General features: G+C 41.1%; 6 protein-coding genes, 1 long non-coding RNA gene and 1 other non-coding gene across 25 annotated transcripts; 2 read left to right on the top strand and 6 right to left on the bottom strand.

The window, feature by feature from the left end:
- Positions 1–2,971: 2,971 nt before the first annotated feature.
- LOC120746265 (calcitonin gene-related peptide type 1 receptor-like) lies at positions 2,972–26,275 on the bottom strand. Of its 2 annotated transcripts, none has more exons than XM_040051661.1 (13): positions 25,964–26,275; positions 20,255–20,330; positions 18,999–19,137; positions 18,635–18,745; positions 18,128–18,240; positions 17,940–18,031; positions 16,257–16,380; positions 16,011–16,164; positions 15,867–15,927; positions 15,718–15,778; positions 8,377–8,589; positions 8,250–8,291; positions 2,972–6,612 (listed from the first exon to the last, which is right to left on the bottom strand). In XM_040051661.1, exons 2-13 carry the CDS (start codon positions 20,321–20,323, stop codon positions 6,406–6,408), a joined length of 1,386 nt encoding a protein of 461 aa, XP_039907595.1. In that variant the 5' UTR covers positions 20,324–20,330; positions 25,964–26,275; the 3' UTR covers positions 2,972–6,405. The 2 variants fall into 2 exon arrangements, with proteins under 2 accessions (XP_039907595.1, XP_039907594.1); XM_040051660.1 differs by having other exon boundaries at positions 17,940–18,034; positions 25,964–26,272.
- Positions 26,276–33,271: 6,996 nt separating this feature from the next.
- On the top strand, positions 33,272–109,925 carry inpp4ab (inositol polyphosphate-4-phosphatase type I Ab). 15 transcript variants are annotated; one of them, XM_040051645.1, is made up of 26 exons: positions 33,272–33,401; positions 69,624–69,865; positions 70,640–70,684; positions 71,071–71,189; positions 71,852–71,968; positions 72,051–72,130; positions 75,297–75,408; positions 75,908–75,998; positions 78,641–78,788; positions 81,034–81,164; positions 81,246–81,350; positions 81,446–81,554; positions 81,798–81,815; positions 83,558–83,741; positions 83,818–84,033; positions 85,780–85,921; positions 86,872–87,057; positions 87,583–87,615; positions 88,243–88,415; positions 90,565–90,688; positions 90,765–90,832; positions 91,583–91,782; positions 91,858–91,955; positions 92,065–92,177; positions 92,351–92,505; positions 98,361–100,091. In XM_040051645.1, exons 2-26 carry the CDS (start codon positions 69,757–69,759, stop codon positions 98,539–98,541), a joined length of 3,057 nt encoding a protein of 1,018 aa, XP_039907579.1. In that variant the 5' UTR covers positions 33,272–33,401; positions 69,624–69,756; the 3' UTR covers positions 98,542–100,091. The 15 variants fall into 15 exon arrangements, with proteins under 15 accessions (XP_039907579.1, XP_039907578.1, XP_039907582.1 ...); XM_040051644.1 differs by having other exon boundaries at positions 33,273–33,401; positions 83,555–83,741; XM_040051650.1 differs by lacking the exon at positions 98,361–100,091 and adding an exon at positions 109,423–109,925 and having other exon boundaries at positions 33,275–33,401; positions 83,555–83,741.
- Positions 109,926–119,760: 9,835 nt separating this feature from the next.
- Positions 119,761–134,795, bottom strand: LOC120746050 (protein FAM171B). The gene is made up of 9 exons (XM_040051257.1): positions 134,710–134,795; positions 134,163–134,596; positions 133,276–133,509; positions 132,183–132,275; positions 130,880–131,038; positions 126,999–127,169; positions 126,792–126,908; positions 126,579–126,702; positions 119,761–124,283 (listed from the first exon to the last, which is right to left on the bottom strand). The coding sequence occupies exons 1-9, from the start codon at positions 134,793–134,795 to the stop codon at positions 122,963–122,965; spliced, it is 2,739 nt and encodes a 912-aa protein (XP_039907191.1). The 3' UTR covers positions 119,761–122,962.
- A 3,996-nt stretch (positions 134,796–138,791) lies between these two features.
- LOC120746247 (SLAIN motif-containing protein 1-like) lies at positions 138,792–157,086 on the bottom strand. Of its 2 annotated transcripts, XM_040051620.1 has the most exons (10): positions 156,492–157,086; positions 154,844–154,986; positions 146,132–146,275; positions 145,845–145,964; positions 142,993–143,142; positions 142,148–142,537; positions 141,457–141,468; positions 140,821–140,970; positions 140,380–140,701; positions 138,792–139,967 (listed from the first exon to the last, which is right to left on the bottom strand). In XM_040051620.1, exons 1-10 carry the CDS (start codon positions 156,881–156,883, stop codon positions 139,892–139,894), a joined length of 1,899 nt encoding a protein of 632 aa, XP_039907554.1. In that variant the 5' UTR covers positions 156,884–157,086; the 3' UTR covers positions 138,792–139,891. The 2 variants fall into 2 exon arrangements, with proteins under 2 accessions (XP_039907554.1, XP_039907555.1); XM_040051621.1 differs by lacking the exon at positions 141,457–141,468 and having other exon boundaries at positions 156,492–157,085.
- A 1,043-nt stretch (positions 157,087–158,129) lies between these two features.
- Positions 158,130–179,083, bottom strand: mrps9 (mitochondrial ribosomal protein S9). 2 transcript variants are annotated; one of them, XM_040051584.1, is made up of 11 exons: positions 178,952–179,083; positions 178,445–178,630; positions 171,335–171,397; positions 170,007–170,037; positions 169,840–169,919; positions 163,162–163,247; positions 162,996–163,071; positions 162,742–162,910; positions 161,117–161,225; positions 160,215–160,384; positions 158,130–158,516 (listed from the first exon to the last, which is right to left on the bottom strand). In XM_040051584.1, exons 1-11 carry the CDS (start codon positions 179,036–179,038, stop codon positions 158,425–158,427), a joined length of 1,149 nt encoding a protein of 382 aa, XP_039907518.1. In that variant the 5' UTR covers positions 179,039–179,083; the 3' UTR covers positions 158,130–158,424. The 2 variants fall into 2 exon arrangements, with proteins under 2 accessions (XP_039907518.1, XP_039907519.1); XM_040051585.1 differs by having other exon boundaries at positions 160,321–160,384.
- Positions 179,084–190,250: 11,167 nt separating this feature from the next.
- Positions 190,251–190,323, bottom strand: trnar-ucu. Its single transcript has one exon. It is a non-coding gene; the product is annotated as a tRNA-Arg (tRNA).
- Positions 190,324–200,838: 10,515 nt separating this feature from the next.
- LOC120746259 (POU domain, class 3, transcription factor 3-B) lies at positions 200,839–213,794 on the bottom strand. Its single transcript, XM_040051639.1, has 3 exons — positions 211,777–213,794; positions 211,298–211,381; positions 200,839–201,720 (listed from the first exon to the last, which is right to left on the bottom strand). Exons 1-3 carry the CDS (start codon positions 213,001–213,003, stop codon positions 201,499–201,501), a joined length of 1,533 nt encoding a protein of 510 aa, XP_039907573.1. The 5' UTR covers positions 213,004–213,794; the 3' UTR covers positions 200,839–201,498.
- Positions 213,795–216,210: 2,416 nt separating this feature from the next.
- Positions 216,211–231,455, top strand: LOC120746250. The gene is made up of 2 exons (XR_005698815.1): positions 216,211–216,546; positions 230,805–231,455. It is a non-coding gene; the product is annotated as an uncharacterized LOC120746250 (long non-coding RNA).
- Positions 231,456–242,451: the final 10,996 nt, after the last annotated feature.

Genomic DNA, 242,451 nt, shown 5'->3' with positions numbered 1-242,451 from the left:
TTTTGTCAAAACTGATGAATAATGAACACAGAAAAGTACCACCAGATTTTGATCCACCATCTGGAAAGCATCTGATTGACAACAGCTTCATTTTCAGCATGACGATGACCCCAAACTCACTGCCAATGCAGTAAAATCATACTTGCATATAAAAACATACAGTGGAGCACTATCAGTCATGGATTGGCCTCCCCAGAGCCCGGACCTCAACATTATTGAAGCAGTGTAGGATCATGTTGACAGAGAACAGAACAAAAGGCAGAAACATCCAAAGAAGAGCTTTGAATGTCCTTCAAGAAACCTGGAGAACTATTCCTGAAGACTACTTAAAGAAATTATCTATGTTTGCTAAGCCAGCTAGCTAGTATAATGTTATTTAAATAAAGACACATCTGGCTCCAAAAAACTCAGTGTTTTATCATCTAGTGGTTGCTTTTCCTTTTTTTTTTTTTTTTTTTTACCAAAGTGCTAAGAAAAGCTAGTGGATAAAGATGCAGTGTGATTAAAATGATTCTGAATTATTCATTATTAATAATTATTCGAATTATCATATGTTTACTCTCAGTAAGATTTAAAGACATGTTTCTTCTCACATTATAGAGCAAAGCCAGCATTGCATGGTTTACTGATAACTGAAGGTCCTAGTCGTACAGCAACTTAATTGGTAATTGCTTTGCCCAGTGATGCAGTGATGCAGAGATACAGTTATGATTAAACATTTACATCCACTCATCATGGGCATGAACATCATGGTAATTTTAGACTTTTAATGATTTGAACTGCTGACCCAGAGCATGATGCTACCACCACCAGCTGGTACATTTTTCTTAGGTCTGAAAGCCTCGCCTTTACTCCTCCAAACATACCTCTTGTCATTGTGACTCAATTTGTCAATCTTTGTCTCGTCTGACCATAGAACATTTTGGCTTGTCTATGTGGGCATCTGCAAATTTCAGTCGAGCTTGAAGGTGTCGACTTTGGAGCAGGGGTTACTTTCTTGGTCGGCACCCTCTCAGTCCATGATGATGTGAAATTTTCTTCATGTTTTCACTGAAGACAGTTCAGAATTGTCTAAACTGATGATCTTTGAATCTGCAGTTGTTTAGAAATGGCTCCATGAGACCTTCCCAACTTGTCAAATCTACAATTCTCCTTTTTAGATCTTTACTGATTTCCTTGGACTTTCTGATTGTTCTGAGTATTTATCAATACAATAAATGTTGTTGAAAAATCCTTCATAGAGAAAATACCAGTTGTAGTCACTAATGAGACGTTACCAGGCCTTAACCTTGTCAAGTAAAAAATAATCGTAGAATCTTCATTACCACCAAAGATTTAATTGAATGTCTATAATTGAGCTTGTATGTAAACTTCAGGCATCCAGTCTTGTTTTTTTAAAGTCATTAAATGTGAATGCTGTACAGTCATTCTACTCTGAAAAAGGAACAGTTCAAAGAAATCATTAAAAACCCCAAATTAACATCACATTCATGCCCAAGATGAGTGGTTGTAAACTTGTCTACATCCCACACAGTCCAAGGCCTAATCTAAATCTCCACCTTAAGGCCTCAACTGTCACACACGTAATTGATGTCAGCTGTGTGTGAAGCAATAGTGCTTAACTGTGCTTGATGGTTTGAAATGCTGTGACCAGGAATGAGACCGCACTTTGTGTCAAATGCCTTGGCGTTACTTTGACGGTCTCAAAGCATGTTTCACACTATCATGGATTTGTGACATTTACTTTGCTCAAGACCACCTAAGGACTACCTTCCTCATTTGAACATCAGCTAACAGTAACAGATGTTCTGCATTTTTATACCAGTCTATCCTTAACCACAGGAAATTACTGCAGATCAGTGCATCAGCTACACTGAATTAAATCTACTTGTGACGATGCCAATATGAGACAGATTTATGTGACGATTTCTGCCACATCTGCAGGATTGCCGCCAATCATGAGCGCACATGTGTCTCTGTTAAGTCACGTCCTGTGGAAATGGCCTTGACAAATTCACAGAACTGCTACTGACTGCTGGAAACCCGGGGACAAAAACATGCATTAAAGTTTCAGTGAAGGCATGAGGAAGTTAAAGCAGTAAACAAGTGTTAGTCATGAGGCTGAGGAAGTGCTCGCTACCAGCACACAAGAGCCGACGGATCAGGAGTTCAATGGCAATGTATTCTTAGAAACAGGAAGCCTGCAATGCATCCAGTGGCCTGATTCCCATTGAAGTAAATAGAGATGGGTGCAGCTTATCCAGTGGTGCTGTGATGGGTAAACAGGAAAAACAGATCTTTACTGATCTTGCGCTGATGTTTTTACATGTGCATTTCTTCAAGCTGAATTTGCACCTCTGACTTTATCTCAGTTTTAAAGGAAGTGCATGCTACCGAAAACCTCACAGGATATCACATCCTCTAATTTTGATCCAACTTATTAAACTTACTTAGCTCAAGTATTGCATAAATGTTTCTGCAGAAAATTACAAGGGAGTAGACGGTTCATGATTACCGTAATGATGCTCCAAGCACTGCTCAAAAACCCGCAGATAACAGGAGTCCTTTGTGGATTGAGGTCATGACTATGAAAGGCATGTGAGATCATAAAAAAAACCCAAAAAACACTGGTCGCGTACAGATGCTTTTCATCAATGTGCATTGTCCTTGCAAATGAATCTGTTTAGGAGGAAAAGTAGCCGGTTAAGTGCTTTTACAGCTTCTCTCCTTTGAAATTAATAAAGTATGCGCTGTAAGTACAGATATAGTCTTTTTCCTTTGGGACTTCCTAATGGTACCTGCTCACATACATTCTGGATGAGAAGCAGACAGTAACACACCCTGCTTTGTGTGGAAACAATATTCATTGCAGTGGGAAACACTTTCTGAAGTCAAGGAAATCCCACCCTTAAATAAATATGTGGGAAAGATGGTTAAAATGGTTAAAGATGGATAAAGATGGTCTTGCATCTCAGTTTAAATCAGCTTATTTTTATTTACAGCATTGTTTCTCCAGTTTAAATGAGTGCTGTTAGGATTTATCCAGAAAAATGTTACAAAACAAATAAATCACAAAAAACTGAATGAAAAAAAGCCACAAAATACAAACTGTACAACAGCCCAAATTACTTAAGCTCTTCTCTCTGACACAAAACAAAAATTTTGGTCTTGTATTCATGTTTTACATCTGCTTTAAAGTTTCAAAATATGTAACACTTACGTGAAACGATAAGACCAGCTTTCCAGTCAGGTTGTCAATACACTACATTTACATTCTAAAAACAGTGGATCTGAGGGCGTAAGGCCACAGTCACACAGTTCTGAGAGACCAGTCTGCAACCATTTGGGAACCATGAGAAAAAAATGTGTATTCCCCTACAGGGTGGTAAGTGGTTGGTGACAACTGGCAGGAGAAACAACCGGCAGTGCTGCATGAAAAACCCTCTATAGTCCCTGGCGGATAGTTGCAATCACTTGTAGTGCATGTAAGATGCCAACTAGTCTGCAAACACTCAACAACTACTCTCCAAAACTGTGAAAAGTGCAGTGCTAAATGGAACCATTTGTCTTCTAAGTTGAAGCTGGTAATTCATAACTTTTACTTTGAAGGGGAATGTTCTCTATTTCCTGTTTGTGTTGCACTTTTTCAGATTTTTACTAGCGCTTGACTAGTAGTTGATGAGTGTTCAGGTCACCGTCTTGCATTCAAACTTTGCATGACTGTGGCATTATACCAGCAGCCAAAATTGTGATAAGGTGTTTTTGGTGCAGCACTTAGCAACGACAAGCAACCTCCAGCAACTATTCTCCAATACACATTTTTCCCTAGCAACTGGAGTTTACAAGGGGGTCAGGAACTGGTCTCTTGGTCTGTGACTGAGACCTAATATAAAAACATTACTCTGACTAATGTGACATCAAAGGCCTGTAAAATACATCATATATAGACTGCTTACATTGCAAAAAGAATCTCTCTGCGTTCTGGATATTTTGTAACCACAAAGCAATCCTGTCAAATTATGACCAGTATAGTGTGCTATGTTTGTAAGGAAACTTTCATGGTAATCACCTGGTCTAGTAGCGTAGTTTTTGTAACAACATGTTTTCTCACTCACGCAGAGATGAGAAGTAGCCATGGTTATGTAGCCATAACCACCAGGGCCAGAGGAATTTTAGCCGGTTAGCTTCATCAGGGAATCGAACACCTAGCATGGCTCTGTCAAAAATTAGCCATTAGGTTACCAGCTAACTTTAGCTAGCTATATTTCAGCTTGATATTTATTATTTACAAAGGAAACACAATCATGTATGTCAGTCTTCTCATTCTCACCAAAAAAGTACTTTGCAAATCCCAAACTACTAATTCAAGAAATCAAAGCTGAGAATCCAAGAATAAAATGTTATAATATAAGCCAGTGTCAAAGATTTCTTTAACAGCAAGGTGCAGTTTGTTCTTTTGAGACACAAAGCACTGCGTACTAGAGGATTCATTGTCACACAATATTTTAAAAAATTACTTAGAATTGCTTTAGCAAGATTTAATTAATAAGTTGTAGAAGACACTGGTAGGAAAATTTGTTCCCTTTGGAAATTAAATTGCCCTAAACTTTCCCACAAAAAGTACCCACTCCAATGCAAATACTTCTAGAAAACTGCTGAGGGTCCTTATTTGTTAAATTCAGAACAAATGCCATTAAAAAAAAATCTAGCATAAAATTAAAGAACAGCAAAGTTCTGTGTGTCCTCTCAAGCAACTCAAACAAAAACTCACCATGTAGACTGTAACAGCCAAGAGCTGTTTTCCCAAAGATTTCTCTGTGTTCACATTGCTCTAGAATTATCTGCTACATGGACACAACCGCCTGTTGCAAGTGAAAAAAATTGATTCCCCCACTGGTTAGAGAGTGATTACTGGAGGTTGCTGCCTGCTGCCAGGTGAAATCGATCACAAAGAGAGACCAAAACCCTCCTTATGATTGTTTTTGTCACGAGCAAATTGCCTGTGGTTGCAAGGAGGTTGCAAACTGGTCTCTAGGCTGGGGCCATCTGACTCTACATTGCCATGCATCACATGTTTGGCAGTTAAGTAAAGCCTCAATAGAGCTGGAAATACTTTTTTCAACCAATTGCAACTCTTTTGCAAAAGAATTCAGGTTTAAAGCATTTTAAAATTATATTTTCCTTATATCAGACCTGCGAGCTATGCTGTCGACTTCTACATGACAGCCTCACGCTTGTGATCCTAGACAAACCTATTGGCTTTCATTGTTGTTTCCCCCATGTTGTCCCATAAAGTTTCACGCCACCTTGCACCTGCACCGAAAACCTGCAGTGGAAAGGTGCTTCCTGTTTTTAAAGGCCAGAACCAGCAGCTCTACAGGACAGTTTTGTCTTTTAATCTCAGACATATACAGTTTCCCCCCATTTACTTGATTTAAATGACAGTAACAGTGAGAATGACAATAATTATCAGTGCATTGTGTGAAATAAGTGATCCAGAAGTTAGGAGTTTATGTGACAATATTGCTATATACAACGAATGGTTTATAACTGAAACTAATGAAAACAACATTATGTTAAGTCCCTTACAACATGTCATTCATACACAATCAAATTTAAGTACAAACATATCAATCACGTCTCCAGCATTTTGGAATACAACAACAGTGAGCCAAACCAGTATACTTATCTATTAAGTATTAACTTAATAGAGACTGGAGCTGTCGCCAAGCCAGGCAAAATTATTTTGTGGACCTCACTCAGAAAACAAGAACTACATAAATAGAAAATTTACCTCAAAGTTGAGTTCAGTCCTCGTCCCATGCCGCATATCTTTATTTGACAAACAGCTAAAGCATAATTGACATTTTGCAAAGCGAGCAGGTTATTTTTGAATGTGTCTTTTTATCCGTTTCTATTTTAGTTTACGTTATTTTACATATACTTTACAGATGCCATTGATAACCACTACAAATAATATAAATAAAACTTCTTGCTCTTCATGCCCGCTATTCAGCTTAACAGCAAACAGCTGCGACACTGAGCTCCTCCATGAAACTTGAAGTGTCAGAAGGAGTGATGATAGAGGAAGCAGTATTTCACTTAGTTTACCGTCTATTTTAAAGTCCATCAAGCTCTTGAAAATGCCCAGAAAAGATATCCGCACAATACAAAAAAGAAATATTCTCTAGGTTATCTGCACAGTGCAGTACACTTTATTGTTGTTTGATGGCATTATCCTCATAGGATCTTAAGTCTTTGTTCTCACAGTCCTTCTAATGAAGTGAAATATGGGAGGGTGTCTTTTGGTTTAGTTTTTTGCTTTGAAAGTGGAAAAAATACCTGTGTTAGTTCTCAAAAACCTTGGGAGGAGAGCAAAACAGTAAGTCATGAACCTGAAGGGCTTCACACAAAAGGGCTGTCCGATCGGAATATGTCTGAGTAGCTCTTGCCGTTCATGTGCTCAGTGTGACTCTCGATGCTGTAGCATCGGTGGACTTCGGTCAGCGACGATGCCACGTAGGAGGCCGAGCGGAAGATATCAGCGTTGGCGAAAGTACCGGCAAACTGCATCCGCTGTTGATTCCAGTATCTCCGGAGAATGCTCTGAACCTGCAAGAGGAGGAACAAAGACGATGAGAGAAAAATCCGTGCTGGTGGTTGGACTTATCTCCAAGGGCGGTCCTAGCCTGTTTGGTGCCCTGGGCGAACACTCGCTTTGTGCTCTATTTGGAAGCAAATAGAGCACAATTCATGCAGTCGGGGTCAGAAGTTCACTTTCACTCATCATGGGCATGACTGTCATGACAATGATGTGCTTTTAATGATTTCATTGAACTGTTCTTTTTCCAGGGTAGAGTGATTGCACAGCATACATATTTCATAACTTAAAAAAAAAAACAAGAACAGGATAAACAAATTTGAATTTATTTTTGGAATTTCAAGAACTAGAAACTACTGAAACATCAGCATCACTGTCCACAGTAACGCCTGTTTTACATGGGCTGAGCTGACCAAGAAAGACGTCGCTGTTCCAAAATCGACACCTTTAAGCTAGACTGAAATTTGCAGCTGCTCACATTGACAAGCAAAAAAGCTTCATGGTTGGATTAAAAGATTGAGCTGTTTGGCCACAGTAACAAGAGGTATGTTTGGAGGAGTAATTGTGAGGCTTTCAAAGCTAAAAACACTGTACCAGCTGTCAAGCATAGTGGTGGTAGCATCATGCTCTGGGGCTGTTTTGTTGCCAGTGTTGCAAAAAAGTTTTGCACAAAATGGTTGGAATAATGAACGAGGAGGAGTACTACCTCCAAATTAATCAACTTCACCTCAAATCAAAAGCTAGGCAGTTAAAACTTAGACACAGTTGGGTGGGTCCAACAGGACAATGATCGCAAACACACATTAAAACTGGTTTTGGAATAATTAAAGCAGGCTAACATCAAGTTTCTGGAATGAGTCAGAATGTACATTTTGACACTGTGTGGTCAGAGAAAACTGTACACTCAAACCTTTTTTCCAGAGTCATTAAATGTATATACTGTACAGTCACAAAGTCTTTAAAGAAATCCTCAACCACAACGTTCATGTGTTTGAGCATAGCTGCACATTTTAACTCCAATCAATTTTTGTGATTTTGACTCTGTATATGACAACAGTGGTTCTTAAATAAAACAATCAAGAGGTGATTAAAGTGCAGACTTTCAACTTTAATTCAAGGGGTTTTACAAACATTTCTACATTAACTGTTGAGGAATTACAACAATTTTTATACACAGTCGCCAATTTTCATTTACGTTGAACAAACTAAGGTAATTTTATATGTAAAGGAATTGTTTAAAGACTTGGATGTAATCAAATCTATAACTCATGGACCTCACTAAGTGCCACATTTCATCCCTCAATATGTTTTGCTTGGCTTTAGGTCAGCTAACTTATCATCTGAATAATATCCAGTTTCTTTAAGACTATAGCTCTGCAAACTTAAAGATTACTCCTGCTACTCCTATCAGCAGTCACATCATCAATAAACCAGTCTCACTAATGATGGTGTCCTTCAGAGCAGAATTTTCTTTGACCTCTTAGTGGGAATTCCAGGGAAAAGCTACTAGCAAATGGAAATCTGCCCCATAACCTTCATCTTCTTAACTTGTCATGAAGTAAGTTTGAAGTTACAGAAAAACAGCACTTAATTATTTTTTATGGAAGAATCGGCAACTGTTCATTTATTAATTTGCTCAATTACTCACCTCCCCGTTGAAGAAGCAGAATATTGTCGAAACCAAGAGACCCTGAATAAAAAAAAGAAAGTTTATTACGTAAAATATGTGCTAATATTAACATTATAATGCCTCTTTCTCCAATGCATGGACTGACCTGGTAGTGCATCAGGATGTTCATGATGTAGTGATAGATCTCAGCGTGGCCATCAGGTTTATATGGGAGCAGGACAAACTGGATACCGAGAAGAGGGATGAGAATGAGGGTGGCTCTCACAGCCCTCATGTAGAGGCTGGATTCGGCCTGGTGTGTCACTCGCAGCTTGGTGATGAGAACCCGAACGATGTTCAGCAGGAAGAAAAGGTTCACCTGGAGTCAAAGTAGGCACACACAACTTTTTATTGAAATATCAGACGCAGATTAAAAGGACAGGATAGTTCTTATCAAGTCAACACCGAAAGAAAACCTGTGCCAGACCTTCAGAAAGCCTGCTCATAAAGCAAAATACATAGCATACAAGATATAAGGAAAATAGGTGGTTCTAGAGTTTTATAAATTAATGTATATAGTGAAGTACACCATCTTAATTCCTTATGACAGCTTCTACAATTTTACCTCTTTAACAGGTAGATGTGTTGTTTTTTTGTAAATTTCTTTTGACCCCTGCCTTCTTTAACATACCTTTGCCTCCAAGTCCATACTTTCTTCTTAATCCAGCTTGAATTATTTTGTGCATTGTATATCATCAGTGCAATGTTTACATCAAGTAAACTGAAAATTGTCAAGGTTTGTTGGTCATAACTAGAGATGGCGCGATACCACTTTTTTATGTCCGATACTGATACCGATATCATAAATTTGGATATCTGCCGATACCGATATGAATCCGATATAGTGCTTTTTAATCAACAAAACTGTTTTTTAAATATCTTGCTGCATTTTGTATAAGTTCATACTCAAGTTTAAAACAACAACTACACTAAAGCTATTCTGTTATACCTGTATGCAAAAAAAAATATTTCATAGTTCAGCAATACTGATCAATCTGATAAACTTAAACCTACACCATCCTCCCTATTCTGGTATTTTAAAGAGTACTTAGCATAAATATTAAGCAACCTAACTAATAGGGTTCCAACTCCCAGCAACAACAAAAATAAATAAATAAAAAATAGGGAACCACCCCTCACGCTCCACCTCATGATGCTTAATTGACGTAATCAACCTTAATTTGATGCAGTGTGAAAAAAAATGCACAGAAATCAATTCTTTTTCAAGAAATATTAAATAGATTCAACATCTTTCTTCAACAAAATTGCAGACTGCACAGATGGTACCTTCCCAAAGGAAAAAGTACTATAGCTTACTAGGGTATATTAGACTTAACAGTTACTATATGCAGTAATGGACTTCTATACATTTTACATCAGATTAAAACTTTGGGTGTAAGATTCAGATAAATATTAAATAATTAAAAGCGAGACATTTTAAATGAGAATAAGAAAGAAAAGTATGTCTTTGTGCCCCCTTTTCCCTGTTCATGCCCTATCGGCCCCCCTGGCTAAACTTTGCTAGATCCGCCCCTGCACAGTTACAGCCGTCAGCTGCGTAGAAAAAGATCCTCGAGTAGAAAGTAATATTAAATAAATTCTAACAACAGCTGATCAAGCTTAAACGTGCTGCTGTTGTTTAGCCGCTGGTTTCCTCTTTCTGGTGCAAAGTGGGCCAAAAGCAAACAAGAGAGACGGAGTCGCGACAGAAAAGCCGATCAGCTGATCGTTAAGCAGTTTCATGATTGAAGTAGCAGCCGGAGAGCGAGAGGCAGTCGCTCGTTAAGCTTAAGCAGGAATGCTTTACATTCAGAGATGGACTTACACACTTGCTTTACTTCTCTCGGGATAACTTTGTCTGAGATGAAATGCCGGGTTGCTAGCAAAGCTCCAAATGCTATCCAGACCACCACAGGTCCCGCATGCCACAGCCGCACTATCACGTGATGCATACTGCTCCGACGTGCTAACGTTCTGAGGTGAGTTACGGCGTGTTGCAAGTTTTGTGAGGTGCTTTCGTGATATTTAATGGATCGGATTACATTTTTTATTTTTCTCCGATATCCGATCCAGTAATTTAGGTCAGTATCGGACCGATACCGATACGTAATATCGGATCGGTCCATCTCTAGTCATAACTTACTTTAGCATATAAGGTGGTATTGTTTGCTTTCAATGCAGTTGGTATGGAAGTACTGGGAATCAATGAACTGGTTCTTGTGAAGTGCTTTTCTACTCCACATAAGTACTCAAAGATTGGAAATGCGTCATTCACCCATTTACCTCTTTTCATATGCTCCGTTCTATATAACATTAACACTCGCAAGCAACTTGGAGCTAGCATCTTGTCCAAGAATATTTGGATAGCCAGAGATCAAATCCCCAACCTTTCATTTAGTAAGTGAGCTACTGTACCCTCTAAGCTACAGACACCCAGGTTATTTCTGCCTGAGACAGATTCAACAAAGTGTTGGAAACAAATTCAAATTCAAATTCAAATTCAAATTTTATTTGTCACGTACACAGTCATACACAGTACGATATGTAGTGAAATGCTTGGACAACTGCTCGTGACCTAAAGAAAACAAAAAAAAGGAAAGGCTATGAATAAGATAGGAAATAAATATGAAAAATTAAAAAGGGTAAATTTAACTAGGAAGGAATAAAATATAAATTAAGGTTAAAAATGAAATAACTGTACAACACAAATTAGAATGAAGGGTAAATTTAACTGGGAAGAATAAGATAAAATATATAAATTAAAGTTGAAAATAAAATAACTGTACAACAAAATACACAATATAGAACTATATAAGAATGTATGAAGAAATCTAAATATAAATAATATATACACAATAACAGCAGCTGTACAAGTATTAACCGGAAATGAAGAATATAGTGACCGGTGTTGTGCAAAAACAAAGTCCAGAAAGTCCAGTGTGTGTGTAAGAACTGTATGTGTGGGTCAGTACTGTGTGGTGGTGTGATTGAGAGACCGTATCGCCTGCGGGAAGAAGCTCCTCCTCAGTCTCTCTGTGTTGGTCTTCAGGGAGCGGAATCGCTTTCCTGACCTCAACAGAGAGAACAGTCCGTTGTTGGGATGGCTGAGGTCCTTCACGATCTTCCTGGCCTTGGTCCAGCACCGCCTGCTGTAGATTGAGTGCAGGTCAGGGAGCTCGGAGCGGATGGTGCGCTCAGCTGACCGCACAACCCTCTGTAGAGCTCGTCTGTCCTGCATGGTGCTGTTCCCGAACCAGGTTAAGATGTTTCCCGCCAGGATGCTCTCTATGGTGCATGAGTAAAAGTTCCTGAGCACCTTGGAGGGCAGTTGGAAGTCTCTCAAGCGTCTGAGGTGGTAGAGACGCTGTCGGGCCTTTTTCACCACGGTGTTGATGTGACAGGACCATGACAGGTCCTGCGTGATGTGAACTCCGAGGTATTTGAAGCTGTCCACTCTCTCCACTGGGCACTCGTTGATGACGGGGGTCTGGTAGTTCCTCTCCTGCTTTGTGCTGAAGTCCACTATCAGCTCCTTTGTCTTACTGACGTTTAGAAGGAGGTTGTTCCTCTGGCACCAGTTCTCCAGATTCCTAATCTCCTTCAGGTAGGCCGTCTCGTTGTTATCAGAGATCAGGCCCACCACGACGGTGTCGTCAGCAAACTTGATGATGGTGGTGGAGCTGGTTGTGGCCACACAGTCATATGTGTACAAAGAGTACAGCAGGGGGCTCAGAACACACCCCTGGGGGGCTCCAGTGCTGAGAGTGGTGGAGACTGAGACATGTCCGCCCATCCTTACTGCCTGTGGTCTGCCAGTTAGGAAGTTGGAGATCCACTGACACATAGATGAGCTGAGTCCCAGATGCTCCAGCTTGGTGGTGAGGGTGGAGGGAATTATGGTGTTAAATGCAGAGCTGTAGTCTATGAAGAGCATTTTAACATAATTCCCCCTTCTAGTGTCCAAGTGAGTGAGTGATGTGTGGAGGAGATGAGAGATGGCATCGTCTGTGGAACGATTTGGACGGTAAGCGAACTGTAGTGGGTCCAGTGTGTCTGGTAGTGAAGAAATGATGAAGTCTCTGACCAGGCGTTCAAAGCACTTCATCACTACTGAGGTGAGGGCTACAGGGCGATAGTCATTGAGAGAAGCAGGGTGGGGTTTCTTCGGGACAGGAACAATGATGGACTCTTTGAAGCATGTGGGGATCACCGACTGAGATAGAGAGATGTTGAATATCTCAGTGAACACAGGAGCTAGCTGGTATGCGCAGTCTCTTAGGATACGACCTGGGATGCCGTCTGGTCCTGCTGCTTTCCTGGTGTTCACTCTCTTGAAGGCTCTCCTTACTTCATGCTCGGAGATGACTGAGCACGTTTCCGGTGCTGGCAGCATCTTCCTGTCTGCAGCCGTTAGCGCCGCTAACACTAGCATTGTTGGAGACCTTAGCTGCAGCCTCGAAGCGAGCATAGAAAGTGTTCAGCTCGTCTGCCAGAGTCACGGCCGCGTTCGTCATACCGGTTGTTGGTGCTTTATAGTCCGTTATTGTCCTTAGTCCCCGCCACAGGCTCCGAGAGTCACTCTGTTGGAGTTGTGACTCTAGTTTCCTCCCGTAGCGCTGCTTCGCCTCTTTCACCGCCCTCCGCACGTTATATGACGCGGCTTTGTACGGGTCCATGTCCCCCGTCATGAGTCCCGTGTTGTAGGCAGCGGTGCGGGATCTCAGAGCGTCGCGGATGGTTTTATCCACCCACGGCTTCTGGTTGGGAAACGTTGTGATAGTCTTTGTCTCCACGGTATCATCCGCTAGTTTCCCGATGAATCCCACAACCGCTTCCGTAAACACGTTGACGTCATCGTCGGAGCTGTTCCTGAACATGCCCCAGTCTGCGTCATCGAGTGCGTCCTGTAACGCGGCCACCGATTGGTCCGTCCAGCGCGCGACCTTCCTCTGAACCGGAACTTCCTGTTTCAGCCTTTGTTTGTATTTTGGCATGAGGAAAATGGCGGCGTGATCAGATTTGCCAAACGGGGGGCGGGATTGTGCCTTGTAGCCGTCCTTGACCGTAGTGTAGCAGTGGTCCAGTGTCCTTTCACCTCTGGTGGGGCAGGTGATGTGTTGATAAAAAAACACTCAGAGATTTTGGTTCATGTTGACATGACAGTATGACACAGTTGCTTCAGATTTATCAGCTGCACAGCCCAAAGATGCTCTGTTGGATCGAGGTCTGGTGGCTGTGCAGGCCACTAGAGTACAGTGAACTTATTGTCATGTTCAAGAAAATATACTGAGATGATCTGAGATTTTTTATTCTGCAGTAATCAAAAAATGTGTGCAATGTGGTCATAAAGGGATGGACATGGTCAGCAGCAATACTTTGGTGCTTAGGGGCCCAAATGTGCCAAGAAAATATCTTGAATATCATTACACCACCATCAGCAGCCTGACACATTGATGTAAGGTGATCCTATAAGGATGGATTGTAGACTCGGTTTCCTGTTCTTAACTGACAGGACAGACTGGTGTGGTCTTCTGCTGCTATTAAGATGCTCTCCTGCGTACCTTGGTTGTAACAAGTGGTTATTAGAGTTATTTTCCTCTTCCTGTCAGTTCAAAGCAGTCTGACCATTCTTCTCTGACCTTTGACATCAACAAAGTATTTTCACCCAGAGAACTGCCGCTAACTGGACATTTTCTCTTTTTCAGACCATCATGGTTCTTTGGAAAAATCTCAGCAGATCAGCAGCTGCTAAAATACTCAGACAAGCCCGACTAGCACCAATAAAAACGTGAAACATGAAAAGTCACTTAAATCACCTTTCTTCCCAATTTTGCTGCTGAGTTTGAACTTAATAATAATAATGCATTTTATTTGAGGGTGCCTTTCAGAAACCCAAGGTCACCTTACGAAGAACAAAATTAATAAAAGGAAAAATAATCATAAAATAAGTTAAAATTGCAAAACAGAGCTTGACAACAGATAAAATCAGCACTAAAGTGAATAAACCAGTTTAAACAGATGTGTTTTGAGCTGTGACTTAAATACGGAAAGGGAGTCAATATTTCTCATGGCTGGAGGAAGAGAGTTCCAGAGCCGAGGAGCAGAGCGACTGAAAGCTCTGTTCCCCATAGTAATAAGGCGTGAGGACGGAACAGTAAGATGAAGAGCAGATGATGATCTGAGAGGGCGGGAAACAGTGGTGATATGAAGCAGGTCACACAAATATGAAGGAGCAGATTTATGGATACACTTGTATGTAAGAAGTAAGATTTTAAAATTTATCCTGGCTTCTACGGGCAACCAGTGAAGCTGCTGAAGAATTGGGGTAATATGAGCTCTTAACGGAGTACGAGTTATGACCCGAGCTGCAGAATTTTAAGAAGTTGGAGTTTATGAAGGGACCTTTCAGGGAGACCAAATAGGAGGGAATTGCAGTAATCAATACGGGACGTAATAAGACTATGGACAAGGATGGCAGCAGCATGGGGAGTAAGGAAGGGACGGAGTCGGTTAATATTACATAAGTGAAACTATGCAGACTGGGTTATGTAATTAATGTGAGACTGGAATGAAAGAGTATTATCAAGTATGACACCCAAACTCTTAACCTGAGGGGAGGGAAGGGTGGGAGAACTTTCAATGTTAATGGAAAAACTGTGGGATTTGGTTAAGATAGAGGCTGTACCAACAAGTAAAACTTCAGTTTTATTACTGTTAAGTTTGAGAAAACTGGAGGAGAACCAGGATCTAATCTCGATAAGACAGTCTGAGAGGGAGGTAGGTGGGAGGGATGAATTGGGTTTAGAAGACATGTAGAGCTGGGTGTCATCGGCATAACAGTGAAAATTTATATTATATTTTCGTAATATATGACCAAGAGGGAAAATGTAAATAATGAATAAAAGAGGCCCTAATACTGATCCCTGGGGCACACCAGCAGAAACAGGATAGAGACTTGAAGAATGGGATTTAAATTGGATAAACTGAGTGCGGTCTGAGAGATAGGAGGTAAACCAGGTAAGTGGGGTATGACTAATACCAATGGAAGCTAACCGGTTCAGGAGAATATTGTGAGAAATGGTATCAAACGCCGTACTAAGATCAAGAAGGATGAGGATGGATAGGAGACCAGAATCAGCTGCCATCAGAAGGTCATTGGTAATCAATAACAGAGCAGTTTCTGTGCTATGATTGGGGTGGAAACCAGATTGAAATTGTTCATAGAGATTATGGTCATTGAGATATAAATGAAGCTGGGCGGCGACAACTTTTTCAAGAATTTTAGCAACTTCAGCAGGTTGTCTTGATCGTGCCTTCATGCTTAAATGAAGTGAGTTTTTAAAAGTCAGGAAAATGAACTCTGTCCACCTAACAGAACTTCTTGTTATCTTTCTTTGTTGTGTGTTGATATGCAAAAGTAAATCTGGATTCAGAGTTTAGTACTCACCACCAATGCAGCACAGATGGGTCCATGGATAATGTAAAGCAAGGAAGTGTTTATGTTGCACCTGTGAGGGAACAGATCAGATCATTATATCCAGATAGGATGGGAACACGTGATATCTGCTGAAAGGATGTGTGAATCCAAAGACTCACTTGTCACTGTAGTAAAAGTTACGCGCTATTGAGTATATCACTGCCGGCATGATTGGAAAGCCTGTGAAATCAATAATGTTGTGTGACATTTGTGTTTGATAGCCAGGAAGTATGCACGCATAAATATTCACGTCTTTAACTCACCCCAACCCAGCAGATAATACCAAAGGAGATGCTGTTCTTCTGCAAACACAGCCACAACTATCAGAGTGTGCAGGTAGATGCCCTCACAAAGCATCCAGAAGTAGTTACAGCTCATCAGGTACAAATGGATGAACTCCATCAGTGTGCAGCTTATCTGAAGGAAAACAAAACGTGTTTTTACACGACTTAAACAAATGGAGCCTGAGTTACTATCCAATATAAAAGGTGGAAAAGCAGGTCACTCACAGAGTCAGCATATTTGTGTCCTTGCTTCGCTAACATTGTGAGCACAATAACGGTCGCAATCGAGTTAAGTATGAAGGAGAGAAAGAGGTTTTTGTGGAGAGTTATCCTTTGGCAGCTCAGACTCCTGATGGTTATTAGAAAAGAAGACACATTAGATTTTTACTATTGAATCACAGATTTGTCCATAAAGTCACAACAAGCACCACTGAGACACCGACCCCATCTCCCCAGTCAAAACAGGTCCAGGCATCATGCCAAAAACTGCATCAGAAATGGACGGATGTTCATGCATAGATGTATATTGTTGCAATAAGGAATGCATTTTGTAATTAATTATTATTATTATTACTTGGGGATTTCTTTCTAACAATTTTGGGCACTTTCAAATGTCAGCTTGACAGCCTTTAAACCGCTGTCAACTGCTGTGAATGTGCAAGATCTAAATCTAGTTTCTCCTGCATTGAAAGTTAGTAATAACAAACTAATAATGTTATCTACTACTTGGGTTTCTAAATGGCCCTGATGAGATAGGAAAATTAAATGTATTAAAGCTACCAAGAAGAAAAACAATCTATGGCAATTTAAATTGTGGAGATTTAAGGGAATAAAAAACAGAATTTAGCAAATTATATGGGACATGAAACACTGGGATTGAAAGTTTGAAAACTTTTTAGTAATTAACATTTTCTTTAATTTAAGTCCCAAGACTTTTCAACACAGTTATGCAGTTAACATAAATTTACAATGAAACTTGGTCTCATTTGTTGTATGTGACTTGTCTCCATTGACTCCTTGCTTTCTGTTGTCAGCATTACAAGCCTCTGCTACTTATTACAAAACAATTTAGAGTGAAAATGCAGAGAAGATGGGTACACTGTCATCATAAAGGGATAGACGTTGTCAGCAACAATACTCAGGAAGGCTGTGGTGTTTAAAAGATGCTCAGTTGTTACTAAGTGGCCCAAAGTATGGAAAGAAAATACCCCCACACCATGACACCACCACAAGCCTGAACTGCTGATATTAGGAAGGATGGATGAAAGCACGAATATGCTTTCATGTGGTTTTCATCATTCTGACCACACCATGTTAATGTCTCATCAGACCAGGCAACATCTTTCTTTTTCTTCTTTTATTGTCCAATTTTGGTGAATTGTAGCCTCAACCTCGTGTTCTTAGTTGACAGGAGTGGCTTACAACTGCTGCTGTAAATCATCTGTCTCTAGACTGAGGTGTTACGACAAGTGGTTATTTGAGTTATTGTTGCTTTCTTAGCAGCTTTAAGCACTAAAGCCATTCTTCTCTCAAGACATCGTCACCCAGAGAACTGAAACAGACTCCCCCCCCGATCACTCTATGTAAACTCTAGAGATTGCTGTGTGGCAAAAAGCTGAGCATTTTCTGAAATACTCAGTCCCACCTGTCTGGCACCAACAACCATATCACATTCAAGTTACTTAAATGAGCGATCCTCAGTTTTCACTTCAGCAGGCACGTCTACACGCCTAAATGGATTGAGTTGCTGCCACGTGATTTGTTGCCAAGATATTTGCTTTGCATTTGAGTTCTGTACCTAATAAAGTGGGTGTACAAAATCTTAACTAATCACAGTAAGAGCAATACAAAAGATAAAATATAAAATAATATACTATAAAATATAAATAAGAACAGTGCCAGACTTACTTAAAGTGGAAAAAAATTCCCAGTGAAATCAGCAAAGACAGCAGCGAAAGTCCATGACCGATCATAACCAAGTAGAAGTGAGTCATTGTTGCCTGTTACAAAACACAATACATACAGGTTTGCATTAATTATTGACTATCGACTTCTATTGTGCTTTACTGATTTTATTGTACTTTGTTCACTTTTACCTCTCCGTGATGTGTGAAGTTGGCTTTGCAGTTTGTGTAGTTGGTCCACGTCCTGTTGCTCTCCGGATGCCGTGCCCACTCTCCAGTCTCTGTGCAAACTTTTTGAGCCATCACTGTGAGCAGATTTGAAAATAAATCGTCATTTTATTATGTTGATACTTTGGCACTGTTGAGTTTAAACAGAAGGTGGACAGCAGAGGGGGAGAGTGCCATCAAGCTAAAGGAGTCCAGGCTTGGTAACCCTGTGTGACTTCAGAAGCAGCTGACAGGTACTGACAGGCCAAGCAGGATGTAGCCCAGGCAGCAGCCGAAGCTTTAATTCAAACTGCACTAAACTGCATAAAAGTTCGAATCATTAATTGATTGACTGATCGATACCGTTCTTAGCTATGTTTATAGTGATTTTACAGCTCTCAGTTTAACAACCCTAATGACATAAAGGAAAAATAATGTGAACGGTCAAGGTTAATGATGTTATGTGAAATCACAGAGGGCACAGAGATTTACCGTGTGTATCAAAATCATCAAAGTAGTCTGGACAGTTCTGCTCTTTGACGCCAGCTTTAGTTTCATCCCAGCACAGCCAGCCGTCCCACGTCATGTTGCACATCGGCTCCGCTAACAGAGGCAGAAGACAGACCGGCAAAATCACGTTAAAGAAGAAAGGCATGAAAGTTCAGTTCTGCTTTTCCTTTCATTTTAATTATTTTTATAGTCATATTAACAGATTTTAGTACTGTAATACAAAACACACAATTCTTTAGGTACATATACAGATTATACCTGCAGCATTTACTGCATTTATGCAGAACTTTTACATGCCATTGAGTATTTTTATGGTGTGATACTGTGCATGTCTACCACTGCTCACCAGTCGTTTTTGTTTTGTGCTGCGACTCTGTTATCCTCTGGAAACATCTGTACTGGGCCATGGTGATTTTGGATCCATGGTTCACTGAATGATTCGCTGGTTCCTTGTGAACGTCTTTAGCTGTTGCCTCCACCAGCATCTGGAAACACAAAATTTGCAAATGTCAAAAATGTGTAATTCAACCATTCGAGCTGGTGTTCCTCAACTCGTCTCATCCTGTTTACCTTTCATACAGAGAACCCATTCCATAAAGCACCTTTCATGCTATACTCAAAGCAAAATAATTGACTTTTTATACATAATTTAGCCATCTACTCAACTGTTATCCCATACGTTTAGCTTGGAAGTTATACTCTTACAGTAAAAAGCTTTAGTTGCCAAACAGAGTTTCTCACATTGGACTCTATTGGGCTGTAAAACAAGCTCATATCATGACCCCTCCACCACTGTGCTGACAGCTGGTATGAGGTTTTTGGCTTTGTGCATTATGGCCAATCATCGCCACTGGTCTCATCTGTTCAAAGGGCACTGTTCCAGAAGTTTGGTGGTTTGTTCCGGTGCAGCTTTACAAGCCTAAGCCGAGCTGTTGTGTTAGTTTTAGAGAGAAGACACTTTCTTCTGGTAATCCTTCCAAACAAACCACACTTGGTCATTCTTTTTCTAATTTTAGTGTCTTGAACTTTTACATTTAACGTGCTAACTGTGGTTCCGTATGTGATAAATAAATACTGACACGATGTAAATTTGTCATGTTGTGAGGTTGTATTTACCTGCTGAGCACGAGAATATTTTTATTATGTCTTGAGAGGTGAAACCCTAGAACCAAAAGAGACTCTGCTTTCTGTTTACTGTGGCTGTGCTCTGACTTGATCTACTACAAGTTTTGTAACTTTAGGGAAGCAACAGTCAATCAAAAGAGCCAAACTTAGCCAATAAAAAAAAGAGTTTACTGTATTTTGACAGAGAGTTGTTTGTTAGAAACAACGAGTTTGCATGAAGTTTATTTTAAATAGCTGAGATTATTTTTCAAATGCAAATTCAGCACTCTGTGATACATCTGGGAACATTTATCTGACATTAAAAAAGGAAAATGCTCTAAAGATATATCATTTATTCCAGCAGAGCCAACTTGTCATTTTCTTTACTAAAAAAAACCTTAAAACATCAACGCATGGTGTGACAGTTAATGCTCAACTCATAAATATGTACCAGACTGTTGTCCCTGTTATCAATAGTAAAGGAAAACATTTAAGTACCTTGTTGAGGGAGCACAGGACCAGGAGTAGCACGACGTAGCTCAGATCCATGTGCGCTCTGATCTTCATACGTTTCCTAAAGAAAAGTCACAAGAGTTGCAGCTGAGGAAAGAAATTTCTCCAAAATATGCACACAACATATTACAGGTGCTGGTCGCATACAGATTAAAAGCATAGCCTTTGGACACTCGCCATTAGACTGGACGATATTTTTATACTTCGTTAGATGTTATTTTTATTAGTGTTGGAGGAACAGGTAAAAATGTCACCACTATCCCAAATAGTTTTCTCCCAAAGGCCCGATAATAACAACAACACTTCCTGAGCTGCAGCAGCTGCTGGGCTGATCCAGCACACAATGTGCTGACAGGAGCTGAAAACAAACTCAACGTTCATGTGCTCTGTACTGCCAGGACCATAAAATAACACATTTAGCATTAAAATTTGGTATCTTCGTATTATTATTTTTACTATTAAATTTGTCATTTTGCCTTCTAATTATCTTTCAAAGCCAATATCAGGTCCCCCATCCTTTGAAACTGAGAGGGAAATGCTTGTAGCTTCATGTTGTTAACTTGTAATGAGCAGGCCTCTCCTTTTTTGGATGTTGAGGTTACAGATTTGACCTGTTGCTTCCTCCGTTCTCCCTTCCTTCCTTCCTGCATGCTTATTAAGCACCGTGAGCAGGTTTAACCAAAGTTTAGCCAGAAGACATCACCACGTCAAATACCTGTACAGTTGGTGTGGCAGAAGCTCTTGAACCTAGTGTGGTTCGTACATTAAAAAAACATGTATCCTTCAGTCAACAAGAAGCTCAGTTTTTTCTGACACATGTAGTGCTGTGCAAACGTCCGGAGCCACCCTCATTTCTTTCTATTTTGCTTCCAAGGAGCCAGAAATACATTTTTGGAGGCACAGTGGCTGCTTTTTCACCCATTTTCAGAAGAATGCTTTTTTTGTTTGTTAAGCTACTTCACAATCATTCAAGCACAAAAAAGTCTCCTAACTCAAGGGATGAACCAGTGTTGTGGCTACATAACACATAACTCAGCAAAGAAACCATTTTAAATTGTATCTTTAGGCACTTTGTTGTTAGCAGCCTGTCACAAAAACACATCGTTTGTTCACATAGCTTTAGTTGAATCTATAAAAAATGCCAAAGATAACACAGTCTGACATAACATTGTATTTTTGCAAGAACAAGGTGATTCTCAAAAAGCTGTTACTTCAAAATTTCAGCATATCTCAGCATATTGTGCAGTGTGTCAGAGGACAAAAGAAGTGGCAGGTCTAAAGAAACAAAACTATCTACAGCAGATGAACAGGATCTGAAAGTCATGTCTTTTCACATACAGTAACAGGAAAAAACCCAAAGTCCTGCATTTCAGCCAGTGGTGTTGGAGATCTTGTCAAAATTAATGAATTATGAACACAGAAAAGTACCATCGTGCAAAACCATCTTGAAAGCATCTGATTGGCAGCAGCTTCATTTTTTAGCATGACAATCATCCCAAACACACTGCCAATGCAATAAAATCATACTTGTATAGAAAAACACACAGTGGAGCACTATCAGCCATGGATTGGCCTCCCCAAAACCCGGACCCCAACATTACCGGAGCAGTGTGGGATCATGTTGACAGAGAACAGAACAAAAGGCAGAAACATCCAAAGAAGAGCTTTGAATGCTTTGAATTGTGCAAACTCTGTTTTTGCCTTACACACTGTAATTACACGTTTGTTACAATAAATCCCTCCACTTATTTCCCATTTTCCTAGAAAAATATAAAGAAACGGGGATTGGCTCATGACTTCTGCACAGGACTGTAGCATAGAAGAAGCTAACATCAAAGCAGCTGCTACTTAGAGATATTTTAATTTAACTACAACAACAACTTTTCTTATGTTTGCAAGACTTTTTTTTTAATTCACTTTTTACCTCACTGCAAACTGTGGTTGAACATATGTATAAGAATATATTTAGTATCAAAAAAAATTAATAATGCAATAAAAACTGAAATATTAAATGCAACAGTAAATACATCAAGGGGAGAGAAAGGTTAATAAATAGAGAAGCAAATTAAAACATAAATATTAAATTTATGTCACATAAATTAATGCCTGTAGCCTACAGCTTAAGTAAAAGTAACTTACTATGGCAATTTCGATCCTCATGCAGGCCTTAAAGGGCCAGAAAACTGCACCCTAACAGAAAATATTTTAAATCCTCTTAAATGTCTCTTGCAGATGCTAATAGATGAAGATTCACGTTTGTAACTAAACTAAATAACAGGGTTAAACCTGCTTTGGCAGGAAAAAGTCCAATGTTGAGCTGGGTAGTCTAAAACCAAAGTCTGTGTCTTCAGTGACAAAGGCGTTGCACAATAACTTTAAAGCTGTTGATTACATTAAAGCATTTGCACCACTTCATAAACTGTCATTAATGAGTCTATACCTTTCATATCTACAGTTTAATGCAGCACCAGAAAGTCTCTCTCGACATCAAACTCTTTCTGAGTTTCTCCTCTCAGTATGTGAGTGTCATACAACCCATCTATAATCTTGCAGCACAAATGTAATTAATTTCCACCTCCTCTGGCTGCTAATTCAGGAAATCTTTGTCACTTTAACAGATTAATATCCTCTTGAACACACCCAAAAAAAAGGGAAAACACTACATGCAGAATGATTTCCTGCTGCTATGCAAAAAAGACATCCAATATCTATTCGTGCAGTCACTCCCTTGGTGTGTAATCCATTTGTGTGAGAACTCAGAGATTTAACCACTTCTACATGAGAAATGCCCTTCACTGAAAACACCGTCCTGTCCTGGAAATCTGTGTTTTTCCCACTCATGACGGCCACTATTGCAGCTTTTTGTTAGGTGTTACAGAAAGCATATACAGTCACCCGCCACTTTATTAGGTACACCTGTACATTTCATCGGCAGTAGCTCAACATATTTAGGTGTCCAGACCTGATCATGACAACCTGCTCAAGTTCAAATTGAGCAACAGAACTTGGAAGAAAACAATTTTGAATGCCTCGTGGCTGTTGGTGGTCTGTCAGAAACTGCTTATCTGCTGGGATTTTCCTACACAACCATCACTAGGGTTTACAGAGAGTGATCTGAAGAGGAGAAAATATGCAATGAGCGGCAGTTGTCTGAGTGAAAATGCCTTCAGAGGAGAATGACCATCCTGCATAACTTGTTGCCAGTGTTGGGACTAACGCGTTATTAAGTAACGTGTTACAGTAACTACGTTATTATTGTGGTAACGAGCACGGTAACTAGTTATTATGCCAAAATCAGGAACGCGTTACTCGTTACTGGGATTTAGATAGGGACGTTATTCGTTACTTCGTGTGGTGGCTATCGCGGAGCTTCCACAGATTCAATAACATTAGCAAGTGGTGGAGGCCAGCAGGTGGATGAGAGAAAGGGGAGGGAGGAGGAGGAGAGACCCGAGGCGGCTGCCGGTCCGAGTGTCAGGTGAACTGAACTTCAGGTAAGAAGTTATAACACAGCAAAATCTCCAGTGTTAAATTAACACTGGAGAGTGTCTATATGGGTCCACACCTCTGAGTGTTAAATACAACACTGTTGAGTGTTAAATTAACACTTTTGACAGTGTTATATGTTTAAAAGTAACCTAGTCAGTTTTGAAGATTAACAAAGACTAACACTGAGCAGTGCTGATTTTCTAACACTGGAAAATAACTCAAAATGTTAGAAATATTCCAGTGTTAGAAAATCAGCACTGCTCAGTGTTAGTCTTTGTTAATCTTCAAAACTGACTAGGTTACTTTTAAACATATAACACTGTCAAAAGTGTTAATTTAACACTCAACAGTGTTGTATTTAACACTCAGAGGTGTGGACCCATATAGACACTCTCCAGTGTTAATTTAACACTGGAGATTTTGCTGTGAACCTGCAGTCCATCTGGGTCAGATATAAACCAAGTTTAGTTGGAGTTTATTTTCGTTATGCTGACTTTTTCGTACTGCGTGCTAGCATGACGGAGTTTCTATACAGCTGGGTGGGTGCTATGATGTTACTGATGTTGAACTTTATTTTGTTCATAAGGTTAATTATTAGAGTTGCCAACCGTTCAGTAAAAAACTGAATCGTCTCGTATTCAGAGAAAATATTACGCGTTTCGTATTGAGGTGAAAAGGAACCCAGTTTGTCCCGGACTTCAGCTACAATGAAAAAGACACAAAGCTGGAGTTAATCTGTCTTTGCTGCACAGCTGCCTCTTCTTCTCTCTTTCTCTCCCCCTCCCTCTCCTGTTTCTACTTCAACCATGAAACTGATCAATGATCAGCTGATCGGCTTTTCTGTCTTGTTTGTTTATCGCCCACTTTGCGCCAGAAAGAAGAAACCAGTGGATGTTGCGCTAAACAACAGCAGCACGTTTAAGCTTGATCAGCTGTTGTTAGAATTTATTTAATATTAATTTCTAGTATCAGCTGATGTTTGCTGGAGCCACAGCTGTAAAGCTGCTGGTCATGATATCAGTTTGGTTATCTGGTGAGAGGGAAACATGAAGATGAAACCAGGAGATGTCCTTACTGAATCATCAGAGCTGAACAGGTGATGGAGAAACAGGTTTACCTTTTAGGTGACATGAAAGAGTTGAAGGGAAGTTATGAACTGTTTCTGAGAGACAAATAACACCAGGATCCTTTTTTATGTAGCTGACAGCTGGTAACTGTGCAGGGGCGGCTCTAGCAAAGTGTTGCCAGGGGGCCAGGTAGGACATTAACAGGGAAAGGGGGGCACAAAGAAGTTAAACTTAACTTAAAACCAAAGTTACTTTCCCTAGTAACTAGTTACTTTGAAAGTAACGAGTAACTTGAAGTAACTGAGTTACATTTGATTGAAGTAACTAGTAATGTAACTAAGTTACTAATTTAAAGTAACTTACCCAACACTGCTTGTTGCGACCAAGGTATGCAGAAAAGCATCTTACTAGCAGCAGAAGACCATGTTGGGTGTAACTCCTGTCAGCTAAGAACAGGAAATGTGGCTACAATTCAAATTTACCCCAAGTGGAAAATAGAAGATTGAAAAATGTTTTTTTCTCTGATAACCGCATTTATCCATGCTGCCTCGTATCAACAGTCAGGCTGCTGGTCTTATGGTGTGGGGGATAGTTCTTCGGCACACTTTGGCCCCCTCAGCACCAGTTGAGCATCATTTAAACACCACAGCCTGCCTGAGTTTTGTTGCTGACCATGTCCATCCATTTATGACCACAGTGTATCCATGCTTGACATGCTATGAAGTCAATATGGCCCCAAATCTCTGAGGAATGTTTCCAGCATCTTGTTGAATCTGTGCTAGTAAGAAGACAGGTCTGAAGAGAAAGAGTCCAGCCTGGTACTAGCACATGTACCTAATACCTAATAAAGTGGCTAATAAGTGATTTTACTGCATCACTTTGGTAAGTCGGTAAATATGTTGTGGACTCATGTCACACCATAAGCTCCCACCAACATTTTAAACAGTTCAAATTGGACTTGACGTTTGTTTTTGTTTTTTTTTTCAGCTTGTCTTTTAATTCTTCCACATCATTCACACATTTTAATTTCTTTCTGTGCTCGTGCCTGATATGACAACAACGTGACATTAAGCAATGAACATTTTGACCCGTTTTCAGCATCTTGACCAGAGTGCAAGTACAAGTTCCAAGAGCTTACCTTCACACAAAAGAAGAAACAAAACTCAGAGTTGCCAGAGTCAGGAGTAATCCTTCAGTCTGAGAGTTTGCCTTTGCTGATAAAGGAAAACAATGAAACAACCCTGATCCCCCTTTTTTGTTTCCAGGGGCAGATCTCCACTGCTTGTTTCACACCGGAGACACAGGCGACACTGAGCTGGGCTGTCCTGATAAAAACGGACTGACTGGAGCTGCTGATGACATCACACGGTTGTCTGCTGTGACGAGACATCCCAGGAGAGCAACGATGAGCATTACAACAAGGCTGGACATTAATCATATAGATGAAGGATGTGAGGATGTAAGTGCTGTGACTGAACAACGGATTTATTGCTACCTGTAGCTTTACTGCATAGAGAGTTTTATAGTCTTAAGAAATGACTGCAAATGTATAACACTCATCGGCGACCTTATGATGAGTGGAAGCAGGACGAAAAACAATAAAATGACGCAATATATAATAAATCACTGTGCATTTGGACCTTTTTTCATTTATTTATTTAACTGCAGAAACCGAACCAAAGAGCATGAAGGTTTTAATTCCTTAACAAAGGCGACCTCTGCTGGGCAAAAATAATAAATAGAGCCGGCACTCCATACATTCTTGATTTAAATCTATGGGAATTTATCTTCAAACATAACTGAAACCACATCGCACAGCTGTGTGATCGAAAGCAATGTGGGCTGTAGCTCATCTTGTGTATTAGACTGGTAATCTGTAAGAGCACGAGCTGTTCTGTGAGATTTTACAATTTACATTCACTGACCACTTTATCAGATGCTGGAAACATTCCTCAGAGATTTTGATCGATGTTGACATAACTGTACCACACACTGTGGATAAATATTATACAGGATAATCTGTATGTACATAGAGTTTTGGCCTTTTTAACAAACAGTTCACAGCTGTCAACAGAATTGAAAAAAGGAAACTTCAGATCCTTAAGTGTGAGAGGACAGCAAGGGTTCAGCTTTATTCCAGCTGTGAGAGATGAACTTCACATTTGAGAGACTGTGACGATTCGTTTCTCTTTGTGATTACAGGAGCTGCCCTCAGATTCAGACCTCAACACCACGTGACAAACAAAATCATCCTGTGTGTTCGCTCTTTATGCTAAGAAAGTTAAAGGCAAAAAGTTAAACTCGGTTGTTACCTCTGGGGAATCATCGTGTATTTAAGATGACTGGAACACCCCTGCACACTGTGCATCAGCGCGAAAGAGCGCGCTATATTGAGTTTTGAGGTTTGTGTAATTTGGCATGTTTTGAGGGTGTAGTTTTTTGTGTGGTTTTGTGTAGTTGGTGTGCAGGAGAGTCATTTGTTTTTGTTTTGTGTGTCAAAACAATGAGGGCACTACTGAATGTCACAGTTGCTAACCACCAAAGGCAGATTGCATTTTTAGGTAAATGGCTGTGTACACACTTTGTCTGGGTCATTAACAAGCATTTGAAGTCTTTTCATTAGTCTTTTTTCTCCTTAATATGTTTAAAACCTAGAAAATAAATTCAGTGGAACACCCCACCCAGTCAACACACACAAGTGGGGCCCAAATGTGGAGTAGCAGGGCTAATATTTGGGGCCCACTTGGGAAACCAGCTAATTTTGTCCTCTGTTTCCATGGTGGCCCAAAATGTGTTTGTCCAATTGGATTAATCAAATCAGGCCCAGCCAAAAGAACATGTGTGTGGCCCAGATGGGTAGAAGCATGTTTGATATTTCGGACCCACTTCGGTTACCCGCCTGGGACCCAGCTATTTTTGTCCTCAGTTTCCATGGTGGCCCCAAGTGTGTTTGTCCAGATGGGATTTTGGATAATACAGTAAGCTATAATTTAAATCACCTGTACAACAAAGACAGTTTATCTTTTTTATTTATACAGACTAATATGAAATTTTAACAGTATGCTTTTTTAATACTGTACTTTTTTTTGTTTATAACATATTGACTAAAATGTCCAAAGTATACACAAAAAAATAACAAATCAATGTGATACAGTTTAAAAGAAAAAGAAATGCAGCGAACCACAGCTTTTCACTCATTCACCAATCATTGGTCCTGGAAAAAAAATATTAGTGCCTTTTTTAACAAACAACATCAGATTTACGATACTACTTGAGTTGTTTTGGAGGTTGTGCTGATCAAGTTGTTTGACCCCCTACACTGAACTCACATGGCAACAGAAAAGCTATTTACAAAAGGATTAACCAAGTAGGCGCTCAAAAATCAAGTTAATGAGAAATATTTTACCTTATATCATCTGAATTGAAGACAACTGTTTAAAAGACAGTGTCTCAGTGATGGACAAAGCTTAGAACAGGCACGTGGTTAACCAGTTTGTTGCATGGTGCAGAAACAATCACCTCATAGTAAACACAAAACAGAATGGATGATTGTGGATTTCAGGGGGAACAGGAGTAAACAAAGCACGGTTTACATGCTGAGAGACGAGGGAGAAGACTGGAAATGTAACAACGACTACATCTACCAAGGAGAGAACAGATTCTACTTCTTGAGGTGTGTGCCGGGTGGGCGCCGAATATATAATAGGGCCATCAGATAAAGTTTGGGAACTACTACTTTAATGTCTGCACCAAGATGTGGAATATCTTCTACAAGTCTCTTGTGGAAATTCCAATCTGCTTTCCAGCCATTTGTTAGGGCAGCAGTATTAGAGTCTTAAGTCAATTTTAAGTCAGTTGTCAGTCAGTTGTAATTAATTTTACCTCCACAGTTTGTACAGTCTATCTAAACCTAGTCACTAAGGTATACCACTCTTGCACAAGTCACTGTGCCCTTGCCATGTGGGTTCCTCCTCTAGCTCTTGCACCAATAAACCTGCCTTTTCTGCCTCTTTTTTCTTCATCCGGCTGGTAAGAGCATTTTTTTCAAGCTGCCTGTAAAGCACAGATATTGACCACAAGAAAGTGAGACTATATTACTGAATCTAAAGACACAGCTGTCGTTGTCTTTTCCCTTTTAAACATGCTTATATTTATTCTGTGACACTGCATAAAATCTTACATAAATGCAAAATCAGAGTACAAAAAAACTTAAGTGACTGATTAAATTGTTTGGCAGAACGACTACAGCTGTAGTGAGCATCTGTTATTCAAACATCAAGAAAATATCTTACAACTAATGAGCTTACCATATAGCACTTCAAAAACTTTAAGCCCTCAAAATTCTCGCTTTCCATGGCGCCCAACGAAATTATATTGCCTGAAAAGAGCACTTACAGTAATGAAGGGCATCATTCTTCTTGTGGTTTCATCAACAGTGCTCCCTCCAATCTTTGCCACAACAGCAACCTTAGAACAGAGAAGGACATTAATTTTACTGAAAGCAGTACCTTCAGTCACACCTAAAAGAAAACAAGCAGAGCTACACAGTAATTAGACTTAATAATATTCATGCTATTTGACTAAGAGAGAGTTAAGTGTTTGCTGGGCATGTTCTCATTTAGACACACCCCTGTGTGTCAGTTATCTGTTTTGCAGAGAGAGCGATGCTGCTACCAAAGCAAAGTTATGAATAAATTTGCGGATACCTTCCCCGGATTGTTGAGACTGAAATCAAGTGTGTAAGTAACTTTAAAAACTGATCTAACATTGTAGAGCAGCAATTTGGACTGGTCTCCATTTCAAGAGCTTTGCCACAGATTGACCATCAGCCCCAAACATCATCTCTGACTCCCGGTCCCATGGATTATTCCTCACCCTCTGAGCCACATGCTGTACCATGGCACAAAATGCCATGAGAAAAGACCAAACTCTAAGGAGAGAAGAGAACTTTTTCGTGTTATTATTGATGATGTCCTCTGTAAAGAAAATATATTATATAAGACATGCAGCCTGTACTGTGGAAGCCGGATTGCTCACGGGTGTTTTATCATTTGTCATTGTGTTACAGTTTGACCGTGCTATTTTGCTTTGTTTTTTAATGTCAATTTTATGTCTAAGATGTTACGCGACAACGTGTTATTTTGTGTTAAAGTTCTTCTCATGTCCTGCTGCATAAATGCGTTTTAACTGAACATAGCGAGGAGATACCAGTCTATCCGATCTTTAAGTCTGACGTAATTTGCTGTGTCTGGGCCCAAACTCTGCTGCAGGTCCATAAGTCAAACGATCACTGCGGCATCACTGAGAGTTAAAAAAAACTGTCTATTCTAATTCTTTCATCTGTAATAAAATTAAGGGTGTGGCTGTTCTACCAGGTGTAACAATTAAGATTAACATCCAGGCATCTATGAAAACAGAATTATGAAATTTTACGGAGTTAGAAGTTAGCAGGTGAGTTAGTTCACTAGTTTCCATCTGAATATAATGTACCATGTTCTGACTGACAGATTTCTGAAACAAATTAAAACATACAGCTCTGCTTCTGACATAAATGAAGACAGGAAAGTAAACAGCAGTGACGTATGTAGGGTTACTGAAGTTGGGCTAGCTGGTTTATAATAATGAGCTATGTGATCGCTAGCAACATAGCTATGTTAGCATAATATAACAGTGAATCTGGAGGACAAAGGCTAACTTCTTCGGCTTGATAAAAGTTAGAGTTCCCGATGGTTAGGGACAAATACAGTCGCATGGCAGGATGCTGTAAATGGACCAAACTTCAGTTATGAGAACAACTGAGATAATCCATCCACAGTATGAGGTTAGTCATTAATATACTGCTGCATGGGCTGGACTGTAGTTACATCGTAAGGGTTTAAAAGCTGAGCTTTAAAATGAATAGCGGTAATAAAAACCGAGAGAGGCCGACAGTGATTACTCACTGTTTTTAGGGGCTTGTTGAGATTAAATAGAACAAGATACAAACCATTAAAATATGTTAAAAACACAACAGCCAATTAAATGCAAAGTAGTTGGGGCCTGGAAGCAGGGTTCATCACATCATCACTTAAAGACCGGATAGACTAATGCTTTTCTGGATGATGGCTGTTTCTCTTCACAGTTCTGTTCAAAACACAGTTACCTTTGGTCTATTTAATAAATGTTCATCCTGTTTGGCCTAAATGTTAAAGCGTTGTTTCAGTTTTTTCGCTTTCTGTGATTGAGTTTGGTATCCCTGCTTTATGGAGCTCAAACCAAGGCAAATTTTAGGTGATTACACTGTCCCTTAAATTTATTTTTCATTTCTTTATTTATTTTGTGACACAGAACACCTCAGTGTTAAGTAAAATTATGAGTAGCAGATGATTTGACCTTTGACCTCTGGGAGTGGGTCCTTTCAGGGGCCAAATATCCATGCTAGCTACTGCTAAGACTAATATCATCATCCCTGAGGCAACAAACCAAGTTCTGTTGGTGGGAGGGACGAATGTATTGATTCACATATGAACAAGGAGCCCCAAGCTCCCAAAAAGTACATTGAAATATTTTTTTGTCTGAAAATTTAAAATCATTGCCATAGAGGGTTAAAATAATTTAAGGATAAAATGAATTCAAATGATTTTCTGTGAATACAAAAATGACCTAAATAAGACAGAAGTACACATTCAATGTTTTTAGGTTTTTGTCTACAACAGGCATGAGTTTTTTCAATATTTGTTATGCACAAGGTTCAGCTGCCCCCATGAAGTGTCTTATTTCTATTGAGCTCCCATTTTGGATTTAGGAGACAGACACTCTTTCTACTTTTAAGATTAAGCTTAAAACTGAACTTTTTGATAGAGCATATACTAAGGGCTGAATCAGATATGTGTTTATACACCGCTCTGCATTTAATTAATAGTTATTGTTAATCTCTTCCACAGCGTGTCTTTTGTCCGGTCTTCCTCCCCTCACCCCCAACAGGTCGCAGCATATGGCCGCCCCACCCTGAGTCCACTTCTGCCGGAGGTTTCTTCCTGTTAAAAGTGAGATTTTCCTTCCCACTGTTGCCAAGTGCTTGCTCATAGGGGGTAGTCTGATTGTTGAGGTTTTTTCTTTTTTATTGTAGGCTTTCTACCCTTCAATCTAAAGCGCCTTGAGGAAAATGTTGTGATTCGCCTCTGTATAAATGAAATTGAATTGAAATGAGTGGGTTCAGCAGTTTTTTAATAAATAAATAAATAAATAAATGTGACTGATACTGTAAGAAATACCCTGCATGTAACTCATGGTAAGAAGAGCAATATCGCCCCCTCCTGGTTCAACTAAACTCCCATGTTTTTGTCAGAGAGACAGAGTAGTTTATTACTGTTATATAAAATGTTTCCTTCTGTGTATTTAATAAATAATTATATAGAAGTCAGTAACACCTAGTCATATTTATGAGCAGCATTCCACCAACTCATTACAAACGAGATCCCGTTATCTTTTCTAAGTGGTCTTGAGCAGTAGTTCCCCAGGAGAAGTTTTTTTTTTTCCTTTGCAATAATCCCTTCAATAAAAATACATATGCGCTAACCTCATGCTTGCCGTTAACAATAGCCTAAAGACACAAAATCAAGTTAAGTTTTTTCCTGAAGTTCATAGGTTGACATTTTTTTTTTGTATTTTTTTTTTTAAATAATTATATTGATTCTATTGATTGTTTGCCAAGCACTGAGGTCTCTGCATAGACTGTGCTACTGGGATTACTAATTTAAAAATGAGGCAAAAGCACCAAAGTTGTGCTCAAAAATGGCACAGTGAGTTACAACCTGTTGCTGTAGTAACTCTAACACAGTTATTTATTTATGTTTTTTTAAATACATACATGCTCAGTTTTTTTTTTTTATAACTAATTATATAATTTTTTTCTTGCAAAAATGTCACCTTAACACCCAAATATGTACATACGGAATTAAAAACTTACTTATGATTACCCGTTTGGCTGGTAACAGGGACCTGGTCTGATGGAAACTTATTGAATATTGCTGCTGGAGTCTCAGCCATTGACTGTATATAAGTTATATAGAGATACAGTCTTTATTCATTTATTTTTTATTTTTTTGAAGGCTGCAGTCAAAGCAAATTATTGTAAAAACAAGACAAGTCAACTGTGGAAAAGTAATAAATCAGAAATCCTGTTAACAAATAATATTACAAATTGAAGAGCACTGATGAAGATAAGAGGAAGCATTTCAAGTTAGCCATTCTCTCAGTGAATACAAATCAAAATAAAATACGAGGAGATTAAAAAATACAAACATTAAAAGAAATAGCTTTATTATTTCAACGTTTAACAGTTTCTTATTATTAAGGAAGATAATTTCTTAATTTTTGTCAGTCTGTATAAAAAAATAGTAACGTATATTGCGTAAAGGTCTGCGTGATGACGCTACCGGCGTGCTGTGCGGAGGGGGCGTGGCCAACGGCTTTGGCTACTGCAGCCAGAAAGAAGCAGTGAAGGAAATAGTGCGGCACTTTGAGGACGCTCTCCTGCTAACAGTTTGAGTTTCTGCTCGTTAATCGGATATTTAATCCCGCACGCAGCCGAGCCGGTAAGTAGAGTTTATTTACGGTAAACCTTAATTTAGGTGACGCCGTATTAAGATGTTTTTTGTCGGCCGTTTAGAGCTAATTTCTGCGGATTTTGTCAGTGTTTATAGTGCTGACTGTAAGTTGGGAAACGGAAGCGTTGGTTTGGTTTCAGTGAAGGAGACAGAGTTCACAGATAAAACTTGTAACTGACGTCTAACGTCAGACGCAGAGGACATTAACTAAGACAGCACGGGGGGTATAAATGCGCTGAAGTGTTCAATGTTGTACTGACAGGACATATTAAGATGTGTAGGTGGTTTCTTGAGTGTGGCAGGCGGGTCAGAGCGCAGAAACGCTGCTGCTGCCTCTATTACGTAACTTATTGAGGAAAACGATGCGTTTTCCTACAACCCCGTGCCTCTGTGTGTGTGACAGGAGTGTAAACATACACAGTGTCCTGCTATGACACCGCTGGGCGTGCTTACAGCAGTGATGCTGCGGCTCATGCACGCATCAACATGGCCATTTGTTCTCGCGTTACTGCGTGTGGATGCTGGCACATGTGGTCCGCGCACTTTACTGCAGTTTTTTTCTGCTGGTTTTGAGTTTCAAGGTCAGCTGGACATCGATTTGTGAAGAGCTGATGATGCTCTAGAGGAGGAGGAAGAGGTGGTGGTGGTCGTGGAGGGTGACCTGCCAGGAAATAAGGCCTTCAATGCGAGTGTGTTTGACTGAATTTAAATGAGCTTCTATGCTGGTGCCAGATGATGAGCAAATAAGTCTTCCAGCTGGCTTTTGCATCTTTGATTTCAGGCATGTAAACAGACCCCTAAAAGTTTAGTGTGATATATATATATATATATATATATATATATATATATATGAATATGAATGAGTTTAGGGTGGCTCCAGCAGATCCCGGGAATAACATCGGAGATCTCTGTCCAGAAGAGCGCAGTCCTGGGAACAGCTAAGATACTGCGCAGGACCCTCAAGCTCCCAGGCCTCTGGTAGAGGACCCGAGCTTGAAGGATAAACGCTTTGGTGAAAGTATGACATCCTTCAGGTCTGTCTTAATTCCTTAAAGATATTGGTCAACGTTACATGATAACATTGCAGAGTTGCAGCACATTTATCGGCTCCACATCTATCAGAAGATGGTGCACTGTCCAGGGACCATGTCAAGGAATGGACATGGTCAGTAAATATACTCAGGTAGGCTGTGGTGTTTAAACGATGCTCAGTTGGTACTAAGGGTCCTAAAGTGTGTCAAGAAAATATCCCCTATACCATGACACCATCAGCAGTCTGAACTGTTGATATGAAGCCGGACAGATCCATGCTTTCATGTTGTTTACATCAAATTCTGACTCATCTTTCTAATCTTCTATTGTCCAGTTTGAGCGAGCCAGTGTGAACCATGGCCTCAGTTTCCTGTTGTTATCTGACTGGAGTGGCATACAGTGTGGTCTTCTACTGTTGAGATGCTCTTGTGCATACTTTGATTGGTATAAGTGCATATTTGAGTTACTGTTGCCTTCCTTTCAGGTCAAAGCAGTCTGGCCATTCCCTTGTTGGCCATTCTCTGTAAACCCTGATGATTGTGTGGGGAAAATCCCAGCACATCAGCAGTTTCTGATTTACCCAGACAAGCTGCCATGCCACATTCAGTGTCACTTAAATCACCTTTCTTCCACATCCTGATGTGCAGTTGCCATGTGATTGGCTGGTTAAAATTTGTGTGTTAACGAGCAGTTGAACAGCTGTATCCGTCTGGTGAAGTGTTCGCTGTTTATATGTAATATTTTAGAAGTCAGGGAGGCTTTGAAACAGTGATTTTTTTTTTTTAACGATTTCTTACAGTTTTTTGTTTACATCTTTGCCTATGCAGCAGTTAAACCGAGTAATGGAGACAGTAACTAACAGAAAAAGAGGGAATTCTGATTATGACTCAGAATTGGCCACATTTGAGGGTTAACTTCCTATAAATAAATCCAGTTTATGAGAAAGAAGAGCGGCAAATACACTTGCTTGCTGTTGATCGTTAATTACCTTCGAGTGAAGAGGCTTCGCATGTCAAGTTAAATAAATTTAGTCCCTGAATTTAGAAAGATGGCGTATTGATTCTGTCTGTATTGACAGATTGATGTGATTTGAAGCCATCTGGTCACTGCCCTCCTCTGTCTCTGTTATATTTGTGTGTGCGTGGTGACTCATCAAACTCTCCCACTCAGTGCCGAGCTGGGGGTCAGGCGGCAGCACGTTGATTCATCTTCATCCGCGTCTCCCTCTGCGCTCTCGTCATGTATACAGCGAGCACGTGTGTGGCGGCGGTCGTGGCAGATGTTCTCTGTTGTCTCATTACCCGTCTGTTTTAATACATGCAGGAGGAGAAGTATGTAGCTTACATAATAATGAGGAGGAGGAGGCCGGTTGGTAATGAGCTGTGTCATCCTCTTCATCAAAATACATCGCTCCATAAACCCTCGATGTTATCAGGTCATGTTAAACAGAAAGATGGAAAGACAGTGGAGATAAGCTAGTAGATCCACTGCCATTAGCATTTTGCTGGGATTCAGGACATAAGCAAAACTGAATAAAACCAAAGAGAAACGTTTCCTCACATCTGCTAGTTCTGGTTTCATTTATTGAGATCAGCGACTAATGAGAAGTTACCGATCCTACACCAATAACTAGACTGTGGGTATCTGCTGATACCAAGCACTGGTCTGATACAAGTGTAAAACTAATTTAAAGTTAAATTAATAATATCTACTTTGAGCAAAGTCTTGAGCCACCTCTCACTTCTTTATATTTTGCTTCCATGGAGCCAGACCTTTCTTTCATTTTTTAAGTGCTCTTGAACAATAGTTCTCCAGGCTTTCTGAAGGTTTTCAAAAGTTTTTTTTCCTTTTTTTTTGTTAACCCATGTAACACTGACATATGAATCACTTGAGCACAAAAGGCTCCTTACTCAAGGGATGAACCAGTGTTGTGTCTGCACACAACAGACAGCTCAGCAAAGAATCAATTTTAAAATGTATCTTTAGGCACTTTTTTACTATCATCCTGCCACAGAAACACAACATTTGTTTCCATTTCTTTAGTTGAATCTATGAAAATTGCCAAAGATAAGTCCATGGAAAATTCCAAAAAACAAAATAGTATTTATTTTCACAAACATGTTGATTCCCAAAGAGATGTTACTTGAAATTTTTTGCATATCTCAGCATGGTGTGCAGTTTGTCCTTATAAAAATCAGAGGAAATTGGACAATCGGAGGTCAAAGAAGTGGCAAGCCTAAAAAGAGAACTGTCTACAAGAGATGAACTGTATTTGAAAGTCACGTCTTTAACAGTGAGGGGAAAAAATCCAGCAATCCTGCTTTCAGCCAGTGGTGTTGGAGGTCTGTGTCTAAATTAATGAATTATGAACACAGTAAAGTACCATCATCTGGAAAGCACCTGATTGGCAGTGGCTTCATGTTCCAGCATGACAATGACAAACAAAATAAAGAAATGAGAGGTGACTCGAGACTTTTATACAGTACTGTGTAACGAGATGTTATCTCACAGAGGCACCAACAAATATTCTAAAGGTAATTTAAGGTTACATTTCAGTTTCCCGCAAAGATGTCTTCATGTCTGTTGCAGTTCCAACCGATCAACAGAAACTGAAAGACATGTAAAGCTTTCTTGCAGTAGAGTATACAAACCAAATGTTATTCACATTTAAATACCATGCATGCATGCATGCATACCATGCTTATGTGGCAATTGTACTGACCTTTAATCTCTGATATACAGTTGAACAGGTCTACCTGAAAGTCTGGTGAGTGTAACTTTAACCTGATAAGTATCTTATTTTTACCTTATCTTACTTCTGTTCAGGAAAAGAAAAGGAAATAATTTTAATTCCAGATTTGCAAGAGTTATTTAGTTTCTTCTACAAATATCTTTTGTGAACAGTTCTTTTTAAACCACAAAGAAAAGTTCTGGTAAGAAATTAACCATATTGTAGTAGACTTAGAGTTTAGATAAAGTCCTTACACGGTAGTGTCTTGCCCAAGGATACTTTAGCATGCAGACTGGCACCAATCATCAGTTTAGCAGATGACCTGCTCTACCGCCTAGCTACAGCTACCCGAGCAAACTTAATAAAATAAATAGTTAGTAAAATACAAGGAGACCAGTTCAGATTGGTTAAGAGGAATTTGAGAAGTTCTGCTTCAAGCTAGTGTAAAATTGTAATGACGAGTTGGCTATAAAATAGTTTAGATGCTTTGATTTGACCATGTCTGCACTGGTTTTTCAGATGGAAACTGAAAACGGGTGTCACTTGAAACCGGTTCCAAATTTTTCCAAAGAATGAGACTTTTATGTGCTTTTATCAGCTTTATTAATCCATGCAGGTTCTGGCTCATTATATTTTCTGTAACTTATTTCAGTTGAGGTGAAGCCAACAGCAACATGCTGAAACATGAATGAAAACGATCGTCATGCAAATATTTTTTCACCTCCTCCATTTTAAATGTGGGAGAAGGATTTCAGATAATAAAGCAGTTGTATCAACACTGAAAATGTGCGTGGGTATACTTGTTTCCTCATGTAAAACCAGGTCAAGAATCAATAAAGGGACTTGATAAAGAAACACATCAGTAAGCCAATTCGATAATGACTTTGCTATCAATAAAGCCTCTGTCAAATAGAGTAGGAAAAAAGTATTCCTGCCACTACAGCTATTATAATATGCAGTTTTGAATGTCCGAATTTGTTGCTTAGTCCTCTGTGATCTAAGTCTTCACCATTGCTTACCCCAGTGGTGTCCAAACCCAGGCATCAAGGGCCGGTGTCCTGCAGGTTCTAGATGTGTCCTTGATCTATCACAGCTGATTTAAATGGCTAAATTATTTCCTCAACATGTCTTGAAGTTCTGCAGAGGCCTGGTAATGAAGTAATCATTTGATTCAGGTGTGTAGACCCCTATTATCCTTCTATCAGAACACAAAATATTGATTTATTTGATTGTTCTCTTGAGTCTCTTTCAGGGAACAAAGAAAAATAATCCTTTGAACTTGCGCACCAAAAACATTTTCTCCAAATTAAGTAGGTAAAGTAAGTTTGGAGTTTCTTTTCAGATCCTTTCTAGCTTCTGTCCCTTTAAAAGCCATCTGTTTTCTCATTGGCTGCCCCCTCATAAACAGATGGCTTGAATCGCAGGTGGGTGGAGCCAAGATGTCAGCTCTCAGTGACATCAAACAGAGCCTAATGTAAGAAAAGAAAGCATTTGACACTGAGCGCAGAGCAGTCTGAAGCCTGGGGAATGACTGACCTTTACACATGGTGATCTCATTATGCTTTTAATATGAGAATCCACCATTGTAACCACACAGGCACCATTTGACACCATTTCGGAGAGGTGCAGTTTGGGTATGATGGGACACCGCTTGAGGAGATGTTGTTGCTTTTTCTGGCAGAGAAGGTATTAACTGGCTCAGATATTTGGGAAGCAGCGAGCTGGAGACAAATGTTTGCAGACATGCAGGGAAAATAGGAGGATGCAAACCTTGAGGAATGATATACTGATTTCTCCCTGCAAGATGAATAAGAAATTTCTTTTGAATTTCTTTTAAATTTTGATTTGCCCTACTGCTAGTCAGTGCGGTCTAGTCTTTGTGAACTATGTTTGCAGATGACATTGTTATCCATAGTGGGTGTGTAAAGGAGGAGGAGGAGAGTCCAGAGTCGCAATGAGGGTGCTACACCAGAAGCCTCCTTCTGATCGCTTTAGTTGCTAGCAACCAGTTGGCGTGATGAGTCCTTCCTTTCACTGAATGTGTAAGAAACTAAAGCCCTGAGTGTTGATTTTAGAAAGTTCTCTTTTCTTGCTCATCACCCACTTTTATTAAAACTGCTGATATTGGGATTGTGGAGAGTTATAAGTAAGTAGGTAAAATGTATTTATATAGCGCTTTTCACAGTTAAAAATCACAAAGTGCTTTACAACACAAGAAATGGAAATATAAAACAATGTAAAACAATAAAAACAACATAAGAGGAAATTAATCAAATGCTTTTCTAAATAAAAATGTCTTCAGCTGTTTTTTAAAAGAATCAATGGAGTCCGTGCAGCATAGAGACAGTGCAGGAGAATACCACAACCGTGGTGCCACTGCCTGAAAGGCCCGATCACCACGAGTTCTAAAACGAGTGCACGGTACCACCAGCAGTCTCTGATCTAATGACTTTAAAGCTCGAGAAGATGAATTTGGTTTCAGCAGGTCAGATAAATATTGGGGAGCTTGACCATGTAGAGGCCTAAAGGTTAGAACTTAAATTTTAAAATGAAACCTAAAACTTACAGGCAACCAGTGAAGGGAGGCTAAAACTGGAGTAATATGAGATCTTCTCTTGGTGCCTGTTAAGAGACGTGCTGCAGCATTCTGCACAGTCTGAAGACGATTTAAGGCTGATTTGTTGACCATTACAGTAGTCTAAATGGGAGGAAATAAAAGCATGAATAATCGTCTCAAGGTCAGGCTTTGACACCATTAGTCTGAGTTTTGAAATATTCCTTAAATGATAAAAACAGTTTCGGACAAGCTGCTTAGAATGCTGCTCGAGCGACATCGAGCTGTCAAATAGGACACAGAGGTTTCTGAGGCTCGATTTTACATAAGGGTCTAAGAAGCTGATATGCTGCCTAATTTCTGAGGCCATGTTGTCTGGAGCAATAATTAGAGTTTCTGTTTTATCAGAGTTTAGTTGGAGGAAATTGTCATTTAACCATTGGTTGATTTCTGTCTGTTGCTCTTATTGTAATTATAACTTTAATATTATTGTTTTGTTTACTCTTATTGTTGCCTGCTGCTAAACTAATTTCCCCTTGTGGGTCAATAAAGAATTTTAAATTCAATTGAAATTGATTGCTGCTAGGGCTGCCACAAATGATTATTTTGATAGTCGACTAGTCACCAATTATTTTTGCGATTAGTCGACTAATCAGATTCTGCATCCATTGGGAGTAAAAGGTACAGCTTATTGCACCAGCATGCATCTGCTCTTATATAACTATCATTAGCTTACAGCTTTAAGTATTTACGGTATGTGCTAACTAAAAATAAAGACAAGATGATAGTTTATTAAATTTTAATGAAATTTGCAGATTGTTTCGGTGAAGTTTAATAAACTCCTTGCTATCTAAAATATAATGGGACATCGGAGTATATTCTTGAGCATCTCACACTCCTGATGATCAGTTGTCTGCTTGACGTTTATTCAGCTGTGTAAAAACTATAACTTTCATCTCAGCCAAACTGATTTACTCAGGAACAAATAAAATACTGAAACGGGCTCTAGTGAGCCTTGAACCCCGGCTATCGAGCTAGTGGGTAACAGACGTCTCCGAAAACGTCGGAACGCTTTTGAAAATATGTGGTGTCTTGATAAACTGAGCAGATATTTGAGGTTTACACAGCTACATTCTCGCCTGAAAATATGTTAAACGTTTATTTTGTGACCCAGAAAGAATAATAAGAGTAATATTAAAACTAACTAGCTGCCGCCATTGTTGGAAACTGAGCTGGGCCGCGCTATGAATTCTGGAATAGGCTGGGCCACGAAGTATACACCCGACGCATCCTTCAAATCTAGAAAAATGAAGGACGCATTTGTCAGCCCCATTTTTCGGAGTCTTCGAATTTGCACAGTCTTTGTCGTGTCGCTGTAACGTAATCTGCCTACAAATACGGGCACAGGAGGATGCGGTTCCTGAATTTGGACACAGCTACGATACCGGACACTGCTTCTTCTTCGGGGTTTAACGGCAGCTGGCATCCTTGTGCATGCAGTGCTGCCATCTCCTGTTTCAGTCCGTTATTACACTCTTAAATCCTACTACTTATTTCTGCGTCTTTCAGGATCTTACAAAGCTTCAAACGACACGTCGACTGTTAAATTAGTCGTTGACGATTTTAATAGTCGACATAATCGTGACTAGACGACTAATTGTGGCAGCCCTAATTGCTGCTGTCACTCTTAGTTTGTATGAAAGATGCAGACTTGTCTGCAAACACTCAACTACTTGCAGAGGAGAACTCAAACTGGTGTAAACTGGAGATGGGGCCTCAGTGCTGCATTTAACACATTAAAAGGGCCCTGATGTTGGAAGGTGAATGTTCTTCATTTCTGGTTTGTGTTGCACTTGTTGCAGTTGACAAATGTTTGCAGACAAGTTGGCGTCTACCATGCAAACTATGGCTAACTGCAGCAGTCTGCTAGCAACCAATTTCAAGGATGTTTTTGTGCAGCACCCACTTTACCTCACATCCAATTTCAACCATTGACTGCCAGGAACCTCAGGGAGCCCCTTGCCAAACGGTAATACACATTTTTCCTTAGCAACTAGTAGTTGCCTGGTGGTTGCTGACTGGGCCGTACTCTTTTGTGACCGGGGCCTAACAACGCTTCTTAGATGAGGATGATGAATTTGTGAAGTGTTCTGTTGCTGTCTGCTTGTGTCTTGTTTGTAAATGATTTGAAAGAAAATCAAATGTGCAGTGATATGTAGAGGGAAAGGAAGAATTAATCTCCTACATCGGATAACTTGGTGTAAAAAGCCTTATGCTAGCGAGGAAGGAGGTAGGATAATATAAGCAATGCTGTGTTTTTGGTATATACAGTTGTCCATATGTGTCTGCAGGGAAGTGAAATCTTAGTCTTAAAGGGTGACGATGACCTTTATTTAAAAGGCATTGAGGTGAGTAACCAGTCAGGATGTTGGCATATCTTACTTTATTGGCTTCTTTACTACCCCCTTCCTCCAACGCCCAGCCTATTGATATTATTTTTGCCTACAGCAGCCTTAGTGCTCTATCTTGCCGCCTTCATCATGGTGACATTTTTTTGTGTCATTGTGATGATTCATTATTAGTGACTTACTTCTCCTTCGCACCAGATAAGGTCACGTAGAACTGTTTATTAGCGGTTTTTCTTTCCACCATTATGAGCAAAATAAATTTTTCCTGCACATGCAAGCACTGAAGCATTTCACTTTTCACACGACCCACAAGTTGCTTTAAATCAAGGGACAAGACGGTGAAATAAAGCCAGCAGTCTGAGTATCAGTTTTCACAATTAGAGCCGTGGAAAGTTTTATTTTCTAGTAATTGTAAGTCAGCTTCACCACATAGAGATTTTATGTTAGATAACTGTTGCTTTCATGGCTGAAGTGTGACTGGTAGTTTTACTGTGTCATTACAAACATACTTAGTAAGTAGATAAAGGGCCGTGATTGAGAAAAGGATGAAGAATAGTTAGCAAAAAACAAAAGGTGGTTTCAAAACTCCCTGATGTTTGTGCCCACATGATGAATTTAATGGCAGTTCAGTCTCTGAATTCATGTTAAAATCTTATTTTAAGCCACAATTAGAGCACAAGCCAACTTAAAAAGACTGAGTTTTGACTGCTTTTAAGGACAAAGAAAAAACATGGATTTGCTGCTTTTTAGTAATGACAAATGCCACCATCCTGGTGTTGTAGTGCTGTCAAATGTGCCAAATATCACATTTGATTTTGTGTATTGTATTTTTTAGATGGGTTTTTAAAAGACAGAATTGATCTTGAGTCTCACTTTGTGAACAAAGCACAGCAGAATGGCCCTTAATAGATATGTTGACCTGTCCCTTTCCCCAAAGAGCCAGTCTACAGCAGAATTTGGGAATGGTGTATCGAATGCCAACTTAATATAAAATAGTTCACAGTATGTAAAATCTCACCACTAGATCTCAGTTGATTGGAGATTGCAGTCGACTGAGTTGTTTTCTTTCCCCTCCGAGTTTAAGTTCATAATCTATGGTGGTCAGTGTAGGACTAACAACTCTGGCTGCCTCAGCTGTCCATGTGAGTTCACATCTATGTACTTTGGAGGAGGCTGTAAAACTTTGTGGAAGGAGTCTAATACAAGTTGATGAGTTGGTGAAGCTCACTAATGTCTGATGACAGCAATATGGAGATGGATTTTTGAGGATGTCTTAAACTTTACTGTTGGTAAGCGTGGATGTTTTTGCTGCTGTTAGCCTCTGTTACCTGCTGTTAGCCTGCATTAGTGAAACTTTGCTTTGAAGTGGATTTAACATTGTTGGACTCGGACACTTGGTGAATAAACTCTCATACTATGAGAAAATGTAATCAAACTGTTTATCAGAGGAAAATGTTAGGACACTGGAGCCTAACATTAGTTACATTAGTTGATATCATGTTCGCCGATAATCAGCTGTTGTTGTTTAGCCAGCTTTTTCTCAGCTGTCTGGAGATGTGAGGGTCGCATTTCTAATCTGCTGACAGTAATTAACTGCGTCAATATTGTGAGTAAATGAGCATGTTTAAGCACATTATCATGTGTTAGAGCCCTGACTTCAGTTGAGGAGATGAGGCTTGAAGTAAAGTGGATTGAAAGAGGTGGCGATGTGGGAGGAGAGAGAGCAGTGGTAGAGGAGGGGATAGATATAATGAGAAAGAGACGACGATGATGATGATGATGATAATATACAAGTACAAATTTAAATGGTCATATATAGTTGGAAGGAGCTACTTGTTTCTTTGCAGAGAACCTTAAAAAGAGACTGTATGGGTCACGTGCGGGACGTGCTTAAAAAGTCAAATTTGTTTTGATGTCTTTGTCGCCATTTATAAAAGTCATGGCTGCCTGCTCACGCCTTTCAGCAGGCATTACCACAGTGGCTGCAGATTGGCAGGTGTTAGATACACACCCAGTGTTTGTAGTAGGGCTGGGTATCATCACTGATTTCTAGAATCGATTCAATTCCGATTCACAAGGTCCCGAATTGATTCGATCCACGATTCGATTTAATTCGATTCGATTCGATTTAAATCTGGGAAATTTTGACAGTCAGAAATATTATAATTCAGATCAGTACATTTACATATTTTTGTATCAATAAAAAGGAAGTTGACACACGCAAGACTTTATCACAGGTGTAAGCGTCACAGCAGAGGCCTTTGTGTCAAAGTAGCTGAAGATAAAACACAGAAAAACATGAAGGTGATTTTCCTGGCCTGGGATTTTATAAAAATATTCTGCAGTACATCAAAAACGAAAGAAAACCATTAATCAACACATGAACATTACCTCTGGAGTTACAGCGGTTTTATTAGAGACACGGCTAAGCGTTTTGCATTTTGAATAATTTTAAAAAGTTTAAATTTGTTCAGTATTGAACAGCAGAAATGAGGTTTTCTTTTCGGAAGAATGTAAAAGGGAAAAAAACAGCGGCTGACAGCGCTGTAAACAACGGTAGACTTGTGCGTAACAAGCAAGCGAATAATGAAGAAAGGGAAACTGTTCTTGAAGTACACAGAGAGAGAGAGAGAGAGAGAGAGCTGTGCATCGCGGTGGAAGCAAAACAGTAAAAGTCAGAGTGAATTCATGACGATGTTTATGTGAAGCGTTTGGATCTTCTTTTGCTGCTGGTTCGGTCAATATTGTTTGGAGAGAGATCAAACTAACAGCTTTAGAATCAGCGCATAAAGGGCGTGAACACAAAGCGCGGACCCGCCGACAGATCAGAATCAGCGAGCTGTCGGCTTTCAGCCCCGACCGTGAGAAAGGCGACATCTAACTGATTCTGATCCGCGGGTCACGCTGTGTGTTTAAGTCTATGTGCAGAATCCGTGTTCCTGCTCTCATTTACTGTCTTAACTGTTTGGTGGTTCTTGAAATTTTGTGATCTTTCACCAGAGATTCTGGCATTTCGGGCAAAATAAATTTATATTAAAAAAATCGATTCAGGATTTTAATGAATCGATTTTACGTTATCCAAGCCAGAATCGATTTTAATCGATGAATCGATTATAAAAACCCACCCCTAGTTTGTAGTATTTTGCAGCATTGCTGTATTAAACAATAGTTAGGTCATTTCCTTTTGAAGCGGCGGAGCTTGCAGATGTTTTAAGAGCCCTGTGTTGTGTTTGTTGGCTTAAGGCTTCTGTTCTTCATCAGCAAGTCTTCAGTGATTACTTCCTTTATGGTGCAGGAACCAGTGCTTACAGTTTCCATCAAAGAGAGACTCGCAAGTTGACACTGCCAGCTCGCTTCTGCTTTCATTCTCTTCTAGTCTTCCAAAGCTGAAGACACTTCTTTTCTGCATCTTTTTGTGTTGCAGCATAATCCTGAGCAGAAAAGACCTCCACGGCTTCACTGGTTCACGTTTGAAAGCCCTACAGTCTTCAGTAACCCTTTGTGTGTTTATTTAATGTCCGGAACTGTACTCGTCTTACGTTTATGCTGGAAAAGCCATCATCAGGTATTGTTTGAATCGTGGCTGTTAAGGAAATATCCCTGACAAGTCAGTATCCAATGTGTCTAAACAGAGGTTTTCACCTGTCAACATGTGACTGCCAACTTTCTCTTCACTGGTGAACTGAGTGGTTTGTGTGCTGTTTTACTTCTGTGGTTGTTTCATTTCATTAAAGAGCTGTGTGATGGTTGGTTTAAACAAGTCAGGCTTCACTATATTTAATCCTATGTCTACAAACCCAACCTTTATGTTCTAAAAAGGTCTAAAAGACCTTCAGGAGATATTTGTTAGTCAGAATCTGAAGTTAGTATATCAGCTCTTAAGTGTCATCAGGGGGCCAGACTTGGAGCTGCTGCTGCTGTGGGCCAGATTGTTTAAAGACACTTCCTGAAACAGCAGAAGGAAGTGGGTGCTGGCTCAAGCCAGAAACAGTTTCACACTACAAAACACAGTGAGGCTTTGACTCTCCTTTCATACTCAACATCCCTCTCTGTCAGCTCATATATTCCAGGACGTTTTCAGCAAATATCAGAAACGTGATTAACAGATGTACACGTCAGCTTGTTGTTGTTGTCTGGGTTTCTTTGGCTCGTAGGGCTGAGGAGAAGTCGTGGAATTTGCAGCTTTTTCGAGCCGGAGTTGAGCTCGATTGAAGTGAGAAATGGATGGTGAGGGTGATGAGGCTGAGAGGGAGGGGGAGAAAGTGGGTGTACTCTGTTGAGGTCGCGGGCAATGCTCATTTTCATGTGAAAGGGCTACAGCTGCTCTGTCGCTCTGAAGAAATTATTCATGCTTTATTCTAATGCCGATCCCAGAGGACACACACACACACACACACACACACGGGGGGGTAACTGTTATCGGCTCATGGGTGCAAATGTTGACGACTGATCTTCTGCTACTGCTGCGTCATTTTTATTTTCCAGCTTTGCTTCAGTGGTTGAAAATGAACAGCAAGAGCAACTGCTAACCCAACCCTGACTGTGGGTTCATTTAAGAGTTCCGGATGTGAGAGGGACACATCGCAGATCAGCTCTAAAACCCTGACCTTCTGCTGCCGTTTTTCAGATTGTAATATGTGCCTGGAACATCGTCCTCACTGACCCCAGATCAGATTACTTCCTCTTTCCTGTTTTCCCATCAGCAGACTGTGAGTAGGCAACAAATATCAGAGAGACCACAAACCTAAACCACTAGAACCAACGAGCATGGCACCTGTGGCCTGCACTATAAAGCAGGATATATACCCAGGATATGTTCCTACTTTCTGGTTTCACTTTAGGGCTTTATACAGTGAGCAAAATACAAAACACAAAAATCTGCTGTAAAAAAATGCACATAAATTGACAAGAAGAGGAAGAAACTGAGATGCTGGGTTCATCCGATTCTCACAAGCAGGGAAGAGTTTGTTTTGATCCTGGACCCGCTTTCCTACATATTTAATTAACCGAATTTCCCAGAGGAACCCACCCGAGGGATTAATAAAGTTTTATCTTATCTTATCTTAATTTCACGTTCTAGCTCTGTGTTTCACGTAAAATAGTTTCATTTTACTGTCTGAAAAATATTTTTAGCGCACTAAATATTCGCATGTAAAAGACTTTACTGTAATAGCAAATTATACAAAAACATTATATCCAGACATTCAGCACGAGCCAAATGTAAGCTCAAACGTATCCTAGGTGGTCTTTTTTCCTGGGATTTTAAGACCTAAGTTTAGCTCCACCTTATCTTGGCTTGAGCTTTTTAACAGTCCGGTTAAACCCCGCTGTTCCACCATTTAATCCACAGTTTCCTCTTTCTGTGCTGCTATCAAGTGCTGGGTGGAGTCTTTTGTTTACTTTTCAACAGCTGCTAATATTTCCTGTACGCGTGCCTTCATCGCCTCAATGGCCTTTTTTTGTTGTTGTTGTTGCCTCCAGCTGTGAAACAAGTTTGTTACGGTCATCAACAGATTCCTTTCAGTTGTTCTTTAAAAGCTTTGTTGAAACAGCTTTCTTTTTAGTTACTAGATAGCAAACATGGGAATAACCAGATGCTAGGAGAGTATCACAATACTCAATACAATATTATCATGTTGTCATATATTGTCAAAGTTAAACGTTGTCAATACTGTTTCATGTGTCCACACTAACACTGTCATTCAAACCTGCCATAAATGTTACCATAAGATGGACTCAGTCTGCAATTAAATGTGATCAAGCCGTTGGTTATAAGCCGTCTGTTTCTGATAATACAGCAATTAGCTATGATTAATCATCGAAGCTAAGCGTGTCCAGGGTTTTTCAGTTGAGCTGATTTAATGTAAGCATGAGTTGAGCCCTCCTTTTTTTCCTAGCATGCCCAGAACATTTTAATTTATTTAATAAAATATTGGTATTTGGTGTCCCTGTATCGATACGCTGATGCCCAGCAGCATTATTGTATCCATGACAAATACCTAAAAATGTATACTGGTGTTATGGTGGTGAGCATAGGACATGACCTTAAAGTGATCTGCCATCATAATCCACAAAACCCACAGCACAGGCCTCGGGTAGTGTGGATTTTAATTCCTTCATTTATTCACATTCATAATAATTTCCCACATATGGTTTTATATACAAAGTCATGTCTCAGGGCTGCACCAACATGGCCAGAATCAGGACTGCTTCTGTCAGTATTTTATTCTTGAATATTTAACGTGAACAAGCTTTTAGACTTCTTTAAAATTAAATAGGATGCAAATGGAAAAATTAGGGGTGGTGTTCCCTTTTGTTATGTTTGCTTGAGCTGAACTAAACTGCTTTTAAGAAAAGGTGAAAATGCACCTCTGTAAAAGAAAAGGTGCGCTTGATTTACAACACAAGACAATAACTATAATCACTGAAAGTGAAATGAAATGAAAATCCAATGAATCAATCAGACATATTGTGCCCTCATGTGTCTTATTTTGTCTGAGTAGCTGTGAAACCCCAAAAGATTGTAGCTGGCAGTGATGTACAATTACATTACTTACGTTTCCTCCATATCTTAGAGCTGTTTGAGGCCAGTAGATACACAACAAACACTGTGGGCTCAGAAGTAAGCTACTTGTGCAGTGAGGTTAGATGTGCACATTTGATCTGCCCTCAGGAAAACGGGTTTGGAGGAGGGATTCAACTAGCTCCCATGCTTGTCGTTTCTTGCAACATATGGAGACTTTTTGTATTTGATGTCAAGAAAAATAAAGAAAAATAAAGCTCAGAAATAGTGATTGACAGCCGGGCTGTGTCTGTTTATTTTGTCCATATTTAGCGCTAAAAGAGTTGTGAAAGTATGACAGCACGCCACCCGCACAAACTGGTGGAAATATGACTCTTAATCAACCCACTGAGCCTTTTCCTGTTAATTATAACATCTGAGTGGTGCATAAAGACAAAAACAGTCCTTTATTTCTTTGTCTCGCACTCTGGTTTTTCACAAAATGAAGTCTTGCCTTCTTTGAGAGAAGTGTTTGTAACCTTCTAACTGAATGATTGCTAAAGACAGTAAGGACATTTGTGAGTATGAGTGGAGTTTATTACATGTGTGATGTGGCACAGATAGCGTGGTGTGGTCTCTTGATTACTGTCACTTGCTGTTTCACATTGTTGTGCTTTTGTGAACCAGCTGGGCGACAGTCGACAGAGTTTTGGCAGCCAGCGTCATGTTGTCGGTGCTTCCTCTAAAAGTATGAAGGCCGTAAAGGCCACGGCACGCCTGGGCAGCATCGTATCACGTTACACATCAGCCCGAGCTCAGCAGAGGAACTGATTTATTCATATTTGAGAAGGTTTTTGCATGTATATCACAGACAGAATAAGCTTCTCTGTGCTTAAAAACTCAGAGTGATGGATCATTGCTCTGAGGGTCAGAGATGTAAGCTAACTCCTTCCCCTGGATCTATTAATCCTTCAATGCTAACCTTCAGATTATTATTTTTTTTTTGTTTTCTTTTTGGGGTTTTTTTTGGATTTTTTTTTTTTTTTTTTAAACAGTGAATCACTTTTACGGATTTATATCTGTGCACCTTTTCACATTCACATATTTGTGTCAAGGGCTGTTGGAGTTTATGGGTGTTTTAAAAACGTTATCTCCATTCATCTCAGGTCTGTCCTCCTCTTCTCTGCTCCTTCAGGAGCTGCTTTACTGCAGCTGCAAGCTGAAAGTCTGAGTAAAATAAAGTGACAGCAGGTTTTGTCACGCACCAAGAGATTCACTTCCCTCAGTGAGCCGTACAGTCAGACTGAGTCACTCACACAGGTGCAGATAGGCTTTTGTTGCTCTGCTGATGGGTTAATTCTGAGTTTACTGACTGTTTTTGTTGCTCTTGCTGCTACTCGTCTTGTCTTCTCTGCTTGCTGAGCATATGTGCTAAGGTCTGGTGCTCAGAAGTAATTGGACAGTAGTCAGAAAAGCAGTTTCATAGCCAGGCAAGGCCTGTTTCCTTTGTTACTTCAAAAACCCAGGAGTTGATTCCAAGTGATGAGCTTCTGTTTGGTAGCTGTTGAGTGGATTTTCAGTATGAGGTCCAAAGAGATGTCAGTACAACTCAGGGACGCCATCATTAGGCTGAAAAACCAAAATAAACCTATCAGAGAGACAGCATAAACTTTAAGAGTGGTCAAATCAATCTGCTCCCCGAAAGGGCCTGAATGACCACAGAAGACAACTAAAGTGGATTATTTTTGATACTGTTAAACAGTTTATTATATTTGTTGGCACTCTGATGTTCCATTTTATCCTCATATGTTGTATACAGAAGAATTACTTTTTATAATAGATATTGCAATGTTAACAACATGATAACCATATAGTTAATTATCAGCATTTATTAAATAATAATGCTCCATAAATAAAAGAAAACAATGTTGTTTTTGTGCATAACAAAAAGCTCACAATTGTGCAGTTAAAATGTAAACTAACAGACGCTGAGCATAATAACAAAGAGACAGATTTCACAGCTGCTCTGTTCCCAAGTTCTACTGTGTGACTGACAGCCTGGAGTTTGAAATCTGCTTTGTAACCGTGTCTCTGAACAGGTGCCATTTATGGTCCTTATACACACACAATACGGTAATATTACGTTGAAGCACAGTACGTATCACTCCGCGAGTCTCCTCGGTAGCCGTAATGCTCCGACAATCCATCAAGCGGTGCAGCTCCGTAGCTTACCAAAGTCGAACTAAAACATTTTTTTGACAGATTGCTGAGCGCCGTGTTCCACATAAAATCGGTTCGCGGTCAGTAAGCACAACCAGAATTCATACATAAGGCGCGCTGTCTATTTTTGAGAAAATGAAAGGATTTCAGGCCATGCATGTCGTTAGCGCGGTTAGCTCGGTTAGCCCGCTATCACGTTGACGCCATCCAGCCCCACGCACTGGGCGATCCGCGGTAACTCGTTAACAGAGATTTGCCGTGTCCATCTTGTCGTTGCCTGCAGGTGAAGCGATGGAGGAGGGGGAGCTGTGTTCAGTGAAGGAGAGGCGAGGCCGAGTAACGTTGCGTAAAGACAAAAGTGGACGAAAGAGAGGCAAACTTGTGGCTCCACAAGTATAATTATAACGTAACTTATACTATATCGATATAAACGATATTGTCACATCTTATATCTCGTATGAAAATATATCGATATTTTTTTTAAAAACTTGATTTAAAAAAAACCCTACTTCACATTACCTTAAACACTCAGAGTCACACTTTTTTTTTTTCCTAGGCTTGGATATTTTTCATGTCATTAAGAGTAAGATTCCTAATATGGAGCTACATATATAGAAATACAGAAGCCTCACCCATCTGCTGTTTAAGAAGAATGCTATCGTAAAGAGTTAGAAAAAAAAAAAATTATTTTTAGCTGTGAATCATGCAAAGCTGCTCTAGTAAACTTTAGGGATAATAATAAGGAGCTGGAAGTATGTGCACTTTAATATTGATGCCATATGTTAGGAGTGAATTAGCTGAAAACTGTAAGATGATGAACTTGGGGGCAACACCCAACAAATCCAAATCCACGTGCTGAAACTGGAACAATATTAGCCATATTCATGGTGGGATTGTTTTTTTTTTATTTATTTATTTTTTACAACAACTGAAAGTAGTTTAACATGTCATCTACAACCATGTCCATCTGACCCTTTCCTAAAATGTTTTAATCTATCTAAACACAGTGTTCCCTAGAGTCTCTGTGCATTAAGTGTATCCGTCTAGTTTATTTATATGTCTGTGCAACTTTAATCTTTTGTGTGATTTCGGAAATGCATTGCTCTGGATTGAGCCATACACTTGTGTAACTTAGCACATGAATTCAAATATAGCATTAAAAAGCTTATAAAAGCTTATTTTGGTACAAAGTCACCAAACCTTAGATTTGACTTGTATTTTTTTACGTGTAGTTTTCAATTTCGCAAACACATTAAAATAAAAGTTATAGATATCGCCACAGTTATTCCTGTCACTGCCTCAAAATAAGCGTGGCAACATGTTCTTTTAGAGGAACTGATATGGGGTAAATTTTAAACTGAATTATGCAAAGCTGCTCTAGTAGAGTCCAAGAATAAAGATACAGAGCTCCATTTAAACGGCCACACTGGGTAATGGTTTATATGATCATTTATATCTGGGGTGTCAAGAAACTAAAGCATGAAGAAAGAGACGTGATGGTCAACTTAATAAAATGTCGTCATCCTCTTCATGTCATGCCTCATCTCCTGCACTGCATAAACATGCTCATTTATTTATTACTGATATAGTCGTAATTATTTAAGCTAATAAGCTGATATTGTTCTAGTTAATGTTGGACTCAAGTGTGCTAAAAAAAAAAAAATCGCACTTTACCTCTGATGAAGAGTTTCCAACAATGCTAAAGCCACCTCAAAGAAATGTTTGCTAATGCCAGTGAACGGCAACTGATGACAGTTAACTGTAGCTAATGAAGGCTAACAGCAGTCCTGCCTGCAGCTCAGCATATGCTCAAAGACTTCCCTCAGCATGACTGTCATTGGTCAGAAGTGAGACACGCACCTGAATCCTGTCATAGAGTTTTACAGCCTTCTCAGAGTAAAGATAGGTGGATGTTTCTTACCCAGCCCCTACAGCTGAGATAAACAGTAGATTGATAACCTTCCACAGATAGGGAACAACTTTGGGGCGGAGCCGGATCCAATCCAATATCAAAGGTAGATGAAATACAAAACTGTACATTCGGCGATTTTGAGAAAACGATTTCCTCTTATCTCCGAGGAAGTCCATCCACTCTGCACACAACGATGATGAGTATTAAACCTGTCAGAGCTCAAGCTCTGTGTTGGACAGCTAATGATGTGGCAGAATAAAGCTTTTTTTCCCCTTCTGCATCGAGGAAGAACCAAATTTAGAAAAAAGTGTTTGACAGATGTTCTCAGACAGACACAAACACACTTCTCCCATGAAAGCGTGTGTCGTAAGGCTTTGTCGTCACTGTGTGAAAGGCCTCATGGCACAGAGCACGCTGTGAAAAGGAGGTTTCACCATGTATGGTCAAACTTGAGTCTCATGCTCATGCTTTCCAAATCTGTCTTTTTCTGCCTGAGGATGAAGCCAAAGACAGAAGCTCCAAACACACATAAATATGCACTCAGACAGTGTCCAAGGCTAATGTGAGCAGGGTTAGAAACCTAAATGTGTTTCAGACTCGCGACTGAGAGAGCTGAAGGGTGGAGAGACATTTTTTTTTGTGGACTCTTGTCATGCTAGAGGTTCATTGTGAGCTCTCAGTGGCTCGTTGTTCTGCCAAATGACAGCAAATAAGAGTTCTCAATCTACTGATTAAAATCTCTAATCCTATTCATGCTGGATACCCACCAAATTCTCCAGGAATAAATGGAAATAAAGCAGCTATTATCCCGTATGTTAAATATTGTGATTAATGATGGATTAAGGATTTATTCCTTAAAGAGGGCTGTAAATAATCATTATAATCCTGTGATTGAAGGAATAAACACATCTACAGTTTACTACATTCACACATCTTCTTCTTTTCCAAACAAAAGTGCAAATTCACTACTTTTAAATATTTAAATAATACAAGATTTTGCTTGGCAAAATGACCTGAATGATTTCTTAAATACAAGTAGGAATTGTAAGATTTTCTTTAATTAACCAGTAAATTATGACACAATTAAGAGTTTTCTATGACTTAGTTTTGATGGCATTAAAGAGTAAAATGACTAGCTTTATACAGGATACCTTGACTGCAATCTTATATATAAACAACCCAACTTAATTTTGACCTCAGGCTATTTCTTTTCCAGTGTGATAGGTCTCTTCATAAAAAATTAATCCTGAGGAGGTTATGTCTGACTTAAAATGAGTTGTGTTTGCAGGAAATGATATTATAATTGTAAAATAAGAAGAAAATAGTAAAATTAACATTATTTATTTATTTTTTTTGCTAATCAGTGTTTTCCCCTAGAATTAAATTCTGATTATGGCAGTAGTATAGGGTAGGGGTAGGTAAATGCCATTTCTGCACTCACCAGCAGGCCTAAATTTTCTTAATAAGTTAATATCTAATAATAGATGCGCTGTTCATCAGCCTCTCTGGTTAAGCTGTGTCCACAATGGAAGCAATTGGAAGCACATAAAATTTAAAATTTTTGTGGTTGTAGATCAGCGGTCCCCAACATTTTTTTGCGCCACGGACCGGTTTATGCCCGACAATATTTTCACAGACCGGCCTTTAAGGTGTCGCGGATAAATACAACAAAATAAAACTAGTACCGGTACCGAAAAAAAGAATCTATTCATAACACACGTGAAAAGACCAAGGAAAACCGAGTTAACGATAAAAACGATGACAAAATAACGCTGAAAACTGATAAAAACCCTGAAAACTATACATTTCACACCTGAGCCTCAACTCTCGCGGCCCGGTACCAAACGACTCACGGACCAGTACCGGTCCGAGGCCCGGGGGTTGGAGACCGCTGTTGTAGTGTATTGGTTTGTTTTTTGTTTTTGTTTTTTGTCTTGTTCTTTATGGATGATTCCTTGAGAGTCTGACTGTGAACACGGTTTCCCAGTAAGGACAAGAAAATGACAGAAGTCATTGTTTTCCACCTGAGGTGATCAAATGCTTTCAGATCTACAAAAATTATAGGCTAGAACTTAAGTGAGGCTTTTATTGCTTGCAGTATTTCACGGTAAAACTTGAGATGTACCCAAGTCCTCCCTGTAATTGCTGCTGTTGATGGATCTTTAGGCCTGTTTGTACCACTAATTAACCTGAATGCACTTTTTGAATCCTGGATAGAGGTTTTAGGTCAGGAGCTCTGGCCTGGATTAACCGTGGTGTTTATACGGTGTATGTGTGTCTCTGGTTCATGTGACTCAGAAACCTACATTGACACATAGAAGCATGCCAAATTTGGAGCTGCGTTATATGGCGGGTTTACCCCCTTTGTAAAAGTTTGCCATTTGGTGTTTTTGTTTGTAGCGAATTTCCAGACCTGCTGCATTTATTCAAGAAGTTAAATCTGTCACTGTCATCTGCTGCAGGTCATACAGAGAGGGTTTGTTTTTGGCAGGATGTAGTGTGAACTCAAACTGAAGAAGGAAAATGCCAGGAAGCAGTATTTGTTTGCAGATCTGTGAAATGGTGAAAATATACTTGACCATTTCTGGGTAGTGAAAGGATTGAGATCGCTAACTGCTGCCCATTAAATGCCTGGACTTTTGTTTTGGAGTGTGTGTATGAGCCCAGTTTTGATAAGGAAAATTGGACATCTTGAGCCCTCTCAAACCCTGGTGTTTTTTGGCCCTGGTAGTGGAAAAAGTGACTTCAGTTGGCTGAGAGACTGGAATTTTTTTCTTCTTCTAGAAACAAAGACCAGAGATGCACAGAGTCTGATAGATTCTTTCTATTAAACCTTTTCTTTAGGGGGGTGGTGACACCTTAAATGTTTTGATTCTTGCACCAGGTTTGATCCTCTTTGCCTTAAAAACTGTCTTAATTGTACGTGGCACAGATTCAACGAGGTGGTGGAAGCATTCCTTAGAGATGGTGATCCGTATTGACATGATAACATCCCAAAGGTGCTCTGTAGGATTGAGATCTGGAGACTGTGGAGGTTCATTTGAGTACAGTGAACTCATTGTCATGTTCGAGAAACCAGTTTGAGATGATCTGAGCTTTGTGACATGGCGTGTTATCCTGCTGGAAGCAGCCATCATAAGCAGGTACACTGTGGTCATAAAGAGATGGACATGGTCAGCAACAACACTCAGGTTGGCTGTGGAGTTGCTCAATTTGTATTTCGGGGCTTAAAGTGTGCCAAAAAATATCCCCCACACCATTACACCACCAGCAGCCTTAACTGTTGATACAAGGCACAATGGATCCATGCTTTCATGCTGTTTAAAGCAAATTTCGCAGCAGAAATTGAAACTCGACGGACCAGCCAACAGTTTTCTGAACTTCTGTTGTCTAATTTTGGTATCTTGTGTGAATTGTAGCTTCAGTTTCCTGCTGTTAGCTGAGAGTAGCACTTAGTGTGGTCTTCTGCTGCTGTTGAGATGCTCTTCTGCATACCTTCGTTGTAATGAGTGGTTATTTGAGTTAATGTATCGGCTTGAAGTAGGCTGGCCATTCTCCTCTGACCTCTGACATCAACAAGACATTTTCTCCCAGAGGGGATATTTTCTGTTTTTTGGACCAGAGATAGATGTTGTGTGGAGGGGAAAGCAGTTTATGTAATACTTAGAACAATAACTATGCTGCGTTCAAAGTCACTTAAATAGATCATTTAATCTACATTCTGATGTTCAGTTTGAACTTCAGCAGGTCATCTTAAATATTTGCATTAACAAGCAGTTGACATGTTGTACCCAATAAAGTGGCTAGTGAGTGTATAATTTTTATTTATTTGGGATAAAAGTCTCAGGCAGTGGAGATGAATAATAAATACAGCTGTGAAGGTAGTCATGGTAGTGAAAGTACCATTAAAATCATCTTAAACTCTTCTGTAAGCACTCATGACAGTTTCAGCTCCTTCTGTAGATCACTCCTAGAAAAGTGGTCTCCTATTTAAAAGTGCTCATCCCCAATTCTCTTCTGACTCTTAAGAAAAACATTTGATACTCATGGCGATCTACACGGATTAAAGGAAACTTGCCAAAGGTGGAAACTAATTACAGGAGAAAGCTGAATGTATTAGTGAGGAAAAATCACTAAAACTGCAGCAGCAGATTGGATTGTTACCTTAACTTAATTTGAAACCTTCTGAAATGATTAAATAAAGTTGTACAGAATTTTCTGGCACACCTGCTACTTTGAGTTTATCTAAAGACTAATCAGAAGGGTCTGAACGAAGCTGCTCTTGATTATAATATGTATTTTCATGACTGTGGCTGTTTACAGATTGCTCTTCAGTGGCCTTTCCTTCTTTCATTAGAGAGATCTCTTCTATCTAATTAGTGCTGAATGACCTCATGTAATTCAGAAAGAGACTCGTCTATTGCTCGGAATGCTGATAGTTTGATTAGTCGTTTAATAAGACTGATTATCTGAACTCATCCACACACCGCTGTTATTTTATCCACTGCTGGGACAGTAGATCTGAAAGCTAAATCGGAGGTATTGCCGTTGCCTTTAAGTACTACTCATGAGGTCAAGGGTTCTTCCTGAAATCTCATTCCAATTTTAAAAAATCAAAAATCAGTCAAATAGGAAATAAATTCCCTACATGACCCCCTGAGAATTAACTCATTTGCTTGCTAGCTGTATGTGCTTTCTGTAGCTTGCCAAAGGCCTACTTACAATTTTACCTACAGTTTGACACCAGGCTCAACTAGTTTTCTAATATAAGATGGACATTTTCATGTAACTACAGCTTTTACTTATGAAGCTTAGAAAGCTTAAAATGCTGGAAACAATTCATTTAAAAACAACAAATATCACCTATTTTCAAAGGTAAAAGTTTGCATGAGTTCATTAAATATACTAAAGCTGTTGTACAGATACAGTTGGCTGATAGTGAGCCGGTCAGATGGTAGGCACGCACCTGGAGCGGAGACTTGCTGCAGTCATTAAAATGAACTGGAGCCACGATGGCTGTATAGCTGTCGACTCTTAGCTGTGTGTGTGTCTGTGCGTGTGCGTGTGTGTGTGGATGTATAAATCTTTAGGGAGATGGAGCTGCAGCCATCCTGACTGCTGGAGTCTGAGTTCACAAGCAGCATTTTAAGGTTATAGAGTGCACAGTTATTGCATGTTTACTGTTCACTGTGATGCACTTTGTTTTGTATAGTATCTGCACATACTGTGAGTGCAGCTTTTAACAGATGCATTAGATGATTTTATTAGTAAAAATTGTTAAATTGTGCCTTGCTGCTACTTTTTATGCAGAAATTATCAGCGTGATTCCCATTTATCAAACTTAGAAAAACAAATTGTCACAGTTTCTAGAAAATGCCCTCCAAATTTGTTGGATTGATATTAAAACAGAGTTGTTCCACTAATTTCTAGCTCCTTAGTTTTACTCTTGGACTCTACTAGAGGAGCTTTGCATGGTTTATAGTTTAAAATAATCCCTCCCTAACTCTACCAGACCTCTGTGAACCCCCCTTACTTCAGACTGTTCTAGCTCCTCCCTCCTTTAAGGCAGCTTTATTCTGATAGGTTGCCCCTCGCATGGGCACTCTTTCTGACATCATACAGAGCCAAGAGTAGAAAAAATGCCTGAAACTGAGCATTTAGAGTTTTTGGAAGCCTCTTTTGGCTCAGAGTGATTACTTTTACGTTATCTTGACCTCACAGATCAAAAGCACGGTCACTTTGACCGTGCTTAACAACACTGAAAGGAAATAAGGTGACAGAAAATAGCTAAAAGCACAATACCTCCACCGTAAATGAGTTTGTCTTCACAGGTCTTAAATTTTGTACCTCATTGAAACAGAGCTGTATTAAATCTGTCTGAACCTGACATGCATGCTGTGCATTCATTTACTGACTCCTCTCCAATTATACATGTATTCATTACCAGGCAGAAGTTACATGATAGGGAGGGGATATTTAAGGCCAAATGGTTTTATTAATGTGACTTGCTGTTCTCCTTTGTGTAGTTCTGCAAATGTAAGTGTTAAATGCTGTGTAATAACATGAGGAGGAGTTTTGTGGGTTTGCAGGACAAATTGTCCAGCTGGGGGAGGTTTGCTTATTTTGTATGTGTCAAAATAGCATCCACCTGAATGCCAGGACCGAAGTTTTCCAGGAGAAAAAGATGATCAGTGTTGTTCATTTAGCCTGTCAGTGGTTTTAATGTTTTAATGATCAGTTTTGCAGCTACAGTGTCCTATTGGTTAATATTTCATTGAGTAGTCAGCCACCTCATGGTGTAGTTAGGAAAATTTGGACCCGCAGCATCCTGCTCACAGTCCAGTGCAAAACTACATTTGAATGCAAATGCAAATAGGGTAGATTTTCCTTCAGGTAGTGCTCTACTTGTTTGCAGTGACAGATGTAGGGCACCTCTATCTGAGAGGCCCGAAATGGAACACTGTTAGTGGTGGACCATATACATCAGGAAGTAGGCCAGCGACTATTAACCCAGACCCACAATTAAGCTCACATTCTGGACCTCTTTGGTTAAAATGCCGGTTTTATGGTTCCAGTTTTCAACATCTGAAATTGAAGGAACAGATTTTGTGCACTCCTATATGTTATTTTTTTTTAATATTTTCCAAAGATAAATACATTAACACTTTTCTTAATGAGCCACTTTAAGTTATTTTTAGCTCAATGCAAGAACATACCATCTCTTGATTACTCTGTAATAACTGGGCTCAGCTGTAATACTCGAGTCTTTTATTCCTTTCAGTGACAGTCAGACCGCATTACTTATTTTAAGAGACACTTCCAGCGAAATCTGCCTGCTGCACTGTCAGATTTACATGTTTTAAGTCAGCCAGGTTCATAACTAAAAGTTTTTGGGTTTTTTTGTTTGTTTGTTTTTTGCTAGTTTTACGAACTCTTGGCTTGTAGTTAGCAAGTGCTTATATCCATGCCGGATGACTGGGGCAATCTGCTAGCAACTAAACTAATGAAAATGGGTTTTTTGGTGTAGTTCCCTTCAGCAACCACTCACCAACTGGTCACAGAACAACCGTTTTTATCTCTCCACCTAAGTTTGCCAAGGGGTCTCTAACTGGTCTCCAGCTTATATGACTGAGGTCTAAGCTTCCTATCGTTAGCTTAGTGCTCCATGCTCTCGTCCAAATATGCTAATTTCTGGCTTCAAACAACTAACCTGTAAAACTGCTAATTCTCTAACCACTTAGACCAAAACTAATGGGTGATGTCCCAGTGGCTAAGTCCATCTTTTATATACAGTGTGTGTTTAAATGTGAGTGGGCTTTTGTGTAGCACATAGTGTCAGGAAAACAGTTTGGCTGTTTTGTAGAAACAGGTGTGATTATCCACACATTATTTTGATTTTTTTTTTTTTCTGTAGGAAATGGAGCACAACTCAACCCAAATACTGCAGAGATCTCCTTGTGTGTATTGTTAATTTAGACCGCGGTGCTCCTCCATCTGAGCTGGGTACAGTCCCTCGTGTGGACAGCTTTGCTGTAAATAGGCTAATTGCTCTTTACAAAAATGGTACAAAGAGAAGAAAAGCAGGAGAAAGAGTGGGACATTTGCTGGTACACAGACTGAAACCTTTAGGGGGACAATCCCAAAAGAGGAGTGGAGCAAACAAAAAAGTACAGGGGTGAAGAACGATGGACAGACAAGATGTTGGTGAGACGCTCAAGATGACATGTATAAGGATAACAAAAATAAGCAGGAGAACAGAGGGAAAAAAATAGATGGGGATATGGGGAACGTTCATCAGGCATTAAAACATCACATAAAATGCTCTGGTGAAGCAGCGAGAGCTCACACACAGACACAAACTGTGCTATTATGTATTTTCCACTGTTTATGCAGATGTGCTGGGGCTCAGGAGGCTGACAGAGCATGTTCAAACTCTCTCTCTCACACACACACACACACACACACACACACACACACACACACACACACACACACACACACACAGATACGCTCTTCACTCTTTCACACTATCAACATATCCATATATGCAGTGTTGGGAAGGTTACTTTTAAAATGTATTCCATTACAGATTACAGAATACATGCCCTAAAATGTATTCTGTAAGGTATTCCGTTACGTTACTCAATGAGAGTAACGTATTCTGAATACTTTGGATTACTTAACATATTATCATGCATTTTACAACTACATGAATGTACTATTACTGTGTGATTTATTACTATTACTGAAGGCCCGCTGCTCCGAACCGTAGTAAAGGGACCTCTGACTAATACGGGTTTTGTGTCAGGCTCGTAGCCGAAAACTAGCTTTACTTTGTTGTCTGGGTCAACTCTGCTTGCGAGAGACAGCGAGAGGCGTTGAAAGGCTGCTCCAACGGAACTTATTGTTTCGGAGGAAAACACGAACAAAGCGTACAGTCGAGTTTTAATAGCTTACTTACAACTGGGCTCGTCAGGCACTCTTCTTGGCTGCAGTGGTTATTATTATATTTACATGCTTCCAGCTCCCGTTTTTGCTCGATGACAACTCGTACTTTTCCTTTTTCTCCCTCCTCGCGCTCACAGACACATAACGTGTATGGCAGTCCATTCTCCCTGCAGCATGGACTACACTGCCCATGATGCTACATTCTTTAGAGCTATACCTGTAGCATTCTGCCTATTAGCTTAGCACAACAACAACAACAAAAAGGCGCTCTCTCACCCAGGAAACACGCAAAGCGTCACCCTGTAACCATGGCAACCGCAACGCTGCTGCCTGGAGCAACAGAACATCACAGCTGTCAAACAAAACCCAAACAGTCCTGACCCGCCACAATATGAAACAGGAAAGTACCGCCGTGTAATCCATTTATTTCAACAAAATACCACCTTTTTAAACGGTACCTGTAACGGAATACAGTTACTCATATTTTGTAATGGCGGTACATGTATTCCGTTACTCCCCAACACTGCATATATGAGACAACATAGCCTGGGACGTGTTTGGACTGTGACACCATGTGGAGTGTTGGAGGTGCAAGAAGTGTAGATTTAAGCTTTTCATTTGAGGGGCAGAGCAAAAAATAATTTTTCTTTTCCAGTTTAACAGTCAGAAATTAAATGTTAATGGATGTTACTAAAGAACTGGGTTTCCAGTTGTTAGTTTGTGTCTTCAGCACGTGAAGTTCATGCTAGGTTGAGGTATTTGCAGAATTTTCAACTTCTTTACCTTCAAAACCTTTTGAGTGGCCTTTTCAGTTTGTTCTTCAGTCCCCTAAAGCAGACAAACACCATTAACACCGTTAAAAATGGTCCACATTCTTTCACCTCTGAAAAATTTGTAAGTAGCACGTTGAAATCTACAGATGATCTGACTGAGGTTTTTTTTAAAAACAAACAAAAGCAGCACTGCAACAACTTTAGACATAAACAAAAGTGGAAACCTTAAAAACTATGGATATTGATGTTGGTCTAGTCCACCATGCACCGCTTGAGGTTAGTCCTTAATGTTGCTGTGTGATTTGAATGATTTGCTTCCAAACAGTCCTGGTCCTGAGCTGACGGCCAGTCTTCCTGGAAGCAGTCGGATGTTTTGGTCTCTGGGACACGGCGGGACACGGCGGGCTGTCTTTCATAAACCCTTCATAAAGACAGTTTTTATGAAAGACATAAATAGTGCTAATAAAAGGTTGATATGTTATTTAACCAGCGGATGTGCTGTATTCACCTAGGCTGCTCCTGCGTTGTGTCAGCAGTAAACACCCCTGATTCAGTGGCACTGGACAGGAGTGATGTTCATGGCTTACATACATACTTGTATCATACAAGTACCCTCGAGTCTACACTAGGGCTGGGCGATATGACCCAAAATTCATATCTCAATATTTTTTAGCTGGATGGCGATAGAAGATGTATATCTCGATATTTTTTTAAAGCCATAACGTAAGAACAAAAAGAGAGTTCTTAGTCAAAGCTGTGTCCCAGATGTCACACAGGCACTTTTATTAACATACAGCGTAGATGTACATGAAGAAAACTACTCAAAAATAAATTATCAGCATTTATTAAATAATAATGCTCCATAAATAAAAGAAAACTATGTTGTTTTTGTGCATAACAAAGAGCTCACAATTGTGCAGTCAAAATGTAAACTAAAAGATGCTGAGCATAATAACAAAGACAGATTTCACAGCTGCTCTGTTCCCAAGTTCGTGACTGACAGCCTGGAGTTTGAAATCCTCTTCATAACCATGTCTCTTAACAGGTACCATTTATGGTCCTTATACACACACAATACGGTAATATTACCTTGAAGCACAGTACGCATTACTACGCGAGGCTCCTCGGTAGCCGTAATGCTCCGACAATCCATCAAGCGCTGCAGCTCCGTAGCTTACCAAAGTCGTACTAAAACATTTATTGACAGATTGCTGAGCGCCGTGTACCACATAAAATCGGTTCGCGGTCATCAAGCACAACCAGAATTCATACATAAGGCGTGCTGTCAACTTTTGCGAAAATAACAGGATTTCAGGCCGTGCATGTTGTTAGCGTGGTTAGCTCGTTAGCGTGGTTAGCTCGTTAGCGTTGTTATCTCGTTAACACGTTGACGCCCCACCACTGGGCGATGCGCAGTAACTCGTTAACGGAGATTTGCCGTGTCCATTTTGTCGCTGCCTGCAGGTGAAGCGATGGGGAAGGAGGTAGTGGTGGGCGGATCGATCCAAATATCGATAGTATCGATCCCAAGTTGGTATCGGATCGATACTAGCCTGGTTAGATCGATTCTTTACTTTGAGTTGTGCTTGTTTGCCATGCTGTGCTTTCGGCAAAAACGAAACAGCCAGGTCGCTGGACTCGCCGCTCCTGTGACAGCGGAGAACAGGCAAACTTTGCTCCCCCCCCCACCTCTTTCGGTGTTGCGCTGACACCTCACATGACTTAGACACTATTAAGTTGTTTACATATTAATTATATTTTTACCAATTGTTTTTGTTGTTGAGAATTTTAATTGTAATTTGTGTATTATAGTTTATCAACAGTATTTGTTTTAATTTGTTTACAGGTTTGCGAGCACTTAAGATTAACAAAAAAAAAAAAAAAGATCGCCACCACGGCAGACCCGATGGCATTTTCATGCTTCGCAGCATCATTTATTCTTACAATAATCACACGGTTGCTGTAACAGTACAGTCAACGGCTGCAGCTCTCCCGCTGGCAGCCGTACACATCAACACCACCAAACCTGCAGCGTCATCGCAGAACACGCCCTGCCACATGCATCGCCCGCTTCACCCCACCCCGCGAGCAGGCGAAGGAATCGGCCCGGACCATCGGCGCCCCATGCCCCGGCCCAGCGACGGGGAAGTGTCCACTCTGGCGGTCGCCCGCGCCTCTGGCGGAAGCCCGGGAGCTGGCCTGATGGCCATCCATATGGCAAGCAGAGGCGGCAGAGCAGGAGTCGAAGTGAGCCGGGGCTCAGAGGCAGCTGGGCAGACGGCCGAAGCGGACAGCATGCCTCCCTCAGGCAGGACCCCCGCACACCTCGCGCACCTCGACCTCCATCTCCAGCTTGGCAGGTCCCGCTGGTGAGCCAGCCTCTGGCTCACCCCGAGCCGCGCGCTGTCCACCCTTACAGTGATCACCCGGTTGCTGTAACAGTAGCCTACATTCAACGGCTGCAGCCCTCCTGCTGCCAGCTGTTCACATCAACACCAAAAACAACAACAGCACAAGCAGCGCACAGGTTTTAAGCCGGTCACATCTTATATCTCGTATAAAAATATATCGATATTTTTAAAAGAACTCAATATATCGCCCAGTCCTAGTCTACACCAAGGTTACTGTCGTTAAATTCAACTAAAACAGTGTAGTTGAATAAAATAAAAACTACTACTAGACCTTTGAAAAAACTTTGGGAACTTGGGTAAAATAAAATAAATATACATAGTTTTGGTATTTGTATATTTTGGTTAAATTTGTTATCACAAACTGTCTGATGAGATGTCTACAAGATGAGAGCCAAGTGCTTTCAAATGTTCTTGTTATATTGTTATACGTGTCCTGATTTTCCTTAAGCTTTCCTGACATTATTCCAAAAATGCTGTAATAATTTTTTTTTTTAAAAAGCTCGGAAAGCTACCTGAAACTCAACTGAATTTAAAAACCGAAAGTGAAAAAGGAAAAAAGAAAAAACCCTGAAAGGGCCATATTCATTTCATAAATGTAACATAAATATGTTTTCACGTAAAACAAAAATAACGCTGTTCTACGCAACTTCGTTAGCTCTGATTGGAACTCATCTCCAGAATATTTTCATCTTGTTATGCATTTGTTGGTTAAAGTGTAAATTTCATCACAGCTTTAGTTATTGACTTGTTTTTGTCAGGAAAAACCTGCAACTTCTAGTTAGAATCAACATGAGTGGTCCACTGGAGGTCGTGTTGTTGTTCTCTGGTCCTCCTCCAGCTGATATACTGGTCCCTGCTGCTGGGTTAATGTCCAGCTCTCCTGGTTTAATGGCCTGTCTTCTGATATCTCCTCCACACCGCTGAGCATATGCTGAGATGTTCCATCCTGCAGGAGCTGGACTGTCTGTGCCGCCTTGAACGGGCTGCAGGTACAGTCTCATGCTACCAGCAGGTACAAGGACACAAACTAACACAAGGCTAAACTGGAGGAAAATCAGGGATAAAGAGAAGCACCACCTCCTGAACCATTACCTTATTGGGCTGTCTTGTTGTTGCCACTCCAGTGCACCTGTTTTCACTTGGATTTGCACCAAAGCAGCTTAAATGGACTCACAGTGGTTTCTGCTTGCTAGCTGGACAGACTTAGATCCCTACAGTTTAACTGACTTTGTGTCACACTGATGATCAAGTGTTTCTGAGTGTGTAATAAGCTTTTATTTTATTTTTGTGGGCCACATACAGACCACTTTAAATATTTGTGGGCCGTGTAAATAAGTTTAACAACTCATGTGGTCCCTGATATATCTTAATATGAGACAAGATGCTGAGCCCAACAAAACAAAACAGAAAAAGCTGATTTCTATATTAGACTGTGAAAAAACAAACTTTTCTGTCATTTCATTGTTTATGGGTTAATTACTTTGGTAATAAAATCTATGTGCAGGAGGTCTACAATTAGGAAAAGCTGCAAAATTAATAAAAACACAGTTAAAAATCCAAAATCTATGCTCTTCTTCACATTTTTTCAAAGCTGTCCAGTGGACTGGATTGGAGTCCTTACGGCCTACTTCAGTCTTCACTTCAGTCCTCACGTCAGGCCCTGGGCCTTATGTTTGACACATCAGCTTTAAAAGGGGGCACAGCTCAACCTTGTAGCACATGTGCACTTCTGTGGTGGTTGGGTTAAATGAATAGCAGATACATTTTGGGTGTGTGTGTCTCAGTGAATGAAGCAGTAATGAAGGCCCACGGTGGGAAAAGAGGATGCTCGCTCATTTAAATTCTGCTACTCGCGCAGACACTGAACCTGCAGCTGATTCATATTTGTAAAAACAAGATTTTCTGTTTGTGTCCTCATGAAAATTAATGTGATGCTTTTGACCTTCTTTACCCTGAGCACGCTGCAAGGGGCCATCTCCGCTCTGGCTGGCTGTTTTGTATTTGCATGGAGAGATTTGCATATGATTAAATTATTGAATGTATTGCTGTGTTATGTTGTGACTCTGATGTGAAAGTGAGAGCCACAGAAAGTTGCTGCATGTTTCTCAGATGCTGAGATGATGCCGTATTGATCGATCCCTGTTAGTGAAATCAGATTCTTCCAGCAACAAAAAGGGTGGACGGTTGAAGCAGAACATGAGCACACAAGCAGAATATTAAATAAGCTGGAGGAAGACGAGCTGAGCCTTAGAAGAACTTATGCTGCAGGCTGCGTCGGCGGCCATTGTGAATAAAGGCTCGAGTTCTCAACCCCAAAAGTCACATCCGATATTTTCAGTTTGTCCTATAAGTTTTACTTTCTGTGACTCGTTCCTCATTTCTGTTCTTCAAACACTTTCATTATTGTATTTGTTGGAATTTATGTCGAAACTACACCGCATGCAGTTTTTAGATTTTGTTTCTCTTGAAAGACGTCGTCCTGATGATGTCCAGCTAGTGTCCATAAACCACGAATTCTCTGACTCCTCTGTTTGTGCAAACAAACTTGTTATCACAATAGATTACAGGGAGTGCAGAATTATTAGGCAAGTTGTATTTTTGAGGAATAATTTTATTATTGAACAACAACCATGTTCTCAATGAACCCAAAAAACTCATTAATATCAAAGCTGAATGTTTTTGGAAGTAGTTTTTAGTTTGTTTTCAGTTTTAGCTATTTTAGGGGGATATCTGTGTGTGCAGGTGACTATTACTGTGCATAATTATTAGGCAACTTTAGCAAAAAACAAATATATACCCATTTCAATTATTTATTTTTACCAGTGAAACCAATATAACATCTCCACATTCACAAATATACATTTCTGACATTCAAAAACAAAACAAAAACAAATCAGCGACCAATATAGCCACCTTTCTTTGCAAGGACACTCAAAATCCTGCCATCCATGGATTCTGTCAGTGTTTTGATCTGTTCACCATCAACATTGCGTGCAGCAGCAACCACAGCCTCCCAGACACTGTTCAGAGAGGTGTACTGTTTTCCCTCCTTGTAAATCTCACATTTGATGATGGACCACAGGTTCTCAATGGGGTTCAGATCAGGTGAACAAGGTGGCCATGTCATTAGTTTTTCTTCTTTTATACCCTTTCTTGCCAGCCACGCTGTGGAGTACTTGGACGCGTGTGATGGAGCATTGTCCTGCATGAAAATCATGTTTTTCTTGAAGGATGCAGACTTCTTCCTGTACCACTGCTTGAAGAAGGTGTCTTCCAGAAACTGGCAGTAGGACTGGGAGTTGAGCTTGACTCCATCCTCAACCCGAAAAGGCCCCACAAGCTCATCTTTGATGATACCAGCCCAAACCAGTACTCCACCTCCACCTTGCTGGCGTCTGAGTGGGACTGGAGCTCTCTGCCCTTTACCAATCCAGCCACGGGCCCATCCATCTGGCCCATCAAGACTCACTCTCATTTCATCAGTCCATGAAACCTTAGAAAAATCAGTCTTGAGATATTTCTTGGCCCAGTCTTGACGTTTCAGCTTGTGTGTCTTGTTCAGTGGTGGTCGTCTTTCAGCCTTTCTTACCTTGGCCATGTCTCTGAGTTAGTGCACACCTTGTGCTTTTGGGCACTCCAGTGATGTTGCAGCTCTGAAATATGGCCAAACTGGTGGCAAGTGGCATCTTGGCAGCTGCACGCTTGACTTTTCTCAGTTCATGGGCAGTTATTTTGCGCCTTGGTTTTTCAACACGCTTCTTGCGACCCTGTTGACTATTTTGAATGAAACGCTTGATTGTTCGATGATCACGCTTCAGAAGCTTTGCAATTTTGAGACTGCTGCATCCCTCTGCAAGATATCTCACTATTTTTGACTTTTCTGAGCCTGTCAAGTCCTTCTTTTGACCCATTTTGCCAAAGGAAAGGACGTTGCCTAATAATTATGCACACCTGATATAGGGTGTTGATGTCATTAGACCACACCCCTTCTCATTACAGAGATGCACATCACCTAATATGCTTAATTGGTAGTAGGCTTTCGAGCCTATACAGCTTGGAGTAAGATAACATGCATGAAGAGGATGATGTGGACAAAATACTCATTTGCCTAATAATTCTGCACTCCCTGTAAATGGACTATATAAGTCTAACCAGACTAAACAAGTCAAGCGTATTAAACAGAGAATAAAGCATAAACAGTCTAAAACAGCAGTGCAGTTTATTTATGTATTTATAGAGGACCAAAACTGCCAAAATTAAAATAAATAAATAAATAAATGCCACAACAGATGTTGCTGTTAAATGCTTGAAAAGAATATAGATAAATATAGCAGTTAGTTGATGTTTTCTCTAATTTGCTTCTTAGAATTAACTTTATGTTAAAGGATCAACATGATTGTGATCGACTGTGATCTGAGGGGTATACCACGATTCAAAAAGGTCAACAACAGCAAGCTTTCTTTGCTCTACCCTAGTACAAGATGACCAGTATCACAACGGTGGTTGTCAGCTTCCTCTGTTAAGCCGAGCTCTCTAGGCCTGGTGTATGTTTACATAAAAAGGGGTATTTCACTCTTCTTTTACACAAAGAATCCCTGTGAGCGCCCCCTACCCTGATCGGACACGTTAGCATGTAATGATAAAAGGTGAAAAAATGTATAAAGAACATAAAAAATATAAATACAAAAAATAAAAAAGTGAAATGCAAATTTGATTGTAAATAGGACAACATTAATACCCCAGAAAATCATTAATCATTAGATTTGGTGCACAGATCGGTAACATAAACATTTTAACTTTAATTAATTACTGGCTGCACGTCAGATCTGTGAAACTTTAAACTGGATACTTTGAAACATTGAAGCTGACTGTCTCACAGCCTGGTAAACAAGATGTGGAGATAACTTTAGTCAGGAGATCAAAGTGAAATTAACTTGATTGATTGCTCTGGACCAAGTTATGTGTTCAGCATAAGTTACTATGGCGATCAAAGCTGAAGACTTCAAGCTCAACATACCTACAAATCTGCTAATCTGACTTCATGGCACAGCCCTCAGAGGATGGGGACATAGGTGTATGTTGTTCTGGGTTTTGGAACTCCAACTGATCATTGATGCCTTAAGGACAAAAGTCATTTTTAAAAGATATAAAATTGCTGTAAATTCTGGTTGGTAAACATCCCTCATCTCTCCTCTTCTCTCCGTTCTTGTCCTTTGTAGAGAGGTGAAGCGTTTCCTTGGCGCCGCCGTGGATCTGTGCAGGTGGAGGGTCACATCACATGGGAGTGTGCGACTGCACGCGTGACGGTGTGTGTTTAGGCCTCCTGCCGTCACTTGCTCCTCCCAGACAGGCATGGCGGGGGGCAGGGAGCGCAGCGGCTCGAGGACGCAGAGGCCGTGGTCGGTGTACCGAGCCAACACGCTGGAGCTGTCCAACGAGATGATCAGCTTGGCGCTCGCAGGTAAGAATATCGTGGAAACTGAGCTAGAGTCAGAAACTTTTTAGTGTTTTGTGCATTTTAGCAAAATAGTGTCAAATATAGTTTGGTCACATTTAAGGAGGTTAGGTTTAGAAAAAGGTCAATAAGTCCAACTCACACTGATAAAGCATCCCTGAGATATTCACGCATTATCAAAATGGTCAGATTTTGTATTTCAAAATAAAAGCCTTTGAAATGTCCTGTATGAGTTTTTTACCTTTAATTTACAAACAGATTACAGGGAAACGTCCTGTTTTCACAGACGTATTTCCCTTTACATTGATAGTATAACACGTCAGACTGTCACTCATTTAATATCAAGGCAGTCTCATTTGATCTGATCAAAATAAAACCCTTTCCTACAAAGGTAAACATGGCTCATATAGCCATGAAAGGGATTACAGGAAAACATCCTTTTTACAGACATGCTATTAATCTAAGGGGAAGTATAATACCTCAGGCTGTCATTCCACGTCAGGTCATTCTGTGTATTTCAAAATAAAAGCCTTTTGAAAGTCTGAGCTGTGTTTACCTTTAATTTAAAAAGACATTACAAAGGTGCTAGTTTCATTTTCATCTAAACATAATCAAAATTGACGTAAAGTAGCTTCAATGTTGCAGCTGGAGATGATTTTAATAAATGAACTGCTGGTCGACTTTGTTTTTTAGTACTGCAGCATAATTTATCATGTACAAAAGCTTCAAATGCTGTTTCTCTGACGTTTCCGTTCTGATGACGTTTGTGTTACTTTGCAGGAAATAGTCAGGACCCAGATGAACCTGTGCTGGAATTCAGTGTGGGTGAGTAATATGAGCATTTATGATGGCTGTCCGTGACATTTATAACCCGTATTTAAATTTAGTGGTCGTTAGTGCCTCAGTTCATGATCTACTCACAGCAAGTGACAGTGACTACCATAAGAGCAGACTCTGCTCTTATGGTAGCAAAATATATTCAGAAAATCTCCATAAAACAGCAGCTCAGCAGCAGAAATATATCAGACAGTGAGAATATATGAGTATATGGTCAGCTGGTTGTGAGTTAATGAGTATGTGTAATCAATCCAAACATTTTGAAACAAACTCTCCAACCTCGCAGCTGCAAGACTGCCTGTGCAACCACAAGCGCCTTCAGAGAGTCTTCCTGCTTGCCTCTTGGCTTGATTTGCTTGTGTTTTCTCACCCAGCATGCACAGACCTGGTGACTCCTTCTCTGGACCGAAAACCCAACACCTTTGTAGCAGTGAGCTGCACGACACCGCCGCAGGCCTTCTGGACCAAACACGCCCAGACTGAAGTCATAGAGGTCAGACTCGTCACACAGATACAGAAACAGACTTAAAGTTACAGTTGGACTAATGTTTAAGCAGCTCTATCTTCCATAACGTTGATTTCAGCTTGTAGGTGTGACTTAACTACGGCATAGTGACCTGTTTGCCACCACCCACACCTTCCTTATCTACGTCATTCAGTCTGGATGTGAAGGACGAGGGAGAAATGAATAATAAAACTGCAAAAACACACTTTTAGAAAAGTTTTGTTGCCAAACACGAATGTGACCTCTGAAATTGCTCTTTCAGAGGTCACATTCGTGTTTGGCAACAAAAGAGGTCACATCACTTTGTATTGAATGCATTTATTTACACGCCCCCTCAAGTGCAGAGTGAGTCATCAAAAATAAGAATTTTGTTGGGTAAACACTCATAAATATGTAGTTTTATGCATATTTGGCAAAGTTAAAATGATACAGTGTGAAACCAGTGTATTTTTAGGCGTATCTGTATGTGTTACAATGACTTTCTTCTTCCAAAATGCCTGTTTTGCACATGGTTTGAACTTTTAACTTAAATGTCAACACAAATTGAAGCTGCTATTGTGTTACTTTTCCTTGAAAATGTGATATGATAATAACAATAAAACAAAACATGAACTGCTGAACTATTTTGTGTAACCTGTGTCTCTCCACAGGGCACCAGTAACCCCAGCTTCCTCAGCAGCATTGCCTTCTTCCAGGACTCCAACATCAACCAGCTGACGCAGGTCAAACTGGCTGCGTATGATGTGAAGGATCGCTCGCAGGGCACGGTACGACCAGCAGCACTGATAATTTTATTTTAATAATTTGAGCAAAGAAGCAGCTCAGCGTGTGAACTGTCTGTCTGTCCAGATGTACATGTTGGGCTCTGCACTTTTCCCTGTGAAGGAGATACTGCAAGAGAAGAGCCACAAATTACAGCTCGAACTGCGGTAACACACACTTAAACACACAAACACTTCTGCTTTTTTACTGCTGTATTCAAGATTCTTTAAATTCACCCCAGTTCTTTAAGCAAAACTCACTCCATCTTATTGCTGTTTTATTGCCGTCTTGATGCACCACTTTCACTTTGAAGATATAAACTGACTGCGAGTGAAAGATTTCTTGAAGCCATTTCTAAACAACTGCATATTCCAATATCATAATTACACCCCCACTAATATTTGGTTCAAGGTCTCTTAGCATGTTGCACCTCAACCAGACACTTCACAGCCATCAGTGAGCTTCTGGTTTAATCCTGGCTTATATTTGACTGCTATTCTTGGCAGAATTGGGAGAGTTAAAGTGTTTGGTTTCTTGGCACAATCTTGGCTTTTAAGCTCAGTCCACAAATCTTTTCAACAGGGTTTAGGTCGGGGTTTTGGGAAGGCCATTCCAGAAGTTCAATGTGAACCTGCTTTATCCATTCAAAACTAGTTTTAATGTGTGTTTGGGATCATTATCCTATTGGAACACCCAATTATGTCAAAGTTTCAATGGTCTAGCTGTTGATTTGAGGTCAAGTTAAAGATTTTGGAGGTAGTCCTCCTCCTTCATTATTCCATCCACCTTTTGCATCACCAGTACCACTGACAGCAAAACAGCCCCAGAGCATGATGCTAGCACCACCCTGCTTGAGAGCTGGTACAGGTTTGAAAACATACCTCTTGTCATTGTGGACAAATAGCTCAATCTTTGTTTGGTTTGACCATAAAACCTTTTTTCTAGAAGGCATCTAGCTTGTTGATGTGGGCAGCTGCAAATTTTAGTCAAGTTTGAAGGTGTAGATCTTCAAGAAGGGGCTTTTCTCTTGGTCAGCACCCTTTCAGTCCATGATGATGTAAAACAGGTGTCACTGTGGACAGAGATTTTGGTCTTCCAGCAGTTTCCAGTTCATGACAGGCTCGAGTCTTGATGGTTCCTGATTTGTTCCTGGGCATCCCTACCAATTTCCTCTTATTTGAGGGTAACAGTTTGGATCTTCTTCTAGACCTCAGCAAATCTGAATAACTTGTACTTAAGTACAGTTTTTTGAACCGATGACCTTGGAATCTGCAGTTGTTTAGAAAAGACTCCAAAAGACCTTCCCAACTTGTTTAAATATACAGTTCTCCTTCTTGGATCTTCACTGAGTTCCTTAGACTTTCCCTTAGTTTTGAGTATTGGTCAGTCCAATGAGTTCTATCAAACAATCCTTTTTATGCTGCAAAGAAAAGCTACCAGTTGGACACAATCATGATCGCTAACAAGAAGTTAACAAACATGTGCACCCAGTGTTTTAAAGTTGTTAAAGATGCATGCTGCACAATGATTCCACCCTGGAAAAGAACAGTTAAAAGAAATCATTAAAAAGACAAGATTATCAATCAATCAAGCAATTTATTTATAAGCAGATTTAAAAACAACACAGGCTGACCAAAGTGCTGTACATAATAAAAAAGTAAAAAGTAGATCAAACACACACAAAGAACAAAACAAAACTCAGTCACAATTAAAAGCTAGAGTGTAAAAATGTGTTTTGATTGATTGATCGATAATATTTTATTCATCCCGATGGAAATTGGGTTAAGGCTGCCAGCCTTGCCAGCGCCATACGCCATTTTCAAACAGGTTTTAAAAATGTCTAGTGTTGGAGAGATCCTAATTTCAACAGGCAGACTAATTCAAGGTTTGGGCGCAGCAATCGCAAAGGCCCGGTCTTCTCTGTTTTTTAGACTGCTTCTAGGGACAAACTAGAAGCAACTAGCAGCTGACCTAAGAGTTCTATTTGGAGTATTTTTAGTTAACAGATCAGAGAGGTATGCCAGAGCTAATCCATTTAGAGATTTAAAAACAAGCAATAAAATCTTAAAATCAATTCTACAACATACTGGAAGCCAGTGTAAATGAACCAAGGCTGGGGAAAAATGGTCATGTTTACGAGTGCCTGTCAAGAGTCAGGCTGCAGCATTCTGAACTAGCTGAAGATGAGACAGCAGAGCCTGGCTGATACCAAAATAAAGACTATTACAGTAGTCAAGCCTGGATGAAATAAATGCATCTCTCACTTTCTCAAAGTCAGCAAATGACAAAATGTTCTTTTGTTGGCTTTTACAACAGAATTTATTTGTTTCTCAAATGAAAAGCTGCTATCAAAGAACACTCCCAGATTCTTTGCAAAGGGATTTCTGGATTTTTCCAGAGGACCAAGGTCAACCTTAAGAGAAAAGCGAGGGTCAGAAGGTCCAAATAGAACAATCTCAATTTTTTGGTCATTTATATTCAAAATATTTAATGCAAACCATGATTTAATGTCATCAAGGCAGTCTAGCCAAAGAAAGATTACCATGACATTCATGCCCATGATGATTGTGTGTAAACTGCTGACCACAACGGTAAGCAAGAAATAAAAGATGCTTGAATTTTAACTGTACAGAAGAAACATTTCATTTTTATGAAATGTTTCTTCTTACTTTGAAAAGTAAGAAGTGTTGTCATTTATGTATTTACAACATATAAAAGCCTGCTTGTCATTTACGTCAATTTTTTTTCCATCTTGACACAAAGCCTAATGTGGTTAGTCAAATGAAATGATGTGTGACGTCCTTCCTTTACTTTAAGTGTGTTTCCTGCTAAATTTGCAAGACAAAACTTGAAATGGAAAAAGGATATAGTGACAGATTTGTGGTTCTAGTTTTTAGTGTGCCACTGAAGATCTGCTGAGGATGTTGGATAGCAGAAGGACATGTAACTCAATATAATCGAAATGGCAGTGGTGGGTGGCACTCTGGAAATGAATCATCCGGCTGAGAAGAAGGATATTTAAAAAAAAAACACACAGAACAAACGTGGGCTGAGGAGGGAGACTTGAGGAACACCGCATTTAAAATGAATAGGAAACAGGAAGCAAGTATTAGCTAAGGCTGCTAAAGATGTTCTTTCAGAGAAGAAAGAGCCACTGACTGTAGAAGATCTTTATACAGCCATTGGTAAGAACATAGAAGATTAAAAGCGGATCTCTTAATTTTAACCTAGTTTGCAGAAGGTTTTTTGGCACTTAAAAAAGCTATTTAGGAATTAAATGATACTAAAAGAATGATTAGCAGCTTTAATGCTGTTTTATGTTCAAATGGGCAGATCAGCAGAGAACCAGCGGGTAGGGAACATCACTGTGGCGGCGTGGCAGATGGAGGAAAGAACAGATCAGAGGATGTCGATGGGACGTCTGCCAGAAAGCATCAACGGCCGGGTAAGAGGCTGGCAGCCACGGGCAGATTTATTTATCTTCCTTGTGATCAGAGCAGATATTTTCCATGATTGGCCAACACTGGCGTCAGTTATTATATCTGCAAGCTCAACAAATGTTCTGAGGTTACATCAATTAATATAATTTTGCATTTGCATCAAAAGTTTTGATGTTTGCTTGTAAAGAATTTGATTAGACTTGTATACTTAAATATCTCAGACAGATTTCTGAGTGTTTCCGCTTCATTGTCTCGCAAATGTTGGTAAAATGCTGCATGTTTGCTCCTGAGCCTTGCTGTTTTCTGTGACTGCATGTAAAGCATATATATTAAATGATCATGGTACAATAAAGACATCGCCATGTGGCAGTAAAGTCATTTATCTCGGGTTTGTGTAGAAGCTCTGGGAGTGTGGTGTAGGTGATAGTGGAGAGATAAAGGAAGGTGGATGCTGCCTGCCAGAGCTGACGTAGTATAATGTTGGTGCTTGTGCTTGTCCTGCAGACGGTGCTGCCTGTCGACGAGAGCCTGACGGAGTCGATGGGAGTCCGAATCAAGTACGCCTCGTTGTGCAAAGATACCCTGCTGCGCTCAGGTGGGACAGCTTTGCTCTGTGACTCGGTGTGTGCAAAGTAGCGTGGTGTTAGTAAGGTTTTGGTGAAGTTTTGTTTTTCTTTCTTCTTAAATCAGTTAAAATAACTTGGCTACATTGTCCTGTACTTTGCTGATATATTTCTAATCAGTTTAATTAAACATTTGGATCGAAATTGTTTAATCTGGTAACTGAGTAAGCATTTAAAGACATGAATGTTAAACAGATTTTCCTGCATTAAATGCCTTCATTAGAACCCTTTCACATAAGCTTAGAGATCAGTCCGTGGATCCCTGGCAACCTCTGGTGGGAAGGAAAAATGTTTAATTCCTGGCTGGTTGTTGAGTGGTTGCTAGAAGCTGCCATCAGTCACATGGTGGTGCACAATAAAACCTCCGTTAACAAGATGTAAGCTTGTTTAGAAACACTCGTTGTTTACTGTTTGAGTGAAAGTGAAACTCGGATAAACTGTCACACAAACCAGAAATGGCAAAAATTTGCCTTCAGTGTTGTGCCAACACACCACAACTTGTAGGTATTTTCTAATTGTTTTTTATTTTTATTTCATTTTAACTTTTGATTTTCAGTTCAGTTTAGTTTCAGTTAAGTTTCCAGAGTGGGTTTTCTTATTTCAGCTTAGTTTCTGTTGTTTGAAAATGTTTAGATTTAATGTAGTTTCTATTAGTTTCACTGGTAGTTTTAGTCTATTTAATTAAGGTTGAACAGGTTGATCAGGTCAAAGACAAAAAGACTCAATAGAAGTTTTTACCCACCGGCTGTCAAACATACCCTACCTCCACCCTGTTTGAAGGATAACTGCACTGCCAACACTCATTACACTTTATTTATAAACTGTATTTTTATTTATACTATAATGCAACCAACATTCCTACCTTTGTAAACTGTATTTCTTATAACCGTATTTATTATAGTAGCAACAGCCCCCCCACACACACTGAGTGTGTACCTCACAATGCACCTGCTCCTCAGATTGCATGTATGTGTATGTATATATGTAGGCGTGTATGTGGAAATATGTGTGTGTGTATGTGTATGTACGCATACATATATGTGTATATATATACATACATATATGTATGTATCCGTATGTATGCAGGTGTATTTATAACTTGTACATGTCTTTCTTGTGTAAATGTAAATTTGTCTGTGTTATTGTGTAAATACTTACACTATTGTGCTTTTCACACTCATGGAGAGATGCCAAACTGCCTTTCGTTGTTCTTGTAACAGTGACAATAAAGAGCAATTCTATTCTATTAATATTGTATGCAGGGCATATGTTAGAGGCAAGACCTAGGAATATCAGCATAGTTATTACAATTAAAAAACAATTAAACAACTGACAAAGATAAAAACTAAGGATATGCGCTCTATAATTAAGTTTCTTAAAATTCCTTCAATTTTATATTTTATTATATATATAATAATAATAATATATTTTATATATTAAATTTTTTTTTTTTTTTTTTTAGTTTACAGAAATGTTTTTTCATTTCTAGTTATAATTATAATCTTGAATCTGATTTTTTAGTTTGGGTTGTACTTTTCACAGTTTCACTTTCCCTATGAGAGTAGTTAACAAATTTTAGAAGACAAGTCAGCATCTTCCAAGCAAAGTTTTGGTCCCAAAACTGCCCAGCAGCCTCTAGAAACCACCTGGTACCTGGGTGGGGAATACAAATTTTCCCCTATTGACCAGAGGTTGTAAAATGGTTGGATACTGGTCTGTAGCCCTGTGTCACTGAGACCTTAGGGTATTAGGTTTATGTGCATGGAAAACCAAAGGAGAAAGTGTGAAGCAAACTGACTAACTCGTTGAAATTAATATTTAATAGTTTTAGTTTAATTTAATTTTAAAGATGCCAGGCAAAATGTATTCTGCACACACTGAATATTTTCTGAGTTAAAGTCCCTTGAGGACATAGTAGTGGCAGTTTTTAACTCGCCTTACATTTTCCTGATACCAAATCAAATGTACACTAAGACTGTGATACTTCAAGTTTCATTGAGCGATCTTGTAAGCGTATAAATCATGGGATATAACCTAGTTTCAATAGCCCCATTTCAGTGTGTAGGATGTAGAGGAACAGAAACGAGCATTGGTACACTGAATGTTTGATCTGCTTTCTGATAATTCACAGGAAAAAAACTTCAAAAAGGCAAAACTTTGAAGACCCATATCACCATGTGGCATACATGACTGCTCAAAACAAGTTACAACATATGAACGTGAACATTTTTACCTACATCTTTATACCAAGCTAATCTCCGAGCAGTAATTCCGTCTCTGGAAAGAAGTGACTCATTTGGACACTTTTACAGAGCTTCATCAACCCTTATAGTCATATATTCTGAGAGGAGTATGTCTTCTGAATTTCAACCCTGCACCTGTTGGTTTTTTATTTTTTCTCTGTCCTCGTCCTTCATTTCTCTAACTCACATTTTCCATCAACATGCAGTTGAGTTGTATTGATTGTCCCCGGTGAGTGGGAGGTGTCTGTTTACCTCGGGGATTGAGTGGCAGTCCAAAAATAACGGAAAGCAATAACGTTGTTTACTGAGAAAAACTTTGGTCAGATCTGTCTTCATCTAATCCAAGCTAACTGAATTTTGTGTTGCTTCAGTGTTTGGCGGCACGATGTCGAGGATGTACCGCTTCCCCACCACTGATGGGAACCACCTACGAGTGCTGGAGCAGATGGCCGAAAGCGTCTTGTCTCTAAACATTCCCAGACAGTTTGTCAAACTGCTGCTGGAGGAGGATGCAGCCAGGTACAGCCACACATGCATTTCTAAAGTTTACCAATAAAGAACATGTTACTTGTTCTTACTTATTCTTCATTTCTTATACTGAATAAACTGAACCTCTGTCGGTAAAACTTTTTTCGCTCCTTGCTTTGTGCTTTTAAAGAATGCATAGTTTCTCAAAATGGATTCAAAACAGGTTAACACTGTGTAAAATACAACATCAGATGTTTCAACTGCAATATTTATGCAGGTGGAGAATTTTAGCAGCAGCCTGCTTAAATTCTATGAGACGTGGACATCATCACAACTGCTATTTCCTTCAACCATCACCAGAAATCAGATTTTCCCACCATTGCACTGTGAAGTCATTTTGATCACAAAATATAACAATGAAGTTGTTAAATATATTTTCCCTCAACTTTGGACACTACCTACCTCATCAACACTCGACATCTTTAAAGCCTGAGCTTTGACTCATTTCTTTTGTTTTCTTACCTGTTCGTCTTCAGTTTTTCTGTATTTTCCTGCTCTGTTTTCTTCCTCTTAGCTGTACGCCACTTTGGTCAGCTCTTGTTTTTAAAATGTGCTTACAAAGAAACTGAATTGACATGACTAATAAAAAAAAAAAAAAAGGGCAAAACTAAGTTCCTGTAATAACCAACAGGAGACCAATGATGTGTAAACTGACTTCGATATGGCTTACTGGTCAGTAGTTGGACAGTGTTTGCAGACAAGTGGGTGTCTTGTCTGCAAACACTGCTGCTGAGTACAGAAATCGGGTTGTCATCAGTGCAGTCACAAAGAGGTTTTTGTCGCACACAGCTAGCAACCACTTGCCAACTGGTTGGGGAATACAGTTTTTCATAGGCTTGTAACTGGTTTCTAGGCCTTTGTGATGGAGGCCAAATGAATATAACAAAACAAAAATTAGCAGAGACCTAAAATGCATGCTTTTGCACCATTATGGTTTATCCAGTGTTCCACTTCATAGATGGTCCCAACTCGGCGGTCTCGTGATTCATCTTCATAACCGTAGACAAGCTTGTGAGCTCAATAATTGTTTCAAACCTTTGAGGGGTTAAATATTTAATACATAAAGAACAAGAATCTTAATTTTAAATTTTTTATAGCTTAAACGTCATAATACCCAGTTTGACATCTTCAGATGTTTTGTTTTCTCTACAGCAGCCTTAAAACCCAAAGAAATTTACTTTATTGCTTCATTAAACTTTGTGTCCTTAGTTTCTATGGACAAAATTTCTAGTCATAGCCAGATAGTTGGAGGATCTCAATTTTGGTGGCCTCAGAATATCATCTCTGCTTTTTCTAGATGATTCTGTTCTGTTGGCTTCATTGGGTAGAGGTCTTCAGCTTGCACCGGGATGGTTTGCATCTAAGTTGCAGAAATGATAATGAGCACCTTCAAGTCAGAGGCCATGGTCTTCAGCAAAGAAAGGGCAGAGTGCTCACTCCAGGTCAAGGATGACTTGTTGCCTCAAGGGGAGGAGTTTAGTTACCTTAAGGTCTTGGTTGACTGACGGATTGGGGCTCTGCTTTGGTGAAGAGAGAGCTAAGCATAAAAGCAAAGCGTTTGGTTTATCGGTCAATCCACCTCCCCACCCTCAACTATGATCGCAAGCTTTGGATAGTGACAGAAAGAATGAGATTGCAGATAGAAGTGACAAAATAACCCTTCTCTGAAGGGTGGACAGCCTCTGCCTTTGTAATAGGATGAAGAGTTCAGTCATTGGGGAGACATTTGGATTAGAGCCACTGCTCCTTCACGTCAAAAGGAGGCAGCTGAGGTGATTCTGGCATGTGATTTGGATGCCTTATGGATACCTCCTGGATGAGGTGTTTCCGGCATGTCCTGTGGGGAGGAGGCCCCAGGGCAGAGCAGGGCTTGGTGGAGAGATTGCATCTCTCGGTTGGCTTGGAAATAATTCAGTTTTCCCCCAGATGAGCTGGAAGAGGCGGCCAGGAAAAGGGAGGTCTGAGTTTCTCTGCTTAGACTGACCAAACCCATGACCTTGAACCTGGATGTATAGGAGAGGGAGGATAAATGAAAGGATGTTACATTAAACCAAAACAAGCAGCAAATTATCCCGTCCGAGAAGCTGAAATCAGAGAAATTCCTTAAATTATGGAAATTATTTCTGATTATGGATAATTGCCACAGCTCTTATTGCAAGTCATTTGAAATGCATATTGAAGCGAGCGCAGTACTTGATGATTCATTTTTTCCTCTTTCTAACTATTCCGTCTGCAGGGTTTGTGAGTTGGAGGAGTTGGGAGAGTTGTCCCCCTGCTGGGAGAACCTGCGGCGGCAGATCGTCTCTCAGTACCAGAACATAATACTCGCTTACCAAGAGACACTGTCTGACCTCAGTGAATACAGAGGTCAGTGTACGTGCAGGCCCGAGTACACCTAAAAGAAAAAGTTAAAAAGATAACGACTAAGCTTCTTCGTCTCTTTGTCAGGCCCATCATTCAAAGCCAGTAACCTGAAAGCAGACAAGAAGCTGGAGTTCATGCCCACTAACCTTCACGTTCAGAGGATGAGGGTGCAGGATGAGCTGGGTTTTGGTTAGACACGAATACAAATTATTAAAAAACAAATCTTGCTGTGATTGCACGCACTTCTTGTTGTGCCTTTAAAACGTCCTTGTTTGTCTTTCCAGAACAGACATATGATGTGGTAACAGTCGGCGCCCCGGCCGCTCACTGCCAGGGTTTTAAGAACGGCGGTCTGAGGAAGATCATCCAGAAGTTCGAGGAAGCAAAGAAACAGTAAGTTGAGCACAAAGTGGGGCGTCACATAGGAAAATGAAAGAGGTGGGGGGAAGCAAGTTGCGATGACCTCTGCTCCTGTTTTGGGTTTTTATATTTTGCTTTATTCATCTTGTGATTTGTATTTAAACAGTTGTTGTTGTTTTTTTTTTGTCATCTTTGTTTCTTCAATTTCTGCATTAATCCTGCAGTTCCCTTTTTATGGCTTCCTCTTAATTTTGTTTTTGTTACTTTTCCGATCAGCGTATATGAGGAGGAATGGTGAGTCGTTGCACTGCTTTGCTTGTTTTCATTTGACATTTCTAAAAAATACAAAATAAAAAATCACACTTTCATAGATCCTTAAGATTTGTACAACAATGTATTTTCAGTTTTAAGCTGGAAGAATGGGGTTTTGCATAGCTTATTATGTTAATGCAAAGAAATAACGGCACGTGGCGCATCAGTCTTAACAGTGTTGTGTTAACTAATATAGAACTAAAATGTGTGTCGTCTTAAAGCGAGCACAAGGTTTGTCACAAAGTTGTTTGAATACCGCTCACTTTATAAATTCAGTCATCATTTTAAAGTCCATTAAAACATGTTTCTGTGCTTAAAAAGTCAAACCCTGACAATATTAAAGAGACATTTTTAAAATTCTTCTACATGAGATGGTCTGAATTTGTGAAGCGGGTGGTATCGTTCCCCGTCCCTGGCGTTTATTGAAGTCTGCTCCATGTTGTCTCTCCGGTCCATTAAGAGCAGGCATGTGCATGCAGACACTGTATGTTTGTACATCTGTGAAACACTAAAGTTAAGAGTAGTGGGTAATGTCTCTCACTACGTTTTTGAAACAGACCCTCTGAAGCTTGATTTAGACTTCTGCAGGAAGTTTACGTTCTAACTTAAGACGTAACCGAAACCCCTCTTAAACCTAAACAGTTTCCTGTTATAGTATTCTGTTTCCAGTTACAGCGTATATTTCCTGCTGAAGCATATTTCAGACATAAGACAGAAACATTGCAAAAATATACACCTACAGGCCACTTTATTAGGTGCACCTTGTCAGTACCGGGTTGGACCTTCAGAGCTGCCTTAATTCTTTATCGCACAGTTCAGCAAGGTGCTGGAAACATTCTTCAAAGTTTTCAGTCCATATTGGCTTGATGGCATCACACAGTTGCTGCAGATTTGTCAGCTGCACATCCATGATGTGAATCTCCTGTTCTACCAAATCCCAATGGTGCTCTGTTGCACTGAGATCTGGTGACTGTGGAGCCCATTTCAGTACAGTGAACTCATCCTCATGTTCAAGAAACCAGTTTGAGATGATGTCATCCAACCTGAGGCAGGATGGATCCATGCTGTCATATTGTTTATGACAAATTCTCACCCTACCAACCAAATGTCACAGCACAAATTCAGGCTCATCAGATCAGGTGACATTTTTCCAGTTCTCTGTTGTCCAGATTTGGTGAGCCCGTGTGAATTGTAGCCTCAGTTTTCTTGTTCTTAGCTGACAGGAGTGGGACCTGGTGTGCTCTTCTGCTGTATTCAGAGCTGCTCTTCTGCATACCTTGGTTGTAATGAGTGGTGGCTTATTATTGCCTTCTTATCAGCTGGCTGGCTGGCTATTCTCCTCTGAAGGCATTTTTACTCAGTGAACTGCCACTCACAAGTTATAGCCTTAGTTTCCTGTTCTTAGCTGACAAAAGTTGGATCTTTATGGTCTTCTGTGGTTGTGGTTGTCTGACAAAGTCCTAGTAGATCAGCAGTTTGTGAAATACTCAGACCAAACAACCATTTAAAGTCAATTAAGTCACCTTTCTTCTCCATTCTGATGCTCAGTTTGAACTACAGCAGGTTGTTTTGACCATAAATGCACTAAATTGCTGCCATGACCAGTTGAACAGATGTACCTAATAAAGTAATAAAGCACCTAATAAAGTGGCTGGTGAGTGTAGAGTATCCTCAGTCCCAGCTCGGATACAGACGTGTCTGTGTGTCTTTGTTCCCTACAGTAGTGCCCTCTCCAGCTCTCAGTCCATCATCTACATACCCCAGGACATTGTCCGAGCCAAAGAGATCATCGCCCACATCAACACGCTGAAGACTCAGGTCAGTTACTACGCAGAGAGGCTGTCTCGAGCTGCCAAAGACCGATCGGCCAGCGGACTGGAGTGGACGCTCGCCAGTCTGGCTGATAAGGTACAAAAAGTTTTTGGAAGTGATGTGACGTTACGTGGGGACGCTTCTTATTTCATTCATACCTTCTTCCTTTCAGACCCGTCAGCTGGTGACAGTGTGCGACTGCAAGCTGCTAGCTTCAGCTATTCAGGCCCTGAACGCAGCGCGGCCCGAGTACATCGCCTCCAAAGCGTCTCCTTCAGCTGAGTCCGAACAAGTAGTGCTCCGCAACGACCAGGACACACTGACAGCAAAGTACAGCGGTCGCAACAGCCGGTCTTCACTGCATGTGGACTGGCACGAAGAGGAGTGGGTGAGTTCATCAGCAGTTTTTGGCTGTTTTTTGATTCCAGATTTATTTATTTATTTATTTATTTTCGCATGAGAACAAATGAGCTTCTTGGCACGCGTTGTGCATACAGCTTAAGATCTTAACTACACTCTGTACCAAGCTGGATGACAACCAGTCTTCAGAAGAGGACACACAGTTTGTAATTTAACAGATTTCCAACTGAAAGTAGAAAAAACAGGTGAAACTCAAAAAGAAGAAGCTCTGGGTTCATTTTTCAATCTTTTTTTATTTTTAGCCATCTGTTAGCTTATATAAGTAAAACGCAGTATCTGAAAAAACACGTGAGTGGTGGTTAAAGCTTCAGGATGCTTATAAGTGAACTTTTGAGCTCATGTTATTGAAAATATATGCACAACTACGCATCAGAATATTTAAATGATTATCCTTTAACAGTGCCAGTTTCCATCTTATTATTTAAGTTCTTGTCACTTTGTTATTTATATTTTGCACTTATCACATTTTTTGACTATAGTAGCAGAAAAAAACAAAGTTTTTGTTTTTATATATCACTACTGTAGATAAATATCATATAACAAGAACAAGAACTTCAAATGACAAAGGAAAGACATTATGCAGTCTTCACACAGTCTTCATAGAAATGGTGGCTTCTCTGACACTGCTTAGTGGTAAATGATGCGCAAAATATCTTTATTTAAATTTAATGAACTTGAAGTGACATTACTGTCATAAGTGCATTTTGCCTCTGTGTACTGAGACGAGGGTCATGTAATGAAATCCATGAATCTTCGCTGATTGAATTCCTCCTCTCCTTCCTCTGACTTGAGTATAATTCCCTGCTGTAATTTATTGCTTCAATAAAAACAGTACTGTGTCCTGAACTTCCCCTCATTTAGTTATATTTTGTTTCCAAGAGGACAGACTTTCTTTTGTTTGTAAAGTACTCTTGAGCAATACTTTTCCAGGCTTTCTTAAGGTGTTTCAAAGTGTTTCTTTGGACGCTGGCTGCGTCCAGTCCTTGTACCTGAACATTTCCACAGAAATGTGCTTTGGAAATCTGTTTTTTCTTATTTCCGTTGTGTTTTGTGTGCCTTTGCAGCGTTTTTCTTATTGCTGGTGTTTTCTTAAGTTGCAGTCCGTTTGGCCTCTCAGGGCCACCGTAGAAATATCACCTGGAAATCATCTGATTGACAACAGCTTCATTTTTCAGCATGACAATGATCCCAAATACACAAGGAATGCAGTAAAAGAATACCAGTGGAGTAATATCAGTCATGGATTGGCCTCCCCAGAGCCCAGACCCCAACATTATTGAAGCAGTGTGGAATCATGTGGACAGAGAACAGAACAAAAGGCAGAAACATCCAAAGAAGAGCTTTGAATGTCCTTCAAGAAGCCTGGAGAACTATTCCTGAAGACGACTTAAAGACATGACAAGAAAGCTGCCTAAGAGAGTTCAGACTGTGCTGAAGAATAAAGGTGGTCACACCAAATATTGACTTTCAGGCTCAGAGTTGTAACGCTGTTTCTAATTGAAACTACATACAAGCAAACATTTATAGCATATATACAAAGAAATTAGGAGTGGTGTGAGACGTGCACGTTTTTTACTCCTTTTTTGCACATAAATATTTTCAAAGTGTCACCTTTCCTTTTTTAGCACATTACTTAAAGACGCCCTTTTGATTGGTTTGTTACTCTCTAAAATTGAAGCTGAAACAGCTGAATGTTGTAAACATGTCCTCTCAGGAGAAGGTGTGGTCAAATGTGGATAAGTCTCTGGAGTGCATCATCCAGCGCGTCGACAAGCTGCTTCAGAAAGAGAGGAGACCCAGCGTCGGCAGTCAGGACAGTACCCAGAGTGACCAGCAGGGTGGCAGCAGTAAGAAAGGTAAGAGACTCTTACAGTCTTTTAGCTGTAGTTTACTTGTGTGCCCTCTCATCAGCACTCTTTAATTTATGCTTGCAGTGTTATACTGTTTCCGGGGGGAGAGATGCATGTGTTGCTAACATGTTAATCTGGCTCAGAGGTGGTAAACTGTTGGAGGAAAACAGTGTCAATATGATTCAAGAGCTGGTAAATGTCTTTACTGACATGCTTTTGGTACCATTAATAGGAATCTGCAAACTGGAGGACTAAAAAAAGCACAGCAAAGTCAAAAGATTGCATTTTAGTGAGTTAGGGAGCCATAAGAGTGGGAGTTGGTATAAAAAGTCTAGAATAATATGGGATTACTTTGAAACCAGCTTGGATCTCTTAGTTATGAGGTTCTTTATGTTGTGAAACCAGACGGCACAGGTGAGGGATCAGAAACTGCACAGGACCACAATTTACAGCAAAAGCATCATTATATTTTAAAAAAGACTCTAAAGAAGAGGCCAGAAGCTCATCAGCCCAGTGTTTGCCTCGTTTATAGGAGCCATGAGATCTGCAGTTATGAGTGAGCAGATGTCCCAGTTGTGGGACTACGTTGTTTTTTTTATATCCCTCGGCTCTCCCTGTCCCACAGAGTAAGACAGTATTCCTGGAGTCTGGCTTTAAACCCAGTGCAGGTTAAACCTCTCGCAAGTCACCGATAAGATGTCAGCAGCTCTGCAGAGTTCAGAGAAAAATGCCACAAAGAGACAGTAAATACTGAGAAATAGAGTTTTGCTGTTGTTTGTTTCCAACATAGACAGATATGGTGTGAAGTTATCACCACTTGGAATTAGAAGTCAGTTTCACCCACCCGTTCTCTTTATTTATTTAAATAAGAAAATTGAAATATTCTCGTTGTTTTATACTAAAGTTCTAAACTTGTTTGCTGACCCCTTGATTTTTTTTTATGTGGGTGTGAAAAGGCGATGGTGGGAAGTGTTTAGCTTTCTGGATCAACCCAGAAAGTACGTCAGAGGAATCTCCATCCTTACCACCATCATCATCATCATTATTAGAACCACCTCCACCATCATCATCTCCACCACCATCCTCTTCCTCTCAGCTTGCCCTCTCCTCTGCACGGCCTCCCAGCCCCGAACAGGAAACCTGTAGGTTTTGTTTTTTTCCTGTTTTTTCTCTTCTTCTTCTTCTTCTTCTTCTTCTTCTTCTTCTTCTTGAGTCATCCCTCCACATCTATTTTCAGCTCAGGTCACTGCTTACTTTTAAGAAGTTGGAGGATTCATGAGCAGATTTTTCCTTCACCTCATCAGCCAACTTTATTCTTTGAGAAAATGCTCTTAAATGACTCGTCTTTAAAAAGCGTTCAGTGTTTTATGTGTGGTCTGCGTGTCTTTATGTGCACAGTGTTGCAGCAGTACTGTAGCAATGTAGCTGTTGTATCTGAGATTTTCTACATGTTGTAGCAGACCAGGGTCCAACATCTGTCCAAATTCCCCCCAAAACACACTAGATTTTCATAAAATAAGACAGAAAAGAGTTCCTCTTCGTGAGCCATTAGAGAATAAGGATGTTTGGACTCTGGTCTGCAGTGTTTCTTCTGTGTTGTCTCTGCTGCCCTCTATGGCGTACAGTGCTGCTAATCATGCATGTCGCACCTCCAACCCCTCTTCCAGATGGAAGCCCCAGTGCTGAGGAGGCGTATCCAGGTAAGAGCTGCCTCCCCACATGTGCTCCTCTCACTCTACTCACTTTTCCAGACGGATTTTGATAAGAAGTCCAGGCAGAGATATTCCAATGTCTGGACTGAGTAAACTCCAACAAACCCTGAAATAGTTAAAAAAAACTCATTATTTATTTATTTTTTTTAAAAAGCTACAGTGATTGACTCATTTTTAATACCTAAATCTGCCCTCAGTCCAAAAAAACCCCACAAATCAGTGTCACTGTTTTAGAATCTGCTGTGACTGCTCTAAAATTGCACCTTTTTCTTTACATAAAGACTGGGGTCTGTAACACTCAGCTCGTTTCCTATTTTTTAAGAACAAGCCTGACAGCAGGCTTTTGACTCAAACAGCTCTGTCAGATCTCTGCAAGTGTTTTTAGGTTCTTTCCAGCAGGATTTGTGGCTAGTCCTGTGGCTTCACCCTAAAAGATTTCAGTGTGTGTGTGCTTCTCCTTTCCCCATTGTCCCTCTTGTCTTTTTTTTCTGTTTCTGTCAAATTTAACAAGAAGTGGACTCTGAAAAACACAATCTTTGCTACTTGGTGTGGAAATTATTGGTTTGAAGGCATATTTGTGTTTGGTCTCTCATGGTTTATTTGCACTTGTTGCAGGCGAGTGGAGCGAGGCACTGTACCCTCTCCTCACCACGCTCACGGACTGCGTTGCCATGATGAGCGACAAAGCCAAGAAGTCTATGGTCTTCCTGCTCATGCAGGACACCGCCCCGACGATAGCCATGGACGTGTCACTGCAGTACCGCCGCGACATTGTCTTCTGCCAAACGGTCAGCACACAAACATCATCCAAGTGACTCAGACACACTCACCTACACATATTTCTGTTAATGTATGTCTGAGCTGATGCATTTATCCTGGAGTGACTCAGAGTGAAGGAAAAGGCCAAGAAAAGTGTAAATATCGTAAAAGCAAGGAGTTCAGAGCTCTATGACTTTGTGGCTTTACGGTATTCATATGACTATTAAATGTCTGAGTAAAGAGTAAAGGCAAAGGGAGCACAGCAAGTAAGGATTTCACACTCCCACTCACCTGAGACTGCAGTTATAAAGAGGATATGATGCCAGATGTAGTCAAAGTGGATCCCTCCTTCGGTATTTTTAGAGGCTCTTTGTGATTGTAGTTTTTGGCAAACCCTCTTGTCTGACTCACATCAGTTATATTTACCCAGCGGTGGATCCCTGCAGCTCTTAAATGAGCAGCTACAGGACTCAGACACTTCAAGTTAAACTCTAATCCAAGCATTAAGTAAAGAAGTAAGAATAGCATTTCATAATAGTCAGCTATAATCAGAGCTGAAATACTTACAAGTAATCAGTCAAGCATTTTCAAAGCATAAAGCTAAATATTCTAAAATTTATTTTTGCGCCATTCAAGTGGTTTGACTTTCATTGCTCCAAAGCAATGTTTAAAGACAGTGAGATCCTGTTTTCTGACATTGTTAATGCTTTGATTATAGTTCTCAGAAATGACCCACATGTGTTGAGAGTGGCCTTCCATCACTGGCACATCCATCGTTTTTCCTATGCTACAGTCACACTCTGGGAAAACAGTGGTTGGAGGCCACTGCATGATCGCAACCCCCACCATGCACATTGAACTTGTGATCTTGTTTCCTCTGAAATTGTTGCTTCAAAGACGGGGACCAGGTCTGATAATACGGCGATTAACTGTGATAAAGCTGAGAAAATTTGAAATCTCTTGCCGTCTACATACACAGACATTCACATCAACTACTTACATTTGTAGATTTGACAGAGAAATTCAGAAATTCTGTGCAGACTGATTGCAATATGTTGACAATCTGTCTGTGTTTATAAATTAGACAACAGTTATTTGCAGATCTTTATCATTCTGCCTCAGAGTGATTGCAGTCGGTCTGAGTTGGACTGCAACTATTTGGAGACAGGTTGCCTCCCAGTAGGCAGTCGGATTTATTATTTTCCTTTCCTAGCTGTAGAGATGGCTGTCGTTTTGTTTTTACTATAGTGTGCTGGGCCATTAATGGCTCGTCCAGTTCTCAGAGGGGCTGGAGCGTATCCCAGCTATCATTGGCGCCATCACAGGCACCTAAGGCCAATGTAGAATCACTGGTCAGTCTAACATACTGGGGGTTATATTTACTCATCAAATGAAAATATCTTCCTGAGTTTGGGACTCTGCAGGCAGAATTTCAGACTCTGTTTCAACCATGCATTAAAGAGCATATTTAAGAGCACACAACTGCAAACTCAATAGTGATCCTCAGCCATTCAGGGTTTGTTGGGTGTATAACATTTCTGATCGTCTTCAGTCAGATCAGTTTGAAGTGAGCTTCTGGCAGTGTGAACTGAAAATCAGTTACATAAAACTTGTCAGTGCAGTCCTCAAAAGCGTGCGCCGCAGCACGCTGAGCTGCACAAGGATGCACAGAAACCAACCGCATGAGTCCACTTACATAATGTGATAAGCAGCCAATCGGTGGTGTCTTGATCTGAAACCATATGTTGATTTGCATTCGAGAATATGATGCAATATGATGCTTCCTCATTGCTTTTTTGGTCAGGTTTATGGTTGAAAAACACTGTACTCATATTTGTCGACCTCACAGACGTCAGATTTCAGATGGGGCATCAAATGCAGCTCAGTTTCATATTAAACATGAAAGGAACACTATTATAGCTCAGTCACACTAGAGCAACAGTTGCAAGGAGGAAAGGAGGAAAACTTCCCACTTTTGATTGTAAGCCACAGGTTGACTGGTGGGAGGCTGGCGTGGACCGGGGTTGCAAAGCAGCTTGCAGTTGCAGCAGTAGCTGTGGCTGATGATGGTGTCAGACCGCTGCTTTAAAAGTTTATAAAATTGAGCTTGGAAAACAACAAACTAACTCTTTCTTGTCTGACCTGCTGTTCGAGTTCATGTGTGTGTGTGTGTTACAGCTCACCGCTCTCATCTGCGGCTTCATTATCAAGCTGAGGAACTGTCTCCGTGACAACGGATTCCTGCGACAGCTCTACACCATCGGCCTACTTGCTCAGTTTGAGTCCCTGCTCAGCACCTACGGTACAAACACACTCAAAGCTTTTTCTAATCGCACACAGCTGGCTGAGCCTCTGATTTCCAGTGTTTATGTCTGCAGGAGAGGAGCTCGCCATGCTGGAGGACATGAGCATCGGCATAATGGATCTACGCAACGTCACCTTTAAGGTAGAAAGGAAAAGCAGCATGCTAACTGTCTTTCCAGGCTGTAGAGCCACTCTGCGAGAATAATATTAGGAGGCCAGAGGTTTGGGTGGAGCTGGCATGAAACGTGGAAACGGTCACATAGATTAGACCCACTCTGAAGACACGATTTGGAGTAAATGTACTGCAGAACTCAACTGAATGAGGATGTGTTTACTGACCTTTTTATTGTAGTTTTCCTGGCTTTGCATTAAAAAAGACATGAAAAGTTTTGTGTTAAACGTAAACAAGCAGAGTGCAGCTATAAAGTGCAAACATGGACTCTGTCCATTAAAACTGCACAAAAACAGTTTTTTATTTTGAAAGCTTTGGATTTTTTTGTCCCTTCCTGTTGGACAAAAAACGATACAATCTTTCCAGGGAGCTCAGAGTCTAACTCAGCTCTCTGTGAATGGTACTCATGGTCACTGGTCAGTCAAGAAGGATGAGGAAACGAGGAGGTGAATGTATGGTTATGGAGTCTGAAGAATTCGGTGTTACGACGTATCTTTAATACAGAAGTACAAATCCCTCTCTGATTAAGCTTGCGATCAAAGTTGAGTCAGTCTAATACTGAAGCTGAGGTTTGGTCTCTGCAGAGTTGAGGACATGCTCAAAAACTCGCAGCCTCGCTTAATTTTAATTGAGTATTTATTTTGCTTTTCACGGGCACTTGGTTCACAATTTCCATCTAGGTATTAAAGCTACATATACATGTACCTTTGCTCCTTTAAGGTCACCCAAGCAACCGGCACCTCCACCCCCGAGATGCTGCCGATCATCACAGGTAACCGGGATGGCTTCAATGTCCGCATCCCGCTGCCGGGGCCCATGTTCGAAGCCCTGCCCCGAGAGATCCAGAGCGGCATGCTGCTGCGGGTGCAGCCGGTGCACTTCAACGTGGGAATCAACGAGCAGCAGACGTTGGCCGAGAAGTGAGTGAGCACGTCCGGGATTTACCACCACAGGTGTTTGAGATTGGAAAAAATATTGTTTTGTGTGTTTTTCAGGTTTGGAGACACGTCCCTGCAGGAGAACATAAACTCTGAGAGTCTCTCCAGACTGAACTCGTACTACGAGCAGTTCAAAGAAGTCCTGCCGGAGGACTGTGAGTACACAGTTTTCACGTTTTTCCTTCTTTCTAACTTGCACCACAAACCATTAGTGTCGCAACTCCTGCTTTAACCCTTCTTTTTTCTGTTCTTATCTACTTTCAGGCCTCCCGAGGTCTCGCTCTCAGACGTGCCTTCCTGAACTGCTCAGGTTTCTCCGGCAGAATGTCAACGCCAGGAAAAACAAGAACGTAGACATCCTGTGGCAGGCTGCGGAGGTGACATTTGCGCTCTTTTACTCAGAATGTCTGACTGCTTTGTTAGCAACTTTTAATTCTCCAGTAGGATTTTACTGCATTATAAATTTTACAGCTGCTTTTCTCTGAAGATGTCAAAAACGAAATCATCAACAGTGACTCACCTCCCCTCCCTGCTTGCCTCACCATCTCAGATCTGCCGGCGGCTGAACGGCGTTCGCTTCACCAGCTGCAAGAGCGCCAAAGACCGCACCGCCATGTCCATCACGCTGGAGCAGTGCCTGATCCTGCAGCACGAGCACGGCATGGCGCCGCAGGTCTTCACGCAGGCCCTCGACTGCATGCGCAGGTAGGATGCCCTCACAGTGGCCGAATGGAAAAATGCACAGCTGCAAATCGCACCTGGGCAAAAAAAAAGACAACTTTTACTAAATAAATAACTTCTGTGCAGGGATGAAAAGATCAGGAGTTCATCAGTGTGCTACTTGGTAATCTGACTTTAACTGTTCTCCATGTAGTTTTAACCAATGGGAATACAGTAGGTGTTTAAATGGTGTGTTAGTGGTTACTTCTGTCCCACTTCAAATATGTGGATCTGTCTGCTGTGGGAAATAAGGGAGCAGTGTCTTACTTTTTCTTTTTTAAACTAGAAGATAATATATTTTATGGAGGCTTATTTTCACACTGAAAAACTCTTTTTTTAAAAATATATTTTTGATAGTATTTTGTAATACAAGTCAAAATTTCTTGTCGAGAACTTGGTCATTTGAGAGGTATTCCAGGCATGTCCTATCAGGAGGAGGGCCCGAGGCACTTACAGGATTTGCTGGAGGGATTATGTCTCTCAGATGGCTTGGGAGCGACTCAGTTTCCCCTCCTGGATGAGGTGGATGACGTGGTCAGGGTGAGGAAAGTCCAGACGTCTCTGCTCAGACTGCTGCCTCCGTGACCTCTGTCTTGAGTCTGTCATGCAGTAAGAAATGGCTGCGTGGAGCTCAGGCTTGTGAGGAAAAAAATATTTTTAAATTTCACGAAAATTGCTTTTTCAGGGGCGATAACATGCTTCCATAATATTTGGTTGAGTCCTGTCAGAACATCAGCACAAACACTGTCAGCGGCTCCATTTCAGACTAGTGGAGGTGAAGTCTGCACGTCAAAGCAGCCACTTTCAGCCGCATGCAGTTGTTGGTTAAAGAGACTGAAACCAGTCTGTAAACATGTTTATCCATCCATCCATCTTCTTCTGCTTTATCCGAGGCCGGGTCGCGGGGGCAGCAGCCTAAGCAGAGAAGCCCAGACCTCCCTCTCCCCAGCCACCTCCTCCAGCTTATCCGAGGGAACATCAAGGCGTTCCAAGGCCAGCCGAGAGATATAATCTCTCCAGCGTGTCCTGGGTCTGCCCCGGGGCCTCCTCCCAGTGGGACATGTCCGGAACACATCACACGGGAGGCGCCCAGGAGGCATCCTTGTCAGATGCCCGAACCACCTCAGCTGGCTCCTTTCGATGTGGAGGAGCAGCGGCTCTATTCTGAGCCCCTCCCGGATGGCTGAGCTTCTCACCCTGTCTCTAAGGGAGAGTCCAGCCACCCTTCGGAGGAAGCTCATTTCCGCCGCTTGTATCCGCGATCTCGTTCTTTCGGTCACTACCCACAGCTCGTGGCCATAGGTGAGGGTAGGGACGTAGATCGACCGGTAAATTGAGAGTTTCGCTTTTACACTCAGCTCCCTCTTCACCATGACAGACCGGTGCAGCGACCGCATCACTGCAGCCGCTGCACCAATCCGTCTGTCGATCTCCGGCTCCCTTCTCCCATCACTCGCGAACAAGACCCCGAGATACTTGAACTCTTCCACTTGGAGCAGGAACTCATCCCCGAAAACCACATTGTTCCTCCTGTATCCGAGGTTCGACTAGCGGACAAACTCTCCTTTCCAGCACCCTGGCATAGACTTTCCCAGGGAGGCTGAGGAGTGTGATCCCCCTGTAGTTGAAACACAACCTCCGGTTCCCCTTCTTAAAGATGGGGACCACCACCCCGGTCTGCCAGTCCAGGGGTACTGCCCCTGATCTCCACGCAACATTGTAGAGGCGTGTCAACCAGTACAGCCCTACAACGTCCAGAGCCTTCAGGAGCTCGGGGCGGACCTCATCAACACCAGGGGCTCTGCCACCAAGGAGTTGTTTAACTGCCTCAGTGCCCGGAAATTGGCGGGTCATCCCCGTCATCCCCAGACTCTGCTTCCTCCTCGGAAGACGTGTCAGTGGGATTAAGGGAGGTCCTCGAAGTATTTCTTCCACCGTCCGACAGTTTTCTCAGTTGAATTCAGCAGCACTCCGCCAGCACTATACACAGTGCAGGTAGAGCACCGCTTTCCCCTCCTAAGACGCCTGACAGTTTGCCAGAATCTCTTCAAGGCAGTCCGAAAGTCTTTTTCCATGGCCTCTCCGAACTCCTCCCACACCCGAGTTTTTGCTTCAGCAGCATTCCGCTTGACCTGTCGGTACCTATCAACTGCCTCCGGAGTCCCACAGGCTAACCAAGCCCGATAGGACTCCTCCTTCAGCCTGGTGGCTCCCTTCACCTCTGGTGTCCACCATTTGGTTCGGGGATTACCACCACGACAGGCACCAACCACCTTGCGGCCACAGCTCAATGCAGCAGCTTCGGCAATGGAGATGCTGAACATGGTCCATTCGGACTCAATGTCCCCAGTCTCCCTCGGAATGCTGTTGAAGCTCTGCCGGAGGTGTGCGTTGAAGATCTTGCGGACTTGGGCCTCTGCTAGGCGTTCCCAGCACACCCTCACTACGCGTTTAGGTGCACCGGGTCTGCCCAGCATCCTCCCCCCGCCACCTGATCCAACTCACCACCAGGTGGTGATCAGTTGACAGCTCAGCTCCTCTCTTTACCCGAGTGTCCAGAACATATGGTCGCAGGTCTGGTGATACGATTACAAAATCGATCATCGACCTGCAGCCTAGAGCGTCCTGGTGAGGAAAGTCCAGACGTCTCTGCTCAGACTGCTGCCTCCGTGACCTCTGTCTTGAGTCTGTCATGCAGTAAGAAATGGCTGCGTGGAGCTCAGGCTTGTGAGGAAAAAAATATTTTTAAATTTCATGAAAATTGCTTTTTCAGGGACGATAACATGCTTCCATAATATTTGGTTGAGTCCTGTCAGAACATCAGCACAAACACTGTCAGCGGCTCCATTTCAGACTAGTGGAGGTGAAGTCTGCACGTCAAAGCAGCCAGTTTCAGCCGCATGCAGTTGTTGGTTAAAGAGACTGAAACCAGTCTGTAAACATGTTTATTTTTGCTGTAATGATGGACATTTTAGCATGGCAGTCTATGGTGACTGTTGAAGTCAGCCTCAGGCAGACGTTTGAGGTACTTGGTCAGTTTAATTTTTCAGTCCTTGTTGTCACACGTGTGTAAGAGAAAAGAGATATATCATTTCCTTCTGCGTCCACACATCAGTGCATGTCAAAGTTTTCTTTTGTGCCAAGGTGCCTCAGTGATGCTTGTTAGTACCCCCGTCTACATGTATATTACAAACAGGAACCACAGACAAGCACATTTCTCACTTTCTCAAAATTCAGAAGGACAAATGTCCACTTTAAAATGTGGAGACATGGCTTGGCTGATGTTACGCAGTTCTAGAGAAATACATCCACAGCTTCTCAGATTCAGTGTTTTACTTTATTGAATCTCTAAAATCAGTTTTGCCCATGTGTGGTTTGAAAACTCATCACCTGCTTCCTCTGCATAACGAGGCGAGCTAGAGGCTGTCTCGAAGGTGATGCTCGAATGAGTTAAGACTCAGTTGGTTACCTCACTTCACCGGCAGATTCCTCTCAAAGTTTATCAGTAACTTTTGATGCTTTTTAAACCTAAGAAGGACGCTTACATGGAGAAGAGAGCTACCCAACTGCTACTCAGTCCTCTTAATGGTTATGTCGAGTGTTTGTTGGTCTGTGTTCTTGTCTTGTCTGTCTAAACATCAGTTTGAACATCAGTCTACTTGTCTCAACTGTCTTTCCTTTATTTGTGTAACCAAAACACCTGCCATAGAGTTCCTTCACCCATCCTCATTTTATCGCTTCCAAAAACAATCTCTGCCTGTGTAAAAGAACTGGACTTCGTTTGCCTCTGTGTGTTTTTAAAAAATAAATAAATAAATAAAAATGATCAGGGTTGAAGTCAGGAACACCAGATAAAGGTAGAGCTGGGGTGGAGGTGGGTCGCAAAGCGCCTTGCAGAAGCAAAAGTAGGCTACAAGAGCCTTAAAAAGAAGATTAGCCTGTAGAAACATTGGGCTCGACTTTGTGGCAAATGCTACTGTAAACTAACGCTGATTCTATACTTTATAAAGTCAAAAACCTAGGCTTTTCTTTTCCTTCATTTGCTTAAGATTTTTTTTTTTTGGATGAATTCACCCCACATTGTTACTATGGAAACAATCATTCTCTGTTCATGACAGCAAATTAGGGTCACTGAAGGTAAAAAAAAAAAAAAAAACCTAAATAAATTAAAGGAAGTAGATAAATCAAAAAAGGGTCTGAGTGAGAGGAGTAAAAACTCAAACTTTTAGAGTTGAAAAACAGAGGCGCAGATACAGAGTTTTTCTCATACATTATTCATTTTTTTGTGGTAAATTTGCTACTTTTTCCTCTGAAATTTGCCATTTTATTCATTTTCCACATTTATCTTGTATATGTTTGTAACTTTTCTTGGAAATCTGTCACTTTTCTCTCAAATTTCCCACTTATCTTGGTAAATTTACAACATTTATCACTTAAATGTATCCGTTAATGTAATTTAAATTTCTTGTGAAATAGCATGTTGTTTGCAACCCTTTTTCTTGTAAATGTACATTTAACTCTTTAATTTGCCACTTTTTTCTGGTAAATTTACCAGTTCATGTGATTTTCTTGTGAAATAGCCACATTTCTTTGCCATTTATTTGGTGCATTTATCTTTAACCTTAAAGTTTTTCTTCTTAAAAATTCTAACCACTCTCACTCAGCCTCCTTTAAAAGAAATGTTTTCATTTACAAAAAAAAACCCAGGAAACACGAGGGATGCTGGGAATTTGTATTCCTGAACGGAGCATTATTGATATTTATGTGATTTCCTGCTGGAGGACAGTCAGTGTTTCTCCTTTAAAAGCCTCTGAAAGTGTTTATTACTTTCTCTGTCGACGGTTGTGTGACTTCCTGTTGTGAATATTTCTGTTAAAGATGGAAACACGCCTGTCTACAATAAAGTCCTGCAGATACTCGCATGATATGATGTCTCTTCACCTTTCTTCCTCTCCCCTTTTTCCTCTCCTCCTCCTCACCAGCCGACGCGCATGAAATCCGATCATTTTTAGAGTTTGTTTTATTATGTTGGAGCTCAGAAGCATGCTAAACAATGCTTGGAGATATCGGCCCCCTTCACTCCCTCTTTTATCCCCAGCTATCTGCACTAAGTGGTTTAAAGTGGATGAAATAAATGGATAAGACACCCTTATTGCATGTTACCTCTAATAGGACGCCATCTTTATCATTTATAGTCTGAAGTTCTTCCTTTAAGCTTTACTCCTTCAATAAAAGGGTGTTTTTTCCAGTCTTTTCCCTCCATCTGTCCCTCCTTCCTCCACCCATGTCTTAGAGTATATAAACATGGAGAGCCATTGCTGTGTTTTCTTACCTTCTTTCCCTTTCTTAATTTCTCTCTTTTCTCTCTCCTCCTCCTGTTTCCTCCTCCTCTTGTTTCCCGTTACATGATTGCTGTTTTGCTCCTGTGATTGGCTCATTTTTGCGGGGTTGTTGTGTTGTTGATTTCTACTCCGTCCGCCCATTTGTCGTCGCCTTGATATTATTGCTTTTATTTTGGTCTAAAATGCCTCCGGTCATTGTGGATGTGGCTTCTTCACTGTCACTCTGATTTTTTTTTTTTTTTTTGGGTCACGTGTTAATTTGCCGTCGCACTTGTGTGCACTCACACTCCATCTGTTTATTTTGGCCTCCTCCTTCACCTTTCCTCCTTCCTTCTTGCAATTTCCTCCTTATTTCTTCTCCTTCCTCCTCCGTCCCTCTTCTTATCTTTATTTCCCCCTCTTTTCCTCCCTCCTTCCCCCTGCCTTATTTGCTGCTTCACACAACCACCTCCTCCTCCTTCTCCTCTTCTTCCTCTTCCCGTCCCCGTGGCTCGGCAGCATTGGCACGAGGGAGGGGGTGATCCAGAAGAACCTGAGCGGCTTGCTGCCAGTGCGTGACTTCCGGCTGGACCCCAGCCTCATGTACTCCCTGCCCCTGCTGGCCCTCAGCCCCAACCTCCTGGTGGTGTGGATCTTCCTCAGCATGGCCTACTTCCTGGCCAAACTGCGCTGCAGCTGAGCGAGCGGCTCTACGCTGGAAGTGACCAAATGTCAAACGTACTGCGAGGGTGGGCGGGGACTCTCCACGCTGACTCCCCGGGGTGTTTCTGAAACTGTGCCACTGACCTGTGAGAGGGTGTAATCAGCTCACACACACTGTCCCACCCTCACTAAGGGCTGTACGCGACTTACGTCCCACTTATCAGCAGCCACGCTTTGGGCTTTTTCTTTCTTTTCTATTCTTTAAACATCTTTTTCTTTTTTCTATTAAAAACCTGTCATAGCTCAGGGGTGTCAAACTCATCTTATTCGTGGGCCACTAACCCAATCCTGTATGATCCTAACAGGACCAGAAGGCTAACCTCTTCCCACTCCCCTAAACCTCCAAATTGTCCTTAATGTAATGAATTGATCTGATTTATAAATCTGATAAACTCTCTGTGATATCTTGAACTCCTGATACCCTGCATCATCATACAGGGATATATGGTAACATATTTACTCTTCATTCTTCTTAATAAAGTGTTTATCTTTTAAAAAAAAACAATGATTACTTTATTCTGTTGGGCTGTCGAAGAAATAGTGGAGTTAAGATTAGGTCCAGCTAATCGTAAATCGCTAAGAAAAATTAAAAATGCATCCCTAACGAGAGCTCGGGTGTCCGGAGGTTAAGGACAGAGTACAACGAGAAGACGTCCTCAGTCTTGCAGGTCTAGAGACCCCTGCCTGTCAACCACCAATAGTTATGGAAAAATGTGCAGCACCCACTTTGGTGGGCCTTTTGAAATGTTCTGATGACATTTTTTTCGTCTCTATTACAAGTTTTACACCTTTCAGTTTCACTGCTGCTTAGTAAGCAGTTGCAGACAAGTTGTCTCACTTGCAAAATATGAGTGACTCCTGGCTATCCAGTAGCAGCTACAACAGTGACGTTTGTAGCGCAGCACCGTGTACTTCTTTGCAACCACTTGGCAACCTATTCAGTAATGCACATTTTTCCCTAGCAACCTGTGGTTGCCAGGGATTCACCAACTGGTTTCTAGTTCTGTGTGCCTGAGGTCTTACTGGCCTAGTTCTATCCCACTTGTTTGACACTCCTGATATATTAATTGTGTTGCCTACATTTGAGCGTGAGGCCACATGCCATGTTCACACTAAGCCTGCTGAATGTGAATTCTACATGATTCCATTCATGTGTTTTTTTAGGATCATATTCGTCCACGTGTACAAGCCGAAATTACCCAGATTATTTCCTTCTCTTCTCTTCCCTTTTTTTTTTTTTTTTTTTTTTTTGTCCAGGATTAAGATAGCAGACACTGCTGTTTTAAACTCACGATTCACTTGTCACTACAGTCCAAAACGCTGCCACGTGATTAATCCTTTTTTTGGGCTTTTATGTGAAATACTAAATTTTAACCATTACGACGTCCTAAATCTCCAATTCTGCTTTCTTTACTGAGGTTTAACCAAACATGCATTTTTCTAAGACTTTACAGAAACTAACGCTGCGATTTTCAGATTCAGTGTTTCTGAAAAAGCTCAGTTTTGTCCGCGTGGACGGTATTTGCCGAAAAGAGGACTTTCAAAAAAAATTTGGCTGGCTCCGTGCGAACATATAACACAAAGCCATTAAAAGACATTAAGATATTACCTTTAGTAACTCACAGGATTATCCAAATCCACTTCCAGTACTGCCTAACGAGAGTGTATTACTTCTTTCTTAGTGTATAGCGCACTCTGATGGACATATTTTGCTCCTTTGTGATGGTCAGTTAGTACTCTGCCTTACCCTTCACTGGTGGAAGGTAACAGTTTATTGTAAAGAGTGTATAATGTCTATAAGGATAAGCAGATGATATCTAAACTTTGCTTTCAGGAAAGACCCACAGTAGCAATCAGATGATTATTTTATTCATGATTTAAGCTCAGCGCAAACAGCTTATATCATCAAAACATTTTCTGGAACATTTGGTTTATCATTGTCTTCCATGTGCTTTTGCACTTGCCCTACACGCTAATGTGGAGGAACCTAAAGCTTTTATCTCGTGCCAAAATGAAGCAAGTACGCGCTTGCTTAGATATATATTTTTAAGGCAGCATTTGCTTGTTTTTGTTTCTTTTGGTCTTCCTGCTTCTTTATAGACGGTGGAAGCATTTTCCTGCTTCTGCCTGAGCTTTTGCACTTTCCAGCAGATCCGGGTCTGTCTCTGTCTTTGTTTAGATCCAGCCTATTGAAATGTTTATGTGAGGCAGTGGTAGTGTTAGGAATCACCTGATAGCCCTGTTTAATCAGAAAAAATGAACTGAACCCATTAACTGACCGTTTACTTGATGGACATTAAACACTTGTGCTGCTGATATGAAAACTATGCTTGCTCACATTCATTTAGCCTAAAACAAAAAGCCCCGTGACATGTGTGACCCGTTTCAAAAGAGGAGTTCACTGAGCAGGAATACTGCTCTGAACTGTGTCGACTAAATGCGTATTGGCACAAGTACAAGCAGACAAATAATTATTTCGAACTCCTAGCACACCCACAAAAATAAAAATAAAATCATAAAAGCTGAAATATTGTCGCTATTAGACGGAACAATCTAACAGTCTTATATGGAGTGTAGAGTGTGCCAAAATAAGTAACGTCAATGTGAAAGCTGTTATTTTTTACGTTCAAACCAGTGTTAAAAAATAGATGTGGAAAAAAATATTTAGTTAACTGGAATAAAATGAACAACTAGACTTTTGAAAAAGAAAACTACTTGAAATGATGCAACCACATAGCTGCCTTAAAATAAATAACAATACACTGGAAATGTCTTTGCAGTTAATTTGGTCTTAATTTAAGTCTAAATATGATAAATGTCTGCTGTAAAAGTTAGCAAAATAAAAATAATAATCATTTAGTAGTGATGTGCGGATCGATACTGAAATATCGATTCCTCCGATACCAGTCATTTATGTTCTAGAATCGATTCTCGTATTAAAATATCGATATTTTAGTAATTTAGGGTAAATTTGTAGCTCATCATTAACAGGAACACAGTGGAAAGAAACTATATCATTCGGATTGTCTACATTGGAAGGAACTACTTCCTCTTCTGCCTTTCATAGGTAGGTATGTAGGTATGTTCAGGCCTATACTTTAGTGGCACAATTTACTGTCTTTGAGTCCAGTGTTTTGTATTTGCAATGCACAGCTTTACTGTTTTACTTTTCTCCTGCTGCTCTTTAGTGTCAGCTGTTTCCCCCATGAGCTGGTGGAGACCAAAAATGGAACAAAAACTTTGATTTATCAGGTAGTCACAGTATTAGCTCCTCTTCTTTTTCTTCCTCCTAGCGTTATTCCCACTCTGCGGGGTCTGCTTTTCTGCAAAGCCGCCTTCATTTGGCACGGCCAAGGGCGTCGTTCAGGTCGGCGCTGATCTTCTTCACGTTGTCTTTAATTTGGTCCATCCATCACCTTTTTGGTCTGCCCCTTGGTCGCCGTCGCAGTGCTGTTCTTGCCACCGAGTTTTAATCACTTCTGACCACGTGCCCATAGCATCGCAGTTGCACTCCTTGCATCTTCTCTGTGATTGGTGCAATGCCCAGCCGCTTCCGGATGTCGATGTTCGTGACGTGGTCCTATTGTGTCAGGCCCAGGCACCATCGCAGCATCCGCATTTCCATTGTGTGAAGGGCCTGTTCGTGCTTTGCGGTGGCTGGCCAACACTCTGATCCATAAAGGGCCACAGGGGGCACTACGCTCTTGTAGATCTTTGACTTGAGGCGGTCGGGCATTCATCGGTCGCACAGGACACCAGTGACTTGACGCCACTTCATCCAGGCCTCATTAATCCTGGCTCGTACGTCTGGCAGGATGTCGCCGTCATCGCCATCACAGTATTAGCTCCTAATGCTAGTAATATTTATTAAAAGAATCACATATTTAACTAAAAGCAACCTTTTGAATTGTACCCCTTTGATCAGTTAAAATTCAAGTCAGACTACACAGCAATAATATGACCCATAATTAACCAGAATACTTTTAATTATCTTTTGTCTTTACTGCCAAAAAAAAAAAAGTCCTGTAGCCTGGATTTGCTCATTATCATTAAAGTGACCCTCTCAAGTTTAAAGTTTAGGCATGAGTGGCTGTTTTGTCATTCTTTTATCTCTTCATGGACTCAGGTTTTTCCAGTCTGGCTGAGTGTTATTTATGGGTTCAGTTCATTTATAAGACACAGTCACATCCTGGTGTTCACCTGCCCAGAGGCTGAGACTGGCCAGCGATGGCACTCTTCAAACACTTTAATTGGTCCCAGTGTGCCAAAATAGATGCAGTAAGTCAGCGATTCGACCCACATCTGCTCTGCAGCTTTCAGGACAATGCAGTCGAGATCAGCTCTGTCTCGCCGACTGACAGAACTGATCTCTGCGTACTTCAGGATGCAGCTTGTAACTGGAATGTATGATTGTAGGATATTCAGGGGAAATGTGTTTGCATTGCTGCAGCTTGTGAACCCTTTAGAGCATTTATCTGTACCAGCCGATATGTTTACATGAGCTTTATAGAGACAGTAGAGTGTTTGATGAGTAATGTGAGGTGTTAAGATGCAAAGAGTTTAGGCTATTAAAGATGGGATGTCTGCATTTATTTTGGCTTATGCATCCTAGAAACAAGGGACCAATACACAATGCAGTGTGTGTCCCTCTTGTTTCAGGCATTCTTGTGTCAAATAAAGATCCCAGTGTGATGATTTCTGTTAGCTGATTAACTGTTGTTTCTAGTCTTACCTTGCCAACAGTCCAGAACAAAAAGATAATTTGCTTACTAACATATTTTTAAAATAGCAAATTTACCATTAAAAACGCAAATATTTGGCATTCATGTTTAATAAATGGCTAAAATAATAAAAATATATGCCAACTAATTAAGCCACTGGATCATCAGTTAATCATCTTCTTGATTTTATCTAACTTTATGCACTTTTAATAGAGCTTCCTATAAGAATGTTGTTTTGATGTTTGATATGCCCACTGTTAATTATATCATTGTATTATTATGAAGAGCCTTATTTCCCAGTTACTAACTCCATGGCTTCCATGATATTTTGGTTATATTGAGAATGAAGTAAACGGGACCTACTTTGCTTTTTTTCTTATTTAGTTTTAAATATATATATAGCCCCTTTTCCATTAGTGCCTACTCGTGTCGTCTCGCTACTATTTACTGGGTTTTCCATTAGGTGGTAGTACCTGGTACCAGGTACTGGCTTTTTTTTTTTTTTTTTTTTTTTTTTTTTTTTTTTTTTTTTAAAGCACCTACTCGCTCAGGGTTCCAAGCGATCCAGGGCGATCTAAAAAATGTGACATCAACAGACTGCATGCCACCTATTGGCTCGTCAGTGACGTCACTCAATGAATCATTAGAGCGTCTCCCTCAGGAAAATCAAAACTGCCACTTTTAAAACCCGGCAACAAGGAAAATGGGTTCAAAAAGCAACTCTGTGGTCCCAGAGTCTGGAAAAAAGCCACAGACCAAGCAGGAGGTATATCGTTGCCTCGACGTCCACCTTTGTGGTTCTTATCCTGTGAAGAGTGCTATATAAATAAAGTAAAGTAGGTGGTACTCGATTGTAATGGGGGAAAAAACGATTTGAGGCAAGTCGTGCTGTTTTGAGCTGAGACGAACCGAATAGGTACTAATGGAAAAAGGGCTTTTGTGACAGGAAATTCATATTAAATGGAATTCTTATTAAAAAACTTTCACACAGGAGAAAAACTTCGGTGAAAGTAGTCTAGTAGGCACTAACAGTACAGCTCGCAAAGCATTCAGTGCTACCCCTCAGCAGGCTTCCCGATACTGGCCTATTCAAAGAAAGTGGACTTTCAGGTGAGGGTGCTCTTAGGTCTCAATCACGCAGGCTTAGAGAACAGTTGCCAATGCCTGGTAACCACAGTTCACTAGGGAAAAATTAGGGTTCCCTAACTAACTGCGAGTGCTTGTCGGCAGTCGCAAGTGGAAATTGATTGTTAACCCTGTTCATGCAGTCATACTGATGGCTAGTTACCCCCTAATTGGAAGGGGAAAGGGTGTATTCTCTAACCAGTTGGTGATTGATTGCTGGGGGTTGCTTGTTGTTGCTAGGTTGTAAAGTATATGGTGCCCTACCGAAAACCTCCTTGTCATTGCTTTGGTTCTGAGCAGATTGTAACTTTTCATGTTTCATTCAAACCAGAAACTCAGAAAATTTGCCTTCAAAGTAAAAGTTGTTGGTTTCAGTTTTAAAACTATAGTTGCACTAGGGATAAGGTTACAGACTGTAGCACAACCAAAATTATTACAACTGTAGGCATTGAACTTGCAGTGGCTAGTTGAAGACTGGGAAGCTACATCCAGATGAACAGAGTCAGCTGTCTGGACTTTTCTTACCTGGATAACTGAGCGTGGAACGAGGACAGACCAAAGCAATCGCAGAGAGGATTTTGTTGCAGCGCCCTCTCTGCAACTGAATTCATGCAATGATAGCCAGCAACCTCATCAAATATGTCAAGAAATAGATGATTTTCCTTTGAAACCTGTCAGGGGTTGCTGACCAGTCTCTAGGCCTGTGTAACTGTAGCCTTAAAGAGAAAGTTAGGGACAGAAGATAAACTGAGGGACCTCTGTGAAATATTAAGTATATCTGAACTGTGAGCCATCCATAGCTACTCTAATACAGTGCGCCAATAAAATCATAGAGCTGGAAACAAGCATAGTAGGTCCTCTTTAACAATGTATGTGGAAACTGTGTTAGAAACCAGAAGCACTTAGATTGTTTTACATATTGGAAATCTGTAATGTAAAAATCAATATCTTTGCTTGTAAAGCTAACCATCAGCATCGGTCGCCTCCCTAGAGTTCAGAGGCTCTGCCTCATTAAGATCGACCCAGTATGGAAATGGATCAGACTAAAATAGTTTCCTTTGGGGAGCTTACCCATGCTGATGACCTCTAAACAGTCGCATACTACAGTAAAATGATCCTTCCTGTATGCTTTCTTTTGGATCCTGAAAATATTGAACATCTTTCAGACTGCTTTGAGAAATGTTTTGTGTCACAGGAAATGCAGTATACGTGTAGTAATTTCAGTAAAATATCAGTCTTGTGCTTTATATTAAAAGAATAATATTAAATTTGGGGATTTACTTCCTGGAAGGTTAGTGAGACGATTGGTACCATTTTTAATAAAGCGGCTAGTTAGCTTAATTTAGCTAATCTTATAAAACTAAAAGTTGTTTTTATTCTTTAAATATTTAACAATCTTACATTGTTAATGTAATTACAGTTGGGATACTGTGTAAAATGTGAATATAGACAGAATACAATGATTTGTAAATCTCACATTGATATTTTATTCACAGTACAACAGAGAAAACATACAAAGTTTAAAATGAGAAATAAAAATATTAGCTTAAATTGAATTTGATGGTAGCAACATGACACAGGGCAGTGTTTACTGCTGTGCAGCATCCCCTCTGCTTTAGCAGTCTATAAATATCTGTGAACTGAGGAGACTAACTTTTAGACTTTTGGGAGAGTCCATTTACTTCTGAGAAACTCTGCCCATCTATAATGGTACATTTTCTCAGTTTAAACATATTTTTCCTATGTAAAGAAAATGGGAGTTTATGAGATTTGTAAGTCATCATATGTTTTTATTTACATTTTATGTTGTGTCCTAACTTTTTTGCTCATAAAGGAAAGGGCCTTTAGTCTTTAAAGCTGCTGGTTGGTGGATTTTGTTTCTTTTGAACTCAGCCAGGCTAGCATTTTATTCCTTTTTACCCATTTTGTCTATTAGCTGTAAGCTAGCTTAATGTTTTCCAGTAAGACTAAAAATAAAGCTGAGTAAAAGGCTTTGTGAAAAGCTACAAAAGGTATTTTGAAAATCCACCAGCACCCTTAAAGCTCTTTTTTTAAATCTTTAATTAATATAAAATATGTTTGTTTTTTTGTTTTTTTTATAAACAATATAGCTAACTAAAGCTAACTATCTGCTGGCGGAAGCTTAGCATGCTAATGTGAGTGTGGAGTCAACTTTTTTTTTTTTTTTTTTTTTTTTTTTTTTTTTAGCTCAAATCCAGCAACAATGCAACTACAAATTGTCTCAATTTAAGTGATTATACGCCGCTTTTGAGGTTTTTAGCATTAGTTTTAAGGTTATTGCTTTCTTATCATCTGTTGAACTACCTCTGTGAGCTTAGCATTTATTCAAAAATAAAATAATATCAAAACTTATCATCGCTGAGCAGTAGGAATGTAAGTATTATTGGGAAATGGTAAAAAGTTGTGGAAGTTTGATCAAGACTAAATGCCAGTGAGGGATAATGGTTTCAGATACTTTGAACATTGAGTCCCACTATACCTGCAGGTGTAACTACCCTAAAGTGCTTCCTACAAAAATAAATCTAATGTTATATTATCCACCTGAAGAGAAAACATCAGTTTGCCTTTTCCTTTGCTTTATTTATTTATTTATTTTTAGGAAATCAGATATATCAGAAAATATATTTGTACTGCTGTAGATAAACTATATTTAAATGCCTGTATTGCCAAAATGCTTTATTTATCATATTGTTGTCTGCTATATGTATACATATATATATATAGTCTGCGGTTATTCCAAAGTAGAGTGTGTATATATTGATTATTATAATGCTTGTGCCATAACTGTCACGCTGTCATTACTCTTGGTCACAGCTGAACATGACTGTTGTTGAGTTCCCTGTGATATGCATATTTATATGTATTTTGTTGTGTTGTGACTGTTAGCTGTGGATTTGATTGCTTCTCTGTTTGCAGGTGTTTTCAAACCTCGTTTTGAAGGACTTGCACTGGTTTTGTGGCTCTCTTGTTGTTTAAGTTAGCAAACAGCAGGAAATCATGGTACCAGATTTTCTGTTCTTGTTCACGTCCAAAGGCTTTTTATCTCGCTGAGTATCGCGAACCCCAGAAAACCTCCCCTTTTCCTGCTCAAATAAATGCTTCCTGCATCCACCTGCAGAATGTAAACCGTGTGATATTTTATAGTCTTTAAAGTTGTGCACTCTCATCTTATTCTAACCTGCTTTAACGGTGTCAGGTTCTACCTGGCTATCCTTGAACATGCTTCAGCTGTGCTCTGAATAAAGAGACAAATGTGATTATCCAGCTGTTAGCAGACAATTTAGAGGTTGTTTATCTATTTATTCATGTGTTTGTCAGTCCATGTGTCATAATGTGTATTTGTTGTCTATGAATGGATTTTTTTTTTTTTTTTAATTCGGCAGCAGTCATGCTGTTTATCAGTTTAAGAAACATGTTTTGGGCTGCTGCCTGGCTTGTGACCCCCCTGAGGATGAGTGTCTCTCCTCCTGGTCTCAAACCAGAGATCTTTAAGGCGTGGGGGAACTCCAGGCCTCAAGGGCCGGTGTCCTGCAGGTTTTAGATGTGTCCTTCATCCAACACAGCTGATTCAAATGGCTAAATGACCTCCTCAACATGTCTTGAAGTTCTCCAGAGGGCTGGTAACAAACTAATCATTTGATTCAGATGGGTTGACCTAGGGTGATATCTAAAACCTACAGGACACTGGCCCTTGAGGCCTGGAGTTCCCCCATGCCTGCTTTAAAATATGACTGCTTCACCTGAGCCTTTCTCGAGTAAATTTGAAAGAGTGTAAACTTACTGACCTCCGCTGGTCATAAGCAGGAATTGCTATTGTGAAATAATCCATAGGCTTTTTTTTATTTTTTTATATAATAAAAAAATACATTTTTTTTTTAACCCTTGAACCCTAATGTGCTTTTTTGTCACTAACATTGGGTCTATTTTACTTGATATACTGTTAAAACATACTTAACATCAACAGTACTCTCCTTTCTCTACGTAACCTCTATGCAACGTCTCAAAACAAAATAAAGGCGTCATGGCGGGACCCTCCAGGCTCCAATGCACCGCAATGAAAATCACGTAGCTAATATCACGTTGGTGAAAATTACCTGACGTTAGTGTTCTCGGGTTGAGACAGATGCTTTTTTTTTTTTTGTTTGTTTGTTTGTTTTTTTTGTTAAACATTTTTAAATTAAAGTTTCAGTCTTATTTTCTGTCATTTGTCATTACATTTAGTGATCTGACTGCCTGTCTGCATGGTAGATTAGATTGATATAAAGATTAGATATAAAACATGAAAAACATGTTTTCATCCATTGGCTCCAACCTGCATTCTTTCTACTCCTGTGCCTATAAAAATCAGTCATTCTACAGACATCTGTGACAAAATTGACCCTGCTTCTCATTCAATCTCCTGCTTCATAATCACAAAACTATCAGGAATGTGTTCACTGGTCTCTAGTTTTGAGTCTTACTGAATATAATGTGATTTAAAAAATTTTTATTTTATTTTGGTTCCATTTGAAGTGAAATCGACCACACAGTGAGCACTTCTCAGTCACGTTCAAACCTTATGTGGACAGCTCTGGTTTAAAAAAAAAAAAAAAAAAAAAAAAGGCTGAGGAGTCACAACTAAAGTTACCTTTAATTTTCATGGTAACCAGGAGAAATAATAGAATAGATTTTTATAATATTTTAACTTTGTTTAATATTTAAATCCATTTCCTTTTGAAAATAGTGTTAGTTTTACAAGTTCACAAAATTGAGTTTATCCCAGAATTTCAATCCATCAACAAGAGTTTCCCTTTGACTTCATATGAAGAGACGTGTGTCCTCTAACAGAACTATTAGTCCTTTGCACTCATGGTTGAATGATCATTTTCATCTTTTCTTCTCATCATGTGCACAAGTCATCATTTCTGCTTTTTTTTTTTTTTCCTTTTGCTCTCATTCTGCCTGTGAACGCCCTCTCTCCCCTCTGTCTCCTCCTCCTCCTGTCTCCTCAGCGAGGGCTGTAGGCGAGAAAACACTGTGAAGAACGTCGGATGCCGAAAGTACGCGTTTAACTCGCTGCAGCTCAAGGCCTTCCCCAGACACTACCGACCGCCCGACGGCACCTTTGGCAAAGTGGAGACCTGACTGGAGGAGATCAGAGGACTGCTATGTGATCAAACTGAGTACAGTGAAGATACTGTGATGAGAGACTGTATAATTTCACCATCATGTGGCCTGGTTCCTGCTGTAGAGGTTTTAGATTAGATTATCGTGGAGGTAGACTGAGTGACTGAATGTCACACTAACAAACAGTAGCTCCGTCCTGAAAAATAAAGACGAAAAACCACCTTAGTGGAATGACTGTTTTTAGGTACTGTACACATTGCTTAGAAATGTTTTTATTTTTTATTATAGAAAAGCACTGCCTCACTTCCACTTCCAGTACTGATGTAATCGATATGAAGGATGCATAATTTCTGTTCTACAATAAAGATGAAGAATATCAGAAAATCTGCAACTGTGTTTGACTTCTGTCCAAATGAATACAAATGCAAACAAATACAAACAGACTTAGTTTTAATAAACCTATATTTGCACTTGTTAATTTCCCAATGCACTGAAGATTTTTGGGGGGGGGACAAAGTAACACCCCCTTGATTAATAATGTGATTAACCACATTTTGGAAAGCTTTCAGTTCAGTTTCATGAGCCATACTGTTACGGCCCTAGCAGGGCCTCTCTCCTGAGGGTGCCTGTGTGGGCGTGTCCCACTACCTCCTGCCTGAGGTGCCACCTTTCCCTCCTGTACAGCTGACTCCCATCAGCAATTAAGGGTATTTAAGCCCAGAGCAGGGTGAGCTCTGGGCCAGAGTGCCATTTTGTGTGGGTACAGCTAGTGAGCTGAGTGTTTGTGGTGTTTCCAGCTAGTGAGCTGAGTGTTTGTGGTGTTTCCAGCTAGTGAGCTGAGTGTTTGTGGTGTTTCCAGCTAGTGAGCTGAGTGTTTGTGGTGTTTCCAGCTAGTGAGCTGAGTGTTTGTGGTGTTTCCAGCTAGTGAGCTGAGTGTTTGTGGTGTTTCCAGCTAGTGAGCTGAGTGTTTGTGGTGTTTCCAGCTAGTGAGCTGTGTGTTGTGGTTTCCAGCTAGTGAGCTGTGCTTTCCTTTTGACTTTTTGCTTTATTTGACCAACGCCTAAGTTTTGTTTGTTTCTTTTATGGTGATAACGGCTTGTCCGTCTCTTTTAGCTGAATAACTTCAATAAACCTGTTTTATTTAACTGTTTTGCCTCCCTGTCTCCTTTTTCTGACCCGGTCACTTTTGTTGCTTCCCCCTTAACGCCTAGACCCCCCCCCCCGGGGAACGTAGTAACGTAGAACGCAGGTCTGGCAGATTACTGCCAGACCTGCTGAATCAATAAATCTGTTAAACAGAACCTGTCTGACAAAGTGAAACAGGCTAAAAGATCTCAAACACCAACACATCAGGCCATGATGCAAAGAAACGGCTGAGAAACAAAGCCAGTGACATCTGTCAGTTTAGGAAAGGTTACAAAGCCATTTCTGACTCCAGTGAACCACAGTGAGAGACATACACACATAAAGAAAACTTGGGACAGTGCTGAAGCTTCCCAGGAGTGACCAGCCCACCAAAATTACTCCAAGGACGCATTGACGACTCATCCAGGAGGTCACAAAAGAACTCAGAACAACAGCTAAAGAACTGCAGGCCTCACTAGTCTCAGCTAAGGTCAGAGTTCATGTTTCAACAGTGAGACAGAGACTGGGCAAAAATGGCCTCCATGCAAGAGTTCAAGGAGAAAACCACTGCTGACCAAGAAGATCACAAAAGCTTGTCTCAGTCTCACATTTACTAAAAACATCTTGATGATCCCCAAGAAAATATTCTGTGGACTGACGAGACAAAACTGAACTTTCTGGAAGGTTTAAGTCCCGTTACATCTGACATAAAACTAACAGCATTTCATAAAAAGAACATCACAGCAACAGTCAAACATGGTGGTGGTAGTGTGATGGGGCTGCTTTGCTGCTTCAGGACGACTTGCTGTAACTGATGGAACCTTGAATTCTGCTCTGAAGGAGGATGTCTGACCACCAGTTTATGCTCTGAAGCTCAAGAGCACTTGGGTTATACACAATGTTGGGTAAGTTACTTTAAATTAGTAACTTAGTTACATTACTAGTTACTTAAAAGTAACTCAGTTACTTCAAGTTACTCGTTACTTTCAAAGTAACTAGTTACTAGGGAAAGTAACTTTGGTTTTACTCAGAATTCTCTTGTTAATGTGTTGCTTCCATAACTTTGCCAGTCTTCTAGCTTGCTTACTTGCCACAAGTGCACTGTGCCACCTACCAATAGAAAGGAAAAGATAATGTGCACATTTCCCCGAGAGAAATCCCACGCCTGGACCGTCATTGACCACTGCCATGATTCTAGCCTACGTCACAGCGTCATGTGCACTTTTTACATCCAACATGAAAACTGCAGTCGTGGTGCTTTCGATTGTACTCAGAACTCAGAAATTCTGCCTTCTGAATAGGAAGATGTAGGTAACACCAGACTGCAGATGAGCTGCATACAGGGCTGGACTGGGACAAAAAAATCGTCCCGGGCATTTTGACTAGAGACCGGCCCACCATTATAGGAAAAATCATAAAGCCTTTGAATGAAAACAAATGCTGTTGCGACAGTGATGTACACTGTTCTGATGGTATATATGCTTCAATCTATCGATCGTTTGTTGTAAGACTCAGATAATTATTTTTTTTTAAAGTGAGACATTTTAAATGAGAATAAGAAAGAAAAGTATTTCTCTGTGCCCCCCTTCTCCCTGTTAATGTCCTACCTGGCCCCCTGGCAAAACTTTGCTAGACGCCCCTGCACAGTTATCAGCTGTCAGCTACATAAAAAAAAGGATCCTGGTGTTATTTGTCTCTCAGAAACAGTTCATAACTTCCCTTCAACTCATTCATGTCACCTAAAAGGTAAACCTGTTTCTCCATCACCTGTTCAGCTCTGATGATTCAGTAAGGACATCTCCTGGTTTCATCTTCATGTTTCCCTCTCACCATATAACCAAACCGATATCATGACCAGCAGCTTTTACAGCTGTGGCTCCAGCAAACATCAGCTGATACTAGAAATTAATATTAAATAAATTCTAACAACAGCTGATCAAGCTTAAACGTGCTGCTGTTGTTTAACGCTACATCCACTGGTTTCCTCTTTCTGGCACAAAGTGGGCGATAAACAAACAAGAGAGCCGATCAGCTGATCATCGATCAGTTTCATGATTGAAGTAGAAACAGGAGAGGGAGGGGGAGAGAATGAGAGAAGAAGAGGCAGCTGTGCAGCAAAGACACAGAATAACTCCAGCTTTGTGTCTTTTTCATTGTAGCTGAAGTCCGGGACAAACTGCATTCCTCTTCACCTCAATACGAAACGCGAAATATTTTCTCTGAATACGAGACGATTCTGTTTTTTACAGGACGGCTGGCAACTCTAATAATGAACCTTATGAACAAAATAAAGTTCAACATCAGTAACATAGCACCCACCCAGCTGTATAGAAACTCCTTCATGCTAGTACCCAGTACGAAAAAGTCAGCATAACGAAAATAAACTCCACCTAAACTTGGTATCTGACCCAGATGGACTGCAGGTTATAATTTCTTACCTGAAGTTCAGTTCACCTGACACTTGGACCGGCGGCCGCTTCGGGTCTCTCCTCTTGCCTCCCTTTTCCTTCATCCACCTGCTGGCCTCCACCACTTGCTAACGTTATTGAATCTGTGGAAGCTCCGCGATGCACACGAAGTAACGAATAACGACCCTATCTAAATCCCAGTAACGATTAACTCGTTCCTGATTTTGGCATAATAACTAGTTACCGTGCTCGTTACCACAATAATAACGTAGTTACTGTAACACGTTACTTAATAACACGCTAGTCCCTATACTGGTTATACAGCAGGACAATGATCTGAAAAGTCCACCTCAGAATGATTCAAAACCACAAAATTATGGTTTTGGAGTGGCAGAGTCAAAGTCTGGGCTTAAATTTAGATTGATCCTTTAAAAAAAAAAAAAAAACAAAAAAAAACTTAGTTGCATATTTATTTCAAAAACTAAATACTTTTTAGTTTTTGCAAAACATCTTCCCATCACAAGGTAATGCTTAAATTCTTATCCAGCTCTGCTTTTAACATAATAAATCAGCAATATCTGTCACAGGTGGATCTAGAAGGGTGGCATGGTCTTGTGCCACCCTAGTTTTGCATATGACAGTGTTGTTTATTAAAACAAGATAGCATTGGGCCTAGCAACAGTTAACACTGAATGTAAATTCTAAAACGGAATATATTACATAGTGATACCCCCCTCCCCCATTAACAAATGGTTCGGCCCACAGCACGGACGCATTATTTCTTGTTCCAGAAGGAGTGGCTACATTTTTAGATAAATAGTTGTATATAACTTTATTGTTTAGAAAAGTTGTGCAGAAATTTTCAAAATTTACAACTTATATTTGCATTTCAAGTTGTGAAAATAATTGACTAAATATGTCTGTGGTTTTTACAGTAAAAAAAAATATAAGTACTACTAGGATTTTTGTTTTTTGTGTGATTTCAGATCAGTTGTGTTATGTTTCAATATGTCAATGAAAAAATAACTGTAAATTCACACGTGAGGCTGAGGTGAAAAGAATGATACAAGCAAGGAAAAAACCAAACATAAACAAAAGAACAATTTGAAGGTGAAATACAAATGTCAAATCAAAAGTAGTCAAAAATGGCGAATTACATTTTGGACCTCAGAGGGTTAACGCAACAAGTCATGAAAAATTAGGTTTAAATTTTTGTTCATGGCGGTGTAGGTTTGTTACATTTTGTGTAAATTTAAGCATGCATCAATTAGATTTTTTTCTAACAAAAACAGTTTGAAACTTTACTTAGACATGTGTTTGTAAATGAACTGCCCCATGTTGTGTAGCTTTCTGGATTTTATACTTATTGGGCTACATATTTATTTATTATACAGGCTATACAGTATATAAAAACCAAAAATTCACAAACTTTATGTAACTGAAATGTTTACTTGTGTTTGCTACAGAAAATAATTAAATTATAGGCTACATTTATATTAAACACGTATACATACTTCCTTTGAATCATTTTAACCATATGTAACACGTGCACATGTGTGTGTGTGTGTGTGTGTGTGTGTGTGTGTGTGTGTGTTTTAAAGGCTTTGATTTGGCCACCCCATTTGATTTCCACGCCACCCTCGTGCCACCCTAAGAAAATTTCTCTAGATCAGCCCCTGATTTTATGGCTGCTTGTGTTTTCCACTCAGGCTGCCGTTTATCTGCAATGACCCATCTGGCCACACGGGGGAGTCACTGCGCTGTAAAGCCAGGCGAACAGCTCAGTCCTGACTTCTTCATACTTTGCTTCCAAGCAGCCAGACTGTTAATAGTTTTTAAAATATGTTTCTGAAGTGCTCTTGCGCAACAGTTTTCCAGGCTTTCTGAAGGGCTTTCAAGATGTTTCTCTGGAACCCTGGTAAGCGGTCAGCGGTGGGACCTTCCAGCGGAGGACCCCAGCAGGAGTCTTGTTTCCATGACAACCGTGTCATTACCTAGCATGGATTGTGAAGCGGCTGCGGCTGCTACTTAGAGTTTTACCGACAAAAACGGGTATACAAAAGGTCGCGGGTTGTTTAATCCAGCAGTTTGGCTCCAGAGAGGCTGTTTGTGATAGTAGCACTAACCGAGTAACGAACGTAGAGACGGAAGTCACGTCAGCTGTGCTTTAACCTGGGATTCTTAAGTTCAATAGGAAATAAAAACAGGCTGTATACACGTGAATTTTACTTTATCTCAAACACACAAGTGGTGACAATCGAAGAGTTAAGGTGTATGTGGAAGGTGATGGTGAAAAAGAATAAAATGAATGGCTGGAGGACCAATCCTGAGGAAACAAACAAACAAGTTTTTAAATTAAAGTATCAAATTCATTTTAAAAACTATGAGCATGTTTGTCTTTCTCATAAATTCATATTTTCTCCTTGTAAGTAGATCAGTTTTTCCTCCAACTTACACTTCGTTTCTCACAAATTTCCAAATTACAATTTCTTGTCTTGTAAATTTGTAAAAAAAAAATTTGTAAATGTATTATTTTGTCCTCATAATTTACTTTTTTTAATGCATCATTTTTACTCATAAATTTGCATGTTATTCATAAGTTTGTCATTTTCCATTTTTGTAAATTTATCATTCTCATAAATTAACAAATTTTAACTTGCTAACCAACATTTTCTTTTTAACCAATTTAACGGGTTTTGTTTTGTTTTGTTTTTTTAATGTCATTTTTCCCCATAAAATTTTCTAAAAGAGTTAGACTTTTTTCCTATGAGTGTAAATTTTTTTAGCTCATAATTTTCTCGTTGTTTCCCCACAAATTTGCCATTTCTTCTTAAACTGTGCCATGAATGACAACATATACCAAATAAGTTGATCTATTCAAATGAAATTCAGCTTGTGGTTCTTCAAAGATTTATCTCTCTATAGTTCTGCAGTTATAAACATAAGACTTTTTTGAAATTGCCACATGGGGGTTAAAAGATGGCGTCTTTGTAGCACAGGGGGTGTTAACATCTTAGACATTCCTGTCATTTAGCTGTGTTAATCCTAACGTATTTCTAGAAGGTGTAGATGAGAGTGTCCCAAACGTCATACTTGTACTCATGCTGCCAAGCCTAACCCTGAATGCCAGCACAACCATCAGTCCTGACTTGTCACATAGAAATAAATCATTAATTGTAAAGAGCTTCTGTACTCATATGAGAATTTTGTAGAGAAACAGAGTCACTTTGTGTTTTATTACTTAGTCTATATGTGTTTTTAAACTGCACATCTATAACTGCAGGATCTGGGCTAAATATCAGCAGAGTCCCATCAAATCACAGTGCTCTTATGCTCATGCTGCACCAGGTCAGGATGTTCAGGAAGATGGCGTGGAGGAACACACCCAGTGAAGTGGTGATTCTCCACCAGGGCCGCGCCCCTAACACCAGCATGTTACTGCTGAGGTCCTACGGTCCTGACTGTATTTCTGCTCAGAGACGAGGGAGAGGGCAAAAACTTCAAGGCGATTCGACATGCGTGCTGGTAGCGCTCCAGAAATGACTCAAATCCTTCCTGCTAATGTGCTGCTCTTTGTCACGATGCTCGGGTGTTCCTGGGTGACCCACATACCCACTCCTGCCCTGTGTTCACCAAGAAGCTGGAGCATTACAAGCACATCTGCTGGTATCACTGACACAACGGAAGGAATAGCCATTGATGAGCGTTTTAATATATTTTTTAAATACATGTAGCTGTGTGAAGGCAAACACTGACTGTAACAGTTGAATGCATTGATTTGTCCATAGTACATAGTGTTTATTTTTCTCTTTACCCATTTTTAGGAGAACTATTTAACAATCCTCTCCAAAAACTCCTTTATCCCTCTAAAGAGTCAGCAGTTATGTTATGGCATCCTTTCTAAAAATTATAATCGGTAGCTTTACCAACAGGAACAGTGATGACAGGCTGCTAACAGGAAACTCCAGGGTGGGAAGGCTAAATGAGCATGACTACCTCTTAAATCAACCTTTTTAATCTTTATCATTTCAGGGTTTTACTGCGGAAAGTCAGACTACCCAGAGAACATGAATGTGAGTTACTTTCAGACTTTTGGTCGGTCAAAGATTGTAAAAACCTTTGAAACGTTTACTCACCCATGGGCATGAATCTCATGGTATTTGGGGGCTTTTAATGATTTCTTTGAACTGTTCTTTTTTTAGTGGTGGAAAAAGAACTAATGTATGTAATTCTATCTTTAAAAGCTTTAAAAAACAAGAACTGTGTGCACAACTTTAATTTTATACATATACACTCCCATTAATTTGTGGCTTAATGTCTCTTAGCATGTTGGACCTCAACCAGACACTTTTGGTAGCCACCAACAAGCTTCTGGAATAATCCTGGCTCATATCTAACGGCTCTTCTTGGCAGAATAGGAAGAATTCATTTAAATTGGGTGGTTTCTTGGCACAATCTAGGCTTTTAAGCTCAGTTCAAACATTTTCAACAGGGTTGAGGTCGGAGCTTTGGGAAGGCCATTCTAGAAGCTCAGTGTTAGCCTGCTTTATCTGTTCTGTAACCAGTTTTTAATGTTTTTGGGATCATTGTCATGTTGGAACACCCAACTGTGTCCAAGTTTCAACCATCTAGCTGCTAATTTTGAAGTGAAGAATTTGGAGTCCTCCCCCTTCATTATTCCAACCATTTTGTATAATGTATCATTACCACTGGCAGCAAAACGGCCTCCGATTCTACCACCACCATGCTTGACAGCTGGTACAGTGTTCTCAGGTTTGAAAGCCTCACCTTTACCAGTCATGATACTTTACAGTTTGGGTCTTCTTCCAGACCTTTAAAACATGGTGATAGATCTTAATAACAGCTGTACTTGCATACAGTGAGTTAAATGGATGATCTTGGAATCTGCAGTTGGCTCCAAAAAATATTCCCAACTTGGGTAAATCAACAATTCTCTTTCTTGGATCGTCACTTGGAGTTCCTTGGACTTTCCCATTGTTCTGAGTATTGGTCAATTCAATGAGTGCTGTCAAACAATCCCTTTAATGCTGCAAAGAGCAATGACGAGTTACATTAAAGATTTAAGCTGTACAATCATTCCACCGTAGAAAAAGAACAGTTGAAAGAAATCATTAAAAATTAGCATCACACGGCTTTTCAGGTGAAACTTTTCTGTGTAAAGTTTTACATATTAAAATCGAACATTAACCAAACTGTTATTTCATATTCTAAGTTTTCACCTTAGTCAACTTCACATGCGCACACACATTTCAGCTCCACGTGGACTGTGTGGACCCGATCCTTTGGTAGTCCAACTCCTGCCCCTTGGATGGATATGTTGTTTACAACCCCCTGACTTTTAGAACCAGTGACAGGAAGACCTCCGCAAAGTCAGACTTCACTTCGAGGTGCTATCAGGCACTTCAGTTTCTTTAAACATCAGGAGATGAATCCTTAATCAAAATCAAGTAACAAAAAAGAAAAAAAAACACTTGAATCTGCAAGTATGAGATTTATTTTTGCTTGCAAAGTTGTATTTTTTCTGTATTTTACAACACAGCATTAATTAAAAAGCCATAAATTCTCACTGGTATCAACTAAGTTTATTAATTTGGTGCACAAAAAAGGCAAGACTAACAGCACTACCATCATTACAGAGGTAAAAACACAAGAGGTGTCCATTGGGGAAGAATCAGACGATTCGATAGTGAGACACACAAGGGGAACACTATACATGGAAATCAATACAAATCACATTCAAAAACAGGAAGTGGCAGTGATCGGAGTTGTTGCACTCGTCAAGAAGTACCAGCACAACGTGTTGACATATGACTCCTCGAGTGGCCGCTGAGGCTGGGGTGTACCGTGTTTTTTAAAGCTGATGACAAGCAGGAGAAAAATATTTTCAGCTGTAAGCGTACTGAATGATCAAGTGCTCAGTTTGTTGCTACATTTAAAATTACAAAGCTCAGGCTTTTTGTACAATCCTGTGGGGGGAAAACACTCAAAATCTGTTTCATTCAATCGGTGCATATCTCCACTTCTGGATGGTAGAAAAAAACAGCACAAATGATTTAAATCACTGTCACATCGTACATAAAATCTTTACTATATACATACAAAAGAGCACACGTGAATGTACAGAATGAAATCCAAAGAGTCGTAAAATGATGGAAGACTAATTATGGTAAAAGCTTTGCTGCACTGTTCTCTTTAAAAAGTGAATTTACTTGAAAATATTGCTATTTGAGCCATTGTTTTTCACACTGTATCATGGTTCAACAGTTTTAAATGTTTTATTGTGGATATTTTTACCCACTTTTAGTGGGTTTTTACCCGACCTTCAGTGGGTACCCATATTTACCCACTGAAGATTTCTTGGAAACATGGATAAACCTGCCTTGTCCTGCCAAGTAGGAAAGGCATGAAAGAGTATTGTTGGCCTTTTTGTTCAATATTTCACTAAAATACTTCTTTGTATAAATATTAAGAGCGTAAGTACTCAGATTTATGCTACCAGTTGTCCTCTGAGTTCAATGCTAGCATGCTAATATGGTCACAATAGTTAAGTTTAACATGCTAAGCGAGTATATGTATATGTCTTGTAGGGCCGCAGACCAGTCATCACGCCCCTTATAAAATGTGTATTCCCTGACTGGTTGGTGAGTGGTTGCTGGCTGTCGTCATGTAAAATAGTTTGCAAAACAGGGTACTGCCTCAAAAACCTTGTTGCAATTGCTTTGGTCGCTAGCAGATTACTGCGGTCGTCCACAGTTTGCATGGAATTTGTCTGCAAACACTCACCAGTCAACCAATGAGTGGTAATGAAACATGAACAAGTGTAGCACCACCTAGAACATTTGCGTTCAAAGTAAAAGCTGCTGAACCAACATATTTCAAAAGGCAACACTTTTACTGTAAAGGCAGTCTGTGCTCTATTCTTCACAGTTTTACTATCGCTTCGTGAGTAGTTGACAAGACATGAAGTGTTTGCAAACCAGGTGGAGACTTCCGTGCAAACTCTGCGCCAAATCGGCCCTCTATCTTGTTACAGCCAGCTTCACCTAGCAACAGTAACCTCCAACAACCTTTTGCTAATCTGGGAAAACACATTTTTCCATAGTGAACGGCAGTTACAAGGGGGTCACTGGTCTTAGCAATGGATTCCACAGCGAATGCCCACAACAAGCAAAAGATCCCCCAGTTCAAGACCAGGAGGAAATACCTTGTGGGTTGCATCAGGATGAGTATCCTGCCCAATCAAATGTGCAGCACTGCCCACTGTGGAAACCCTTAGTGAATAATGGGAGAGCTTAATGTAGTTTTCTTTTGGTTGGAGAATTTTTTTTTCCTAGCAGCCTTCCAGTGCCAGGCAGTCGCCATCAGCTCTCTACGTCTTGTGTAAATGAGGCCTTAGTCATCTTATTTCAGCTAATATTTCTCATATTTGCTGGTTAGACACAAAGTACAACAGACATTATTATTAGTCTTGCAGGAACTGAACCGTTGAAAATTTGACCATGGACTGTTTAAAGGATGGACAAAGTCAAGCTAATGCAGGAGCGCCTTAAAGGTGCATTCTGATATCCAGCAGGGGGCGAGTCCTCTGACTGCAAAAAGACTTTGGGTCATATAAACCTTTACAGAAACCCGCCCACAGTTCCTAGTTGACAAGTTACAGACAAAGTTGCCAGTTTCAGAACATAGTCGTTCCAACCTCGTTTTAAAAATCTTAATACTGAGCAAGCAGTTTCTCAGTCAAATCCACACCTTACATATCACAGCTGGTTTCAAACATCACAGTGTTTGAAACCAGCTGTGATGTTTGAAACCAGCTGGGGAAAACACTCATCCACTGAAGCACTTAACAGGCCAATGGATGATGCTCTGGTGGCTAGGTCCATCTTTTATACAGTCTATGACTTTGACTTTAAGATGATGCAGCGTGGAAATTTAAGGGTCAGCAAAGTTCTTACAAATCATCCTGAGAGGAACATTAATATACATGGCTATCCATCCAACCAAATGTCAGCCTTATGGTGAACCGGAGAGGAAAATACGTTTGTGATTGAAATAACTGTGATACAGTATCAGGAAACAATGAGCCTCTAACAGTAAACCACCAACAGTTGTTGAAATGGTTTTCCAACGGACCAACTAGCTCACAGACCGCTACAATGGCATTGCCTTCTGTTGAGCTGCACTATATCAGTGTAGCAAAGAAGCGCTCTCTGGACCAAAAGAGGAGAACCATTATTATAAACTGAAGCATTCATTCAAATCCAGATTTTTTTCCCTCCCTCTAGAAAATATAAACCTATGTTGATGCCTACTGTGTGAGTATATATATATAAATAGATTTGGGCATGCAGGTACAGCTAAAAGCAGATCTCCAAGGCACCAATTGCACAATGCTGTCAAGAAATTAGTTTCAAAGGGTAATGCTGTACCCGAAAAGATGTTCAGGTATTAAGAAAAAAATAAACCAAATCATAATTTATTGGCAAGCAACAGATTCTTCCAGTTACAGAGGACTTGCTATGCTTGTTACCATCTCCATGTTGTTATTCTTGGACTCTACTGGAGTAGCTTTGCATTATTCAAGGATCAAAATAATAAATATTCCTTATACTGAGAGTAGCCTATCTTAGACTATTTGTCTTCTAAATGGCTTCCAAAAAAAAAAAAGAGGGTTTGAACAACAAGTGGGTGGGGCAAAGACAGCCCCACTCTCTGACATCATCCAGAGCCAACAGCAGAAAAAACTGTCTGAAAGCAAGTATTTAAAGTAGACTGAAGCCGGCACTTTTCCTTGCAGAGGTTACTTAGACATACACTGACCTCATCAATTAAAACCTAATAGGTAGCACAATAAGTCCACTTTGTCCACTGTGTGACAACAGCATATTTATAACAGTATCCCTCAAAGAAAAGTAGCAACTGTACCACTGATTGTTTCCAATAGTTAATCTAATTCTTTGGGCTCTTACGAATCCCGTTAAACAAGTCTTGACACGTTTTGTCATACAATTAAATGTGGAAAACTGTAAATGGAAATAAATAGGAAAACAATTCAGTCTCTAAGTAATCTATGATGAATTGCCGTTAACGGTAAAATGCAAATATATTCATACGCACGGTGAAAACATTCATTTTCATGCATTCAAAAACAGATGTAGGCTAAAAACCTTAAACTTCAGACATGAACTTCAAAATGGCAGCTTTGCTTTGCTTTACAATGTACATCAAAATTTCAATCCAAAGGTTCTGGAGTCAGTCAAAAGTTGGAAAGCTGAAGCTCGTTTTCCTTTTACTTACAGTTTAGTTAACAAATCCCAGAGCGTCATTTATGGTGGAATGAGGCAGTAGGATACAAAGCGAGATGTGAGTGCTGCGGACTGGGAAAGCTTCTTCGTCTTATTTAATATACAGCAGGCATTTATGGTGAGGATAAGTGCACTACACATTGACCTGTATCTGTGTCCATCCTGCAAACTCACCAGATTTTTTTTATACTAAATATCGAAACACACCACCTTTGCGTAACCCTATTTAACGATTACAGGCAGTAAGAAGGCACCCTCTATAATGCCAGAATCGGATACTGTGGGACATTGTGTTCACACGGACATCTGCTGTGAGGAATCTCGCTGGTGATCGTCAGATTTGGGAGAATGAGAGAACACGGTGCACAAACTCATCTTAACAGCAGCTACATAACGTGACACAGATGCTGATTCATTTCTTGAGCTAGCTTATGCATTCTTTGGCAAAGTTGTACAATCACAGAACTCAACAACAACAATGCCTGTGTGAACACAAACTCATATGAATTACTTAATTTGGATTTTAACTGAAGCACTGATGGGTGGGGAAATGAGCCTGAGAAGCTTTAGCTTCTCTTGGTCAGAGGTCTGCCCTCCCGGATGTGCTTGGCGCTCCTCTTTTCCGTCTTCCCCTTCTCCCTCACCTTCCTCAGGCGCCGGGGAGGTGGTGTACCTCTTGATTCACTGTCCTCCTGAGCGCTGGATGTATCCATCCCATCACGCTCTTCAGGAATATTCGGAATGGCCCCACTGCTCCCATCTAAAATGTTCCTCAGGGACGGGTCCTCTGGTGTGCAGGTAGCAGTGGTGCCGCTCTCACTGCTGCTCAGGTCCTGCTCTTCGCCGTACCGCCCGCCACGGCTGTGGTGCGGCAGGGAAGAAGCCCTGATAGAAGGTCGGTCACGCTCCGTCTCGCGGATGCTTTGCTGAGGCTCGTTCATGTCCACCCCTGAGTCCAGGCTGGTGTCGTTGCTGCTTGGCGGGCGGTGGTGGCTCTGGAGCTCAATGATGGAGTGGCGGACCTGCGCTGCTGGCTTCCCGTCTAAGGAGACAAACCAGGCTCTGGGGTGAGACGACGAGGACTTGCCACGCGTCAGCTCCAGCAAGGTGCGCTCTGAAATCCCCTGCAACTCACTGGGCACACCGTGCCCGGTGTTGAAGCCCTCCATGCCAGCTGCCTCATTAAGAGTCCCAGGCACAGAGACGGAGGATTCAAGGAGGTTACTGTAGCGTCCCCACACACTGTTAGGGCCTTGCCCCTGAGGGGGTGTCTCCAGAGGCTGGGGATCATCTTGGCTACTCTGCTGTGGGCTGCTCCCACCTTGTGAGTGGTGGTGAGGAACTTTGGGTAGTGTCTGGGTGTAGCTGTCTTTACTTGCAGGCTCTGAGTGAGCATCATACTCACTTCCGTTGCGGGGGAAGGTGGCGGACTTGCAGCCTGGTAGCTGCTGCTCCTGAGCACTGAAGAGCTCGGGAGCGGGAATAATGGCCACTGGCTGGTTGTAGATATGGACCAGCTTATCCTGAAAGAAGTTGTCGCAGTTGATGTTGGCCCGGTTCTGCTCCGACTTCTCCCTTAATCGAGACACCTCCTCACTGTTGATGTAGTGAGGTGGCGGCTGAGGACCCTTCATCCGATCTGGAGTGATGTTCTCATAAAGCGGTGCCGCGGCACGAGTCCCTGGATCCTCCACATAGATGTTATAGTTGGCTTTGTGCCTTGGAGTAGATGACGGTTCGCACTGGATGCTGCAGGTGGCGAGGCTGTTGTCACCAGATCGGAACAACAAGCCCTCTTCCATGTGGGTGGAGGTGGTTTGGTCTTTCTTTACAACCGTCAATTTGGAAAAACGTGCTCTCCTCCTCCTGGGCTCTCGATAAGAACCTCTGTACATGGGAGAAGCAAAAGTTAAGCGGGACAAGCTTTGGTCTACAGGCTTTTCAGACTCACTCAAAGAACCTTTAAAGTAGGAACTGTTTCACTATTTCATTACTAACAGCCTATCAAAGCTGAACACAGAGTAGCACATTTACTTGTTAAGCAGCTCTTGAGAGTTAGCATAACTCTGGCAGAAGATATTGCTAAAGTTGCAACAAGCATTGTAATCTGTCTTTTTAGGTTTTCAGTCATCAAGGTCATACTAGTCTTAAGAGCTTGGTAGAAGGTGAGGGGTCCAGTTTGTTTAGTCACTCTTAAGACTAGCATTGCAATCCTTTCTGCTAATTGTGCACCTGCACTCTTCTACTTTAATCATGTATAGTTTCCCAGTTTGACTGTGCCCTTGCAGCAACTTGATTCTTTTCTTTTTCAGCCATTCTGTTGCAGATTTGCTGCTGTGCTTCAGATCATTGTCCTGCTGCATGACCCAGTTTGGACCTTGTTCAGTCTTTTATAATTGTACTTTAACATGCTGATACAGTGCTATGGTGCAGAGTTAAGATAACTGATATGGTGGAGTTGCAACAAGCATGGTAATCATTTCTCCTAGTGCTGCAGCTGCACAGTCTTCTGATCTACTTTACTGATAAAAAGCATGCATAGTTTACCATTTTTACTAAAAATGCCTGAATAATCCAGCAATTTTTTGCAGCGATATATAGGGAAGGCTAAGCTAAGGCTACAGCTAGCAGCTTTAGCCTAGCCTTCTCTGTATGAAAGGTGTCAGAAGTAGGGCTGCCACAAACGATTATTTTGATAGTCGACTAGTCACCGATTATTTTTGCGATTAGTCGACTAATCAGATCATGCATCCATTGGACGTAAAACATACAGCTTATTGCACCAGCATGCATCTGCTCTTATATAACTATCATTAGCTTACAGCTTTAAGTGTTTAAGGTATGTGCTAACTAAAAATAAAGACAAGATGATAGTTTATTAAATTTTAATGAAATTTGCAGATTGTTTCGGTGGCGTTTAATAAACTCAGCCGTCTGCTCCTTGCTAACTAAAATATAACAGGACACCGGAGTATATTCTCTACCATCTCACACTTCTGATGATCAGTTGTCTGCTTGACGTTTATTCAGCTGTGTAAAAACTATAACTTTAATCTCAGCCAAACCGATTTACTCAGGAACAAATAAAACAATAAAAAAAGCCAAACAATATAATTTTTAAGTTATCTAAGTGACTTGTATATCATGTTTAACCTGGATAGCGAAAAACGGCAGTGGGTTTGAAAATGATTTGCCGGGAGTCCGGTGTTCTCACCGGCTCTAGTGAGCGTTGAACCCTGGCTAGCTATCGAGCTAGTGGGTAACAAACGTCTCCGAAAACGTCGGAGCGCTTTTGAAAATATGTGGTGTCTTGATAAACTGAGCAGATATTTAAGGTTTACACAGCTACATTCTCGCCTGAAAACATGTTAAACGTTTATTTTGTGACCCAGAAAGAATAATAAGAGTAATATTAAAACTAACTAGCTGCCGCCATTGTTGTAAACTGAGCAGGGCCGTGCTGGGCCGCGCAATGAATTCTGGGACACAGCTTCTTCGGGGTTTAACGGCAGCTGGCATCCTTGTACATGCAGTGCTGCCATCTTCTGTTTCAGTCCGTTATTACACTCTTAAATCCTACTACTTATTCCTGCGTCTGACAAAGCTTCAAACGACGCGTCGACTATTAAATTAGTCGTAGATGATTTTGATAGTCGACGTAATCGTGACTAGTCGACTAATCGTGGCAGCCCTAGTCAGAAGCTAACAAAGTTCTGTTTTAATTAGAAATTTTGAGCCCAAAAATTGTCTTTAGTTTATATAGCAAATTTATATCTGTTCCAAACAACTGTTAACTGTTTCCTTGATTACTAAAAACTGCCATATTGAGCCATATTGTTTGAGCCCTAATTTAAAGTGAAATTGTAACCAGTTAGGCCAAAGAGAAATTTACTGATACTGTTAAAGTCCTGTGAAAATCTAAGCACAACCCATAGCAGAAATAACTTGAAGTAATTATTTCTGTATGCTTTATCATTTTCTGAGATTGTTAGGAATTTTCTGTATGCAAAGTCGCAGGCAAATCTGAAGAATAAAACTGCTATGATGATTTCTTTAGAGATGCATTAGAAGGCAATCTTGAAGCTATGGATGCACTCTTAGATCACACCTTTTTAATCTGCCTCTTGTTGATCAGCATTGCATATATTGTCAATTGAAAACATTTCTAGAAGGGTTTCTTACCCACAGTGGCACAAGAGCAGGGACAGAAATCCGATCACTATGGCCAGAGTTCCACCCAGTATTCCTACCAACAGGTAGGTATGGTAAGATAGGAAATCCAAAGAGTTTGCATGTCCCAGATAATCTAAAAGGATAAATGTTTAAGAAGGTGTGAAACAGGTCTAAACAAAAATAGCATTCACATGTGTTAATGAAGGTCAATGAGGTATCTACCTCTTGATGAAGGCAGAGGGGCGGCGATCCAGTAGCCCAGATGGGAAGCGGTGTAGGTCCAAACCAGCTCATTTCCAACCGTTTTAACTATTCCCAGACCATGATTCTCCCAGCCACCTTCAAACAGCAAAGAAAATAGCATGAAAGGAAACTTCTTTAAGTCTTTTTCTTGTAATTCAGCTGCTCTGCTGCTATTTGCATTGCTACCTGTCTTCTGGTTGAAGGCCCAGGCTGGCACAGTATCAGAGGCCCTGAGGTGTGTGTGGTGGCCCAGCGGCAGACTGATCTGGATGGGTCCTCGAACCTGTAGCTCCTCGCCACCGGAGTACAGCAGGACGCTGATGGCTGCCACGGCTTTCAGATCAATACTTCTGAAAACTGCAAAACAGTCCATGCCAGGAATGTAAATGGTAAAGCATATTGTTTGGGTACCTCAATAAAAAAGTCATCCATCCATCTCCAAAGCCACACTTTCCAGTTGCTGAAACAATGCTGAAACAATCCCAGGCCAGACGAGATATATAATCTCTCTAGCAGGTTCTGGGTCTACCCCAGGATCTCCTTCTAGTTGGGTGTTCCTGGAAAACCTCCAAAGACAGGCACCCAAGAAGCATCCTAACCAGATACCCAAACCACCTAAAGTTCCTCACCCTATCCCTGAGGCTGAGCCAAACCACCCTACTGAGGAAGCTTACCTCAGCCCCTTGTATTCATGACTAATGTTCCCTCTAAGCTGCGCACATGTGCAATTGCGCACTGCTGGCACGGTCTCTGCGCACAGAAAATCTGCGTTGCACACAAAAAAAATCTAACCTTAATTGAAATTAAAATTAAAATTTCAACAATTCTGTTTTGCAGTGTTAGTCAGTACGTGAATGGCTGCTCCAGTATGGGATTAGAACGATGCCACCTTATCCCATAGTCCAGCCAATAATGCGATTCACATTCGTATATACAGGGAGTGCAGAATTATTAGGCAAATGAGTATTTTGTCCACATCATCCTCTTCATGCATGTTGTCTTACTCCAAGCTGTATAGGCTCGAAAGCCTACTACCAATTAAGCATATTAGGTGATGTGCATCTCTGTAATGAGAAGGGGTGTGGTCTAATGACATCAACACCCTATATCAGGTGTGCATAATTATTAGGCAACGTCCTTTCCTTTGGCAAAATGGGTCAAAAGAAGGACTTGACAGGCTCAGAAAAGTCAAAAATAGTGAGATATCTTGCAGAGGGATGCAGCAGTCTCAACATTGCAAAGCTTCTGAAGCGTGATCATCGAACAATCAAGCGTTTCATTCAAAATAGTCAACAGGGTCGCAAGAAGCGTGTGGAAAAACCAAGGCGCAAAATAACTGCCCATGAACTGAGAAAAGTCAAGCGTGCAGCTGCCAAGATGCCACTTGCCACCAGTTTGGCCATATTTCAGAGCTGCAACATCACTGGAGTGCCCAAAAGCACAAGGTGTGCAATACTCAGAGACATGGCCAAGGTAAGAAAGGCTGAAAGACGACCACCACTGAACAAGACACACAAGCTGAAACGTCAAGACTGGGCCAAGAAATATCTCAAGACTGATTTTTCTAAGGTTTTATGGACTGATGAAATGAGAGTGAGTCTTGATGGGCCAGATGGATGGGCCCGTGGCTGGATTGGTAAAGGGCAGAGAGCTCCAGTCCCACTCAGACGCCAGCAAGGTGGAGGTGGAGTACTGGTTTGGGCTGGTATCATCAAAGATGAGCTTGTGGGGCCTTTTCGGGTTGAGGATGGAGTCAAGCTCAACTCCCAGTCCTACTGCCAGTTTCTGGAAGACACCTTCGTCAAGCAGTGGTACAGGAAGAAGTCTGCATCCTTCAAGAAAAACATGATTTTCATGCAGGACAATGCTCCATCACACGCGTCCAAGTACTCCACAGCGTGGCTGGCAAGAAAGGGTATAAAAGAAGAAAAACTAATGACATGGCCACCTTGTTCACCTGATCTGAACCCCATTGAGAACCTGTGGTCCATCATCAAATGTGAGATTTACAAGGAGGGAAAACAGTACACCTCTCTGAACAGTGTCTGGGAGGCTGTGGTTGCTGCTGCACGCAATGTTGATGGTGAACAGATCAAAACACTGACAGAATCCATGGATGGCAGGCTTTTGAGTGTCCTTGCAAAGAAAGGTGGCTATATTGGTTGCTGATTTGTTTTTGTTTTGTTTTTGAATGTCAGAAATGTATATTTGTGAATGTGGAGATGTTATATTGGTTTCACTGGTAAAAATAAATAATTGAAATGGGTATATATTTGTTTTTTGTTAAGTTGCCTAATAATTATGCACAGTAATAGTCACCTGCACACACAGATATCCCCCTAAAATAGCTAAAACTAAAAACAAACTAAAAACTACTTCCACAAACATTCAGCTTTGATATTAATGAGTTTTTTGGGTTCATTGAGAACATGGTTGTTGTTCAATAATAAAATCATTCCTCAAAAATACAACTTGCCTAATAATTCTGCACTCCCTGTACGCAGCTAATCAACGTCGTTGACAGGCTATGACAGCGTCCTTATGTGCCGACACCGGTGTTTTAGCTAGCAAAGCGGCGTGGCTGATGTGGAGTGAAGCCACGTTAATGACAACGTGTACAAGCATTGGAGATGTGAGCAGGACAGACGGAACAATTGACGGGAAAAGTGTGGACTTTATAGCAGTTTTTAAATTGTGTTGATAGGCCACGTAAAACCAGAGTTATGATAAAAAAATATATGCAATGTTTGTTTTCTTCCTGAATACTATTGTTGTTTATATTTACTGTGGGAAGAAACCTTCTATAAGAAAAAACGCTCGAAAGCACTCTCCGCCTGTGAGCAAAAACAAAACCAAAAACACCCCCACCCTTTCCTATTGGTCGAAAAAAGTACCATGTCGACCAATCAAAAAATGATATGGCAAGTTGTTAAGAAACGGATGGAAGTTTTAGGAGTGACGGCGGTGTTTTGAGATGTGAGAGATTTGCGACATAGCGCAAATCTTGTGTAGTTAGTGTGTAGTGTAGTCAATAGTTTTGTTGTGTGTGTCAGAACAATGAGGCGACTACTGAATGTTACAGGTGTTACAGGAGATGTATCACTCCTGTAACACCTTGTCAGGCCTGCAGGTATCAGGCTGTTGTTCTCCTTGATGCGGACAGAAATTATTTTTGGAGGGGCACTAATAATTTGTATGGCATCAAATTTGATGCAGAACAGCTGATTGTGCTGTAAATAGTTTGAAATGTTTATTTTAAAAAAAACACCTTGGCTGCATTTTAAAAAAAATAGCTGCAAAAAACTTCGTTGTTTGCAAAACTCAGTTACTTTTTTGAGGAAGTAACTATATAATTAATTGCCCAACATTGGTCATTATATATTGTATTTTGCAGACAGAGTTACAGGACTCTCTCCCAGACCACAGACTCATACTCATAATACAACTCAGAGCTTTATAAAAAAAAAAAAAGAAAAAAGAAGAAAGTTGTGTTTTCAAAATTTGAGTTCAAGTTAGTTTTACTTCCAATAGTGTTAACATACTACACAGGTCAATGACTACATTTTTGTTTTACATTTTCGATGTAAGTGGGCTAAAGCAGTTAATTAAAAGTAGTCTAACATAAATGTAAATGCTGTAATTTGATTATCTTAATAAACCATGTAACTTGGATGGATTCAATGCTGGCATGACCACAGTCGTCTGCTGTTGCTCACAGTGGTCCGAGTGTCCGCTCAGGGAGTGTGTGTGTTCGCACAGACACATGGAAAATTAGAGGGAACATTGTTCACGACCTTACTTTTTCATTCTTTACCTAGATTTCATGACCAGAGGTAAAGGTTGGGATGTAGATGGAGCAGTAGATCAAAACCTGAACCACCCTAACCCACTACTGACAAGGAGTGTGAGCTGGGTGTGTGGACCCTTCAGCACCACAGACTGGTTTCTGGGACGTGGAACATCATTTTTCAAAGGCATGATTGATCTCTTTCATTCTGTACCTCTTTAACTGGACCAAATGTCATTGTGATGTTTAAAAAATCTGATCAGGAAATGTTTTTCTTTACCTGATTTGTTGCTGATGAAGCCCGGAGTGCAGTTGGTGCAGTCCTTCGCCAGGTGGGGATGTGGTACAGTCAGGTACGCCATCACCGAAGAGATGTTGGTCTTATCCGGGATCGTGAGAATGTTCTTTGGGAACTTCACCATCGGCTGGGATGAGCTGTCTGTGAAAACAAAATGGCAGGTTATCAGTAGGAATTTGGGCACATGTGCTTTTTAAGTCGATTCAGCCTTCTGCACATTTGTTACACATCTGCAAGCCGCTTTGCAAACCACTTCCACAACAGCTCCTCCTTTTAAAGGTGTAATTGAATCTTCTCTTTACTCAAATAATCTTTACAAGTGACTTTAATTGAACTAAAGTCACTTGTAAAGTAGCCACATACAGCTCAGTTTGGTCTGCTGTTTCAATCTATCGATTTAACTGTGAAGCAAACTAGCTAAAATGAACCCTCACTGGGTAGTTGATCTTACAGTCAGTATGTTCACTTTACTAATGAAAGTCTTTTCAATGTAAAGAAGAGGGGCCCTGCCATCCACCCACTGGGCTGCTGTACACAGTGACAGAACACAAGTACATTAAAAACTGACTAAACTAAGAGCAGCCTGTGTGCAGAAAAGCAGTTTGTTTAGTTTTCTGCAGTCTGAAATCTGGAATTTGTCTTTGCTGAAGGTTGACAGCAGTGATACCTGCAGGAGTTAGCCTTAAGCAGCTTCACTACATTCATTTTAGAGAGGGAGGCATGTGTCACAGAGTTTAAATACCTGGAGTCAACCATCCCAAAGTAACAGATGGTGAACAAGAGAGTACAGGCAGGGTGGAGCGGGTGGAGACGAGTGACAGAGAGCAGCAAGAATGGAAAGTTAAGAATATGGTTAATGGTTTGGACACAGTGGTGCTGACAAAAAGACAGGACACTGGGAGTAACCAAGGGAGACAAAAGTAGAAATGAGTACATCAGAGGGACGGTTTACTCTGGATATATTTTTACTGCTGTGCAGTAAGGCTGATGCACCAAACCAGGAACAGCAGCGCAGTGTTTGCAAACTATCCAGAGGGCTGAATCGTACCTCTGGGCAGACCGATTCCAGCCTCTGAAGCCACATGTTTAGACACCTCTGGTTTCGTCTCAGTGTCTCTGCCAAGTGTGTCCACTTTACACTGTCAAACACACTCAAAAGCCTACTTAAAGCAGTGTAAATTGAATACTAAAAGCCTAAACACAGAGTGTGTGTGTGTGTGTGTGTGTGTGTGTGTGTGTGTGTGTGTGTGTGTGTGTGTGTGTGTGTGTGTGTGAAGGAACTCACCAGGTACCTTCCCGGTGATGAGCACGGAGTCTTCATACAGCCAGATGTTCCCCTGACTGTGAGGGAGCAGCAGCAACGTGACAGAGGAGAAAACTGCCAGAGAACAAAGAGAAAGATCAGGAGCCAATCACAAGTACAGAAGAACAACAACGATCTGTCAGGTTTTCATGACCTATAACATCTGCTGGTGTGTTTGTTTGTTGGTTTGGTAGCTTGTAGAGCTACAAATCCAACAGCAGAGGGCGTCCAAACATTGGAGCACAGCAGAGTTCAGCTGTCTGGCTCAGCACCACAAAAGGGAGGCGTCTCTGCTAATGCAGAGCGGATCTCAACTGTTCCCCCCACCCTTCCTGCATTTTCTCCTCCATAACACCTGCTCCCCACTTCCCTTTGAATCACCACCTGCTCCCTTGCCCCTTCTCCACACTAAGGCCAGCAGAATAAAAACATCCCCACCACCCCCCTGCTCTGGCAGGACAAAGACACTTTGCTGAGACAAGCATGGGTCTCATGCCGGCCTGAGGCAGACACCTCGACTCCAAGAGCGATCGATGAGGCGAGCACAGGACGCCACGCTCAGTTACACTCGACTGGGAACATAAATCGCCTCATCGTGGACAAACCTCAGAGACAAGTTGTGTGTTGTCGCTGACACTTCATTAATCTATAATGACAATGAATAATGCAGGCGAGTGTGTTTGTGTGTGTCTGAGCATGTGGGAACTGTGCTAGCAATACTGTAAGCTCCACAGTCTTGTTTTTGGTTTTTTTACGTCACCTTTTAAAAAATTATTTACTGGTTTGGTCATTTTTAGGTTGGCAGTGAGCCCACTTTCTGAATTCTGTCTCTAAAGCACTTTAGACCAATAACAATACTCACCAATACCAGTACCGATATACCAGTATTGGTACTTGCCAATACCAATATTGGTATTGGTAATATCTGCCCTGTATTTACTTGGTAATTGAAAATTAAAATTATTTAATAAAATTTAGTGGGCTACAGACTGAACTTGGAGGATAGAAATAAAGTATTGATCCAGTACTGATATCAGTAATTGTTTCGATCTGCCCACCTCTGCTGGTTACTCACTTGGTCTCTTATTGGTGCTCCAGGGGAGCAGGCTGGGCACGTAGCCTCCCATGCTGCCCAGCAGGGTCAGACCGAGGCCCGGGCTGTACGGCACCCAGAGCAGAACCTCCCCCATCTCCCCGGTCTGGGCAGAACTCCTCAAGGTGTGGTTGACGTAGACGTCCACCGAAGCCCCCGACAGGGGCTGGCGGGTCACCAGATCTCTCACCAGGACCTTCAGGGCAAACTGAGGCTCTGCAAAGAAGATGCCAGAGGAAAAAGAGGAGATCTGGGTTGCACGTGTCCCTCCTGCGTGCTCCGTAACCTTTCTCTCGCCATGAAAAAGTGATGAGGCGAGCACTTCTGCGGGGAGGGTGGAAAAATACATCCAGGAACCGAACGACAGCACAGAAGAGATGCAGTCTGACTTTTAAATACGAGCTTCCAGATAAACAATGCGCTGTTTGCTGTTATTGACGGACACACACACACAGCCTCAGCTGTCCTTTGTGTGTTCACTAGGGACAGGATGTAAACACAGACTTTACTTACTGTATCAGCAGAGCAGCACAGGATTACCACACTCCCCTCCCTCCCCGTCTCCCATTAAGACATCACCTGCTCAGGCCAAAAAGATAAAAGCCTAATCCTCCACACCTCCATATTCCTCCTATTAATCCTATTACACTGGACTGTCTGATTCCAGTCCAGCAGTGTATCAGTGCGCTCCTGATCTCCTAATTTATTGCAGAAAGCCCCCTTTATTAACGCACCTGCACCATCAGTCATGCCCCACTGTTTCCTCTGCAGCTGATTTCCATTTTCAGTAACAATGACATCCCCCTCCTCCATCCTCCACCCCCCTCCATCCTCCAGCAAACACCCCCTTCCTCTTTGTTTATGTTTACCTGCTGATAGAGCCGAGAGGGTGGCGGCTCGGCCCGAGGCGGCGGTGTCGGTGCCGGACGGGTCTCCGGCCCCGGCCGTGAGGCCGCCGCCCTCCTCCAGTGCCGCTGCTGCCCTCGCCGCCCCATCCAGGCAGGAGATCAGCAGCAGCGACGGCAAGAAGAGGAGCAGCGGCGGTGGGTGGCGTTCAGCGGCGGGCATGGCGAGAGGGGGAGCAGGCTCAAAGACATAACGGACCGCGAGGAATCGAGCTCTGGAGCGGGGAGCGCGATCACCGAGGCCTCGTCCCTCCCTCCCTCCGTCTGTGTGTCTGTCAGGGTTCCTGTGATGCTGGTGCCGAAAGGAGGAGGAGGAACCCCGCGGAGAGGAGATGCGCTGGTGCTGAGGCTGGGCGTGTGGGGCCGAAGATCGTCTATATAAACCGAGATGTCCCACTCTGTTAGAGGAATGCGTGCGGTAATCGAGATTAAGCAAAATGAGGGCGTGTATCAGTAAACATACCCAGAGCAGAAGCACTGCCGCTGTTTTCTAACGTTTCATGGATGTTACTGTTTGACAAGAGTCTCTGCTGTCCGCGGGAAAAGTGTCAGAGTGAGCGCTCCTCTCTCTGCGTCATCTCTGATGAGACCCAACATGCTGTTACATCATCGGGGTCTGCGCGGCCCTCTGTCGGTAAACTGGGGACTCAACATTAAATAAATCACGTTTTCAAACATACATGTAAATACAGTAAATAAGGCAAACTCTCTTAGGCAGCTTTTGTGTCATTTCTTTAAGTAGTCTTCAGGAATAGTTCTCCAGGCTTCTTGAAGGACATTCAAAGCTCTTCTTTGGGTGTTTCTACCTTTAGATGATTTTCATAATTTTCATACCTCAGCCTTTTCTCTCCGTTTCCCTTCCTTAAGAATGGCTTGTTGACAGCCACTGAGACCATTTCTGATGAGGAACAATAGATGATCAGCTGAAGGTCCAGATGAATCTATCAGGTCCTGTGTCAGATTCTTTACTCTTTCTATAAGGACATGACTTGTGTTCTTTTTTGTATCTTTCATAGATTCAAAGAAATTGGAACAAATGATGTGTTTTTGTTACAGGCTGATTAAAAAAGTGCCTAAAGATGTGTAGAAACAACACTGGCTCATCCCGTGACTTAGGAGCCTTTTTATGCTGGAGTGATAAGTGGCATAACAAAAACGACTGAAAATGAGTGAAAAAGCAGCAAATGCACAAATAAACACAGTAAAAGATCTTCAGAAAGCTGGAGAACTACTGCTCAAGAGCACTTTGAAAACTGACCAGAAAGTTGAACTCCTTGAAAGCAAAATATAAAGAAATGAGGGGCGGCTGATGAAATCAAAAGTTGAATGTTTTGAAAATTCAAATATAAGTGAAAATCTGAACCTGTGAACACCTGGGTGATGAATTTCCATGACTTTCTTGAAATATCATCAACAGTTCAATAATTTCTGTATTTCTCTTGTTATATTTGGGTCGTTTTTTTGCTTTTTTGCTTTTTAAATAAATTAAAGGCTGTTGCCTGTTTTTAATTCAAGTGTTGGTGTGTCTGTTTTAGGATGCTGTGGACGTTAAATGGATAGACTGAACCCACACTCTTTCAACAGAGACACAGATACACAATCTTTACTACCTCATACAACAAAGATGTGTTTAAGTGTCAAAGAAATCAAATATAAACTGAAAGGACCTGTTTTGGAAGCCCCAAACCCACCATCAAGAAAAATCTCTCTGCACTTTCAGTCTCTTGAAGTGAAACCAGATCTTTTGAGCTTCAACCCAATGTCTATCCTGGGGCATGTTTCTGGATATAAAAGTTTCTCTTTGTGCACTTTTCTCTTTTCTTTTTTAATCGAACTTCAAAATTCAGTGATCCACCAAAGGGTTGGACCTACAACTGAGCCCCTTTCCAGCAGATGCTTAAGCATTTTATCTACCAAAGGGCTGTACCACCATGTTCTTGACTCCAAATCAGAAACTTACCACCAAGACACTTCTCACTGTGGTCTTGTTGATCTTCACTTTTACTGACCTTTAAAACTCTAACCATTCTCAGAAGAACCAATTCTACAACCTCCATGGTTCAAAGCAGACTTTTACAAGCCAAGTGAATCTGACCACACACCCAGACTTCCCCTTAAAGAGCTTAGCAACAGTTAACATTTACTTTAGTTGTTTCATAATGAACCACTGAGCGTTGTAAGAGCTTGAGCCGAGCCGGTTGAGGAGTTGAGACTGGCTCAACCAGAGCTGTTTCACAAGGAGTTTAAAAATCATTTTCCTAAAGTTCTTCATCTGAACGATGGCATTTGGTCTTTGAAAGTCAACCTACCAACCAACTGTTCACCAGTCCAGGCTTTATTTTCTTAGAATGTTTCAGATAAGAGTTTCTTGGGTCATTCAAGTTAAAATTCCAGACTAACAAAAAGAACCTGATTAAAGATCCCATTATTGTCTATTTTCAGTTTAGGTCTTGAGCATTTGGTTCTTTGCCGTGTTCCTTAGTGTTGGTAAGTCCTTCAACTGGATGTAAGATCATAAAAATTATTATAGGAGTGAACCCACTGTCAGTATCACCCTGCACTGTAGTGGTCTTGATTCATTACTCCATGGCATCAGCCTCAGAAATCTGATGAGAAGCTCTCTCTGAAAGCTTGTCAGACTTTACCTCAGAATGATGGGTTTCAAAAATGTAGGAGACACCTCAAAAATTCTAAACTTGTTAGATCCTTCCATCCAAAGTGAGACTTTTAAATAAACCCAGAGGTTAAGAGTTATTTGGCTGTCATACCTTAAATTTTTTTTCTTTCAAAGTTTTAGACTCTCTGAATCTTTGAGAAAACCCGAACCTTCTAAAAACCTGGGACATTGGGCGCTTTTTTAATGCTCTCCTTTGGGGTTTATGGTCAGCGCTGAAGTGTTTCAGGATCTTTATGGACTGGGTTTAGTGTATTTCTTTGAAAAAAAATGTCAGTGAACACAGGTGATCCTTTTAAATCATATCAAAATACAGAGAATTATTTAAGTAATTGTTCTGGTGACTTCTGTTGATCACACTGCTGCCCTGTTACAAGATAACTGCCCTCTAGTGGTTACTATCAGGAACTACAACTCTGCATGTACATGATCATTTAAAAAACTTCAGGCTTTATATGCAAATACTGACATCAGCAGTGAAACTGAGTGGAGCCTATCGCTGCTGACCCAAAGTCTGACTAATTAATGATAATTCTACAAGCTGTGACGGACGTACTCTCTCTGGTTATTTTATTAGGTACACCTACTACTGTGTGTGTTTAAGTGATGCTCAGCTCAGTCCAAAGAAAATGTCCCCTAGATCATTACACCACCAGCAGCTTGAAGCAGTCTGGCCATTATCTGACATCAACAGGGATCTGCTGCTCACTGGACATTTTCTCTTTTTCAGACTAGTCTCTTCAAACTCTAGAGACAGCAGATCCAGCAGATCTTCACGCAGACAAACAACCATGTCACATTCAAAGTCACTAAAACTAAAATGAGAAAACAGTCAGGTGTCACAATAAGATGCCCCACAAATTATTTGTGTCAGTAAAAGATTTTACTGACACAAAATCCGCCACAAGACAGAGGAGAACACCACAGGGATAAACCCTGCAGGCCTGACAGCAGGTGTATCACTGCTCCTGTTTTCCACCTGGACAGTGTTTACATTGCAATCTGCCTTTGTGACAGTCATTAGCACCCTCACTAACACACAAAACAACGACTACATAACACACTAAATGTCACAAATTTCTCATCTCTCGCTCTCTCTACCTTTCTCTCCAATTCGCTCGCTCTGTCTCGCTGCTGTCACTCTCAAAACTTTCCCCTCTTCCTAAACAACCAAATCCCACATGTTGCCTTTTTTTTTTTTTTTTCTCTTCAAAGTTGGTTGACAGGGTACATTTTTCCACCAACAGGAAAGAGTTGGCTTTTTTTTGTCTTTACAGTTTTCGGACTGTCCTTAGAAAATGCTTCCTTCTTCTTTTTTTCGTTTCTTCTTTCTAGTATATAGAAAAAGGCATCGCTTATATATATATATTTTCATATGTCTGGATTTAGTGGCCTTTAATGAAAATTTCGAAACTGGTGTATACTTTGAAGTCCAAACTTTCAACACAAGCTGAAATAGACTCAGCGTGGCTGCAGCTTGTTTTTATGTCAGCTTAAATCAGTCATGTGATTTGGAGGTGCGCACACAGAGGGTTAATAACACTCACCTTCATTCCATTTCCAGACTGTAACAACCAAGCACCTGTGTGAAATCTTAAATGCCCATTGTGCTCTGGCACAATCATAGGCATCGGTTGCTACTGAAAACAAGAAATAACACCATGAGCTGAACCTGTTAATGGTGGTGGTGTGAAGCAGTGGGCAGCCACCAATGCAGCGCCCGGGGAGCAGTGTGTAGGGACGGTACCTTACTCAGGGGTACCTCAATGTAGCCGTTCAGTGGAGTCAAACCCCTGCCGGGGCCATTAAAATATTATACCACTAGGTGGCAGCGTTGACCATTTCCACAATTTAAGTGATGCTGAAGAAGTCTGTTCCACTTTGCATGAGTGAAACACTGTAACAAACATAAAAACAGCTTTAATTTAGAATATTTTATTAAAATGCTCACTCATTCAGTCTATCACAGTAACAAAAGTGTCAGGGTTTTGTGAAATGTGCCGTGGTCAAATATTACAAACAGACGGTGCTACATTAGGCTGCGTGTTAACTGTGAAACATCCCCAGAACGTTTTACTAACAGCCGTTTACTCACTTTAAATCCATAAAATCAAATACAGATATATATATTAAAAAAAAAAGAGAAAAAAAAAAAAAAAGAAGTGCAAGTGTTAGTAAACAGAACAAAAAAAGAAACAAAGTTGAGAGATTTTATACAAAAGTGCAACAAGAACCGTTTCCTCTTATCGGTCAGACAGTTTTAAAGTGTTAATATGCACAAAACTTGTGTAAACATTCAGATATTTTGGTCAAGCGTCACGTTTAAAATCAAATATCGGATCAATTAATATATATGTATGCACACTTAATAGTTAGAATTGTACACTAATACGTCATTTATTACGTTTATTGTAAAAACTGGAGTAATTGTACCCAAATGCACAGGGACTGATTAAACTTTAGCAGCATTGTGGGCACTCGTTGCCACAGGGAAAAATCTCCTGATTAGTCAAAATTATTTATTTATTCAAAATAAATGTGATATAAACAAACACACACAGCATCACGAGGCTCATTAAAAAAAACCCAAACAAACTGGCAGCCCTCTTCAGCGGGTTAGTATTACTGGTACCCATCAGCCAGCGGTTTATTGCACAAGAGCAGCAGGGAACAGCGCCCCCTTGGCACAGACCACACTCGTCGATTGTGAAGCAGTCAGTGAATTCAAGGGCTGACGTGCAAACGCAGATTAAGAAAACCCGACTTCCCCGAAGAAATTCTGCATAGACTCTGAGAGATCGGTTCACAAAGACCCTCGGCCGACCTTTCTATGCAGGATCTCAGATTTAAGGTCATCAACAGTCACTTTTTTTGGTCAGAAACCTTTCAGCATCTCCACGGGCAAAAACAAACAAAAAAAAAAAAAATCAAAAAAAACCCTTGATGCTGAAGTGCAGCGAGTCGCCCCAACCAGCGGGGTGTTGCTGCCACTACTGCGCCGCCGCAAACGCCACGTCCATCAGTAGCAGCCGTCTCGCCAGGTGCTGTCGCGGAGGGCACTGAAGGTGGACAAGCTCTTTGGAGGAGTCAGTAAACTGAGGGAACAGGAGGACGACTAAAGTCAGAGGACAGACAAAGACATGATGTTCCACAACAGGTAAATCTACAGACATTCGCTGGAGCCACATGTCTCAGGAACCCCACCAGTGCGGTGTGGATGACGAGTAACACTCGGTGCTTTGCCTCATTTCAAACTTTTAGTGCGAGTCCAAATGAATCTAATACCATGTGCTCCAGGGAGAGTGCAGCAACATCAGTGTTTGATGAGAGTTGCTGCTTCAAATGAACAAATTACACAGTACTCTTTATTTTTAAAAAGTAATCCATTATTTTACATATTTACTGACTATAGTCCAATGAGGTAGGTTTGTGTTACTTCAGATTGCGCAAGCAAACACACACACACACACACACACACACACACACACACACCTTTTTAAAGTTTACCTTCGTGCTGGTTGGGCCACCTTGCTGCGGGGGGTGGAGCTTGTGGTACCAACAAAGGAGGCAGGGCGGGGCAGGCTGCTGCGTGCAGTGTTTGAGGTGGTGGGTGTCCCTGCAGGTTTACTAAGCAAAGGGATCCCGCTGTTGGCCCCACCACCCCCACTGCTGTTCAGATTAAGAGACTGGAGACTGATGGAGGTGGGCATGGAGGCGGAGCCCTTGATAGTGGGACTGACGTAGGCAGTGGCCTTCAGAGGCGGCCGTGACAATGAGGTGAAGTTCCCGACACTCTGGACTCTGGTTTGGAGTTGGCCTGGAGAGGGGACTGAAGACGAGAGGAGACAAACTGAAGTTAGTAAACTTACTTGGCTGGCGGCGCCTTCAAGGCGAATGAATTTTTGGGTGAGCTGTCCCTTTAATTAGAGAAGACAAGCAGCGTCTTACTGGAGGACTGCAGTCGAGCCAGTCCGCTGGACGAATCAAAGCTCTGGCTGTTACGAAGCAAAGAAGGGGAAGCACTGGGATTGGCTGGTATGGGCACACTGGGCATGCTGGGAGCTCTGACAAGGTTAGGCATGCTCCTCCGCAGCTTATCTAACACAGACAAAAACAGCCAACAGATTTAAGGCGTCCAGAGCTGCGCCAGGCCAGATTAATAAAGTTATCTGCAGAGTCTGCAAACAGAGAGGCTTCCAAACAAAAACACAGAGACAAATAGAAACCTTCAGATGCTGAACTATTTTTAAAGATGCCTCAAAGCAGCCTCTGATCTTCTTTATACTGCTAACAGTTTCCAGCCCCCCACAGTCAGATATACACTCCTAACTTGTAATCCCATCAAACTCTCGGAGTCTCCGCCTCAAAATGGAAACACATGCCAGCCCGAGAGCTTTAAGAGCAGTTGTACAAGAGGATTAGAAAGAGTTTATGAAGCAGGTAGAGCGTCAGCGAGGTCAGGACCGAGACACCGTCACAGTGTTAAAGGGTTCACAATTAGAAGAGAAAAAAAAAAAAATACTCAAATTAATGTTCAGAGATGATGTGTGAGGTTAGATATACTGAACCATGTTATTGACTTACTCTCATATTCGGCTGGAGGCCATGATGAAGTTTTCCCCCCAAAACAACATGTCCAACGTCATACACGTACACAGCAATACACACAAATATCACACGCACAAAACATAAACACAGAGATAATTTATATTAGTACTCTTCAAAGCATTAATAGGTACTGATTCTATCAAAAGATCATCAGTAGTTTTAATCCATGTCTGCTGATGGATGGAAATACCTTCTAGTGCCAGATTCTTAAAATCAGGCTTTGGTTCATCCTCATTAAAGGACTACACTCTGAGATTAAAGGTACAGTCAGGCTTTCAGCTTATTTAATAGACAAAAAAAAGAAAAGAAAAAGAGAAAAAGAGGTGATATACTCATAAATTTGGAGTAGTGTGTGTGTGAGAGAGATTTGTACATGTATATTCTCATAGACATTCATTTTTGATATTGTTATAAGCTAATGTTAGGCTCGAGTGTCCTTAAAAGTCACTTACAATTTGATTACATTCTCACAACGTATTAGAGTTTAAGTGTCTGAGATCAAAAGTGTTAGATCCACTTTCATGAAAGTTTCACTAACACCAGCTATTCTTCTGGTCTCTCAGGAAGCAGAAGACCAGAAGAATGAGCTGAAAGGGAATCTGTTCCTTGATAATTCCGCACAACAGCCTTGTTTCTTTATTTAGATCAAGTTTCCCCCTTTCCTCACCTGAACCTGGTCTGAAGCACTGTTGCTCGGCTGCGCAGGTGCTGCCCACTCCCAGCCCCAGCCCCAGCCCAAGACCCTGAGACTGGGCTTGGAGCGCAGGTTGAACGGCGAACCCAGCGGAAGGGTACGGGGGGGTGGAGGGGGTGGAAGGAGGGGTGCACAGGGAACTGGTGCTTCTTCGCCAGTCTCGGATGCTGGAGAAAGTGTGGGAGTGGGGCAGGCGGGTGAGGCGTGGCTGTGGTGGCGGCAGGAGACCGTAGTCTTCGTCGTCCTCCTCGTCTTCCTCCTCCAGGTCGGGACCGGCGCTGAGCTGGCTGAGCTGGAAGGTCAAGCTCTGGCTGCGGCGGTTGGCCAGGACAGATGAGGTGCTGGCGAGGTCCTGCCTTAGACCTGGGGGAGCGAGATATGAGGACCAGCATGCAAAACACCCACCACACACACACACACACACACACACACACACACACACACAGTCATCACCTCCTGGGGTTAATGAAGCTGAAGTAGCGATGGGCTCTGAGATCTGGTGCCATATGTTAAATTATTAGGATGGGGGGGGGGGGGGGGGGGGGGGGGGACGGACAGTGGGGACAGACAGACGGACAGCAGGAGAAGTGAGTTGGCTCAAAATGACACAGATAACCATAAAAAAGTGACCAAACAGCCAGAATGATTTCTACTGTCCTGAAATCATTTCAGAAACATCTCTCTCTGTATAAAGATTCAGATTTATAGTGCATTTTAAGCACTCTGGCAGGCGGAGCAAACAACTAACCAACAGTCTACAACTCAAATCAAAAACCAGGAAGTGCAGTCAGGGTGCAGACGGAGGTCCTGCTACTTACTCTCCTCCTGCAGCCGGGCCATAACCTGGACATCAGTGAGGTCCTGCAGCTTGTATCCCAGAGCAATGGAGTCATCCTCTGCCTCAGATGCTCCCAGGTCGCTGTCCATGGACGACTGCGGGCTGAGGGTGGAGCGCCGCAGGCTGCGACCTTCAAGTAAAAACAAGACCCAAGAAGTCAGACTTTCCTCTCCGATGTCTCACTTCATGCTGCACAGTTAAACAAATGAGGCAGGACTGCTCCGATGAGAGAAGTACCCTTCACTCTTCAGAGTGTCCTCCACATAAAGATGAGGGGTCCGGACTAATGGAGGGCGATGCTCGGCTCGCAGAATTAGAGCCCATTAGGCAGCAGTGCGGCAGAAATATTAAGCCCGAGGTTACAAAAACCTCTTCACAGTTAATGATCTGCCTGATATCTGCTCCCTGCGACTGCTCTCTAAAGTAATCCCTTCCATCAGTGCCATTATTCTAATTACTTTAGTCTTATTTGACTCACACAGGCCAGGATTTCTGCACCTTTACGAGCTTCTTTAACTCGGGTCGTCTCTGAATCTTTGAAATTAACTCCTACCAATCAAGAAAGGAACATTAAAAATCTCTGTGGGTTGTGCTGAGTGACACAGGTTTCTCTGGATAGACAAGTGAGACTTTTGAGATCAGCACAAATGACATTTCCTTCACTTCCACTTTGGGCACAAGCTCAGGTAGGTCAACGGTCAGCTTCTTCAGGTAAAACAAATCCCATAATAGGTTTTTTTTTTTCCCTCCTTCAGGTCGATGAGTTTGTCATATTTTCTTGTGTGAAGTAATTTGTAACATGCCTTCAGGGAAGCACTCTATAAATAAAGCCTCATTAAAACTATCGCAGTGAAGTTTTAGAATATTGTTGCTGTGCAGTTTAGATCAGAGGTGCTTTTAATAAAAGGCCAGTGCTAAGTGGTTGTTCCTTCAGTGGGTAGAGAACACACCAAACGGGCTGCACCACCTACAGGAGCTGTTCGGTCATAGAAATGAGGCCATGAAGCTCCTGTCACACAGCTTTAGTGCTGATGTTAATGCCAGAGGAGGTTTGGAGCTCCGCGGTTACAAGTCAGCAATCAGTTCCCCGATCTGCAACTTTATGTGGTTCTGCTGTGGTTTCTAAAAGCTTCCTCTTAGCAATACCAAAACTTACAGCTGATGGTGGAATTTCTCCATGAAACTGTATAATGAGGAGAACACACCTGTTGAGAATAAGACACATATCTGTTCTAAGGCCTTTAAAATTATTTTTCAGACTCGTCTACTCTTAAACAGTCGTTCACACCGATCACAAAATTTCGTAGGAGGAATTTTTTGGCATTCATTTTTTGAATCAATCTCGATTTTTGAGACTTTTCACATGCGAATAAACAGATATGACCAATCGGATCACTGCATTTGTGGTCGTAGCTCCAAAACGTGCACCGGTACCGACTACACAATGAGATGGAAACAGCAGACGTTGCTCCGGGGTTAATCGGCTCTCTCAAATTGTTTCCCCAACATCTAGACCCAACTCTCCCAACAACAGTTCAAAATGCCTCACTGACATCCTGAAATAAGTACTAAAGCTGCTGTGATACAACTTCAGCTCCTGGATCAAACCATTAAAGCTTCCCTGCTGTCGCCTGCTCATGAAAACTGGATGAACCCACAATCTCAGTTTCTTCCTTTTCTTGTTTAGAAACATCAGGACCAGCTCATCGTCACTTCACCGTGACTCATGCAATGCAGAGCTTTTGGTGCATTTAAACGTTATGAGACACTTGCATATGAAAAATTGGGAATTTCGCATCGTTTTTCTAAATGCTTTCAGTGTGTAAAAGCCTTTACACATTCTTGGAGCCGTTTTAGATTTATAGTGTACATATTATGTATTAATACAATCTGTGCTACTCTCTTACACATCAGTCTTTTCATTTCCCGTGTTTTCACTGTTTATGTAAAACTGCTGCAGTCTCACAATATAAGGTTCTCACTACGCAACTGTGGCACTTTATCCATCTTGATTATTTGTTGTTGACTATTTTTATTCCTTATCCTGCTGCTGTAATATTAATAATTTCCCTTGTGGGACCAATAAAGCATCTAACTATCACATTTAGTGCTTCAGCTGCCATAGTGTGTTTAACCTTTTCATATTTTTTCAGTATTGTAGCTTTATCCAAGCTTTCATCGGTAAGACGCTGCCAATCGTGCCTCTTTCTTGAAAGCGTGCTTATAGATAAATGAACAAACCCTGGGTTGACTGAGCCCAGCACAGAGCCCATTTGACAGCCCCGAACACATTGGTGGCACAGAGGAGGGCAGGGAGGTTCCCGTTTAGGAGAGCACGTGAAAAAGGCTCATTAAAGCCAATGTCATGGAAATAAGCTTTGGGCAAACACCCACCACCACTACTTAGCCCCCTCAGCAGTTATTTCTGAGCTACATTGCTCAGGATGTGAGCTCGCTCCCTTCAGGGCTGAGCAGTTTTATTCCCTGCAGCTTCGCCCTCTCCTGTGTCTGGAACGTCGTTTTTTCCATTGCTAATAATGCACTTGAATCCACTTTGCCTTCAAACAGGATTCATGTGCAGCAGTGAAATGTAGTCGTATAACGAGCAACAAGCAGGGCAGAGGAAAAAAAAAAGGCTGCGATGAAAATATATTCTTCAATTTCAACTTCCTACAGGAGGGAATGTTTGGAATAATGTATAAAAAGCTTGAGCATGACCCAGTTTTTTCCTCCCCCGGCACATTCGTATTCTGGTTACAATACGTATTAAATTTTTAATGTTTGTAAGGAATCAACATGTTCTTTTAAGAAGAGCAGCAAAGGAAGGCTTACTTCGGGTGAGCGGGTGAGGGAGGAAGGTGGGAGTCCTCTCAGCTACAGGGGAGAGCTCCTTCCCGATGGGACTGAGAGTCCGATGGAGGACAGGGTGGAGCGGGGAGGAGAGGGAAGGAACTGAGGCACAGAGGGAGGGGAAGACAGTTTTGGGAGAAAAAGATGTGACAGACAGCTGATTCATGAGTGAAAGTTGCACTGATGTTCAAATCTGGACAGTACTCGAGGAAATTTAAGTCCCAGGCCAGCTGATTATGATGCTTTGAAAAAAGATAAAACATTGGTACCGTGTCTTTCAGACGGCTGAGGAGTGGAGCAGGGCTTGGTTGGAGGGGAAGCACTGATGGGAGACACTCCAGCAACTCGACTCAGAGGAGGACCGGGAGAGGAGGAAGGAGAGGGGCTGGACAGAGAGCTACGCCACCTGGAGACTGAAGGAGGGAGAAAACAAGCACAGAGTTAGCATATGTTTATTACAAACTGTTACGTTTCCCTGTCAGACATGACACACCAACTAAAAAGCTGTGGGCAGATAAAGAAACAAAAGAAAGAAAGACACACACACACACACACACACACACACACACACACACACACACGACAGTGTGTTTATAAGATTTCTGCTCTTTTCAGCATAATTATTGGAATTTGTGAATATTCAGGAGTGCACAACAAAGCAAGTGCGCTTATCTAGAAGTCTAACGGGAAAGTGGCCCAACTGCTCACTTTATTTACTTAGTAAATTTACATTTATAGTCTTAAACATTGGTTTCAAGTCTAATTTAATACAAGATCAGGTTTATTTTATAAATGTTAGTCCAATATAGAGAAATTAATGATAAAAAGCAGAGTATTTATTGGATACTCTGGTAATAATGACTTAAGGAGTGACTACCTCTTGATAAACAAGCCACCTCCATGTGAGTACATCGACCCATCTAACAAAAACTACCCCCCACCCAAAAAAGAAAAAAATTTTTTTTTAATTTTTTTTATTTATTATACTTTTATATACAAACTATGGTTTCACATTAAGTGTGCATTATCCCGAAGGGTGAAGTAGTTTTTAGTACATGCACCATTCATGCTTTCAGTGCAGGGGTGTCAAGTCAAACATCTGGTCCAGGGGACAGAACTGAGCCACCAAACTGACCCAGTGGACAGCTTTAGAAAATGTGACACTTGGAAAGTAGAAGGATACTTGCACAAAATATTGTACTTGTCAAAAATACAATATGTCAAAAGACTTCACCCAAGGAATGGCATACCACACCAAAGTAGGTAGAAATGTAGGCGTTCTTTACCATTAGTATTCCAACACCCAACTTTGGAGACAAAGTTAGAGAGGCAAGGCTGGAATTTATTGGACAAAGGGTGTTAAATATGGAAGAAGGGAAAGAGTTTTCATACTATGAGGGAAACAACTGGCAGGTAGACATGTTTATCGATGAGGCAATGCTGTAACTTCATTGGTCCAGCGCACATAAAATCAAATTGGGCTGGATGGTGCCCACAATGTAAAATTAGTCTGACACCACTGACCAGTGGAAGTTACTGAGCTGACACACCCATTTATTTTAATAAAACATTCCCATATTACATGACTGATGGGAAGATCAAACATGTTGCTAGACTGTTCACGGACCATGTAGCAAAGGCCAATACTATTCTCAGTATAGCTGCTGCATATTCTCATGCAGCAGCTTGTTAGAATTAATACACATTAACGTTTGATTTCACTCAATTCCGTCGATAGTTCATATTTTGGTACTGTCTCTATATAAAAGTGAAGTTCCATCATACAGCTCCAACTGCCCAATAATATTTTAGTAATAATCTTTTGGAGAATCTCTTTGAATAATTTCAGATAAACACATTTGCTTTTATTTGCAGTGCAAATTTTACATCAATCTTGTATAAAATGAAAAAGATTTCCTAACATACAAAAACATTTTTATTTTGAACAGATCATATTTCATTAATATAGGGATATACACATCCGTTATTTGGAACAGATATCCTGAACTTTTCTGCCAATAAGTGCTGATTTAATCATTTTTGCCAGTGTTAGCTGCTGTTAGCCTCTTTTAGCCGGCGTTAACCTCCGTTAGCGAAACCTTGAGGGTAGCTCTAGCATTGTTAGACTTACCACACATCTGTCAGACTATGATGTGAGAATGAAGTCAGACTCTTTGTCAGATAAAAAGTTTTCAAGTCACTTGACCTTATCATTAGCTGGTGACTCTTTGAGTCACTTTTTCGCTGCTTTTGCAAATAAGGAACCCTTCTCAGATGACAGTACTTTATCATATCTCAACTCTGAAGCTGCAGAAATGAATTAAAATTTGTCTACGACTTCTCTTCTCGTATGTGGCCGCTCTCTAGCTACATACATAAAACAAGGCTGAACAGTGTGTTCAAGGTGGCGGGCCAATATCACAAACCTGCACCTACGTATTTTTAACAGATTCATTCTAAGTTTGAGAACACAGTTTGTCGGAATACATAATTATGCACTTATAAATATATATTTATGAGCATAATATTATTGTTTTTCTTTTAAAAACGACTGACTGTAACATTTAAGCTCAGAGTCGGGTATAGAAACTAGAAGGACATCACTGAAAAGCTTTAATTTCACTTACAGTAACGACTTGTTGCCAACTCGATTAATGTCCTTTTACTCCACCTGTGCCTCGATAGCTCTACATCAATGAGTGCAGGAGTGGGAATAAAGGACAAACTAGAGTGTAAATGAGCCGCAGTCCTCATTTCCTCACAATGAATTGGTACTTCACACCAGCAAGCATCCAAAATGAAGCATGTTAACATTTTTGGGTGTAATGTCTCTTTAAATGCCATCAGTGAATATTCTATGGGACTTAAAAAAAAAGAAAAAAAAAAAAAAAAATCACCATCAGTTCGACTCTTTTGTTCTTTACAGCTCAAAATCAGAGATAAAAAGACAATAACCACACAAAGCCAGACATCACAGACGTCTTTGTGCACGAGGGCAGCGCCGTGCAGCCGCTACCTCACCAGCGGTGTCTGTCACCGACTGCTCTATTCAGCAGCTCAGCGCCGAGGACAAAGCAGGATTCAACACAACAGAGACGCTCACACAATGCAGCTGTACCTGGTGCTGTGCGCCTCTCACACAAATGGCTGCTACTATTCATAGAAAGAAGAAACATGACAGCTTTGACACACACACACACACACACACACACACACACACACACTCTTTTGGAATCAGAGGTGAATAAAAGAAAATACTGCTTGTGTTATTTAAAAGGTGTGCGAGGGAAATCTTTCTCTCCTTTACCTGTCAATGTGAATATAAAAGCATTTAGCTGCGAACCTTTCATGTAAACCGTTGCTATGGCAACAGCTCTTCATTTCATCACGGCAAACCTCGGGCGGGGGAGAGAGAGCTAGTGGGCCGAGTTGGTGGGAGGATTCCTCTGCAGAGGATGGTTAGTGTGTCGAGTGGAGGTTTAACCGCCTCTGATGCAACAAGGTGCACAGCCGAGGCAACTTCAGAGGATGTAGCCGAATCAGGGAGTCGAACTCTGTGACCCAAATACTGAGACTGCAACGGGAGGCTAGTTTAAAGCACATGGAAGGTTAGCATGTGATCAGCAATGCAGAGGTGACACTCCAGCACAGTGATCACAGCAGCTGCAATATTCCTTAAGATTTGTTTGTCAGCACTCGCACTCAGCCCATCTAAAACAAGCCTGAGTTACTGTAGAAATGTGTCTAACTGGCAACATGGCTCTCAGGAAGTAACTTGCTACAAGCCAAGTGTGGCCGAAAAGATATGCTGTAATGAAATTCACAAGTATCGAGTTCTGGCTGCTACACCAAGACTTGAACAGAGTAGCTTTGCATGAGTCACAGTTCAAAATAATCCTCATTTTATCTGATTCTAGGCCTTCAGATCATCCTCTCTGAAACAAGACAAGAGGTTAGCTCTTCCTCGCACAAGATTAAAAGCAGGTGGCTTCTGTGCCTGAGATGACCAATTCATGATGTTTCCTACTGATGTCATCATAAAGATGAGGAAAATGAAGAAAATCTAACAGAGGGAGGGGCTATTTGATCTTCTTGATTAAATCACAATTTGTTCTGTTAGATGCTCACAATAACCCAAAGTGACATCTGGTTGCCGACTGGTTGGATTCCTGTATCAAAGCCACGCTGCCGAGCACCATGTCATTTTGCAGTTAAATTGTCATCCTGCAGCAACTACGTCACTATTTGTGGAGGACTTCCTGTTTCAGATTTGTGAGTTGGGCTGGTCTCTGAATTCAAGTCGTGAATGTGAATTTTCGTGCATGCAGATTTGTAATTTTTGCCAGTTTAGTGCAATTAATCACTGTATAGCAACAATGAGGTCAAGTTGTCATGCAGTTCCCAACCTTTGACCTCGTTGTTGTTTTATGGCCATCTTGACACGCCAACGTTGCTTTGAAGACGGCAGCTGACTACGAGTGGTTTCAGACATGGTCCCCTGTCTTCAAAATGACCATTTCAAAAGGCAACACGATCGCAAGTTCAGTGCAGTAGCACAGTAGCAACAACTTTGTCTCCCACGACCGGTTTCCTTTGTGTGACTGTAGCATCAGGATATGTCAGACTCTGAATGTGAAGTCGTAGCTTACTTGATTGTGCGTTATAGTCATATCAAACATGGCCACCTAGAGACTGGCACCATAAATTCAGCAGGAAAAGTGCTTAGCAAGAGATGAACTGACTGACATCCAGACAGCTGGGCCCTCTTTTGCAACCATGTGTTGATCCTGGCTGGTCACTAGAAAGAAAACAGATTCAAGGCACTTTTCAATAGCACCAAACATGAGCACCAATTATTTGCCTTGGCAAACCTAAACTTTGACTTAATGATGGCATGATAGCATTAGAGACTTGCTGAAACTGCATAAGGAGGCGGGGGATGCCTTTGCACAAAGAACAGGCATACATGCAGGCTTTAAATCTTGCCTCCTTTCTTTATTAATTGATTTAATCAAAAACATTACTGTCACAGTGAATTTTTGGATTGCGTTGGTGAATCTCCACTCTGCGCATTTAACAAGATTAAATTCAATGTTGCTCTTTCTGCAAGCTTTGCGGTTACAGTGTGAAGATTAGCCTTTCTACACCAACAGCCGGCCCTTGATGGAAGCAAAATTGCAGTGTAAGTGAAGTATTTCTTTGACTTTAACACTGCACATAATTACTTGATTCCTAAGTATGTGGAGGCTGAGCGAGATCGTATGCAGACGAGCGCGCCCACGCAGGTGAGTGGAGCTCCATCTCGCCTCATTAAAGGCTGCGGGCGTTAAGCTGCCTGTTCAGCTGAGGCCGTGGGAGCTGTCGCCTCCACTCACACTTCACAAGCAGCCCCATCTTACACGCACACACACACACACAAAACTACAAAGAGACCCATCGATTTGATGAGGACTCCGATAAGCACACGGACATCAGGACTGATGATCCTGATCTGCTTTTTCCAGGTCACCTGTCGATAAACTCCAAACACGAAATCCATTTTTACAGACCCATGAGGTAACCATGACAACACTAAGCCAACCGGCAGCCTCACCACTGCCATCGATCCACTGGTCTGCTCCTTGCTTTAACCTGCTGGTTTATTTAGACCAACTTCCTGTTTTACTTGCTCAGATCTTTTCCGGTTGCTCAGTATCACCAAGCGACGGCTGTAATTATGACAGACACGCAGGTCAGCTGACCTGGGCCTGATCTGCCTAAGAAGTGCCGACGGACTGCTGAGCCCTGCAGTGCATGGATGAAGGTGAGCCGACCTCAGACTGATCACCGTGACCACAGAGTACTTAGGAAGCATTACTGAGGTGACTGCTTATCTTACTGGCTTTAAAAAGTGGATCATTTAAAAAGAGCGCTAGTGACTGTGCTGCCAGCTGTTTCCATTCATCTCCAGACCTGCTGAGATTTCACCTCTCACAGAAAATGTCACCTGCTTCTTAAGCTGATTAAACAAATGCAGTGTCACGTTACACTTGTGCTCTAGCACATTACTGCTGCGTCTTTGCATATCAGTCCAAACACCTCCCGTCTGACCATCACAGGTTTATCTGAACAAGTTTGAGGGGTGAGACACATTTTTTTTTTTTTTTAAACAGGATTTAGGTAAAAATGTCATGCCCCTGCCTTCATCAGCTTTCATATAGGTAAAAAGGGGATCACCATGATAAATTCTGGAAAACACTTTAGTGCACCAACCTTCGTTTCTTTATATATTGCTTACAAAGAGCCAGAGTTCTAGAGGTTTTATAAAGTGTTTCTTTGGACAATAGCTGCTTTTTCCACGCATTTTCAGTCCAGTCCTTCAGACAATAACATTTCTTTTCTTGAATCTATGAAAAATATCTGGAACTTCAGTGGATCGTTTGTTCACTGAAGTCTCATCAGAAATGGTCTCAAACATCTCAGTGCATTCCTATTTTATTGTACTTTTATCTTAGAGTACTTTATTTTTCTATTGTCCCTTATTTGTGTGTTCACTGTAAAGCACTTTTGTCACCTATAGTTGTTTAGTATTTGCTATACAAATAAAGTTGAAATTTCATTGTCCAAACTCAGTTTCTGCCTTAAATACTGTATTTACATGTTTCAATAAATCACTGCACCCATTTCTTATTTTACTAGCAAGATAAACAAATGAGTGGTAGCTCTTTTCTTGCTAATGGCTCCTCCAAAAAAAAAAATAAATAAATAAAAAAATAAAAAAAATGGCACAGAGAAAATAGCTACACAAATAATAACAACTTTTGTGTGGCCGTTAGTTCGACTTTAATGCATGCAACGTTGGACTGAGCAAACTGTTCTGTCCACAAACAGTAAACCACCACTGAGAACACAACTTCTCTCATACACGATCCAAGACATGAAGATCAAGAAACAAGCTGCTCAAGCTGAGTAAGTTGAGAAGCCAAACAAGCAGCTGTCAATCTTGATTTTCAACAGGTAACAAAAGCAGAGATGAACAAGCTCATATTTTCTGCCTGTACTCGTTCATACGGCACAATCACCAAAACAGAGAGTGACGTTTTTCCTTCTCCTCCACCCCACGCAGTTTGCTGGCAGCTTTGTGCTAATTTCAAACAGGCAACTAAAACAAAGACCTTCTGTATGCATTTCATTTTAAAGAGATATTGGAGCAGACAAAGTTTGGCGTCATATTGTCAGAGCAATCGCACAGGTGACGTTTTGACATAAAAGGAACCTAATTAATAACCTAAATACAATAACACAAAATTTCTTGTAACACAACACCGCTCAATACAAACTCAGAAAATGGCCACACGAGCAGGAAGAACAGTTTCAGCTGGAAAAACTAAAATTTAACATTGTAAAATAATACTAACAACAAAAACAACAACAAATTAATAAAAATAAATGGAGTGCAATTACACTTTTCTTATGCTGACATGCCGAGGCCCCAGCTGCCCACAGATGTGCTGACGTATCTAAAGTAAAGAGTCTTTACTTATTCATTACTGAATGAATTATTACACATTGCTCAAGTAAATGAGAAGCTGGGCTGTTTTTTTTTTTTTTTTTTTTTTTTTTTTTTAAGGGAGGGCTTTTCTATTAATTTCTACGTCTGCATTTGTATTCTTAGTACAGCTTTGCATGATTCACAGTATCAAAATAATCCTCTTATCTCATCATGTCCTTAAAGCTAGCTTTCTTCTGGTTGGATGGTTCTCACAAACAGAAGCTTTTGACAGCGAGTGGGTGGGGCTTGTACCTGCTCAGTATTATCATACTGGTGTGAAAAAATAAATGATTTAAATGTGTCTGCGTGTCATTTTGAAACTCATGCTCAAACGCTGATACAGTTTTAAGGAATTCATCCACACTGAACAAAAACCAGTGTTGACAAATTAATCTGCTGAACCCAGTGACTCATCTCATCAGTAATACACTATACTGCCAAAAGTATTCACTCATCCATACATACAAACTATTGAATTCAAGTGTTCCAATCACTTTAGTGGTCACAGGTGTATAAAAATCAAGCAGCTAGCCTGCTTGTACAAGCAAGCTCCATAAAGACACAGAGGAGAGAATTTGGTGTAGAAGAACTTGACTGGCCTGCACAGAGTCCTGACCTCAAACCGACAGAACACCTTTGGGATTAATTCGATTGCAATCTGTGAACCAGGCCTTCATCCGACTGTACTTCTGGAAGAATGTTCAAAAATTCCCATAAACGCTCCTGAACCTCAGTTGAAACTGTTGTGTCTGCAAAGGGCCGACATCATATCAAACCCTAAGAATGGGAGGTCACTTAAGTTCAGATGTGTGTGAAGGCAGATGAGTGAATACTTTTTGCAGTGTAGTGCATTTGTGCTCAACACATTTCTTTCTAACAAGCCAGCAGCTGTGCTGTGTGCAAGATCTGTACGAACTAACACCAACACTTCCTCCTGGCCAGCATTTGTGTTGTGAGAGACAGTAGGGGCGTGCGAGGTAGCGAGCGCTCTTGTTTTTGGCAAGACACTAAAAGCTGTGTACATCAGTTTTAAAATAGCCTGGAGGCGAGCGGCACCCTGCAAACTAATCCGCTGCCTCAGCCTTTGGTTTTAGCGTGCACTGAACAACAGAACTGCGGGGACTTCAAGCTCTGAAATGCTCCCAACATAAAGATGCATTTTATTAAGAGAAACCGTCTTGAGAAACACCCACAGGCTGAACTCCAAGTTAATGAGGAAGAAACTCCCACTCTTCACTCATCTACTCAGAGAAATATCAGACTTGATCATCTTTCTTGCAGCAGTAGCTACAGCAGTGCTCCCAGCAGCAACTTAATCGTGTGGCTCGTGTCTTCTTTTGCACCATTGACCTGCACAGCCAGGTGTGTGCAATCCAACCTCCCTGGCCAGTGAGAGTCGTTTTCTCTACACACAGACACACAAATTACAAACAAACCAGTTGACTCGCACCTTGCTCTAGCCGGAGGGACAGCGACCTTCTGGCGGCCTCCACCTCCGATTTGGGGCTGTCCAGAGCCTGCCGGCACCACTGCAGCGGTGTGAGGGCGTCGCTCGTGGTCTCCGACCTGCTGTCCTTTGATGACACATATAACCTGGAAAGAGAAGCAAGAGTGAACTAGACTTCTACACCTTCTATGAGCTCTGATAGGAGACTCTGGCCAATCCCAGATCTTTTCAAACATGATCAGGGGAGCAGTTTAAGAGACTACAAAGAGCTGGACAGTGTGTACACTGTGGTGGGGACAAATCTGGGAAAGCCAAACTCAAAGGTCAACAAAGACTTACTCTGTAGTAAGGTGCTTGAATGCTCATTCATTCTGAAAGCCAACTGGAGCTTTACTTATTTAGCCTATAAACCAAGTAGTCCATCCTAATGTTTCAGGGCGTAGAGATGATGTTACTGCCCAACAAACAGTTCAAAACCAAAGAATGTGTTTGTGTAACTCTGAGAAAAGCGGTAAAAGCTCACATTTGAGATGGCAAAACAAGAAAACACAAATTACTGCCATTGTTTTGCCCAAGTTTGTGCTTGAAAGACATCTAAAACCAGTAGTTAACAATGCCCACATGAGAATTTCCTCCTTTTCTGTCATAAGAAGCTGTGGTCAGGCATTTACATACACAGACCTGTTAACTTGTTGTTATCCATCATGATCGATTACACCTGGTAGTGTCTCTTTGCGACTATTAAAATATATAGACAAATATTACTCTTAATGCCATCTTCCTCTTTTAAAACTTCTCCTGTTTCATGTCAACATCCTCCTCACTACATATCTAGCCTTAATCACGTGGCTATTCTTTTAACTCAACTCTTAGCTGTTGAATACAGATAACCAACTGAATCTGGATAATTCAGTGCTGTGACATACATATATAATCTCTCAGCACACAGTCCCTGACAGATCGCACTCCAAACTCCATCGTTCCTTTTGCGCCACCAACTCGTTTCCTCCTGAGTCAGAGAAATCTGTCTCCCACTCAGTTTGAAGGTGGTGTCAAGCCTTTTTAGAAGCAAGGAAGAGGCTCAAACAGAGTGGATCAGATTATTCTGACAGCCTGGATGCTGCTGCTCTGTGGGCAACATGGAAGAAGCTGAATTATAGATTAAAGCCCCGGCTGACATCAGGTGAGAGTGTGACCTGAAGGGGACTGAGTGCACACCCACACATGGGGAGGGGGGGGGGAGAGAGAGAGAGAGGGAGAGAGAGATATACATATACACACACTGCTACAAGTGAAAAAATGACCACTTGTATTAGTTAAATGCAGCCCTGGGTCACTTCCTGTTTATGAGTTTGCACAACACCTCACAAGCTGTGACAAAAATCAGCAAAAAATTTCACTTCCTTAATTTGATTTGGTCCTCTCTGCAGCCACTCCACAGCAAAACACAAGAAGTGTTTCCCTGAAGCTTTAAAGGCAAGTGGCATCACATAAGTAGGGCCTGATTAACTTCAAGGTGTGTGTGGCTTTGTTGGGGCACTGCAGAGGGCTGGAGCAGCTGAAAACAAAGCTTTAAAATCCCACATTTCAGTTAGAAATCACATACAACATGACTGAGCAACACATGGTTGGAAATGCAGTGTGCAGTTACCAGGTTTCATCAGACTCCTCTGAGCAGCTCAGGGAATTCAAATCCAGAAGCTCCAGCTCGTCCAGAACCGACGGCTCGGATGCATCCTCCTCCTCGTCGTCCTCCTCCCTCGCAGCAGCAGCCGCTCCATCCCTGCCGCTGTGCGGGTGGAAATAGTCGAAAGGCTCCTCGGGGGCGGAGAACGAGCCCAAGGACGAGTGGCACAGCAGGGTGGGCAGCGGGCTGGGGAGGCAGTATCCGCCGGCGCCGGCTCGGGTGCGCAGCTGCTCGTTCTGCCGCTCCAGTTTGCGCACCAGCTCCTGCAGCTTCTTCACCTCCAGCTCGGCGTTCAGGGTGTTGCTGTTGCAGTCCACCTCCGTCATGATCGCGGGGTTCAGCACGGCCGCCTCCATTGGAGCAAAGAAAAGCACACAAAAAGACCACAATACCAGCCGCCTTCACCTCTACCTCCACCTTAAACCACAAATGGAGGACAGGTAGGGCCAAGCTGCTGCTGCTGCGCCCTCAGACTGCTTTCTGTATTCGGCAGCGGTAGTAATCTGTCTAGTACGCCTGTCTGGACGTTCACCCAATGGGAGACTATATAACTCCCCCCCTCCCTCCGACACATTTACACACGTACCCCTCCCTCTGTTCCTCTCCCGGCACTGATTACAGGTAGATGGTGCACCTGTCAGTCTAAAATGTGGGCTAATGTCCAACACACCTAACCGTAAACATATGACATTTAATTTTTTCATACTGCAATACATTTCTATATTCTGCTTCACTCAATGCAAACACACTGCCTCAGTTAATATTTACTTATTATAAGCTTTTAACTAATTAATGATGTTATTTTATAATGAGATGAAGTTATAATTAGCAACAGACGGTCACACATGGCAGGCATTTGTGAAACTTTGGCGACATCTAGTGGTTGAAGTGAGGGAAATATATATTATTTAATAACAGAAATAAAGCAGAAAAAAAGCCTACTTTCGTCCGGTTCTGCCTTTGACCTTTATCGGCAATATGTCGACCTCACTTTGTTTTTTCACTCTAGAGACTAAACTATTGATAAACTATCGAATTCGTCAATTTATTTATTAATAAAAAACCCGTTACTTAGTAGAAATCACCACAGTCACCCCAAGCTAATTTGTATTTCACCGTTATTAGCATACACTCCCGAAAACACCCGGATACTCCGAATCCACGAAGGCAGTGCCCGAGCGTTAGTGTTGCACTGTGGGTAATGTAGGCCATGGATTTTGACAAAATAAAACGCGGAATAAAATTATATCCGGTTCTACTGCAGGTTGTTGGCAGCATATTTTATTTGATTAATTTGATTTAAAAAAAAGTTTTTATATAAACAAATCTACTAAACACATCACCACAGTTGACTTGATTCAATCTAAAAAAAAAATTCTTAGTTTTGCTTCAAAAACTGCAGTTTGCCGTAAAATCGTTACTCCTGACTTAAAAAAAAAAAAAAAAAAAAAATTAGCCTCGAGTCTTTAACATTTACTATAAAATAATCTCACACTATGGTGAACATAGGTACCTACCCTACTACCTAAGAAGGTATTTAAAAAAAAAAAAAAAAAAAAAAAAAAAAGGAAAATTGTTTAAATTGTATTAAAAAAAAGAAGCCAAAATATCACAACCTTTATTTATATTTTATAGAAAATCTTTAATTTATTAATTGATGTACAGATAAACAGTCCAAACTATGAATTTCTTATAACATGTCTCCATCTGGTGGCTGAAGGAGCTCCCTGCAGCAGGTGCATCATGAAAACCATGTGAGAAAGCATAGCACTTGGCACCAAAAGCTTAAAGAGGACAGAGTGGCATTGCCTCTGGAGAGAAAATAAAGCAGTTTCACTGATGTCAGAAGTCAGTTTGAATGTTTCATATCCAAGCTCAGGTGGAACTGATCCGCCCCTCAGCGCTTCTTCCAGGTGAATTTCCGTCGTGCTCCCTCCTGTCCAGGCTTCTTCCTCTCCCTCACTCTTGGGTCGGGGGTCAGCAGACCAGCTGGGGAAAAAAAATGAAAAGAACGAAATATAACTGAACACAGGCGCAGATGAGTAAATATTTATGTATCTATTAGTTCATTAGTACATGCATGTCATAACACAAGTACTCCTTATGAGACTGGAGAGTGACATAAATATTTATGGTAGGGAAGATCACGGTAACGTTTAAGTAACAAAAAACACAGCAGCAAACAACCAGCTGTCACGGAGCTTTGTGGTCTCAGGAAAACCAGAGGTGATAAAAACTACACAATAAATTCAAGACTAAATAACTTTACTTTATTATAGTTGGCTAATAAAAAAGGTTAGCTGAGAAAAAAAAGAAAAGAAAAAAGAAAGCAAACTCTGGAGAAAATACTGTGCTTTGTTCTGTTCTCTGTCAACATGATCCTACACTGCTTCAATAATGAGGTCCGACTCATGACTGATAGTGTTCCACTGTATGTTTTTCTATACAACTCTGATTTTACTGCACTAACAGTGTGTTTGAGATCATTGTCATGCTGAAAAAGGAAGCTGTTATCAATCAGATGCTTCCTTGCATGATAGATTCAAAATCTGATGGCACTGTTCTGTGTTATTGTCACAATTACTTAATGTCAGCAGATTAGACATGTGACCCTCCCGTTCCTGGTGACAACGAGCCGGCTAAACAACAACAGCTGATTACAAGCTAACATTATGCTAGTTAACGTTAGGCTCGTGCCTCCTGAAAATCCCAAGTTCCTTGTGACAAACTCTCATACAGTATGAAAATTTATTAACTAAGTGTCTGAATGCAGCAATTCAGTGAAACTTTATTCTCAGTGAAACTAGCATCAGCTAACAGAGGCTAACAACAGCAAAATACAGCTGTGCTTAGTAACAGGAAATTTTCTAGAGTTGCTTTGCTGTCTGAGAACTCTCGCTACAGATGAACGGTGACTTGAGTGACTCGGGGGTAACCATCTCTGTTTTTGATATTATTCAAATATGTTCATTTACAGTTTACAAAATGTGTTTGTTTGTTTTCCCTTTTTACACAAACAGCAGTACAAACATGCCGACCGGGTGTGGCCTTTATGGGGTACAGTCTAAATTTAATATTGTTGATCTCTCCTTGCTGACTAAAACATGGCAGCTGCCATAGCTAAGGCGGTGCACTTAATTGGGAGGGGTAAAGCCTAGGTTATCCTCAGTTATGCAAACAGACTGCTGCAGACCCGACGGCCAAGCAGTCATTCCTGTTATGCTTCTTTAAAGTCAGTGTGTAATGTAAATTCTCTACGGAGAAGTCTACATGGTAACAAAAACCAAACAGGACCTTTGCACTAACCATCCGATGACAAACTTTACGTGACTGGGACCCAAGTAGACCCCCAGACTTCCCGAATCCATGCTTAGGAAAACAGAACCCAGTAAAGGCAATATGTAATCTACTGACATCCAGTCATGAGATTTTAGACCCTCTACCTTAAAGAACATGCTTTTCAGATACTGTTTATTTAGGCTTTACATGTCTTGTCCAGTTCTTCAAATATTTTAAGGACACACTGCAAACCACGCTTAGATATGTCCATCCAACCAAAGATTTTTAAAACCAGCTGCACAAGCTGGTGAATGAGCACTCTTTTAATCCCAAGTTGTAAAAGTACATCAGTGGTAGTAGTTTTCAGACAGGATGCTGCTGTATGAGATACAAAGCAAAACTACCCACCTTGTCTCATCGCCTCCCCATCTCCCTCAGACAGGAAGCTGAGCAGCGCACGGGAAATGGCGAGTCTCAGCGCCCCCGCCTGGCTCGACCTGCCCCCACCGCTCACCTTACACTCCAAGTTGAAGCGGCCCAGCACGCCCATGAACTGCAACGGGAACATCAGCTGCTCTCTGAGAGGTATTTTGGGACAAAAAAAAGAAGAAGAGAAAATGACCAAGAGATAATAAGGTGAAAGAATGAAACGTGGCTGAATGGGCAGACCAGGAGTGTGCACTATTTAACAGATAGCGGTATCAACGGCGGAGGCTTAGCTAATTTAATGTCTGGTTGGGTGACTTTTCAGACAAGCGTAGAGGATCCCGGCGCTGTGAAATGCCTTCTTTTACAATCTCACCACCACATATAACAGAGTAACTTCTGACTCAGCAGGAAGAGGATAAGAGTGTGTGTGTGTGTGTGAGAAAAAGAAAGTGTCTGTGTTCTGGATGGCGTCTTAGGCTGAATGGCCCATAGCTGCTGACAAAGTCAATTGTCACCTCTCTGCTCCAATTACAGCCCCGTCCTCACACTGCGTGACAACACCAGCTCTGGACATTCTCTCACACACACACACACACACACACACACACACACACACACACACACACACAATCACTCAACTGTGTAATTAACTTACTACAAGGAGATAAATAAAAAACGAGGCGATGCTGTGAAGAGTGAAAAAGCTGCTTTTTAATTTTTTTTTTTTTTTTTTTGGAGAGGTAGGGGTGGAGGGTGGAGAGTAAAACCCATCGCGTCTTGCATTTTAAGGAAAACGGTATCTGTGAATGAAGCAGTGCAGAGGCTGTGAGGTGGAAAGGCTTATTTGCTCAGAGTGGAAACCTTCGCGCTGCTCTCCTCACCTGTCCTGCAGCACGGGGAAGTATTGGAGGTAGTCCTGGCCGTTGACGGTAATGTGTCCTGAGCCGCAGTCCCGCAGGATCACTGATGAGTCTGATGTCTTCCTCCGACCTGAGAATGACAATGCAACAGTCTGATTTTTTTACTTCAGACACGAGTGTCATGTTTGCAAGTTTACTACAAAGGTTACCTTTTTTTAACCTTCCAAATCATCCCAGAAATGACTGGGAATGGAGGAAGTTACCTGGTCTCGCATGTAGCAAGAAAACAAAACACTTTGTTTAGGCGAGGGAGGCATGAAGCATGATAATTCAGCAGAAATTACCCTCATTGATGGGCTCAATCAGACATTAGAAGGAACTGATACCCAGGAGGTGTCAGACTGATGATTATTTGATGTAGACACTTACAGTGGTCTCTCTCCTGACCTGCTCCGTACATACTGATGATGTTTTGAACCAAATAATTCCATCAGACCCATTTTCACTGATTTCTAGTCCAATTCTTGTGTAATATGGGATGCCTCAGCCCTTTCTCCCCGTTTCCCTTCCTTAAGAATGGCAGTAGATGATGAGCTGAAGGTCCAGATGCATCTCTCAAGTTCTGTGTCAGGTCTTCGCTGGATTATTTTCTGATTCTTAATACTCACCAGCTCGACATGATACATTTCATCTACTAATAGTTTTTTAGACCAGAAACTTCTTTTGTCCTCCAATTGTTCAGTTTCCTCATTTTTTTTAAGAACACCCTGCACACCATGCTGAGATATGCCAAGTTTTTAGCTAACAGCTGTTTGAGAATCACCTTTTTGGTGCAATGATACTATTTAACCTTAAACTGTGTTATATTTGGAATTTTTCAGAGATTAAACAAAAGAAAAGGGTACAAATTGTGTGTTTTTGTGACAGGCTGCTAATAAAAAAAGTGCCTAAAGATACAATTTAACAACACTGGTTCATCCCTTTAGCTAGAGCTTTTTTTAATGTTTGAATTAATCTTCAGAGAGCCTGGAGAACTAATGCTTAAGAGCACTTAAAAAACACTAGTCTGGCTCTTTGGAAGCAAAATATAAAGAACTGAGGAGGGGCTCAAGACCTTTGCTCAGTACAGTAAAATCATGCTGTTTTTTTGTTTGTTTGTTTTTAAATTTCCCCCAAATACTCTGAATTCCACAAAAACTGTGCAATGAAATTATTTGCATTTGTTTTTAAGCCTGGCTAAATCTGCTCACACTGTCACATTATCAGAGTTTTAGCCAAGACAGAAATACCAAAAACTGAATCTCCACAGACTGCCACAGATTAACGTGTTTACATCTTGCTACAAAAACAGTTTTGGTCTTGCTAATTTATCCATTTGTGATGGCTGTGCCTGGTCAACTGGCTCCACTGTGACAAGAAAACAACAGGTGGTGAGGGTGGCCATTATTTCTATACAGAATATGCATGCTGACCTCTAGTACACATGTACAGATCCCAAAAAGCCACATTAAAAGGGACATACCTGGGTGAAATCAACCAAACGTGCCTTAAACTGAGAGGTTCCTTTTCTGTGTTAAACTGTTTTTTTGGTCGATTTTCAAAACTTAGTGAGACTTCTGAGAAACACATCGCTGTTGTGAACCTACCCTCCGCGGTGCTGAAGGCCACGCCATTTTCATCCTTCTCCAGCAGTGGCACCAATTGCTTCAAGGACTGAGCCTCCAGCAGCCGACGGTATTGCTGAACGAACTCCTCCTCCGTGCTGCTGTACGGCATGGCGAGCATGTGCTCCATCAGCTTGATAAAACGGTCGTACTGAAGACAAATGCACAAAAATGCAAATCAAACTCTTGGACACAAAAGAGGTGCAAAATAGGACGACAAAAAGCATAAAACCTACATCATGAGTAGAGATGGTCTCCACTAGTAACAGTTCCAGCTCCTCCTTTGTCAGCCACCGGCTTGGGCCGAGGGAGCTAATGGAAACAGGAAGAGATGTGAACTAAAAAAACAAATTGCCAAAACAGCTTTAAAGACTTTTGATTGTGGACTCTTCCTCCTCTTACATCAGCTGGGCATCCTGGGAGAAAAGTCCTTTGGCCCTCAGACGGTCTTGGTGCTTCTCGATTTTCAGGATTTTGCCATAAAGATCCTAAAACAACAAAAGCTTTCCTCAGTCTTATGGAAAAATCTTACTGAACACAAATCAGGGTTGAAAACGGGATTTTAAGGGGAACATCTTTCTGCATTGCCCATCCTGGCCCTCCACAGTCAGATTTAAGCCCTACATCAACACTGACATGGGGCCTAAAAATCCAACCAAAGCTCTCGAGAACAAGGAAACGTTCAGCCGTATTCTAACCAGAAGAGGAGAAACAGCTTTCATTCCATTTCTATTTTACCCATTTCATAGACTGAACAACTAATGAGTGATGGAAATGGAGTGATCTGCCCAAAAGCCCTTTCTTCTGTTTAGGAAGTAACTTTCATTCCCAGGAAGTCTTTTCCCCTCCTTCAGGCAGCTGTTTTTCTTCCTTCTGTTAAAGTCTAAAGCGCCAAAAGGATTATGAAAATAACCACAGCACTTGTCTGACTCTCTTCTCTGTGGCCACAGAGGAACGGTTAAACCTTGCTGATTGGCTGCATCCGCACAGCACCTTCTGGCAGGGCAGCGCAGGGGTGTACGAGGGTTGATTTGTGCTTTAGAAAGAAATCATTGTGACATGATCATAAAGCACTGATTCACTGCTCTTTATTTTGCTAACAGCTTTTACACCTACATCGCCTGCTGCTGATTTTTGGCACAATCTTGCTCATTTAACTCATTGAAAGCATGAAAGTCAAAGTCTGAATGTTCTGTGTACAGTTACTGATCATTTCTGCACAATAAAAGATGGATGAGGTACAGATTTCTTTGTCAACATCTTGTTTAATTAAACCTAAGCGTCACAAGTGACGCCCTGAAGCTTCATCCTTCTTTTTGACTCTAGGCTTATGAAATAAACCTCATGCTGTACTAAATAAGTCTTCAAACAAGAGACTGAGACCATAGATTTATCAGCAAAGAGTTTACTGAGGCCATAATTGGAGGCTCATTTTCACATGGATTTCTACACAGTCAGACTACTTCCTGTGACCAGAGTTGCAAGTTTAAGACACCTCAGCGTCAAACTGAATCATTGTTAAGTGACTTTAGACATGTGCCAGATGGGCTGGTCTGAGTATTTCAGAAACTGCTGATCTGTTAGGATTGTCCCACACAACCTTCTCCAGGGTTTACAAAAAAAATAGTTTGAAAAAGAGAAAATGTCCCGGTGACATCAGAGGTCAGATGAAAGTGATGGTTTCCATGTGATAGGAAGGCAACAGTAACTCAAGAAACTACTCATTACAACCAATGTGTGCAGAAGAGCATCTCAACAGCAGCAGAAGATCACACAGGACCACGCGTGTCAGCTAGCAACAGGAAACTGAGGCTATAATTCACACAGGCTCACCAAAACTGGACAATAGACGTTTTGCAGATCTGAATCAGGATTTCTTCTGCAAGTTTCAGTTGGTAGGGTCAGAATTTGGTACAAACAACATGAAAGCATGGATCCATCCTGCCTTATATCAATAGCTCAGGTTGCTGCTGGTGTAATGGTTTGGAGGATATTTTCTTTATACACCTCTCTGCATTTAATCATTAGTCATTATTAATCTCTTCCACAGTGTGTCTCTTGTCCTGTCTTACTCTCGTCACCCCTACTGGTCGCAGCAGATGGCCGCGTCTCCCCAAGCCTGGTTCTGCTGGAAGTTTCTCTTCTGTTAGGAGTTTTTCCTTCCCACAGTCGCCAGGTTCTTGCTCATATTGGGGCCATTTGATTGTTGGGTTTTTCCTCTCCAAAGAAGCTGTAACTAATGAATTGACCAGTGAGCGTAGAGTTAAAGACCCAGACGGTTCAAGACTTTAGTGTAAAAGATGCTAATTTCTTTGCAGCCTTGTTGAGAAACTGAAAAGAAAGAACTTCATATCAGCCTTTAGTGGAAAAAAACCCTAAAAATAATGAGAATAAAAGTAGATTACAACTAAACACTTTTAAAGGATAAAAACACTTTTCTATTTTTCTACTAATTTTCTATTAGTTTTCTTTACAGTTTAATTTCAGTCAGTTTGTAATGTCATGATGCATTTGCTCATGTATTGTGTAGTAAAATTGACCTCGGCAACTGTGCTGCACACAACTGAAGCAGAGCTGGAAGGAGCAAAAAAAATCTGGAGTTAAATACCCGACACTAGAGTTTCGCTGAGCGGCGGATCAATGCCGCGCTGGGGGTAACCTGGGGAGAATGTGTCATGGCGACGGACACAGACAGAAAGGCAGACAGACGGTAGGGTAAGATCGGGGGAAGAGAAGGAGGAGAGGGTGGGCATGCTGGTCACGTCCCCGAGGCAGTCCCCACCCCCACCCCACCTTAGCCACCCAGCGCCTGGGTGAGAACTCATTTCCCCGTCAATTATTCACCAGATGTTTGTTTAATTCCTTCTTGATAGAGTGTGCCTAATCCGCTGCCACTCTGACCAGCGACAGAGGGGTACGGGAGGAGGAGAGAAAAAGAAAATCAAGCAAACATCAAGGAAAAACCAATTTTCTTTACAAAAAGAAAAAAAAAATACAGTAATAGAAAAATCAGAAAAAAAGAAGGCGAGAGGAGAGGGCAGCTTGAGTTACACGTGTGCAAACACTGGTTCCTACAATGGCGAGGAATAATTCGCATGGATTGGCGGGATGAAAGGAGGAGGCGGCGGAGTAGTGGGGCAGTATCTGGATACATTTAAGTCGAGGCTGTTACAGAGACAGACAGTCAATAAAGGCTCTTCAAATGCACGTTCAGAGCTCCGGCTACGTGAGAACGAGGCATTAACTACCAGCATTTATTCGGTCTTCGTGTGGAAAAGGAAGGCGAGTTCTCGGGCCTCCCTGGAGTTGTGGCCATAAAGGGTTCAGCGGAGCAGCGAGCAGGTTAATGTGCCACGCCGGCTGAGAGGAGAGCAGCCGAGCACGGAGGCTGCTTCTTTACACGCCACTGCCCCCTCCTGGCAACGCTCCCGGGGCTTGTGAGACAGCGAGACGATGGGTAAAGGGCAAAGGATGGGAAGGACGGGAAAGACAGACATGTCTGACATACCTATTTAAACCCACAGCAGGGGGTGCAGATTACAGCTGCAGGGCAAAACGATGTGTGTGTATGTGGGGACAAATATTCACATATCATCCCCCTCTTCTCTCTCTCCTTCTCTGTGTTGCAGATACAATCAGACAGAAGAACAAGCGTGAACGGTGTGCCTGCTCATCTGCCCCACTCATCCTCCTCTTCATCGCCCAGCCCCGCTTCCCTCCAAATCCCCGAGGAGGAGGTCTTCCCCGTAGCGGGACAAAGCCTGACAACCAGACACCTTTGATGGGACTCGAATCCTGGACATAAAAAAATAAAACTACACCGTTTATTCCAATCAAAAGAGTTTTAAAATTCTGTTGTGTTTGTATCTTTGTCTCAAACGGCTGTTTTGCTATTACACAGGCCAAACACATCATTTGATCTATTTTTAATACAAATGATCTCGGCACTGCAGGACAAAAATGCCCTGAAATTATTTTTCTTAGTGGATTCTGGATATACTGCTGATGTGCGTTTACTTTCTGTTATAGTAGTTTTTAAATTTTCCCTCTTTTGTGGTCTCAACACCAGTGTACGGTTTATCTTCACTTTAAGAGGCTTGAAATGTTTGTATATTTCATTTCTGGAGTCACCGTGTTCACATGATTTTCAGAAAACTTGACCTCTGACCTTGACCTCAAATTTAAATATTGGTCTGACTATTGGTGACCACTGATATTCGAACTCTCTGAGATTTGTAGTAGATGAACCCAAGACAGGAAGACAGGTCCTGTTTGGTATGTTTAGTAAGCACCCAGAGAGCAGGTCTGGGTGCTTAGGCTAAGCCGATCCCAAAGCCACCCTCAAACATCACATGTACACAGACACAGACAGAAGAGGATGAGGGGAATGAGAATCAGTATGTATGTAAGTGCTAATTGGTGCTCCCTGAAAGCCTGAACTGAGCAGTTTCTGTCATATTTCAGGCCTGCTCAAAGAACAAAATACCCGGGTGCATCAGAAGTTAGTGAGGGTGGTGTCTGCTTACGGAGTACGGAGCTACCCTTGGAAAACCTCAACCTATTCTAAAGGTGTGAAAACCAAATCTTTATTGAGATATAATGAGGTGTCAAAACTCCTCATTAAGGGTGCAGGGAGGTCACCAAATGTTGTGTTTACGGGGGAAAGAGTTACGATTAAGGATCTGAAAGCCAGCACTGGGGTGCCAAGATTGGAGCCTCGACTGCCTTCTGTTTACACGGACAGACTGACTGAACAACACAATGTTAAAGGTCAGTGAGCCAGCCTGTGACTGTGTATGTGCTTATTTAAAGAAAAGTTGCTAAAATGATATAAAAAGTTGCAAAACCCAGTGACAAATTTGTTAAGTTTGCAACAACGAGGCAAACTAACGCACAATGTCAAGTTGAAGAGGTGAGATGATAAACATCTCCACATGAAGAAAATAGAGTCTGTAATTAGCTTAAACAATAAACCTCTGCAGGTGGGCTTGTGTCTGATTATATAACTGCGACATCAGGTAAGGAAATCACCCCAGACTTGAATTAAAGATAATGGCTGTCTGTGCTGTGATTTCAGCTGTATTTAAATGTAAAATAATCACCGAGGGGGGAAGTTAGATGCAACAAAAGCTCTAGTACTTTTATTCTGTCACACGGTGCACAGCCTCGGTATGAGCGCTATGAGAGCAACAGAAGCAGGAATGTCCATGTTCTTAGCAAGTCCCATTCCTGATAACTAAGAATGGAGGAAAATGACATGTGATGCTCACTGCTTAGATTAAAAGCTGAAGATGTACAAAACTATTATCAAAATGCCAATATCGACCAATGAATACCTACACAACAGACGGATATTCAGGTACAACACCCCCCCCCCCCCCCCCAAAAAAAACAAAGCAAAAAACAACCAAACCCAAAACTGTCACAGTGTTGTGAATTCCTTTGTGCTAAAACTCTTCACAAGTCTTCAAGAGACCTAACAAAAATAAAATCCTCCATCAGTTTTGTTTGTTGAGATTTGGGGGCTGGGTGATTAGGTATTCCACAGGGATCCATTCTTGGACCTCTTTTATTTATTCTTTACACAATATTATCTCTGTCATATGCAATTTTTTATGCAGAAGACACCATTTCATATGCCACCGTCTCTTCCCTTGATCTGACCATTGCAAATCTGCAGTTGGCTTCTGATAAATTTTAGAAATCTGCTATTGCACATAAACTTGTTTTAAACAGTGACAAAACTAAATGCGTGATATTAACAAGATTTACAAGGTCACCTAAAAGTATCCGGGCACTACCCTCCATATTCAAATGCTTTATAGTCATAAAATCCAAATGGTTGACTGATATAAATCCTCGGGCTGGATGATTTAAAAAAAAATCATTTTTAAAAAAAAATCATCCAGAAAATTTTTTTCTGTGTTCATTTTGAAAACATATCTCAGTCTATGTCAAAAAGCAAAACATTAAGGACGGTCAAGAGTGTACAAAACCAACAGGTAATGATGCAACCCACACCGTGAAGAAATGTTTGCCAATCAAAAGCCCACAAACAATAACAGAGCGCACAATTTTTTGAAAATCTGCACCCTGGCTGGAGTTTTTCCAAAGCTCAATTTTCAGTGATCCAAAATGCCATTTATGTGTGGACGTAGACTGGGAAGCTACATCCAGATTTTCAGTTTTAACGCGCTGATTTCAGTTCCACACAAAAGAAAAACTAACCAATCAAGTCATAAATAACAGTTTGCGAATAACGTGACGTGGCATCTGGTGTAGTGTAACAGCTTTACTTCCTTGGTGGAAGAAGTTGTCTGATGGTAGCTGAAGCAGGGAAATAAATATAATATATATACTATAAATACTTAAGTTCATAGCGTTTTCCAACAACTACATCAGCTGACAAGAACTGCATTTAAATGTGAGCTATGAAACTACATCTCTTAGTGACATGCAGCCTATATTACAAAAACAACCTTTTGCTGCAGTTCGAAAACCAGCTAAAAAAAAATTACATTCATGCAGGGCTATAAAAAATATCTTCAGCTACAAGAGGAACAGGAAGTCGTGCAGCAGATTGTGGGTTAGTCCTGACCTCAGACTGTAAGTACAGAAACAAACTCAAGGCTATGCCATAAAAACATAAATAAAAACTACTGTTGGTACTATGTTTTGTAAATTCATGGTACACAGATAAACCTTCGGTATGACAGATGAAAGATGACCTCAAAAGGTTCAACATGAATCCAAACAGGTGAAAATAAGCCTCCATCTCTGCAGCAGGTTCCCCCCTGAGATTCGCATGTTAAGCTGGACTACCTCTGACCTCCTGCTCGCCTCACCTCCCTCTATTCTCCCACCTCTTCCCTCACACCGCTGCGTGGAAAAGAGGATCTGACTTCGCTGCTCCTCCAGGGAACGGCACCGTCTTCTTTCAACTCACTCTGTCTGAATAGGATATGACCCGAGGGTGCGGGAAGCAGGGAGGGAGCAGGTGAGGAAGAGCTGGGGATTTGAGGGGGATGAAGGTTTAACTGACAGCGCTGCTCGCTGCTCCAGCTGTACTGCCGTACTCACATGCATGAGGGAGTAGTAGGACTGCTTGCCAGTGTAAAACAGGAAGTGAAAGGGCCGCCCGTCTGCTCCCCACTGGACAGCTTTATGGAGAGGAAAGTGAATCAGCTCTGGAAACCCTCAGTTAAAAAATATGAATAAAAAATGCATTCAGGAGCAGATTTACATACCTCTTTGCTTGGGAAAGATTTCATCAGGATGCTGGAAATAAAAACAGATTTGTTTCAGTAAAAAAAAAAAAAAAACAAATAAATAAAATCAAACAACTGGTGATGTGTAGAGCTTTAAAAGCCACCACTCCTGAGCTCTACTCAGGAACCATCTTTTGCTTCTGTTTACCCCTCAAACTCACTGATGTACCAGACAAGTACCTGTGCTTGTGATGTTTATATTTACACTGGTGACCACAGTGAACGAGACAATTTACCAACTTACCTGAGGTCAAACTGAAAAGATCGAGGACATTTCATCATAAAAGCACCAGAACTGATGCGTTCCATCAAACTGCTGCTTGTGTTTCCACTGTAGACCCACCAACATTAGAGAAATTACTCAGCACTAAGCTTCTTTTGTTTGTTTTTTACATCCCTTTCAATCTTAAAAAAAAAGGACAGGTAAATTGAACAGAACATCTCTAAATTAAATTTGTTTCATTTGTTCTTTTCTATTTTAATATTTCAACTACCTATTTCCTTTAAGAAAAGGGCAAAAAAATTTTTGGGACAATATGAAACAACAGTGCTGGTGTCTACAAAAACTGGTTTTGAAGAAAGTGGAGCCCTGTCCCAGTTCAGATTTTATTTTTGTTTTTCTTTTTATTGTGCCCACCATGGAACGTGTCCTCCTGAGAAGTTCTTGTCCAAGATCATAGATGGTAAAGAAAATCAGAAGTATCTGTGTCCACTGGTTGATCATCTACATCGTCGTCCTCCACAGAAACTGGCTCATCCATATTAATGTTTTGTGTCCAGATATGATGAACCACAGCTTGGCTTATTGTAAATCTGCTTATTTTTGCATGCTACAAACTGGAGATGTGTACTGTGAAAGCTAGCAACTAAACCGAGTTGGTCTGCACATGCCTTACATGTCTGTACCTTTTCATGTGGACCTTTAGATTGAAGCTGTTTGTTCAGGGAAGGAGACAAACAGGTAAAGAGGGAAACCCCTAACTTCTCTCTGACAGTGTTAGTGACCTAACAGTGTGTTTATGATTTCAGTTTTGGCACTAATTATTGTTTTATAGTCTCATATTATAACTGGGTTGAAACCGACCCCAACAACACAAAGATGAGAATTTTCACCAGAGCATTTTATCATTTTGTAAAATTCAATTTTTGTCTTTTGTTTTGTTTAAACAGAGATTCCTGACAATGTGAAAAAGCCTTGAAGCAATAGCCTAATTTAAAAGATGTTGCCACGACAGGTTAATGGAAGTAAATAGGGGGAAAAAAGGGAAACACTTAACCAACAAGTAAATTAAACTGTGCAGTCTTACCTTCATGAGCGGCCGAGCTGTCTTCTCAAACAGGCTGGAGGGAAAAAGGTACGTGATGCTTCTCTGTGGGCGAAAGACAGAGAAACAAACAAACAAATAAATACATACATAAATAAATAAATAAAAGGAGATGGCAGTTTGAGAGATGATGGCACATTATGACAACGCTGACATGTCCACACAACAGAGGTCACACCAACAAAGTGACAGAGTAAGAGGCGCAAGCTGCTTGCCGGTTCAAGGAAAGGCGAGCAAGGTGTGTGTGTGTGTGTGTGTGTGTGTGTGTGTGTGTGTGTGTGTGTGTGTGTGTGTGTGTAGTTAGAGGAGAAAACAAGCATGAAAAGGCACAAGTTTAGGCTTTGTTGACAGCGAACAGAGGACACTGTGGATGTCTAACAGTTCACTCCGAGTTCATCCTCTGCTGTGTGTGTTATTAGCAGGGCTACAGATGGCATTGGAAATGTGTGTGTGAGGGAAGAAAGGCCCCTCATCAAGACAGCCTGCTCATCTCTCTCCCTCTTCATCCCACCATCTCTGCACTCTTCCTCCTGTCCTGCTCTCTCTGTCGGTTCAATTAGCGAGGCAGCAGGTGCTGCGGGGAGAGAGCAGGTTGCTGCCTTTAAGGTTGTCAAAACGACGGAAAAGTAGGAAGAAAAAAGGGGGCCGGTCGAGGGAAATGTCTGCGCTAAAGCTGTGAGAGGCAGGAAGAGGAAGACAAGTGAGGAGAAGTTAAAGGGTAGGAAAAAAAAAATAAAAGGAGGAGGAAAAGGGAAAGACGAGGAACAGATGAAGACGCACCTGTGCGTCCCCAGAGAGTTGACAGAGATGTGGAAGAGCTCCCCGAGGGGGGAAAGACGGAGTGACAGAGGGGAAAAGACGACTTAGCAGAGCCACAGCGCACAAAGATTTTTTTTTTTTTTTAACTTCATGGTGAAATAGGAAGCTGCAACAGGACAGACAGTAGTGTAGGAAAAGATCAAAGACGAAGATGAACAGAGTTATTTTAAACCTACAAAACCACGAGTGAAGATTCAAAACTTCACAATTTCACTGCACGATTCAATATCTGTGAGATTTTTTTTAACATTTTGTAATATGTCGAGTATTGCAATAATATATACCGTATTTTACGACCATAAGGCGCACTGTCAATGAATGGTCTGTTTTCATACACAATGCGCACCGGATTACAAGGCGCATTAAGTGAAACAAAACAGTCAAATAAGTCAAACCTTTTCTTCTTGCTTCTTCCACCTCTGTACCATTGATTTACTAATGCTGAATTCTCTCACAGCTGCTCTATTCCCATGTTGTTGCAGTATATTAATGACTAACCTCTTATTGTGGATGGATTATCTCCGTTGTTCTCCTGACTGAAGTTTGGTCTGTTTACAGCATCCTGCCACGCGATTGCATTTGTCCCGGGAGGTCTCCCGTTAAGTTTTATTGAGTGGAAAAAGGTTAGCATTCGTCCTCCAGCTTCACTGTGTTTATGTTATGCTAACATAGCTGTGTCGCTAGCGATGGCGTAGCACATCATTATATACCAGCTAGTCCAACTTCAGCAACCCTAAAAAAGTCACTGCTGTTCAGTTTTCTGTCTTCATTTATGTTGGAAGTGATGGCAGAGCTGTAAGTTTGAATTCTTTCAGATATCTCTCAGTCAGAACATGCTATATCATGTTTAGGTAGAAGCTAGCGAGCTAACTTCCTGCTAACTTCTAACTCTGTTGAATTTCATAAATTCTGTTTTCATGGATGTTAAACTTAATTGTTACACCTGGTAAAGCAGCAATGGGACCTGAAGAGGACGGTTTTTTGACCCAGATTACTCCGCCAGGCTCCTGACTACAATGGCGGTAATGCTCCAACAATCCATCAAGCAGTGCGGCTTCGTAGCTTACCAAAGTCGTACTAAAACATTTTTGACTGATTTTTGTGCGCTGTGTACCACATAAAATCAGTTCGAGGTCAGCAAGCACAACCAGAATTCATATTTAAGGCGCACCGGATTATAAAGCGCACTGTCGATTTTGAGAAAATTAAAGGATTTTAAGTACGCCTTATAGTGCGGAAAGTACGGTACTGCAAATAATGTTCTCAAAGTTAGACTTTGCCAGTATCTGTTTATCCAATAAGATAAAGTTGTCTCACTTCAGTTATTGAGATTGTCAAACAATTCAACACTCACTGAAACCTGCTGTAAAAGTTGCCATAACAGCCGACTTGACAACTGAATGGAGTCAAGTTGTCCGTTACATGAAACCAGTTTCTAATAATACAGCAATTAATTGTGATAAAAAAATACAAAGACAGAAATTCATATTTAACTATTATGTTTGCACTCAGCAGCCTTCCAGTTCTGGGAGGGTCCCGTGCTGGATTCCCCCCCAATGCAGGCAGTTTAATATAGGTTTACTCGACTAACACTATCGCAGCTGCATGAGATGCCACAAATGTACTCAAATGTATAATTTTTTCAAAAATCAGTTTAGCTAAATAAGACAAATTTTTTCAAGTTGCAGCTTCTAAAGACTAAAGACCAGAGACTGTATATAAAAGATGGAATCCTACTGCCTGTGGTAGACCCAATTTCCCTTTATTTTTTCAAATACAGTTTGTACAGTAGCAGATAATCTCTAACTGGTACATTCTTTAATTTTTGTTTTTCAGTTCTTACCGGTAACAGCTTGTAGGTACACTACTGCCGCCTTTTGGTTGTAGCAGTGTGTTACATCTTAGCAGGAACCAGTTAAAAACAAGAAAACTATGAGCTTCAAGATCATAAATAGCTGCATGGACAATTTATATATAATTTAATGACTGAATATTCAAAAATTGTGATCATCGCTAACAAGAACGCGACCAAAACTAAAGCACAAACTTCATGAATGGTTTTTTGAATGGCAGTTAAGCTTTATCTGTATTCATATGTATGAGTTATACAGTTGCTATGAAGGGAGAAGCTAGCCTATTTGGAAATTTTAACATGATGTGGGGACTGACTCACTATCGGAAGCAGCCTCGTGGCCATTAGAGGAACTGCAGTTAGTGACACTTTTTTCAGCCTCCTTATTACCTCTAAAATCAGAAATCATCTTTTATTCGTCTTTGTTTAACCTGATAATGTTCTAAGCGCTTTATAAACAGTTCCCTGAAAAATGTTTCATTTATTTATGATTAATCTATTAAATATTGTCTAACTGTTTCAGTGCTCGTTTACTTGCAAGTAAATTTGGCTCAAAAGTCACCCAAGTCCCAGAACAAAGAAAAAAACAAATAAATAAATTTAAAAAAATCAGAGATTTTTTGCCCTTTCTGGGTCTGCGCTCTGTATTAATTCCTCCTCCTGGCTGCAAACATCCTTTTGATTTTCCCTGGGTCTTTATCACCGTCACACCTGAAGAGTCTGGACTCCAAACTGGAGCGCAGGGATTTCTCAGGTGCCCCACTATGCACCTCTGCAGTCCTCCCAAATTTTCCTCTTTCCCTCCACGCATCCAAGTCCGGGCTGCTGGCCGTCGCTTCGGCTTTCACAGCCTGGCGCAAACAGCTCACTTCATTATTTGTGAGGGGCACTGGGGACCGGACGAGGGACGGGTGGGAAATCGAGCTAAATGGTTAGAGCAGTGAGGGCTAATGTATTGCCAAAAAAAAGAAAAATCACAAACAAGCTTTGGGTGCATTTAAGGGCGTTGCTAATAGCAATGATGCAGTGGATTAGACAGACGCGGCCACACCTGCCTGCTGCACGTGGAGCCAAACGATGCTAATGATGCTGACAAAGAGGGGAGGCTTTAAACGCGTCAAACTTCTGCCTGCAATGGCAGATAGGATGGTGTGAGGGGGAACGACATACCAAAGATGGCCTACGGTGGATTCAAAGCCACCATGCTACAGTAGGAATCTACACTGCCGCACAAACTCAGCATTTCAGAGATTTACACTGTTCACTGCTAAAGACTCCAAAATTTATTGTTTTTAATTTACAGAAATCTTTCCTAAAAAGGAAATTCAAACAAACAGGAGTCAACCACAGTTTGTTTGGGACTTTTTTTAGTGGCGTATTAATCCACATTTAGTGGCTTTCTGAGCATTTGACTGAGATGTGATATAAATATGTCATCTGCTCAGTGGATCTGGAGGTTTTAATGTCTAGAGAGGTGGGAAAAAATAAACAGACTCCACATTTTAATTTAATATAGTGAACGTCAGCAAATGCCATACGTACAGTCCCTTAAACTCAATCGCTTCATTAGCTGGGATCACATATCCAAATGGGATTAGACACTTTTTAGTGAAAGCAAATGTCAGATGGACGGTAAGCAAAGATCTGGGTCTAAGACTGCAGTTTTGCCCAAAACGAGACGGCATTACGCTCATTTAAAACTGGGTGTAAAAAGGTTAAAAGACTGGCAGTTGAAGATGGCAGCAGGAAACACAGAGCACGAGGAGACATCAGCAGGTGTGTAGTTCAGCAGTAAGTGTGGCTGCAGGGTGGTTGTTGTAATCTTAGATGTGAGGATTAGCCTTTTGTCTAGGGTAGGGCTGCCACGATTAGTCGACTAGCCACGATTACACTGACTATCAAAATCGGAGACAACTAATTTAATAGTCGACGCGTCGTTTGAAGTAGGGCTGGGCTATATCATACCGTTCACGGTAACACCGGTGTAATTTTGGGCAACGATAGGAAAATGAAATATCGCGATAGATGGTAGACGCGCATGCGCAGTGCCTTTGTTTACATACACACATGGCGGCGACGCAGAATGAGAAGAGCGAAAGCGGATCGTTGAATGTAACGGATGAACCAGAATTGGTTTGTAAAAATGCTGCAACTTCAGTGGTGTGGAACTGGTTTAGCTTTCGTCCGTCAGATACACAACAAAGCACTATTTTTGGTAGCGCATGCTAGCGGACCGTCGTTATTACCGTGTTGTTTGGAAAATACGGCACACTTAAAATCAATCCTTAGATTTTTCTGAAAATCGACAGTGCCCCTTATAATCCCGTGTGCCTTATGTATGAACTCTGGTTGTGTTTACTTACCTCGAAACGATTTTATGTCGTACACGGCGCTCGAAAATCTGTCAAATGTTTTAGTACGACTTTGCTAAGCAACAAACCCGCACCGCTTGATGGATTGTCGGAGCATTACGGCTATATTAGGCAGGCGCCTAATATTACCGTATTGCGTGTGTATAACCTCTTTTTAAGTTTTGTGGATATTATACATGGTTATGCTCAGGATATGTCGGCCAGTTTCCACTGGAAATGCCTTTTGGTTAAACTGTCAGCAAGGAATTTGCACTGTTACATTTTTATATAACTTTAATGCACATAAAAAAAACAGCTGCTTGTTTAAGTGAAAATACATTGATGGGGTTTTTTGCACTAATGAAGTTGTGGAGTTGTGAAGTATTTTGTCTAGTGTCAATTATATCGTCAGTTATATCGTTATTGCAAATTTTCAAATGTATATCGTGATAAATATTTTTGGTCATATCGCCCTGCTCTAGTTTGAAGCTTTGTAAGAAAGATGCAGGAATGAGTAGTAGGATTTAAGAGTGTAATAACGGACTGAAACAGAAGATGGCAGCACTGCATGTACAAGGATGCCAGCTGCCGTTAAACCCCAAAGAAGAAGAAGCAGTGTCCGGTATTGTGACTGTGTCCAAATTCAGGGCCGCATCCTCCTGAGGCCGCATTTGTAGGCTGATTACGTTACAGCGCCGCGACGAAGGCTGTCCAAATTCGAAGACTCCTCCAAATGCAGCCGAAAAATGCGCCCTCCTTTTCCTCAGATTTGAAGGATGGGTCGAGTGTATCCTTCGTGGCCCAGCCTATCCCAGAATTCATAGCGCGGCCCTGCTCAGTTTCCAATGGCGGCAGCTAGCTAGTTTTAATATTACTCTTATTATTCTTTCTGGGTCACAAAATAAACGTTTAATATATTTTCAGGCGAGAATGTAGCTGTGTAAACTTCAAATATCTGCTCAGTTTATCAAGACACCACATATTTTCAAAAGCGCTCTGACGTTTTCAGAGACGTCTGTTACCCACCAGCTCGATAACTAGCCGGGGTTCAAGGCTCACTAGAGCTGCGAAAAACACCGGACTCCCAGCAAATCGTTTTCAAACCCACTGCCGTCTTTCACTACTCGGGTTAAACATGATATATAAGTCACTTAGATAACTTAAAAATGTTATTGTTTGACTTTTTTCAGTTTTTTGTTTTGTTCCTGAGTGAATCAGTTTGGCTGAGATTAAAGTTATAGTTTTTACACAGCTGAATAAACGTCAAACAGACAACTGATCATCAGGAGTGTGAGATGCTCGAGAATATACTCCGGTGTCCCGTTATATTTTAGATAGCAAGGAGCAGACGGCTGAGTTTATTAAACTCCACCGAGACAATCTGCAAATTTCTATAAAAGCTTAATAAACTATCATCTGCTCTTTATTTTTAGTTAGCACATACCTTAAACACTTCAAGCTTTAAGCTAATGATAGTTATATAAGAGCAGACACATGCTGATGCAATAAGCTGTACGTTTTACGTCCAATGGATGCATGATCTGATTAGTCGACTAATCGCAAAAATAATCCGTGACTAGTCAACTATCAAAATAATTGTTTGTGGCAGCCCTAGTCTAGGGTCACCTGCGTTTCCCAGTAGCAGGAGAAAAGACAAAAAAGGAGAGTGCTGGGGCAGATTTCAGATACTACACAAACATCACTTTCACACTCCAAGCCAGATGAGATCACTCACTCACGCCAGCTTTCTGTTGATTTGCAGTTATATTTCTATATTTTCTTTTCGCAAGTGCCAAAATTAAGTGACCCCTGCCCAGGCCAGCTCCTGACCTACATCAATTGCACATACCTTTGCAAACACCACTGTCAAGTACTCAAGACTCACTAAAGAAGTGCTGAAAATCCCCAACTATGTCATGTACAGTTCAAAGCTTAAAATGGTGCAAAAAAATCACATGAAAACCTCGCCGTTCTCGTCTTTTTATCCTTTATTTCCCACATAAAGCATCCTGCCTATGTGTGATGCTTTAGAAGCTGCTGCCAGATTCTTTCTAATTAAAGCTAACTTACATCGATGTCCTCCTGGGTGAAGTTCTCGGGATCTTCTCCCATCATGTTGGCCAGGTGGCGTTTCCCGATTTCGTACTCTTCCACCTGCTTTTGGATGTACTTTAGGGTGAACTTCTCCGGTCCAGCGGCCGCCAGGTTCTTCCTGCACAGGGCAGAGCTCACACATACCTGCCTGCTCAGCAGCACCTGGGGACGGGGGGAAAAGAGCCATTATTGTCAGACAAATATCCAGGGCAGCTCGATAACACAGCCGAATTACAGTTAAGAGCTCAGTAAACTGACATAAAGCACCTCAACGACTGTGGCACATTCATGAAACTACAGACGTGGTGACAGGTTCTTAATTTAAATATCCGTCAGCGGAGTTTTGGCTAACAAACCCTGCTAGAAGCCGCTAACTCAAGGACGAGGCCGTTTCGTCCTTTATTTAAACATATTCGCGTGCGTTAAAGGTGAAATAACGCGTTAAAATGTCACACGCTACGTTAATTCTACCTGTTGGCTTACCTGCGTGGCGACTGTGTTTATACTCGAGCTGCATGTCATACATTTCCCCAGAAACGAGCCCACGGTCCGCACACAGGACGCCGCCATCTTTGCTGACAGCGGTGACGTCCGAGGCGGAAGTTGTCTACGTCAGAAACACGTGCGGTAATCCGTAAAAATAAAATAAAATAAACTCTGTCCGCTTAATAAAACAACAACAACAACAACAACAACGTTACTAGAAGTGTAAATTCTAAAATCAGGAGTTTGTTTTAGTTTCTTTGCAGCCCTTTTCTGTTTAAAACAATGTCCTGATTTATGTATGTAGATGAATGTTGCTGGTGTCTTTACAGTTTACAATTTTAGAAGAATTACCCCTGAAAATATGGCATAATATACATCCCACCAAGAATTAGATGCTGATGGTATGAGTGAGGCATAAGTAATTTTAGCAAAGGGAATAAAGTGTAGACCTCAAAACTGTGCCAAACAAATAAGAAATTTAGGTCAGTAGTTTGTATTTCAGGCTGTAAAATTGACATTATTTGAAGATGATTATCAGCTGTTTGTGTATATATGTATAAAAAGGGTGGTCTTTATTCTTCAAGCTCGGGTCCTCTACCAGAGGCCTGGGAGCTTGAGGGTCCTGTGCTTTATCTTTGCCGTTCCTAAGGCTGCGCTCTTCTGGACAGAGATCTCAGATGTTGTTCCTGGGATCTGCTGGAGCCACTCACCCAGTTTTGAGGTCACTGCACTGAGTGCTTCGATTACCCCTGGGACCACTGTAACTTCACCCTCAACATCTTCTCGAGCTCTTCTCTGAGCCCTTGTTATTTCTCCAGCTTCTCGTGTTCCTTCTTCCTGATGTTGCTGTCACTTGGTATAGCTACTATCTATCACTGTGGCCGTCTTCCTCTGCTGCTCCACCACTACTATGTCTGGTTAGTTAGCCATCATCAGTTTGTCTGTCTGTATCTGAAAGACCAGTAGGATCTTAGCATGGTAATTCTTCACCACCCTGGGGGGCATATCACATTTTTAACTCTGGATTTTCATGCCATACTCAGGACAGACATTCCTCTCTGCTATCAGTCCAGCTCGATGTACTCTGATGTACTCAAGGATGTTTGTTGTCTCATCCTAGACAGTGGTTCTGACACTCACTAGCCACTGGGCTCCTTCCTTCTGCTTAGCGTACAGTCTCATGTTACTGGAGCTTTTCCCCCATCTATCTATCTATCTATCTATCTATCTTTTACAGAGTTTCTTGGAGATAAAGATATGGTAGATGAGGTTGTTGTTACCAGTAATGTTGATGAAATATTTTAATCATAGATTGGTAAACCTTTCCTTTGCAGTTCCTTAATTATTAAGTAATATGCAATGATGATCCCTCCCACTCTGTGTGGTTGATTCTCCTTCTTCCTCGTCTGTGTAGGAAACAGGTAGCGTATTAGAGGCGGGGCCTAAGAGAAAACAAATCTGTTACCATTGGGCTAATTGTTTAAAATGGGCCTGCAGCATGTGTTTTTTTTCTTGTAAACATTTAGCTGCTCTATATTTCTATTTAGCTTAAACTGCATTATCTGTGTGGTCTCCCAGTTTTGTCTTTAGTAGGATACAGCAAGGTAAAAATAGGTGCGCAGATAATTACAAAGAAAATACAGCTCAAATACTAAGAAAACCTTCGGCATCAACTCAACCTTGTTGTTGTGACTCTTTTAGGTTGGTTCATTCAGTGTACTTCCTCAGAAAGTGTCCAACAATTCTTAGAAACACCTTTCCTATTACTTATTAGTTCGTGTTATGATTATCCAAAGTTTATGTTGGTAGCAGCTCAAGTTTAACTGTGCACACACAGAAAATATTTCCCTGTTTTATATATCATTTTCATGGCTGTACCCCAACTTTAAAGGGTTTATTTCATTAACACGAATATGAAAACAACATCTGGTAAGAAAAAAAGTACATCTTCTTGCAGGTGTTTTTACAATTTACTCATTCACTAAGCTAGAACTTTACTGAAAAAAAGGTCCTGTGTTTGTGCCTGTGGTACCATGGTACCACGTTCTTACCGCACACTTTGTTTTTGTACCAGATAAATCTTGACATGTGTGTTGGTGAAGTAAAAGAAAAAGCTTTTTAAAGCATAACAAAAAGCAAAAGAAGAGCATGAACAGGATAATCCAAGCTGCATGACAGCAAAACCACAGAGCTGCATAATCTGCCCGAAATGACAAACGAGGCGAATTAAAAAAGGAAAAAAAAGAAGTAGAAAGGGGAAAAAAGGGTACATTCCAGCGAGAGCAGAACATTTTAAAACAATTATAAAGGCCGCTTCTACTACACCACTTTCTAAACTCTCTCTTGAGCAGCGGTCCGTATCCTAAAAAGTCACACCTCACTGAAAGCTCGTGTTTTGCAGGGCGAGCATGCCAGCCACATGGTGCAGCTACAAGTCTGCAGGGATCTGGCACTCTGGAGCGATCCCTGCTGATTTTTTTGGGGGGTGTTATAAATTAACAGCAGCCACTGACACAACCTTAAACTCTAAACTTGTTTGTGCACAGGTTAAAAAATGACAAACTTGGCTCCACCTCTTTTAGCACAATGAAATTTTGTTTCTATATTTAAACTTAATGGATCAGAGTTTGACGCCATGTATCTGCCGCCGGTTTTGTTTTTTGGATCCAGGTCACACATCTATCGGGCGACCTCCATGACCCCCGCAGAGCCAGTGGATGTTGCACGCGTTGCTCAACTCCATGTGAGCGCCATGTGCCAAATGGAGAGCTGTGCTGTCAGCGTCATGCAACAGGATTTAAAACGGCAGATCTGCACGAGTTATCAGAAATAACACAATAATGATTAAAAGAAAAAAGCTCAGCCAGAGCTTGCCAAACGTGCTGGCACGGCTACATGTAAAGCAGATTGTTTTGCATATGCGGTGCAGAGATGGATTAACACAACATTATGTGACGCACAAGTTTGTAGATGAACTTCATACGTTGAGATGAAAACAAAGTTTCCCACAGGGAGTGCTGGCTGATGGTTTTCATGTGCATCACATACAGCAGCGTGTGGTGAACCACAGCTTTCTGCTGTGACTGCTGAGCAGCAGGTGGTCTTAGTTTTCGTTTGAAATGATTGCACTTTATATCTGGTCCTTTACTGAGTTTGCTCTTCTACAGTCCACCCCATGATTCAGTAGCTCGTAGAACCACCTTAAGCAGAAATAACGAGCAGTAATGGTTTTCTGTATGACTTTATCAGTCTCCCACATTGTTGCGGAGGAGTTTTGTCCCACTGTTCTTTACAACATTGTTTCAGTTCACTGAGGTTTATTCACAGCTCTCTTAAGGTCCCACCACAGCATTTCAGTCAGGTTGAGGTCTGGACTTCAACCGGACCTTTGCAAAGACTCCTGTTTAGGTCAAGCTTCATCTGTCAGACAGATGGCCTCACATTGACTCTACAATACTTTGGTATATGAAAGAGTTCATGCTCAACTCAATGACTGTAAGGTGTCCAGGTCCTGTGGCTGCAAAACAAGTCTTGTAGTTTATTCAGATGCAACTTTGCAAACCTAAGATGTGTTGCTATGTTCTACAACGATGGGGACTTTGATGGTTTGGCCATGTGTGCCGAATGAACAGAAACTGGATACTGTCAAAGCTCCTATGGCGCGAAAGACCAGCTCAAGGAAAGGTGCAACGCTCCCTGAAAAAAGTGGAGAAACCACATCGCCGAAAATATGGAGAAAATTTGATTGACCATCGAGGAAGCCTGCACCATAACCACTGATTACAAATAGAAGAAAATCACAAAGAAGTCCTGAACCCATTGTGACCACAGCAGCTTATTTACTCCAAGGACACACTCCTGTTCCTACTGCCAAGTGATGGAAAAAAGCAGAAGAAGAGAGAAGCTGTTCCAAGTCAAACTTATTCAGTCTTTTTCCAATTGTACTGTCATGAATTTTGATTTTAACGTGCTAACTGAGGCCTGTAGAGTTGCACATGTAGCTCTTGGGTATTTTCTCAGTTTCTGTGAGTATTGCACAATCTGACCTTGGAGTGAATTTGCTGGGATGCCCACTCCTGGGAAGATTGGCAACTGTCTTGAATTTTTTCCAAAAGTGAATAAATCTCTCTCACTTCAGAATGATGGACTTTAAATTGTGTGGAAACGTCCAGTTGTTTTTCTAACATCATTGCTGATATCTTTCCTCCTTGGTATTAACTGACACCTGAATGCCCCAAACCACAAACTTCCCAAACCTCTGCTATTAAAGAGGTGCCCACACTTGACTATCAATTAATCAAGTGTATTTGATTAGTTGGTTGCTACTTAGCCTCTTAATCCCTGGTGGAAGCGGTGAGGGTGGACTGCATCAGTCCTGTGAAAAGCCTTTTTTTCACATGATTGTATGTGCAAATACTTACTCTCAATTTCTGTAACCTGGCTTCTGTTTTTAACTTCTTCTCATCCTATATCAGTGCTGATGTAGGGTTACTGTCTGAGTGGCAACACCCATAGGAGAATACTGCAGTGGATACCTGCACCTTAATGGTGAACATAAATAGAAGTGGCTGTATGATGACGTTACCAGCGGATATACTGGAGTCTTCATGCGGCACAGCAAGCAATCTCAGTGCCATTCCATATCATACCTTGATGCCTCTGCAGACTGCTTTGCAACCCACCTCCACCTAGCTCCTCTGCATGCCATTTCTAACTTAATCAATTAGATATCTGTTATCCATTGATGCCCGTATCCTTTATTCCTTGTTGTATTTTCAAATCTGAAATGCAACATTTCTAATTAAGCTTTACTTTATTGTAGCCAGATAATCCCATTTGTTGTTGTCCGAAGAAAATCCCAAAGAGGAAGAGTTCGGGCAAGACAATAGAAGCCGGTGTCTCAGTTCATGTAAACACTTTGGAGGTAGCACTACAGTACAAAAACTTAACCCAGGTGCTGGTCACAACTTCATTATCCTACATATTTATCATCAAAAATGAGACAAAATGCTTCCTTTTCTAATCACACCTGCAGTAATTTTGGTCCTGTCTCCTCTGTGTGTTTGTGTTTGTGTGTTTTCAGTACAGTAATATGCTGTGTTTACAGATCAATGCTGTGTGTCTTCACTTAGATTACTTTGATAGAGTTGGAACAGGAACACGGGGAGATTAATCAAAGTGAAGGGGCACCGACTCCCGGCCCGTGCCAGTCGATATGGCCGCATGGTTAATTTGCCCCGAGGAGGGCTGTCGTCAGGCAGATGATAAACAGTGTTTGCCCCATTTTTTCGCCACAAGCGTGCTCCTGCTCACCAAGAAAAATAGTTTCGACCTGTGGTCTCTAATTCACAGTGGGGCGTGAGAGGTGGGACATTAATCATCCTTCTGCTGTGGCCTGCCTTTGACAAGCGAGCCACCGTGGGTGGATTGGGTGGAGATATTCGTTTGGTGAGCTCACAGTGGACTCAGGTAAACCATGCAATGGGCTGAAATGTGCAGAAAGTGGAGAATGTATCTGTTTCACTTTGTTAATAATAATAATTAAAAAAAAAACATTAACAGTTGGTGTGAAAACAGCAAATCCGCCCTGAAACTAAAGTAAAAGGATTTAATTTAGGGAACCTTATGGGCTTCAGTTGTCATGCATGGAAACTCAGTGCCAGGCATTAGAGTGCTGGCTGTCTTCCAGCTCCTCCATATGGACAAAAGGGATTCCAGCACCGTCTTGAAAAGGAAACGCCACAATAGGCGACACTGACCTCCTCTCAATTTGCCCGATCCCCCAGATTGAGTGACATCCTTTTAATTGTAGAGCTAAAACAGCGATGGAGCAAGAAATAATGGAGGATATCACACTGTGGAGCTTTGCCAAGTCCTCCCCCCCCCCCACCCCCCCCCCCCACCCCCTTCCTTCTTTCCTAAGGATGGAGTGCTGGAGAATCGAGGGCTTATAATACCAGCGAGTTGAGGCTTTGCTCCAGTCATCATTTCCATGCTGCTTTACGCTGATTCCCTAATATCCTTAGCGCCTTGCGTAGGGATAAGCCCATCGTGCCGAAACATGGCTGTCATGCCTATAAACCGTTCACGGCTCTAAAGAATCCATTATGGCTGCTCCACAAACACGGGGACTCAAAGGGCCACTTTGCTCAAGCTCATTTATTCTTTTAAGGGGTATTTATTTACCCCTAGTGCTGCTGGTGGAGGGGGATCTCCAGTACACCACAATACATCACAGCAAGCTGTATTTAAGTGTAAGTGGTCATTTACACCATGAGTCACACATATTACACTTAATGTACTGAGCCCATAATGCACACGCTGATCATGCGATGCACAAACTGTGGGATAAACACATGTTATGATGTGTATGTGCTGGCAATGGGCAAAAAGAGGAAATGGGCAGATCATTTATTTCAAATGCAGCTCAGTCGGGGGGTGGGGGGTGTCAACATTTGTGGTTATTGTCGCAAAATTTAGACTTACTAGCCAAAACTCAGAGAAAGTACGTTAATAAAATATAAATATACATTTAAATCTATTTCATTTACATTTTTTATTACTTAATTAAAATGTAAAAGGTTTAAATATAAAAATAAAATTGAGGAAATATCATGAAAACTTGAGATATTAACCCTTTTAATTTTGGGAAGTGTAAAAAGTGACTTTCCTTTGCGCTCAGAAAATGAACAAAATGTATTTAACTTAATTTTTAATTTGATTACATATCATAATCATGTTACATATGTGGAAGAGTTATTGTAATTTAGTAGTTTATTTTTATTTCATTTTGAGTTTTTGTATTTAATTCAGTTTAGCTGCGTTTAGTTTCCAGAGTGGATATTCTTATTTCACCTTAGTTTTTATTGTTTTCAAATATTTAGGTTTCATTAGTTTCATTAGCTTTGTCTTTTTAATTATTATTTTAATTATTATCTTAATTATAGTGTGAAGGGCCTGTCTCAGAGGCAGGATTTGGGAAAATCAGTACAGGTAGTAACATAAAAACACAGAAGAAACAAGAAGCACTCTTAGAGTGCAAACCTACACCAAGGCAGCTGTATGCATATACGTATAGTAAGTTTGTAGTAAAAACAAGTGCAAAATGTAGGCTCTTGTTATTTGCCCTATTGAACCCCTTTTAATATACTTTATATTAAAACACATAATATTTTTTATTTATGTGGGTAAATTTCAAGTTTATTTTGTTTAAAGTTTCAAATTGTTATTCAGTTCAGTTTAATTTCATTTATACAGCACCAAATCACAAGAACAGCCGCCTTAAGCTGCTTTATACTGTAAGGTAAAGACCCTTCAATAACAGAGAGATGACTGCTTACCAGTAAGCACTTTGGTGACAGTGGGAAGGAAAAACACCTTTTTAACAGGAAGAAACCTCCAGCAGATCGTCAGCAACATAACAAAGTCAAAAATAAAGTAATGTGATATTTAGAAGCCTTATATGTTATACTATATGTCTGTATGCTGTCAATACAAACAATGGCATGGTTAAACAGCTCTTTATGACATTATTATCACTTTCACCTTCAGATCAATATATTGAGCTTGAAGCAAAGGTCAGAGGTCGAATACCTTCTGTATGTGGATAATAAAAAAACACACTCAGGTTTTTAAGCTCAAGTTTTAAGGCCTTTTGTCTTTTTTTTTTTCGAATTTGCTGGTCACAGAAAATTTTTATCGCTATAAAATTTTATATTTTACTTGTTTGCAATCTAAACTTCTAAACAGCTTACCCCAAAGCTGCACTGCTGTGTGGTTTCACCACATCCGGCACAGCTGTCTACATTACTTTTTTAAAAAAAAAAATTTTTTTGCCTGTCCCATTTGGTTCTTTAGCCGTCAGAATTGTTGTCTGAAGACCAACAAGGATACCCAATGGATTTACTTTGCCAAATGGATCATCACGGCCTTGCCGTATTGGTCCATTTGATCGACCTTTGTTGTTATTATTTATTTTATTTCCGGTTGTTACAGACGAGACAGGCATGAGTGAGGGATAGGAAAGGGAGAAAGAAAGATGAAGGAAAAGAAAAACAGAAGGGAAGAGGGACAGTGAGAAAGGGCACTTAAAAAGAGAAAGAGAAAAAAAATCTCCTGGATCACCTGTTGAGAGAAAAAGAAGAGAAAACAAGCAAAAAAACCCCAAAAAACAGAGCAACATACTAAACACAACATCAATCTAGCTAAGTGTAAACAGCAGTAAATACTAAATATTGAATGTTGTTGTGTAGCAAGCAGGACCGACAGCGCACAATGTGCTTGGAAATAGCAACCAATAAAGGTGTAGTTTAGGTCTATGAACAGTGAACACCCGTGTGCACACCTGTGTGGATCAGCGCGCTTGTATTCAAAAGGTTTCCCCATGTAACGGTCTGCTAGAGGGTGTAGCGAGCCATAGCCCTGTCCCCCAGGGCATGAAGCAGGCATGGAGGAGATCCAGGCTCCAGACATCCAGAGGCCCCAGAGTGTGAGAGCCCAAGGAGGACCACTGGAGGGGCATCCATGCCACCCTCCTGGGAAGAGCTGAGGAGAGCCCCAGATGAGGGGTCACCCAGTAGCCCCGGAGCAGAAGCCAGAGGGGGCTGCAGTGGCGTGCCCGCCGGCTCTGCCGGCAGCCAGCTGTGCCAGAGTGAACCGAGCCGCAGGCCCAGAGGCCGGAGGCCCGACAGCCCCCTATGCCCCGGAAGAGGCCGAACATCAGGTGCCAGGCCCCGCCAAGTAGCCACCGGGAGTGAGCTGGTACATACCTGAGCGCCCAGCCCCGGACACCAAGAACCACCAACGCACCGACCCCTGAGGGCATCAGTTACCGGCAGGGAGTGTGGTGAGGGGAGATAGGCCTCCATACTTTGGAGGGCCTGGGAGTTCCCAGAGAGGTGGAGTCTAAGACCCGACCTGACACATAGACACAGACAAACAGGCACACACAGACACAAACATGCATTCCCACCCTCATGCACACACACACACACACACATATACAAACACTCAGCACTCACCCAACGTAAGGATTGACATAAATGGACATGTACACACAATCACACACCCCAAACATACTCTGTACCCCGGGTCCAGGTACCCTCGCTGTCTACATTACTGCAAAACTGAAATTATTGATGACTTTCCATGGAACCAGCGTGCCAGATTGATCCCTTTGGCCCACGTGTTTGACACCCCCGGGCTAACGTGTGCATAACCTTAAACCCTTAACACCAAAACTGACATACAAATGTGGTTCAGTTCCTCATGTTTAATAAAGTGTAGATTTGAGGGGGAAAACGGGAGCAGAAATATTAGTTTTCATAGATTTCTTTAATGCACAATCTTATTCATCAGCTTCAAAGTCTTTCCTGCTCTCTTCTGAGCAGAAGCTCTGATATTGGGACATTTGAAACCCAAATAAACTGTGAGATGCTGTTTTTCTTAGTTTAGAGGGGTTTGTTGCTAGTTTGCAAATTTTAAGGAAATGATGCCTGTGCTTCTTTTTTTTTGTCTGTATGCCTCAGATACATAGTTGAGATGAGTATCATTCCTATAAAGCAATCATCCCAACCACAGACATGTGTGACACGTGTTGAGCGTGCAGAAAGTCTTGAACATGAGCACAAATCCCACTGAAACACATCTGAGCCCGGTCCTGATAAATCTGTTGTAAACACCAAAGCATGTTACTTCCTCAAACAGGCTCGGTATCAGGCAGCGCTGCCAGATACTTACGGGACTCTCAAGTGAAGTGTGGAGCCAAGCGAACATCCATGGCCATGAGAGACACTCATATTTGTGTTTGTGTCAATTCAACAGGGATACCTTTAAACGAGAAGAGCTGAGAATAATTCCTAGAACTCATTGTGTTATTTTTCAGCACATGTTGCTTCGTTTTGTGTTTTTTTATATATCAAACAGGTTTCGAACAGTCACCAGATCTCAGTCCAACAGCACACCTTTGGGATGAGGTGGAACAGGAGATTATAATCGTGGATGTGCAGCCGTCAAATCAGCAGCAACTGTGTGATGCAGTGATGTCAACAAAATCTTCTTTTTTTTTTTTTTTGCCTGTCCCATTTGGTTCTTTAGCCGTCAGAATTGTTGTCTGAAGACCAACAAGGATACCCAATGGATTTACTTTGCCAAATGGATCATCACGGCCTTGCCGTATTGGTCCATTTGATCGACCTTTGTTGTTATTATTTATTTTATTTTATTTTCAGTTGTTACAGACAGGATAGACATGAGTGAGGGATAGGAAAGGGAGAAAGAAAGAGGAAGGAAAAGAAAAACAGAAGGGAAGAGGGACAGTGAGAAAGGACACTTAAAAAGAGAAAGAAGAGAAAAAAAAATCTCCTGGATCACCTGTTGAGAGAGAAAGAATAGAAAACAAGCAAAAAAAACGGAGCAACATACTAAACACAACACCATTGCATTAATCTAGCTAAGTGTAAACAGCAGTAAATACTAAATATTGAATGTTGTTGTGTAGCAAGCAGGACCGACAGCGCACAATGTGCTTGGAAATAGCAACCAATAAAGCTGTAGTTTATGTCTATGAACAGTGAACACCCGTGTGCACACCTGTGTGGATCAGCGCGCTTGTATTCAAAAGGTTTCCCCATGTAACGGTCTGCTAGAGGGTGTAGAGAGCCATAGCCCCGTCCCCCAGGGCATGAAGCAGGCATGGAGGAGATCCAGGCTCCAGACATCCAGAGGCCCCAGAGTGCAAGAGCCCAAGGAGGACCACCGGAAGGGCATCCATGCCTCCCTCCTGGGAAGAGCTGCCCCAGATGAGGGGTCACCCAGTAGCCCCGGAGCAGAAGCCAGAGGGGGCTGCAGTGGCGTGCCCGCCGGCTCTGCCGGCAGCCAGCTGTGCCAGAGTGAACCGAGCCGCAGGCCCAGAGGCCAGAGGGCCCCCTTTGCCCCGGAAGAGGCCTGACCGAGCAACAGGCACCAGGCCCTCGCCAAGTAGTCACCAGGAGTGAGCTGGTACATATCTGAGTGCCCAGCCCCGGACACCAAGAACCACCAACGCACCGACCCCTGAGGGCATCAGTTACCGGCAGGGAGTGTGGTGAGGGGAGATAGGCCTCAAACAAAATCTTTGAGGAATGTTTCCAGCACCTTGTTAAATCTGTGAAGATTTAAAGACATGACCAGTGAGTGCAAAAAGGAACCACTTCTAATCCCAGCTTCTGTCTAAAAGTGCTAGCAGAGGATGGTTTTGATCCATCGACCTCTGGGTTATGGGCCCAGCACGCTTCCGCTGCGCCACTCTTCTGGAAATCACCCCAGATGGGACTCGAACCCACAATCCCTGGCTTAGAAGGCCAGTGCCTTATCCATTAGGCCACTGGGGCCACACACAGTGACCTTGACATACTACATATTGTTTAGCATACAGCTGGTTCATTGTGAACAACAGAATGGAGAAAATGCCTATTCAGCTCCTGAGCTGAGCTCTGAGCTTCACTTTGTTTGGTCGGTGTTTCTGTTGTTTGTGGAGACTCATGAAACCACATAAGGACCAGAGAGTAACTACGATCTGGATCACTGGGTCTAGTTACATTAAACATTAAGTCTTTATGAGTCTTGGAAGCATCTTTCTGAATTTATACCACAAACAAGTAAGAAAGCTCTGAAGGCAAAAGGTGATTCAGCCCTTTACTATCAAGGTGCACCTAATAAAGTGTCCAGTGAGTGTATTTTCCTATCTCTAGTCCATTTATATTCCTGTCTTTTGTGTCCTTACTCCCAGTTGGCTTACTTCATTTCCCATTTACACCACTATCATTCCAGTCTATTCCAGTTTCTCCATGCCCATTTCTATTTCAAATCCCACTACTGTTCCTATTCCCATTTCCAGCTCCTCTATCAATTTCTTTTTCCATTCTCAGGCCCGTCTTCCTAGCACTTGGTTATTAATAAAGTCATACTGTTTAAAATGTGTAATTGTATAATATTAAAGAAAATGAACAACATTTCCACCCCTGCAGCATTTAAAAACTGTTACTTTAACCAATAGTCAATACACACAGAGACTAAAACACAGAGTGTACTATGTAGTGTCAGGCTAACACCCACAGTGTGGGGTAAAGCAAGTTATATGCTATGGTTCAGAGCTCTGACAGGAATTACTTATCGTTCTTCTTACACACACACACACACACACACACACACACACACACACACACACACACACACTGATTCAGAGATTATCAACGAGTATGGCCATTGAGTGGAAATTAATTTGCCACTGGTAATGGATAGAGACATTTTGCTGAGATGCGTAAAAACAGCTGAACTGCCAGCGATTACCTGCTGGAATCAGCCTTCATCAATATCAGGATAATTACAAAGCACTTCTGGCAGTGCGTGAAATGAATGGAGCGTGCAACAGATTGGGCGGTGGCCATAGATGTCTGCAGATATTAGGCCTCCTCCTCAGAGTGGCTCCACAAGGGGTTGAAAGCTACCTGAACAGACTGGAGCTGCTGCTGCTGCACCAGCAGCTTCAGGAGGCGGGTAAATCGGAAGAGAACTGAGTGTAAGAGAAAAGCACGTTCGGGAGTAGACTGAAGAAGAGAGCAGAATTAGAATGAAATAAGAAATACACACCATAAATGTATATATACTTATATGAAAAAGACTGTCGAGAGTCCTGTGAAACACTAAGTCCACCCCATGATTCAGTAGCTTGCAGAACCACCTTCAGCAGCATGGTTTTGTGCATTATGACCAGACATGTCCACTTTGGTCTTGTCTGTCCAAAGGACATTGTTCCAGAAGTCTTGTGGTTTGTTTAGATGTTACTTTGCAAACCTAAGCTGTGCTGCAGTGCTCATTTTAAAGAGAAGAAGCCTTTTCTTGGAAACACTTCTAAACAAGTAATACGTGTTCAGTGTTTTTCTAATTGTGCTGTCATGAACTTTAGCATTTAACACGCTAACTGAGGCCTGTTCTTTTTATAAAACTCTACTCATATTTTATAAAGACACGTGTGTGTGGAGTTTGCCAGATGTGAGATGCTGAAATTCAAACCCACAGAAAAATGGTCTAAGACTGAAAGTTATTTCTTGAAACTGCAAACGCGAGTTGTCAAAATAAGGGCTTGGTAATCCTTCCACAGCTTTTGACCCTATCCAATCTGCTTTTTTGAGCAGAAATGCCAGAAAAATTTCATCTTTAAGCACTTAAAAGTAGAGGTAGAACAGGGTTGATTTTCGTGCTTTTTAACCTTTGCATGAATTGCTGATCATTGAAACATTTTTAAATATCCATTAATTCATTAAATCAAAGTTTAAGGTGTGTAAACATCCTTTTGCTCAATGGGTTTCAGTAAAAACAGTTATCTTAAAAAATAATGTAAAACTTTTTATTTTCTCAGATAGAGCTATCACTAAGTTTAGAAATGAACACCACCTAATGGCTCTTATAAGGAGTTCGCTCCTATTAAAAGGTATTTAATTATGAGATGAGCTCCTTTGAGATAAACGATAAATAACATCCATGTGTAGCAAATGAGCACATCTTTAGTGGTCTTGTTTCTGATTCTAGGCAGTAATAATTAACTGTCTACGCCCTGAGAGACTTAATGCTTTTATTCTCCTCAAGTGTTCAGAAGCAAATGTCTTCAGATTAGGGCCAAACAGCAGCATTTTACAGTGTCTATGGCTACGTTCACACTGCAGGTCTTAATGCTCAATTCCGATTTTTTGATCAAATCCGATTTTTTTGTCTGCTTGTTCACACTACAAATAAAATGTGACAGCAAACGTGCTCCAGTGTGAACCCTCAAAGTGTCCCGCAGGCGCAAAAGAAGACGTCACACACAACGCGCTCTGTTTAGACCCAGACCAAACAGCATTGTTTGACTGATGGCCCTTAATATAAAGATTTGTTTCGGACTTTACGTTTCCCAATTTTGCTTTAAGTTATAAAGTTATTTGGTTATTTACAAATGGCCTAATAATTATCCTTATTGCTGTTTTAGAGAGGAGTGGTGCTTCAAAGGATAGTTGAAGATTTCTGTCAGAATCTGCAGATTGTACAGTACAAATAAAATGTTCACGTTGTCTTCCTAACAGTTTCACTGGATGGCCTGGAAGTGTTCACGATGTCTTCTCTGGCGCTGATAATTGGCGTCTGTCTTGTGTCAGTGACGTGAAAGACAGATTTAATGCGACATGACCGTTCAAACAGCAGTCGCTTTCTAAAACATCAGATATGTATCGGATTCAGTACCACATACGAAAGTGACCCAGATCGGATTTGAAAATATCGGCTTTGTGCTGTTCACACTGTCATAACATGATCGGATATGGGTCGCATAGGGTCAAAAAAGTCGGATTTGATGCGCTTTCGCCTGCACTGTGAATGTAGCCTATGCTTCTCAATCTCTATGTGGTATCCCCCATTTCAGAAGCCAGAGGCAGAACTGGCTACACACCAGCGCCATGATGGTGGAAATATGGGTGGGCCCAAAGCTGGAGCCGATGATGTTCAAATTCAGTCAAAAATGATTTCTTTGCACCGACATGACCCCAGTTTCTACAAAGCAACACTGCCTCGCTGGAAGACAAAGATCGGTAAGGCGGTTTGAGTTGGTCGGCAAGGAGGGGGATGGAGGGGTGTCAAGGGTGTCAATCTTTGTCTTTCCCAGACTTCACTTCCATTTCTCACATGGAACCACTTTGCGTGCCCCCCTCTCCTCTTGGCCTCTCCTTTCTGTCCTCTCAGACAGCAAGCAGGAGGCAGTATTCGGTTACCTCTCCAGCTGAAGGGTTACTTCAGTCCATCGCTGGGATGAAAAGATGACTATTTTTCCTGCCCTTCTTCAATCCGACTGTTTTTTAAGGTGAGAGGCTCGGGGAGGAAGGAAACTATTAGACGAGGGGTGAAGCAGGGCCTAGAGACGCAGCTGCCAGCCTCCTTAGCCCTAGCCTGGTGGGAAGGAAGAGGATCTGGATCTAGAAACCCGAGATCTCTCATAACGTCTGGGAATGACCTAAGTATAACTTCCGCTGCCCCTCCGCCATCCTCATCCTCATCCTGTTGTATCCTATAACGGTTTCCTCCAAAGGCTTGCATGCACAAGTGTGTGAAAGCATGGGAACACAGGGGTCGTACCACATATAAGATCATGAACGAAAGAATGAGGTGGTGTCTTTGACCTTTTCAAAGTTATGCTTTGGCTAGGCACACCTCTTCAGGCTTCCAAAGACTGATCGAAACCAGGCCTCCGGTCGAGAGCAGATTTGCATATTTGGGAGAATTTTTCAAATGCCGGGTGTGATCAGAAGAGTCGAGGGGAAATTCCAGCTTTAGCAGTAATGTTTTCACTTTGCTTCATCTGGACGGACGCTTTGTGCGAGTCCCACATCAATCACCGCCTTACTGTCAGAGAGAGGGAGAGCTTTGGGTGGAAAATAAGGCAAAGAAAATGGAGGCCGTGTAGTTTCGTCTGCAATGTGTTCCTTACAAGGGTATCTTCTCTCTGTGCTTCTTTAAAACAGTAACAGTGGCGTAAACAGGCATCATTTCCCCCCTGCATGACGTCCCAGTGGATGTGTTAAACCTCCCCAGCTGACAAATTGTCAGAGTGACTCGACTGAAGAGCTGATTGCTAGGTTAATATCTGCCATTGATCTCTTCATTGATCATTTGTCCCCTGCTAATGACTGTGACTGAACTGATTTTAAATAATATGTCTCGCTTGTAACCCGACATCAGAGGAGGAGGGATAAGGATCGGAGTATGACCGTTTCTCAGGGAAGGAAACCGCTGCGAAAAATCAGCTTGAAAGGCCAGAGGAAATTGAGACAATATTAAAAAGAAAAGGTTCAATCTGTAAGCTTTTTTTCCCTGCTGATCAGAAGGGCTGCGGACTACCGCTGGGCTCCTTAACATCTGGTTGGGCAATTTACCCCGCTCTGACGACTGGAAAGGTTAAACCACTAAAATCTAATATTTGCCTGGAGGGGGTCAAGGCACTGCAATTACAAGGTACAATCGGCAGGGCTAATCAGCTAGTAGCGCGTACCAGGGGCTCGGCTGGGCAAATAAGCCCTGATCAGAAGCGCCTTGCTCTGCCTCTCCTGTTTACTTATTAAACCCTGTTCTCATGTTCAAGGGCCCCACTGCAGCCTCTGGCCCCACACACCCCAAGGCACAGGGGAGTAAATTTAGCTTTTTAAATGGGACCGCACCACTTGGCGAGAAAGCAGCCCCCCGTGTTAATCAGTATCTGTGGCCTTTGTTGCGAAATGATCTCACATTACTTTTCTCCAATCTGGCAGGCATTAACACCTTGGGAAGGAATGGGATAGGTAGGGATTTGTACCCTGAGGAGGAACTGCAGACAGATGTGTGTGTGTGTGTGTGCAAGGACACCGATGAAGGCCCATGTCTCAGAAGGATGTGTGTTGTTCCACAGTGCTGTTTACATGATTGCTCTTTGACACACATTTCCTAATTGACTGAGTATCAAGTGCAGGATTAGTGTATAATATATCAGAACTGTCTGGTGCACACAACACTTTTGAACAAGGCTTGGGGAACAATTACTGGTAATTAAATATGTGCCAGTTACTGGAAAAGATAATTATGTCCTTGGTGTATAACACCAATTAATTACTTTTATTTCAGCGAGCAAAGCTTTTAAACGGCAGCGGAAGCCATTCGAATGGCGTACGAGTGCAGGCAACCTCCGTGTTTGCTAATTGCTAAAGTCGTGTTGCGACGCGCCAGAGGTAGAGCGCACGTAAAGTCTTTAAATCGGGTTTTTCACTTTTCTCCTGCAAGCTCATGTCGACTGGAAGGACGGAGAGGATGCAGACATCGTGGTGGTTGTGAAACTGCCATGAAAAATTGACAGTAGCACTCTGGCATTAGCTGCAAACAAGCTCTGCCAAAGCTACACTATACATATATATTTTTACCCCTCTCCTCTCTCTCGTTAGGCATTAAACACTGACATAATGAAAAAGAGACTTCTCGAGGGAGGGCAGAGCTCAGCTCTCTCTTGCTAAGAGGATTGGTCAGATTGGATATAGAGCCTGTGTGGAATCGCAGGTGCTCTGCATATCCTCACACCTTCTTCTTCAACGACACCTCTCCACGCCGAGATAGGAGCGTTAGATTAGCCGTAAACCTCTCCTTCCCCAAAACTAACAGCTTTGAATTCAAGCATGTGTATGCCGCTCTTCTTCACATATCAAAGCGGGGCTTCGGGAGAGGTGAAAACCTACGGATTAGCAATGATCTCAGTTTGGGCGTCCGCCTTTTAATGTCTAACTTGGAAAAACCTGTGGCCGATCATTAGTAATCTATTAAATCCACGACCTAGAAATGGTTACACTGCGAGCTCCTCTGAGCTCCTCTGGCTGATGCTACTTTTCCAACCGCCCCCCCATCGCCCCTCACTTTGGTTAATGAGATACAGAGTCAGATGGGCCAGGCGTGCTCTCTCTCTCTCTCTCTCTCTCTCTTTCTTCCTCGCTCTCTTTGGTCCCGCTGCACACACTACTGTAATTTTTATCTGTCAGCTTGAGTCCTGCACCAACAGCTTAATCCTCAAATAATCATTCAGTCAGGAGTGTGTGGCCCTGTAAACATTGTTGTGTGGATACAGGAGTACAACAAAATATGTGCTCTATCCAGCATGTGGGCATGTGCAGAGGAGTGTTTCTGAGTCTGTGAAGATACTGTTAATGGTAGTACAGGGTGGGCCATTTATATGGATACACCGTAATAAAATGGGAATAGTTGGTGATATTAAAGTCCTATTTGTGGCACATTAGTATATGTGAGGGGGCAAACTCCTCAAGATGGGTGGTGACCATGGTGGCCATTTAGAAGTCGGCCAACTTGGATACCACCTTTGATTTTTCAATCCGGTTGTTCAGTGATGACGCGACGAATCCTACTTCCGGGTCTAAAGTAGTCTGCGTTTAATATGGCTTTTGTGTTGTTAACATGTTTAATGTTATGTATTTTCTTCTATTTGATCTCAAAAAGCTCCTAAAACAGTCAGTGATCACTGTTGACCTCCCTCGGCTTTTATTACCGCTAATCATTTATTTAAGCTCAGTTTTTAAAACCTTACGATGTAACTACAGCCCAGCCCATGCAGCAGTATATGAATGACTAACCTCGTATTGTGGATGGATTATCTCAGTTGTTCTCCTGGCTGAAGTTTGGTCCTTTTACAGCATCCTGCCATGCGATTACATTTGTTCCTGACCACTGAGAACCCTCACGTTAACTTTTATCGAGTGGAAAAAAAGTTAGCTTGTTTATATTATGCTAACATAGCTGTGCCGCTAGCGGTCACGTAGCACATCATTATATACCAGCTAGCCCAACTTCAGTAACCCTACAAACGTCACTGCTGTTTAGTTTTCTGTCTTCATTTATGCTGGAAGTGATAGCAGAGCTGTACGTTTTAATTTGTTTCCAAAACCCCGCAGTCAGGACATGCTATATTGTATTTAGATAGAAGCTAGCGAGCTAACTCCCTGCTAACTTCTAACTCCGTTAAATGTCATAAATTCAGTTTTCATGGATGCCTGGATGTTAAACGGAATTGTTACACCTGGTAGAGCAGAACGCTGATCATTTTAATAAAGATGAAAGACTTTAGACAGTTTTTCAACTCTCAGTAATGCCATAGTGATCGTTTGATATATGGACCTGCAGCGGAGTTTAGACCCAGACACGGCTAGTGACGTCAGACTGAACAATCGGATAGGAAGAGGGCCATGTGACACATCAAACTTATTGGTAATGTCACAAGAAAAACAATGGTGTGCTTGGTTTCAACGTAACTTTATTCTTTCATGAGTTATTTACAAGTTTCTCTTTGTACACAGCCATTGACATGTAGAAGAGTTTAACACATGAGGAGCAGATCGAAATTGTGTTGATATCTGGTGAACGCAGTAACCGGGTCATTGCAGCAGATTTCAATGCAAGACACCCTACGAGACCACCCATCTCCCATGCTACAGTTAGCAAACTGCTTGCTAAGTTTTGTGAAACTGGTTCAGTGTTGGATTTGCCAAAATGTGGAAGCAAGAAAAGTTTCAATAATGAAGAAACATCAGTGGCTGTCCTAGCTTCATTCAAAAAGAGCCCACAGCGTAGCACTCGCCGCATGTCACTGGAGAGTGGCATTAGTCGAACATCCCTTCGGTGGATATTAGCTACTCACAAATGGCACGCTTACAAACTCCAACTACTGCAGCATCTCAACGAGGATGACCCAGATCGGTGCACAGAATTTGCAGAATGGGCAAAACAAAAATTGGCAAACTTTTATGTGAATGGTGAAGTTAACAAACAAAACCACCGCTATTGGTCTGACACTAACCCACATTGGATGGATCCCTCCAAGACTGTTGGAACAACAAAAGTGATGGTTTTGTGTGGTATATGGGGTACAATGATAGTGGGTCCATTCTTCATCAATGGAAACCTCAAGGCCACTGGATATTTGAAATTACTACATGATGATGTGTTTCCCTCTTTATGCACTGAAGCTGGCACGTTCCCTGAGTTTTTCCAGCAAGATGGTGCACCACCACATTATGGGTGCCAGGTCCGAGCATTCCTAGATGAACAGTTTCCTGGAAAGTGGATTGGTCGTCGTGGGCCAGTTGAATGGCCCCCAAGGTCTCCCGATCTGACCCCTTAGACTTTTTTCTTTGGGGTCATCTGAAGGCAATTGTCTATGGTGTGAAGATACGAGATGTGCAGCACCTGAAACTATGGATACTGGATGCCTGTGCTGGCATTTCTCCTGCGGTGTTGCTATCAGTGTGTGAAGAGTGGGAGAAGAGGGTTGCATTGACAATCCAACACAATGGGCACCACATTGAACACAATTTATAAGTGGTCAGAAACTTGTAAATAACTCATGAAAGAATAAAGTTACGTTAAAACCAAGCACACCATTGTTTTTCTTGTGACATTACCAATAAGTTTGATGTGTCACATGGCCCTCTTCCTATTGAAAAAACAAAAGTTGTATCCAAGATGGCCGACTTCTAAATGGCCACCATGGTCACCACCCATCTTGAGGAGTTTGCCCCCTCACATATACTAATGTGCCACAAATAGGACTTTAATATCACCAACCATTCCCATTTTATTACAGTGTATCCATATAAATGGCCCACCCTGTATACGTGAGTTTGTAGTATGTCACTGTTCCCTACAGGGTAAAGACTGTGACACAGGTGCTTCATACAAATGAAACAATACTTGGATTTGTGTTGTGACGTATCAATAATTGATTCAAACAGTTCTGTCGGTCAAATACGGTGCCTCTAAAGTCCAAAACACAGCAACGTCAGGTCAAAGACAACAACACAAAAACTCAAACTCAAATTCAATTCAATATTATTTATATAGTGCCAAATCACAACAACAGCTGCTTCAAGGTGCTTTAGCTTGTAAGGTAAAGACCCAACAATCATATGACCCCTATGAGCAAGTGCTTTGGTGACAGTGGGAAGGAAAAACTCCCTTTTAACAGGAAGAAACCTCCAGCAGAAGTGGACTCAGGGTGGGGCGGCCATCTGTCATGACTGGTTGGGGGTGATGGGAAAAAGACAGGCCAAAGACATGCTGTGGAAGAGGACCAGAGACTATCTATAACTAACAATTAAATGCAGAGTGGTGTGTAAGCACACAGTGAGTGAAAGAAAATGTAACATTTGACAATTTATGGCCACTTGTGCATTGAGTTGTGGGATTAATGCTTTACATCATCAAACACTACATGTTTTTGTCTACATATCAAAGCTATCTTGGAATTGAACCATCAACTCAATGTTCAGGCACGCTAACAACTGCATATTTAACCAGTCTCAGTACTCTCACTTTACTTTGTTACAATAGGCACTGTAAGCAGAGCATACCTACTATACTGAAATCATTTAAATGACTTGCAGTTGTATATCTAACAGCCTCATAAATCCTTTCTAACTGTATGAATGGAACAGAATGTGCTTTAATCTGTGTAACCATAGAGGATATAACTCATGATGATGGTTTAATTTTTCAAAACCAGTTGTGCAAATAAGTCCAGAACACAATAGTTGTGTCACCCGACATGTCTGTGTGAATTTCTAAGACAAACATGCTGGAATCTGTCAGGTAATCTAGTACATTTTATGGTTATGAGTTGTTTTTTGACAATGGTTAGGGTTTGTGTTGAGGTACCTGTCAGACTAAATATGTGTGTGTGTATATATATATATATATATATATATATATATATATATATATATATATATATATATATATATATATATATATATATATATATTCTTTATGTTCTCACAGTTTATACAAGTGGGAAAACATATGGATGTTCTAATGAAAAACTAAGGCCAGTACCTGCTAACCAATTTTGCAGTTTTAAAGAGCCTTGTGGAAAGATTAGCAACTAATCTATCAACCTAGAAGCTAAAATAGACTCCATTTTGTTAGACTCTATTGGGCCAAAAGAGGAAGTGTTAATCTAGGATACTTTTGATATTGGGGGGGGAAATAGAGCTCCAGAGGAAACTTGGAAAAGCACAGAGTGAACATAAAAAATTCACCCAGAAGGTCTGGCATATAGATCTAGGGTTTAAATTCAGGACCCTCTTGCAGTGAATGAACTGTGCTAAAGTATTAGCAAATGGTAGAAGTGCAGCATTAAGACTTATCTAAAAGCAATAAATATAGCTAGCTAAAAATAACAAATAAAAAAAATCTAAAATATGTATCTAAATAGAACATGTAGCTATTATGTAGCTAAATATTTAAAATATGTGACTAATATGTTATTAAATACCAAATATTTATCTAATGTGTAGCTAAATTTAAAAGAAATGGCAGAGAAAGAAAGCTACATTAGCTGTAATAATTAACCTAGCTAAATATTTATATATAAAACGTAACTAATATATTATGCAATGCCAAAACTTTTGACATTGTAGAACTCGACTTAAGTAAGTTAAATATTCTTCTATTGGAGTCATAGTAGAAACATTCAGGGTTTGGGGGTTGCCTCCAAAAATTTGTAAGAATGAAGGTTTATCAAACTAATCTAAAGACTGGAATATGATAGGTGGGGTCAGTGAAGGGATACTGGAGCTTGTTGGAGATCTAACTTGCTAACATATACCCATGTGAATACATATCTGTATGTATCATACTGTAAACGATGGTGTCTATATCTTCCCAGAGGTGTTTGCATTAACAGGGACAAGACAATATCCTGCAAAGGTTTCATTTAGAGATATAAAGTAAGTGCCCATGAGGCAAACTGCACCTACAGCATTAGGATGGTGTGTGAGGGAGTGTGTGTGTGTTGGCTCTCTGGAGAGGCCCAGCGTGTGTCACGGCGGGCTCTGCTCCCCCTGGATCTAAGCAGTATTGACAAACCCATCAGAACTGGTGATGCATCTGGCTCCCTGCTCGCTCCCCTCCGCCCTTCCCTCCTGCCCTCAGTGGCGCTGTGGGGCTGCGCTGACATGCTGTCACCTTGGTAACTGCTGCCAGAGCGAACGGGCCTGCTGGGATGGCTGACCCGAGCTGGCGGCTGGCCGGCGAGCTGCAGCAGGAGATGTCACCGACGCACCCCTGAGGACCAACCGACCCCTGTCTCTGTCCCCTAGCCATCGATCCGTCTGGCTTGTAGATCCGTCACTGCTCCGTGATGCTCCCTGGGATAGGACACTGGTAAAATCTAATGTGCAGGCCTATGGTGAGAAAAATTATTGTACACTTATGTTCACATTTTTACATGTAGACACACTGAAACGGTCCCAAAGAGCTAAACCACATTCTGATCTTGGATATCCTGACACCAAATCCAAAATGTCCCCAGAATTACCTCCTCAAAGCTCAAACTACAAAAACATCTGCCTCCAAATCCATGTCTATTTGAGAAAAGCCATCCCCATGTGATGTTTGTCTGCTTGTAAGCAGAAAGTGTTTGGCGCGTCTTTGGAGAATCACTTCTTCTTCTCTGCTTTTTGAGGTTACCAAGTCATAACTTGGCACCTTCTGAATCCCCCTCTCTGTACTGTTGTTTTTTCAGAGCCAACATAAATAGAAGTTGTTGGCAGCCGGCTGTCAGTAGGCGTCCACAAAAGCTGTGAGTGCTTCAAAATGTTGACCAGCTTTTTGTCACAAGATTTTAGAAGTAAGCAAGCTCTTGCTGAGAGTCATAGGTCAGGCTGGGTTCACTAACTTTATGAATAGATGAAACACATGCCATGAGTATCTCAAAAGGTCCCTGCAAGAATATTATTCTGTTTTAAACTTTGCTCCACTTTGTGTTAAATTTAGAGACTTTATGCAACTCTTTGAAACACTAAGACACTTTAAAATGGTAAAAGTAGGAATATTAATGATAATGCAAATGATAGGCTGGATCTGAAGAAGTAAGATTACCGGTTATAAAGATGATAAGGGTGAGAAAATAGAAGCCAAAGGGGATGTATACAAGATTCAAATAGATCAGCTGCACCACTGATAAAAGTGATCAATGCCTGAAACACTTATACAAATGTTAACTAAATTTAACAGTTGATATAAAGTAGCTAGCCAAAATTGCGACTGTTTTGCAAAAAGTACAGCTCAAAGTCAAATTATTAATCAGTAACTAAAAATATTGAAATAAATAAACAAACTTGTTATAGAGCAGCTAACTTAAATTAATTAAGTATAGCTTCCAGGAGAAATATTATCCAGTAGCATAGCTCGACAAATTATTAGCAGATCATTAGCTAAATATAATGGGAAAAAAGTAGCTAGCTAAAATTATTTATAAAAACCCACAGCTATATGAATTTGCTAAATAATTAGTATTTAATTTGCTACCACTCTGAGTTAAGAGTTGAACTAGTTTGATAAAAGTGGTAAAACACTTTTAGCATGAAAGCTTAAAGTATGGATAGAATATAATATTATTACATTATTCTTGCCCAAAATATAGCTAACTGTTCAATTTTAAGCTAACACTATGAACTGAGTCAAACTAGCCAGATAAAACTATTGATAAGCATGTATTGACAAGTTTTGATATGCACTGATGAGCATAGACAGCTAAAAGCGTGTTTATAATATATATAAATTGATTTGCCAAAGAAATATGGCTAATAGTAACAGCTAAACATAACATAAGTATGGCTAAATAACTAAATTTGTTAGCTAACCATAGAAACAAGATGTTAGCTACAAAACTAAAATTGAATAGTGGATAAATGGATAAAATACTAAATCAGGTACAGAAAGTTATAAGTTAAGTAGCGTAACTGGAAATAAGCTAAAAGTAGCCTAGACACACTTTAAAATTAGTCTAATTAAACTCACTGAAACATTAAAGGCATGGAAGAGGATTTTTGAGCCCCTGACAACATTTTCTTCATCTGAGTGGGGGTCAGTTAGATTAACAAAAAAAAAAAAAAAAAAAACACTGAAAAAATCAATACATTAAGTGAGTAAGTACTCAGATTACTGCATGGAATCAAAAATAAGTGTTCAAGAAAGCCATTTCCTCCATTTTCACCAAACCTAAATAAAACTAAAAACTAACAGTGAACTAGATGCTTCTTCACAGAAAAGAACCAACACATTAATGATAACAGATCAGTGGTGTAGCCTTAGCAGCAACAACAACAACACCACAAAGCAGCTTTTCCAAACGCATGTGCACAGACTGAAAAGCCAGTCTCAACCTCGCATCACCCGAATCTACAGCAGGAGAAAATGTGAAAGATCACTAACTAGCTTCCTGGTTCCCATGGCTACAAATAAAGCCCGGTTGGCTGTCTTTTATGTGGGATCATGAGCACGGGTGTAGCATGTGTTTAACCGAGGATGCTGCAAAACAAGATCTCAACCCCCCCCTCCCAAAACTGCATCACAACTGAAAAAAGCTGAACAGATGCCAACAGGAAACCCTTTGAGGTGGTGATAAAATTTTCAAAATAAGCATGAAAACAGCTACTATTTTTGGGAGATGCAAAATGTATGTAATTTGCAAAAAAATATTATATTTATCATATTTACCATCAAATGGTTTTTTAGAGCCACCGATAATACCCAAGTGCTGTAGTATAAATAAAGCCAAAAATATTAAGTAATATTCAGTAATGTTATTAATATTATTAAGTAATGTTTTTTTTTAATTTAACCTTTATTTATACAGGTTAGACTGAGACTGTCTCATTTACAAGAGAGACCTGTTTCAGACAAACATATTAAAATTACAACAATTAAAAACGAGAAAGATAAAACAGCCAAAGCTGCCTAATGTTTAAAGAATCATATCAAGACCAGGAACAAGTTCCCAGTGATGACATGGTTACATCTATAGCTGAATCTGCAAGAAACAGATTTCCTCTCAAAGCATCCAGAACGTTCTCAACTTGTTTGCTTTGATTGCTCAAGAAGAAGGCATTAACTTGGATGGCATAAACACTTGGAGACCGTACTCGTCTGGACAGCTACAAAGTGTACAAAAGTGTTGCAAAGGAGATTAGACAATCAATGAACCAACAGGAGATACCAAAGAGCTCTTTAGCTGCTTATTCCAGTGATGAAAAGCTGAAAATGTAGAGATTTTGACAGGTCGGTCTGATAAACACACATCACATACTCCATCGGTGCTCAGTGATCGTAATGCCTAAATAATGATAATAAAAAAAGCAATAAGAAGTTCAGCTTTAATTAATAAATAATGGATAGCATTGTATTTTTTATTTTTATTTTTTTAAATAAATGCTCATTAAACCCATTTCCTGTATCTGCATGGCTAACTTTCCAGCCTGAAGTCCACAAAATGACACAAAGTGACTTAAAACCTTTGCAGACCTGCACACAATCTCGAGCTAAACGAAAATGTCAGGTTTATTAATTAACTCTGATTAAGGATGTTGTTGATTCTGCTGGAGATAATGACAAGGGGAGCTGGAAAAATCAAACGGGGAGTCAGCTCGAGCGTCCACTGGGTGGCGCTGTAAGGTCAGGGAAACCGGAGAGGAGAAGCTGTGGTTATAAGAAAAGAAAAAAAGAAAAGAGGGTGGGGGGACAGGAGGGGGAGGTGGGGTGTGTGGAGAAGATGTCTGGATTAGATTAGGCTTTGATTGTGGAAAAATACTCATGAAAACGTGAAAGAGTTGTTGTTTAAGTCACTTTAATGCGGGTAAATATGGAGGGAACTGACAGGTGAGCTGGTTTTATTCAAGCTTTTTTCCTTTTTTTTTTTTTTAGTGTAAAAGAGATCCACGTTTGTGTTTGATGAGCTTAAAGGCGGATGAAGAGGGGTTAGAAGTCTAGTTTCACTTTCTGGGCTTCCTCTGTATTTGTCTATATAACTTTTCCCTCTCAGTGAGGCGTTTCAGGGACACAAAGTGAGCCCCACACAACACGCAGAGACTAAAATTACGCCTGATTTCATTTGATATATTGTATATGTTGTATATGTTGTATATTATATAATATGATATAATAATTAATGAGGGGTGTGTGGGGTCTGTAGTCTGCGCACTGACCCGCAACAGAAAAAACAAACGGGACTACTTTTCATCTAAAAACTTCCTTTGGAAAATACAACTTATTGCAATAGTGTGCGTGTGTGTGTGTGTGTGTGTGTGTGTGTGTGTGTGTGTGTGTGTGTGTGTGTGTGTGTGACTTAAAACAAACAAACAAAAAAAGGAATTTCGCTGCTACTAAACTTTCCTGTAAGTGTGTTTATTTACCGCCTTCATAATAAGAAATTTAAATTCCCGTGACGCACTTACGAGAATTATGTGCTTATTACATGATTATTACAAACAATTACAATGATATTAATAATAATTTTAAAAAAACCCCACTTTAGCGGTATTTTAAACCCGAAGCACATCAGTGTAAAGGCGAGAAACACTTACAGGGATGTGCAGGAGCGTTTGAGGTGAATTTATTTTGAAAATCTCGTGTCTAAATAATCAATAATCATTTTGGGTTTTTTTTAATGGAGCATTTTGTATCTGAACTGCTAATCAAAGCTCTCGTGTTGCTGAGTTAAAGGCGAGATTTAAAAAGAGAAAGAGGAGTAGAAAACCCCCACAAACATTAGACTTCAGCGCGCAGGCTTTCTGCGCTTTTGAAATGCACGCAGGCAGATGAGGTGCTGAAGCACATTACCTCTGTGAGAGCTGAGCTGCCTTCAGACTCCATTCACCCCACCCTCCTCCTCCTCCACCTATCCATCCTGCCTGCTCACAAAACCATGACCTTCACAATTTATAGAGAGGAAACCCCCGAGAGTAACGTCATATTTTAAAACATCCTCCTCTCCTTCTTCTCCTTCTTCTTCTTCTCTCCCTGCTGCCACAATAGAGTCTTGATAAGCTGTATTTACACGGAGGCCTGTTATGATCTACTGCTTTTGTTTGACTCTGATAGATATTCGGATGTCGAGAGAAGAGGAGGAAAAAAAAGTCTCCCGTAAATGTCGAGCATGCCACTTTCTTTTTATATTTACATACAAATATGCAAATAATGATGATAATAATAATAATAACAATATTATTAATAATAATGGGGTAAGAATAACGATGACTAGTAAAAGAATAACTAAAATAGTTGCGTCAATCTTAGGTATAGTGCGTTTGAAAAAAATCTGTACAATTGCTGTAAAATGAATTCAAAACAAACAAAAATAAATTACGAATAAATGAAATTATAAACAAAACTATTTACTTAATTACTAATAAATAATTCAGAATAAATTACAAATAACTCACAAATTAAACTAGATTTATGATAATAAAATATACTATTATTATTAGTTTGCGGAATGTATATTAAATTGTAAATATAGTAAAATAAAAAATTAAAAAAATGGGGAATTATCTTCACACAAAAATTGAAACTAACCCTGTAGCAGCTCCCACAATTTCTCGTAAAATTTCCACGATGACAGCCCGACAACCGGGACACGAGTGGGGTGAAATAAAGCGCCATGTTGGCTGGAAATCCTACCCACTGTTAATGAAGATCAGAAGTCAGAAGACAGGGGGATAGGTTTTTCTGAGCGTCTCTCTCTCCCTCTCTCTCTCTTCTGCAGCACACATAAATCCATGTAGACGTGGAAGCGGAAGGCTCCCTGCGGAGAGCAGCTCTGAATAATCCATATTCATGCGCCCGACACGTGGAGTAAATATGAACGTGGTGGTTTTTGGGGTGGGTGTGTGGTTGGGTGGGTGGGTGTAGGGTTTGAAGGGAGAATCCAGTTGTGCGTATGCACATTTTCACCAGGTCAGAGGGCGAGACCGTCACCCACCTGCCCCATAGGTGTGCTTTCAGAGAAGTGGAGCCAAGAAAGTGAGGAAGTTGTGCGGGGCCTTGTTAAAAGTAGAAACCCTGTGCGTGGTAAATGCGCTCAAAACCTCTGAAACAGGGTGGGTATAAATATGATTTCAGAGGTGCGTATTATTTATTTAAAAACAGTAAAAACGTTATAAAAAACAAACCCAAACACCTGTAAGTCTGGGTGGATGTATTCAAGCGTGAACGTCGCAGTCAAATAGACACACGTGTATTTATTTTTATTCAAACAGAAGCATTTACTGAAATATGAATCTCATTAAGTAACTGTTTTTTTTTATTAGATTTCTTGCGCTCAAGCAGACTTTGCGTGTATGTGTGTGTGTCGGCGGCTGATTGAAGGCCCATGAAATATTTATCATCAAAAGTTTGGATTTATAGGAAAAATCTGGAGTCCCTCCACCCGCCCTCCACCCTGCTGAAGCCTGGTTTTAAAGAGCGCATAGCTGTGACAACGAGCGGCTTTAATTAGCGCGGACGGGCGAGGCGAGCCTGTCGGGCCACCGTCGTCCCCAGAATCAATAGCGGGGAAAGCGAAGCGCTCCCAGCTCCCGGGGCCTACCGGTGCGCGCGCGCACACCTACATGCACGCACACCCGCGTGCCACTGCTGCCAACACGGCTATGAAAACCCATGAAAAAGGCAAAGCTGTTGGAGAATAGGCGGATCAAAACCCATTATGAGATTTGAAACTCTTTTTTTCCCTCCTGTGTGTGTTTCTTGTGTCGCCCTTTGGTTAAAAATGTCTCACTAGATTGGGATATTTGTGCAAGAGCAAACTGTTGGATGCTCTCAAAGCTATTTTTCTTCTTCTTCCTCTTCTTTGTGTGTGTCTGTGTCTTTTTTTTTTGGTTGGAATCCATAAACGCAATGTAAACGCACAAGTGTGGGATTTGTTGCAGAGGAACCTCGATTGTTCCTGCCTGTGCTGAAGGTCTTATCTCGGCGAGTCACGTGACTTTCTCTTTGGGGTTTTTTTTTAATGCAGAGGAGCACAGGAACTGCATGCATAATGAGCGCGTGCAATAGGTAGGCCAAACTAGAACCTCGCGGTATTTTATTTTTATTTTATTTTAATGTTTACTGTCTCATAAGTACGCCCACATATTTATTTATTTATTTGTAATTTAAACACAATTAAACAAGCAGCCCGGCACCTTTTAAAATATTTTAATTAATTATATTATTTTTTTAAAAGGCAAAAATGCACGAGAGAGGGTGTAAAGTTTTTTTTTTGTTTGTTTTGTTTTTGCTGGCTTCACGTGCAGCAGCGTGCCTCCTCTGCTGCCACTTTTACTAATGGAGACAAAGAAAAATGATGCCCACTTCTCTCTATATCATTGAATTCAGTTGCTAAGCAACTAGTATGGGGAAATCATCCGCGAAATTCAAAATCCTGCAGCGCGAGGACACGTTTGGTGAGTTTTTGCTGAATAGGCGAGCAAGACAACTCCAGAAAAAAAACTGAAATAAATAAAATATCTATATATTTTGTATATTTTCAGTAAAAAAAAAAAAAAAAAAAAGTTTGAAAGACAGGGACACGTTTTCATGGTGATAAAATTTGCATGATAACAACAACAATAATAAAAATAATAATTTAGATTTACTACAGGAAGACAAACATTACAAGATGCTTTATTTGGTCTGCGCAGGCGCTATTAGTGATATTGTTTGACTGGTATATTTCCCTGTCAGACTGCACCGTGCTGAGGCTGTGGACACACTCGGTGCTTAAAAACCTCAGTGACCCACTGCCCCGGATCCTAAAACAACATGTCAGCCCCACCGGGTTTATGGAGCCCGTGGACCCAAACACACCTGCACAGCGAGGGGCAGAGGAGAGCCAGGCAGCCGGCTTATAAAGTCTAACTTAAGGAAATCATTGTGCGGATTAGCCTCTCGTAATGTTGAGCAGAATTAAAGCAGGAGGATGAAAAAAAAAAATCCCCAAACATGATGCTGAGTGTGTTTATCTGGACTGCGAGCTTAAATATTACATAACACACAACCCCAGAACATCAGGAGGCTCCACACAGCAGCGACACTAACCCACAGCGCCCTACTGTACCTGTATTACACACACACACACATATATATATATATATGTGTGTGTGTGTGAATATACAAAACAGCAGAATTACTGTAAAACCACAGTCGTTTGTTTTAAAACTACACAATAGAGACACTCGTTTCAATCCTCTTTACTTATTTCTGTTTTAAATATAAGTAGGAACCATTTCCCAGCCTGAAGGCTAACTTTCCTGCTTTTCGCGCAGGCCCTGAAGAGGCAGCAGATGTAAACAAACAGCCAGACGAGCACATGCACTGTGCAGGCCTGCAGCTGACCGCGATGTTCCACTCACACACACACAGTTATGGCATGATGACGATGACGAGAACACTACTGCACCTTTACCCCATCATCGCGCACTCTTACTACGTCAACAAATCCCGGCGCTGTTTTTTTTTTTTTTAATAAATGAATCCCGCGTTTTATTATTATTCTGCAGCTGTGCACGCAAATAACAGCATCTGGATTATTTTTGAGCTTTTGTGTTAAATACATGAGTAAATAAAAGTGGAAAACACAACATGACTGCGTTTCATTCTAACAAATTTATTGTGTCTCAATCAGCTCGTACGGAACCACTACTGAAATTAAATTACAATCAAACTGATCACATCAAAATATACCCTTATTACCTAACAACGGTCAGCTTATGGTGATTTGTGCTCCTTTAGAAAACAAAATTAAACAAATAAGGGCAAATTTTTTTTATATATATGTAAATATATATACATATATATTTACACATATTTTTAAAAAAAACAAACAATAAAAACAAGAGAGGGGAAAGCATCTTACACAAGTTCCTTCAGGAGGAGGAAGGGGTGGGGAGGGTGGGGGGCAAGAAAAATAAATTACCGTGTTGAAAGTATTCCCAATAAAATATTTAAACAAGTCATTTTTGGATGAAAAATATAAAGTAAATAACTCAGATCAGTATCTGATCTAGTGATCTATATTGCCGCCTTTACAGTTTTTTTTTTCATTTTCTTTTCTTTTTGTTTATTAAAACCTACCAAAGAATACTGCTTACAAAGGGCAGCATTAATAGGATATCCACAGCACCCACTCAGTCACACTTGGCAACAGAATTTTTTTTTCTTTTTTTGTCCTTTTTCTCTCAAAGAAGTGCAGCTGGAGTCTTTTGCAAATGTCTCTATTTGTTGATGAGGGGGGGAAAAATATATATATATATATGTGTTTATATGAAGAAGAAAAAATCCACTCGTGGTGTCCATTAAATAATAATAATAATAATATTAATAATAATAATAATAATAGGTAGAATCGAAGAAGCTCCCACGTGAAGGATTTTGTATTTTTTTTTCAGGTCAGTCCTGGTCCTGCTCGTCTTTTCTTTCTCGTGAGGGGCCTCAAAGATGGCAAACAAAAAAGGGAAGGAGAAGAAAAAAATATATCCCTAATTCTCCATAAGTGAAACCATGCAGTCCACCTCAAAAAGAAGCTGCAAATGATAAAGGAAGCCTCGTGGATGTCACTCTTCTTCACACAGTTGCAGTTTTTACCCCCCCTCCTGTCTCTCTTGTTATTGTTGGGCATGGAGAAGTAGAAAGGGGCGGTTCAGTCCCATTTCTGAATATACAAAAAAATAATTAAAATGTAAAAGCCCCAAAAAGAAAAAAAGAGCGTCCTTTGTTGTTTCTTCAGTCAAACACAGGAAAATGAGAAATGAGGGGTGATATTTTTTAATTTGTCCTTTTTTGTTTTATGGGGATTTGGAGGGACAGAGAATTTTCTTTTTCTTTCTTTCTTTTTTTTTAAAACGGAATCATCATCGTCATAATCATAATAATAATAATGATAATAATAATAATAAAAAATACTTGGGTTTCCTCTTGGTTGTTGTCTCAATGCGCCAAAATTACCTGGTGGAATGAACTTGTGGTTGTCACCCTCTGGTCGCTCGCTTCACTTGCATCATCTTTTAAGTAATCTACTAAAAAATGCCCCTGAAAGAAAAAAGCAGAAGGAACCTTTTAGGTAAAGACATTTCTTTAAGGGCCTGGAAGAAGAGAGGGGGGAGGACACAAAAAGAAAAAAAGAAGGGAAGGGGTGAAGGTTTTTTGTTTCTGGTGAAAAATAGATAACACATTTTTGTTTTTTTGTATTTTTCTTGTTTTTGTTTTGCAGTCTCATTCATATTCCCTCACAATCACAGTATCAAAAAAATGTTTTTTGCTGTCTTTTTTCTGTTTTTTTGTCTATCTTGGCGATAGTCTGTATGGTGTTGCTTTTATGTCCTAAACAGTTTTAATTTGATATAAAATATTCTGCTGTGCTGTTTCTATGTTTCACTGAACATTCGTTTGCAGTCCATGGAGGGGGGCGGTGTTTCTGCACTCACATTGCCGACCTGAGAGTACACATCCTCCGGCGTCTGCGCCACTCCCGGGGGCGTCATCCGTTTTTCCTTCTGTCTCCTATTGCAAAACCACACTCTAACCACCTCCTTCTCCAGCTGCAAGTTGTCCGCCAGGCTGCTGATCTCCTGGGCCGAGGGCTTGGGGCATTTTAGAAAGTGGCTCTCCAGAGCCCCCTTGACGCTCACCTCGATGGACGTGCGCTTCTTTCGCTTCCTCCCCTGCGCCGCGATCTTGTCGATGCTGGTAGGGCTGCCCGTGGAAGAGTCGGCCTCCTCGAGCCACTTGTTCAACAAAGGCTTCAGCTTGCACATGTTCTTGAAGCTGAGCTGCAGAGCCTCGAACCTGCAAATGGTGGTCTGCGAGAAGACGTTCCCATACAGGGTGCCCAGAGCCAGGCCCACGTCTGCTTGCGTGAAGCCCAGCTTGATCCGCCGCTGCTTGAACTGCTTGGCGAACTGCTCCAGGTCGTCCGAGGTCGGCGTGTCGTCGTCCGAGTGCGGGTCGTGGCTGTTGACACCTCCGCCTCCTCCGCCTCCGTGGTGCTGGTGGTGCGGATGCTGGTGGTGATGGTGATGGTGGTGGCTGCCGTGGTCCAGGTCCGGGGTGTTCCCCCTCACCAGCCCTGGGTGCACCAGGCTCTGTCCGCCCGGGCTCAGCATGCCGTTGACAGTGAAGCCTCCGGGCTGGGAGTAGATGAGCGACTGCTGCTGCTGCTGCCCCCCGGAGATGGAGTTGATGTGAGCCGCCGTGGTGCTGCCCCAGCTCCCGGCGTGAGTCTGATGGGGAGCTAGGTGGGGGGGCCTGTGGTGTAGAGCCGTGCCCGTGTGCAGGTCGTCTCTGCCGGATCCTTTCACGTCCTGCTGCTGCGGGCTGCCCGTCATCCCGACCGGGCTCGACGACCAGGGGGACCCGGCTTCCGCCGCGGCCACAGCGGCCGCCGCTGCGGCCGCGGCGGCGTGCGGGAGGGACGTCACCCACTGGTGGGCATGGCTCAGCATGTGCCCCCCGTTGCTCGCTGCCATGGCGCCCTGCATAAAGTCACTCTGAACCATCTTGACCGTGGGGTCCCCCCTGTAGCCCCCAGACCCGGAGGTAACCGCAGCGCTGCCCGGCTGCATGCCACCACCTCCGGAGTCAGAGTGCACGATGGAGCCGGACGATAAGATGCTATTGGTGGGGAGATAAGGATTGGAAGCCGCGGTGGCCATTCCGTCAGCCCCTTATGAATATGTTTGTGGATAACCCCCCTCCCTTTCTCTCTTTCTCTTTCTTCCCCCTTTTTTCTTCTTCTTTTTTTCTAAAACCGTCACTTCTCTCGAGCAGGCAAATCGTATCTCATGAATTATTCAAACTTTTAAAAGTACGGGGAGGGTTTTTTTTCTCTTTGGCAAACACCATCGGAAAAATAAAATAAAAATCCTGGAGTAGAAAAAAAAGTGGATAAAATCCTCTCGTGTTTACAACATTCTACTGCAGGGATTAAAACATCCACGTCTTTCAGAAGCCCTTTTTCAAACCATGTGCTGTCCGGCTCGAAAGTTTCTCGCAGGGGTGAGACTGCGAACATTAAAAATTCAAATAAGAAAAACGGCACGCGCTTGTCCCGAAGCAAACTTTCGGTGGCCGCAGAAAACAAACAAAACACACGAAGAAGAAGGAAAAAAAAAAAAAAGAACAGCCTCGCAAATTCTCCACAGCGTACAAAGTCCCGGTTTATGTCCCCGTGTAGATGTGGAAACCATGAGCGGAGTGTCCTCAGTTCTTTTGTAATTCAGTCGCTGAGATTTCTCCCCTCGCTTTCTTCTTTTTCTCCTCTCTTGTTTCCCGGCGCTGTGGCCGTGCTCGAGCCCGTCTCTTTGTTCTGTTTTGATGTGTATAAACCTGCCAAACCGCAAACTCCCGTTCAAGTACAATCCAGTGGAACAGTGCGCGGCGCTGCTCGCGAGCCTCTTCTCTCATTCGCTTGTTCTCTCACTCTCTCTCCCCCTGCCTCTCTCTCTCTATATCTCTCTCTCTCTCTTCCAGACAGCCCCGCCCCCCTCCAACACCCCCCAAGTCCTCTACCCTCCCCACCTCCCAGCCAGAGGACGCGGTGTTTTACCCCCGTGCGTCCGCATTGATTGGTTACCCGGGGCGTGATTGGCAGATTTTTTTTTTTTTTTGCCAGCCTTGCTCCGGGCGCACGAGCCCTCCTTCCGGCTGTTCCGATTGGCTGATTTTTAATTGCAGTCCAAACAAAACCTGGGGTACAACTTGGTAGTAAATAGTGGTGAGATGCTAGTACACAAACGGGATGAGGAGCGCGGGGGAAATAAAGTTTGGATAAACTGACATTTAAACCATAATCAAGATAAACGCTCTCTGGTGTGTTCCACGTGTGTCTTTACAGACAAATATGCACGTTTTAGTGGATAAGAAGATTAGTTTTGGGGAGTCACTCCTCTCTGGGACAGGAGTGTACAAAAAAGGGCTTTACAGTCTCAGGATTGTGGGGTTTGTCTAAATCCACCTGCTGAAGAGAGCAAACAAAGAAGCAAAAAACAGGCTCAGGTGAGACTGCCATCCTGTATCTTACATCCAGTTAACAGATGTGGGCGATTGATACAAACATCAATAATAATGATATAAACACTGGTATCGATATCAGATTGAAACTAGCACAATAGGGTTGATATTTTGTATTTATCCTCCAAGTTCAGTATGTAGCCTGCTGAAGAGTGTTAGTTCTAGTTTTTTTTTTTTTTTTTTTTTTTTTTGGGGGGGGGGGGGGGGGGTTGACAAAAAAACCCCATTCAGACGTACACTATAAAAGATGTCTGAACCATTTTTGTTGACTGTCACATCAATTCTTTTACAGCCTACAGCACATTTAAACAGGGGTTGACTCGAAAAGTCCTTTAGAGACAGGTACGTTTACATTATAGGCCTCCACAAAAACAAAATAAAACAAAACAAAAAAGTTTCCAAATACACGAAAACATTAGTGGATCTATGGGGGGCATCTGATGTAGAGCCTTGACCCCCAACTCCCAACTTTTGTGTGCTTAAAATAGTAGTTTTTGTGGATATCCTGTGGCTATTTTGTTGACTCCACTGACATACAGGGTGAGTTTCACTTATTTCTCTAAAGAGGCATGTGCCACCCTACCTTGACCCCCCACCCTCCACACACACACACACTTGCTGGCCCCCATGTAAAATTTTCTAGCTCTGCCACTGCACGAAAAGCTTAACTACTTATTGTAGAAAGTTAACAGTTAAAAGAAAAATCTCAGTGATTTTGTGGTCATTAATATATGTTCAGAATTTGCAAATTGATAATGACTCGTGTCATAAATAAAGACACACTGTTCTCACCTACGTGCGGGTTAAAAATATCGGTATTGATCGGTATTGATATTGAGTCACTTTTAAAACACCTGGGGGTGAGGCAAGAAAAGTGGTGACCAAAACAAGGGCGAGCTGAGCAGCCCTTTACGGAGACATGGCCTGCACCGTCACTCAAGATGACCACATGACCCCCCCCCCCAGAGATGAATGGGGCCCTTTGTGAGAGGACATCCCCCCCACCCCTCCCTCTATTTTCCCCCTCTCTCTGCGTGCTTATATACGCATGCACCAATGGGTGGTAATAAGCCACAGATATATAGCTCCCACTGCACCCACTGGCTGGGTTTGGGCCTGTAAGCAGGTGAATTTCAGGCAGATTAGCGGCGCATGTCCCGCCTTAACCCCCAACATCGCCTCATAAGCTCCCCAAATCAAAGATGACGCAAAGACTTTTATTGCAAATGGGATTTAAGAGCAAATATAAGGCGGTCGAGTAGCTGTGTACTCCATGCCAGTGAACCACCACCACCACCACCGCCCCCATTCCTCCCTTCTTCTTCTTCTTCTTCTTCTTCTTCTTCTTCTTCTTCTTCTTCTTCTTCTCCTCCTCCTCATCCCCAGCAGATTTAATTTGGACTGGGCTCAAAAATCGAGGGAGCCGCGTGGATTTGTTTACATTGAATGGGCAGGCTAGGGCCCAGAGCCGTGGGGGCCCCCTCCATTCATTAATATACAGTGAGGATTTCTGTCTAAATTACTGCTGCTCAGTCCACACCGCCGCACGCTTTGAAAGGGCGTCTCAGGCGGCCAGAGGCACAAACGTGACAGCACATATGCAGAGAAGACAAGACCGGAAAAAGAACAGAAGAAGAAGAAATATGTAACATACATAAAAGAGGAGTCAGGGAAAGAAAACAAACCCACTCCTCTCTGATATGTGATGTGTTTATTATTTATTTGCTTACTACAAAAAAAGGTCCCCCAAGTTCCCCTGCTGCGGATTGGGGGTGGGTGGGGTAGTGGGGGGTGGTGGGGTTCATTTATTGTGTATGAAAAAAAGAAGGAAAGAAAGAAAGGAAAAAAAAGGGGGGGGGGGAGAGGAAAAAAAAATCATCCCCAAGTACAACAAGAGACGAACAGTTAGTGCTGATTTTCATTTGCATAAATTTTCATACATTTTGGTGAAAATAATAGCGGAGCCGAGCACAGCTCCTGCTCAGTCGAGGCAGAGGGAAGAAAATCTCAGGGAGCACCGAGTCGTAGGAAAAAGACACACAGATAACCGTTTCCAGGCTGCACGCGAGCAACGGTGAAGCTTATTTATTACCCCCCACCTCACACACACAACACCACCCAACACACACTCACACACACCGACACCGACCATCACCGGCACCAGCTCCACTTTTCTCGGACACGAGGTAAGTCAACAATCATCGATAACCTTTGCTTATTTATTTATTTGTTTGTTTATTTTTTGCGCACGAGGGATGTTTTGGAGTTTATCGCCTTCTTGTTCTTCTTCTTCTCGCTCGTGGCTTGCTCTCTTTCCCCCACCTCCACCACCACCTTGTCTGTCCTTTAAACGACATTTCAGCCTGCACTCGTATCCTCCTCCTCTTCTTCTTCTTCTTCTTCGTCTTCTTGTTTTTGGTTTCCTCTCTCCCGAATGCGTAAAAATCAATATGCTCGCCGCAGTTTGCGCCCCAGCCATCCCGTCTCTTTCTTTCCTTTCTTTTTCTCTTTTTCATTATTTTTTCTTTTAAATTAAATATATATATAAATATCGGGCAGATGCTGTGCTGCTTTGTAGCGAATGTCCACCGGAGAAAAGTGCAATCAATCACATTTTTAAGCAGGGAGAGAGAGAGAGAGAGAGAGAGAGTGGAAACCCCTCAGTGGAATCCTCCAGAGAGTTCGCGTAGGCAAGTGCAGTATGAAAATGGGTTTTAATACGAATCGATCTTCCACTGCTGTGGAGTTTGTTTAAAGTTTAGGAGAGAGGAGAGAAAAGGGCTTAAAAATAGCGCGGATTTGAATGTGGATGACTTCAGATTTTGTCGTGTGTGTTTTGGTTTTTGGAGATCTTCCAGTGAGCGTCAAGAAAAGTTTTCTTTCTTTCTTTCTTTTCTTTTCTTTTTTTTTTTTTTTTTAAATAAAGGCAAAGAGAGGAGTGGGCACAGAGAATAAGTTTGTGTTATATTTTACAGTCGAAGTTGATTTGAGGAGCTGCTGAGTGTGACTTTTTTTTTCTTTTCTTTTTCTCACGGGTTAAAAAACCTCTTTCCCTTCATTGATTCAGGGGGCAGAGCATTTCTGAGCCCAGCGCTTGGTAGCCATGGTGAGCCCAATAAAAGAGGGGGAACACTGGTCGCATTAAGCTGTATGTTTGTGCACTGGAGTCGAGATGAAAAGGGGCTCGGTGTGTCCCGGGCCAGCAGCACCGGTGCTGCCCGCTCCAAGCGGGAGGAGAGGGGCAAACAAACCCGCTTGATTTGTCTGTTATTCCTTTTTAATTATCGCCTTCTAACGATGTTTTCTCATTTATGACTCATCTCAGATATGCGCAGAAGTTAACTTTAAATTAATTAGAACAAAAATCAACACCAGATTCTTGACTCTTCATAATTTTTTTTAATGTAAATAATTTTTGTAATTTATTAAATAAATTCTCGTGTATTTGAGCTGCATTAAAGGCCTCTCCACCTCTCGGCGCTCCGGTCGGTGCTGAGGTGGAGGAAACGGTTTGCAAGTCGTTGTTGGCCCCGTTGATTGAGAATGATGAAGCTGCCGCCAGGTGTCGCGCTCACTCATGGTGCAGCTTACACTGCAACCCCCCTCCAAAAAAAACCTGCCTCTTTAATATTTGTGGGCTTTATTTGAATTATTTAAGAGTTTATTTCATTAAATCACAAACCTAGTTAGCTGATTTTACCCCCCCCCCCGCTCCCCCTAAAAAAAGAAAAAGAAAAAAAAACAAAATTGTAATTCTGCAAGAAAAAAATGGACCCTTTCACCCTCACCTTGCTGTGTGCCAGTGCATTTTTTCAGCTCCCCCCCCCCCCCCCTTCTGTTTTTTAAAGTATGAGTGACTGAATGGCATGAAATGGGCTTTACGTACATGTATATTTTCTTGCAGTGCGTAGGTGCGTTCCCACTTTATGGCATGAATCGATGGCTGAACGGGGAAGATTGGCAATTAAGATATCGCCCGCCCACGGCAGGAAAAGTGACTGATTTCTGTGGGTCACTGCAACAAAGATGTCGTGCTCATTTTTGAATGAGGGGGCAAACACACCATATTATATATATATAATGAAATGAAACTATATATATATATTTTTTTTTTCTTTCTTTTTTTTCTAAATATGTCTTAGACCTCCGCGTAAAACTTTCTAAGGAATGCTGTCTGTATCGATCCGGGACAGGAGCCTATCAGCGAGAGCGCAGTCCTGCACGGTTCATATGCATAGTGGTTCAGCCGCCATCTGCAGCCGCCTGAGCCATGAGTCTGAGCCATATGAAGCAGACGAGGACGCGGGGACATTAATAATTATTAGCAAAGTCAAAGGCTCTTTCTTGCAATTCCTCCCTCCCCGTATTGCTCTACCGGCCATTTAATATCCAGTCTTCATCATCCCCCTCTTCACCACAAGCAGCAGCAGCAGCAGCAAAAGCACTGGGTGTTATCACTCTGCGTTATGCACCCGTTCTGACAGTGATGGTTATTGGTAGCAGGGAGCCAAGTTGCACAGATCGCCAGGAGCAACATTTTAAAGTTGATTTAATTCAGAGTATACTTGCTGCACCTGCACTACACAACAAAAAACACTAAATAAGTGTCACTCTGTCCCCCTCAAACCCCTCACATATCCAGAGGTGGAGCCATTCAAATATCGTTAGTATCGATACCAACGTTGGTATTGGCATCAGATCATAGCAGCGCCATAGGGTTCAGAATTTGCATTTATCACCCAAGTTCAGTATGTAGCCCGCTGAATTGTGTTAAATACATAATTATTTTGGAAATGTAAAAATCACACTGACTTAGTGGTCATTGAAATGTGTTCAGAATTTAAAAACATTGCTCTCCTCTAAATAAGCTGCCTTTATAGGTAAAAGATATCGGTATTGGTATCGGCAATACTGTCCCTGTATTTACTTCGTATCAGGTTGATGTCAGAATTTGCAGTATCGCCGAGTTTGGTCACTCTGGCTCTACTTTCTGCATCTGCCGGTTTATTGGGGAGGCACTCCACCACTACAAGTTCCAACATTTAGATTATATTGATGCATTTCCCGCCATTTTAATTATGCTGCCATAAGTTGCCTATGGGCACCCATAATTTATCCCCCACTAATCCCCACGCGACATACGTTGAGTGCGTCCCACGTCGGGGGCCAAACGTTGATTTAAAGCCGAATCCAACTTGGAGCACTTAAATGATAATGTAGCTCCTGTACCGCTAATTAAATGGGCCACACTGAGTCTAAGCATTAAACATGCCTTCAATTTCAGACATGAATGGGATTTTTTTTCCTCCACACACACATACTTCAGCCATTCAAATGAGACAGAGGCTCTTTATTAATATTCTATTATTAAAGGCCACCGTAGAGTTATATTGCACTACACGGGGCTGGTAATTGCCCTGTATTAGTCGGTGAAAGCACTATAGGCCTACAGCTTGCAAATAGGCCAACGCGGAGGTAAAGATTATATGTTTAGTGTTATCGCAGGACTCACTCAGTAGTGATGCTTGGTGCTCATTTCAAACAAGAGTCCTGGCTCAGGCGTTGCATCAGCAGGGCCGGGTATTGATTTCAGATTGGAAATCAGCAGGGATGTTATAATTTGGTGAAAAATAGAGATGGCTGTGCTTTTTTTTTTTTTTTAAAGAGAGGATATAAATATATATATAAGTAATTCTTTCTATGTGTTTTTGACAATGAATTAAAAAAATCACTTTCAATTAGGCAAAAAATAACTACGTTTTAAGTTGAGCAAGAGCAACAGATTGTAATTAAAATGATTTAATTTAAAAACAAAGGTCAAAAGTTGCACTGAGGCTGAGCGCATATGGAATAAGGTCAAGGCGGGCACATGTAGGAGGAAATCAAAGAGTGAGGAGGTGAGTGAGGGGTAAAGGTGCGTGTGTGCTCCAGCTTTGTCTCAGTATCCCCACCCCTCACTGGATGCCACACAGTCATCCATCCCCCTCTCCCTTTCCTGCACCACACATACAGATGTAGAGCACATCAGCATGGACACACATGCTTAACCCCCCCCCCAACACACACACACACACACACACACACACACACACACACACACACACACACACACACACACACACACACACACACACACACACACACTCCACCTCCAGCAGCAACAGCATCAAAACAAACCCAGTTTTATTGTGTATGCAAATCAGTTTACGGACACGCTGCTATTTTTCTGTTCTATTAGCCTGTATTACACATGCTAATCAAGACTGATATTCTGTTATTAAGCCGAGTAATTAATAAATAAACCAAATCCGTTGCAAATCAACTCTACAGACTCGTACTTTGGCTCAGCGGCCTGGTTTGCAGCCGCTCTGCACGTCATTCCTGCTTTTTTTTTTTTTACGTTCCTTGTCTTCTTCTACTCCCTTTTTTGTTGTTGTTTTGTTTTTGTTTGTTAAACATTGGCGGTCCCCGAGGATAGAAGAGGGGGCTCGTGGCACCTCCCTGCCCAGGATTACATTAATCAAAGTATTTATTTCCCTCGGGGAGAGAGGCGCAAATCACTCCAAATCCCAGTAAAATTGGATAACAGAAGAACGGGCGCACCTAGGGTAACCCGCTCTGCCACTTTTTTGTGTGTGTGTGTTTGTCTTTGAGTGTTCATTTCAGCAACTTAATGGATCTAGTTCTATCGAACTTTTTTTTTGTGGAACAGCGTGGGGAAGAGCAGGGTTGCGTGGAGGAGGAGGATGAGGGGTGGGGGGTGCACAAAGCTAGAGGTATTGGGGTCTTTGAGAAGACAAACAACATAATTGGATGGAAGCAGGCGCTCAGGTAAAGAATAAAAACAACACTAACCACATCCCTGATAGGACTCACTCTGGATATAGAGCTGTACAAATAATAGCCATTCTCTTGATTCCCTGTCGAGGCTACTATAGGCATGCCTGGGTCCGAGCCAGCGGCGGGGAAAAAAACAGATCTTCCATCTGTGATAGACGCGTTCTACCTCCAGCGCTAAAGCTGCCTGCTTTCTCCATGCTAAGTCTGGTCAATCCACTGTAAAACCCGCCAAATTCCCGATCCCATCCTTGCGCTATTTGCTCAGTAATTACGTCTGATGTTTGGGTAAAGCCCGATGACTAATAAATCAGCAAATGTTTACAGCCAAGCTGCTGCTGATAAGGCAATAAATACAGCGCCCAATATGGTGCCTATTACAGGTAATGCAAATAAAATAATAGGGCTGTAATTTTTCCTTATGTGTTGCTGTGGCAGTGGCGCTGGCGCTGCCTCGTCTTTGATATTCATGAGGGAAATGGGGAGGAAATGTCGTCTCTTGGTCTTTATGGGAGCCACAGCGTAGTGCAAATCCAATGCTGTTGCCTTCATCCCAATCAGGGGATAAATAATGGCCTTGTTGTGTCACAGTGGAGCCTCTCGAATGCGTACAAACACATTTCTGTGTTTGTAGACACATGCTCGCACACACACACATACTGTTGCTGCCATGCATGCTGTGTTGGTTGTGGGTATCAAGGGTAGTTCCCCCCCCCCACACACACACACATCCCCAGGCAGGGCTCTTGCTTAGACCCAGGCCTCTCAGGGTGATCATGTGTATATGTGAACCAGCATTTTGTGGGTATTGTATTTTGCAGAGCAGAGAAAGCTGCACATTTTGGTTTCTTTTCCGCCCCGTGTATACGCATGCGCACATGTGAATTTGTGCCTGGGTGCAGGTTTGACGCACATGTGCAGACAGACAGCGCAAACCTGCATCTGTCTGATGATGCATGATGCTTAGCAAATGAGCAGAAAATCTACAGCTCTAATGGGACCAGCACAGGTTGGATGGAGGGGAAGGTAAAGAATGTGTAATCGGAGTGGTGGGAATGCTAAAATGAGTGTGCACAAGGCTGTTAATGCAGGCTGAACGCCAGAGTTGACTTTGTTGTAGCCCTTGGACCTGGACACCATGTGCTGCTAGAATATATATATCTATATATATCTATATATATATATATCTATATATATATCTATATATATATAGATATATATATGACTTTTGGCTTAAAAACAAACGAAAAACTGTTATCAACGTTTTAGCAATCAGGGGACAAAATTTATAGCTCTTATACTCTTTCTTGTCTTAAAAAAAGACTCATCAGAGGGTTAAATCTGTTTATAAACAAATATTTTTCAGACAGTTCTCAGTTTATCGTTCAGATTGTTTGAACTTTAAACATGAGCAACAGTCTTCATTTCTGAGAATAATGGCTCTAACGTTCTTACTGCAAGTTGGTGATCTTTACTCTCTTGCACTGTTTTAATAATCTAAGGATTCTTTTTCCTGAACTGTCCTGGACTTGTATTTAATCATGCTCCACTGTGTTCATTTTTGTAAAATGTATCGACAAAAACAAGATTTTGTTTTTAATACTGCACATTGATGTACGCTCTGATTGGACTTGTGAAAATATAAAGAAATTTGGCCACATTACAGATGATGTATGAGAGTCATTCAATTCCTACAACAAGCGATACTCCTTTTTATTGGGAACTATCAATTATGTGTCCGAATTTTAAAAAAATGTGACAGTAAAGACAAACTTCCTCCACTTACCAAGGATAACTATATTAGAAAGGTAGTTAAATGACACTAGCTGGTCATGGTGATGATTTCAAAGCATAATCTAACTAGCATATCTTGTAAAATGGCTTGTGGTCTTGTGACATCTCTAATAGTCAAAAACTGAAACCTGTAAAAATCCAACAATGGCTCCTTTTAACCAAAACATGACAATAGTTTCAATAATTTAGCCATGTGAAGTTTCAGGCTACAGTTCCACAGGACTTCATTCATTATATGAAACTGGAAGTCTATTGGAAAATGCGAATAAAAAAGCTAGTTGAGAAGTTGGCAGTGGCGCACCAAGGACAACATGATAAGAGTAACCCAGACCCTCTAACCAACTTTATTAGTGTCAAATCATTCCTAAAGTTAACCCTCTCAGGCTCAAATTAAACTTTTTGTTGCTAATGCACAACCAAGTCCTGCAGTGGTACTTCTGAGTAAAAAAACCTCATAAAATATGTATGTGGGGTAATCAGGTTGTTAGTTTTTAACTGTTGCAAATCGGCAACGCCTGCCTCGAGAGAGTTAATACAGTTTGTCTCCTTGCATTATGATTTTACAGCTCTGGTCTAGGGAGCTAAGCTCTGATTAGTTTTAAAAGTGTGGTCACTGATTACCATATTGAAGTGAAATTATTGGTAGCAATGGCTTCCTGGAAGAGCATACTAAAACTAAATGCACTGCTGCATAGGCTCTTAAAAGCCTTCTATTTGTCCCTTATTTGTCCTCAGCACAACACTTTGAACCTCCCCTGTTTTTGTTTTACATGTACTATATTGTACTGCATCTCCATCATACACAAACTGTATAAACATGTATGAGTGACTGAATGTGGCTAGCTACCTCCAGTTTCAAGGCGTTTACAATAATGATCAGTGACTCCCAACTTCAGAATGGGGCCTTGCTGTTGAGGGTCGGCGACTGTTGTTGATGATATGTGCTATTCAAACGCAAGCTTGTGTGGTCACATTCAACAGCCGGGAAGTCTTGATTCATGCGGGCATTATGCACGCTGGACGCTTATGGCACCTCTCTCCGTTGCTGTGCAGTCGGGCCCATTTGTTTGGAAATGGGTTTACATACATCTTCTTCTCGATGGCTCTCCCTCTTCCCCTCCCTCAGCTTACAGCTCTTGCACACACACATTGGGTAAAGTGGAAGTCACAAACGTGCAGCCATATGAACCATGACAGGGTGTTTAGGTAGTGTAGTTCACTCTCTTTTGGCCATGCTGAAGGTGTTTAGCTATTGTAGGTGGCTTTGTTTAAGAAAGTCTTATTATGCTTTTACATGAAGGATCAGGCATTTACAGCAATGATACCTAGAGTTGGAGATATTTTCATTTTGTAGGGTTTTTTTTTTCCAAGTGTATAACCATTCTAAAGTATATAACAATTTATTAACCCTACATATTTGGAAGCATTAGGCTTAAGAGTATAGATTCAGAAGTTGTAAGGTTTTATGTTTTAGAGCTTTAGCTCTAGCTCTTGCCCCCATGGATGATCAGCTTTATCATTTAGCTCTGGTCCAAAAGATAAAATTAATGCTAGCAAAGTTAGCATTACAGCGTGGCAACAATCAGGATTTTACTGTTAGACATCGATTTTTTTACTGACATAATTTCTAAAATATGTTATTTTCTCAAATCATAGTGCTAGAAAATGCATCTTTATGCTAAATGTAAAGCAGCTCTTGCTTGAAGTTTCAGTATAAGTGTTAAATGGTAGCTAACTGAGTCTCAATCAAACCACACAGTCTATAGAAAAGGTTGAAAAAAAGTAGAGCTGGAAAGCTGAAAGAAAACAATAAAAAGAAAGTAAAAATAGATGCAGCAAAATGTGTCAAATGAAGCGACATGTTATCTGTCGTTGCTGCTCTACAGTGAACAGTAGTACCAGTAACAACTAGATGGAGATAATTAGGAAGAGAGCGATTTAGGGGTTCAGGTAAAATGAATGAATATTCTGACCTGATTAAGAACTGTTCTAATATCTGTAATTTAAAAAAAAAATGAAACGTATACATGATATGTGCATGTATTATATATATATATAAATTTTTTGAGCGATCATGGTGGGTTGCCTGGACCAAAAATATGGACCCGACTATTTGTCCCAGTCCAGCCCTGCTCACAGTCCACTGTCTTGGTGGTTGGTGAGTTCATAGATTGACTTCTGCACCTTGAGAAAATGTCTTTCCTGCTTTCCCTCTCCAATCTAACACAGATATTTTCGCACTTCTATAACTGTGGCTACATTTCTCTATGAGTGTCCCATATGTGAATGGTCCTAATTAAGCGTACCGAGTCATGATGTGGTTTAGAGGAACTTGTTTATCCTTAAATTTGTTGTGTAGTCTGTAACGGTGGTAGAGTGTATAGTCTTATTAATCATATAGGATCGACTCTCTTAGCACTCTTTAAAATGTAAATTTAATGGATATTTCAGGGCATTTTAGTTAAAATCCTCTGTTTTGTGAGTGCTAGTGCATATAAGTGACAATATGTATTCACTATCTCCTGTTTTTCTTCTTTATTTTCATTGTATTCTTTTTAGATACATGATTTGAGCCAAATGAACCCTCTCCCTGTTAAAGTTGGTTACCCATCCAGCCGATGAACTCAGGCTTTCATAGAGTTCACTGAAGGATTTGTACATATTAAGCAGCCTCCTGATTGGGTTGTTCGACAGAATTTCTCCCCGACCTTTTAACTCCTTAATGCAACAGTCTCGAAGAGAGACACCAGACGTGATTTCTGGAAGTGTTACAACTGCAAAAGCCTCAATAGGAGTATGATTGGCCACACTTAGACGCACACTCTCTCTTTCGCTGCTCCACGGAGCTGCTGCTAGCTTCCCCCCTTTCACTTTTCCTCCCTCCCTTCTTTGTCCATAGCCTGGAGTGAGCGTTCAAGCCAGCAGCACCACAAAAGCGGCTTTGAGGAGATTGCACGCTGGCCGCCGACCCCTCTGAGCTCACACCCATCACACATTACTCACCAGCAGGCCTTAGTGCGGGCTGCAAACCAGGCTGGGAAATACTGCATGTCACTGAACTGGAGAGAAAGGAGGTTATACTCGGTTTTATCCCGCTAGAGTCTTTAGTCTGTTTTCATTTCAGAGCTTGTTTTTTAATTTAGCTTACCTTGAGTGGGGATCTTTAGGCTGTATAAATGATGAGTAATTAGAGGAGAATTAAACAATACAGCACAGAGCAAAGCACAATAGAACTTTGTTGCTCAACCACATTGGAAAATTGCCTCAGCATGGACTGTCAAGTCAAATATCCCTCTCAGCTCTTGGCTTTTGGTCGTGCACTGTCAGTTTGTCGTTCCAGGAAGTGATGTCGGCTGCATGTGAACATGTGTATTGAATATGTGACTCTCTATTTGCTGTGCAGCAGACTTTTTTTCCCCCTTTACCCCCCAGAAGAAAAAAATGAATAACAGAATAGCATGGTTTGCTTTTAGCCAAGCAGAAATAAGTTAGATCTGTTGTTCGGGGAGTTTCAGCTCTGATTATAAATAGTTTTCACACAGACTGAAAGGTAGTGTTAACTTCAGCGTGTCAAGTGTCATCAATTTAGGTCAAAAACCACCTTTCTTCACAACATATGGCATCACATGTGCTCATATTACTATATATTGCCACTGAAGATGTCTTCACTGTCAAAACAGAAGAAATGACAGAAAGCTTGAGGTTTTCCTACTTCTTTGTCTGAGCTTCAGGTAAAGCAAAGTGTCATGTGAAATGAAAGTACATCTGCATCTCGAGACTGAAACCTTCATGTTGTAGGTGTGAGGTGGAAGCTAGATGTAGGCTGATCGATGCTAGTATCGATACTGATGCTGGTATCGGTATTAGATCGATACTGGAGCGATTACTGGGAAGTTAAGAACATAGCCAACTGAATTGTGAAAAATTCATTATGACACACTGCTCTCCCATACGTAACCTGCCTTAATAGGATCAAAGTATCGGTATCAGTATTGGACCTGTATTTACTTGGTATCAGATTGCTAGTGGAACACATCGCCCTGCATTTAGATTTCCCGCTGTGGGTGATGTATATGTCGTAAACCTCTCTCGAACTCCACTTTAACCTATATTCATCCAACCTGTGTGCCCTCTTCCGCCTCCAGCGACACCTCTGAACAACACTGTTACGTAACGCCGCTCAGAGTCTTCAATGCAGATAAAACTGCACCCACAGGAGCCCGTGTCACACCTCAGATCCATCCTCTCATTTCTAAATGCCATTTGTATGCAAAATATTTGATTCAGTGGCTGATCCCGGCCTTTTTTCCCTTATACCCTGCAAGTACAAGCCAGTTGGACTTAAATTAAGAGAATGCCACTGACAATAAAGCAGCTTTGGTGAGAACCAGGGGAAAGTGTATTCATCTCTGCTTCATTTCCATCTTTCATGGCTCGCAGTTCTGCTGCATCTCTGTGCTGCACTTTCCAGAAACAACCTGCCAATCAAACTGCGTAGGTGGCACTGTTTTGTTCTTTTACATACATTTTATTTTCTGTCGAGCTCCTTAGCCACATCGAGATGCCCAGTAGTTCTTTAAAATCAAACATGTTTCCGGGAAAGAGCTGACAACACAAAGTATGGAGTGGTGTTTGTAAACTTATATTATAGACCAGGCAGCACAAGCGAGTCACGTTTGCATAGATTAAACTAGAAATAGAAAACACAGGAAGATGCCACAGAGTGCCACTTCAGGCCTTAAAATTGACACGAGAGGTGCTTTTGGTGTGTTTAGAGGAGCCAGAACTGGGGGAAAAAAAAAAAAAAAAAAAAAAAAAAAAAAAAATCGTACAAGTATTATCGAGTGGATACATTTCCAGAAACATCCCCACATAAGACTGAAAAGAAGAAGTACACAAAATAATCTTAAAGTTAGTGGGAATGAAGAAAGATCCCAACTGATTCTGGAAGGACTGAAGGTGCCCACCCCACAGCGTGAGCACCTTCAGATATTTATTTATTACTGAAAGTCAACTGAAGTCCAGATTAAAAGCTTGCTTCTGCAACTGAAATGTGTGTTGTTGTTGTTTTTGCCACTTATCAGTCAAAATCTTGGGTTATTATCTAACAATTTGACTTAATGACTCAAAATTTCACATTACTACCTCAAATTTTTTAATTAGTTTCTCCAAAGTTCTGAAGTTGAGTTAGCGAGTTGAAATTTTGAGATAATAACCCCAGATTTTGACTTTTGGATGGCAAAAATTGTTCTTTTTTTTCAGTGGTGGAAATTTTTTTTGGAGATCCTTTGTTTGTTTTTTTCTGATGGTGTGGGGCGTCAACTGTTTTCTGTTTGTCAGAAAAAACAGTTTAAGAATCACAGAATTAGCTCAACAATGAATCTTTTCTAACGGAGTGCTTACTTCTAAGAAGCCTTTTCTTTAATTTTTTAAGGAGAAGAGGCGTCTCCTGTTAGACTTTAGAGCAGCTTACTTTTATTCTTGGGGACAAGAATGTTTACCTTGAGCTAGATGTTTACTGGGTGGCACTGTGTGATGTGAAGACTGCAGACTGTGTTTATAATATTGACAGGTTGGCTGTCAAATACCCATCTTCACATGTCTTGTTCGTCATGGTGTCTGAATGTTTGAAGCATTATTTAGTTTGTGTTTTTGATGTAAAAAAGAAGCCGATGGTGCACAAATTTGATCTAAACGGGTACGGCCGAGTAGCCTAAAAGTAATTCAGTAATTGTTATCTGAATAGAAGTAAATAGGCAACAGCATGCAATGAGGTACGACAGTATTTTACAGGGTTTTGATTGTAAAGCACTTTGTGACTTTATGTCTGTGAAAGTGGTTTTTAACTTTACTTACTTTTTTTACTTTTGAAGGGTAAGTTTACTGATGGAGTAAAGTTTTTAAACGATAAAATAAAAATAAATAGATTTCTTAAAAACAAAGATGAAATTCAGCCTGGATGGAGTGTTTTTTAAACGTTCACCTGAAAGGACAGACAGAAATTTTTTTTTTTTTACATATGTGAGATCAAAAAACAAGCCGAAGATTTACTAACTGATGTACTGATTTCTAAAAGCATTTTGAATTTGCTAAAATTATTATTTTTGAGTTACAAAGAGCTGTTTTCTGTAAAAGTCTGCATTTTTGGATTCATCTTCTACTTACATATGTTTAAACGTCAGGCAGGCTGAAGGTTAAAGACCTGAATTCATAGCACTGGGAAGAAGAAGAGTACAGAAAGACAAAGTATCCACAAATGCTACAACACATACCTTCCTTCCCCTTGATATGAAGTATCCCCACATTAAATCAGTTTACACTGTAATATCTAATTACGTCTGTATCTTCTTGTATTACAAAGCAAAAGTTGAGCAGTATATCTGTACAAATAGACACTCAACATCAGGTGCTAACAATCAAGCGTTTCCCGGCACTGACCAATCAGAGGAGAGCAGCTCAGGTCACAGTCCTTTTTATGAAGAACTTTAAAATTTAATAAATAAAGTTGTATTTAAATCTAAACAGGTAACTTAAATTTAAAGAAAAAAATTGTAGGAGCACATTTTTAAAAACCCCACAACCTCACTAAAAGACGTCAGATAAATACAGAGAAAAAGACTCAAATAATGTGCTGAATATGAGATATTGGAAAACTGTACAGTGAGCCGCACAAAAGATGAGATAGAATAAAATTATTAAAGATTACATGGAAGAAATTCAGTCTTTTAGTCCTTAGCAATATGTTATTTTCAATGTTTTCTGTGTAAAATCAACTAAAAAGTAACCATATTATGGTTAAAAAACACAAACTGAAAACCAAAACTTATTGTTAAAAACAAACAGACATTGTAGCGAACTAAAATAAAAGCTAGACTTTAATGTGAAAGTAACAAAAATAAAACAATGCAGGTTTTGATGTGTTTCTTTGTTGAGTCTCAGATGTTTGAATTAAAGTTCATCCGCCTTCACAAAGTGTTGATTGTTTTAATTTCTTAAGTTTTTCCCCTGATAAAAATTGCCAATAGGATAAAAAAATGAAAAAGTAGATTAAAACTAATGATTTGTGAACAATAGAACTTATGTCATTTGCTTTTCTGCTTCACAAGAGACCTACAGTGTATTGTACAATATATTTTTTATATTTACATGTTTGAAATAAAACATTTAATCACTAAAAGGAGCAAACCTGATCTGAAAGTTAAGCTGAACTGAAAAAAGAAAAAAAAGTTAAACTAATTAAAAATAAAACAAATGAAACTATTTATTCAATAAATTCATATCTGATACATAATTAAATGTCGGTACCACACTGTAAAAAAACACTCAGTTGCATTCACATGTTTGCAAAGTCAAATGATGTCAAAAAGTTCTCAAAATACAGCACACACAGTGAATAAATGTCCCCTGTAAGTGTTAGATTATTTTATATTATATAATCTAATAATTATTATCCATGTACCAGAGTGTAAGCAGCATTTCTACCTTGCTGAAAATGACCTTTTGGGGGGTTTAACTCTTAAGAGAGGATCATATTCTAAAACTACTTTATTACTTAGGTAACTCAAATTAATATATGTTAAAAAACACAGAGTAAAATCATAATATTTGAAATTTAGTGAAGAATTGGTGTAAAGTAGCACAAAATCAAAAAGCTGAAGTACAATGAAACAGCTCTTCTTAGCTCATTTCACTGCATTTTTTCTGTTGTCTTCAGTATTAATTGATTTAATAAATTTCTTTGCATTTATGTATTTATTTTTTAATAGTGTGTCCATCTGATTCTAATGTCTGCTTTCTTCTTTGTCTCTTTCAGGAGCGCCACACTCCCCTGGTGCACACACACACTCATATATACTCAAACACACACACCAAACTTTGGTCACCCCTCCTTGCCCCCCTGTCCCCCCCTTCATCCTCACCCCTGATGCAACACCTCTGGAGGTAAGGATTGCATGTGTGTGTGTGTGTGTGTGTGTGTGTGTGTGTGTGTGTGTGTGCTTGCACTGTCTCTCTCTCTCTCTCTCTCTCTCCCCCCAGCGAAAGCGGACACGTCGTCTCCCCAGCTTCCGTTTTCCTCTGCACGCCTGCTGCTGGAGTATTCACGCTTCAGGCTGTTTTCTTTGAGAGAGGGAGAGAGGAAGACAGAGTATAAAAATATGCAAATGCTATTGTTGAAGCGCAGAATGAAGGAGGGTGGGGGTGCTCCTTTTACACCTCCTCACCTCCCCTGTCGCCACTGCTGCCACTGCTGCTGCCACCGTCACCACTTCCACCTCCGTCCATCCATCCATCCATGTAGAGAGAGGGAGAGAGGGGACATTCAGGTGGCACAGCAGGGGCAGGTTATTAAAAATATACTTAAAGGCCACCATTATCTCTATCAGTTCAGGCTTTTCCCCCCAAAATCCAGCGGTAGACCGACGGATATATCAGAGAAAGAAGGAAGGAAATGTGCAGCTATTTAGATAATGAACTACAAAAGAAGTACATATGTAAACCCCCCAACACAAGGAGGGAGGGGCAGGGAGTTCACATTACACTGTATATAATATATGCATATGACTAAACAGAAGCAGCAATAGGCGTACACATAAATCTCACTCAAACTGAAGCGATGGAGGGCTACAAGCTGTGGCCTAATTGCAGGGCTGTGCACACCACCCACACAGGTGTTTTCACTGTGTGGAAGTTAAAGGTGTTTAAAGGGTCATTATGGCGTTTACTGCAGTAACTGCAGCAACTGCAGCAAATGACGGTTGCAAGTTTGCAAGTGGAGGAAGGGCTTCTGCTCAGAACATCCCTGCCTGAATCATTTACTTAATGGGAGTGCTGTTTTGCTGATGATTTGCTATATTATCCACTGTTTAGCACATTATAAATAATACTTATGGAGCTTGGCTGTATTTGTACTATTAGCATGGATGCATACCGAGACTGCAGTTCCTCCAATGGACACTCGAGGCTGGATCTGAACATGAGACTCCCAAGTTAAAATTTTCATCTTTATATTAGGTTTTAACATGTTTAGCTTTTCATGACTATGCATTGGGTGACTTCTAATACAGCTCACCCATTATAGTCTAAAGATATGCATTATTAGAGGCATAGCTGCTAATAATGCATATCTTTAGCTAATATAAATGCCATTTGTGGCAGTTAACTAACTTTTCATTCTCTTTAGTGTGTGATATAACAAAAATAAAAGATCTCTGACAGGTTTGTACGCCAAGCATCAGTGGCAAAAAGTTCCCCTAATGGCCACTTGAGGCTGGCTCTAAACGTGAGTCAACCCCCATAGACTCCCACGTTAAACAGCCAAACTTTACATTAGAAATAAACATGTTTACAGCCCAGTCCAATTAATAGTTTTGCTCTTTATGCTGATTTAGCTCTGTACAGGAGGTGACCTTTAATTGAAGTTATAATAAGGCCTATTTATTGAGGGTTTATTGAGGGTGTAGCCACTTTGACTGACAGGGTGGGAGCAGAATGAGCCACTAGGAGTCACCCAGCAGGTTTTTTGACCATGAAAACATTTTAAAGTCACATTACGACAAATAATGTCTCAATTCCCAGTTAACTATAATAGACTGTTTAAGAAGTCTGTGCCCTAGTTTTGGATGCACCTGACCTAGCACTCGTCCCACTTTAGACATAATGCTGAAATCAAACCTCCAATTGAATTGGTGACATTATAATGGCTTAATATGACGCGCAGGTTGGAGAAGATGCTTAGTTGTCTTTTTTCCACGATAAAGGTGGAGAAGAATGAACACAATGCTTTTCTAGTCCACTAATAGAAAAGCAGAGGCTAAAGCAGACATGCACAGGAAGCACACACACCCAACCAGAGAGACTGAGAGAGAGTACGAGTGTAGCCCTGTGAAAGTGGGAAGCCCATTTGTAAAGCCCTCACGCTCTCAGGAAGACTTTTTGAAGTGATTATGAAGACAGTTCAGATCAAAGGATTTGACAAGTCTGAGTGCGCGCCAAATACGAGGCCGGGTAATCACGCTGAAGCCCCTCCATACAAGATGGCAGTGGTCCCCCCAGCTGCTTTGCAAATGTAATGCGACACTTGCGGATAAACAGATTATGAAGAAATGGAGGGGTTGGGGGCGGGGGCGAAGGGGACCGAAAAGAAAAAAAAAATGACTTCACAACTTGTAGAAATTAGAGGAGGGGAAATAGTTTATTTAATGAACTCTGGGGATGGGCAGTGTCAAAGAAATGATGATTAATTCTAGAGCGCTGATACAGGTCTAAACGATATAATTTGGGAATATTAGCGGGAACATTAGATGATGAGGCAGTATTTCTCGTGCTAGTATCTCAGACTCGAGGCTCCAGAGACTGTTTTTTTTTCTCCTTCCTTTCTCTTTCCCTTCACTAGTTATTATAGATTAATCCATAATCCTCACCACCTAAAGACATTTTTGTCAGTAAAGCTCAGGGATAGAGCCGGTAGATTTTTTATTTTTTGGGGGGGAATATATCTCCGCTCCTGCTCATTTCCCCTCAGCATGATGTCACATTGTCACATCTACTGAAAATACTCCATCGCCAGCTCCTCTCAGATATACCGTTTCATTTCGGTAGAGCTGAGGTGGGACTTATCAGTTTATGTAACCGGAAATTTTCTACATCATGTACACGATTCCCATTTATTCAACATCATGTCAAGTTGAATGTGATGTTCGGCGCTCACAGTAAGACAGAAACACTCATAATGTGTTGATATGAATCGTTTTTTTCCTGCTTTTTTTTCTTCTCTTCTTTTATGAATGAGCTCAAGTAGCAGAGTATTGTAAGCTGTGCAGCCGTGCTGTAATGTCAGATAATGCACTTTTCACTGTACACGAAGGGATTTTTGTGCCTGTTCTTCATGCAGTGTTTTAATTCCAAACTCCATTGAAAAAACAATCGATTTTATTGCTGATTTGTTCGCTGTGTCTGTGCAGCATTTCAAAGCTGTGGAGCAGAGCCGGATAAAGTGATAGCTATCTTGATTGCAGAAAGTACTACAAAGCAATTTGATGTATAACAATGTCGTCACAGTGAAAACATGCGTCTTCAAATGTGGGTTATTAACCATTAAAGAAAAAAAAGAAACACTGGAAAAATGCTTATTTTCTTAGCTCACAAAAATCTGTATTTGCAATGTCTCTTTGCTTTAATCTGTGCAATAAAAACAGATCAACAGAAGGTGTGCTCTCTGCCTGTTTTGTCCTCCAAGTATCTTAGGCATTAGTCAGCTTTTAGGTTAAAAACAAAGCTCTTTACTTTCATTGGACAGGACGATTAAAGCGCCCTGAAGAGCCTCACTCATCACCGAGTGTCCATTTGTCCAGTCAGAAGAGGGTGTGCTTCTTTCTTTCTTTCTTCTCTGTATATATATATGTGTGTGTGTGTGTTCTGAATGACCCTTGTGGTGGGATAAACGTCTCTTTGAGAGCGCAGGGACAGATGGACAGACAGAGGGACTCAGCGACAGACACAGAGGACTGAGGCTCCAGTGTAGGCGCTGCCACGTGGCCTGAATCCCCTTTCATCTCCACAACTCGTCCATTTCCTGCCCCTTCACTCTAAACAAACATACAAAATCGTGATGCTGCACGCAGTGACGGATAGATGGATGGGTTTGAGGAAAGGGCTGGTGATTTGAGGTGTCACAGGGAACAATGCCAGCTACGTTCAAACACCTCCTGGTTTTATTTAGATATAAATATTTTTGGTTTTGGTTTATTTGCAAATAAAAAAAATGCCAAAAAGCTGACAAGAGCATAGAGAGAGAGACAGAGGCAGAAATACAAAAAGAAACCCCATGGAGCTGATAAAAATATCTCGCCCCAAAAGAGAAAAGAGGGAAAAAGAAACAAGTTCACCAGCAGAGACACAGGTGAATTTGTCACAGAAGCAAAAAAAGAGAAAAAAAAGCCCAATGCAGTATTATGAAGTCTGTTTCTGCAAATAGAAGAGGCTAAGCGCCATTAGTAATCACTACAGTCTGACACAAACGATTACAATTGAAACAAATTAAGTCTCTTTAACATAAGCACTCTAAATGTAGCCTGTTAAAAGTTAATTCATATAAAAGTCTAAATACATCACATAACCCAGTGATTCCCAAACTGGGTAAAACTACTGGTGGTAGGGTACTTCTGCAGTTTCCACGTGGAAGGATTAGCTGTCTAATCTGAATAAAGGAACAAATAAATAAAAACATAATTACATAAAGAAAAAAATAAATATTTATGTTTGCTTTGAGCAGAAAAAACACAAAGACTGAAAGAAAAAATATGAAATATTTGTGGTATTTGAATGAATAGTATAGGTAAAGGTAACCTATTTAAATGAATTATTATTAGCTAACATTATTGTGAAATGTTCAAAATGAAATGACAGTATATACAAACAGCTAAAATATAGTTCAACAGCTGAATTGAATGGCTAACAATAATGTATAAAAACTCAGAAATTAGTAATTAATAGGTACCAGTAAACAGCTGAAAATGATTCTCTAACAGTATAAATATGCAAAATTAGCTGTTGCCAATAATACACAATAAACAACCCAAAAAGCTATTTGATCAAACTAAGTTTTGACTTGCAGCTGAAATTGCTAGCTTAAGGCGTGAATAAACAGTTGGAAATTGTATGAACAAACAAATGAAATGAATAGTTCCACATATTAGATAAACGACTGAAATAGTGGGATAAAATTAATAATAGAAACCTGGAAATGATTAGATTAAGGTACAGATAAACAGCTGGAAACTGTTATCTAACTGTACAGATATGCTAATTTAGCAGTTTGCTAAAAACGCTAGCTAAAGTTAAGAGGAAAATGTTAGAAATTATTAGGTAAAAGTAAGCTAGGACTTGCAGTAAAATTTCTATTGAATACATTGTTGGAAATTATATGGATAAATCAAATTCTGCTGTTGAAACAGTTGCCTAAGGTTATCAAGAAAAATTAAGCTGAAGGTATGGATAAGCTATTGTAAACTATTGTAGGTCAAACTACAGTTAGGCAAATTCAACCACTAGCTAAAAATAAAAGATTAACTGAAAAACTAACTAACTAAAATTAAAAAAAAAAAAAAGTTAGCAAATAGCTAAAACTCTTGGGCTTTCATATTGCTCAAAAGTTATCTAGGTCATAAGGGAAAAATGTCTACTCATTGCTTGAGATGAACTCTGTCAAAGTAAAGTAAATCTCCTTGTAGTTGTTTTGGTAGTATTCAGATTGTCGCCTGTAGTTTGCATAGAAGACACTGATTTATCTGCAAACACCTGCTACCTACAGAGTGGCGAAAGCGAACTTTGAGGACAACATTCTTTGTTCAAGACACGCTTTGGTAAATTTTAAATAAATTGTGAGAGCATGCAGAAAAATTTGCAAATCAGCATCTTTCATGTAAAGCAGAGGCGACTACGGCAATCTGCTGTCATGATCAAAAGGATCACGAGGAAGTTTTTGCCAGCAAGTCAGGAACTTTTCTTCCCTTGCGACCGGTGGCTGTCAGATAGTCACTGAGTGCTCTCATTAACTTAATAGTGTTGCACATCTGAAATGACTGACAAGTTATTGTCATGTGACTGAAAAATCTCAACAGATAAACTTGCAACAGATAAAACTGCAATTTAAACACTTAAAAATGGTGTGGATAAAGACAAGTATTAGGTAATCACAATGAGTAAACAGTTGAAAAAGCTAGCTAAACCGGCAATTTTGCCAAAATTATCAGTCAAAATGACGCTAACCCTAACTAACTTTAGCTTTAGCTAAATGTATCAAATAATTAATAAAAGTGGTTACTAAAAGTAATGAGTAGTTTTTAAATATAGTATTAATTAAAAGCAGCAGATCAGTGTATGAAATAGTAATGCAGTGGTTGAGATACTACCATGCTAACATAACTGATATGTAACTGAGTGAGCTAAAAGTAGTCCTGATCCAGTTTCAAGCTAGCTGAGAGGTGTTGTTAATAAAGCTGTTCTTGGGACAGTGACTATGGTACTAACATGTCCTCCAGTATACTCACAGAAGTGGTGGACCTGCAGCACAGCTGCAACTTCCTCTTCCCACTGGCTCAATGTGTCAGCAAGAGATGTCAATGTGATTGGTCAGTACTGAGGGCAGACGGCTATTGATTGGGTGGTCATTAGGAGAAAACGGCCCGGCGGGAGTATCAGGCCTGACACCGTTAACACCCAACTCCGCCGTGTCGACCGCTCTTTAACGAACGGCCATCAACTGACTGGGACCCGGCCATTGACCCGCGGGCTTCCTGCAATCCCTTACTGCCAGACTGGAGTGTGAGTAAAGGGCTGTGGTGTGTGGTAGTATCGATCCCTGGATGAGACACTGAGGCCGTGGAGGGAAACTGTATCGGAGACAAGTTTACAATCAGAGTGAGAGTGATTTTTAGTTATCAGAGTGGAGCCTAGCAACATGAAAAAAGGACACAATCCAAGAAAATTAGGAAACTGGGAATATTACTGCTACTGATACTCTGACTCTGTTTGTTAGTACATATATAGATTTAAGTACTTGTACTAACTGCAAACAGTTTGACCTGTTTTTCCCTCTGAATAAATGAAGAAAGAGCAAAATTTTTCTCACACAAGGAAAAACAGGAGAAATGCACTTTAGTTGATCATATGTTTACATGTTTAATAAACAGCAGTAAAGTTTAAGATGAATACATGCAAAAGTTTACCGTCTGTGTATTCATGATTACATTTGCCACATTCATTTTGGGATAAAAGCACTCAGTAACTGTAAGCATTAAAATCTAAGCTTTAAAAGTGTAAAGCTTAACTGTGTCAAAACAGAGCAAATACTGGGTTAACAGTAGATGGTGCTCGTGATAAGAAACCCTCATTTGTGCTCAGAATAACCGTACTTTTAGATTTTAGATTGGCCTGATATTAAAAATACAAATTTTGTAACTATTATCAAGCACAACCATAATCGTAACTAAGCGTCGCAGAGACGGAAAGCCCTACCCGAGGTTAAGTAGAGTTTGTTTGCTTCAAGAGTTACATCTTTCTCTAAATCCATCAGATGTGGAAAGGGTTATGCATGCTTATGTTACGCGTAGACTGGACTACTGTTACCGCACTGCATACTGGAGTCAGTCAATCATCTCCTGCTCGTTTACAAGTAGTCAGAGCTTGCACTGGATTTCCTTTGCATTAGGGAATCTGCTATAAAGTGTCACTCTTTGTACTTACAGATTGATTATGTGGTGGATATGCTGCTTCCTAATCAGTCTTCACCATCAGGCGATCAAAACTGACCTCAGACAAGCATCAGCTGTGACTGCCTTCAAGATGAAAACATACCTTTTTTCTGTTGTAAAGCGCTTTGGTTTCAGATGTGCTATATGAATAAAATTCACTTACTTAAATACCAGGAAATGTCCTGAGGGCCACCTGGCGATATAACACGTTAGCATGAAGGCAGTAAAACGGGACTACACATGTAAATTAGCAGTTCTGCTATAATCTGGCATGTTTGCATTTCATATTTTTGGTATACTGGTGTCCATTAATGTGCCTTTTTTCCTGCCAAATTAAAAAAAAAGAAAAAAGTAAAGTTGAAATCCCTTCACAGTGCTGTCAAAACTGAGTTTGGGTTTCATCTGGTAGCAGCACAACATGGTTTGCAGCTCTTATCTATTCAAAAAGTTTCTTTTTTTAAACATCTCTCGGGTAGCTTGAATATTTTGTCACATCTTTTGTAGAGAAGCTTGATTTTTCTAACAATCCCAGCATGCGTTCTCATGCTGAACAGGTGTTTTTTTTTTTCTGTTTTTCTGTGAAATTTCTTGAACCTGTAGCTTCTCCCTGCACTGTGAAATCAGGGCCTGGATACACGATACACACTGACACCAAATTTGGCCGCTTTGTGTTGCAGCTTCTACTCTGAGCAGACGGCGAACGGACTCGCGCTCAGTGCTGCGTGCGGCGTTAGCACGGGAGTGTAGCTCAGGTATTCGACCGTTTGGCTGATCAGATGTCTTCATAGTGAGAGTTGGCAGAGGTACAAGTCAACAACAGCGGATTGGTTCAGCACCGCCGTGCCTTCGGGGATGCCTGCACATAAATCTGTGTGAGTGTGTAAGGGGGGAATGCAAGGAAAGGATGCAAGCGGGCTTCCAGTGTATGACAGCTATATCCTCTTTGACTCAGTGAAATATCATTAGCTGCACTTATCAGATTAGTTTGAGAAAGGGATTAGCGTGCTGCGACTGAGCGTGTGCACTCTGGTTTATTCTACTTTTGTCTGCAGAAATTACCAAAAAGAAAATTTGAAGAAAAAAAATAACGTGATGCATGAACAAAGAAGCTTATTTTGATGAAATCTGGCGAGTCTGGTATGAGATGGCAATCACAAAGTGAACTGTCAGGGCTGAGGAAATATTTCCTGACACTGGGGAAGTGAGGGACGAAAATAGCAAATAACCGCACAATGAAGACAGGCTGCGATGTCTGTGTGCGTTTGACTGGCTGTGTGTGCGCGTCAGTTTGAGTGTGTCAGGCTGTGATCAGAAAGTGAATGAGCCATTTCACTGGCTGCTCTTCTCCCCCCTCCTTCCCTTTCCCTCTCTCTCTCTCTCTCTCTGTCTCTCTGAGGGGAAGCCTGAGCTGTGGACAGCAGTGGAAATGAGCTCGGCCGTGCAGTAAGTGTGGCGACCTCGTGGCTAACCCCACACTGTTTCCACCGCTCTCTCCACTAAATGATGCCTACTGTATCCTGCCCAGGATGAGGAGGAGGAGGAGGATGGAGCCTAAACTGAGACAGTCTACCCCCCCCTTCCCTTCCTTCCTCCTAGTGTGCGCTCATCAGCCCGTCTGGCGGACTAAAGCAGCACAGACATGTGCTATTTCTATCTAAGGGACATTATGGCTTCTCACTCATGACGGTGCTGATTCATGTTAGAACTTGCAGCAGCAACAAAATTTATTATATACCATATATGTCATTTTAAGGATTGTTATGTTTAGATTTCCCTCCAATGATGACAGGGTGGAAGTGAGCAGGGATCAGTTGGGAAATGGTGATGTCATATGCTTCTGAGCACCAATCAGGATTAAGCAAATTTCTTAATAAGCAATACAAAAAAAACCAGAAGTGGTTTACGTTTGTAAAATGATCGGGACTATGTGGATACTATATGGCTGAAACTGCCAAAATAAAAACAAGATAATTAAAAATAATTATTTAAACATAAATAAATTAATAAACAAATTATGTGCAACTTTATATGCTGTTTATTGGTTAAACTAATAGGGTTTTCTGTTTTATTTTTCTTCTAAATTTACTGCATTTATTTAGTTTTTATTAAATGTTGAATTATCCTGTAATTCTCTCCTTATTTGCTTTAAAAATACATATATTATTCTTTATTAATTAATTACACTTAACAGGTGTTGCTGTGTTTTTGCTGCCTTGAGGCATCGTGAACCTACACAGGTTTGTTTGTTAAGCACATTGAGTTGACATATAATGAAATACATTATATAAATAAAAATGCCATTGCCACTGATTCACGCTTAAATCTATGTATTTATTTGTGAATTTATTTGTGTTCTATTTTCTAGTTGAGCTGCTCCTAAATAGCACACAAACACTGTGGCCTGTTACATTATGGCAACCTGATATACTTGGCACATGTTTTTATGGTAAAATTGGGTCATTTTAGCCCACTGCTAATTAGTTGCTAAACCACACAAGGGAAATAGTATGTGGAAACCAAAATTATTGCAACCATGTGCAATAAACTCTGGATTTTGGAGACCAGGTGTGTGTGTCAGTTGCCTTCTTCAGACCGGCTTTGGTGCATGAAGGATGGAAATAAAACAGCAATTACAAAGAATCAGTCCGCTATTAGTTTGCAGTTGAATTGGGGTCAGGTTGGTAATTATACACACTCTGTTTGTGATAATGATATAATAATAAATTAAATCTTTTGCTGTCTGCATATATAGACATTCATTTTCATTATTTTGAACCAGGGTCCAGTTTGAAATACGTAGATCAAAAACACGAATTCAGAAATTCTTCCACAAACAGTGATGCAGTTGTTGCAGGACAGAGATTTTACAGTAAAATGACATTGATTTTAAATTAGACTATAACCAGAATACAACCAGTGCCACGTCGCAGACGAATTGCAGTCATCAGTGCAGATTGACCCAGATTGATTGCAATCTGTTGGCAATCATTCTGAGAGTGATTGCAGGGAGTTTGAGTCAAACATGACTGTTCTCAGTCACCTTGTGAGGCAGACTGGTTATTTGTTGTAACTTCTTACAATCAATAACTGAAAGCAAAAAAACCCCAAAACAAACAAATCCATGCAACCACTAGTTTTTTCTATTCTCAAAGAGGTTGCAGTCCAACTTTCACCTGTGTGACTGAGCCATGCATCCCTAAGGGGTCTAAACTGTCCCTGTGCGCCAGGTTTGTTTGCTGAAATCCTGACGTTTCAGGAGTAGACAGACAGTAGGAGTTTTCATGTATTACAGTATGATTAATTTCTTCTTTCTATCACTGTATTATCTTTTTATTTGCCTTCATTCGTTTTTGCAACTTTTCACCTACGATCGATGTCCGTAAGCATACGGTGAGTGTGTATCAGGCATTCAATGGAATTTATTTCATAATTTTGCGAGTTTCATCTGTGTTACAGAAAATTTCTGGAACTGAAGTTTCCAGAGTTCTTCAGTGGTATACCAGAGGTATCGATTGGAGTGCAGTTTTTTGCAACAGTACTTGCAGATCAGTGCGGTGAAGCCTGGAGTTTTTATCTCAAACTAAATTTAGTGTAAAAATTTAGTTTGGCTTGGTTTTGAAATTTGCTCTGACACAGGGGGTTTTATAACTCTGCAAACTCTGGGATGTTGAATTTAAAATAAATTTTGCGTGGGTTTGTACATTTTGTTCATGGATGAATTTGTAATGATTACTGATTCAACTTTAAAACTGTGCAGCACTTCTGTAAATGCCTACCGGGCTTTGGATCGCTGACAAATCAGAACGTCAATACGAATGTGCGGAAATGTAATGTCGTATGAAAATAAAACCATTTTCATCACAATGTGAGTCTTTTATTACTTAAATTACAGCTTGGCTAGAAGCACCAGATTTTTGCTGCTGTAAATCTCTCTTGTTAAGTCCAGCAGCGCAGCTTTCCTCTTGAAAGAGTTTTGTTTCTGTGAACAAACTAAAAAACATGACAAAAGCTACTGAAAAGTAATTGTGAATGTTTCCCTATATTGAATTAAACTCTTGCTAGCTTATAAAAGGCTTGTGTGTGTTTGTAACTACTATAGATTTAAGGTGAGCAGGAATGTTTTTGGTATAATTTGACCAGGTTTCTAACCTTCAGTGTCTCCCCACATGGGATCTGTGCAGATTTCTCTGTCATAATTCACGACTTTCC

This window comes from Simochromis diagramma, unplaced genomic scaffold (assembly GCF_900408965.1).
Source record: "Simochromis diagramma unplaced genomic scaffold, fSimDia1.1 OVJJ01000107.1, whole genome shotgun sequence".
Lineage (NCBI taxonomy): Eukaryota > Metazoa > Chordata > Actinopteri > Cichliformes > Cichlidae > Simochromis > Simochromis diagramma.
The sequence above is the reverse complement of the archived record's forward strand: the minus strand, read 5'-3'. Positions and strand labels throughout refer to the sequence as shown.

Excerpts from the sequence above, each read along its gene's own strand:
- LOC120746265 (XM_040051660.1), bottom strand. The coding sequence starts at position 20,323 with ATGAAGATCAGAGCGCACATGGATCTGAGCTACGTCGTGCTACTCCTG. Across the intron at positions 18,035-18,127 it reads ACTTCACACATCACGGAGAG|CAGGCAACAATGACTCACTT; the intron begins GTAAAAGTGAAC and ends TGTGTTTTGTAA. Across the intron at positions 6,613-8,249 it reads TCTGCTTCTTCAACGGGGAG|GTTCAGAGCATTCTCCGGAG; the intron begins GTGAGTAATTGA and ends CTCCTCTTGCAG.
- inpp4ab (XM_040051644.1), top strand. The coding sequence starts at position 69,757 with ATGGCGGGGGGCAGGGAGCGCAGCGGCTCGAGGACGCAGAGGCCGTGG. Across the intron at positions 70,685-71,070 it reads TGTGCTGGAATTCAGTGTGG|CATGCACAGACCTGGTGACT; the intron begins GTGAGTAATATG and ends TTTCTCACCCAG. Across the intron at positions 90,833-91,582 it reads TACGCAACGTCACCTTTAAG|GTCACCCAAGCAACCGGCAC; the intron begins GTAGAAAGGAAA and ends TGCTCCTTTAAG.
- LOC120746050 (XM_040051257.1), bottom strand. The coding sequence starts at position 134,795 with ATGTTGGGTCTCATCAGAGATGACGCAGAGAGAGGAGCGCTCACTCTG. Across the intron at positions 126,703-126,791 it reads CCCTCTGCCTTCATCAAGAG|ATTATCTGGGACATGCAAAC; the intron begins GTAGATACCTCA and ends TTATCCTTTTAG. Across the intron at positions 124,284-126,578 it reads CTGCTCTTGTGCCACTGTGG|AGGTTCTTATCGAGAGCCCA; the intron begins GTAAGAAACCCT and ends TCCCATGTACAG.
- LOC120746247 (XM_040051620.1), bottom strand. The coding sequence starts at position 156,883 with ATGGAGGCGGCCGTGCTGAACCCCGCGATCATGACGGAGGTGGACTGC. Across the intron at positions 142,538-142,992 it reads GGCCCGGCTGCAGGAGGAGA|GTCTAAGGCAGGACCTCGCC; the intron begins GTAAGTAGCAGG and ends TCGCTCCCCCAG. Across the intron at positions 140,702-140,820 it reads GGCTCGACTGCAGTCCTCCA|TCCCCTCTCCAGGCCAACTC; the intron begins GTAAGACGCTGC and ends TCTCGTCTTCAG.
- mrps9 (XM_040051584.1), bottom strand. The coding sequence starts at position 179,038 with ATGGCGGCGTCCTGTGTGCGGACCGTGGGCTCGTTTCTGGGGAAATGT. Across the intron at positions 163,248-169,839 it reads CCTACTACTCCCTCATGCAT|GATCTTTATGGCAAAATCCT; the intron begins GTGAGTACGGCA and ends TTGTTGTTTTAG. Across the intron at positions 158,517-160,214 it reads TGGGGAGGCGATGAGACAAG|CTGGTCTGCTGACCCCCGAC; the intron begins GTGGGTAGTTTT and ends TTTTTTCCCCAG.
- LOC120746259 (XM_040051639.1), bottom strand. The coding sequence starts at position 213,003 with ATGGCCACCGCGGCTTCCAATCCTTATCTCCCCACCAATAGCATCTTA. Across the intron at positions 211,382-211,776 it reads TGTACTCTCAGGTCGGCAAT|GGGCATTTTTTAGTAGATTA; the intron begins GTGAGTGCAGAA and ends TTTTTCTTTCAG. Across the intron at positions 201,721-211,297 it reads CCACAAGTTCATTCCACCAG|GCCTGCACATTAGATTTTAC; the intron begins GTAATTTTGGCG and ends TTCTCACCATAG.